General features: G+C 36.5%; 1 protein-coding gene across 1 annotated transcript; it reads right to left on the reverse strand.

The window, feature by feature from the left end:
- Positions 1-226: 226 nt before the first annotated feature.
- Positions 227-151,547, reverse strand: P3h2 (prolyl 3-hydroxylase 2). Its single transcript, XM_076867525.2, has 15 exons — positions 150,848-151,547; positions 35,639-35,791; positions 34,185-34,374; positions 29,273-29,404; positions 26,983-27,125; positions 26,561-26,650; positions 24,740-24,780; positions 23,543-23,634; positions 15,150-15,277; positions 14,514-14,609; positions 13,023-13,173; positions 12,165-12,282; positions 11,213-11,288; positions 6,236-6,376; positions 227-1,437 (listed from the first exon to the last, which is right to left on the reverse strand). Exons 1-15 carry the CDS (start codon positions 151,313-151,315, stop codon positions 1,345-1,347), a joined length of 2,112 nt encoding a protein of 703 aa, XP_076723640.2. The 5' UTR covers positions 151,316-151,547; the 3' UTR covers positions 227-1,344.
- Between the last annotated feature and the right edge of the window lie 129,976 nt (positions 151,548-281,523).

Here is a 281,523-nt window from a genome sequence, read left to right on the forward strand (position 1 = left end):
GACTGCAAAACATCTTTGCAGCATCCCCCTTGGTACTGGGATCAGAACCAGTCATTCTCTGGATTAATATCCCCCTGGGCCAACCATCGGTTTCTTCCAAAGCAGTGTCCCCCAGGAGCTGTGTGCCTGCTAGCAAAAGAGTTGTGGCCCAACAGTGCTTCTAGGTTGTCCAGGAGCTGCTGCGGGACCACTGTCTGAAGACAAAACAGGCACCCTGGAGAAGATATTAAAACAAAGCTCCCTTTATTAAACAGCTCCGACACAAGCAGGAATCTGTGAGCTGGGCAGCAGCAATATGGAGGGGCCGTAGAATATAAGCAGATGAAGACTGGAATCAATCAGACTCACTTTTCTTAGTATAAAACACCCCTTTTCTCTAGTGGCTGCCGCTCTCCAGCAGCCTGGCTATAGTGTCCTGAGCCAGGTGGGATTAGAGATTTTCTTCCAAAGTCACTGGAGTGAAGACCCATTCCATTCCAACCTCTCTGTGACTTTTTGAAGACAACTCAGAGGGCAGTCTCTCCTGGAGCACCTTGGAGGGTGAGCTGAAGTTTCCAGTGTACAGAGAGAGGTTGTTCCCTGGTGAGAACACCAGAACCAAAAGCTCCAGCAAGTCCCCGGGAAGACGGCCCCTCTGTCGCAGGCAGTCTTCAGCCAAGAGCTTCCCTCCTGGAGCTTGGATGGCCCTCATGCCCGGGACACCTGAGGCCGTGCAGACTTCACCAGGGGCTCTGCAGACCCAAAGCTTAGCTGACTCTGGAGAGTTGAGCTCACGGCTGTCAGCACCTTGAGAGGACATGGCGGAAAGGCACCGAGCCAGGAAAGCATGCTGAGACCAAGTCACACTCTAACTTTAGAACTGGGACAGGCATAAGAGTGTGGATTCACCAAGAACCAGCTTATTCTCTCTGAGTTTTTGAATGTGCAGCAAACTGTGTGTGTGTGTGTGTGTGTGTGTATGTGTGTTTTGTGTGTGGTGTGTTTGTGTGGTATGTATTTTTGGTGTTTAGATGTGTTTGTGCATGTGTATGTGTATGTGTGGTGTGTTTGGCGTGTATTTATACGTGTGGCACGTGTGTGGTTTGGTATGTGGTACGTGTGTGATGTGTTTGTGTGTGGTGAGTATATGCAGGGCAAGGGAAGGTGACTGAGCTTTGAAATATCATCTGAAGAAAATCCAAGAAAGACAGAAGTGAAGCAAAGCTAGCATCCTAAGGAACAGAAGGGAGATCTAACAACTCATATTAACCTATTAATTTATACCATGGCTCTGTACAAAAATAAAAAGGTTCTTTTAAGATTAACAATTTAAATAAATATTTGATAGAACTTTCTTTCTTGTTTTTATAGCTCATCTTTGGGGTTAATGTTCAGTTCATGCTTTCCTTGCTGCTCCTGATCCAGGATTGCAATCACTTCATCGGCCTTTATTCGTTCCTGCAAAGAAGACAATCGACAAGTTTCTGTTACAAGCATAGTAATCAATCCCAGTGGCAGATGCTTCCTGAACACTTCCACGCATCCATATGGGCATGGATTGGTGCTAAATCCATTTAAGGATGAAATCTCATCTTCATCTCCTTTGTCCTAAGTAATTATTTTCCATGATTTCTCTCCTGCAAAATAAGTCTTGCATATTCAACCACTTCCTACTCTTGCTACTTCATGGTCTCATCAACATCTCCAGCTCAGCTCAGTATTCTAACTGAATGCACCTTTTCTCTCCCACAGACCTATTCTGTTCCTCAGATACTAAACCTCAAAGTAAAGCCGCTGCCCTCCCATTTGCCATAATAGCCTGACCATGGATTCCTGCATCTGATAAGCCATTTGGTCCTTTCCATTTTGTCTCTTATTTCTGTCCCTTTCTTTTCCAGGCATAATACTGTGTATTTATTTTGGGCCAGGGTTTTTCAACCTTGGCACTGTTGACATTTAGACCAGATCATTCCTTGTTGTTGTGTGTGTTTGTGTGTGGAGCGAGGGTCAGGTGCATTGTAGAATGTTCAGCAATGTCCCTGGTCTCTACTTACTACAGGTAGCCAACAGGATGTCTCCCTAAGTTGTGATGACCAAAGTGTCCCCAGACATTGCCCAATGTGCCCTAGGCAAAGCTCCTTCTTAACAGCCACTGGTTTAGGTCCACTTTATTTCCTAACTCGGTTGCATCAGAAACTTCCAAATTGGACTCCCTGTTTCACTACTCACAAGCTTCTAATACTCGTGTGCTTTTCTTGGGTCCTGCTCATAAGCCTGGCCATATCACTCTGCTGCTCAGTACTCACACCCTTGGCTTCCAATGGCTTGAAGGTCTGGGTTCATATTTCTCTGTGTGCTTATAAGTAGCTCACTGATTTAGATCTTTCTGTGTCATCAGCCTTACGTTGTTTTCTTCCCTCTCCTCTCCTTACACTCCAACTTCCTGACTTACCTCCTGATCTCTAAATACTACGGTCTCAAAAGAACTGCCAAGTCCGAGTCTGGATTAAATATCCTTCTGGATGTTGCCATTGTATCCTGTGTTTTCTCTTATCTCACACAAACCAGCCATAGGTCTAGCCGGTCGACCACCACACTGCATCTCAAACCTCCCACGTCTTTCACCTTCTCTGTCATTACTCTAAGTCCAGATATCTGCTAAAGTAATCTTCTGGATCTGGTCATTCCCAGAACTGAGGGAGCAAATTGGGAGGAGGAGGATACAGTAGCTTCCTAGCAGTTAGAATGGATTTCAAAGTACTGATCCAACCTGCAAAGTGTGGACCTGCTTTCTCTGTTCTCCTTTTGTACTATGCTCCATCTTGCATGCCATAACCCAGTCACTCTTCTTTGTTTTTTGTTTTGTTTTGTTTTTTAATATTTCCTTCGTGGTGGGGAGGTTGTTTGCTTGTTTTTGATTCTGGAAACCCAACTCAGGGTCTTACCAATGTCAAAGCATACACTCTACTGCTGAGCTACACCTCCAACACCTTTTTTTTTCTACCTCTTTGAGCTCCCTCTTGTCTCTGGGCCTTTGCATTGTCATCTGAGCCTGAAATGCTCTTCTCCAGATGTCTGTTGGCTCTTCTTGTAACTGGGGTTGCAGCTGACATGTCACTTGCTTGGCGAGAACTCACAGTTTGACAGCCCATTATTCTCAAATCAATTACCTTGTTCCATTTTGCACACACAATTTATGACTATGAGAAATTCTCTCAATTGGTAATATTTTTGCCTATTTGTTGCCTGTCTCTTCCGGGGAGGAAGGAATCTTATCTTCTTGGTCACTCCATTTTCTAGTGTCTAGAAAAAGTTACTGACATTTGGCATTTATATTCAATGAATCAATACATACATATGAAGGTCTCCTCTAAAATGCCTCTCCTTACAGAAATCTCACTCACCCTCTAAAGCTCACCTCAAACATCATCTCCTCAATGACCCTTTCCTAGCTACTTCTTTATAACCCCTGCACATTCATTGGCTACTGACAATTCCTACCACCTTCTGTATTATATTTTACTTACTTGGGCACCTGTATCATCTCTCCAAAGACTCTGAGCTCCTGGAAACCAGGGGTTAAGCCTCATCTGGCCTGTGTTCCCCAGAGGTAGTCTCTGGCACAGTGTAAAGCATAGCAACTTATAAAAACAACTGTTTTATGGCCTAAAATCAAATCTTCTTTCATGCAAGACCTCATAATTGAAAACAATGTTGACGTAAAGACAACCAAAATAACCAACTGACTAAAAGTAAACTAAATTGCTGCTATAGCTTTTTTAAAAAGGCCTGTTTACTAATTTATGAATATGGTAAGAAAATCTCGATGTTTTTAAAAAAAAAAAAGAAAAAGAAAAACTGACACACATGCAAAGTTCTCACATCTGATGGCCACAAAATACTATCACAATTAAGTCTCTTACGAAGGGAAAGAAATTCAAGACCTAAATATGAAATACATGAAACTCTAAAGTTCTTGCATAATTTATGTTGCTAAATACCTCTTGAGATTCCAGTGTATTTAAAGTAATCTATAATATATGGGAATCTGCCAGAACTAATGATTTTTTTTTTTTTTGCCTGCAGGCTTTCCTCACTCAGAGATTCCATCTGAGAAAAGGTTTTTAGCCAGGGATCCCAAACTTTGCTACACATTAGACTCACTTGGGGAGACTTTGAAACTCCTGATGCCCATATAACACTCTATAGAAATTAAATCAGAATTTATGAGGGTGGGAGTCAGTTGTTAATAGTTTTATAAAGATTACCCGGTAATTCCAATGAGAAGAAAGTTTGGGAATCAAGACATAGACAAAATTTTTTATTATTGAAGAGGCTCTTGCCATTTCCAACTGTGGCCACTAGATGCCGCTACTGCCTGAAGACTGGAGAAGATTCATAGTACTTTTCCATCCAAGGAGGAAACAATGGCATTGATGTTTTCTGATTAGGAAGGAGCAGAGAATTACTTTGTGTTTGTTTTATTAATTTATAGTTCATTGATAGAACAATATGTTTGAAGAGAAAGTTGGAATACAGAATTATTAAATTCCCTCTGAGTAAGGTTAAAATTCTGTGGTAGTAAGGCAATTTTTAAACAATTTTACTCTTCATTGTCTCCGCCTTTACCTAGGGACCTTACTGTAGAAGGAGTGCTTCGGAGGGACACTGGTATTTTGGAGTTTACAAAACACAGGGAGGGGGAAATGCTGGGGAATGATATTGGCCAAATTATACTTGTATATCATGTGCATGTGTGAATATGTAACAACAAATCCCATCCGTTTGTACAACTATAATGCACCAATAAAAAAAAGTGGGTGAAAAAAAAAGGGAACAAAAGGAATTCTTGGTGAAGGAGATTGTTCATTGCTGTTGAACTTCTCAGCTCTGTGCTCTCTGTGCTCTCTCTTCCCTGTAAGGACAGTTCTTTCTCTTTCCATGCTAGGTATCATCTTCTTTATTTCTGAGTTTAAGTGAGTCTTCCTGTATTCCCATTTCCTGTCTTCTTGATCTCTCCCTGCTCCCTGATGTCAAGAACTATGTTTTGTTCATCCTGTGGTCCAAGAGGCTGCCTTGCAGGGCTTTCCAGGCAATTAACAAGTCTTCTGTGAACCTGTGTTAAATGTCTGAAAGAATGCTCAGAGAATGTGGGCAAAGAACTTTTGTGAGTTCCTTTTTGTTTTGTTGCAGTGCTGGAGATGGAACCCTGAGCCTAAAATGCACACACTAGGCAAGCACTCTTTCTATCTCTGAGGTACAGCCTTGGTCCCTGTTTTTGTTTTTCTTTTTTCTGAGACAGGCTCTTGATAAGTTGCCCAGGCAGGCCCAGAACTTGTGATTCTGCTGCCTCAGACTCCCTATTAGCTGGTGTGAGACAGTTTTGATGGTGAAAAATACATAAGAAAAAGGGATTGTTTTAAAGCAGTTGTTGATGAAACTGGATTCAATTTAGGGACCCTAAAGAGGAAAACCAGACAGACCATCATTTTAATGAATAGATTAGAACGTGGGCTGAAGAAGACTTTGCAGTCATTCAAGGTGACCCCTTGTCATGAGGCTCAACTTCCATATTTCAGGCCACGTCGCTGACTGGGCTTCAATTGGAGCCGCCAATCAAGACTTCCAAAGCAGACAACTCTACTTCATGCCTCTTCAATGGTGCAGACTACAATCCCTGCCCAAGCACATCTACAAGGATGAGATCACAGTCTCTTTTTCAGGCTAAGTGTCCTCAGCTACTTCAAATACGATATTAAGATTTAATTTAGTAGTAGTGATAAGTCATAAAAAGCTTTCAGCTTCCCTCATCCTCTTTCACATGTTTGATAAATTATTCAGTGATCATTTAATACTTTGCCAAGAAAATAATACAGTCTTTTCTCTTGGAGACCCACAAACTGTCATTCCTCTCTCCCAAGGCTCCAATTTGTTAACAAGCTCAATCTTGATTAGTAACTCTCCAATAACACTGATGATTCTATTTCTGAAAACAGTTTCACTTATTAGAAATGATCAGATTAAAAGCTGCTTTCATAGTTCCTATAAGATATGTAATTGCCATGTCAGGACCAGATCAGGGATGTTTGCTCTTGCTTAGAAAATAGTCCTAGCATTGGAAACCAGAAAGAATTCTGTGAAAGTTTTGTCATGATGTCTTAGGATCCTGAAGGGATAGGGAACAACTTAAAGGACTTTGTAGATTGACCAGTTCAGAAAGCAGGTCTAACTGGATTTCCGAGTGTTAGGAACTCACCAATTCTCTATAAAGTGGGTTCAAGGTGAACCACAGAGCCACAGCACACCTCTGTCCTCTGGTGACTGCCTTCACCCCATGTGGGTTCTCTCCTCCAGATGAGAAGCTGATCATACGCCCACACTTTGGTTTTATAGAGGCCTGCAAAAGAAAATGACAGCTAGACTTTTTAATTTTAGATCATAAACATTACCCTCCGTGGAATTATTTGGGTTAAGGTTTTAGTCAAAGAATAATGGAATGCTGGGGCTGTAAAAAGAAGTCCTGTCAGTCTTTTGATCTGTAGATAAAACCTCATAAAATAAAATGCAAAAAAAATAAGCAAAATATGTGGAATAGCTCATGCACATAGTAATTGCTTAATACATGCTGTGCTAATAGCCTAGAGATTCCAAGAAGGCAAAGGTTTCTTTTAATTCACTTATATAGTTTTAACATAGCAAAGCATCTATGTGCAAGGCAGGTGTACATTTAATATTTGTGGAGTTAAAAAGAAATCAAGAAGACATCTGAGCACTAGAAAAGCCTAACTATTCATCTCAATAGTGGTTACATGAGAGCACCCTTTCTAATTCCTTCATTGTGCATTTATGGTTTATACATTTGTCACAATCCAAAGATTTCTAAAAGTCAAATCTAATCCAAATGATGCATTAATCCCTTCAAACTATTGCTAGCCAGTGGTTAATCAGGCTTTGTTTGACTAGCTTCAGTGAAGCGAACAGACTACCCTTGGGGTGACCTATTCCATGGCCTCTAGGTGTTTTGAGATGACTGACACAACACTTCAAAGCTTGCGCATTGCTCAGGTGGAGCTGTCCAGTGATATCTAGGTAGAAAAGGGCAGTGAGGGAAAAACAGATATTGCTGGGGGCACTGGATCGGGGTGGAAGATGGAAAAGCAGGCTCTTCAAGTTGAGTGAGCTCAAGCAACTGGATATTAGAAGCCTTGGTTGTGGTTTTAAGAAGTGTCTGATGTGAGTAGAGACTATCTTTCTTTTTTAGGAAATATTGAAACCTTACAAATTCTATAGTAGACCTTAGGAAGTAAAGCAAAAACCAAACAGTGAGACTGGCCATTCTACTGCATGCTAAGAGGAACCTTCAAACGAGCTGTTTTCTGAGTTGATACAGGCCCATTAGGGGAGTTTTCATTTTCTTTGTGCATAACATGAGATGGCTGTGGTTTCTTCACTAGTGCCTTCCAGAAGAATGTCTGAAGCATTTCCTGAAGTTCTGGGATAACATTTATACTCCCAGACTGTATGAATCACACGGAAGGTCAGAGGAAGGTGGAGGAGTCAAGAGGTCAGAGGCCCAGGTGTGTGTGTATGCCCACGTATGCATGTAATTTTATGCCTCTGTGTGTGTACACGTGCGTGTGTGAGTATTAAGCGGAAGAGCAGAAGGGAGAAGTCAGTTTCTGGTTGTTTTCCTATTCACAATAATCAAAGAGTGATTTGACTTTTCTAGACAGTGGCTTCTCTTAAGCAGCTGTATGGAGGTGACTGTTCTGATATAAATCTGGACAGTTCACTAGTTACTGGTGTCCACAGTATCAATATGATTCCAATTTGGCAGAGACAGAACTTGCTGTGCCTTTCTGCAGAGAAATAGAACAATAAATAATGTGTGAAGCCTGTGAAGTGGGCTAGAAAAAGCTTTCTAGTAAGTGGCCTTCGGAGCCGGAGCTTCAAGTTCTCTGAACAGCATCCTCTGAGGAGCTCCTCAGGACTCACACGACCACACATGGTGGCCATCACTCTGTGATTACCAGTTCTTGGCGGCAACATTTTAGGATATTAAAGAAAGACTGTCAGGACAATTCAGAGTTTTCTCTCTGATGAAATTAGAAGAATCGAAAGGATACTTAAATATGAAAGATTTCAAGAAAGTTTAGGAGAACAAGTTATGGAATGGCTGAAGCAGTCAGAACTGATGACAGGGGAGTGGGCTCTCAGGGCCCACCAGGACTGACCAAACAGGGAGCTTCACCTGTCACACGTCAGCACATGGAGGAGTAAAGAAGCTTTCGTGAGCCATTCTCAATTCTGACATGGTTTCTACAGGACGTTGTGTTCTGGAGTTTAATTAAATGGTTACGGACGTATTTTGGAACACCGCACCATTAACATTGAATTTCATTTGTCACAAAGCAAACACAACTTATTAAATTTTATCTTCTTCAAACTTACACGGAGAGCTCCAAACCCTTTAATTCCTGTTCCACAAATAAATGCTATTATTTAAAATAAGCCAAGTGTCTTCCAAGTGTACAATTTTCCAAGTACGATTTTTACAAACAATTTTTCCTTCCATCTAACTGATAATAAAGAGCTGGAAAGAATTTGACAGGTACTTCTTATCCTTAATCAATGTAAACATTCAGTCACTATTCAGTTCATTATACAATATCAAGATTTTTCCAAAGTAAAGGATGGAAAAACTCTAATTCTTTTTGTGGCCCTAAGTAAGGTCATTACTTTTCTTTGTTTGTCCTTTGGAAGTCAAATAAGAGAAACAGAAAAGGAAAACTGTCCATTTCTCTTTGTTGAGATTGGAATAAATTTACTATGGCGAAAGAGGTAAGAACTGAAAACTTTACCCATGAATTCCTAAAATAATTCCTAAAATTTTACCCATGGATCTTAATTATCCCTGAGATGTTCTAAAAACTCTGTCATATGCATTAATATAAAATATTGATAGGCTTTTGGGTTAAAAATTTAAGCCAGTTTTCATTTACTTTTTTGAGGAGAGGTTAGATTCATTCCTTTTAAAACCATAAATTATCTGATAATTATAGATAAATAAAAGGAGAATAGTATCTACTTTGACATGGTTAAAAAGCAGAATTTCAGTTAACTTACATTCAACAGTGAATGAAACTGATTCATACATAGTATTCCAAGCATCAATTCTTTCAAACATTCAACGTCTCCAAACATGGCCACTAGGGGGAGTAGAAGCAAAGAAATCTTCTCAACCACCTGTCTGATTTTATTTGAAACTGATTTTCTCCAAAGTATATAAGAGGGAATGGTTTTGTACCTCAGTTTCAGTGTTAGCAAAGCTCAGAAACGAAATGACTTCTACATGCAGCTTTTTAAAAAGTGACATTCTAGTTAGGGCTTTTAAACTCCAACCAAGAACATCAATTCACTTAGTTTTCTACATTATAAAGCATCAAAACACTCCCCAGATAAATATTGAAGTTTACAAAAAAAAAAAAAAAAAAACAGTGAAGCATCACAAACTTTTAAACATACATCATTGTATTAAACTGCATAAAATATTTTTCTTAATTATAACAATATTTCCGAACAAGTTAAACCAGAATATGCATAGAAATTCCTTTTAAACCAAAGAAATATTTATATCACCTGCAAAAGCACAGTAGTGTGTCATGAAAGATACATAGATGTTGTACTGTTCAGAAAAGCATGAAGCTGTGAGAGTAAAATTGCAAAACTCAGGAAAAGTTTGAGAAATGGTTTATGCAATGCAAAACCTTGAAGTTTATCATATACAGGTCCCGATTATTTAGATTTGTATGGAAGAAAGACATAACCTATTTATAATTTATTCCCTCAATTGGAAAAACCTGTTTTTTTTAAACCATTATAAATGTTCTTTGGTTTAAAGATCAAATGATGCTAACTAAACCCAGGTATGGTGGTGCATGCCTGTAATCCAAGCAACTGGGGAGGCTGAGGCAGAAAGATAGCAAATTCAATGCCAGCCTCAGTAACTTAGCAACGACCTTTCCCAAAATAAATGAATGAATGAATGAATGAATGAATAAATAAATAAATAAATAAGTGAAAGGGCTGGGGATGTAGCTCAGTGGCCAAAAGAATGCCTGGGTTCAATCTCAGTACTGAAAGGGGTGGAGGGAGATGCTAACTGTATAGTCTGTAAGTGCTATGGAGGCTGGTTTTCCAAAGGCACTGGTTTGCTTAGGCGAATGTTGGTAAATTTAGGTTTGATCTACATATTTGTGTGTACGTGTGTCAATCTCTGTAGGTTTATTACTTATAATAAAATTATATGTTTGTATTTGTTATGGTTTAGATATGAAGTGTCCCCCAAAAGCTCATGTGTGAGAAAATGTAGGAAAGTTTAGAAATGTAATGATTGTATTATTAAAGGTTTAGCCTAATCAGTACATTAATCCTCTAACAGGGATTAACTGGGTGCTAACTGTAGACAGGTAGGGTGTGGCTAGAAGAGGTAAGTCACTGGGGGGGGGGTTCGTTTGGGGTATATATTTTGTTCTTAGTGAGCAGAGTTCGCTTTCTCTCTGCTTCCTAGTGCCATGTCCTGAGCCTCCTTCCTCCACCACACTCTTCTACCATGATTTCCTACCTCACCTCTGGCCTGGAGCAATGGAATTGACAATCTATTGAGTTGACTGAGACCTTTGAAACCATAAACCCCCAAATAAATTTTTCCTCCTCAAAATAATTAACACACTAACAGTATCAAAAAAGCTGACTAAAACAGTATTTGTACATACACACATATGCTAGAACCCTTTTTGATAATTTGGGTAATTATGGATTTGGAGGCCAATGCTCAATCCAAGCATGTGGAATACCAGGTTACTTGAATTTATTCAGTATAATTATTTGACTTGTCCTAGACTTGGGTGACTAAGAACTAATGTTTTTATGTTTCCATCAAAGAATCAGAAAGTCTAGGTTTTGGTTCCAAGCTGAACACTAACTACCTATGTGGTCCTCATCAAATCCTTTTTTATCTCTACTCTTTATTTATCTTCAAGTTGAACTAGAAGATGTTTATGTATGCTTTTATTTCTAAAAGTTAATGATTTATCAATTTATTTAGACTCTTCCCACCACTTGAATTCTTGAGCTCAGAAGTATTTGGAATCCAGCACTCTGGAAATCCTTGGAAGAATGTAAGACAAAATAAAAAAACACTAAATAAATTTTCAGGAATAAGCTTACTTACAGTCACAGTCTTAGCATCCATTTCAGTGAATATGAATTCTCCTCCTTCGAAGTCATCATTCATATACAGGAGAGCACTAAAGGAGAAAGGGAGAGCCATTCATAGGACAATATGCTCAAAATACCATCACCGTGGAACATGAAGACAGGTGATGACTGGGCTTCCTGATTAGTAACTTGCCTTTGAACTAGACATCTCAATATTTGACTCACCAGACCCTTGAAGGTAAGATCAGATATACTTTGGGTTATACCTCTAAAGGATTTATTAATTCTACTTACATAAAAGTTCTAATTATATTTCAAAGCTCAGATCACATTTCACTTCCTCCAAAGAATATCTAACTAGATTTATTTTAATGGAGCCCTCTGAACCCACCCACATTGCTTCTAACTCTCTTCTTCTCTCACATACTAGTAACTACTTTTTCCGTAATTACTTGGACCCTGGTCTTACAGAGAGGGGGTACTAAAAAATCATTTCAGAATAGGAAAGTGCCTTTATAGACAAAGATATCTTTCAACATCATAAAAGAGTACTTTTTTCTGAGTTTCTGTTTTGTTGTTTGCAAAATGCAACACAGTTCTTCAGATGTGTGAGTCATTGATAACTGATATGAGAAGATCCCCAGGTATGCTAGGACACCATGACTTTGTGTTCTCAGACTGAGATGTACATACCCCAAAAGGGTATGCCTCAGTGAAAACACAATGATTTAAAAACAACAACAACACAAAACAACACAACATACACTCTGCTTGGTAGGAGGAAAATGTGCATGATTTTGAAGATAAAAATGAAGTTGTTGATTCTCAGCTATGGAAGCTGCTTCAGATTACTTGAGAATCTCTGCTTCACAGAGATAAAGATGACAAGCGAAACAGAGTATCTTTCCAGTTCCCATGGATTACCGTTGGGTGGGAGCTTGGTTCTGAAGGAGACGCGGGCTTACCTATAGTCCCGGAAAGTGTAAGCAGGAGGCTCCTTCCAGCATTCATTGGCTTCTGGATCCAACAGGCAGTTATCAGCATGGATGGGATGACTGAGGTCATTTCTTCTATCCTGTTGACCTGCCAGAAAAAGGAATAATATTGATTAACTGTCTTCTCCCGTTCCTGGTGTCCTTTGTAAATGAGAGGATATAGTTGACAGTGGGCAAGCAGTCAGGAGACTCTGGTCTGCTTTTGACTTGAACTTGATGTGAAACCATGGGCAAATCACACCTGTCTCTTCAACTATAAGCACACTCTGATAGAAATATACGTGTATAAGCTCCATGCATTTCATGGGTTGTACTTCAAAAGGATAAGGATGAAATGAAAATGAAAACAAATGATTTTGATTCAGAGGAAACTCCCCCAAGTGTCGCCTACTCCTATGGCATCTTTCCTGTGGCATTCAGGTGGGTGGAAGAGAAGATGCTCAGGAGAAATGATAATGGACATCTCTTTAATATTCTCTTTAACAGCAACCATAATTTCCAGGTCCCTGGTCCCTTGTAAAGAGAAGCCTAGAGAAGAAAAGCATTTTTCTGTATGATGTCAGCAATAAGGAGAAATAGATTTGAAAATATGCAGAGAGAGGGTCTTCAGGAATTTTAGGGGACCAAAAAGGAGCAAAAGAGGGATGTAAAAAGTAAGAGGTCCTGAGTTTCCTAAGTTGCTAATGTTCCTCCTCCTTCTCTTCCTCCTTTAGAAATACAGAACTCTTCTAAAATATTAGGCTACATGTAATAGACTCTGATTTACATAGTTTAAATTCCCATGGTATTGTGGGTAGAAAGGAACAAGTTCAGGCTCTGAATTCTCACCAGACAGGGCTGTTCGGCAGACCATGTGTGTATAGGAAAAATAAAGGGTTGAATTCAGCATGAAATAGGACTCTACGATCTTTCGAGCCTTCTCACTGATGTCATAAAACAGACGTGCACTCTTCAGTGGGACTCGGCCCTCATAACCAAACTGAAAAGAAAAGCAAAATAAAAACATTAGAAAGCAGTGGATTGACCAGTAGAATTAAAAAAACAGGAACTTTATTTTTCCTCAGACCTGATCTTAGAGACTCCCTGTCTTAGTCTCCCTATCCTTGGTGGAATGTTGGGGTAGGGGTTTCACAAGCTGTTAGATCCTTTAGTCACTTTAGTTCCCTGCATTCATTTCAGTAATTAAAATATCTATGTCCTTAACTATGCATTTTAAATAGATACTTTAAATCTGAGCTCAGGCTTGCCTAAGGCTGGAAGCCTGCAATCGAAAAAGAGTTTGGCAGCAGAAACTACTAAATGTCTGCAAAAAAACTTTTGCTTCTTTTTGAGATATGTTCCTTACACATGGCTACCCAGCAAGGGAGCACATTTACCCACTCAGGGCCATACATGTGTATGAGACCATGTGACTAAGTCTTGGACAGGGAAACGTGAGTGTAGGAATGTAGACCCCATTAAAATTTCAACCATGATCCTTGCATTTTCTTCTGCCATCTGCTATGTAGACGGACACACCCAAAAAAAAACTATGAAAACCACTTGAAGATGGCAAAGATCTTCAGTTTGGCCCTTGAATGATTGTGAGGACTAGTGTTTCCTTTCCTTAACTCCACATCTCTCCCAGATGATTTCATTTTATGCAAGCAAGAAATAAACTTGTTTTGAGTAAGAAGAAAGAAAGAGAGAGAGAGAGAGAGAGAGAGAGAGAGAGAGAGCGAGCGAGCAGTAGGTCAATGGGAGGGCTTTGAAGACAATACAGGGTGGCTATATCTACACTAATTAATGGGAATACTGATGGGATTAGGGTTAGGATAAAGAGCTGCTGAAATAAGCTCTTACTAATTACAAAGGGAAACTTAAAAGCTAATTGTTTCCTTCCCTCTTCTCTCATAATACATTCTTAATTCCTCTCTAATAACACTTCTTGCTGTAAAGAATAATTACTTGTTTGGGTATGTTTTTATAACCAGATCATGAGCTCTTTGAGGACAGGGGTTTTGTGGGGGTTTTTTGTCAGGTACAAATTTAATGTAAGTGTGAATTTTCATAAATTAATGATGAAATTTTCATAAATTTATTGATTAAAAACAATAAAGGTGTCTGGGCACGTGTAACTCAGAGGCAGAGCATGTGTTTAGTATGCACCAGACCCTGGTTCAATCCTCATCACCCAAAAACAAATATAACAAAGTTTCTGCTTCATATTTGCTCCTGATTGATGTATATTCTAAACTCTTCTCTTTCCTGTGTCTGTCATTCACTAAAGCCTCTGGGTTGACACTTAGGACCCCAAACCCAAATACAGTGAGACTTTACTTTGAGCGCTTTCAGGACTGTTGCACCTTCAAACTTTTCATTGGGCGTATGGGGTGAAGTTTTTCCTCTGTAGCCGTCACCAACAAGCATGATTCCCTGGAAGCAAAAGGCAAGAAGATGTTTCATCAGTGACAATGATGAATTCATCCGGTCTTTCTTTATGCTTTGGCTGCCAGAAAGATGATAATCAAGGTGAATACTCAGAACCATCCCCATTTTATTCCAGGATACAGGCATAATTAATTTTTTCTAATCAAAAGAAATACCTGTATTTTGTCTTCTCACTACATTTTCATTATACAATATTTTCCCTTTTTAGTAGAAATATATAGAAATAATAATATAAATAGAATGCAATAATCCATATGTCAGTTGATTATTGATTAAAATAAAGGGATTTCCCCCAGTGACTTCATATGCTAGGCAGGGAACATGCTGGATGGGCATTGTCCTGGGAATTAAGCCACTGGGATATTCCCATCTACAAAAGTAAAAATCATCAAAAGCCAAAGCTAAGAAAATCTCTCCGCAATCAGTGTCCTTCTCCTAAACAAAGTCAAAAGTCAGGCCTAAAAGTGGGACCGGACCACGGCTCCTCCAGGCTCATGACAGGCCCCTGCCCCACTCCATGCTCACACTGGCCACGCTGTGGAGCTCCCGGCACTGCTCCTCTGACAGGACATTATCCAGGAGAACCCGCTGGGTCCCGTTCAGCTGCTCTGAGTTGTAGACGAAAGTGATATTCTCATAGAGCAGAGGGCCACCTGAAGGGACAGAGCACATTATCTTATTATTTCTCCTCAAGGAGGGAACACAGAGCACACAACAGCTTTGACTGGACCCTTTGAGACAGACAGATTACTCAGGAAGATGGAGGCACAACGACTAATGACATAGTAGAAAACTCAAGAAACACAATATGAATTCAGGGAAAAGTCAGATATTTGACTGCTATATTTTCCTATAGTGTCATAATAATATATTGCATGCATGTCGTATTTTGGGATAGACAAACTACACTTGATTCCCCATGGTCCTGAAAAGCAAATCAGGCAACTCCTAGAATTCTCCTCTGGGAAGACTCATCCTTCTCCACAGCCCCTCATTTATACCTCTGTCATATTACAGGAGATGAATTGGTCACATGTCAGTGTTACCCAGGCATGACAAGCAACACTCAGTTCACTGGAATCCACAGCAATGCCTCTGCCAGATGACCCTGGTGTTACACCAATCTTCCACTCCTTCCCCAGCCTCTCCCATCCCTCTGCTTAACTGGTTCCAGGAAGCCTTGTACTTGTAGTAGTTGTTTTTTCTGCTTTCTGGGTAAAGTCTTGACATTGCTTTTTCTGCACAGGAGGGTTTCCTGTAGGCTGCTCTCTCCCTAGAGAAAGCCTACAACTTTGAGAAATTAGCTCTCTAGAGCCTCTTCGGAGTGAGAGTCTTTGGGGTCACATTTTAGATTGCAAAATTATAAAATCTAGACCTAACAAGGTCCTTTCCTTATAGAGTAGGAGTGATTAATGGTGAAGAAATCTTCAGATGCAGCAGAGTGCAGACATTTTGAGCCAGAAACTGAAGAGAAAACATTGAGATATATATATATATATAACTCCTTAAAACACTCCTGATAAGTATAAGGACCTGACAAGCTGATAAATACCTGAGTAAGGGCAGCTCATTCTGGAGGATGTGGGGGTGTGGAGGTACATCTCCCGTCCTCCCCGAGTCTAGCAAAATAATTCCTCCCTCCTTTGTCTCTCCCTCCTCCCTTCCTCTCTTCACTCCCTCTCTCCCTTCTTTCTCTCCCATGGCAGAGAGATTCTCAGATAGCCCTTAATGATCACTGCCTCCTGCCTTTCAGACCCTGGTATAATTTGTTTCCCACAAGTGTGGGTGGGCCTGGCACCTGCTTCTCCAACCAGCCCCACGACCACATGGGGCTAAATCACATGTGTGGAGACATCAAACTTGATGTGTGTTTCATTTCTATAAAACAGATTACTCAACCTGGGGAGCAGCACTACTTTTTTATTAGTCTAGTTAGAAAAAAAATGGGGGGGGGCTTTATCACAGAACATGATTAATAGAGCATTAAAAGAATGAGATAGTGTTTCTCAATCTTGAGAACCTATGGTTATCTGTTATAGCCAGTGGTCCCTAAGGAGCTCCAGTGTGAACAAATTATTTTACTGCGATTTTTTTCCTACCATCTTTGTAATTATAAAAACTATGTATACTGTATTTATTTTTATTATTTCATACAAGTATAATACCAAAAATTACTTACAAGATTAAATAAAAGCAAGACCATAAAGCCATCTAAATTCAAATTAACAACCCTAATAAAATGGTCAATGTTATTTCACTGAAGATAAAACAACAGATTCCACATGCATATTCTTCTAAATAATCTGGACCAGGCTCTTCTGAACCAGCATTTCTTACAACACTGTGGTGTATAATGGCATGTTCTTTCCACCACAACTTTTCTCTATAGAATCCATTTTAAAATCTTACAGTATGTGATGAATTTTGGCCTTCATCTGGCCCTAGTATATTATTTAGAAGCTTATCGCCTTCATTTTATTCTTAGTCCTCAACCACTGATGTATGAACAACCTTAAATGAGAAGGGAAACCTCAGGCAACACCTAGCTACAAGGTGTTCATGAGATGACCTACTCATTTTATCCCTTAGTTTTTAAAATTGTCATCAAAATTTATAAATATAGAAATTCTTGGATTCTAAGCCCCCAGTTTCAGTATCACACATTTTGGACGAACAGAAAAATATGTTTTTCTACAACATTTTTGTGCTGACAAGTTTTTGGCCAAGTATTGTGTTAAATAAAATTGAAAAGGATTTCCTGGAACTTTTACTATGTGAATAAGCCCTACGAATCTTCTAAGTAGTGATGTGATATGCAGAAGATTTTAGGCTTAAATGAACATAATTCCTCCCTCCTTTGCCTGTCCCTCCTCCCTTCCTCTCTTCACTCCCTCTCTCCCTTCTTTCCCTCCCACGGCAGAGAGATTCTCAGATAGCCCTTAATGATCACCGCCTCCTGCCTTTCAGACCCTGGTGTAATTTATTTCCCACAAGTGTGGGTGGGCCTGGCTCCTGCTTCTCCAACCAGGAGAATATGACCAAGGTGATGGAATGTTACATCTTCCTTACATTATATAAGATTGCAGCTTGGATCTTCAACAGACTCAGTCCATTGCCTTCCCATGCTTTGATGTGATGCAGCAGGTGGCTGCTTTGGAGCTCACGTGGTAAGAAACTGAAGACCTCCTCCAGCTGGCATCCAATAGGAACTGAAGCACTATAGGCAACAACCCGCTAGGAACCGAATTCTGCCATCTGATTTGGAAGAAGATACTTCCCAGTCAAGTCTGGGAAGAGATCCTAGCCCTGACCACCAATACGTGACAGACTGAAGTTGATTCAGCCGCACTGACCCCAGACCCCTGACCCATAGCAACTGTGAGATAACAGAGCTGCTCTTAACTGCTCTATTTCCCCCTCCCCCTTTTTTTTCACAGAAACAAAACAAAACAAAGCATTAGCCTCCCAAAGACCCTCTTAACACAGAATACAATTTTGGTATGTTGCTCTAATCCATGTAGCTGGATCATTTGGAAAAGTGAACTGTTTGTTCACTCTAATGCAGAAATATGAAATGAAGGACCTGGGGTTGTAGCTCAGTGGAAGAGCATTTGCCTAGCATGTGTGAGCCACTGGGTTTGATCCTCAGAATCACTTAAAAATAAATAAAATAAAATTATTGTGTCCATCTTCAACCAAAAAAAGAATTTAAAAAGAAATATGAAATGAAATGTTCCTTCAACAAGAAAGAGAAGGTATCTGTAGGTTAACTGCAAAGACCTTGCTACTATAAAATTCAAATAGAAATGGAAAAAATGGAAGACACTTGGGAAATTTAATGAAGTAGGTTAGATTGTATTTTGTCAAGTTTTGAGCTTATATTTCTTTGAACACTATTACCATATTTTTGAAGTATGATTTTTTTTAAAGTTACTGAACTAAAACATTTGGAAAAAATGCCTATCATTCAAGCTCTGTATTTGTTGTTATCATCGTCATCATCATCATCATCATCACCACCATGATTGATCTAGTTAACTGTGCCTGGGATATTTTGTAAAGTTCATACTGGGGCATCTTAATAAAGATTATGACATGTTGGGGACTATTTCAAAGGAATGCTAGAGAGATATTAAGTAACACACAGATTGTGTAAACAATAAGTGCAACATTGAGTCTTAAATATCTAGATCCTAAAAGATTCAGGGAGAATTTGTAATACAAACCTGCCTTTAATGTAGCTAACAAAGCTATCATGAAGCATAGCATTTTATACAGAAATTTCCCACATATACACTTCATAAAACACCTAGTTTCCCACTCACTAGCTAAAAGAAAAAAAAAAAATCTTGCCATTCATAAGGCAGGTTAACCAGCCTGCAGATGACTAGTAGCACACCAGACAGAGGATAACATTAAAATTAAAATTAAAACATAGTCCAATAGGTTGTGGTTCCTGTGGCCTGACTTGATGGTTTCAGCCAGCTCCTAACCACAGCTCCAGGATATTTAGTTAAATAACTTAATTCTTCTCTCATTCATAAAGTATGTGCCTGGCTCTGATTCTCTGCTTGCAACAAAGAGATTATCTAGGAAAGTACTCCTTTGTGTTCACTCTGTGGCTCACAGTAAGAAAAATCAATTTCCATAAATATCACAATGTTACACAAGGTATCGATGGGGTACATAAGTTAATGAGCCCTTATATGAGTACAGCCCTTTACAGTTTACAAAAGACTTTCACACCTCAAAAATGATGCCATACTTCCTTCACGGATCAGGATAAAGGGGCTCAAGAGTTTGACTCTAGTTTTCCATTAGCACACAGCACATTAGAATAAGATATCGGCAAAAACTAAGCCTTCTGATTCCAAGTTCAATGTCATTTCATTTCTACCATATTCCCAATGACTACTGCAAAGCTGGTGGTTAGAAGCAGAATGAACAAGGGAAAAAAAAGTCCTTAGTAAGTTACCTTGTATGTTCTATGGACAGAATGTGGCCCCCAGTGATTCCCATTTAATTCTTAGGAGACGTCCTCTAGGAATACAACTAGATACAAGTGAGAAGCCCGAGGAAATAATGATATCTTTGTGGAAGATGAGAAAAGTTGAAATATAATTTGTGGCACTTGCATATTTTCTTGCCCCCTTAATATCTTCTTCCAGCCTAAGTGTTTTCTGTTTTTTAGCTAGAACAACTCACAGATCTCAGGGAATCTCTCACATTTACCAGCTTAATATGAAGAACTTTATACAGGAGACAAATGAACAGTGAGGTACAGAGGTGAAGAGAATCAGGGAGTGGGAGGGAAATGCCTCCCAGCATTTCCACACTTTCATTACCAGGAAGCTCATTTGCCTCTGTCTTCTACTGCTCTTATTCTATATCATATTTAGATGCTTGATCACTGAACAGAAGTTGCAGTATAATAAGAAATGAATGTGCTCTTATTGTCCTTTGTTCCTAGTTCACAGCTTCTAACACCCATTTGATTTACTAATGATAGAAGAGTCTTTGTTACTTGTAAGCTTTTCTGCAGGGGAGAGGGATGAGCATTGAACCCAAGGGTGCTTAACTATTGAGCACCATCCCCAGTCCTTTTTGGTTTTAATTTTGAGAGAGGGTTTAAGTCTCTTAGGGCTTCACTAAGTTGCTGAGGCTGGCCTCTAATGTGTGATCTCCTGCTTAACCTCCCAAGTCACTGGGATTACAGTTGTGCACTATCAAGCCTGGCTGTAATAAAGCCTTTTTTGACTACACCTGAGTCTATGCTCATGAAGTCACTTCAGGTGTAGCCCCTGGATGGACTGAAGATGGGACTAGTCATCAGAAAGACCAAGTGATGAGGAGGGTAGAACTTGCAGTCTCAACGTGGACCTCTGGGAAGGGAGCCGAAGGGCTGGAAATTCAGCTCCCTAAAAGTTCTCTTACAACAAGGGGTAATGAGCTTCTTGGTAGTGAACGTGTGGAGATGCTGGGAGGCAATTCCCCCAAGAGGGCAAGGAAGCTCTGTATTTTTCCACTCCCTGGTTTTAATCACCTTTGCATCTCACTGTTCATTCGTTTCCTTTATAAAGTTCTTCATATTAAACTGGTAAACGTGAGGGATTCCCTGAGATCCACGAATTGTTCTAGCTAATTAATCAAGCTCAAGGAGGGGGTCATAAGCCACATATGTAGCTGGTCAGTAGGAAACACAGAAGTATAAGTGACAACCTGCTATTGTCATTGGTGTCTGAAGTGGGGCAATCTTGTGGGGCTAAGCCCTCAACCTGTGGAGCCTGACACTCTCCAGGTGGAGAACATCAGAAATGAATTTAATTTGAGAACACCAAGTTAGTATGTATCCCTTAGAGAACTGCTTGGGGTGCAGGGAGAAAATCCCACATGTCTGGTCACAAACATGTTTGTATTGGGTATGAGAACAGAGTAGGAATTTTATTTTTTTTTCTTTCAGACCTGTAGGTTCCCAAAGAATATCCTAAGATCCATTCTCCAATTCAACCAAAAACAAATAAAAAACAAACGAAACAAAACAAACAAACAAAAAGAGATGGTAGACTTTAGTAACCCAATCAATCAATCATCACATGTAGTCAGTCCTATGTTCCACTTTTCCCATTAAGCTTCCTAGTCAGTAATTACGTTACTGAACATCAGATTCCCTCCTGGTAGCAAAGGTTGTTTTTGTTTTTGTTTTTTTTTTTAAAAAAAAGCTTTGAAATTTGGCAAATGCTCTGGAGTTTCCTAAACATTTACAGCAAAGTGCGGGCCTATTGGCATGTACTTCCTAGGTGATTTCTCAGCTTAAAAGGCAACATGAACTCTGACCATGAAGCTTTCTGGCAGTTATAAAACAGCTTGGGGTTTGTGGCTACAAACTGAGGTCTAGGTCACAGATGAGCATATTATCCTGTTTACTGCTTCAAAATGACTTGGAAGCTAAGGAAGAAAAGGACTAGGAATTGTAAGAGTATAGAGAGCTAGACATTTTTAAATCAGCTGGAGGAATGTGCTGAAAAGCTCTCGTGGGGAAAGAAATACAGTACTCCTCAATGCAGGTTTTTGAAGGCCTCTTCTTATCTACAACTGTAGTTGGCCCTCCATATGTATGGTCCTGCAGCTATGGATTCACCACCTTAGATTGAAAATAGTTGGGAAAAAACTGTACTGGATATGTACAGCTTTTATTCTGTCATAACACAGTATGACACCGATTTACATAGCATTTACTTGTATTAGGTATGGCAAGCAATTTACACATATAACTTAAAGTATAAAGGAAGCTGAACATAGGTTATATTCAAATAGTAAGACATTATATAAAAGGGTTTGAGAATAATTGGATTCTGGTATCCTTGGTGGTGGGGGAGGGGTCCTAAAACCAATTCCAGGTGGTCACCCAGGGATAACTGTATTTAATCAAAAGTTATGCTTTTCCATAGTGGGGGGTGGGGTAGGGAAGAATGAAATCACTTTGGATTGTGCAGAGGGGAGTGAGGGGAGAGATGGGGTGGTGGGGATGGGTAGGATGGTAGAATGAGACAGACATTATTACCCTATATACACGTATGATTACACTACTGGTGTGACTCAGCATCGTGTACAGCCAGAGGAAGAAGTTATGCTCCATTTGTGTACAATGTATCAAAATGCATTCTACTGTCATGTATAACTAATTAGAACAAATTTTAAAAAATTAAAGGGAGATCATGGTAAGAATGAGAACGGGGGAAGGGAGAAGGAGAAGAAAAGGGGAAGAGCTTGGGAATAATACTGGCCAAATCATATTGTTATAATGTGTGCATGTATAAATAGATAACAATAAATCCCACCATTATGTACAACTATAACACACCAATAAAAATATGGAAAAACAAAAACAAAAAGATTATGCTTTGGGAATACACATTGCTATGTTGCATGCAGAAAGTTAAGAAGAAAAACTGGGAATTGGATTCCAAAGTCTGGGTTCAGATGCCTGCCCAACATGTTATGAGCTGTGAGACTTTGGAGAAGTTACCAAACCTCTTCACATGAGAGACTGGTAGTATTAAAATAAATTGTGTGTAAATTTGCTTGAAATATTATAAAACATAGAAAAGAAAATTGTTAAGAATGAGTACTTCTATTAGTACTACATTACTCATAGTTTATTATTATAACAATATTTGGCTCTATTTAAAAACTACTTTTGGCAACTCTCTAGTTGTGATTCCACTAATTTTAATCTTACATGACTAAACATATAATATTTTACTCGCCCTATCACTGTACCTTTGCTCTATTTGTTTTGTAGACTAGAATGGCGCCCTCCACACCCTGTCAATTCAATCTGAAGTCTATTTTTGAGCTGGGGAGGTACAGCTTGAGATAAAGTGCTTGCCTAGCATGCCAAAGGCTCTGGGTTGGATTCCCAGCCTAGCAAGAAATTTAAAAAATAGATAAACTGTACTTTCTCTCAAAGCACTTCTTAGTTCTATCTTCAAGTATTTTAGATGAACTAGCCTATATCCCATATGACCTATCTCTTTTCCAAATTCCCTAGATAATCCCACATTATCCAGCATTCATTAGCTGACTATATATGACAGAGCTAAGTTCTGGGGCCTCACTAAGCCTCAGGTATTCAACTCAGGAAGGAGATGAACACACTGTCCCTGCCTAACTCACAGGATTACTATAAGGGAAAAAAACAATGAGTGGGTGAATTTGGAAGCACATTTTTAATAATATACAAATCTGAGACATTCTTGTTTTTAAGCATTGCTTTCAGGCTTTTAAAAACTGTAATAATTTAGTCCTAAACTTAATTTTCCAGAGAAAGTGGGTTCTGCATTGATCTAGATAAGAATGGTTCACACACTACCCTCTTCCTCCCCTCCTTGTAAAAGTGAAAGCCAATGGGAACTTACCTTCTCTTAGATCTCGATCTATCTTGGGTGAGGACTTTTTCCCCATTGATAATCCATGAACTTCTCCCTCTACATTCACTCCTGAAGGGACCCTGTCCATTCAAAAAAAGTTGCAATGAAATTTTCCATTGAGTAAAGATGTTCCAAAGAAAAGATACTATACTGAAGAATTCTACAGTTCTTATTATATATTTCTGTTGTACATAAGTCCACTTGTCTTTTAAAATCAAACTTTACATGTCCCTGCCTCTGTGAGGTTCTTCTCTATTTCTTCAATGAATATGTTCCACTTCACTCCTGTGAATCTTCTTTGCAAGCTTCATTACAATTAAAGGTATCTATAACTTAACCTCCTTCAGATCAGAGCATAGTTCCAATGGAACAGGAAAAAGTTATCATATGAATCTTTTTAATGCTCAGAATATTGTGCTTTGAACATGGACTGCATCACTGAATGATTGAATTGGAATAAATTATATTCTAATGTTCTAGTTCTGTACTATTCTGAGAAAGAAGACTTATGTTTGTGTCATACTTTGCAAACACACAAATGAGAGTTAGCTGCCTTTATAACACACAGGAACTGGAGAAATCCAAATTGCACATAATATTCTTAGATTTCTTGAATAAGAGCCAATTAAGAGCCAAGTCCTTAAAATCAAGTGAAAGACCTCAAGATTCTGAGTAAGACCTGGGTCTGCCAATCCCTTGATGTGAAACTCTAAGTTTAAAGTGCCTTCCCTTGACATAGCCTGTTCCCCAGTTTGAAAGTGAACAGATTGGACCATGTAATCTCAAATGGGTAACTTAAAATACATCAAGAGTTTAAGTTATTCAAACATGCAATAGAAAAATTTCATTTTCTTTTCTATTAATAAATAAAAAACATCATTAACTTTTACCTGATTTGGAATCACAGAATGTCAGCACTCAAATTGCTGGATTCAATTTTTTTTTTTTTTTTTGAGGAAAAGTCATGAGACCCAGTGAGAAAGATATTTACTTACAGTCATACATACAAAGGTATGACCTTCCGTACTGGAAAAGCTGGAACCAGGATACAGAGTTCTTAATTTGTAGCTTTTAAAACTCTTAATTATCTTTTTAATAAGAGCTAAGTTCCTTATATTATATTTTGACTATAAGTGTTCCTCCTCATTAAAAAGAAATAGTTCATTCTTTGAATGAAAGACTTACCTATTCTCATCCTGTCGTCCTCCATATCTGATCCAATAATTCTGTTTTAAATTAAGCAAAAAATTGTATTTGTTATTAAAATATCATTTGAAAAATAAAATTTAAAACATATTTAAAATATTCAAAAGACCTAAATTATCAGGAAACTTATACTTTACATAAAATACAATTTATTTTTATTTAAAAAATTAATAAAAAGGCAGGCTAATGTTGATGAAATTTTGGCAAAATGAAACCCAAATGGATTTAAAAATAGTATGGAATTAGCTCATTTTCTGTACCAGAAAATGACTTGGAATTTGGTGTCAGAAAGAAGTTTGCAATATTGTTCAGTCTAACTATTCTATATTGTAAGAATAAAACAAATAGATGAAAGAAGTCAAACTTGACAAAATATCTGTGCAAGATTATAAAGGGAGTAAATGCAGTTTTCTGGTGTCTCTTGAGCTAACACAAATTTGAAAAATAATAAATGGGAATGAATGTATTTGAAGCATTACAATAAAAATATTACCTTAAATTAACCTAACTTTAAAAGCATACCAATAAAAACATTTCATACCAATAAAAACTAAAAAAATGCTGCAAATAAGATACACTACAAATAATAATTGATAGTCATATAATTTCATAAACATATATAAAGAATATATTAGTAACCAATAGTGAACAAAGTCCATGTCCAGGTAATTCAAAGGCAAGTAATAATACTGAAAAGGGTTATTCTTGCTGTTCATTGAAAATATACAAGTTAAAATGACAATGATGTATTATTTTCTACATAATACATGAATAATACAGGTGATTTCAAAATATTATATCTTGGTACTGAGAAGTTTGTAGTAAACCAATACTTTAACTGGGAGCAGTAAAGGTATCAGAAAATTCTTTTAGAAAAGTAATTTCATTTTGAGTACTTTACAACCTCATGGTTTGATGGCAAAGTAATAGTGCTCCTAAAAATTTATTCTATGGTTATAGTTTAATAGAGACACAAATGCTTAACATTAAGTATGTGAGAAACAATTCAAATATCCAGGAGCATGACAAGGGTTTATTACTTATTGTCCACCAGTTATATATATATATATATATATATATATATATATATATATATATATATATATATAATTTTAAAAGCTATAGAAATTGCTTATGATATTTTCTCAAATAGAAATCAGAACACAGACTATCTACACCATAGCATTAGCTCTGCAAATGGTGTGTATTTGCATGAACAATTTAGAAGATAGCTTGGGAAATGAAGAAAGACAGCATAAAGAGTTGGCCCAATGCTGTTCTTTCTGAAGCCTCTTTAATGTTTACATTAAACTCAGGGATACTCAACCACTAAACCACATCCCCAGACCTGTTTCGTATTTTAGTTAGAGACAGGGTCTCTCTGAGTTGCTTAGCACCTTGCTAAATTGCTAAGACTGGATTTAAACTAGAGATCCTCCTGCCTCCGCCTCCTTAGCAGCTAGAATTACAGGCATGTGCCACTGTGCCTGGCCGCATCGAAATTTTTCAAAAAAATAAATCAATCCTGAGGCAAATGAATCATGTACAAAATACTTCTTTCTAATATTTGCTTTTGACTTTGGTCCTGGGTACTATGGAAATAGGTCAGTCTTTTAAAGTTCATCACATATACTGAGTATAGATTCCACTTCTACCCCAATATTAACTCAAGGAGGGCACTATTAGATCCTCATCAAGTGAGGATGGGGAACAAAAAATACTAAATTCTTATTATTTGTGAATAAGAATTCCACCGACAAGTTCTTTAATAGACATTTCCTTTTTTCACTTTGCCCTTACTGGTTCAGTGTATGAAAATCCCAGTCCCTCTGCAGCTGATTTTATCAGTTCAGATTCAAGTTTATGTCGTTTCACAAACATAATTAAATCCTAGAGGGAAAAAAAAAGAAAGAAAATTTATATTTAAATAACAGCTAAGAGTTATGATAAATGTTTGAGTGAATACTTTTCGTTACACAATGACAAATGAACTAACAGAAATATTCAGAGTATGGGGGGAAGGGGGAAGTCCCCATGCCAACAGTTTTTCAAGTTAGCATGTATGAGAAAAATGTGCTTCTGGCATAAATGAAGCCTGAAAGAATTAAGTTCTAGGACCTTTCCTAAATCGTTCAGTATCTTTAAGAGCAGTGGTACATTTATCAACTCTCCCCAGAGCACATGGCAGAATAAAGAGCTTTTTCTCAGATCATTGGTCTCACCTCTCTGGCCTCAATGGATTCTGGGTCAATGCTGTCATCTAATAGACTCTCATAGTAATCCACATTGTCTTGGACATCCTCATCATCTGGGTGGATTAGGAGGTAGGCCTTGGCACACTCCAAGGCCTTCACATACTCACCAACTGAAAGGTCAAGGACATGTAGCATTAGAGTTAGCCTAAGTCTTCCCAGAGGATTTTAAAAAGAAACTTCAACTTTCCAACCAAAGTCAACATCAATCATCAATAAGAGAGAAGACAAATTGAGCAGAGTAGGCAGAAATACAGATAAAGGAAAGATATGGATTCACATACTCAAAAGGGATTATGTTTAGTCTGATTGGGTGCTAGACATTTTGCATAGGTTATCAAAAGTTTCTACACAAAGTTGCTTATTAATAAGTCATTTAATACAAACAGCAGAATTGGAGAAATTCATTCTTATTTCTGTACTGAGTTTGGGTTAAGTATGATCTTCTACCACAGTGATGTACTATTTTATTCATAATGTATGAGAAATACAAGTAATTTCAAAATGCTGTAACATTTGGGGTGAAGTGCTGCTTCCACAGAAAGACTCACAGAACCCCAGATGCTCTGGAGGACTTCTCTCCAACCCCTCACCACATAACATCAGCTTCAACAGTGGCCAAGTATGAAAAGCAACAATTAAGAATGTTTCAACTACAAACTCTTCATTATAGAAACATTTACCTATTACAGAAGAAATATTTAGAAATATTTAACCATCACAAACAAAATTTTGAAATGCTCTACATCATGTTTTTAGGTCACAACACTTCAATATCTTTTTAAAGAAATCATATACACACATATTTTCAGAGATTGCTTTGATTTTTTAGTAAGAATGATAATATTTAGCAATTCTCTCAACTCCTTTGCAGTCACTGCTAATGACTTGAGCACATGATTTATTATCTGCCATCAGTGCCAGGACAATGAGTAATGTTTTGCTTTTGGAAAGGGAGAGGCTTTGCCAAAGTAGCTTAAAAATGTTGATTTTCCAAAGTAGCGTTAAAATATTGGCTTGAGTCTTTTTCTTCTTATTTTAGAAGGGAAATACTTTCTTTACTAGTAACTTCTCTAAAAGGCACTGATACTGGAGACAGTGAGAAGAGCAACTAGGAATTATGACATGTCACTAAGAGAAGTGACTTCAAGACAATCACTTCCCTACAAAATGAAGATGTTAGACAATGTGGCACCAAAGACCAATTTCAGCAATCTCAATTCTATTAACTGCTCTAAAGCACAATAAAGGATGCTCAATATCTCTTTCTCAATAAAATAAAGGGAAAGTAAAACTATATTGAGATTTCATTTTTCACTTAATGGCCTGGGGAACATCTAAAAATTGATAATATATTCTAATGATGAGCAATGGAAAATGCACTCCATCTGGAGGAAAATTTGGCAACATCTGTCATAACTACAACCAATAAATCATTTAACCCATCAACTGAATTTCCAGACATGATCTTATAGATGAATATCTGTGGTCAGATGTGCAATGACATACATAAAATGCTCTTCACTTGAAAGTACATGCATTAGCAACAGATCACTACCAACACAACTGCCCATTAATAAGCTGACACTAAAATAAATTATAGTTCAATAACATGCAGATATGAAGAAAAATGGATGAGAAAGATCTCCACATACTGATACATTTATGCTAAACCCTAAAAACTTGCAAATATTTAGCCGTTTGGCTAACAAAATGGTGATTTCATAGTCTAACCTGCTAAAAAAATCTGACATGCATTAAGTGAAGAAACAGTGGGGGAATAGTATAAATAATATGTTGCCTTCTGTGTAAAACTAAGAAGAAGGAAAAACATTTTCTGTGAGTGTATATTAATTTTTACATACAAAATTTGGAAGTATAGATAAGAAACAGGTTGATGGTCATGAAACTGGGTGGTGGAGACATGGAGGAGAAGGAGGATTTATAATATTTGGGTCTGCAAGTTATAGGAATGTATTACTATTAAAATTAAGCTCCAAGAATTAAGTTTAAAAATCATATAGTGTCAGCCTAGGTATAATTTTCAGGAAATTATCACAGTATTAGATTCTGTACTTTGCCTATTTTGTGGTGTCACCTTCTGCTCTTCTTATCCCAGGCAGTGATTTGAGATGAGGGAAAATTGTGTAAATTCCATACTTTGGTGATAAAGAAAGCAGAGGACTAAACCATGAAAATGTAGTGTCTGCAATGATGAAAAGCGACCCCCCAGAGTCCTCAAAGATAATCCATGCTTTACCTCGGTAGTAGGCAAACTGTAGGTAGTCATAATGCAGAGGAAGGAAGTTCTCAATGGGCGAGAGGCGGCCAGGGCGGGTGGCAAGCTCCCTCACACACTCATGCTGGCAAACCAGCACCTGCATGTAGTGATCTGGAAGACAAGAGTCAAAGGTATGTCCTGCTGTCTGCTGATAGCCAGGTGTTGTTACAGCCGCAGTTCCACGGGCATTCATTACCTCCCACACTGCCAGAGAGAAGTGCCTACCATCAGCACTTTGTAATGGTTGAAGCTTCTCACCAAGACAGTGACTTGCCCTGGTCTCTTCACCAGTGATTACTCAACAGTGGTAGGTTCCAAACCCTCTGGCTCATGGCCTTTTTCTATGTTGTACTCTTCCTTTCCCATGTATCCCTTTCTTTATCCCCTTTGAATGTGACAGCCATTTCACCCCATCCACATCCAGCTGCATGTAGACTTTATTATTTAACAACTCTGACCCTTCTCTTTAGATGTCCTAAGCAGCCTGGAATGAGGGTCGTAAGTTCAAATTCTAGTGATATGAAGGAACTGTTCAGAGAATGGGGCCACTGTGTTTATTTAGAGTTTAAGCAGAGAAATGAAACAAAAAAGCTCCCCTTCCCTGAGCAGAGTAGGCAGAAATACAGATAAAAGAAATATTTTCAAGACAAATTTGCCTAAGGAGGAAATAAAAAAATAAAATAAATAATAAAAATATTATTTATTATTCTTGACATCTATTGATGAAGACTCTATCCAGTTATAAATTAGCCCATCACCTGGACATTGCATATTCTTTACCAGGAACTGGTAAAGTATGGGAAAGGATGAAAGCTAAAGAATTCAGGTAAACATTTTTCCTCTTTCTCCTTCCTCCCTCTTCTATGGCTCGCATTCTTCCCTCTTGCCCAGACTTTGATTTTGACAATGAAGACAGAGGCAGTCTTTTCCAGAAAGAATAGTCCATGCATGTTGGGTTGAGCAGGTTGCCTTGAGGAGGATGAGAGAATCTATTTGACTATGGTTGTCCAACTTAATTTACCCAAACTGCCTTCTTTCAACAGGTTTTCTGTTTAGTCAGAGCTCAGCTTAGCTGGATGATCTTGCAGAGGGATCTCAGAACACAATAGGAAGGAAACATGCGTTTTCTGGTATGGGGGAAACGGTGCCAGGTTCACACGAGCTGGCTAACTCACTCCTAGGGGCACAGTTAGAATCCCTGAAGTCCACTGGCCCCAGCTGGGCCATGTGAGAGGAAGAGTGAGTTCCATTTATTTGATTAGCTAGTTAGAAATAAACAGCTAGCCATTTTATTTCTCAAAGGAACAACAACAAATAACCTTCAGCTGTCTTCTACTTAACCACTTACATTCCTCTTTACCTTCTAATATACATTTCCCCTATTCCAAATGACAAGCAAAATAAAAAGATGGAAAACACATGCACCATGAAATGATTTTCTGAATGAAAATATTTTTCAAAGCTGAATATAAACAGCAACAAAAGTGACAAAATGATATCCTTCAGGGTATTCATCAATAAATAACTGCATTCAGCAGCCATTTGTATTTTTCTCCAACTTTTAATGTCTCTTCTAACTCTAAAACACAAACATTATGGCTTTCTAATACAGTCTGTATTTTAAATGCCAGTTTTACTCCTAATTTAGGACACTTTTGAACCAGACAAGAATTTACATAGTGAGAGTTGTCATATTTCTTTTTATGAGTTGTATTCCTTGCCTGTGTTCTGCTTGAATGTCATTGTGCAATTAATATGTTTTTAATAAGCATGCGATCCAAGACACTTGTGTGGGAATACTTTAAAAATGTTCCTTCTCATAATAAACTGGATACGCTTCAAATTCCCAAGAAGATTTACCATATTTCTGAAATTGACAATATTTGGTTTGACTCTTTTTTATTGCTTTTCTTTATTGGAAATTGTGATGGTGGCAGTGGTAGTTGTATTAAGAACCTGAGTTAGAAGACCTGTATTCTTTTCCAGTAAACCATGTGCTGTGGTAATGACCTTGAGCAAATCATCAAATGCTGATCTATGGGAAATAGTCAGTTTCCTAAACCAGATCTCGGATGTTTGCCAACACTTTTCCTTGGGCATTCACAGAGGCAGGTTTAAAGCTGAATGCGGGGGTGGAGCACATATTTCTACAATATAACAACATAGCAAACAATAATAAAAGAAAAGCCTGCCTATTTCCCCCCTCCAAAAAAAAAAAATAAGTGTAGAGAAATACTTGCAATTAAAATGTAAAATACGCAAAAAACTGACATTGAATTGAGCAATGCTCACAATACTGCAGGCAAATGGATCTGGCAGAAGCCCAGGGAAACAAAACTTTGGGGAACAAATCCTCAATAATTCATGGGTTTACTGATTTTAGGTGAACTGAGCTGATTTTGAGTAATAAGAAAAAATTAAATGTAATTTTGAATCTACTAAATATATGGATTCTAGTCTATATTTTGATAGCTATACCCTAATTGTCCCTTTAAAATCCTTAACAATTTATGACCTAAATTCTCACAAACATGGAGGATTGTTAACCAGTTAGTCTGCAATATTGTTAGTTATCTGTCATTCTAATTCATTCATTCATCCACCTATTCATTTAATCAATATTTACTAAGTACCTACTATCTGCCAATAATTATGCTTAGGTACTGAGGACTGAGCACTGAAATAGAACTTGGGACAAATGACACAGGAAAACAACATTCTAAAGGTCTTTAAGTAAAAATAAGCATGGTATACCCAAGGAATTAAAGATGCAGTAAGCATCAATCAAAGAGAAGTTGGGGAACCGGTGGATGATAACATATATATGAAAGTCCTCCAAGGTTTGGATTTTATTCCAAGTGTAATATAAACCATTGGTAGTAGTGATGGTGAGGTTTAAGTAGGTCTGTGAGTACAGAATTTTGTGTCTCTAAAACACAAAATTACCTGTCTCTGTTTAGTGTCAAACCTGAACTATACACTAGAAGCAGTAAAGAGGCAGTCACGATGGTTTAGTTAAAATATATAGGGTGTTAGCAAAAGGGATGCAGAGAGCCAGAAAATCCTAAGTGCTACTGGGAGGTAGTGTCTATTGAAGTTTTGTAACAAATCAGATAGATGAAAGGAGGAATTGAGGACGATGTGGGCCTGAAAGATAACTTCTGGGACTTGGCTTCAGTTACTGGTTAGGTGCTTTCTTCAAGAACACTAAAAGTTGGAGAAAATAAACTGATTTTAATAATTTGCATTTCTATGAAACTGAACACTGTTTTTCATATATGTGTAACTTGGAACACAATACAGGCTCAACAAATGTTGTTAAACAGCTGTTGAATAAATTACGCTTTTTCCATTTTTCAGTTATCTAGACCTTGACAATATGCTCTCTAGATTCAGAAAAGCCTGGATTTGATATCCAGCATCATTTTATTTGTGTTGCTTAATCTTACTGAGGGATAAATTCCTCATTTAAAAAAGGGAGAGGAGTCTCTTCAATGAGGTGATACAGTGACTGCCACCAAGATGCAGATAATTGTGAAAACACTGATGGGCAGCACTTTTGTGGTCCAGCCTAGTGACACCAGTGAAAAAGTCAAAGCCAAAAGCCAAGCCCTAAGAGTATCCCATTTGACCAGCAGCATCTGATGCCTGCAGACTGCGGGAGGATGGCTGTACTCTCTGGGACTTCACACCCAGCATCTACCCTGAACCTGCTGCTTTGCCTACACAGTAGCAGCACCCAGCATTCCCTACATCAGCTTGCCCAGAAACCAACGCAACAAGATAGCTGCTATAGGTGTCGTGCTCCCTTGAACCCCCCACTGTCAATTCCTACCAAAAAAAAAAAAAAAAAAACAACACAATAAAACACAACATGGACATGGTGAGGGGGGTAAATATCTACAGAGTATCTGCCTACAGAATTGTAAAGAACTTTGTATGTTATAATTACTATGTAATTTTTAGTTTTTCTCTCTCCTGCTAATAAATTACCACTAGTAATAATACTAGTGATAATAACTTATATGCTCTCTTTAAATACGCCCTTTAAATATGAAGGATATTAATTCCATCTATAAAACATTTTGCAATATTTTCCAGTTACCTTTTGTAGATCAACTTATTTTATTATATAAGTTCATATTGATGGGTCTTAGGTAAAAAGTCTTTTTCTTAATTATCTTGTCTTTTGTTATGCTTAGAAGAGTTTTTCCTCTCCTAACATATCACAAATCTCCTACATCTATTCTAAGAATTTTGCTTTTTATATTGTTAATACAAATAAAATTTATTTTCATTCATGGTATACAGGAGAGAACTCACTCTGCTGCCCGCCAATGCTTAATTAGCTAATATCATCAGCTACTGTATATTGACCATTACCTACTATTTTAAATACCATTCTCATATATAGTAAACTATTTTTTAAGTAATTGAAAAATATTATACAAAAGTGTTTACTACATTGTTTATAAAAATGAAACCCGGTAGTCATTCATCAGTAAGACTGGTCAAATAAGTTATGACATCACAACATAATGGAATATTACCTAGTCATTAAATACAATCAAGTGAATCTGTATGTACTTACATTAGAAGAAGTCCACATTTAATTGTTAAGCATAAATAAAACAAAAATATGTTGAAAAGCAGTACTTATACTATTTCCCTGTTTTTATAAAAATACAATAATAATTATAACACATAAATATCTTCAAATGAATTGGAAAATGTCAACTGCACAAATAATCAAGGAGAGATAGGATGGGATTGACATATGAGAGTCTTTCATTTTTTAGAATATATACTTATACATTGATGCAATTATTTTACAAAATGCATGTAGTATTTTTGTAATGTCAAAATAAATAAAAATAAAAATAAGATTTACCTGCAATAGTTTCATAAAGACCCCCTTTATGCCCTAAGTACTCATATTCTTCAAATCTCTGAGGCCCCTCGCATAAAGTTCTGCACTCAACATCTTCACTAAAATATTCTCGTAAAGCTTGTTCAAAGTACTTGATAGCCACTTCAAAGTCATCAGCCTCATAGTGTTTAACGCCTGCACTGTAGCTCTCCTGCAAATAAACAGAAAAAAACATATTTTCAAAGAGCAGCATACAAGCAACCCCAGGATCATGTAGGAAGGTGGGGTATGGAGCTCACATGTGCTGCAAAGAGATAAAGCAGGATTACACTGGGAGCCCAGACTGTAACCTCCCTGGATTCAAATAATTTTACATGAGAGAGGACTGACTGAGCAAGTAGGCTGCTCTGGCACTGGTAATTTCAATCTTTTCCTGAGCACACATCAAGATTATAATTTGTGGGCTGGGGATGTGGCTCAAGTGGTAGCGTGCTTGCCTGGCATGCGTGCGGCCCAGGTTCGATCCTCAGCACCACGTACAAACAAAGATGCTGTGTCCGCCAAGTACTAAAAAATAAATATTAAAAAATTCTCTCTCTCTCTCCCTCTCTCTCTCACTCTTTCTAAAAAAAAAAAGATTATAATTTGTATTCCCTTTGCCCGTGGGTAAGGCTATAGAACAAGTGCAGGACAGCAGATGTGGATGGAAATAACATCCACCTGCAGGCCTTGCCAATTGAAGAACAACAACAACAAAAAGTAGTCTTCCATCTAAAGTCCTTCTCTCTCATCCTTCACTGCAATGATTTTGGAGGCCCTTGAGAATGGTCATGACAAAAATTGGGGAGAAAAAGCCCTTCTTACATGGGATTTCAAATAACATTTCATAAATAAAGAATTGTGTGACTCTTTAAAACCTCAATTTGAAAAGTACAGGTACCATGGGTAAACCTGTGACCCAAGAACCCGGGAGTCACGATGTGACCTGCTCCTGTAACAACGCTCCTAAGTATGAAGTGTGTTAGAAGCAGGGCATAATGGTGTGTGCCTGTAGTCTCAGCTACTCAGGACACTGAGGCAGAAGGATTGTTTGGGCCTAGAAGTTCAAGAGCAGCCCGAGAAATGAAAGTAGACCATGTCTCAAAAAAAAAAAAAAAAAAAGAAAATGTTGGAAAGGAGCTGAGGGCTACAGATACTTGTATGACGTTCTGGGTTTTCCAATACACTGATTTGCTAAGTTAATTTCTATTTCCCTCAATTTTTAATATTTTTAATTAAAAACGTAAACATTTTCTTGATTTTTTTGGGATTATGATACTTATAATATTTCATCTGAGAACTCTGAAAATATAAAAACACGACTGGAAATTGAGACTCAAATTGAGATATCCATTCACATGAATCTGGTTTGGGTCAAATGAAACTCAGGAGCGCATAGCTCCATGGGACATGAGGCAGGGGTCCTCCGAACTCACGAGATGAGGTTTGGCTTCTCGGTCTATCAGCTGGAACTCTTCCTCACCAGCCATCATTCTGTAATTCTCAATATTCTGTTGCATTTCCATGTGCTCGGGATTGGCCATGAAGAAAGTGTGAGCAGCTTCCACTGCTTTTTGCAGTTGGTTAAGCTGTAGAGGGAAAGGAAGAAATAAATGAAGGCAAACGTGTCTAAGCTGGGCTCAGAGAAATAAAAAGATTAATTCAAGGTCTTGTAGGGTGAAAGTAGTAAGACCAGGATTCCAGTTCATAGTCATTACTTACACATATTTTTTCCACTATACTACATCTAACATCCACACTTAAATGTCAGGAAGTTGATAGTGTTCCCAAAATAATATGTGGATATTTTGACATTGGTGAAAATGAATACATGTGCTTTGTTCCACATTAATCTCCTTCCTCGCTTTTCTTAGCCACCTATGTTTTCAGGAAACAAAACCTATGTGATTATGTTAGCTTTATAATTAATTAAATAGAAAAAAATCTCCCCAAGGCAATATATTCATTTTCAATATTTTTGTCTTACACTTTCTCCTCTTTCATTTTGCCCATTTTCCCATGAATCCTGAAACTCAGAGGACGAATACTCTTTTCATTTTCCAAAGGATGGAAGTAGGAAGCCTATCCTTCCATCAAATGCGTCCTCAGGCTTCAGACAGTGATGAATTAAGAGTGAAGGAGTAAACTACTCCAGTATGTAAGAGACCCTGAACTTACCACTCTGATTCTCACTAATATAAAAGAAAGGACGTTTAATAATCACCACACAGACATTGTCTTCCTCCTAAACCACTTAGACCCACTCTCCATGGACAAAGCAAGGACTCATTTTTAACACAAAAGAATTAAATTTATCAATTTAAGACATTTTGACCTGTGCTTTGGTCATAGAGACTGTCTACAGAAGGATCCATTTATTTCATATCAGAAAAATAAATATTCTCATTAGTAGTCTTTTTCATAGTGAAATCCAAAAGATATGTTGGGTTTGCTTTAAAATATGAAGAAATGAAAACTCATTATTATTGAACAACAAAATATAAAATTGTAGGACATCATATAATATTCATTAGGTCTTCTTTTGGAAAAGTAGCTACTCAAAGACTTAAAAATAGAAACGACAGTGGGTTCACAAGCCCCTAGTCACTGCAGGCTGGTGATATATAAAGAATGGACTCTCCCAGGGGGAAAAAAAAAAAACTGCTTAATTTTACAGTGTCGTATCCTTATTATCATATTCTTAGTTAATGACCTTCCTCCTATTAAATCTTTTCTCAAAGTACTCTTTTTCCATTATTTTTCCCTATGACCTAAATTTTGTGCAGCCAGAATTGTTTTGGTTTTCAAAACCTCTAATTTTGGATGTTTCTTTTTATCTGTTTTTATTTTTCTCAATTTCTCACACACTAATCAGATAAATAGGAATTCTATGGGCATCTACATAGTGACAGTTATACAAGTACAGAGGGAAAACAATGGGTTTTAAATTGTAGGTAGGTTCACTTTTATTGGCCAAGTAAACCTGGAAAAGGTATTTTAAACATCTGCACTTCAGTTCTCCCTTAAGAAAAATACACTCACAAAAAACTGCATATCACTATCTACCACATAGCATTTTGGAAGGATTTAACTGTGTAATATATATCAATGTGATTAAAAAAAAAGCATAAAAATAAATGAACCAAAGTTAGCATATAGTTTATAAAATGACCTATCAGTTTTCAAGATGTGAATCTGTTCCCTTGAATGAGTATAACTCATCACTCTCATGAAGGAGTATAATCTATAATTCCTGTGAACATACCACTTATGAGAATATAATAGGCACCTTTTAGTGAAAATTATCTCAAATTAATAGCTAAACCATAAGTATCGAGTAAAACCCATTAGTACTGACATGTTCTGATTGCATAGCAGTAGGCCTTAAAGTTGATAGAACACAAACAAATAGTTGTGATGCTCATTTTCCTTTTTATGCCTTGGCTCAGGCAGTTGCATGGATTTAGAGAAGCTTTGCTTTTGTGTGACTTCTTATTAAAATGTAACACAACCCATAAGGCCAAGCTTGAATACTGCTTTCCTTAAGAGCTGCTTTCCCAAACCTATTGCTCTGGTGAAACACCAGATATCATCTTATCCCTATTCCTCTATGAGTACTTAACATATTCTGCCTTATATTTTATCTCAGTATATTTGCATCTCCCAGTAGAACTTCCTGTGAATAGGTATGATATAAATTATTTACTTTTATTTCCCACCTAATTTACATATAAATAATATCTATGATATGTCTAAGAGAAAAATGTAAAGCAAATCTTTAACATATAGATTGAGAGGTATGTTACATGTCAGTGTGTCTCATAAACTATACAGTACTAAGAGGACATAAAGCTGAAAGTTTCCAATAATAGTTATTACAGGTGAATACGTTTCAGTTACTCTTGAGAATGGTCAGCTAATGTTTGAAAAACCACATTGCCTATTTGTTTATTTGGTGCAGTAATATATATGAATGTATTTTCACTCTGTGTTAAACATAATGCCATCTTCCTCATACAAATATAAAGAAGATTCCATAACTTCACACTGAACCATAAAATTTCTTCATGAACTGGCCTTGGCTTTTAAATTATTTTAAAGCAGTTCATGAAACTAAAACTGTCTGCCAGAGTCCATAAAAAAAAATCATTGTTTCAACTGGAAAGTTGATAAATTTGTACTCTGTCGTAGAAATAAAATTCACATACTGGGTTTCATTGGAAAAGTCCACAGAACCATGTGCACGCTGCATATAATGTTGTATTAATGGATGGAGATTACTACCGACCTCGTAAGTACTAGATTTTGACTAAAGAGGAAACTACCAACTACTCCGCCAATGCAAATCAAAAGCAAATGGCATCTGAAGGCTTCAAACCGGATTTCTTTAAGGTATCCTTAAAACCAACCACAGAAGAGGGTAGCTCGAATATGAAGGTAACTCTATGCATTAGAAAAAAGAAATTTTGAAATAAAGAAGAATTGAGGAAAGGGGAATGATTCAACAAGAAGATGGTATTGAACTTAAAAGGTGAGCCACTGGCCTCTGAGATGTGAGAAAGAAGCCCTGGATCATTTTAAGCCAAGCTATGAGGAATGCAGGCAAACATTTTCTCCTGCCAGCCCAGAAGCACAACCCTACGTGGCAATCATGCTGCCTGGAAAAAGAAATGAACACTGACTAAATCAACACCCTGCTGATGTTCGGAAGTTGCAGTGTCATGAGCTGGTGAGTGAATGAGGCTCTTCTGACACGCAAGTCATTTTCCATAGCCAGCAATAATGGAGACATTTCAAAAGCACACACCAATGATTGAAAAATCTCCAGTAGCTATCCATGGACCACAGAGAGATTCCAGACACTGCATCAGAACATTCAAGAACTCTAGCATTTGGCTCCAGTCTTTTTAGCATAACTTTGTCCTATCCATCATTAAGAAAACTTTTCCCAGATGAGTTGAACATACCAAAAGTTTTGCAACTTCCCATCACACTACTCAAGAAAACCCATGTGAGTCCAGTACTCCAGTTGTACCCAAATTCTTCACTTCATTCATTCACTTATTGAGCAAGCATTTATTTTGCATTAACTCTGTGCTAGACACTATGTTAGCCAAGGAGAACACATATGTGGCCAAGGCAAGGGACCTGCTTTCTGGGTGCTAATATTTTCACTGAAGGAGACAAATCTCTAGTGAGTAATTTTTAGTGAAAGCAGTTTGAGTAAGTGCTAAGTAGGTATAAATGAACATAGTTGTGAGCCTGGCAGGATTGGGATGGAAGGAGGAACCCTCAGATCCATTATCAAGGAAGATCTCTCTGCAATGACCTAAAAGTGGAGAATCCAGTCATGAGCTTAGCAGAAGAAAGATCATTTCAGGCAAAAGAAAGTCAAGGGAAAGGGCCCTCAAGTGGAAAAAGCCCTGGCATATTTTAAAAGCTGAGCAGTGACTAAGAAGGGAGATTTGAGAAACTGGAGGACAGGTCACTTTTAGTCTATGCTCAAGAGTTCCATGTCAGTCTAAGTGCAAGGGGAAGCTATTAAAGAAATTTAAGGAGGGATGTAACAAGAATCTTAAGCACATTTTAAAATGACAATCAAAACTGTTATGTGGAAAACAGATTTTGTAGCCAGCAGGAGGGCTCTGCAATAATTCAGATCAGAGTTCATTCTTGTACTTTGCAAAATAAAAATAGGGCCGCATAGGTCAGTTGCTTCCTCTTTTTCTTCCTCTCTTCTCCATGCTTTCCATTCCTTTCTTCTCCTATTTTGCCCATTCTTGCTGTGGCAATGTTTCTCAACGCAGAAGGCACACACAGCACAAAAATAAATAAATAAATAAAAATAAAATAAAATAAAATAAATGTCCAAACATAGTAGGAAAAATATAAAAGTTCCTTTGATTCTGAATTAGGGCAAATATGAAGTTCAAAAGTTTTGAAAATGAAATTCAGAACAGTTTGTGAGATATGTACAAAAAAGGAAAAAGCCAAGTTCTAAAGCACATTAAAACACATAAGAAACACTGTGCACTTCAGGAATAATACTTTTTCTCTTCTGAGGACTTTTTGAACAGTGGGAGTAAAACACAGAGTCCAAAATAAGTTATTTCCATTCTACTACTCAGATATCAATGTTTTCAATAAAGAAACAGATTTTTTCCCCTCTATATTCACCTCTCTAACTTTGGAGATTTATCCAATATCATGCATCACCTTTTGATAAGGTGCTATATTTTTGCTTTGGACTTTGTTTCACAATATAGCAACTTAGGAGACTCTTAGCCCCATGTGATGTTGCTCATCAGGTGACAAGATGTAAGTAGACACCGAAGACATTAGGTTTCTAAATCACAGAATATTCAAGTTCTAGCTAGTATCATTAGCACACCAGTTAGAGGGGGGAAAAAAATTGGCAAGAGGTGAAACCTAAAAATTCCTGGCCTGAAAATGTAAGTCTTTGTTTTATGAAGCTATTAGATATATACTGTGACACAGGACACTTTTGTAGATATTTCATCACTTGCTAAAATCTCCGAATTTACTTCAAAATTTTGTGACCCCTAGTTAATTTTTCCTCCCAAAGTCAAATACATAAATATAAATATATTTTAAATTGAACAAAAAATTTTAAAAATATTCTTTTAAAAAACATCGTATTTTAAAACAAAATTTGGAAGCAGTTTGACCTCCTGGATTAAACTAAATCTTTTAAATTATATCTTTCAAACTTAAAGACCTGGCTGTGTAGTAAGAATTCAATCTTATTTAAAGAAATTCCTAAACTCTACATAAGGAAATCATATTTTTAGGCAATCAAAAAATTGCCACATTAAACATGACTTTTCATTTTATTTCCTAATTAGCAATGCCATTCTTTATGATAATATACCTTGTAAAAAGACCCATGTATGAATTACTTTTATCATTCAGAAGAAAAAAAAATAATAGCGTGTTTCTCCTGAGAGATTTATAATATTAAGTTTAGTATATGTTGAAAAGTCCATAAGACATTGTATTGCCCTCTTTGCTCTGACTTCTTGCAAGCTCAGAATTAAATTTTATTTCATTTATAGTAACTATATTACATGGAGTTTTTAGTATATCTGGCATACTTCTCTTTTTCTTTCAGGTTTTCTTTGTATTTCCATTTCAAAAATCTTAATATAAAAATAATTGCTGTAGCAAGGGAACTCAAAGACCTTTTGAACACAGAAAAGGTAAAATTTATTAAAAAGATATATCCCCAAAGAAAGGGAAATTTCTAGTAACTGTATTTCTTTCTTATATCTCAGTCAGTATAGAACATTGGAAATTTCTAGCTTTGAACAATCCAGTCATTCTTAAGTTAAGTGTCCACGCCAGTGTAGAAAATGAACTTATCTTTGAATTCATGGAATGTTAGTCTAAAATGTAGTCATGGTTATAAGTAAATATTTATAGATTTCAAAATGATACTTTGTCAGGATTAAAGGGGAAATGAGATTTCTAAGGAGTAACAGTTCCTCTGTGGAATAGGTTGGAAAGGAAGAACATGTCTTTTGAAAGCACTTTCTTTTGCCAACTGCTTATATGCTTTTCTTCAATTACTTACGGCCCTGAGTCTGATTAATAGACTCCTGCTCTTTTTTAAACACTCTAGTGAAGTTTAAATCCCATGTTTACATTTTAATGATAAACACTGACGCCGAAAAGCCACTGCAGAAAGAGGTTACCCTGTTAGCTCACTGGAACAACATACTCCATATGCTCAATTTTCTAGGTTTCTTATCTAAATAAAGCTCATCTTTCTGGTGGGAGAAAAAACACTAAATGAAGAAGCAGAACTTTTCAACATCCTATTTCAGATTAGATACTATTTAAAACAAAAGGGCTTGATGTTAAAAAAAAAAAAAAAAAACCTCAAAATATTAGCCAAAAATAAATGTGAGCTTAATTGGATAAAATCCCTCCAGCCATCTGTGAATTGTCTGACTTCCTGACAAGAGAGCAGTCAGAATGCAGTGGTTGCTGGGCCAGAAGGAGTGAGCACTATCTTAGTGTTGGAATGTGGACCAGTTGTGTCTGCCTTGGATCAAATTAAACCGGTCTGCGTGGAATACTGGTGAGTGGCTGTTGTTTTTGGTTCTCAGCACTAGGACAGGGTGCCTGGAGAACCCAGCCGCATCCGAACCTCCACACTGTTTGTAGTCTCCCTTGAGATGTCAGAGGGTGACTAATGGAGTATGGGCCAAGACCTCTTTGACATTTGCTTCCTGCTACTGTTTCTGGAAATATTAACTTTAATCCTCTCTGAATATTTCTTGTGAAGGTCTATGCTACTCATTTTATAATCCAGTTTTGCCAATGTCTCATGATTTTTGTAGTACTCATCTCTTGAATGTGTAAAGAATGTTACTCAGGTCAGATTTTGAAAAACACATAAAACTCCAGTATTTTGCTATAAAAGCTCAGCACTACACTCCTCTCATGGACAATCATCATATTGGTGAGCATAACCTAGTTTGTGAAGTTGCTAATAATAAGATTTATCTGTACATAGTTTACAAAGTGCTTTGCAATACTAATAATAAAAATAAAAGCAATAAAAATGGTCATTTATTGACTGTCTACCTAATAGAATGTGAAATTCTTCAAAATGATAGTAGATGAGCCTTTAACTATGCCTCCAGTAGTAGTTGGTCATTATGTATGGGAGCACATGCTGATACAAACAGTGTTTTAAAACACCATGTAGAAAACTGCAGGACATAGTTGCCCTTTATAAACTTCATAGTTTAAATACAAACGTTTTTGTGTATACTTTTCACTCATGTTTTGCTTTTGCCTGGTTTTTCATTATTATAAATGGAGATGAATGCTATCTTCCCTAGTGACCTGTTAACAATTCCAGCTGGCCCCCACTTCACTGGTGCCAGAAGCCAGTTTCCTAAGTGCTCACTCTAAGTGTTGTAGGGACAGATGAGGCAAGGCACCGAAGACAGCAGGAAACAGTTTTATTTGGCTGCATCTAGATGGGCACAGCTATTGCTTTAACTAACTAATCCGTTGGACCCCAAGTTCAGGTAGTTTCAGAATTTTATACCCAGCATGTAAGGGGTATAAAACTTCTGGGGCTCAGAAGTTCACAGTCTGCAGAAGTTCACATAAAAGCAGTTTTTTCTTTCACTGTTCTGGGCAAGTTAACCCTTCAAGGACAACACCTGAAAAGGGGAGAGCATCTTCTCCTCTTTCTTTCCTCCCCCTGCCAGCTGTTACTGTGGAGCCTAACTGGTAACTTTTCTTATCTTAGAAATGTAGACATTTCTGTGAAGCTCCAACTCAAGGCCAGAGGCGTTGTTTACACATTTCTACAAACTGCTAGGCTAGATAAATATTTGTGAAAAAATAGTAAGGGGGTGTCTAGCACCTGGAGTGCTGATTTCTTCCTGGCCAGTGGCCAAGTAAAATAGGACAACACAAAAATAGGAAGTTTATCTACATTGAACTCTTTTGGAGAGACTCTTTTGCTGACAGTCCTAAAATCATCCATGGTGAAGATTTCTGGAGAAACCCCGTTAAGATTTTTTGTGGACGAGGAGGTGCCACTACATCAGAGTTGTGTCTCTGTAGTTATTTGCAGACAGATCACCTTTTCCTCCGAAACTGGACAACATCACAGTCATTTCATTTTTTCCACTGTGATGAGCAAAATAGTAATTATCTAGGATATCTACTTTCTAAAATACCTTTTGAAAATCAACAGCAAAATAGCTGAATATAAACTTGGAACTAATTTACTGATCTTAAAATATGTTGAAAACTATTTTCAAATTTTTTGTGTCTGCAACATTGTTTTGACAAATGACAAAGTGGCTGACACAAAATATCTGTCATGGCAAGAAGGAGTGGGAGGCCAAGGACTGAGAATCAAATTGTGGGTTTATTTCCTGTTTCTCCCTTAAGTAACCATGTTTCCTGAGTGGATTACAAAGGGAGGCATGTTGGGCAGAGAAAAGAATTAATCATTTGGAACTTTGCTGAAAATTATAACAGTGCTAAGATAACACTGAAAATAGCCAGGTGAAATTAATGACTTGAAAAGGGCTTTAGAGCTTAGTGAACATATAAAAGTTCTATCATGACATTTTTTAACATGCTTGATCTCTGTTCTATTTTGTGTTTACTAAATAAATTTAATAGTCCACTGAAACTGCTCCACCAAGAGAAATGTAAAAAAAGCAAACAAGCAAAATCAAAAGCTTTTCCACTTGCACCTTTTTGGAAATATATAAGTATGCTACATTCTTCTGTGAAACGTGATCTTTTGCTCTTAGAGGAGTGGGGAGTTTACTTCAAAAAATATTCCCAAATGCTCACTTCACTTATGTAAAGCAATGTACCATGGCTAGAAGCCAAAGGAAAGTTCATTCCAGAGGCTCTTCCTGGAGGGAACTTCCAAAAGAGTCTGAGGTCTCTTTAGGTATTTGACCCATCAAGCTGACTAATGAGTGTTCCTCGCTTGACGAGCCACATGGTGTTACTAAAAAGGTGGTTTTGATGACAGGGTTCTTTCAAAGTTTCATAAGCACCTCTGGCATCACACCTGCACCTTTTTAAGTATTTGGCCACAGCTATAACCTCGAGGCTGTACAAGAAATGAAATGTCCATGCCATATATACAGGTTGTACACAAACCCAAACATTCTCTGTGCTTTAGCCAAGATACATTATTGTGGGGGTGGGGGGCAGGAAGGGGTAGGCCCAATCTGTCTGAATTTCTGAGAAAGTTAAAGTTTGGAGAAAAATATACTTGCTGACTAAACATCTCAGGTAGTATCAGCTTTGAACTGGGCTTGTAAATACTAACTTCCAATAACCAAAGAAAAGCTGGCCTGTCCCAGTGCTTCATTTTATAGGTAAATAAAAGACATGTCCCCAAAATGAGTATCAGGACTATTATTAGAATCTACATATTTGATTAAAACATTCACAAAAACACAGTAGAAATTTTAGTCACCATTATGTTAAAGCAGAGGTGAGTTGACTCATATTCCATCCATGTGACAAGTGTTTGCTGATCAGTTCTGTCAGGAAAAGAACTATGATAGATCCATGTTTCTGAGGACACCAAATAAATGTGACTTGGTACTGAACCTATTGTCCAGTTAGGACTAGAGGACATACATGGAATATTAATAACAAGAACTAAGGTTCCACAGGATTCAAGGGCAGAGTGAGTGGGTGCTGGCAACACTGAATGTAGAGAGAAGTGAGTGGTCACAGGAGGCTGGAAGGTTCAGGAAAGTCTTCATTGGAAAAGTGGGGGAGGATTGAGGTTCCTGGAGAAGAGAAAACATGCGGATGTCTCAGATGCAGAGGAACAAGAGCAAGAAGCAAGCAGAGTGTCACAGATGTGTTTATGAAATACTGTTTTGGTCAACCTGGCTCATGTGGGAGGTCTGGATTACCAAGCAAGCAGAAACAAGGTTGCATGGGATTGGATCACAGAGATCTTTAGTCATATAGATAAAGTATTTTGGCTTTTATTTGTAACAAAAGGAAGGCAGACATATCTATGTATGCATACATTTGTATAAATGCAGTAATAAAATATATACGACTTCATTTTAAAAGGACTTTGAAAAAGAAAAGCTAATATATGTGAGGTGGTTTTGGAAGCCTTTATCTCCTAGTAGGGGGAAGGGAGTGAGACTGGGGACATGTGATCAATTTGATGATGTCTTCTGAGCTGTAAAAACACTAGCCTGGTGATGGTGGAATTAACTGGAGGACAGGCTAAGTTCTTGGGAAACCTCCGCAATTTCCTTTCACACATAAACAAGAAGCAAGTTCATCAAAATTTATGTAAAGTTAAGGGCATCCTTAAAATTTCATAACCAGTCAACTAAGAATATGGTGGCAACAGCAAGTGGTAGTCTTCATTTGAGACATACTCTAGGTCTTTGGCCTCAGAGAAAGCTAGAGAGAACTTTCTAAAATGAGAAAGCCATCAATGATTATAAATCAGTCAGAAAACCCTGGGAGGACAGGAAATCGATGTTTTAGGGTTAATAATTAGCCCTTATCTTTCCAAAAAGTGTGTTCCCCTGGAAGTTCAAAGACTTATAAAGTAGAAAACAAACAATATTAAGAGTTAAAAGTATTTCTGTAGGGTAGGGCTTCAGAGTCTTCATTATACTATTATCACAGTTAATCACCATGAAGGGGATATTGTATTCCATCATCTTCAAACTCCTTTGATCAAAAACCTTTCTGGGGGGGGGAGGGGGACGGGTGAGGCTGTAGCTCAGTGGCAAAGTGCTTGCCTCGCATGTGTGAGGTACTGGGTTCAATCCTCAGCACTACATAAAAATAAATACTGTGTGTTCATCTACAACTAAAAAAAATATATACTTTAAAAAACTCCTTTTTAGCTATTTCTTCAAAATGACTAAAAAGACTAATTGAGTTTTTGAGACTTAACTTGGGTGATATGTAAACTTTGGGGAAAAAAAAAAAAACCTTCCAACTTTGATGAAAGAATGACTTCAACTGTAAAATCATCCCTGAAGTGATACCAGAATTCTAAAATGCAGATGTTGAGTAGCCCTTCGAGATCACCGGGTATCACATCACCTTAGTCTATTCTATGCTTATATGAATGGATAGCTGAAACATGGAGTGAGAATGTGTTCTCAGATCAAATGGTTCCTGATAGAGGAGCTAGATTCCACAACCTGGCCTTCTGACTCCAAACTTAATGACTTCTCTAGTATTCCCATGGCACCTAAGCCTAAGTGGCCAATCTACCTTGTTCAGCAGGAAAATAAAGAGTCTACCATTTTTAACAACTGCATATAAAAAAAATGAGTTACACACAGAATAGTTCCCTGTAAAAGTCGGTGGCAGCCAGAATAAGCCACACTGATATTCTCTCTCCATGTCACCCAGAAGAAGCCCAATTAAAGTTGCAAAGTGACTGCTAATGAGAATAGAACTATAAGATTATGTTCAAATGAAGAGGCTGGTTTGAATTGAAAAACAGCCTAGAAAAATCATATCAAATAGACTGTAAAATTATATTCAGTGGTTAAAAAAAACTCAGGGTTTCTGACTTCAATTTTGCACATACTGTGGGTTGACATTGGCTCCCATCCTCTTGAAATGTTACACTGTGTCAGAGTTTAGCAGCTGCATGTTTGGTCTGTGCTAAGAAAAGATTGCCACTGGGAACTTCCAGAGTTCAATATGCCAACTCTTTCTGCATGTGGTATTAAAAACTGTATTTCTAGAGGCCTGGAGGCTTAGGCTACTTATCTTTCAGTTCAACCTGACCAACATTCAATGAATATCCTGTACTGGGTATTGGGTATTGGGTGGTTGGGATGGTGGTGAGAAAACTGAAGTAAAAATCTTGCTTTTCAACAGCTGATTTAGATGATACAGTGAAAATGAGATATATCTATAACTCAGGGTCAAGTAAGGGATCTTAGCAGTAAAAACACTTAGTATAAGGATTCAAGAGAACACTTCTGAGTCAGTGAATTTGGATCTGGGAAGTCTTCATGGAGATCTTAATGCGAGTATGGAATTTATAATGGTTCCTGAAGGACAGATGGGATTTCAACAGGCAGAGGTTCAGGAAGAGAATATCACCATGGCAGTAGGAATGCTGCATCTGTTTCTGAAGATTCCTGAATTGGGAAACTAAGGGATGGAAGTGGGATTTGGAGAAACTAAGAAACTGATAAAGTAGACTGGGTCCAAAGTAGGATGGAGTTTGAAAGCTGAGTGCATGTTGTGTTATATTTTAGGAAGCACATGAAAATTTTAGAACAGTGGAGTAACTGAATCTTTTAAAAATCTTTTCCAGAAACATCTCCATCTCCGTATAGAGGAGAAAGTCTAGGTAACTAGTTACCAAGCACCAGAGGATCTGTAGTGAGATAGCAAGGTTAGATTGATTCCGCTGGGCGGCAGCTGCCAATATATCCCCCTCCCTCCAACCAGGCCTCCACCTGGCCTTGAATCTCAAGTGTTTTGAAACCCAGACACATACTCACACTGGAAAGTTTCACTTGGTAGGGCATGCAAATAAGATATGTCACATTTCCCATTTCTAAGTGACCAACTTTTGGATTATCTAAAGGCTTTTATATTTTTAAGAGTGCATCAAATGTCCAATTTTAAGACAGAGAAAAATCCTATCCATATTATTAAAATGAATAAAGCCTTCCATCTGAGAGTTGCCACCTCAACTTTTCCTACCCAGGAGAACGTGTGGTCCTATTGCAAAATAATGTGTGCAGCTTTTTTCTTTCTTTCTTTCTTTCTTTTTTTTTCCATTTGCAAACACTGTTTTGTGGTACCATAGGAATCCTTACATGCCTCTACTTGGAGAGGGCAAAGCAGAGAGATTCTGTTACACTTGCATTAATCTTTACCCTTTACCCCAGGTGAGCAAAGTAACTATGGGAAAGACTATATAAAAGGGATTTATTAGCCTTCTGCATTCCTATTCCAGGGGCTGAGGATGCTAAAGACCCTATAATAGGGAAATAGCAGGAACCCACTCTCTACCCTTCCATTTCCAGCTTTAACTTAAAAGAAGATCTGGATGCAATTTTCACATTCTCAAAGAGAAGGCAAGTACCTGTGTGTACACTTAAGATAAACTTCAGTTTCCTACCAATTATTTGTAAAGAACTTTAACATAAATTTTCTCAAGTCAGCATCAGATACAGGCAGGACAAATGTCGCTTTTCCAACTTCTCAAATGAGAATGAATATCAGAGAGGCCAGGTAGGAATGGCTGCTACTGTTATTGGATGTTGAACATGCAAGAAACCTGAAGCAAATGTCTTACATATTACCATGTGTTATGAGCTAAACTGTGTCCTCCTGAAATTTATATACTAGAGCCCTAACCCCAGCACTGAAGAATGTGGTTATATTTGGTGACAAAGCTTTTAAGGAGGAAATTAAGTTAAAATGAAATCATTATGATGTGCCCTAATAAAATCTGATTGGCATTCACATAAAGAGAGGAGGTCATGACACAGAACAAAAGCCTGAAGATGCATGGGAACCGAGGATAGACCATTTGATGACCAGGGAGAATGCAGACATTAGGAGTCAGGGAGAAAGCCTCAGAAGAAACCATTGACACTTTGATCTCAAACTTTCATCCTCCAGAACTGTGAGAAAATAAATGTCTGTAGTTACCCAGTCTGTGGTATTTTGTTATGGCAACCCTAGCAAATTACAATACCAAAATTTAAAACAAATAACAGTGAGGTTTTCACCAACAGCTTCATTATATTTGAGAAAACTTAAAATAATAAATAATTAAATCTGACTAACTCAATTACATCTTACACCAGAATTCAGGCCTTTAATCTGTACGCTATATTCTCCCAATGATAAAATCAATGACCATGCTGGCAACTAAATTAAGGCATTTTGAGTATTAATTCAGTGTTCTTTCTACAAAAATCATGAAGTGACCCTGGTGAAACTATTGAAAGACTAAAATAGAATAGGAAACAAGACTAAGAAAAAAAGTTTCAAATGAACACCAACAGACCTGGTTTTTCTTATAATTTCTCGGGATAGGACTAAATAAATCAAAGCAAATAAATAAATATTATTTTGCAGGCATTCTGGAGTGCTACATCTGGTTTTATTTATAGTACTTAAACCTCCCATTTTGTTTTGTTCTAAAAATGAGTTTGATGAAGACCCTCTTCCTCTAGGCATTTCCTTTCATTTTTTTGTAAGTGAAAGGTTTACCTGATGCAGAAAAACTCCCAAAGGGAAGATACTTTTGATTAGCTGGTAAAGTGTCTGCAAAATGCTGAAAACCTAGAATACCCACAGAGAAGTCTGCTAGGAAATGTAACCTTAATTTTGTGATGCTGAATTACTACAATGCCATACAAACTCTGGTCAGGTTAAATTAAAAGCAAAATTTCAAACAGGGATGGACTAAATTGAGGCACAACCGTATGACAGAACCTTGTATGCCCACTGAGTATAATGAGACATGAAAGATGGACATGATATGCTTTTGAAAGGAAAAAGGAGGCTGAACACTATAGAGCACGATTATGTTTATGTAATAATAACCCAAGAGAAAAATGTTCTATTCCAAATATTAATAGGAGTTGTTTATGAGTGGAGCAGGAGAATTCATCATTAACAATATTTTTTATTTTAAAAACAAGTGATGGCATATATAAAATGAAGAAACAAATGGAAATAGAATGAAAAAGTAAGCAAAGATAGAGGTGACTACATGATTTTCTGAATAAAGAAATATTTCAGGAATAGGTCAGGAAGGGTGAGTGAATTTGATGCATTTATATAATTTGTCTGACAAGTGAATTCTAAAATGTGTGTTTCTGTGTGCACATGTGTGATCTGGAAGGACAGGATATTTAAATGTACAAGGGAAAACAGCTGCAGGGAACTTTTTTGTGAACTCTTGCTTCCCTTAATCTATTTAGCAAATGACAGCCAGAATAATCTTTCTTAAATGTAAATCTGATCTTATCTCTTCCTGATTTAAAACTCTCAAAAAACCCCTCCCCCATCCACCCACTGGTTTGAGGATTAAGTTCAAATTCCATAACATGATTCACAAACTCCTGTCTGACTGGTCCTGGTTTACCTGCCCAGACTCACTTATTATTATTTTCTCTTAGTTTCTGAACTGTGGTTCCATTCAATTTTGTCTCAGTTCCATTCATTGTCTCCACTCTGAGTTTGTAGTGTTTCTCTTCTTGGAAAATTTTCCTTCCAACTCTTTGGCTGATGTTTCTATCTTCTTCACTGGTCATCTTAGACATCATTTCCTCTGCTGTGTCTTCCATGCACAACCAAGTCCCACATACTCCCATACACCTCTGGATTTCACCTCACAGTGTCTCCCTAACAATATTACAGTCATCCACTAATGTATCCTTACTCCACTGATAGGTCTAAGTTCTCTGCTGCTTCTCTGGGGACAGAGTTCTTAAGACACTGTTTACCAGAGCAAAGAAGAGGGTTGAGAAATTTTACAAGTTTTAATAAAAATGAACTCATTTGATGGACATCATTACCCTAGGGACATGTATGATGACCCGAGTGGTGTGACTCTACTTGGTGTACAACCAGAGAAATGAAAAATTGTGCTCCGTTTGTATACTATGAATCAAAATACATTTTACTGTCATGTACAACTAATTAGAACAAATAAATAACTACTTTTTTTAAAAAATGAACTCATTTGAAGTTCAATAAAACAGAACAGATTCTTTTAATTCGAAGGTCTGTTCAGCTTGAGAAAAGCTACATCTCTATATCTCTCTGAATGCTTATTTATGAACATTGACAAACTTCCTTTAGCACACCTGAAGCTCTAAATAAGAAATTGGTGAAAGGTTGTCCATATATTTGTCCTTTCATCAAATACTGACAGAGTACCCTCAATCTGCCACTGTAGTCCAGTCATCAATTTGATATAACAGTATACAGGGCATGGGGCATAAGAATGTCTCTCAATATATATCAATACCAAGATAAGAGGTTATAGCATTGTGAGGGCTGTCGCAAGAAACTGAGACAATGATCAGTTAGTCAAACCCAAAGGAGATTTACATAGGAACACATAGAAGGGCCACGTAAGTCAAAATGAGTGGCATTTACTATAGAACAAAGTATTTACGGTATGGCAACTAGTTAAAAATAATAGCCATCTCCAGATAGCTATTTTTTAAGCACAGTCATTCTCACATTAAAAAACCCAAATAAACCAATAATAATGTTGAGGATTTCTTATCATATTTGATTCACTGAAAGCCCATCAGTTACTGATGAGGGACACATTTCCAGAAGGACAAGTGGATCTGTCTTCTTGCCACGTGGAATAAGGCGTGGATAGACATGTAAGATGAGAAAAATAGACAAATAAAATCTGTAAATTCCAAAGAGAAAACAGATTTTTCCTTGTAAATATTTCCCCTCAGGACTTCTGACCTCCTTTAAGGAAATGATGGTTTTAACAACCCTAGCTTTGCCTGCTACTAGGTTTTCAAATATCTTTTCCAGGAGCAGAGAATAAGTGGAATTGACCTGGTTACTACATGCTAATGGCTTGAAAATGTCCATGAACGTCAAGAACCCAATTAAGATTCAATTCAATAATCACTGTAGAATTTCTGCAAGTAAAATATTGCACTGATACCAGGTGCAATATGGGCAGGTTATCAGTGAATCTCTGTTTTGATCTTACTTTTAAAAAATAGGAAAGAAATGTGTTCTGTTTTCTTGGTATTTTTCTTGAAGAATATTATTCTCTGGGAATTTATGATCTGTTAGGGGTGAAAAACGTCTTTGGTGCCCAAATGTAGACAACAAATAGTTGATTTATGAGAATTATTTAGTACTTACAGGTGAGGAACTAAGGGAAGAATCCATTAAGAACATAATATTTGTGTTGACCTTTGAGGAAAAGGTGCGATCGGATATGAGAAATGATGTTCCGCAAACCTTTGTTAAACTTTTAAAAGACTGAATGCCCATTTCAAGTCTTCATAAAATGAGAGAATTTCTTGCATTTTCTTGTCATTGACCTACTTTTTCCTATTTTTATTCAAATAAGTTTTATTCCTTCTGAGAGAAACATGAACAGGGGTCAACAGGTATCACTGTATGATAAAGTGAATGCCTAGGGAGAGAGAAGTCAGGTTCCATAAAGGAGGGGACCCTTGAGATCAACTTGGATACTCTAGGTGAAGTAGCTGTAACTGACCAAAGTGGGATTCCCAGAAAGTGCAGGATAGGGTCTGGGAGAGGAGCTGCTACAGACTGTAGTTGAGGTTACTGACTGGGAAGAAGTGAATATTAGGAAAGAGGAGAGATTGACATTGTGGGCGGATTTGAATGAATATAGACACCAACACTGAGCCCACAACATCTTCTGTGATTGAGTCAAAATGAGAAGCTCGTGTCCTCTTTGCCCCTCCTGGTGGCCTTGTGGCTTCTCCAGGGCCTTGACCTTAGCAAGGGGACCTTCTTGATGTATCTATCATTCTGCTCTGTTTCCCTCTTGCCACATTGTCAAGCCGATGTGTTCAGAGCTGCAGCAGCCTCTTTACTAGACTTGTGAGGAAGGAGGCAGAATTGGGAAAAGGGGCAGTGTGGGGCTAGGAGTCAGAGACAGATGTTAGTTCTGGCTTTGCTGGTGAACTGCGGAGTGACCTTCAGCAACATACTTGCTGTCTCTAAATCTGCTACCATTTCTTATAAAAGGAAGGGCCTGGGCCAGATGGTCTTTATGATGGCATTTATCTTGCTACATTTACAAACTAGGTTATGTAACTCCTGAACGAATGACATCAATAGTATAATTGGATCGATCCATTTTAGAAACTAAACATGAACTTTTTTTTTTTCTTTTTTTGGTGCCAGGGGTTGAACCTAGGGACACTGAATCACTCAGCCATTCAGCCATATCCCCAGCCCTTTAAAAAATAAATAAATATTATATATATATATATATATATATATATATATATATATATATATATATATATATAAAATAAAAAAAATAAAAAAATATTTTTTATTAAAAATAAAAAAATTATATATATATAATTTTTTTTTTTTTTTTTTTAAGAAACAGGGTCTTGCTGAGTTGCTAAGTGCCTAAATAATCTCTGAGGCTGGCTTTGAACTTGAGCTCCTCCTGCCTCAGTTCCTGAGTTGCTGGGATTACAGGCGTGCACCACCATGCCTGGCTTAAGCATGAAATTTTTAAAAGGTGGCTTCAATATATACCAAGCCTTACTTATAGACCCTCTGGTTTCCTTCACTCACTGCAGAATAATTCATTCTTATGCCAGCACCTTTCTCCTATGTCAGTAAGAGAGTGTTCTACAGTGGAACCAGCACTGACCTAGGAGTCTTACCTGAACTCCCTTGTTACTCTTACAGTATTCTTCTGACCAATCTTGAACCATTCCTCACATGAGAGTGGGTCCAGATTTTCTGATTATTTCCAAGCTGGCACTGGTAGGCTCTGGCCTAGTCATTATAGTTACACTCCCCCTAAGCTTGTCCTACAAAGGCAAAAATTTGGGGAACCTCATTACTTTGATCTTTTAGGTATTCACTGAATGCGCTAAGGGTGAATCAGTACCTTTGGAGAACTCCTTTGGGCAAGATCACTCTTGAATGGCCTGAAACCCTGCCTTAAGGATAGAGTTAGAGATAAATTGCCCATTAGAAGTAAAATGTTAGAAAAAAGTTTGGATGGAGAAATCGATGTGTATGTATGTATGTGGTGGAGAGAGGGGGTGTTTGTATTTTGCTGGGTAGATATTTTCCCTTAGAGTTCAGGCATAATAGCAGATCTGTATTAATTGCCCTTGCTCCAAGTTTGCTATCCTGCCTCTCAGTCCTCTGCTTCCTTTACCAGTTAGTACATCCGGGGATCTTTTATCCTGGGGGAAGAACAAATCCACTGCACATCACAGGTAGGATTTCCTGTTCTGCTGGATATCTATGTGATAAATCTTTACCTGTTTTAATTTAATTGTCTCATGTGTAACAGGAACAATAACCTCAATTCTCAATTTTTATTTTATTTTTAATATAGAATGTGATTTGTAAAAATAATGCCAAATTTGTAAATTAAAATCCAATATAAGTTTAATGTTTTTTCACTGCTCTCTCATTGACTCTCAGAGGTTGAAAAGTCCTTAGGGGCCACTTGGTGAAACACCACCCTCTATTCTGGTGCTTGGATCCTTTGCAAAATTCTGGCAATTGCCATATGGCTTCTGTGTAAATACGCCCACTGACATGAAATTCACTACCTTCTAAAAGAGCTTATTCCAACTTTGGCCATCTTTGGTCATTCCAAAGTTCTTTCTTATGCCGATTAAAATCTGTCTTAGAATTTCTACCAACCAATCTTCCATCTACCAGTTGCAGCCATTGCAGATAGGTCTAAGGCAGCTACTAAGACTGTTCCTTTAAAAATATTTTTATCATGTGTTGCAAATATCAGCTTTAAAGCCAGACAGGTGGCAGGGCTCTCTGTATCATGGAGGCTGCCATATCTTTTCTATATTCCTTTGCATTTGTTCTTCAGTTCCTTTCCAGATGCTCTGTCAGTCAGCAGTGGTCTCCCATAGCCTACAGAATTTTGTTCAAGGCAGCAGTGATACTTGATACATAGGGTAATGTCATTTCTTTTTCCTTCATAAATCAGCTATGACTAAAGCAATGAAATTCTATTAAGTAGTATAAATTTAAGCCACCTCAGCTGTTCTCTCAAGAAAAAAATAAAGAACTGTTTTTACTGTTGATTCTCCAGTTACAAAAGTTTGAGTATCATCTCAAAAATATTTCAAAAAGAGGTATTATTTCCAGAGACTAAATAGCACACACATGGGATGAGAAAGATCCGTTGACTATAAGGAGCCAGCAACAGCATTGTAAATATATCTGACTCCAGACAATAACCAAAACAAGTCCCCCAAACAGCTGAGTTAATGGGAAATAGATTTTAAAAGAAATTCTCCTCTGGATTTCTCCTTAGCACATCCACCGCCAGCATACACAGTTATGTGTTTACTACTGAGCCACACCCCTAAGCCACAGTGCATTATGCATGTGGTTTAAGTTGTTGAATACTGCTGAGGCTATAGCCCTTGTTAGTCTTGGAACAGGAAATAAGCTTTGTTTGTGGATTCACAAGCAAACAGAAGAACATTACATCTCAATGCAATCTACTCCCTGAAAAGTTTCTCTCTTTGGCTTGAATAATTAAAGCCAAATTACTTTGGGGCTTAGGAATTGTGAAAATTGGCCCCAAGAGGGCAGAAAAGTGCTTTCATGGAAGAGAAATTTTGCTAATGCCCTAGACAGATATATCTCTACATATACACATCCATAACTCAAGAATAACAGATCTGAACAAAGGGAAATAAGTGTTTAGATTATCCTTCCCATGATTTATCAAGGATGAAGTCGGTGTTCGATTCTTTATTTTCATAATTTTTAAAGGTATTATAATATTTAACCTTAACATCATTATAAGGTGGGGATTAATAGTCAGTTTAATAAATGAGAAAAATAAGACTTAGATTAAGTACTTCAGATCTTTCTAACTCTACTACTTCATGCTACCAGTTTATTTTTATATGGACATAAGGAGGGAATGTGGTACAAGTGGTTATTTATTTGTTTCTGCACGCATCGCTTGGGATCGTTGTTTTCCTATTAACTATTTTAGGACAAAGAAAATACTTCTTTTTTTTTTTTTTTCTTATACAGCCATCTGGCATTCCTTAGATGGAAATGACCCAAGCAATTATGAAAATACATGCAGAGCTCTTAGTGCCACGATGACGTTTGTAGGAAGAAACTACTGGATTCTATACCACTCATCCCTGTCCAAAACACATAGGAACTTGGAACACAGTTTGACCAAAGTCTCCCCTGAGGAATCCAAGAAATCTGCCATTCATTTTAATAACTGGGAAGATTCAATGCAGTCACTTTTTTGACCTACATCGAAGGAAGAGCAAACAGCAGAAAGGAAAGCCCAAAGGGAACTGACCCTCCCAGTGTCCTCAAAGGCAGTGGAGATTGAGGATGCTGATGTTATTTTTAACCACATTTTCCCCTGGATTGAATGCCGATTCTTAACGTCAAAAATACAAGGTATTTCTTTCCATTCCAGAAGTACAATGTGAGAGTTTCATGATCACCATACCTGAGAAAGGTTAAGGTTAGTTCCCAGAATTGAAAAGGGGTCAAAAATCTCAATGGTATTTGTTCAGTGACTTATTTATTTATTCTTACACAAAAATGTTCCTCTATCTCTATATATCCAAATATAGGTCAGGTGTTCACAATCAGCTCAAATACCATTAATGTGGCACTTTGTAATGGTAAAAGGACAGTTGGTCTGAGTCTGTCTTCCATTCATGGAAACTCAGCTAAGTTGTTCCACTGCCCTCCTAGCTTTAACAAGGTCCTCAATAACTGTTCAGGTTTCCCCAAGGAGTGGCTATAAGGAACAAATGGGAAAATCCATGTGACATTATTTAGGGGGAAAATATAAATATAAATATATATCCACAAACTCAAAATTGATGTTGCTATAACTATTTATATGGAAGTATGTCTGCTCTCCATCTCTACAATAAGGACTTGTGCTTCATGTCATCTCAGTGCTCAGGATAGGTACATGTAAATGACAATGAGAAAAAAATTTCACATAACTAGCCATCGGACACTATTCTGCCAGTAGTCATGATCGTCACAGCAAAAGAGGGCACAAACTTGAGCCATTTGACTGGAAAAGTATAAGGTTACTTCTGCAGAAAAATGTGAAGGTATCAAGTAAGCCCAAATTTCTGCCTTCAGAGACAATGGCCTAGTGCTTTAAGAAACCTACATCAGATAACAGAACAGGATATAAAATCAGAGATTCTCACATGATTATGTGATGCTAATGATGTAAAAGTCAAAGACATTCAGAAAAAAAAAAAAGAATTAGAATATTCCTTTTGGAGAAGAGAGGAAAACCTTTCTTAATAGCCAAATTTGCTTTTCCTTTTCCATCTAATTCCAACTTTTTTATTTTTCTTCCTTTCAAAAAATGTAAGCAGTTTAGTGGATCCCCAAATATAGTATCAGTGGCAACTTCAAACAAACCACGATAAGTCCCTCAAGGACTTTCACTCACAACATCATTTTTTTATATGCCTGGACAGGCCTGACCTCCAGGTCTCATCTTAGCACTCTTCCCCTTTCATGAAAGCCTCCAATGTCTGATCAGCCCCAGACGCACAGCAAAGTTAAACAGGGTCACAGTGTGGGTCTTCAGTGGGAAGACCGCCAGGGGTGGGGTGACTTTTCCTGTGCGTGATCTGGCTGGGTGGCTGCCACACACATGTTGATTACTTTAAGTCTGCTGAAGAGCCCAAAGCCTAAATGGCCTTTTAGAAAGCCTTCCTAAGATGTCATTTTCCAGGGAAGAGTGGACACTCTCAAAAATGGAAAACAAATAGAAGCAATGTCTACAGAATCCCAGTAAAGATGCTAGAGGGAAAACCGGGTGCTATGGAGAGGCAAGGAATCCTACTTTCACCCAAATCCTTCTCCTTAATCGAATGAGAAACTGAGAGCCAGAAAGGGGAAACAGTTTTTCAAAAGTCATTTTTTGGGGAATCATTAATGCCCAGGACCCTAACTAACCTTCTTTGCCTTATACCAGGCCAGCGTTTTCCAGATGTTCCGTCTAAATAATGTTGAACTACAGACATCTGGAAACCTGTACTTACACAACACCCAACACAAACTGCTTCCAAATAATCAGAAATTTGCTTTGAAAAATTAATAGAACAACGAATAAATATTTGAATGATTTCAGACTTTTCACACCATTCATGCAGATGTTTTAATGTGGTGGAGAAATAAACACAATTAGGAAGAGCAAATGTGGTTCCCTTTCTTATGCTTCCATGTAGCTCATTAAAATAATAATTTGCACTTGTCTCTATTGTTTGGCATTTTCTTATGCCTAAACACTTGAAATTCAGCTGGCCTCTTCCACTTTGTTTATAAAGTTTTCCTTTTGATTTTTTTAGCTGTATAACAATGGATTTTCAACATTGTTTTAATACAGAAATCCAAACCAAATACATCTTTTCTTTCATAATTTCATTTTTTAAGAAAAGTAGCTTTCTCTTTGCTGCAAATATTTTACTCTTAAATTATGTAATCTCTTTCTTGTCCAGCTTTTAAAAATTAAATATGCTTTTGGCTTACATTGCACAAATTTGTAATATTCGTGATAATAGATGCCTATCTAGCTGACCAGATTGACCTGCCTGCCCATCCACCGTCCATCCACTCATTAGTTTTTTCAATAAATGTTTAATGAGTGCCTTTCATATGTCAGCTATAGAACTAGTTATGGGTGATCAAAGTACATAAAAGGCAGGCAACATCGCTGAACTAACTAGTGGTACTATATTTGCATATTCTAGATTTTATAAGAAAAATAACAATGTATAATATTTTATGAAGGTATATTCCTATAATGTAACTGACCTAATAGGAAAGTTCCTATAGCCTGTTAATCATACTCCATTGGCTATCCATTAAACAAATATATAATGAGTACATATCATGTGTCAATCACTTTTTTAGTGAAAAATATGCTCTCTTGGGATTTTACAATGGCAATAGGCTCTAAAGAGTTTTCAGAGAACCTGCATACAAGGGACTTTTCCCAGTACAGAAAACATTTTACTATATATAAGAATAGTTAATTTTTTTCTTATAAGAAACATCAAACAGCATCCTCCAAATTATATTGCATATAATAAACAAAAGATCCTTAAAATTTTCTGATGTGACAATTGTGATTTCAGCTCTCTGGGAATGACCTCAAAGACTTCTAGAAAGTGGTATATTTATGATTTACCTAAAGTACAGATGAGCTCTGAAAGAGTGGGGTGTGCATTCAAGGGAGTGGATCCAGTCATGGGGTCAACACCCTCAACTCAAAATGGTTTAAGATAATTAATGTAATAACTCTTAGGATTTGGTAAGATCTTTGTTTCTTTACCAAAAAAAAAAAAAAAAAAAAGCTTAATGAGGTTAAAGTTCCCTGGATGTATTATTATACACAGAATAAAATTGCACATAGTTATTTAACATATTACCCTAAAGAAATATAATTTTTTAAACATTCTTTTAGTTGTTAGGACCTTTATTTTATTTATAGGTGGTGCTGAGAATTGAACCAGTTCCTCATAGATGCTAGACAAGCACTCTACCAATAAGCCACAACCCCAGCCCAAGAAATATAATTTTTTAAATAGTATAATGCATGGATATTAACTTTTCCCTTTGTGAAGTTGGAGATTGAGAGAATCTCCAAATAGGTCAAACCCCAAAATACCTTGAGGGGCCAAGTTGGTATCAATACTCAAATGGTCACATCAAATACCATTGAACAGTGGTTCTCAAGCCTTAGCATGCCTTAGAATCATAGGGATGTCATGATAAAATACAAATTGCTTCCCAACTCTTCAGCAGTCTTAGGCAGGAGAATTGCAAGTTTGAAGCCAGCCTGGGCAATTAAAAGTAACAAAACAAAACACACACACGCACACACACACACACACACACACACACAGAAAAGTAAATAAAAAAGGAAAGAAAGAAATAAAAAAAAAAGTGAAAGAAACTAGGGATATAGCTCAATGGTAGAGCACTTGCCTAATATGTGCTAGACCCTGGGTTCAATTCCCAGTATTTCAAAAAACAAAAATTAAAACAAAACGAAACATCATCAATAACCAAAATGCACAAACAAAACACACAAAGTTTTGATTAAACTCCCAAAGTTTCTGATTAAGTTGACCTGAGTCAAGGCAAGAAAAACTGAATTGCTAAAAATTTCCCAGATGAAGCTGGTGCTGCCAGTCCAACCTTGAGAAGTCTCCTCTAGGAAATGATAGGGTCTTGAAAAAGAACCCTTGAAAACTGCTGCCTCAAAGGGCGTGGTTGCACATGCCTGTAATCCCAGTAGCTCGGAGGCTGAGGCAGGAGGATTGCAAGTTCAAATGCCTGCCTCAGCAAAAGTGAGGCACTATGCAACTCAGTGACACCCTAGCTCTAAATGAAATACAAAATAGGGCTAGGGATATGACTTAGTGGCCTAGTGCTCCTGAGTTCAATTCACGGTATCCCCAAAAAACAAATTCAGAACAGAAATAAGAAAATTGCTGCCTTGGAAATGGAAGTCAAGTATTGGCAGGAGTTTCCATTTTTATAGAGATGATAACCTAGTAATCTATATAAAATTTATTGGCAAATAGTTAAAAGAGTATATGTATGGTTTAAATATGAGGTGACCCCAAAAGCTCATGTGTGAAAAAATGCAAGAATTTTCAGAAGTAAAATCATTGGATCATAAGAGGTATAACCTAACTGGTGGATGAATCCACTGATATGGATTAACTGGGTGGTAACTATAGGCAGGTAGAATGTGGCTGGAGGAGACAGGTCACTGTGGATGTGCATTAGGGTTTATACTTTGTCAATGGTGAGTAAATCACTTTCTCTGCTGCCTGATTACCATGCTCTGAGCTATTTCCTTTCGTGCCCTTTTGCCATGATGTTCTGAGTTTTGGAGTTGGACATTTATGGACTAAGACCTCTGAAACTGTGAGTCTCAAATATACTTTCCCTCTTCTATATTGTTTTTATCAGTCTCTTGGTCATAGGGACAAAAAACAAAAAAACAAAAAACGCTGATTAAAACAGTAGGGATCAATGAAATCAAGTCTGAATTAGATTTGTCCTGCAAGCTAAAGGTTTGTACCCTTTAACCAAAGGCATTTAGTCATTTGGAGAATGATGTGTCAATGTTCTCCATAATATTAGAAAGACAACATGATGCCCAGAAATCTGTCAACAAAGCCACTTGGTTTAATGCATTCACCACATGTTGGTGGAAAGGTATCAAGTGAGTTGCTCGACTGTGACAGTCCTCACTTTCATCATCTGCAAAACAGAGCTTAAAAGTATACTTGCTTCAAAGGACAGCCTGTCATCTTAGATGACATAAAGACATGATGAATAAAACTCCTGTAGTTGTCTAGCACTGGGGCCCTTCTTGTTAAAAATAGTGTAGAAATAGTTGTTCTTAAAATTTCAAGTATCTCCCTTACTACTACTTGTTGCACACAGTAAACTCCAATATAGCATTGTTGTACAATAATTCTACCACTTGAGAGTTCTTTATTTTTACTAAACAAAAAGAAACAATGTTTTCGAAGATTTTTTTAAAAAAGGATTTTGAACAAATAGCCTGAGAGATAACACATAGAATTATATTTTTTATCATAGAATTATATTTGGGTCATTTCAGTATAGCTAAATGTGCCTACTCACTGAAACCCCTCTCTACCTTAGCAGTTGCCACCCTAAATATGGCAAGTAATTTTGTCCTTGCTAACAAGAGGGAGACACTGTTAATAAGCAGACTGGCTTATCAAAATTAAAAAAAAATAAAATAAAAAAGACTCTTAAATAAGCTTATAATCAGCACTGTATCAAGTCCTTGATATAGGCTATCTAATTTAGCACTTAAAATAGACCTAAAAAATATAAGGCACACAAAACATAGGCTTCATGCTTACTGAATCATTTCTTCCTCTGAAGTTTTCACCTAGAGTCACTAACAGATTTTTTTTCTTTTTGCCTGTTACTGAGTACCTCTCCAGATAATGTACCCCTAGGTACGTGCTTTTTACCCTCTGCAGACCAGATATCCAAAAGTTACTCTTATATTTTGAGATTTTTTTCAGGCTAAAAATACTGAAACTGTCTTTGCCTAAAAAATCTACCCTTCATGTTTAGTCACTAATAGGCGGAGTAGTCAGTTAAGATGGCTAACTCTTTTTAAGTTTTAAAAATTTTGTATCCTGCTTTATTCAATTATGTTGACATATAAACACACGGCTGGATTTAAATTGTAACTCTATCACTAGGTCTGTTTCTTTGGGCACATTAATCAATCTCTCTGTGCCTCAGTTTCTTCACTTCTAAGGTAGAAATAATAAGATCCTTACCTCTGAAACACATAAACACTGTTCTTTGCACATAAAAAATATTCAGTAAATCAGTTAATTGTTGTATCTTATCTCAATACCTTATTCTATACTTTGAATCCTCAAAATAGGAAAAATAAAGCACAAATATGGATGAAAAGATAATAGTGAATACAAGCTATTATCAAGTTATATACTTAAAAATTGATTCATTTTAAAATGGAATAACCTAATATTCCTCAATCATTATACCCAGAAGTAGCTATTGACACTTCCAAAAAGAATCAGGATTATCTGTAAATTAGAAACAGAATTCTGACCATGTTCATAGAAAAAAAGATCTCTAAGACTCTTTTGAAAAACTAATTTGAGAAATTCACAACTAAATTTACAAGACATCTTTAATGATAGAAAAATCTTAGAAAATGTTTCTAGTATGTGAAGGTGTGTTTTATTGTCACTTATTTAATTTAGACTTTGTTTTTTGTCTTCATAAACCATTATTTCTCAGGTTCTGGAAGGTCCTTTTCATTTGGGGAGGATGTGTCAGCCAGGTAACACAACTAGCAGCATTTCATTTTATCAAATGAAATTTAACATAGTTTTCTAAATATAGAATCATGTCATTGGCAAACAGAGATAGTTTGAGCTCTTCTTTTCCTATTCATATCACTTTAATTTCTTTATTTTTCCCTAATTGCTCTGGCTTCAGTTTCAAGGACTATATGAATAGAAGTGGTGAAAGAGGGCATCCCTGTCTTATTTCTGTTTTTAAATGGAATGCTTTGAGTTTTTCATCATTTAGAATAATGCTGGCCTTGGGTTTAACATTTATAGCTTTTACAATGTTGAGGTATGTTCCTACTATGCCTAGTTTTTTAGTGTTTTGAACATGAATAGATGCTGTATTTTGTCAAGTCCTTTTTCTGCATCTGTTGAGATAATCATGTGATTCCTGTCTCTAAGTCTATTGTTATGATGAATTACATGTATTGATTTCTATATGTTGAAAAAACCTTGCATTCTTGCAATGAAACCCATTATATCATGATGCACTATCTTTTCAATGTGTTTTTGTATGTGATTTTCCAGTATTTTATTAAAAATTTTTGCATCTATGTTCATCAAGGATATTAGTCTGAACTTCTAAAACTCATAAATGAATTTAGCAAAGTAGCAAGATATAAAATTAACACCCAAATCAATTGTGTTCCTATATACCTATGATAAATCAGCTGAAAGAGAGAAATTAGGAAAGCTATCCCATTTAAAATAGCCTCAAAAATGAAATAAAGAAAGAAAAAAATACCTGGGAATTAATCTAACAAATGAGGCAAAAGACCTCTACAATGAAAACTACAGAATACTAAAGAAAGAGATTAAAGAAGATCTTAGAAGATGGAAAGACCTCCCGTCTTCTTAAATAAACAGAATTAATATTGTCCAAATGGCCATACTACATAAAAGCTCTATACAGAATTAATGCAATTCCTATTAAAATTTCAATAAACTTTTTCATAGAAATAGAAAAATTCATTTGGAAAGAAGCCTAGAATAACCAAAGCAATTCTTAGCAAGAAAAGCAAAACAGGAGGCATCATAATACCATACTTTGAATTATACTACAGAGGTATAGTAACAAAAACAATATGGTATTGGCTCCAAAGCAAACATGAAAATCAATAGAACAGAATCGAAGATACAGAGACAAACCCACATAAATACAATTATACTCAATAAAGGTGATGAAAACATACATTGGAGAAAAGATAGCTTCTTCAATGAATGGTGCTGGGAAAACTGGAAATCCATATGTAGTAGAGTGAAATTTAACCCTTTTCTTTCACCCTACAGAAAATGTAACTCAAAGTGGATCAAAACTAGGTATTAGACCAGAAACCCTGCACTTACTAGAAGAAAATGTAGACACAACACTCCAATGTGTCAGCATAAAAACCGATATCCTCAACAAGACTTCCTAAAGTTCAAGAAGTAAAATCAGAACCAATAAATGGGATGGTATCAAGTTGAAAATCTTATTCAAAGCAAGGGAAACAATCAAAAGCACAAAGACAGAGTATATGGAAAGGAAAAAAAATCTTTGCCACCTGTATCTCAGATAAGGTGTTAATTTCTAGGATATAAAAAGAACTCAAAAAGCTTGACACCAGTGAAAAGAAATAACCCAATCAATAGATGGGCAAAGGAACTAAACAGACACTGAAGAAATATGGTCAACAAATATATGAAAAAATGTTCAACATCTCTAGCAATTAGAGAAATACAAATAAAAGCTACACTGAGATTTCACCTCACTCCAATCAGAATAGCAAATATCAAGAATACAAATAACAATAAATGTTGCAAAGAATGTGGGGAAAAGGATACACTTCATACATTGCTGGTATGGAGTGTAAATTGATACAAGCACTCTGGAAAGCAGTATGGATATTCCTCAAAAATCTAGGGATGAAACCACCATTTGACTCAGTTATACCACTCCTCAGTATATATCCAAAGAATTTAAAATCAACATATTACAGTGATGCAGCCACATCAATGTTTACAGCAACTCAATTCACAATAGTTAAGCTATGGAGCCAACCTAGATGCCCATCAACAGATGATTGGATGAAGCAAATGGTATATATACACAATAGGGTATTACTCAGCCATAAAAAAGAATGAATTCATGAAATTAGCCACTAAATGGATGTATTTAAAGACTATTATGCTAAGTGAAATAAGCCAATACCAAAAATCAAAGGTTGGATATTCTCTCTGATATGTGGGTGCTAACATACAATGGGGACGTGGGGATGGGAAGAATAAATTTCAGTGAATTAGAAAAGGGGAATGAAGGGAGACAGGAATAGGAAAGATAGCTGAATGAATCTGACATTACTTCCCTATATACATATATGAAAACACCACATTGAATCTCAACATTGTGTACGTCCTCAAGAGTGGAATTCTGATTAGAATAAGATATACCCCATGCTCGTATAAATACATTAAAATAGATTCTACTGTCATGCACAACTAAAAAGAATAAATATATAAAAAAAGAAATTTAACAGAGTTTTATTCCAGTGTTTACATGAAGTATTTGAACTGGAGAAACTCTTTTCTTTTTCTTTCTCCTCACCTTTTTACTTAAAAATGAGATATCCAGGGATTTGTGCAATGTCTTCCTCAAGGCTGCAGGGTGAGCAGAAGTGAGGAGTGCTCATATGTTCTGCTATTTAGGTATGGCTTTTCAATGTTGAAGTACAGTGGATATTTGCAGAATATATAAAGCTATAAACTGAAAAGGGTTGATCTAGGAAAGAATCTCTGAATTTTATGTTAAACATGAGTGCTTTTTTACAAGGCAAACACTGTGTTAGGTGATTTATAAGCCATAACTCATTGAATCCACATGACGATTTCATAAAGCAGGCATTGTTGTTGTTCTCATTTACAATGGACACAACTGAGGCCCTGAGAAGTAAAAGTAACTAGCTCATGTTAACAGGGATAGAAATGACAGACTTCATCAATCAGACCCAGGCAATTTGGCTCTGAGGCCTATGATTTGCAGCTACGATGCCTGACTAAATCCCTGCCACTTAGCTCTGAGAAGAAACTGCCAAACAGAAAATACCTTGCTATAAAGCATGGATGGTACCAATTTGCCTGTGGCATTTTACTAATGTTATATTCACAAAGGCATCCAAAAAGCGCATTGAGCCAGCTAATTCCACCTCTATATAAAATACGATAATCCAACCTTAATCAGTATGAGAGGGTTTGGGTGGGTGCTGGGTAACTGAAAAGTCTTGGAATAAAAAATTAACTACTCTGAAGAATTATGTCCTCATAATGAAATATCAGGTTATAGAGAAGGAGGTCATCAGTTACCAGAAAAAGTACTTGCAAACATTTGCTTTATTTTCACTAAAATAAAACAGATCTCTACATAGATATTGTTAATATTTAGCGAATCGAATTGTGGTTACTGAACTCATATACCATAGATTGCCAAGCATCACTCCTTGCTCAGGGTTTCCTTCCGTTGCTCTTCCCACCCAGTGCTGGTGTGTGTACTTTACACACAAGATGTTCTCTATGCTGTCTAGACTTCACCTCCTCCTCTCTGCCACCAAGGAACACAGGCTTCCACTGCCTTCTCTGCCCACATTGTTCCCAGAGCCCTCTGCTCTCTGTTCTTTGGCTTTTGGGTTGAGGCGGCTTTCCTACGTATTTCTGCCTCAAGTTCCTTCTATTTCCACACTTTACCTGAATAATGAATGATTATTTTCATAATTTCTAGGATACGTGAAGCCATATTTTGCAGCATCATGCCCAATAGAAGACAATTAATAAATGATACCCCTATTCTTAGCTGGATAGTTAACATATTTATTAAGAGATATAACAAAGGCTTTCTCACTGGGCAATGGCTTTTAGCTGCCTTCTCACCCAAGACACATCAAAGGATGTCCTACTCTGGCAGAGTGCTGTCTGGTTTAGCCACCTAGGATCGGGATTCGGAGGGGGACAAAAAGTGCAGAAATGGAGGGGACATACCAGCCAAGGTCTAGAGGCCAGAAATTCTCCATTTTCTCGGCTGACTCACACCTAGAGCAGGTGTTCTTTGCCATCCATGTCTGAGATGTTCTGCTAGTTATGCTCCCAGATCAGAAGGCACAACTCAAAGCAAGGTCTTTTTGATCTGTGGTGCCAAAGCTTCATCTTTTTTTGTTTGTTTGTTTTTGGAGAGTAGGGGCTACTGGGGATGGAACTCAGGGGCACTAGACACTGAGCCACATTCCCAGCTCTATTTCATATTTTATTTAGAGACAGGGTCTCACTGAGTTTCTTAACACCTCCGTGTTGCTGAGGCTGGGCTCTGAACTCAGGATCCTCCTGCCTCAGCCTCCTGAGCCACTGGGATTACCAGCATGTGCCACTGCTTAATCTTTGTTGTAGTGCCCTGCACAGGATTCAGCATTCAGTGAATACTGCCAGAATTAATGAAAACTCTGTGGTTCTCAGAATCCAGGGGAAAAACATCATGATGATGAATATTTTATTATTATTATTTTAACTTTTGTTTGGGTTTTCTCTTAGTTTCCTCAAAAAGTCTATTCCTTAAGAGCCCAATCTGACATAAGAGAAAAAAGGGACAATGTTTCTGGGTCTGGACTAAGCAAGCCTAAGGAGGAGCATGAAGGAGGACACGGGAAAATTCCAAGGAACCGGTGGAGGTAGAAAGCCTGAAATCACCACTGACTCACAGCCACCACCTACAGGCCTTCTGAGATTTCCCTTTGGCTCCTGCCAACTCCTGGAATGCTGGCCTGAACAAATATTTGGTTATCTCTTAAAAGTTTGAGTAGGGTGATGAATATTTACTGAGCATCTGTAGTTAATTTGGCATCTTTCTGGCACCTAATGTAAGTGATTTGATTTAATGGAACTCTCAATATGTGAATAGAAGTTGATTATTCCCAGCAGCTGAGACCATTGAATCAATTCAGCATGAGGTCATCAAATCCAAGTGTACTTCCTATTTAATCTATCTCCTAATGATAATTACAAAGAATGTATTAGGAAATCAGAGAAATCCAAGGACCTTTAAAAACCACATACATTAATCCATATCTCCTTGTAAGTATCCTAACTTGACAACTTCATTTGGTGAGACCTGGATATGCACCTATCAAGTGGTGGCCAATATCTCAAACTGACAATCTTTTAGAAATGTCATTAGACATTAGAAAACAAATGACATTTCTATACTTCCCTTTTATTAAAATGAAAGTATCTGATGTACTTGATATAATTTCTGATTCAAAAATCATACTATTGACAAAATATTAGAGAAGTTCTTATTTATATTATAATTTAACCCTATTCTGGAACTTCTGAACCCTAAAACAAGGTATGTAAGGAAAATATTAAAAAGCAGGGACCAATATTATTATAATTTGAGGAAACGAAGAAAATTTGCTGAACTTTTAAACTTAGTAAGACTTCAACTAAATAGACAAAAAAATATATAACCATATAAAACAACTTTCCAATATTCCTTTAATAATCAATTTACATGTATAATGGAGAAAGAGAATGTTTATAGATTGAACAGACAAACCTTTAAAATATGATCTTTATAAGTAAGGTGAAAAAAAATATAAATTTCTCTAGAATATAAAAATATCAAAATAATTAGAAAAAACAGTGAGATTTTATTGTAACTTATTCAGATGATTCTATGTTCAGATGGTAAAAAGAAAAAGGCAAAAAAGAGAGATATTTTCAATTGAAAGTAATAAAAGTGAACTTGCTATAATAAAGTCACAACAATTTTGATAATCTATTAGAGAAAGTTGGATAGAATTTCAATGTAACAAGAAAGCCCATAAACAATTCTTAGAATATAAATGAGCTTTATGTAGGAAAAATAAGTCAATGCCAATCAATGAGAATAGAATATAAAATCAATAAATGGTGTTAGAAAAATTGGTTGATTACTTGGAAAACATCATTTTGACTTTCAATCTTAGCTTACTATCACACTAAAAACAAACTACAGATGTATTGAGGGTATGAACTAAAATTCTTAATTTTTTGCCCAAAATTTATGTAAAAAAAAAATAATAACAGAAGAAAACTCATGTAAATATTTCTGGTACCTGGATGAAGAAGAATTTCCTGTGCTTAGAAATGGTGAAAGGGACTACAAGTAAAATAAACTACAAGTAGATTCATATACTAAATGATTTAAGATAACCAAACTATAAATCAACTAAACTAGAACATATGTGGATATATCTTATTTCTAGATGAGAGAATTTCTCATCTTTAAAATTGATAAGTGAATATACATAAACTGAAGAAAAACAACACCAAAATAAATTCTTATGTATATCAAATGATAATCATGTTGGAAAAAAATCTCTAAAAAGTATAAATTAAGTTAATATTATAATCACAATCATTTCAAATCTTTAAGGGATATCATTTAATCTCTAATGAATGCAATCATAATTCACAAAAGAATAAGCAAATTGAGAACATTTAAAATTGAAGCTAAGATTTATGATAAATATTTTAAATGCTTCAAATGGAATAACTGATCAACACTTATCAAAAGTGCCAAAAGAGGGGCTGGGGCTGCAGCTCGTTTCGATCCTCAGCACCACGTAAAAAATAAACAAACAAGTAAATAAAGATATTGTGTCCATCTAAAACTGAACAATATTTTTTTAAAAAAGTGTCAAAAGACAAGTAGAGACTGAGAAACTGTCATATCCTGGAAGAGACTGAGGGAGCTTAACACATTAATGCAGTGTGCAATCACAGACTCAATGCTGATCAGAAAAATGACAAGAGCGGAAAAACTCGTGAAATCTGAATAAGGTCTGCAGTTCAGTTAATAGTATGGCATGGATGCCAATTTCATTTTGATCATTGTACTATGGTTATGTAAGTAGATAACATTAAAAGAAACTGGATTAAGGGTGTATGTCATTTCCTACCTCATATTTTGAAAGATTTCAGTCTAATGCATTTTCAAAATAAAAAAAAAATTACAATAAGACTATAGGGAAAAACGAAAGTATAATAAAATCTTTGTATGTGATCAATAAATATAAACTGAAGCTTTTCTTGGAGGAAAAAATAAGCTCAGTTAGATTACAAATCAAAGAATTCCAAACTGAAAACCATATACAAACAGAAACAGAAAATAAATAAGTCTATCACAAAAGTAATGAATAAAAACTATTTGTACATATAGCTGCTTTTTTCTTTTTAAAAAAGCCAATAATATTTCTATAATCAGAAAAAATGTGCATATATACAGATACACATATGTGCACATATATTTATATCTATATATACACACACACACACACATACATACATAGATATAAATGCAAGTGCACTTTTTTTAAGGAGAAGAAAAAAGAAGTTACAAATATTAAGAAAGGCATTTAACCATTGCTTGGGGACAAGGACAAACACGACTCTTTGAAATGAAAGAGGTACTAATATAAATTTACCATTTTTATAGAGCATAAAGGTTCCTATAAATAGCACCATCAGCTGTGTGAGTCAAGAAGAGAACATTATATGGAAATGCATTTAATTGAACAGATCAAATATTAAAGTAAAATATTGCCAATTATTAAACATTTTAACAAAATATATAAGAAATGTCGAATTTTTTTTTAATACCACTTTTTCAGTTCAGAAAGCTTATAAACCCAGGAGCTATCTATTACATCTGAGGCAGTTTATGTGATCAGACAGGAACTTAAATATCTGTGTTGACAAGCTGTTTTATCATATGCCACACTTCCCTCTTCCTTTCCTTTATCCATCCTTGTAATTGTTCCTTACTTTGTCATTTTTAGTTTGTTCACAAACATTGAATGTGTGCCTGTTCAGGGCTATACCTACTGCTATACTCAGGAAGGCCAGAAGGGGACAAGTCCCCTGTCCTTTAGACCATGGCAAGGTACTGACAGACATTAACTGATGTCCTGGGAATGTTTGTCCAAGATGGTTGAGATGTGCTTCTGTCCATGTTTCATTCTAAAGTGGAATTTCAAATAAAATATTTGTTATTTTTCTCCAATTCCAGAAAGGTTAGTGGTAGAACTCCTTGTTTCACATTGTTCATTTTCAAGGATATAACCTTTCAAGTTCGCATATTCCTGCAGGTGTGTTGTTGAAACATGTCTTCATCTGCTCAAATATGCAATTTACTATATGGATTGCCTTAAGATCCTGAGGATTTACTAAATTCTATGCTCTAAATCAACATGTGAAGATTACAGTTTGACAAATTTCCGAGATTTGATGTCAAACGAAATTCAGACTAAAAATTAAATGTTTAAGTTTTTGTGACACCACAAAAGAAGGAGAAAGAAAAAAAAAGAGAAGGAAGAAAAGCAGGTTGGCTCACACCCAAGGCAGTAAACCTTGGACACTGACAACTCAGAAACAGGAGAACGTTTACAGGTACATTGGGAGCTTTGAATTTGTAAGATCAGAGTTTGAAGTTTTATTATTTCCTCTTAGAAACACTGTCTACAATTAAACTGTCAGCAGATGTTAGAATTACTAAGTGTTAAGTTTTGGTTTTCTTTGTAGATGTGATTTAACAATCAAAACATCAGAATGTCTTCATTAACATTAACATTAATATTAAAAATTAGAAATACATGCAAGACAAAGGAAAATAAGAGAAAATAAGCATCTAGTCTAATTTGATAATTTTCTCATACTCATTGACAATAAATCCAGTAAATCTTTTTTCCCCCCATTTTTGGCATTTGTGACTGCAAAGAGAAAACCTTTGACCCTCCCTTTTATTAATTAACCTGGTACTTTTAGTACAGGTCTGTTGTTTTACCTGCTAAGCATTCATTCTCTCTTATTCTGAGAGCAACGTTTTAATTTTTATCTGCAAACAGTTCCTTCCTCAGTCCATGCTATTTGGATGTGGTTGATTCTATACACTTGTCTCTAAAAGTTCACAAGGGAGAAAGACTATTCCTACCCAAATACCTACATCTGATTTTCCTGTCTCTTAATCCCCCATGTTAAACTATTTATGAGACTATAGAAGCCCATTTAGCTGAAATTCTATTATGTTGTTTATTTTTCCACCCAGAAGTCAATACTAGCCATATTCTAACACCCAAGATGAAGAAATTTTCTCCCTTCCAACAATTCTGTTCTTATATTAACATATTTAAAAAACAGAAATTTATAAGCAGTGGTTCCCTTGACAACCACAGAAGCTCATATTTTCTGTTTTTGAAACTACATTTAATTTCCTAACAGAGGGTTTGCTATAATTTCAAACATGTCACAAACTACTTTCTGAAACAATATTTATACTGATCTAAAAAGCTGTAACGTGGTTCCATATCATGACAACGTAACTCTCAGCAGGATGTAAAGGCATCTACAAGACCTATGTAGATTCCTTTTATAAAGAATGTTAGGTGGGCTAGGTAAAGACATAGTTGAAATGTCTAATCACAGATCAGTAATTATTCCTTATAAACTCAACCAAAAGTCAGATTAGAAATGATGGAAACTCAGGAAAGAGCTGGACTTGTGTAGGTGGTGGTAGTACATGTTAGGGACCAGTCTTTGATAGAATTTTAACAGTTATTTGCCTCAGAATTTGAACATCATGTTTCACAATAAACATGAGAATCGAGAACTTTCTATAGGACTGAAGAGTCCTGGATATAAGGAAGAAGAAAGAAGAAAGACAGAAGAAAGGAGGAGGAGGAGGAGGAGGAGGAGGAGGAAGGGAGGGGGAGGGGGAGGGGGAGGAGGGAGGAGGAGGAGGAGGGGAGGGGGAGGGGGAGGGGAGGAGGAAGAAGAGGAGGAGGAAAACAATGATATATTCTCTTTATAAACTATTTGAAGGCAGGACGTGGTAGCACATGTCTGTAATCCCAGCAGCTTGGGAAGCTGAGATAGGAGAATCACCAGTTCAAAGCCAGCCTCAGCAACTGTGAGGCACTAAGCAACTCAGTGGGACCCTGTGTCTAAATAAAACACAAAATAGTGCTGAGGATGTGGATCAGCAGTTGGGTACCTCTGAGTTCAATTCCTGGAATTAATTAATTAGTTAACTAATTAAAGCTATTTAAAATATATATTTGAAAACAGAAAGAAGACAAACTCAAGAGGCCTCCTCCTGTTTGATTCAATTTACAGACTTTCCACAACATGCAAAATTTTAGAAACAAAGAATGGGTCAGTAATTGTTAGGAACTGAGGGAATGTTTTTGGAGGGATGGAATTGCTCTGTGTCTTATTGTCTGTATGGTTATTAAACGACTATGCATTTGTCAAAAGTAATAGATCTGTACATCTAAAAGGGTGAATTTTCATAATTGTAAATTTAAAATGAATAAGTTTTAAATATTTGAAAAGATCTAGACAAATGACTTTTTTTTGTTGTTTTGTTTCAGTTTGCTTCATGGAAATTAGAAACAGTTGACAAAGCAAACAATTTGGTATCAGAACACCAGTACTTGAACTTTGTCCCCCCACATTATTTGTTGCGTAACTTTAGGGGAAAAAATTTAACCTCTCTGGTTCTTTATATATCTAATGGATATGAGTATACTTGCCACCCACTGGCACCTACCTCATGGTATTTGGCAATTGAGCCCAAGTATATAAAATCCTATTAAAATTTTATATGAATATAAAGCCTGTTCAAAAGATACTTTAAAGGATTTAAATCCTTAAAGATTAAAAAAAAATGCTAAATTCTGAAAGAACATTTTCTGTTTTGAATTCTTCACTCAATTTCTCAGGTCATCTTCTTTGTCACTCCCTTTCCATTCACCAGCTCTGATCCCTAGAGCAGTTCCCCTTCACCCTTTAATTATTCTAAGGGTCTCCTTTTACTGCCACTTTTCTATCATGCCCTTTGCCTTAATTCACACTAAAGGACAGCAGGATGGGAGTGATGTACTACTGATAACTGGAAGCTCTTCCCATTTAAACAAAGGCAAAAGGTTAAGAATCATCTGGGCAGCTTGAGAAGATCTGAGAGAGCCAAAGCAAACCCAGATTTCATATTGAAATGTCTTACTGGAATTTTTCCCTGACATGTGCTGTTAATTAGCAGTGAGGTTTGGAATGGGGAACAAGAGGTGCAAATAGGAAATGTGCCCAATAGTTAAGTAGCTGAATTTAAATCAAACGCAGGAAACTTCAGTGAAGAAAAAGTATTTACCTATGGGATGGGTATTTCCTAACAATTATTTTGTCCTGTTGCAAATCAGTGTCTCTACTTCCGCATCATTTCTCTTCTCATTTTTCAACACTTATCAACATTGTGAATGAAATTTTCTTCTGAAAGTCCTACTCACCACCACCATTTTGTTCCCACCTCTTTGATTCCTTAATAAGTAGCAGAGTTTGCTTTTTTAAAAAAACCACTTGACTCTCTCTTTTCTCCCAAACCCTTTCTCACTTTTTATTTAGTCTCTGATTTCTTATTTGAGAAATTTGCTCTTAACCAATGATGCATCCCCCATATATTGTGTCTCCAAATAGTAACTAATATATAAGTATATAATACTTGTTTGAATAAACAAAACAGTGAAATCTCAATATAAGAAAGTTTGAGGGAGTCAACCAATTAGTTTGTACCTTTGAATTCTGTTGAAATGATTATTCCCTAATAATGAATAAAATTTAAATTGGCTTACTTATTGTTGACAAAAATACATCCCACAGATACAACCATTTCATACTTAACATATTAAACAGACCCTTCTGTTTAATATCCATTTTTAAAAGAGGTAACTTTAAGTCTTAAAGAGATTATGACTTGCTTAAGATTGCATGGCAGACAAGGCAGGAAATTCAATTGATAATCTAATGTGATAGATCATCTCATTTTTTCTACTTAATCTTCAATCTCATTTGTTCAATCTATCTTTGGCTTTAATCCTAAGGAAACGCAATAGTTCCTCCAAGTTTCTTCTGTTGACTCAGACGTAGGCCAGGAACACTCTATGTGCTGATCCTGAGTGGTGGTCCCACCCCCTCCTCAAGGATGCAGTGAGCAGCAGTCATGGTGCTTCAGGTACTAGCATTGATTCATTTAAAACAGAGACCTCCATGATTATTAAGGATACAAGGAACAATAAATGTTGGAAAGGATGTGGGGGAAAGGTTCATTCACCCATTGCTGGTAGGAATGCAAACTGATGCAACCACAATTTGAAGCAATGGAGAGTCCTTAGAAAATATGGAATGGAATGACCATTTTACCCAGTTATCCCACTCTTCAGTATCTACCCAAAGAACTTAAAATCAGCATAGTTCAGTGATACAGCCACACCAATGTTTATAGCAGCACAATTCACAATAGCTAAGCTATAGAACCAACCTAGGTGCCCTTCAACAGATGAATAGATACAGAAAATGTGATATATATACACAATGGAATATTACTCAAACATAAATAAGAATAAAATTATGGCATTTTCTGGTAAATGGATGGAACTGGAGACTATCATGCAAAGTGAAGTAAGCCAATCCCCCCAAAAAACAAAGGCCAAATATTCTCTCTCATATTTGGATGCTAACACACAAAAAGGATGGGGGAGGGAAGAACAGAAGTTCTTTGGATTAAACAAAGAATAATGAAGGGAAGGGAGAAGGGGTGGGAATAGGAAAGACAGTAGATTGAACTGAACATAACTTTCTTATGTTCATATATGAATACATGACCCGTGAAACTCCGCATCATGTACAACTGCAAGAATTGGATCCTAATTAGAATAAGTCATATCCAATGAATGTACAATATGTCAAAGTATACTCTACTGTCACATTGTCATGTATATCTAATAAGAACAAATAAAAATAAATAAATTTAAAAAAAACAAAATAAAATAGTCATAGCAAAACTGAATTCCCTTTCTTTAAGAAACTAAGTTGACATGTTGGAAAAATACAAAAGTTGTATTTAATTGGCAATGAAATAAAAATCTCAACTAACAAACAAAATCATGCTAGATTGGCAGATTCAGACCCTCAAACAATAGTAATAATCTTTATGTTGGCAAATCTTTCATGGTTTATTACAAATAATCACATAGCCTGTTTCATTTTACTCTCTGGAGTAAAAGAATAAAATTATCACTTCATTTTATATATAAAGTCATTGTAGGTAAATAATTTCTCAGATATTACACTGCTGATAAGAAAAGACTTAAGGCCTGTAACTTATGCCTTTTAACCCAATCCCAGGATCCTGCCACTAAACACATTGTGATCCCTGTAAGGAGCAACAAGTTATAAATCAAAATCTAATTCAGTGATTTTAACATTCCTGAGTCATTACTTTGAATCTAGTATAAGCTTTAGATTCCTCCCCCAAAAGATGCTTATATATAGACAATTTTGCATATAATTCTATGGGCTTCATTGAGCCCCAAGTCTCAACAAGAATATGAACCCCAGGGAAGAATTGCTATTCTAGGTAAAGTTCTGTACAAAAACTAAGATATCATAATCTCAGATTTTGGCAAATGAATGAACTGAGAGACTCTTAACCAATCTTTTTCCCTAGTCTCCACCTCAGTGTCTCACATGTACTCTATTTGCATGATTCTAGTCTCTTTGATTATTAATCAGCATGCTGTGTGCATGTGTGTGTGGGGGGGAATATTGGGGGACCACATGCTAGGCAAGTCTTCTACCAGAGTTCCACTCCCAGCCCCAAGCATGCTTTTTAAGGATATTTTAAATTACTGATACATATTCATAATTTGAAACAGGAATTTTGATGTTATGGTAAGGCATTTTGGCAAAATTAATCTGTAAGCATTTTAGCCATGAATACTATATCTTATTATCTTATTTGCCTTTCTTTCAGGTCATATATTGCAGAAACTCAAAACTTCTTGAACAAATCCATAACTAAAAAATAAATAAAACAATGGTTTATTCCTATAACAGGCTAAGTATCAACATGTGGGTTCAAATAATATTAACAAAAAGTCATTACTAACATTCATTTTCATAGCAAAGTCATTTAAAATCTGTTAAACTTATACTTCTTCATTGATTGCAAAAACCTCCAAAATATAATAACAAGCTAGTTCACACTGAATGAACACTAAAATGTAAGAAAAACAAAACTGAGTTTGAGCTTGGCACTCATTGTAATATAGCTAAATCCAAGAGTAAGTAAGTCCTACTTACAGTAAGCCTTGTTTGATTCCCTCTCAAACTGTACCTAAGAATGCTAATGGCAAGATGTGTCACAACAAAGAGTCCTTACTGGGCCTGCATTTCCGGAGACAGGGAGTAAACCTGGTGAGTTACTCAGAATCCAGGCAACTAGGAGTGCTGAGGTCTCCCTGGGCCTATGAGCATCCACTCTCCCTCCAAACAGCAGGAATGTTTCTGAATTGTCTTAATCACCCTCCAGGTCCTCCCAGACAAAAACCTAGAGATGAGGGGCTGGGACTGTGGCTCAGTGGCAGAGCACTTGCCTTGCACATAGGAGGCACTGGGTTTGATCCTCAGTACCATATAAAAAATAAATAAATAAAATAAAGGTATTGTGTCCATCTACAATTAAAAAAAATATTTTAAAAACCTAGAAATGAACAAGAACTAACTGCAGAATGAAAAAAAAAAATGTAAAAAACACAAGCAGGAGCAGAAAAAAAAGCCATCTATAATAAAACCTGATGATTTTTCAGGTCACATTCTGCCTAACCCTCCGGGGAAGAGACAGAGATAAAACCTGCCTTTTAACTTGAAGAAAGTTGTTTCTCTAGGATGCATTAATCACTGAAGCCAAAGATGGAAATGACTGTATAGGCCATTTATTTCTGCCTCAAGACAAGCCAGAAACATACCTTACAGTTTCCTTCCTAAAGTGCATATAGTATTTATCATACCCTGATTGGAACCATATGCCATAATAATTCACATTTTATGGATAAGAGTAAGGTTAAAAGTTTTAAAGAATAAACTAGACTTGGTAAGCTTCATTGGACACTGCTTTTAAAAATTTCTGTTTAACAATCGTGAACTATAAATAAGGAAATTTTTAGAGGGCATGTGGCAGTTGAGTTCTCCACTAATAGCCCTCACATCATTACCGACCAAAGTTACATGGCAACTAACAATTAAATAAAAGTGTATATTCAGTTTTAATAAGCAATTTGTATATTGATAGTGATTCATAGTTTGCCAAAATTAAACTCTGATGTCATAACTTGGTGATATGTGGCATATACTATCTTCTTTTATAATGAAGAAATAGGATTCAGATACTAAACCACTATCTAAAAATCTTATACATTTTTAGGGCTCAGTCACCAGATCACTCATTTGTCTTTGTCTTAAAAAATAATTGTTTAGCATATAATATGTACTAAGAACTATACTGATTGGAAAACGGAAATACAAAGGCAAGAAGTATACAGTCTTTGATTTCTAGGAGTTCAAAGTCTACCAAGGAGCATGAGGAGAAAAACACAAATTCTGAAGTAATAGTCTGATAAATTCTCCAAAGGCTTCTGAAATGACATGAGGACTGAGGAGGGAGGAATCAATAAAAGAGATCTTTTTAAGTTCATTTTCTGTAGACCATAAAATTGGTACAGGCATAAAATTGGATTTATTTATCCCTACTTTCCCAGAGACTTTAGTGCCTTCTGTAGGTGCCCAGCAAGTGCTGGTGGGAAGAATAAATGAATGCATTATCTATCTGTTCCCCATGTTTTATATGGTAGTAATTCCTATAATTATTACTGTACACTTAGAGGAACAGATTGAAAAATTCCTACATATGGAAAAAAAAAGAATGGTGACTAGTGTTGCCTTAGATATTTCTTAAATGGGTATTCAGCCTTTAATCTCTTTCCATGTAATGACTCTGTATGTGTGTCATGATGTCTGTTACCACAGAAATTCGTTTATACTTTTATCAAATGGCATGCAGGAGACCACCAGTTATAGGATAATTGACAACTTGGCTGCAGAGATTCCAGAAGAGATTTAGAAGATCTGGGATAGAGACATATTCAAAGTATAGCCAGACATTTAAGTAATTTTTATTGGGTCTGTAAACCTTAGTGTTACTCGTTTAGTGCAAAATCCATGTGTGCACATAGGGGTTACTTGAGGCTTGCAAGGCAGAATGCCTCTGGAACTAATGTTTCCAGAATCTGCCACCTGCAAAATAGCTTCAGAAAATCAGATTGTTCTAGCAATTTCAAGTTACAAGTGCACATCCTTTTATAGGACACTGAATCAGATTGGTCATCTAAGGACAAGAAATATACAGACTAAAAATATGTATATTCATCACCTATAAAGGCACTACTTACATCTTCAGGATCATTAATATACAAAGTGGTGTTTGTCCACTTTGTCACTGATGATCTTTGAGTCATGCACACCTCTTGCTTTCTTGTCCTCACACAAGGTGGCTCTGACTTAAGACAAGCTGCATTATTGTCTGTGGAAAGCTACTGGGCTTCAGACAGATTGGATACATTTTCATTATTCTCTATACAGAAGCTGAGCTGATTTACATGCAACCCATTCAACAAATACTTAATGAACACCTACTATCAAGCTGGCATATAATAGTTGTAAATTAATTTCAATATGGTCGAGTTCATGACCCGTAAGTAAACACTAAAATCTGTGTTTACCACAAGTTCTTCACTTATTATTTTCATATCCTCTCTCCATTAAGCTTACTAAGACTTGGTCTTCACCAAGCTTATGGGAGTTAAGAGAACTTTACTGCCTACTCAGCAAAAGGCTTAAAATCTGTCCAGTAAGAAGACCCTGGGAGGCTCACAGCTGGCTTCTGCTTAGTGCAATTACAGAATGCAAACTAGCACTTTTGTCAGCGACTTCCTAAAAGTTTCCATTAGTGATTTCCAAAAGCTTAAAGACATTGTTAGTGGTTCTGCAACCTGAAAGGCCCCAAAAGACCTAGGTCAAGAGCTCAACATCTGGTGTGGTCATTGATGATCTTCTGGTAACAAGTTAAAAACTAAATTAAACAATGTCTCCCATTTGATTTCATGTGGTTTTTTTACATCCTCAAGGACAGGGAGAGAGACATTCTGCATTTTGTCTGTAAGGACAATTTTAAATTTTTAAGTAGAAAGGAAATCTATAAAGAAAACTTAAAAAAAATGGGAAGTTAAACTTTTAAAATTTCTCAACATGTAAAGAGAATATTTGAAGAAAGTAAAAGAAAATCATTGTTTGTCCACTGTGTTTTATTTTTCTTATCTAATTTATCTAATTTTTTAGTTTAGAATTGCATATACATATGAAATAGATTCTCCCAAAGGAAATAATATATCTTAATGAATCATGTCTACAGATGCCTAAACCAAAGTCATCTAGTAATCACCAGTTCGCCTCAAAACTTGCCACTGTTGTGAATGCAATGTCAGAATGAAGGAGGCAGGTAGGAGAAAGATATTTATTTTGTTGAAGACCTATCTGGAGGGAGATCCCTAACCCTGTAACTAACCTAATAGACATGAATAGAAATCTGATATTCTGAATCGTGTTGGTGACTGACTGCCATGGCCATGTTGGATGTGCTTTTAATATATATATATATGTATGTATATATATATGTATATTTGTAGATGGACATAATACCTTTATTTTATTTATTTTTATGTGGTGCTGAGGATCAAACCCAGTGCCTCACATGTGCTAAGGCAACCTATACCCCTGAACTACACACCCAGTCCCAGATGCTGTTTGTTTAATTGATCCAGTCCACAAAGGTTGTGTCAAGTGACTATGAAATTGCACTGTGGACATCAAAAAGAGTACAGTATTGGGAATTAGATAACCTGGTTCCATTAAAAAAAAATCTATCAAGAAAAAGAAAGAGAGACATAAGCATTTTAATATTTTTCTGGCCATCTATCTCACAGGAGTAATGTGTGATATATCAAAAAATACAAAAGCATACTACAAACTCTCAAGTTACAAAGCAATGTAAGAGATTATTACCTTTGTAGGGAAAGATTAAAAAAAAAAATGTAGTATCCTACTCCAGAACAGCCCTATGAATAAAAAATACCATATTTTCTATTTTGTATCACTTGTGGTCCCTCCACTAAGCCTTCTGGCCTGAATTCAAAGGAACAGCTCAAACTTGACACTGGCCTCATTACTATTCCCTTTTAAGGGTAAGTGGTATTCCAGCATGCTGACTGTTCTTAGAAACAAGAGGCAGGGAAGAATCCGTCCCCAGAGCTCCATATTTTGGAGAAAACTGATGAGTGCTTATGTTTGTTTGCTGATGTTCTGTGTTGCGTTCATTTCATTTGGTAGGAAACCAAACTGGGAAAGAAGGTGAATCAATGGACTTTAATGTAAAAAATTAAGGCAGGTAGATCTTTTCACTTCAAATGTCATCATTAGAGACAGGCATTGTTTTTCCTAAAATAATTTCTGATAATAGAACTAAGTAAGATTCATGTCTTATGAATGAAGGACTGTGAGAGAGAAAGTATGAGAGTAAGGAGGATGAAGCCTGCGCCCACACACTCTGCACATCCTTAGTGTGCTCCTGGAGTCAGATAGAGGAGCCTGGAGTGGGAAGGTGACACAGGTCTGAGTTGAAAGGCAGCATACAGGTTACCCTGTCTGATCTTATCATGGGGACAAGGAAGCTCAGGGATGAATGGGGTGAAGGTAGGAGTTCCTTGATGGTTCCTGATGGTCAATATGTGATTCACAGTTAAAAACTCAGTAAAGCTAAAAAATGACTTTCAGTAGAAAGTTGTTCTTCCCACTCTATTCAATCTCCTTTTAGCTCCCCAGCAACTTCAGGAAAAGGAAGAAGGAGATCCAATTCATTTGAGTGCCAAGTCAGCAAATTCATTTGGAAGGAACAGGAAAAAACAAAAACAAATTAAGCTCTGAAGCCAACAAAGACTAGCTTTGAATCTGGTTTTATCAATGACTGGGCAAAATTCTAAGGCTCTGTGTTCCTCCTATGCTCATCTAAAGTTTAACCAGGCTCTTGATGCCCTAGCATACATTTTGTTCCTTCTTTGTAGGACGATATTTTTAAATTCAGCAAATGGCCATGCCTAAGGGAGGCATAAAGTCGTAAAACAAATCTGTGCCTTTATAAATACTCCAGTCTCTTCACATGTGTTCATGTGCACTGCACCTGGGCTGTACAGACTACATGAAATCTTTCAGAAACTCACTACCCATTGGGTTTGATTTTACTCTTTGACACTGTAATCCCAGAGAGTGCCCCCACCCTTGCCATCTGTACATCTCCTGCCATTTCTAAGAAGTCCCTTCATATTTCTACCTTACGGTCTTTCCAGAATACAATGACTGCTCTCACACCTCCATGATACTTCTCCTTCAGGTTAAACTTCGCCATTGTTAGAGTTCAATGAATTCCTTGACTTTTTCTGATTGGCAGCAATTAGGATTTGTGTTTATTATATAGTGTAGGGCCAGGGCACATCACTCATGAACACAAGTCAGGATTCCATCCAACCACTGAGTTGGGTGGGACTCTTGGAAAAGAGAGTGATTTGATAGTTTTGCATCCTGTCTACAGGGGCCAAAATTTGATACAGGTACCGTGCTACAGTTTTACTTGCAACATTTCTCTCATTTACTCTTCTAGGTTTATAATTATTAAACCAACTTCAGCTAGAGAAGATATTCTTTTTTTGAAAGTCAGCAAAGCTAGTGACTATGGGTCGAGGTTAACCACTTAAATACTAACAAAAGTCATGTGTACAAATACAAGATGCCAGCCTTAATCTATGTCCTGTAAAAATTTACAAGAAACAAATAAAATCCAGTCACTGCATTCCTTCCTAATTCAAATAAGAATAACAATGTAGATGGTCTTATTGAATCAGGATCCAGACAGAAAATCACTTGCAGGAGTGACTTCATAGAAGTAAATGACATTTGTGAAAATGTTCTCCCTCTGAAACTAAAACGTTCATATCCACAAAAGAGCAGTAATAAATTATATTATCTATTTTTTGATAATTGCTTCTTGGAAAACAGCATTATCTCTTCTGAGTTTAATTATGCTTGGTATCTATTGCCTGCCTTATCATATATTCTTTTTTGATTATCAGAATAGATTTCCTTTCTATTTCAGAAATTACTAGAGAGGGTGTAATCATTAATCCATTATTAAACATTGCCTTAATGATATCTTGATAATCTATGTAAATTAATGTCCTTCCCACCAGAAAGCAATATAAGAAGTTGAGAAAAATTAATGTCCTTCCCACCAGAAAGCAATATAAGCAATAGAGTAAAACTTTTTTCATAAAATATTTGCTAGATATTATATCCAAAATGTTAAATTATAAACTTCCCACAAGAAAGTGCTATTTTTGCCTGGCATGGTAGAACATGCCTATAATCTCAGTGACTCAGGAGGCTGAGGCACGAACATTTCAAGTTTGAGGCCAGCCTCAGCAGCTTAATGAGATACTGACTGAAAATGAAAGCTAAAAAGGACTGGGTAGAGCACCCCACCCCTGATCTACCCAGTATCACACACATACATGCACACACAAAGTGCAATTTTTAAATATACACACATCTAACAGAATATAATGAAGTAAAAGACATTTCTTTATAAAAAAATTTGTTTAAAATAAATTCTGGCAAATCAAATCTGTTTTAAAACGAGTCTTTTTTTTTTAACTGAAATAAGAGTTTTGGAATGTTATTTGGCTGAATTCCAGATAGGAATCAAAACAAAATAAATAATAGAAATATATTGCTCTCCTAGACTTCCTAGATAAATAGACACTATAAATAAATATGATATAAAAACAAAATTATTGCCTTTCATTTTTTTTTGTTTACGTACTGTACATCTATTAAAATATATGCAAGGTCAAATACTTTTTTTTTTCTTTTAATAAAAACAAAACAAATTCACAAACAAGGGAGCCAATAGGTGCCGACTCCATTCCCAAGATATTTTGAAAATAATCATCCAACACTTTTTCAGCACTTGTTAAAAGTAGAAGTTACTCCCAGATGCTTGCTGCCTTCTTGCCACACTTCATAATCCCACCATATGACATTAGTTTTGGCTGAACCAGATGCCAAATGGGAGAAATTTTACAGTACAGAGAAATCAGCGTGGTGGAATAATACAGAAACTTCCAGCCAAGACACATTCCCTCTGCTTTTAATTCCCTGACAGCTGCCACACCCCTTCCTAGAGCATACTGCACATAGAATCCAGTTCTGGCATTTGCCTCTCTTGTGGTCTCAATACGAATTACAAGACATTTAAAGAAAAGAATCCTAAAATGTATATTATATTCCACTCAGGCATGGAACATGGAACAACTTACCAGGCACAATCGATTAACTCTGCAAATGCACATATTTGTGTAAACAAAAACATTTTATGGAAAGAAGTGATTGATCGTACCTGGAAAGTGATTTGGGATGCATCCACTGGTGTCCTAAGTATGGTGTAGATTCTTACTCCGCATCAGGGAAAGCTCTAGTCACATGATTTATTGGAGAACAGAGTCTCTGCTCTCAAAGGTGTTGGTGAAGTGATATATACAATGATAGACAGAACTGCCAAATCACTAAGATTTTTAGAGATTGAACTTTTCACCATACATATGAAAACAGGACAGTGGGATAGAATAACTGGGGGAGGAGACTCCTTTGAATTTGCACAGCAGGATCTCTCCAGGAGGTTACACTTGGGTTGTATTCAAAAGCTAGGACAGGAGAGAGAAGACCTGGAGGAAGGTATACAAGGAAATGAGAAAGTAAGTGCAAAGGTTTCTGGTACCTTTGAGGTTGGGGGGGCGGGCGAAGCTAGATTTTTGGGGACCTAGTAAAATGAAGGAAGGCCCCGTAGCAAGTCCAGATCTTCTAAGGCACTGCAAGACAATGAAAGGGAGGATCCTAGATTTATTTCTCAGAGATGAGAATACTGATGCCATTGGGCTCCACACTTATATGTGGGCCTCCTGACAGCTATGATCTCTAAACATGCTCTTCCCTCAGCAAGGAAAAGCAGAGCTGAAGTTGTAAGAAAAGATAGCTAAAAACAATTCAGCTTTTCTTCTTCCCACAATCCTGCTTATTGGATTGTATTCCTGTCCTTACCCTTTAAAAACCCCTTCATAGTTTTAATTATGGGAGAAAGAAGAAGAAAAGAAAGAGAACAATTAAGTACAGAGGTGGGGAGGTGTCGTAGGCAGTTTTGTATGTCAAGTTAGCTAGAATACAGTCCCCAAACACTAACTGAGGTATATATAGCTGTGAAGGTATTTTGTAGCTGTGACTAAAATCCCTATCAGTTGACTTTCAGTAAGAGAGATCAGTAAGGTTCCATCATTTGGATGGTCTTAAAAGCAAAAAGGAAAGGCCTTAAGAGGATTTTTACTTCCCTCAGGAAAACGCAAATCCTTCTATAGCAAGCTGCTTCAGTTTAGGGACATGAGTTCAATTGCCCTTTTGGTGGCGTTCTCAGACTTGCCAAGGCAGCCACAAAATCATGTAGTCTATTTCCTTGTAATAAATCTCTTATTATATACCTGGTTCTGTTTATCTGGTTGAAAAACTGACTGATACAAGATGTGACACATATTTGTAAATAATGTCTTATGATAACATGTACCAAACACCAAAATGGTAAAGACCAACACAGGCCCTTCATTTCTGTGGTAATATGGATTCAGTTATGTGGAAGATGTAAAAAGAAAGCACAGTCTACTCTGGCATAATACTGCCAAATTCCTTTGTTCTGGCCAAATGAACTCATGGTAGATAATGATGAAGTCAGAATCAGAACTTGGGAGTTCTCCCATCTTGTAAGTGTGAGTCACTGTCATTCTGGAGTCTACTGACAGGATAGCTTGTCAGAATGAGCAGCAATATTAAACATCAATGCTTGAGCACCATAACATCACAAATAAGAATGTATCCTCAAGGAATAATTAATTTTGAATACAAAAAAAAAATGCCATAAAGGGATTTTCCTTAGTAAACAGTGTTTCCAGACAAAAAAGAGGATTAAATTAACCAAATGCTCAGCATTAATGTGAATTAAAGAAATTCATGGCAATTTAAATCATGAAACCCTATTAAGTTATTCTAATTGGTGTGACAGAAAAAGATTAAACAATATTAAAAAAAAACTTTATGATATATTAGAAGATGAAAATATAGGTTCAAAAGATATTAGTCAAATTTTAAAACAAATATTTATAAACAGGGAGAAAAGACTCTAACCTCATAGTGTTCTCAATGATTATCGTGAGCACTGAGAGTATGCAATGATTGTCATTTTCTGTCTTTTGCTTATCTCTATGCTGTTTCCTTTTGCAATGAATGCATGTGCTCTTAGAACTAAAAGTAAAAACTGTTCACTTGTTTTTTGGAAAAGAGAATAATCAAGAAGAATATATTTCATTTAAAAAAAAATATGTGTTACTGTTTGATGTTAAAAGTCTTTGTAGCTGATTGTTTATGTGCCAATCACATTATCCAGCCATGTTCTGATTCACTGAACTGTCAGGATAAGCCTATCTCCCTGTTTCCCACAGAGTCTTCAATCTTCTGAAGCTGCAGTTTCACCAGCTCAAAGTCCATCAATCATCCTCATTCCAATTGCATCTATGCTTCATGTTCCCAGACTCCTTTAGCATGGATACAAATTTTGTTTCCATCACCTTAATGGCATAGCCACATCCCATTCATGTTTCTTGCTTATCAATATTCTCTGGTTCCATATACCCACCACCTCCGTGGAAGTGTTTCTGCCTGAAACCTTCAAGAGCTTATATCTGACTATACTTCAAGTAACTGCTCTGCTTCTCTGAGGTCAAAGAGTGACATTAGCTTACTTATTGTCCTCTATCAAGCCCTAGACATCCTCATTTCCTTCTGGTGTGTTTTCTTCAGCATTACACTCTGTTCTCTACTCATTCCCTTTGACACAGTAGAGAGAGATCCATATTTCATGGAATAACTCAATTATCACTGCATATTGTTTTGGATGTGATTTGTTCCCCAAAAAGTCCATGCTAGAAAGTTTGAAGAACAAATGATTGGTTTATAAGAGCCTTAACTCTATCAGTGAATTAATTCCCTGGTGGGATTAACTGAGTGGTAGCTGAAGGCAGGTGGGGTGTGGCCAGAGGTAGTGGGGCATGCCTCTGGGGTATATATTTGTATCTGGCAAGTGGAGATCTCTCTCTCTGCTTACTGCTCATCATGTGAGCTGCTTCCCTCCGCCACACTCCTCTGCCATGATGTTCAGCCTCACCTCCAGCCCCCAGGATTGGAGCCTGTTGTTTATGGACTGAGACATGTGAAACCATGAGCCCTCAAATATATTTTTCCTCCTCTACAATAGTTATGGTTGGGTCTTTTAGTCACAGCAGCAAAAAAAATCTAACTAAAACACACCAATTCCATCAATTTTTGCCAGATGCCTCTAATCAGTCAATCCTGTCACGCAATGCTACTCTTTAGTCTGTTTTTGTAAGTTAGATGATTGATCTATATTCTTCTTTGGAGCAGGATTCTGCTTTATTCATCTTTAAGTCTCATAAATATTTTTCTCATAGTATATGCCCAATAATTAGTGAGCAGAAATGAAATGATCTAAAATTTGATAGGAAAAGAATTATACCCATTAATTTTCTAGTTTTTAGTTCTGCAAATATTCCAAATAATTGGCACAGATGTTTTAAAATAGGTTGGAAAACATAACCCAGAGCTTCTATGTTATCATCTTAACCAACATTATTATATTTAAATTATTTTATTGCTATATAATTATATTCTTTTTTATATATTTATGTAAGTTTTTATGTATTTTTCACATCTGGGACAATTGGAAACAGGTGGCTAAAAAATAAAATGGCAGAATATGCCTTCTATTCCTACTCATGTGTCAGTATCATGCTAGCAAATGAAAGTATCTACTGCATTGGACTGGAGACGGAGAGGGTGTAAGATTCTGTGGTTTTGTGAGGAGGAAGATTTTATCCTTCCTAATACACAAAGGTCTTCTGGTTTCCCATGTTCTAAAGCAGTGGTTGTCGCATTGAGTTCCTGGAGGGGTACCCCAAAGACAGCAGGATCCAGAATACATGAACTTGGAGCAGTGCCAGAGTATGCATTTATTCTTATTTTCATTTTTTTCTAAATCTTAATAATTCAAGAAATTTCATTTCTGGAACTGGGCGTGGTGGTGCACTCCTGTAATCTCAGTGACAGGAAGCTGAGGCAGGAGGACAGCAGGATCAAGGCCAGCCTACACAACTTAGAGAGACTCAGTATAAAAATAAAAAATAAAAAAGGACTGGGGATGTAGTTCAGTGGTAGAATACCCTGGGATCAATTAAAGAGAGAGATAAAGAGACAGAGTGAGAGAGAATTTGATTTCATTTTTAACATGGCTTCTGCTGACTTAATAAAAATGGTTTGAAAACAACTACACTAGAGATTACTCATTTCTTATTAGAAGTCCTTTTTGCCTGGAGATAACTGATAGACTATGACAATAATAGCCAAGTACTTTAAAAACAAATCCAAAGGAACAAAAATCAGAGAAAGTTTAAATTTTAGTTTGAAACTGTTGCCCATAAAAATTACACTTATCAACTCCTCTCTGTTTCAATACCATTAATTCCCATCTCTTTGGCTAACTGGAGGAGGTTATCAGAACTGAAGACTTCTAATGTCTGCTGAGAGTAGAGGGACACAGCTGAAACAGATCCTGAAAGCAGTGTTTCTTCTGGGTCAGTATCACATTCAGAAATTTTAAAAGTTGTGTAGGAGACTGGAAAGGCATTCTGCTTGCTGTCTATCTACAAGTCCTCCAGTCTTAGAATCTTCCAGAGGAACAGGAAAATACGGCTCTGCAGATGGGTGCAAATGTGTGTAGGTAGCATTTCAAGAACAAAAATGGCTGCCTGTCACAGCTGTGTGGGAATTTGCCTCAGATTCTGGCTTCACATTACAGAAGACATGAGTAAGGGCAAGTCCATGACTCAGTCCTCAACCCTTGCCAAAGTAGTAGTTTTCTAGATAGAAATACTAGTTTACTAGATTTCTTACACAGAATCTAGTAAATTACTAGATAGAAAACTACAGGAAAAGAAAAATAGAAAGTCGGAAAAGAGGAAGAGAAACTGTGCTTTCAGGACTCCTGAAATCTTGAAGGTAAGCTAAGGAGAGCAGGCCTAGGGAGTGCTTAGGGAAGAGAAATAAACACTGGAGGCACTACCTAATGTCTCAATGGACACATGGTTATTTTCAGTCACATTAATTAAGTTCTCTGCATGGTGCTTATACATAAATAAAACCAGATGTTTAAGATGTGGTTCAACCATTACCCTATGTTCACTCACATCCCCTTCTGCCCTCCTATACCACTTTCAAGAAATTGGCCATTTGCCTAAATGTTAGGGGAGGGACCAGAGAAAGGAGAAAACAGTCATAGGCTACAGCCTCACTCTCCTGTTGATGAGTGGTTGTTGATGTGTGGTGAACACAGATGGCTTTCATGACCTCTCTGAGGGAAAGTAAAAATTGTAGTGTTTTTGCGGCAGTCATAGTTCTTAACGGATTATTTATTCATCATGCTATCAATTTATAATTCCTTTAGGAAACTCTTTCAAAGTGGTCAGCTATTCATAAACAAGCCTTGATACTCTGTGCTACACAAACACACAGACACCCATGTGTACATGTGTGTAGGTATTTACAGGAATGCATTTGGACACATGGAGAGAACGGTTTCATGGAATCAGAGTCATCTGGTGCAATTCCTATTAGTGTACTTCCCAAACCGTGTTCTGAAGCATACTTATTCCACGATATGTGGAAAACTTGAGAGGTTTAAACATTGGGTTACACAAAGTTAAGTAGATCTCTTTACTGTGGAACTTTCAGTTTCTAATGTACTAAATATTCAAGAGGCGATACACTATATAATGTCTCTGCAAGCCATCTCTGACTGAGAGTCTTGCAAAATACGTTGTGAGGGTAGTGATAGGTAGGGTATGCAATTAAAATATGTTAATCTAAATTAATCCAAGATATTTGTTCAGTCACTGGTTAAATTTTCCTTATGTGAAGAAAATCATTACTTTCCAAGAGAACATTCTTTCCTACAAAAGATCTAAGTCAAAATGTAAATTTTTCTTACATAGAATTATAATCAACTTCCTATTAACTTCCACCATTCCTCCTGAATTTTTCTCAGAAGAACAAAATCAAGAGCAAGTGTCCCTTTTTCCTGTGATATCTTTTCAGATATTGGAAAATAACAACCACATTCTAAAAAATTTTTATATAGTTCTTGTGAATGTGTCAAATTATGAGCTACAGTTCTATTTTTTCAGTGTGCTCTTTAAGATATGGCAAGCACAAGATTTCATTTGTTTGGTTTCTTTTTTTATGGAAAGCATTTCTCATCATTGATTCCAATTAATGTATGGAAACTTTTGAGTCTTCACAAGTATCAGGTAAGTCAATTTTGTACAATTTTAGGTTTTTATGATTATTTATTTGAATATATATGTTGTTTGAGGAACAGTAGGGAAATACTGGTCTACTACATTTCACTAACCCTCCATCAGAATAACACCCCTTTAAGAAAATTATTATCTTTTCTCAGCTGTCTTCTCTTACAAAGCTGTCTCAGCTTGACACAAATTTCATCACTTTAAGAGAATTGGGAGTAACACCCAGCAGCTCACTACTAAAGACCTCGTCCAAATTTAATTCCAATTCCTTGTTTGTTACCAGGGAAAACCTTTCAAGCAGTTGCAAACCTATGTTATACCAATCAGAAAACATTTGTTTAGCAGGTCATGAGTATTGAAACATAATAAAAGACACTGTTAAATTCCTTCTGAAATTAAGATATTAATGTGTAGCAATTTCCTTATCTGCAAACTCAAATAGTCTCATGTCATAGCTATGCAAAATGCAAAGTTTTTGTTTTTGTTTTTTTGGTACTGGAGATTGAACCCAAGGGTGCTTAATCATTATAAGCCACAATCCCAACCCTTTTTATTTTTTTTATATTAAGACAGGGTCTCACTAGCTTCTTTACAGCCTTGATTAATTGCTGAGGCTGGCTTCAAACCTGCAATCCTCCTGCCTCGGCTTCTTGAGCTGTTGGGTTTACAGGCATATGCCACCATGCCCAGAAAAATTCAGTTCTTATTAATTCCCACTCCATGGCATTAGTAGAACCAGTATGTAAATTGACATGTCATAAATGTTGTGTGAACAGGAGACTAATAATGGCAATGAGCTGTAGGTGCTGGTTAGGATCTGCAGGAAATAGGCTGTTACTAGCTGGGAGGTCATTTTGGATGACAGGAAAGATAGGAGGTAATTAAAGAAAAAAATCATCAGTCACAAGGATGGACAACCAGCACACAGCAAGACATTTTTTACTTTGTTTTTCTCTATAAAAATGGGATTGGAAGGGGCTAGGGCTTTAGTTCAATGGTAGAATGCTTGTCTGGCATGTGTGGGGCACTGGGTTCAATCCTCAGCACCACATAAAAAAATAAGAAAATAAAATAAAAGCATTCTTATCCATCTACAACGACAAAAAAAAATTTTAATGGGATTGGAAAAAATGACACTGAATTTGACATCACTAGGATAATGTCATTTCAATCTGCACAAAAACACAATTAAATATGGAAAAGGTGGAATGATTTGTTGAACCTACTGTATCACTAGACTCTTCCGTTAAACAAACAGATACAAATCTTGGGCACTTAGTAGTAAAATTTTGCTTTAAAAAGAACTTACTTTTTTTTAAGTTGTAGTTTATTGGTTGTTTAATTTAAAGAAGCATAGGAAATCTATCATTTAGGAAATGTGTCCTTTGGCTGATTTGCAAAATCCCCAACAATTTAATTGGAATACAAAAAACAACAGAAACCTGCAATACTTGTTTGTCATTTTTAAGAACAATTACTACTTTCAAATCACTTTTTCTCCCCAAGATCTAATCTGCCAGGTTTCAGCCCACAGTGAATTCTTGCAGCTGGGTTAGGATCCCCAAGAAAGGGCGTTCAAACAGAAATGCTGAGGGAGGCATTTCAGCCAAGGGAGGCCTTTCAGCTGCAGAGGAGGGTGGAAAAGTTCCAAGCACAGGACTTCCCCTTGCAGGCCTGGGATGCCATTTGTTCTAGCCACACTTGCAGAGGCATGGGACCTTCGAAACCAAGAGCAAAAGAACACAAATGGTAGAAAATAGCTCTTGAGGAAACAGTTTCTTTTCTGGTAAGACACCCTAAAAATAAAAGAAATATGGGGGCAGAATAAACAACTAAGGTTTAAATGAAGTGAAATTACCGTGGGGTAATAATATTAATGAACATTAATTGAGGTCTTGCTCTATGCTCAGCACCGTTGTTCTCCATGAAGGTAGTATTATATTCCCAATCTGTACAAACTAGACTGGGGAGAGAAAAGTAATCAACTAGCCTAAGACCACACAGCTGTGTCTGTTTATGTAAACACCTACATGTACATGTATATACATGTGTGTATCTGTATGGATATATGTGGCTAATAAACTGTACACATTAAAAACATAATTCAGGGAGTTTTGACACATGTACTAATCCATGAATGCACACCACAATGAAGTAATGAATATGTCTATGACTTCTAAAAGTTTCCATCTGTCCTTCTGTAATTCATCTTTTTTACCTTTGTTCATCTGATACAACAAAAGAACTGTTATCTTTCTCACAGATTAGATTAAAATGTTTTATAATTCTTTACATAAGGAATCATATGGCAAATATTTTTTACTGGTTTCTTTCACCCAGCAAAAATAATTTCAGATTCAACCGGGCTATGGTGCTTATGGATAATTTATTCATTTTTATTTCTGAGTAGTACCTATTGTATGGCAATACCTCAATTTGTTTTGCTATATGCTTATTGATAAATATTTGTTTCTAAACTTTAAGCTATTGTTAATAAAGCTGCTTAAACATTTACATACAAGTCTTTAATTTCTCTAGTGATGTTAAACAAGTTTTTTGTTTTTTGGGGGGAGAAGGTACCAGGGATTGAACTCAAGGGAACTTGACCACTGAGTCACATCCCCAGCCCTATTTTGTAATTTATTAAGACAGGGTCTCACTGAGTTGCTTAGCGCTTGGCTTTTACTGAGGCTGGCTTTGAACTCTCTGTTCTCCTGCCTCAGTCTTGGAAGCAGCTGAGACTATAGGCGTGTGCCACTTAGCCTGGCATGTTGAACAATTTTTGGTGTTTTTATTTGCTATCTGTAGTTCTTCTTTGGTGAAATGTCTATTCAAATATTTTACTCTTTGTTTCTTTTTAAACGTTTTTTTTTTTTTTTTTTAGTATTATTGAGTTATCAAAGTTCTTTATATATTCTGGATACAAGTCCTTTGTCAGATATATATTTTGCAAATACTTTCTCCAGTCTAGACCTGCTTTTCATTTCTATAAGAGTGTCTTTTGAAAGGGCAGCCATCTTTATTGTAATAGAGTAAAATTTGTTAATTTCTTTTCTTTTATGCTTTGTACATTTCATATTGCATTCAGAAATAATTTCCATATCAAATTACTAGGATTTTCCCATTTTGTTGTAGAAGTTCCACAATTGCAGCTTCTGTATATAAGTCTAAATCTATTTTACTTAATTTTTTATATGATGTGCGATGAAGATTGAGAGCTTTTCCCCTTCTGCATATGACTATTCAATATTTCCATCACCATCTGCTGAAAAAAACAAAACAATCTTTTTCCTTGACCCTCTTATGAGGGGACTGCATTTGGTGTCTTACCTCATGTCATTCACCAATATACTACATCGCATTCTTAGGGCACTACTACAACAATGAGGTCACAGAAATAATGTTATCATCAAAGCTCTTCCCTCCAACCCACAGTTTAGTGACTACATGCCTAATTTATCACCAGTAAAACAATGTAGGCAATGAAAGAATTTGACTTTTAAAATTATAGTGTTCAAAAGAATATCACAATCTTAGGGACCTAAATCCTGAATAACATGCATGTGGAATGGCTTGGTCTCTGAGATGCTAGTACAGCTGTCACCCACTGCTCAGGCTGACCTGAGAGTTTACATCAGAAGGGACATCCAGTTTTGTCATATCTTTGGAATATGATGAGGTGAAAGAATATCACAAAATCTCAGAAGATATACTATAGGGTTTGTAGCTTAGCTGTGTAGCACTAGAATCCTCTTTAGCATGCAGAACGTCTTGTCGCAGCCATGGAGCTTTGGGTCTCTAGAGAGAGGCCAACCTCACTCCCTCCCCTACTCAAGGGAGCCACTCATTGTGGACAGTCCTAACTGTCATACAGATCTTTCTTATGTTGGAGTGACTTCTGTGATTCTGAATATTTTACCCATTAATCTGATTTTTATAGGTCCTCATGAATTCTACTAGCCTGGCATCAGGCATATGTGAACATTCTGGGGTACTGCCCCCATCTTCCCACTCACCCAGTATTATGGGTAGAATCTAAAGAGCTAAGCTCAATGGTCCTCCCTTCTTCTCTTCATAGGGTTGTATGCCTCCTTGCCACCCAGTTCTCCATTTTAAATAGCTTTCCTTTTTCAATATTCCTCTTAAAAGGTTAGCCACCCCAGTGAACACCATTCTCCAAGAATCATGCCATAATATCCACCATGGGAAAGTCAGCTTCCAGGCCCATTAGGCCTAAGCCTTCTTACCTCTCTCAGTAGCTGAAGTAAGGCATGCCTTTCTTGTCCTCTGAGGGAGGGGCCTCTATCAGTCAGGGAACTCCCAATCTTTCCAACAGAAACAAGGAGGTGTGACATGGGCACACCATTTAGGAAGAACGCTGACTTTTGTGCTCATACAGAGTTTCAATTGTGCATTTCAGAGCTAGGAATAATAATAATATGCACATAGTATATACTCTGATGTCCAGCTATCTCCACCTTACTTATCCAAGTTTATTTTGTTTTGGATAAAGACTTCTAAAAACTTTCCCAAGTTGATTTTTCTTATGCCAAAGAGTCTTAAACTGTGATCACATTATGTTTAATTTATAAAACTCAGTTTGAAAAACTATAATTCAAGTTAGTGTCTTCTTCATCTCACCCCTTTTATTTAAACAACCACAAAAAAAAGTTTCCAGTTCATTGTCACGGGAACCTTTAACTGATAAACAAAAATGTAAGTGGAATTGTGGAATTGTGGGAAAGGCCCTCTTGCCAAATGCATAGTGATATTTTTTCCCTTTCCCTTTTCTCTAGTTTCACTGAATACTGAAAGGTCCCGTACTTAGATATGAAAGGCATCTAGTAATTACATATCAAGAGTCAGGCAATGGTCTTGGTTAAATTTCACAAAATGATCATTTTCTTTTTAAGGAAGTCAAAGATTATTGTGTGGGTGTTGAGGCAAGTATGAATAAAATAGAGTTCAAAAAAAGCAGAATACATTATAATTCTCAGTTGCTTTTGCCTGGAACTTCTGATTTCCATTTTTAGCAGATAATAAAAATAATCTTATAAAGAACCTTCATAGAATACACCTATAAAACAATAGCATCTTTTTCCTTTTTGGCACATATCATACTTTATAATTGTTCTTTTCTTTTCTTTTTTTTTTTAACTCAGAGACACCAGACCACTGAACTACATCCCCAGCCTTATTTTGTATTTTATTTAGAAACAGGGTCTCACTAAGTTGTTAAGTGCCTTGCTTTTGCTGAGGCTGGCTTTGAACTCACAATCCTCCTGCTTCAGCCTCCCAGGCCACTGGGATTACAGGTGTGAGCCACTATGCCTGGCTTGTAATTGGATTTTATTTGTGTGTTTACCTGGGTTATGGACAGAATGTTTGTGTCCCCTGAAATCCCACATTGAAACCCTAAACCTAGTATGGCCATATTTGGAGACAGGGCTTCTAAGGAAGTCATTGTGCTTAAATGAGGTTATTGAGGTAGAGTTGTGACATCCTGGATTAGTATTTTATAAGAGATATGAGTGCTCTCACCTTCTGTTCTCATTTTTCTCTCATTCTATTCCTCTCTCTCTCTCTCTCTCTCTCTCCCTCTCTCTCTCTCTTTCCTTCCCTTCTTCCCTGCCGCCCACTTCTCTCTTTCCCGTACCCACACACTAAGGAAAGGCCATGTGAGCACATATCAAGAAAGTGGCCATTTTCAAGACAAGGAAAGAGCACCCATCAGAAATCAAATCAACTGGAATCTTGACTTTGGATGTTGAGCTTCCAGAACTTTAAGAAAACAAATGTCTGTCACACAGTCTGAGATATTTTGTTATGGCAGCCTGAATATACTAACACAGCTAGGGAGGTGGCTGTCCCCCTAATCTGCACTGTAGGCAGTGTGATGAGGGCAGCTACCCCCTCCTTTTGTCTCTCCACTGTATTCCCAAGTACTCAACAGGGTCCACATGGCAGGTGCTCAATAAATAGTCTACAGAAAAAGATGAAGTCTTACCCTAGATCCTTTTTAAATGAGCTTTGGGAAACCCTTAGTGTTTTCATTTCTTTTATTATATTTGATACTGGGGATCTCACTGAAAAGCCATATCTACAGGGAACATATGTCAAGAAGTCATGGGTGGTAGTCTGGATTGACTCATCCCTTTTTCAAGGTCTCTGTGACTAAGCTAAATGGTGACTCCACTTCTAGGTACCCACAGAGTTTCTTTCCCAGGAGCAGTTCTCAGGGATGCCTCAGACACATGAGCACAAAGTATATTTCCATAAATCCATCAGGCTGGATTAGAAAGCATATGCAGCTGCTCCAGGCCTCCCCACGTCCTCTGACTAGGAAAAGTCCTCAAATCCTGGCTCTGCCCAGACTTCAGGCTATCTTACAAATGACAGACTTCCCAGGCCTTAACTGTTCAAACAGACCCTCCCCCTTTACCACAGGCTAGAAACACATTTTTGGAAAATGTGACCTCATCCTAGGGTAACTTAGGTTCATTTACAACAGAGAGGACTGTTGGAGCTGCTGCCAACTGCACAGGCATGGGAGGAGGGGAAGGGGAAAAACTGGAGCAGAAGGAGATGAAATTTAAAAGGCGATGTCTGCACTACCTGTAAATCAATTTCAAACAATTTGGAAGGATTAACTTTAAATATCTTGTTTCCTTTTTACAAAATGATGGGTGGCTTCCAGTCTCACTACTTAAAGGGTGATCTGCAGAACAGAAGCAAGGCATCACCTGAGTCTTGTTAGAAATGCTAATCCCAAACTCCAGCCAGGTGTACTGCATGAAACTACATTTTATTAAAATCTTGCAGAAGATTTATGTGCACATGAAAGTTCGGGTTGTCAGGTTGAAGTGAGGGGTGTTATGGTTTGGGTGTGAGGTGTCCCCCAAAAGCTTACCTGTGAGCCAATGCTGGAGAGTTGAGAGGAGACCAATCAGTAAATTAATCCCCTGAAGGGATTAACTCAATGGTAACTGAAAGTGGCTGAAGTAGGTGGGTCACTGGGGGCATGTCTTTGGGGTATATATTTTGTATCTGGAGAGTGGAGTCAGTCAGTCTCTCTCTCTCTCTCTCTCTCTCTCTCTCTCTCTCTCTGCTTTCTGATCATCATGTGAGCTGCTTCCCTCTACCACACTCTTCTGATATGATGTTCTATCTCATTTCAAGCCCCAAGGATTGGAGCTAGTCTTTTATGGACTGGGACCTCTGAGACTGTGAGCCCTCAAATAAACTTTTTCTCCTCTACAGTTGTTCTGGTCAGATCTTTTCGTCACCGCAGTGAAAGAACTGACTGAAACAAAGGGGTAAGAATTCTACATGAGTAAGCTTCAGGAACATATCTAAACTCTCTGGTTCTGAGTGTAATCTGGCCTGAAATGATCAGCTTTGCTCCCTCTCACAGCTATCTCCCAAGGCCTCCCTTCTCCCAATGCTATTCCTCTTTCTGGTTCCCTGGAAACAGAATCCTGCATCAGTCCTCCATCTGAAGGAAGCATTCATTAGTCCTCCTGGGTTTTCCTATGAGTGTCTATCAAAGATAGTGGGGACTCTTCAAGGAAATAAGGAAGCTTCATGGGCTTGAAGCAACTTCAAGGCCTTGAAGCTTCTTTATTTCCTGGTGACTTCCTTATTTCCTTGAAGGATCTTGCAGGATCCTCCTGCAGAGGAAAGGGCAGGCAAACAGAGACAGTGTAGATGTGACACCTTCCTTTCAGAGAGTTTTAAATTCATGTATGTTTCATTAAAAAGCCAAACTTTATCTTCTGAGAGGATTCTTCCATAGGAACAAGGGAGTGAAGAGAAACATGAAGGAACAGGAAAAGTATTATTCAGTAGAAGCCTATTTTGCAAGAGTGAGGGGGATGGCAAGGGTCACCATGGGGGGCTCCACTCCCCTCTTTTCCATCTTCCTCAGGCTCCCAACACTAATGCATAACACATATTCAGACTGAAACAGTCATAAATGAGGAAATGAATTTGGATCTGGCCATGAAGATGGGGGCATTAGAGACAGAGAAGAAGCTAAGACAGATCAAAACCAGAATAAAGGTCCTCCTTTTTCCTACCAAAAAAGGACAGGGAACAGTATGGAAATTCCCAGTACCACCTTAGTCACTTCTGACTTAATCTAATTTAGGAGAGTACAGATTTCTTCCCTTAAGGGGCCAGCAAAGTGCCCTGTCCATAGAAGATCTCAGTTTACGTCTGCTGACTGGCACACTGAAGAAATAGTACTTTTCCAAAAAGATAGTGAAAAGCTACACCCTCCTGTGTACAGGGCAGTAGCACAATATCAGATTTCTCATGGATCAATCTCTGACCTCACAGTGAGGACAATGGGTACTATTGCCGCCCCCAACCCAACACTCGCAAAGTAAAAGATCCACAGGAGAGACAGGAGCCAAGCTCTTGCAGTTTCAAACACAGGTCAAAGTTCTGAGCTGGAATGGGGAGTAAATGGTCCCAGGAATGCTAAAAACAACTTCTTGCTAACAGAGTGGGAGTGAAGGGAAAGGAGGGGAAGACAGGCAATGGAAAGGGTAAAATGTCCTATCAACTTAAAAGAGCAGATGAAAGTTAATTGTCCTGACAGGTTCAACAACATACTGGAAGCCGAGGGCAACAGGGCCCCCTGATCTGCTGACGCTGGCATCACATTATAGGGAGGATGGAAACAGCCAGAAAAACGCGGCCTTCACTTGAGCTATGGCTGTTGTTTTAACCCTGTGCGAAGGGTCACGGTGTTCTGTCCCTGATAATAAAAGGGTGCTTGGGTAAAGACCAGAGAAGCCACACAAGCAAAAGAAATTCTCCAGACAAAGGCTAGATTTTGTTAGGGAGAAAACAACTGACTTGCTGGGAGTCCTTTATGGAATGGGGAAGGAGACATTCTATAGGCTACCAACAAGCCACGTATAGGAGTGGAAGATCTACTTAGGTAACCACCTTTCTGCATCCCTCCAGTTATTTAGGACTTCCCTCAGGAAAATGATGGGCCACAAAGAAGAAACAGGGTCAGGCAGGCAGTACCTACTTTGTGGTAGTTTGCAAGGCTGACTCTGTGTTTCTACGGCCCTGAATTAAGCCTCAATGGCCCTCCAACCTGTGCCATAAAATCATAAAGTCATACCTGTCTTCATGTATGTCTTCCCCTCTCCACTAACTGTGAGACCCCTGTGCCATAGTTCTCTGAGCAACGTACACTTTTACACTGCTGGTTCATATACTCAGTATTCAGGCAAGTATGTGTCTGTCAGCTTTGACATCACCGTGACCAAAATACCCAACAAAAACAATTTCAAGGAGGGAAAGTTTATTTTGGCTCATGGTTTCAAAGGTACAGTCCATGCTCAGCTGACTCCATAGCTCTAGGAGCAAGGTAAGGCAAAACACTGTGGCAGTAGGGCATGGCAGAGGAAGACAGCTCAGGACATTGCAAGTAGGAAGTAGAGAGAGATCTCTCTCTCTCTCCTCACAAAGGACAAAATATAAACCCCAAAGGCACACCTCCAGTGATCTACATTCCCCAACTACACACTACCTGCCTACAGCTACCACCCAGTTAATCCATACCAATGGATTAATCCACCAATTAGGTTACAACTCTCATAATCTGATCATTACACCTCTGAACATTCTCTTGTCTCACACATGAGCTTTTGGGCTACACCTTGTATCTAAGCCATAACAGCGTGTTTGGCAAATATACTCCAGGGAGAGGCCTCCATGAGTAAGAAGCTCCCAGCCCAGCCCCATTAGACAGCATGAAAGGCTCATAACTGTCATCCCACAAGGGAGGATGGAAAAATCAGAAAGGTCACTGGTTTTAGCCACAGAGGTCCTTTTCTTCCCTGTGTCTCCAGTCATAGTGTCATGAAGAAAGAAGCAAAGACCAAAGGAATGAGAAAGCTATGAACTGTCAGAATTGGAAGAAGTGAAATTTTTCAATTCATCATTATGTCCTTACTTCACCTCTCTCTACCACCTCCAGTCCCATTCACCTCCACTGGATCTGCCACCCAGCCTTCCTACAATGCCTGTCATCAATTTCCACTAATGCAGGGCTCCTCATTCTCACAGCATCCTCGGGGTGGGAAAGAAAACCTGAATACCAGCCAAGGGTCCAGAATGAAGACATTCTTGACCTTTGTTCAGTACCCTGAAGGAGCCCAAAGCATGTGCTCTTCATTGCATGCTCTTGTTTAAAAGTCTTCCACCTGACTTGTTGTTTTCAACAAAGTGGAAAATGAGGATTCCTGGTCATAATTGGATATTTTGCAAGGAAAATGGCACCATGGTGATTACATGTAAGCTACCATGGGAAACACCAATAGGTATAATTTAATTTTTAGGAAAAAAAATAAGAACTTTCTCCAAGTAAGAGAGGTTGATTAGGTTATTTCTCTTGATTCAGAGAAATATTAGATTGCTGAGGTATTACACCTTTGACCAAAATCAAGATTTTTTTCCCCAAAAGAAATGGCTTTATCTAAATATTTTTAATTTTTTTTTAACATTTTCTTAAAGCTAACCAATGCCTGAGAAATACCTGGATTTTGCAACAAATAGCTAGAAATATTTGTCCTAAAGCAGCTTTTGGAAGTATCAAATTTATTGAAATTCAACACTTTAATTTTCCTAAAATGAATGGAGGCTAAGGGAAAGAAGTAGCCATAGAAAAATATAATATCTGCCACTACTAATGAAGTATTTGGCTACATCCAGGGAACCTATTTTTAAATTAGGCTTGAGATTTGTAGGAAAACTCATATCTAACTTGTAACTTGCTTAGCACCCAAAGCTGCCAAGTTTCTCAAGGATATAAGTGCACAAAAAAATATGTTCAAGTTCACATATTAATTTTGTGGGAATTAGAGGAACCATGAATGCCAAATCAGATTTAAGGGGAAAATTCCCTGGATATTGTGACTCATGAAAGTACTTCCCTCTCAATGGCTCAAACTCCAGCATTTTTAATGTTGCAGGTGCTTTCAGTTAAGTGTCCACTGTTTTGTATGTAGGTAACTGGGTGGTGCACTGTATCTTAGAAAGAGCAAAGGTTTCACAACAGGGACAGAACAAAGATTTCATAACAAACCATAGTTTGGTGCTACTTTGTTCCATTTGTCATTGAAATATCAGAAGAAAAAAATATTGAATTGTAAACCCAAATCTATCTACTAACATTAGAAACTAACATGTTAGAAATACAGGGTTGGAGGGTAGGTGGGAATGGTGGGAGTGATTATGTGATTGGTTTGATTGTGATCACACACCTGGAACACCAACACCTTACTTCATCCTTGAGCGAAGGGCTCTGAGGACAGTGAAATTCGTTGCTCTGATCACAGGATACAGGCAGTGAGACGGAGCTGGACTTTGAAACAAAACCAAAACACCTTCCTTCCCTACTCCTTTTTATTTTCCCCACAATTGCCTGAGAGTGTCCTCCAGTTTCTTTTCTCTGGGCCTCGGGATAGCATTTACATAATGCGCTGTGTTTGGGAATTTCCTGTGTACTAATCCCAGCCCAGGGAGAATTTACATCCATAAGAACCCGCATTCCATCGAAAGGTTGATGCCAGGAATTTACTGGTAAATTTGATTTAGTGCAATATGGATCTATGTCTTTAATGCAAAACCTCATAAAAAGGTAGAAGTAAGGACAGTGGTTCAAAAGGTCAGGAATACAAAGGCCAGCAGAAAAAACGATGGGAATGTGGGTTCAACCACAACTTCAGAGATGGAAATAGGTCACCCTGTTCATGTTTACCAAAGCCTCCTACTATTCTTTAAAAAAATCTAAACAATACTAAACCTTGAGGTCAACTCAGGGTCTTGCGGACCATTTTTAGTTCTCCATTTCCCAGGTCCTCTCAACCCTGCCCCCACCTATCTATTAGATAAACTGGTGTCAGTTTCCTAAGAAATTGTTAATGGCTCCTCACTGCCTCCAGAAGAATATTATGACAGAATGGAGATGATGTATGCTAGGAATCCAGGCAAGCCTGGACTCAAATACTAGCATAATACAACTGACCTTAAGAAAGTTCCTCCATCTGTCCACGCTTCTGTTATATCCCGGGTAAAATACAAAACACAACTATTTGTGGTTATGAAAATTACATGAGAAAAGTACATGATAAGCCTGGCATACAGTGGGAACTCAATAAATGATAGATTTCCTTTCTCTCAAAAGACCCCCCTAACTGCCAATTTACTTTTCCAATCTCAGTTTACCTCAATTCCTCAACACACAACAAAGAGAATTATAGTCTTCCCTCTACACCCATCCCCCATAGCTCTGCAGTGGGCTTCTTCATCTCTCTTCACAGCTATTGTATGTCAATTATATTCATATGCCACTCTCCCTTCAAAATCAGACTAGAATACGACCACTCTGTTCTTGAATCTTTCTCTCTTGGCCTCAGCCCTAATATCTCCCACTGGATTTCACAGCCCATGTTCACCTGTCTTTTGACACTTCCTAATTCTGTGCCCTTTATCATAAACATACATATATGACATATGCACTCTTGACAAAATCCTTGGTGCGGATATTCTTTAACGCTCTAGTCTCAAAACGCAATTGCATAAAACAACCCCAATTTAGCAAATTAAATTTGAATAAATAAATAATTTCTAATTTTCAAGAACTAGTTCTAACAAGTGAATATTTGTGGCACTACATTACCACACTACACATGGAGTAGAATATTTATACTTGAATGTCATGGATTCAATAGAAGTCTAGTGAAAACTTATTAACAATAATCCCAGGACTATTATCATGTGCAAGCATTGCAACTTTTTAAAATCTTTTTTTTTTTCTTTTATAGGAAACAAGTTCTCACCTTGTTGCTCAGGCTGACCTCAAACTCATTGTTTTAGCCTCTTGAGGAGGTGAGATTACAGGTGCATGCCACTGCATCTGGATTGTACTGCATTTTAAAAGCAAAGCCAGACTTCCTATGATGAAATTCCAGCTTTTCTTACTTGCGATGTAACCTTGGGAAAGTTACTTTATCTCTTTGTGCTTTGGTTTTTATCATTGTAAAGTAGGGCCAATAATAGTATCATGCTTCACTGTGAATGCTTCCCCCAGCCCATCTACACAATCTCTCATATTTGCAAACCTTACACTCCAACCACTTCCAAGGACTTCATGGGAAGGAAAACCCTGGTTAATGAGCTCTAGGGAAGAGAATACTAGAATGGGGTAGCATCAGAATTGAAAGCAAGAGTACAGAGGAAAGTGGTAGATGGGAAACATGTGCAAATCTTATTGAATAATTTAGTTTATGTTTAGTTCTGAGCTTCCATTATAAAGATATTTACTGACCAAAAAAATTATATTAAAATACTCTTCTTTTTAGCCAATATGTTTGGGCCCAAACCATATTCCCTCCAAAATGGCTCCTGAGATTAACTACTTCAAAATTGGGAGTTCTACCTTTACAAATGGCTTCATGATAAATGAAAAATGTGCCATTTCTGGAATGCTACTGGCAAAGGACAGGATGCTTCTTATTTGTCAGTGATAGATGTTTGCAGATAGCATGAGCTGTAGTTTATTAAAATGTAAACAGTCTGACACAAAGAGACAGAATTAATCATTTCCATGCCTGAGTAGAGCATTCTACTTCCCAGAAGGCCAAAGGCAAAAGCAAATATTCTTGAGACAAAGACATTTTGCTAAATTCTCACTCTGGTCAACGCATTAGGCTATTTCATTAGGGACGGGATTAATTGTGCATAACCGGATACTTCTTGGTACAAAAGTTATTTTTTAAAGTCATTTTTGCAGTTGCTTCCAGACTTCCATTTTGCTCTTTAAGACTGAAAGTCTCTCTTTGCATCTTAAATGTGCTATTAAACATCAGGTATGTGCTTTTGCAAGATTCAATAATAGTGCCCCCAAAAGTTCCTGCCCTTGATTTTCTGTGACATATAAAAGTGTCCAAGTGTTCTCCCACCCATTCTGGCCATGGCTGTTATTGTAGTAGTTAACTTTATTCTTGGAGTAAAGCCTGTGTGGTGATCAGTAAAGACTTTCTGGGCTGCGTCTAGAACTCTAGAATTAGGCTGTTGCCCCAGAACCTGCAGGATAAGAACTGGGAGCAGAGAGGCAGAGGCCTTGAAGAGAGTTCATTTCTTATTTTCTACAAAAAAGGAATTTGAGGAACCTCTATTTTTTTATGAGTTAGACTTGAAAGTGTTTATATTTAACTACACTACCCATTTATACATTTAAACTTACATCAATCTTAAACAAAAATTAAAATAATTTTAGAATAAATAAATATTCAATTTTTTTTTTTTTTTTTTTTTTTTTTTTTTTTTGGTGGTGCTGGGAATTGAACTCAGGGCCTTGTGCATGAGAGGCAGGCACTCCACCAACTGAGCTATATCCCCATCCCTAGAATAAATATTCTTAATACAAAATTCTAGGGCACAATTAAGTCATTTATTTTCTCATCTGTTATGACAAACTAAACCCTTACTATATATACCCTCCCATGCCCAGCAGCATCCCAAGAAACCATGAAAAAAATACCTCTTATGAATGAAGTCAGTATTTTCTTAGGTGGCACCTTAAAGCATTCCAAGGAAAATTCTATTTTCTGGTTTATTTATCTAAGACAGCCTCACCTATCAGCACCATCCACATACTAGAAGTTCAATAAATATTTACATAATTAAGGAAAAAATGTCAGCTTCCATGTGGTTTAACCCCATGTCGTGGAATACCCATAGGAGAAAGTACACTAAAAAGAACAAGGAAGTCTATGGTGACATGTTCTTGGTTTTTTCTCTGGGACATCACTAAGAAATTTGGTTTTTCATTAAAAAAAGTTAACTGGTACTTTCAATATGAGGATTAATTAGCTTACAAGCATCACTAAATTAGCTTTCTTTGACTTATCCCCAGTGTAAGAGCTACAAAAAAAAAAAAAAAAAAAAAATTGTGGTTCACAGTCCTTGGAAATCTGTTCCTAGGTTCAAAGCAGAGATTATATGTTTGATAGGATGTTTAAGCTTCTTCCATAAATGAATTTCCTCTTCACCTTCCTTAAGCTCCCTGCAAATATAATTTCTCTAAAATTTATAATATTTCATCTTTTTCTTCTTTTCCAAGTCCTCCTCATTTTCATTCCTGTGTATTAAAATTCTACCCATCTCTTCAACAAATGAGTGGCTGAAGTGTAACACACAAAGGTCCAGGAGAAGAGCCAACAAGGGAGATAAATAGCAGCCATCTAAATAGAGAGAAATCCAGGCAGGCTGGAGGAAAGGATTCCTAGAGAAGGAAAGGTTCCAAGATGCAAAGTCATAAGAGTGAAATGCTGTGGAGAAGTCAAAAATGCTGGCAGCAGATAACTCACCATTGGCGAGAGCAAGGTGTAGACAAGTTGGAAATTTTAGAGTGACATTTCCATGCAGATGGAAATCCAATTAGCATAAGTTGTAGAGAAAATGGGAGGAGAAGAGATGGAGATAATAAGTACAGGCCAGTTTTTAAAGTTATAATAACAAAATGATTGAAATCATTTTGATATCATAAAGAATTTATGATTCTTATGATAGGGAGAAAACAATGGGTTGGAGGAGTTGGTAGCAGAGAAAGGGATTGTTCTCATCTCACATAACTTTGTTGTCTTAGAAATCGTACAATAGAAGAGGCAGAAGTGGTTTTAGAAAGTACCTCTTTCAAGTTTCTTGTCTTGCATTTGGGGTAACAGAGTCCTAGGAACTATCAAGTCAGTTCCTGAAGTCACAAAAATTAAATGTGTTCCCTATACAAGCGTCCAGGGACTTCTCTTATCACAATGCCTTCCCTTTTCTTCTCCACACTGCCGTAATAGTGCTACAACCAAGACCTTCCCATTCAAGGGGGAAGTGGCCACAGTCACATCAAAGAAGCAGGAGCTTCTAGAACAAGAATTATTGATTATCTATATGTAGCCATATCCCCTTCTCACATTAAAAACTCAAGACCGAAAATCCATATTAATAGCCAGTTTTCTCTAAAATGCTCTCTTTAGTAAAAACACACTGTGTGCCTGAATTGAGAATTTCCATTACCTCAAACTCGAATTCCAGTCTCTTGCTAGGGCTCCAATTTTCATGCTTATATACTGCCCTTACTTCATTATCTCCTGCTGATTGAGTAAAAAATATTCATCTTTAGCTGACCAGAACAGATCACCATAATCATATTACATGTAGAATGCACAAAATCTTTTTAAATGATTAAAAAGTAGAATACATTACATCAAGGAAAATAACTTATTAGAGAAATTTTAGTAACTCTTGGCTTTAATTCTGGATTCTAAAACATTTTTCCACTAGCTTCCAAGAGATCCATCAACTCCGAAGTTCCTAATTTCCTCCATAAATTTCAGCATGTTCCAGAATGACATATTTTGCACTGAAACTGATGAACTAAGAAAATACTCATGACATTGACATCAGCTATCATGGTTTGTCTTAAGCACTCAGTATCCAAATGTTTACAAGATATATGCTGAAATAAATACCTGTCAAATGGCTTCCATTAATGTTGGAATATCTTATTACAAACTATTTAAAAAAATGGGTTTTTCAGTGCCTGCCCTTAAAAAGAATCTGTCACCTGGAATAAATACGGAATTAAGCTTCAAATGTTCAGGAAGTTTTTTTCTGGCAAGTCAATTAAGCCTACTTGCAGTTCTAGTGACACATAAATACAATCAACTCCTCTACTAATCCTGAATGAAATTAATCAATGGGCAAATATTGGCTAATAGCCACTATGAAATTTTATTAAAAAATTAAAAATAGGATGATCGTATTTATTCCAAATTACTTCAGTTCAATTTTTAAAAATGCTACTGGGCTATTTCACTACCATCTGTTTGTACTATTCTTATACTTTATAGATACACTCATGTTCAAATCAAAAAGAAAATGTTGCAAATAAGACTGATCTGAGAGTCATAAAGAAAGGATTTTATTTTTCTAGTATCTAGAATTTATTTCATATTAGTTCCAGTTAAATTTGCTAATTTCAGGTCTGAGTATGAGTGATAAACAACATAAGGAAATAATGAATTATAAAAAGTATGTGTATTCTCAGTTATAAAATAAATCTCATGTGACAGAAAAATAATCAAGACCTCAATGAGATGAACAAAAGGCAAGAACATTGAGCAATAAACACACTTAAAATATTTTCTTGTGGAATGTACAACCAAAGCTATGAAAAATGGTGCTCTGTATGTGTAATATGAATTGTAATTCATTCTGCTGTCACATATAACAAATTAAAATTTAAAGAATATTTTTTTTCTCGTGGCTAAAACATAATACATGGGAATTAAGACTCGATGAATTTTTTAATCCATCAAATTTTAATGTTTCCCTTTTTTTAAAGTATAATCTAGAGAATTGGCAGTGACTATTGGAATCAGAGGTACCAATTTTCTAAAGGACTATTTGTCAAGATTACCAAATGTCTTAATGCTTTAATGCATCCTACTTGATCCAGCAAATCTACCTCTAGAGATGAACCCTAAGGAAATAAGAAATTAATATTTAAATACAATAATGAGCATCAAGCAATATTTTTTAAAGAGAGAGAAAGAATTTTTTAATATTTATTTTTTAGCTTTCAGTGGACACAACATCTTTATTTTATTTTTATGTCGTACTGAGGATCGAACCCAGCACCCCACGCATGCCAGGTGAGCGCACTACCTTCAAGCAATATTTTTAAGAGTGCAAAACTGCTTACAAATAACTACAGCAGGTATTTGTTAAATAGACTCCAATATCTTCAAATAATAGTTACACTGTTGTCATTTAACAATTTAAGAGTATAATTTATATTTTTAATTAATAAGTTACAGAAAAAATATTTCATATGATTCAAATTTTGCTTAAATATGTATGTACATGTGGCATGTGTGCATTTGAAATGCCAAAAAGCAAAATGGCTAGATGTGGGTGGTGATGCTGAATATTGGTTCCTTAGATTATGATGTCTACTTTGCTTCTCTGTATTTTGCCCATTATCTACAGTGAACATATATTATTCCAGAAAAAGTAAATATTGTCCTTAAATCAGTGTTGTAACAATGTCATATCAGAATCACTACCTCCTGCACTATTTTTCAACTACATTTATATCACTTTGAACATACCAAAAGCAAAATTATAGGATGTATGCAGAGATAATATAAACAGTAACTTACTATCCTACTGATACAAACATTTATTATCAGTTTGGCTCTAAGGAACAGATATATTTAATTTGAAATTTCCATTAAATGGATTGTTCACTTTGGGATTTATGATCTGTGTACTTTTTTGCATACATGGCATGCTGGAATTAAAAAGATTAAAAATAACCCTAGCCTGTAACCTCTGGTTTGCTTATAATAGTTTCATAATGGAGCTTGAAGGAAAACTGGAGGTCATTTACTTTCACCTCTCACCCCACTTCCTCAGTGCTTCAGGTAAGAAATGCTGTCATGCTAAGGATGTCATTCCATTAATGCACACTCTGATAAAACCCTCTTCCTCACAGCAAACCTCAAACGGTGTACCTCTTCACAGTTTACAGGCAAGTCTTGGCCAATCTGCTTCTACATGCATGCTTGAGCACATGTGGTACCAACCATAAGACCTAGACCACATCCTGTCATTTGGCCTGGAAACTGGCTGCCACAACAGCTCTGGTGGGCTGATTAAAGGACAATGACAGTGGCATGCCCAAAAATTGCTAGGCGGTCAAGGAAAGTAGGTGCAAGTGTAGGGCCAGATTCGCTTGGCTTATGATAAACTGAATCTCATCCTCAAAGTCAGTGGTGTATGGATGCCCAGTAAAAGTGTGCTGAAGGAAGAGATGTCATATGCAACTAACGATGATCACTCTTCTTGTTCTAACACCATACCTCAGATGAGCTACAAATGGGACTGTTTGGTGAATCATGGCTGCAGCTGTATGTACTTTTCCTGAAGTTTTTAAATGATAAACAAGACTTACCAAGAATGCACTTGAGGGTAGATGACCTTGTTTTGAAGAAGGATCAGCAATTGAAGCAGATCATGCAGCAAATGATTTGTCACTAGATTAATCATTACTCCCATGTAAGCAAAAGACAGCATACAAAACTACAAGTCAAGACCTACAGATTTTACCCTTGAGTCTTTAAAAGATATGTGAATATAAATCATTCAACTATGTGCTGCTTCAGTTTATGAATTAATAAAATGTAATTGGATCCCCAAATCTTATTTATTCTAATGATTCTTAATTTAAATCTAAAACACTGATTCTGCATTCTTAAAACTTACATTAAAACCATCACTGTAAAAAGAAAGAGATGTCCTATTTTTTTCAGAATACAATGTTGTTCCCATAAAAAGCTGTACCTACTTATATGATAGAAACAATCTCATCTCATTACAACCACAGGGGAAACATCAAAACAGTTTGCATGTGCATGTGAGAGCAGGCCTGGTGACCCATGAAACAGTCTCTCCTTTGATTTTCAACTGTTTCTTTCACAACTTTTGTTTCACTTCCTCATATATCTACTTGGTTCCCTTTAACAGTTTATAAAAACAAAATTAAGAATGGAAAATTCTTAATTCAAGTACAATATGCAAATTCAAGTACAATATTCAAATTCAAGTACAATTGAGAGAGGGAAATGTATTCGGAAAATCAAATCTATGGACAATCAGAACTGTCGTGTTTACAATCACTTCTTCTGAAAATCTCTCTTCTGTTTAGAGGAGATCTGCCCTTTAATTTTGTGGAGTCCTGCTCTGGACTCAAGCTGAATAAGGACACCTGTCAAACAGCACCTCCCTCCAAGACCACTGCTGTGCTCTTCTCAGGTATTAGCACCTAAGGACAGTGATGTGAAGGCAATGCAGAGGTAAAACAGCCAGACGCTCTAATCTCAAAGACCTCATAGCCCAGCAATAAGGAGAAGACTAGAACAAATAATTCATGCAAACAGAAAGAGTATCTGCATAAGTTGGGCACACATAAAAATCTTATGGGATTTCTGAGAACTCTGAAGACTACAGAGGTCAAAGAAAGCTTCCTGAAAGATTTGGCATTGCAAAAGGGCCTTGGAAGAAAAGGGTAGAATTTAGACATGGGGGGATGAAGGAAGAGAAATATCAAGGAAGAGAGAAGCAGAAAATGTTTGGTTGGTACTTAGGATAAGAGGTGATCAGGCTGGAAACAGACTGGTCAGATAATGAAGTAAAGTCCAGTCTAAGGTGTCAGACTCTGTATCCTACACATGAACTATTGCAGATTTATTTTGGAGAAACAATATGACTGAATCTGCACTGATATATGATGCAGAAACGTACCTAAACTAAAGCACTTCTCTTGCAGATGTATTCAGGGAAAATCCTCTAGGGAAATAGGAACACACCTCTGTCTTGTGCTGCTCATGGTAACACAAATTGTCTTGCTGCAAAGCATCAGATGTGAGTTGAGCATATTTTATTTCATCCACTCAGTACATATTTCTTGAACAACTCTGACTTTGTTTATTCCTTCAATCTTGGCATTAGTGGCTTGCAGCCATTTTAATATATGAACTACATGCATACCTACACACACACACACTTACATACTGAAGCAATTAAGGATAACTATCCTTAGCTTTCATATATTCATGTGCTTTGGCAGGAGCACATTCTAGATTTTGAGAGCCAAGTGCTCCCCATTTTCTGGAATTTTGACAAGAAAGACAATATGCTTGATCGTAACCCAACAAAAGCGAGAACATTCCCTAAAGTTCTTTCCTGGCGGCTGGGAGATTCTTCAAGACAGTAAAGTGTTATCTTAATCATGCAAAGATGTGGCAGTCATCATTCCAGCTCCGGCAAAGTGAGAATACCTACTCACTCATCCACATACCCTCCCTCTACAATTCTACTTGTGACCCCAGCACCTACATACTTCAGGATTAACATAAACTGATCTGTGTTGGTAACACTGTTTGTAGTCGCAGAACCAAGTTAAGCTAAATATTTCGCAGGTACTATAATCCAAAATTCTGAACTCATTCACCTGAGAAGGCAGAAACCCACAGAGAAAGACAACATGTCCAAGGCCACATGGCTGCTTGGTAGAAGCACAAAAGTTAGTGCTTAGTTCTTCTGAATCCATGTAAGGACACACCATGTCATCTTCTCCCCAAAACAGTACAAAGTCTAGACTTTAACTCATTTAGTGATGATTAATTTGATCAATAATTTCAGCTACCTCAAAGAAACTCAATTTAAAACTTCCCTATGCTTACTGTTTTTCATTGTGAATGGTGGTTTAAAACACAGTACCATTTATCTCAGGGTGTCACAACATTTACAAGCATTCCATATTCACTGCTCAATATTTAGATAGGAGTTTGTATCTGAAAAAAAAAAAATACAGGAAAAACTTAAAAAGACGTAGGAAAACTCTGCTACTTTCCACTCTGGCTGATTCTGACTCAGCCTCAGTGGCATGCGTGATTCAATGGTTTGTCAAACACGAATTCCAGCCCAGTGCCCTCCATCTGACGTGCTCTCATTCCTGAGCTGACAGCAGACCTGGTCTCCTAGCAACACTCCACATTTTCTCTGCCTAGTCATCTGTAGCAATTGGCTCTTTTTCATGGTTGTCCTCCCATCCTCAGTCCAGACACACCAAAAACTTTCCATGCCATCAAAGGTATCTGATGTCTTGGATTTAAATGCAAAATCTATTAAGATGAAGTTTCTTTCCTCCTCATCCTCAGTCTCCCTCTCCCCTTTCTCTCTTCTTATCTCTCTATCTCTATCCCTCTCCTCTCCTCCTCTTCTTCTCTCTCTCTCTCTCTCTCTCTCTCTCTCTCTCTCTCTCTGTGTCACACACACACACACACACACACACACACACACACACACACACATATTCATACACATGAGCAAACACACACAGACCAGCAAATGGAATGGCCCTGAGTGATGGCAATATTATCTAGCCACTTCCCTGTTGGGAATTTAGGAAGGCTGGTCTGGTGAGGGATAATACATATCCACCTGGCACTATTACTATGAAACTCAAAGGATATGATGAATGATAAAGGGTTTTATAAGGATTCCAGCTGAATAGTTATTACATTAACTGTGTCAATTAACAATAAGTAGAGGAAATAGCCTTCAGACATGTATTTTTATACCTTTATTTTATTTATTTGTTTTTATATGGTGCTGAGCATCAAACCCAGTGCCTCACACATACTAGGCAAGAATTCTACCACTGAGCTACAACCCCAGTCCCAGACATGTATTTAAGAAGAGATACAACTCAGACAAGCCTGTGAAAACTAGTTATGATTCTCTTAAGATCAAAGCTCCTATTATGACAGGTCTGAAATGTATGCCCTCCTCATTGTTCAAATTTCAAGTTTTACCAGAGCTTCCCTGGGACCTGTAGAGAGTACTAATTGCAACTGATGGAGCGTTTGAAACTAGGCAAATAAAAATGTCTTTAAATCTAACAATTTTATATGACTGATAATTGTGCCTGATGGACCAAGGCAAATAAATGAAGGGTCATTTCAACTGTTTCTGACATGGCTCAAGATACCACTGGCAACAACTCTAAATCCTCTCTATCCCTTTCTTAAAAGGATAATAAAGCAGGACTGGACTTAGAAGATAGATGAGATATAAGAATACCTACGGTGGGCTGGAATCTGTTTAGCCCTCAAACTCCCTGGCCGTGAACTCCATGAATGAGTTAGTCGTGTTTCTTGTTTAATTATCACTGTATCTTCAGTACTCATGCAGGGCCTAGCATTTATTTGTTAACCTTTTGATAAACATTTATTGAAAGATGGAAGAAATTCAGTAGGGCTGTGAAACAAGTCTTGTTAGTGGTTTTGATTGTCTTAGATAAATTTGATTTTAAAACTCATGTTTGTTACCATTAAACAAGAAAATATGTGTTAATCACTTGGTACTTCACAGGATCTCAATAAATGAGAGCTGTTGTTTTCTATTCTACAACCATCCAATCCAACTATCATTCATTACTATCTACCAATGGCAAGTAATTAGAAGTATTGTACTAAAGAAGTTGTCTACTCCAGCCAAGGAGAGCAACTTGCTCCGACAGCCCCTGTGAGAGAGGAAAGCATGTACTTAACACCAAATGGCCTATGTGTTCATGAACTGGAAAGAGCTACTGCAATTTTAAGTCTTACTACCCTCTCCTAATTTCTTAAATAAGAAGAAAATATTCTGTTTGCTCAGCTCTAACTGTACACCTTAAAGGTTTTTTGTTTGTTTGCTTGGGCACTATGGACTGAACCCAGGGGTGTTTTACCACTGAACTATACAGCCCTTTTTACTTTTTGTTTTGAAACAGGGTCTTGCTAAGTTGCCCAGCTTGGCCTGGAACTTATGATCCTCCTGAGTTATCCTCTCCATTCACTGGAATTACATGTATATGCTCTACTTTGCACAGCCTTTGAAGGTGGTTGTTGTTGTTGTTGTTTTTCTCATAGGATCATCCTTTAGAAGGCAACACTACTCTGCCAGGTAACAGCAAATAACCCAATGTGTATGCACTAATGTTCTTAGTTAAAAGGTAAACGATTGCTCAGACTGCCTCCTTGAGCCCTTTGCTGGTGGTACAGTAGAATGAGAGGACTGTGTGTATGGAAGCAGTATTGCTCAGTGGTTGGCGTCATGGGCTCTGTAATCCAAATGACAACTATACTTCAATCTTAGTTCAGTTGCTCACTGGCTACATGACTTTAATGTCAGCTTAACCTCTCTCTGCCTCAATAATATGCATTTGTAAATCTGGAGACATAATAGTACCTGTCTCAAAGGATTATTATGAGAATTGAGTTAATACTTGAAAGAATAAATGGAAAATAAATAAATGCGCCTCAAAGATACGTAGTGGCACTCCCCAGTGTGTTCTCACTTTGTACCTTCTGAACCAAGCACTCACCATATACACACATGGGGCGAGGAACTACTGGTGTACAGAAAGGAATGACACTGAACTTCCTCTTAATTCATTGATTTGGGGTAGTCAGTGATCCAGAGTTTTAGCTTCAAAAAAATAGGCCTGGATTTAAGCACTAGCTGTCATTTAAATAACTGTGTGACTTAGGCAGTCAACCTACTAGTACCCAGTTTTCTCAACCATAAAAAGTGGGAGGGAGAATATAAATAGCCATTCCAGGAATTTGTGATACATCATTTATATAAGTATGAAAAGTGATTAGTAAGGTGCTTACACTATAAAACTACACAATAAATGGCTTCACTGTTATTAGAGTAGAAAAAGGCAGGCTACCTATTATACTTACAATAGAGGCAGAAGAAGTCAAAGGCATAGATGGGTTGGGAAAGTGACTGGACAGTCTCAAAAAGCAGTTCAGAAAGTGTAGATTTAGGGCTGATAAGCAAACACACACACACACACACACACACACACATTCCCAGATACGTGACTGTGCACAGTGTATTCAGGCAATCGCAATGCTTTGATGGAGCTGAAGAATAAGACATGAGCATTAAGGAGTGGGCAGTGAGTCCACCAAGTAAAGGACCAGTGTGTCATGAAAAGCCATTTGGTCTGAATCTCACAGTTCCCCAGGACTACCCAACATTGTTGGTGAGACTGGGAGAGAATGAAATGTGAGTAATTTTTCTGACCCCCACTGAAGGTGGTCTCTGTAGGTTTCAGGGGAACATTGATAGCATCATCAACAACCAATACTTACCAAGGCAACATCGTGGTAGAGAAATAAGGGAGACTGAAAAAAATAAAATGATGGCCTTTGCATCTGCTGGATTCACAGAAACTCTCTAGAACCTCTTAATTAAATTAAAATAAAAAGTATATGCTGGATGTTTCTTATCTACACAGATGATAATTTACTTCAAAAGAAATTCAGGGCTCAGATTACCATGCTTATATGAACAGCTGTGACTGACGGACAGTCATAACACTCGGAATATCTGAAGCTTAGGTGACTGAATAAACAACCAGTATTTCTGTTCTTCAGTTTGTGTATCTACATAATAGGTAAAGCAATATATTCCCATCTTTTTCATAGAACTATAGAAATTAAAAAATCATATGATACAAATAGTTCAATATATAAAGACTATGTTTTCTGATACCATATTTTATTATTGTAAGTTAAGAATGTAAAGTACTTTGACACACGGAAGACTAAAATAAACAGACATGTTACTATATATTTAAATAGAAGTATTTAATATTTTCTTATATATTTTTCCTACTTGGATATATAATGAAGATACAAAAATTATAGCTTCATGCTACCACTGACTTCAAGCAAGTAACATAAGAGAAGGACTTGCTACACTGAATTGTGTATCTTTACAAAACATGTAATTGAATATAAAGGAAATGAGTAAATATGTTTTAGAGAGAGAGAGAGAGAGAGAGAGAGAGAGAGAGAGAGTAGAAGAAAGGATCTTCAAACTTTTTAAAGAACATGAGTCATTTTTAAAAGTGAACAACCAGCCTATTTGGCTGTTTTCCCCTTTTCAAGCCTAAGAGAACAAGAAACTTTCTCTTAAGTGATGGGTCCAGTGGAGAGACACTATAGTACACCTGTTCCCATTGTTTCCATGCCAGGCCCGGGTATTACTTCTTTGCTTTCCATTATTTTGCTCAAAATCTTTGAATGACAATTTTATTTTAAACCAGTTGCATTTTAGAACATGAAATAACTTATAATATGAAATGAAGAAAAGGTGAAGTACCAAGGAGAGTCAATGATAGGGCTGGGGCAGGAGAATACCCAGCCACTCAGACAAAATTACAATTCATGGAACATAGAAATGCTCTGAATTGCTAAGACTTTCTGACACAAGACTTAAGGTTAAACATAGTTAAAATGTTTACCTTGTTTTGAGATGAACCTAGATAGAAGTCCTAAATTTTCTTTGTCCTAATTGGATGAATGTGCACAAAATAATTTCAGTCTCTACATGCGTGAAAAAAAGATTTATAATAATGCCCACATTGGATTCTTATCAAGAACAAATGAATTTATAAAGGAGAATTTTAACAGAGTGCTTTGCAAAGAATAATGGTCAGGGAGAATTAATTCCATTCCTACTACTAATAAGGGAAAATAAAATCAATTGTAAAAATTTATTATACATAACATACATACATAAATACTGAATTTTATTACAAAGACATTTTGGTTAACAAACATCATACTCCAAGTTTCGGTTAATATATATATACATAATCAGGATTCCATAATGTAGAGGATTATGGAACTTGTCTGCATCCACATAAAGTCAAAATCAAGCAGCAAGTAATGATATTCACATTTTTCCCTTAGGATAGCACTAATTTTCAAAAATCTTAAAAACCTGATTATAAAAATAATTTACACTTCTGTTTCTTCAGCAAAATTTATTCAAGAACACATCTGGCCTGAGAAATGCAAACCATCTTACATATTTTATGGGAAAGAGAAGAAGGTTGGACAAGTCTGGTGAAGTCCTAAGAAGAAGAACTATGAAGTATTTAAGTGTCCAGGGAGAAGTTGTGGATGTTCCTCATTCTCACCCACATCAAAGTAGGAAATTCTCCACCCTTTCTATTTTGGATAAAGAGAAGGACTCCATTCCCTGTTGTATTCTTTGACCAAAAAAACTACAGCCTACATAAATCTCCCCAAAACTAAGAAAAATTCTTCATGTGCAAAAAGGATCAAACAATTTTCAAAAGATTTTTAAATGTTAATCTTTTAACTGAGGAAAAACAAGAGGTAGAAATTACATCTGTCATCAAAGGATCCTCCCTTCTAAAAATGTGTAATTGTGGTGTGTCCTGCTCCATCACAGACACACAGATGGCTGGAAATAAAAGTTCTTTCTAAAATTAGCCAAATGTAAGCATTCCCTAGACACCCATAGACATCTAATCCATTCTCAAATCATGCGTAGCCTCTCAGAGGCATTTGGGATTAACACCAAAACCTTTTTCTCTCCCCTTTGCTAAGAGCAAACAACCCTCTGCTCCATAAAACAGAATCTTGGCTCCCATAGGGCCTATAGTTGTGTTCAGAAAAAGTAACACTTGTTTAAAATGAACCAACAAGCAGTAACCACAGACTCAGTTGGATTTTAAAATGGGAATGTGAATGTTTCCATTAAAATAACAATTATTGGGTCAAAAGCCCATTTAAAATGCTCTGTGTTCAATATTTTGAAAAACAAAGGTATTTCTCACAGCAACTTAGGTTCTCAGAGGATGATTGGAAGAGTGGCATATTCCATGGATGACAGTCAAGGTCAAATAATTATTAAAGGGCAGAGTAAGGATTTGAACCTGCTCATGAAAATTAGGACTTAAATGATTTGCCTGTATCATGCAGAATGTGTATAGAGCTAGAATTTCCTAAATAATTCCTCACCAGTCATTTTCTGTACTGTGTCCAAAATCTCTTCAATGGATTTGCAACTACAAACTTCAGAATATAAAGATGACTTGTATGAGACCTCTGCTAACACAGGGAATATGAATGGTAATTAAATCTAATGAGTTCATGCACACACACACACACACACACAAAGAATTACATATATAGTACACACACACACAACACACACACACACACACACACACACACACATACGTAGATACCAACTCTATAAAACGCCTTTATTTTAGTTCTTCATTCTTATATCAAGGCAATGCAAAACACACAAACATTGAGGCAAAGCCAGACCATGGCTCCAACCTTTTCTGAAATGTTCTTTTTAATTCACTCTCTTCAACCTACAGAAAAGATCTCTCTTAGTGGGAACTACAGGTATAAGATATTATATGTAAAATTCATAGCACTGTACCTAAGTATAATTCCTTTTTCTCAGCCTTTCTTGAGAGTTAAAAACAACAACAACAATAACTTGGCAACAACAACAAACTACAAAGCTTTCAGAGAAAAAGTTAAGATTGCATCCATGCCAAAAGTAGAAATAGAAGGCGTATGCCACATGGGTCTAAGGTCCTTTGGGGAATACACAATGGATTATTCTGGAGCTGCTCCTAGTGAAACTGTCACTTCACAGACAAAACACCTGAGGACCAGAGAACTATGATTTTTGCTAAGGGTCACAGTAGATCAAAATAGAATAAAATGAACCCAGGGCTCTTTCTGCTTTACAGCATTATCTCTAATGACACAGTCATTTGTGTTGTCTGCTGGGTTTTTGTTTTGCTTTGTTTTTGTACTAAGGATTGAACCCAAGGGTGCTTTACCACTGAGCTTCATCTCCAGCCCTTTTTATTTTATTTTAAGTCAGGGTCCTGCTAAATTGTCAGGCTGGCAATCCTTCTGCCTCAGCTTCGCGAGTGGCTGGTATTACTGGCAAGTGCCACCATGCCTGTTATGTCTGCTGTTTTTTTTAGTATTAGGGTGGTGCTAACCAAGGTCAAAATCATAACATCTTTGTTTGACAATACACACAGGCTTAAAGATCCCTAACTTCTTGAAAGGCTGGCTACAAGTCTCTGGATATATGTGGTTAAATACATAAGCCACTAAATGGAAAACAGAAATGTTGACAGAAGGAAAATGATTGATTTCCCAGTTGCTTCACAAGTGCCTACAAGAATCGTCTAACCATGTGCAGTTCCCCACAATCTGATAGATTAAATATGCTCCTTGTAAACAAGGGACTCCAACATTATTGCTCTTATTGGTGCTGACTACACATTTTTCCCTTTTGTAGTTTATTTTTCATTATTCAAAGCAATTACTTTTAATCCTTCATTTGAAAAACATTACAAAGCCTGGGGGGTGGTAATAACAATATTTCTGAATGAACTGACTTTTAAATTACTGACATATTTAATGTTTGTGAATTCCTTCTCCGTTCATTAACACAGATCATAAAGTATGGTATACTTTTACTTTCTTGATAACATCCTCCTTACCTTACTTGGGTTTCAAATTCAAAAATCCACACTTTAAAATATTCTCAATAACTTGACAAAATTAATAATATGAAGTGGTTGAATACTTGAATTCTTATATTTCCAGGACTTCCAGGGTAACACTTTTCACTGGGCAAGTAAATAGAGATAAGAATATCTATTGGATACAGCAAAATTTATTTTAACATGATTCTATTAAAGATTGAAGTTCATTCTTCATTACCAAAACTGGCCTCACTAAATACTCCAAAAAAACTCATTTATTTGATTCATGGCATTAGTAACTATCCCATAACCCAGGCAATAAATCTTAAGTTCATCTTGAGCTATCCATCTCCCAAATTTAAATTAAATCTGTTTGATCCTGATCTTCCTGTGCATCACTTTTTATTCTTCAAACCCTCTGTTCTATTTTAGAACTTCATTATTCTCCCAGGAAGAATCTCCTAAGTTGTGGCACTGAATACTCTCTCCCTGCATAAAAAGACTAGGGACAAAAGAATAAACTGGTATCTGTGAGAGAACCTAAAGACCACAGCATGATGTTTCTACTTCCCTGGGTGTCTGTTGCGGGTAGCTGCTGGGCTCCAGAAACCCAGCTTTCTTCTACCATCCAAGTTAAAATTGTCCTCCTGGATTTCCCAGACTTCACTCAGCTGGAACTCCTGCTTGTACAGAAGAAATCTCATAATTGATAAGATCATACTTGTAAGTCTGAGTCATCCAGTGAGCTTACAGGTGTATGGAGATAATCTCACCAATGGCTAGGACTCCGGAGATCATGGAGCCAAACTCTTCTCCCACAGAGGTCAAATGGGATCAATGGTACTTCAGGGAATACCAGTCCAAGGACCACACAAGACCAATATCCAGAGGACTCCATGAATTTTCCCATCTGCTACCAAAAAGAATCACATAAACCTTCTCAAATGTTGAGACATTATCTTGGCAAACAGCATGGGAAGAAAGAGGAAATAGGAAAGACTAAACACTTTTCCCAAAAGATCCAGCCATTCAAGATAGACAAAAGAAAAAGAGAGTGAGAGGTCATTAATTAGCAAGCTAAAGTCCTTCTCCACAGCTCAGCTCTTAGCTCACCTTTCCCAGTGAAACCAAAGGTTGGGGGTCCCCTCTAAAATTGAGTGCAGAGTAACTTCCTCATGCTATGAGACTTAAGGCTGAGGAGCTGACTCCCCACACCTAGAAGCCACCAAGGAAAGTGATAGTAGGGACTGCCCCTCCCAGCCCTGTCAGGCATGCTAACTAAATCTGCATATGTATATTTCCTGGGTTTTTTTGTCCCATTGTGTCATCTCTTTCTTTTAATAGCTTTCCTGGACCTCAGAGCCTCCCAGGATGGAATTTAGGAAGCAAAGTTTCTTCTATCTCTCTTCAAAACTGACTCTGGAAAAAAAAAAAACTATTTTTTTTTCCTAATAATCTGATCCCAAATATTCAAGGAGCACTAAACTAATATGGCCTAGTCTCTTTCCCCAGGCTGTATTAGTGCTGCCACATTAAGGCAGCCCTATAACACAAGCAGGAAGGGAACTTGATAAGAAGATTTGATTTCTTATGAAGAATAAGCTTCAAGTTGTTTGCACATATAGTAGTAATAAATTTGCAATCCCTAAATGATAATCCATTCTGTTTAATCTACAGAGAAAACCACACAAACTTCTACTCATCTGCCCAGATCCAGTTAAGTTCACGCTACAAATGCCACCTTGTGGAACAAATTCTTCCTATGCATATTCTACAGTTCTCTGAATTTACCTCCATAAAAACACGTTCCAAGTTCCATCACTACTCCTTATAGGTCAGTAGCACCTGCTTTAATATAAAATCTTCAAGTAAAGGTCAATGCTATTCGTTTACTTTGTTCTTCAATATAAATTAAAGATCTTGGTGCATTAAAGGAACTCAATATTTGATGAAGAATAAAGCAAATTCTGATCTAAACAATTCCAGTATGATTCTAATTTTTGTTGGATTTTGTTTTGGAGATTGAATCTTGGATAGAGAATGAGTGGAAAGTATGTTAAAAAAAAAAAAAAAAGTAGAAGACCTAAGGACAAAAATGACCCAACTTACAGGAAATTAAAAGCAGAGTTCACCACCCATACTTCCACAGGTAACTAACTAATCTGAAATAGACCTCGTTATAATTCACACATTGACTAATATTAGAAATAAAGGTATTGGTTTAGATTTTCAACAAGTTCTTAAAACTGATTGTCTTTTGACTTCTCAACACATGATTTAACACTGGGAAAAAATTTCTTACCAAAATGCATGTGCTAGATTTTCAATCTGACTTTATTCAAGGTCAACTTAAGAGAGAAAAAATATACAATCCCATGTGGAACATATAGAAATAATCTTTATTTCAACAGATAAGTCTCAACTGACAATAACCACAACATTTAAAAGCCATCTTTAAAGGAGATCTTTTCTTTGGTTTTCAAGTGAACACACCCTTTAAAATTTTGAATCAATAAATGTTACTTCCTCAGAATAATTTTGTGCCTAAGGAGATGTCTAGATTAGCCTGAGTCGGGGTATGTCCCTGGCCAATACTGAGTGAAGCAACTGGACCGAACCCATTCTGAGATCTACTGAAAGAGAAAGATTATTCATTAAGTTTAAAAAATCTATACTCTTTCTTTATTGATTTAAAAGTGGTAAGTGTACACAAGTTGAGTCTGTACTCCTTTCTACAACACAGGTGGTCCCCCTTGTGATTAGATTGTCACTGAAATGAGTCACAGTTGGGAATGAAAAGATAAAAACTGACTCCGTAATGACACCCTGCCCTTAGCTCATACTTGAGAAATGCAGAGTTAGGATAAAGAGTAACAGAACTTGTGAGCCCAGATCAGAAGGAGGGTGAATAGATATTGTTTTTTCTTCCCACAATAACACTTGTGGACTTATGAGAATGTCAAAGATCAAAAAGAAGGATTTCTGTTCTTGACAACAAGAAAACTAATGAGATTAATTTGTATTAAAATGAAATAATTGAGATAGCGTTTTATGTCTACTGATGTCACAAAACAATTCCTATAATGACCGAGAATAGTCATCAAAGAACGAACCTCTCTCCACGTGTAGCTGAAGCTGCACTTGACCCTCACCTACACCACCCCTCACTTCTCTCATGCTTACTAAACCCTGAGGACTTGAAGTGCCAGAGGGGATAAGAAGAGACTCCATTTTGGTAGAAGTCTTCACCACATCCCCTATGGTGCCCCCAGGCAGATGACAGGTGCTCCACAGTGGCATCCCATGTCTAGCTTTTCATTTTATCTCCTCAGGACTCTACCAGCACATTCATCCAAAATGACTAAGGAAGCTTTCAAATGAGTGAATCATACCCTGAAGTTAATTAAAAATGTCCAAGTAGTCTTCTGAAACACAGGCATCACAAGATGGGCATCCATGCCCTGAGGCTAAATTATTAAAAATGACCTCATCTCTCCTTCTTTATGAACTTCTTCTCCTGCCCTCCACATCAGAGGCAGAACTGGGTGGCCTGTCTGACCCCAGAGGGTGACCACAAATGCTTAGCTTAGACCCCATCCTTCACCTCTTCTAGATTTTTTTTTTTTCAGTGCAGAAATGTAGCATTTGGGGGAATAAGTCATAGAAGTCTTTGAGATACGTGAGGGCAAGCACGTCAGAAACTGGGAGACACTAGTAAGGCTTGTCATGCTGAGGTTTCCCAAACCCATGGAGTCATAATAGTATGGGCAGGACAAGATGGGTGTCCTATTTGTGGGGTCTGTTAAAAAAGACTTGGATACCACAAAGCTACCACCCTAGAGCAATTTGGGGTTTTGTCCTTATATTTAGCCAGTAATGGCTGATACCACATCACATTTCAATCACAGAGTGAAGAAATGATGAATGGAGCTTTTGTTAGGGAGGCTTTCTGGGCCTGGCAAAGTCTCAGTGGTTAGTGAGGTAAACTTGTGGTCTGGTGTCTGTGTCATAAAGTGGAAAGAATCTGAAGTCAAGGAATCCTCTCTGTAGGTGGATTCATCCTGGGCTGTGAGTAAGGCTTTAGAGCTGCTTCCTCCCCTGCACCCAACAGTATCTTTTCATTTCTCACTGAGTATCAGGTCAAACACTTTTCTTGGAAAAAGTAACAGAACTTGTGAACCCAGATTAGAAGGAGGGTGAAGGGGTATCCTTTGTTTCCTTTCTCTTTCTCTTTCTCCTTATGGGATATACCAGAGCATAGGCAGTAAATACCTTGAGTAAAATGCTTACTATAAATAAAACAGTAATCTGTACAGAAAGGTGAATAGATATTTTGCAGAGATAATTCTTGCAGTTCATACTGAGCATATTTTAGACTCCCCCACCACCAAAAGATTTGCCATCTATTACCTTAGAAAATGGACTCTACACCTAGTAGAATTCTTTATGGAACATCGGAACACCTCTGGGTCTTTATAGATGACATTGCTCTTTCCTGGAGGACCCTGTCCAGTCCTCTCTGTCTGGGACCTCTACTTGTTTGCAAGGTATATCAATGATGTAGGCTTCACAGAGTTGATTAAGCAGTTTGCAGAATTGCTTAATCCCTCATCAGTACTGACACAGCCCTTCTCATGCAGGATTTCCAATCCTGGGATCATGCATCTGCCTGCCCTTTCTCTCAACTATGGCCAAACAAGGTAAATCTGTCCTATTTCTACACTGCTATGACAGGGATTCTGTCTTATTTAGTACCCAATGCTTGTGTTTAAATAGTGAAGCTAGTTTTTTACTGTGTCAATGAAGAGGACTAGGATGTACAAGTAATCAAAAGGTAGGTAATCAAAAAATGTGTGTTGGCTCTGTGTGTGTGTGTGTTGAGTGTATGTGTGTGTGGTGCTAGGAATTGAACCAGTGCCTCACACATGCCAGGCAAACTCTCTGTCACTGATCTATATCCCCAACTCGATTTTGGTATTAATTCTGATTTAGATTAATCTAATTAATTAATCCAATTAATTAATTAATCTAATTAATAATTAACATAATTCCATTTAGATTATGTTTGGCAGGGGTAGCAGTAAGCTCAAATTGGCTGAATGCCATTTGATTGATATAAAGAATTCAGACTGCCAGGTGTGGAGGTGTTCACCTGTGATCCCAGATACTCAGGAGGCTGAGGCAGGAGGATCATAGGTTTGAGGCTAGCCTGGGCAACTTAGTGGGACTCTGTCTCAAAATAAACACCGAAGGCCTGGGGATGTGGCTCCATGGTAGACTGCTTACCTAGCATGCACAAGGTCCTAGGGTTTAATCCCCAGTACCAAAAAAAAAAAAAAAAAAAGAATTCATATTGACAGAGGTAGTTCTAAGAGTTACGTTTGTCATGTGGAAACACAAAGTGAACATATTTGTGACAGTAACTTTTATATATATATATATATATATATATATATATATATATATATTCTCAACTTCAAGATTCTCTCAAATTCATCATTAAAAAGTAATACAACGAGCTATTTCTCAATCTAAGAAAAGAAAGGAAATGTTATTTCAACATAGGTATAGCACAGGCAGTAACTTAGTTTAGCAAAAGGTACAACTTAACGTGTGCAAGAGTATTTTGATATTATTTAGTTTTATTTAATTCTGTTTTGGTACTGGGGATTGAATTAAGGAACACTTTGCCACTGTGCTATGTTCCTAGTCCTTTTTATTTTTTTATTTTGAGCCAGATCTTGATTAAGTTGCTGAGGCTGGCCTCCAACTTGTGATCCTCCTGCCTTACAGTCCAAGTATCTAGAATTATAGGCATGTGCCATCACATCCAGCAGATATTTCTAATACAAATGTAAGTGTGTGTGTGGGGGGGGTATATATAAAAATATAAGTGTGTGGGGGGGGTATATATACCCCCCCACACACACTTGTATTTGTAATATATGTATATATATACACACACACACACACTTATATTTGTATTAGAAAATTTTCTTCAAAAATGACAATCGAGTTTCAAATCAACTCCACACAAAACAGATCCCTAACAAATAGACTACTTGTATAATTCTGTAAAGAATGGTGGGAAATGAAGTTTTTGAAGAATACACAGACTGGCAGAGGAAAGGAGTATTCTAAGAGTTTGAAAGCAAAGACACATTGGAAACTCAAGATCAGTTTCTTATATTTTGGCATCTCTGTGATGTGGGAAATACAAAGTTACAAAGACACTAGAACATTGAAGAAAACACTTTATAACATGCGAGGACAGGAACAATCAGGATCCCAGGTTCTATTCATCTGTCATTCAAGACATGGGGCCACGTTTGAGGCAAACATTGCTTCCAGTAAGTCTTAGCCACACAATATCTCCATGGAAGGGGAAAGTTCTGTTGAAATGATACACAAGGGCCACAAAGATATTCAACGAGTATTGATACTCAAGAAGATACTCAAATTACCCCAATGCATGTGTCTCTTCATCACCAGCTCTGTCGATCTGGCTTGCTAAAAAGCATGACTCTGAGGAGACAGTCACTTGGCAATATAGCTGGCGTTTAAAGCAAGACACAAAATCTAGAAAATATTCTCATTAAGAGCTGCATCTCACTTACATGGCTATTTTTAAAAACAAGAAGGGCAAGGGACTTAGGGCCTTTTCCCAAAGGCAGAATGCTATTCCAGTTATCTAGCACCAGAGAGCTTAAAACATCATTATTAAGGGGATTATTGTTTTCTGGAAGCCATGACCTGAACTTTTTTTAGTCTTTCTGGTATGTGCCCTATTATTTTGAAAGTTCATTTCAAGCAATATTTTTTTTTTTGGTTTATTTAAGTCAATTAAGCACAAATAATGAGACTTTCATTAAGGACAAACAGAACAGAAGAAGCAAAGGAAAAACAACATCCTTCCTCCCTATTCCACATCCTGTCCTTTATTTCTTATTTCTGTTTATGAAATAACAACCCATCAACCACCCAAGGTCTAGACTCTGAGTCAATACTAAGGCCATTTCTTTAGGTTTTCCTTCTTATGCATACTTAGTGTCTCAGATAGGTTCCTCTCCTCTTCTTTCCCAACATTCCACCCTAAATACTACTCCTCATTACAGTTTGCCTTAGTAGTGTCAAAGATGAAGCCATGTAGAGGATGAGGGGTTACAGAGTTGAGGACAATAATAATTCTGAACATCCACTCTGAGTTAGCATATTAAGCAGTAGCAGAAACATCAGAAAACTTCTAAGAAAAATTCTACAACCATAGCTGTGATCTCACAGTGGTGAGATGTGGCAGAGGCAGAGATTTGGCTGTGTATCATCCCTCTGCAGTGTTCAGTGAACAGACTGAGCACTGTAAAGGTGGATCCTATAGTTTAGATAGAGGTGTCCCCCAAAAGCTTATGCATGAGACAATGCAAGAGAGTTTACAGGTGAAATGATTGTATCATGAGAGTCTTAACCCAATCAGTGCATTAATCCATTTGAATGGATTAACTGGGCAGTAACTGTAGGTAGGTAGGGTGTGACTGAGGAGGTGGGTCACCTGGTGGGGGGTGTACTTTGGGGTTTACATTTTGTCCCTGTCTCTCTCTGCTTCTTGGTTGCCAAGTTCTGAGCTACTTTCCTCTTCAACATACTCCTGCCATGATATTCTGCCTCACCTCAGGCCCAAGGCAATGGACAAGGTCATCTATGGACTGAGATCTCCGAAACCGTGAGCACCAAGTAAACATTTCCTCCTCTAAAATTGTTCTTGTCAGGTTTTCTCATCACATAGGTGAAAATACTGACTAAAACACTTGATAAGACACAAAGCTATAAAAAAGGGTGATAGCCAATCTTTACTGCAGTGCAAGTGGACACATGCTCAAGAGAGTAGCTCAAGAGACTGGCCATGGGGATTGGTGTGGACAGAAAGGTAAAGAAAAGAGGGAAGAGCATGGAAGGAAGTTCAGAGAAGCTGGATAGCTAGTAAGAGCAAAATTAAATAAAGAAATCCAGGTAAAATCAAAGGAAAACTATCAAAGCAATATCCTCGCAGCTGTTGAATACACAGATGTTAGTAGCTACAGTGGAAAAGAAAACCAGGACAACGACAAAGTACAAACCAGAAGCTGAAGGTGTAGGTGGCAGATCTGTAGGTGGTGAGAATGTGATGGAGTGTGGGAATGCAAAATGCAAGTGTTACAATTTAGAATGTGTGTCTGTGTGTGTCTGTTTTGTTGGGTGTCGTTCAATACCATTGTCACAAAGATGAACAGCAGATACACTAAAAATAATTTAAAAGCTTGTTTGTTTTGCAAGTTTCCCAAAATTCATCACATAACTCTTTAATAAAAAGTCCCATGAAAAGGAAAAATTAGATGTTATAAGTTCCTATGGTTCACTGAAAGATCTCCGTGGTGTGATTTAGGTTTCCTTTTTACATGATGAAAAACTCAAATCCTTTCACTATTATCACCTCTGTTTTCAAGAAGAAAAATGGAGCTGCCTAGCCCAAACTGAAGTAATATTGATTAATTCTAAATATTTTTACAAACATTGATGCAAAGCAATGGCTAACAATCTGATATACTGTATAACCTGAATTAAGGATGAACTACTTTGGAAAACTAAATATCTGCTCTATTGACTGGAACAGTGGAAATATACACATTGAAAGGATCCTAACCAGCAATTCAATACTGATACCAGTTTCCTTCCACCCAGGAAGGCAAAAGCTTGGACCACATCCTCACATCTATATCCACATCCGTTCTGATTTACAATCAGGAAATCCCAACTTCCAAGCTACAGTTCTATTTAGCTTTCTTGAGCACTGCAACTAGCTTTGGGATTCTTACAGGAGGAATTACTCTGGGGAGTTATTTCCATTTGTCTTGCATATCTGATGTCCTTCAATTTGATGACCCTGGTTGCAGGCAGCAACCAGAATTATTCCGGACAAATTTGTCCTGATTTATGAAACAGTGAACTAAATTTAGCAACCAAGTAAAACAGCCCACTGATTCACATTTTCCCTGCAATTTCCACAGAAGTCAGGCACAGTTCCACAATTATTGGGACAATGGTGGCCTTAGAAAGGCTGCCCCAAGGTCACAGCTCGGATGCAACAATTTGGTTGTGCCTGAGAACAATATACCAACAACAGTGGGGTACTGAGTTGCTCTGACATTCTGACCTACCTCAAATAGGAACTGATAACGCTGGGATAATATGAAGACACACATATATACTGCATACATAGTAGAAATGACTTTGTAATTGGCACTTACCATAGCCCCTGTAATAATGTTCCCAATAATACTGGCAAGAAAGAACACCAAGTAGAAATATTGTATTATTCTTCCTGGTAGGTGTTGGCGGGGAGGTACAGGGACAATACTCATAGAACTAAAATGACTGATCCAATGTCATGCAGCTAGAAACAGCATGACCAGGAAAGAATCCTGATTTCTCAACTAATAATCCATGATTACACTGTTATATAAAAGAAATCCTACTACAGTCAGCCCAAGTGTACTCAATATCACAAATTTGAAAATTTACTAAAAAAATAAGTCCAGTGTTTTCCAGAGCAATATCCATTAGTTTTGTCAGCACTGCTACCAGGTGCATCTTGCTGAAGATTTGCCAGGCATTGCTAAGCATTTCTGTGTATTAACTTGGTTAATTTCCATATCGGAGCTTCACATTTTGCAGACAGGAAGACTGAGATTTGTTATTATGCCAACTTTACAGATGATAATACAGAGTCTTAGATACATTAAATACCTTTCCCAACATCAATGGAGCTACACACACACACGAGCTTGAAGCTGAACAGTGTCTCAAAGCCAAATTGTTTTAGCCTAAGAAGCAAAAACAGTTTTAAAATGTTAAAGAATGAATCTATATCTACACCACAAAGGATGATTCAACATTTTGCTTATAAATTCCCCAAGGTGAAAGAATAACAAATCTCATCCAAAAATTTAGGAGCAGAGATTCAAATTTTTCCTGGGTTCCTTGTAAGCAACAGTTAAAGAGGGCGAAATCCATGAAGATAAGCCAATTAAGGCAAAAACTGTCAAAACAAAAACAAGTAGTAATTCTAACTCATTACAACTTTAGAGAAAGGCAATTACATTCAGCATAAAAAGCAACAACAACAAAGTCACATGAAATTGTAACCCATTTCATTCAATGACCTATTTTAGATTCTGAAAACCAGGAAGTCCTTTGCTAGATCAGAGATGAAATCCAGCACTGTATGTAGTTGTTTACACCCAGCACATACTGAATGTCTACAAATGCACACACACACCAACAATCAGACTATAGACTTCGGGTCACACAACTGTCATTTGCTCTAAATGTAATGAACAATCAGGAATATATCTAAAGGGACCAAGACAGGCAAAGGGAGGTGCAGATTCCACCTCAGATGGAAAAGGCTTTGGGATGATTCCATACTTGGTTGTGTCACTGTGGCAGGTTGGCTGGAAAGAGTATTCTCATACCCAGATTCTCCTAAGACAATCCCAGGTCAGCAAGTATAGACACCCAACAAGGTCAATGGGTCTCCACATATCAAAGAATACAGCAATGGGCTGGGGCTGTAGCTCAGGGGTAGAGCACTTGCAAGGGGGTTCAATTCTCAGCACCATATATAAATATGTAAAATTAAGGTACATCAACAACTAGAAAAAAATTTTTACCAAAAAATAAAAATAAAAAAGAATATGGCAAATGACTTGCAATTTCTTCTGGTTCGGAAATACAACATACAAAAAAGAGACACGTTAAAAACAGCCTCATGAGTGCTTTGAAATAGAAATTTGTTTGGTTTCGTAGCTTCATGTCTACAAAGAACTTCAAATCTGAACAGATAGCAGCTGTGACATTTTGGCAAGAACACTGGTCTTGGAGTATGAAATCCTCTACTAAATCTCAGTTCTGCCCCAATCTCAGGGTTTAACTTTAGAAGTCACTGAATCACATCTTTCTCCCAGGGCTTGCAAGATGAAGTAAAGATGTCTGTGTTAACATCATTGGCAAATGTCCTAGCATGATACAAACTGAGAGGTGATTATCTTAATTCCCCTTGTAATTCCCATTATTCAAAGACAAAGAAAATCAATACAAGAAACTGAGTGTAGAAACACATGCATGTATTACTGATCCTCACTAATGTCCTGTGTGACTTCAAAGAAAGAAGCTAACCTCATTTTCCCAACCCTGATTCTTTACTGACACTTGAAAATCACAAGTAACAGTGCTGGCTTCTCACGTACAGTACAATAAAGAGACTGACTCATACCCATGAAAAAAACAGCTGTTTGTGTGTGCGTGTGCGCACATCTGTGCCTGCTACTATTTGGAAAGTAATGAGACTCTTATTCACTAGAGGCCAACTCAGAACCCACAGCAGGTTTCCACTTCCCTTCTTTCTGCCTCATGCATCCTATCTGGAAAGTCTTACTTGAAGGCCCAATTCTTATTATTAGGTTTTCCCACACAGATTACTAGATAATCTTGAGGAGTTGATGTTATCATAGGAATTCAAAACAAGAAGCTGCAAATATTCTAACCATTGGCCTTATCAAACAATTCCTGCTCCAAGTGTTGATTTAAGCAAGTTTCCATCCTCCACCCCCCACCTCCCAAGGATAAAGGAATTCCTGGGTCTGGAATGTATCAAAGGAGGTCAAAGGCCTTACACATTTTGAGGACAAAAAGAACTCTAGACATATGTTCTTTTATGTCTACACTACCCATATCTGATTTATGTAAGCTAGAAAGCATTTGGAAAAATACTTTGGGGTATATCATTAAGCTTTATGGCCAGTATGGGTCTGTCATTGTTAAAGGAAAAATAAGCAATTTAATAAGCAGTGGAAAATAAAAAGAAATATTTTACTGATATAGTAAAAGTAATTTTATAAATGTCTATCATTTATAAACATTTAATAAATGATACAAATTCTTATATGAATGAGACATAACCTCACTTTTACATTAAAGTGTAAGGAACTTGGTCATACTGAAAATACTTTCCCCAGTCCTTATTGCAAATTTGTTCCATAGTATAATAAATATCAAGAGTTCCCATTTTACAGAAAGGGAAACTGAATTTCAATAATAATAATAATAATAATAATAATAATAATAATGTCTTTTGTAGGGACCTATGGGATCAATCTTATTGTTTTACAATAATATTGTATACAATTCAGGTTCTAATGAAAATAGAGTTAATTTTATTCTACAACAAAAAAATTGTGCAATTGTAACAATCATCATAATTCTCTTTAGTTCATATGAGATAGAATTACAGATCATCCATTAGAAAAAATGAAAATAACAATAACATCAGCAACAATTATCATCTACTAAGTATTTACTACAAGCCAGCGCTATTCTAAATAACTCATTTCTGTTCATTAATGAAATTGTCACAATACCATTATAACTTAACCCTCCCTCCCAAATGAGAAAACAGAAGCACAGAGACATTAAGTAAATTGCCTAACTTCATTAAACATTATCTCATTTATTTCCCTAGATTAGTGTTTCTCAAAATACATCAATCACCCATGGTTTATTGCAACAGTTTCAGACTCCAAAATGATTTGGTTCATATATATTTCACAAATTTGAAAGCAAGCTTTATGATGTTTTTCAAAACAATCCCATTATATTCTTTAAAAATTATGGTATTCTTAAGGTTACTGAATTCACTGGTGTTCCTTGATAGGTGACACTTAGTTACAAAGGAGCATTTAATCTTGCTTACTATATACCGTGTATGCAATGCTATTTGTCTTTATGAAATTTGCAGTTTTATTATCATTGTTTTGCTTTGCAATAACTCCATAACTCCATTTTTCAGAGAAAGAGAGAGACAGAGATGGAGAGAAGGGGGACGGGGACAGAGATCCTTCCTTAGTGGTTCACTGAAGCTTAATAGTAGGGATACAGTTACAAAAACTAGACCTAGAAAATTACATAACTAGTAAAACAATGAAAGGCATTTTGCAAACTTACACTTCTTTGTAATGAAAATAGCTTCAACAAATATTACTGTCTAGAAGTTTATAAAAAGTACCTCAACATTAAGCACATATTTTGATTTAAAAGAAAACGAATGGGATTCTTGAAAAATTCAATTTTCAAATAATTTTGTGGGGCTGGGGTTGTGGCTCAGCAGTAGAGCACTTGCCTAGTATGTGCAAGGCCCCAGGTTCCATCCTCAGCCCCACATATAAATAAACAAAATAAAGGTATTGTGTCCAATTACAACTAAGAAAATAAACAAATATTTACAAAATAATTCTGCGAGATATCACACAATATAATACAACCATATAATGGGGGAAGGACCATTGCTACCACATGTTCAGATACAAAATATACCACTTTTTATTTGAACAGGCCACAAGAATCATAGGGAGAAATGTGAAATAACTCCTTGTTTCTTTTTCACTAAAAGAACACGCATCATGGAAATCTTTGTTGTTCCAGTTTAATTCACAGTACTGTGTGAACCAGAACAAAAGTGTGTTGGACCAATCTATGCTTAAATTAAAATGGCTTAAATTAAAATTAAAAGTTTGATTTTGTGTGTAAGTAAAAACAAAGCACATTTCAAATAAGAAGTCTTACCTGAATGCCAATCCATAAACTGCTTTATTCATAGAGAACAGCTGGTATCAGCAATTTATTTCCTGATCTTGATTTAGCATAACAGGACTTACTGACAATTTTGAATAAACATGAATCTTAACCATTGGCTTGCATCATCTTAGAGCGGAGTCTGCAGAACTATGTAGCGAATTCAATACTTTTGCTAATGCTGAAGTTAAGGAGAAAAGGTACTGTGGCTGGTTTTTTAATTGAGTTGATGGGAACAAAATATTTCTTCAGAACACCAATTCTGCTACAAAAGACTATTTCCATGATTGCAAAGTGCTTGCCCAAATGGCTTCCTTCTCTGGTATTTTCAATGTTTTGTATTGACTAAGCCTAAATATTAGTATCTTAATATTACAATTTTAGTGTGGAGGGTAGAATGCTAGAATTTATAAAGACCAAACTGAGGAGCAAATTTCTAAGACTCACAGTTCACTAACATTTAATGAATTTGTTTATCATAGAAAATGTTTTACCAAATATTAAAATATATTAAAGCTGGTAGAGATTTCCAAGATTATATATTTCAATCACTTCGTTTTATACATGGACATGGGCTGGGGATGTAAGTCAGCAATAGGTTGCTTGCTTAGCTTAGCATGTACAAGGTCCTATGTTTGATCCCCAGAACTACAAAAAATAAAAAGAAATATAAATGAAGACAATGACGCCAAAAGAAGTGAACTGTCATAAAGCACTATAGTTAGTGGCACAGTAAAAATTAGAGCCAACATTTCCTAACTCCTGCTGCTGCACCCAACCTGATGTGACTAATAAGTTGACCTACAAAGTTGCTATCCCATGAAAGAGTTATCTTTAAACAATTAAGATAAGGTGCATAATTTTTCAATTATTTAGCTATTTTTGAATACCTAATTCTACAGAAGATCACAGGGAAAAATCAATGTTCTAGAAGAAAAGATCATTCTAATAGACCAAATGTATAGTATTGAGTTTCTACCAAGCGCAAGATTCAAATATTGAAGGCAGCCATACTTGAATATTTAGGTCATACACTAACAGTAATCTGGAATTTAGGGTATATTGAGTATGAGAATGCTGAGACAGTCAACAAAAAGAAAACACTATTTAGGAGCACTTTTTTTTTTTCTTATTCCAAATTCTAAGTAAGTTGTTTTCTCATTGTAGCGTATTAGGTAAATCTTTGTTGTTGTTATTGTTTTGTTTCCTTTTTGAAATGGCTCTCATCACATTGCCCAGGTTGGTCTCAACCTCCTGGACTCAAAAAATCCCCCTACCTCAGCCTCCCAAGTAGCTGTGACCATAGGGGTATGTCATTGTGGCCTACTTGTAATTCTTTGCTAAATATCCTATTGGAAAAATGGACTAGAATGATTAAAAATTTATTTATATATGAAAAATTACATTACTGTCCTCCAGAGAAGCCTCCTCTATAGATCTATATTTAAGTGAAAAGGCAAGCTAACTGCAATTCAGCAAGGGTACTGAGACTTTTTTTTTTTTTTTTTTTGGTATCAGGATTGAACTCAGGGGCACTCAACCACCAAGCCACATCCATAGTCCTATTTTATATTTTACTATTTTATATTTTATTTAGAGACAGGGTCTCACTGAGTTGCTTAAGGCCTCCCCATTGCTGAAGCTGGCTTTGAACTCATGATTTTCATGCCTCATCCTCCTGAGTCCTTGTGAGTACAGGCATGCATTTGGCAAGACTTTTTCAGACCTACTTCACAAGTGGAAGTGGAAAACAATACTCTGAACAACTTGACATGAACTGCAGCACAATTCAGTTGATCTAGTTAGGACTGATTTAATGGTGGGAACAGAAAGTTCACTACAGAATTGTATTAAAAATCAGAAAGGCTTTTTAGTACCCTTTCTTGGTAAAATATTGGTAACAAAGCTCTGCAAGAGTTCTTAAATCAAGTCTATTCCAGAGTATGGAACATCTCTGTCATCACCACCACCATTATCTAACAATTATTTAGGGTCTGCATGAAGATTCTGGTTCTGAAAAAGATGGAGTAAACTCATTTTTCCCTAGACATTCTCTAAAGCATGACTAAAAACTCTCAACATAATACAACATCCACAGGAAAACCCTAAAATGGAAAAGAAAAAGATGGACTTGGCACTTGAAGAACATACTGGTGAGATTCCCGGGTTTCCTTTTGGTCTTATGTATATTCCAGACTGAGTTCCAGAGAAGCCTGCAACTTGGCGGTCTCAACCAATAGCAGCAGGAAAAAAAAAAAAAAGAATCATTCCCAAAAGTATGGTCTTTCTAGTCAAAGGATCAGGAAAAGCTGGGCATGGCAGAACAAAAACATTTCTACAGTATATGCTATACTAAAGCCATACAGCATGGGGAAATCTCTATGCCCCCAAACAACTTAGTGCTAGCTTGATGTCCAGAGAGCCTGGATTTCTAGTCACTCCCCTTGCCTTGAACTCCCAATCACTCACCTCCTTTTTTTTTGGGGGGGGGGGTGGGAACTGGGAGTTGAACCCAGGGATTTGCAAATACAAGGCACATGTTTTGCCACTGAGCTAAATCCCAGTCCTCACCTCTTTTTAAGTGCTAATAGCAGATATTCTACCTTATCCCAATTAGAGAGTGTGGGAAGAATTTTGGATAAAGAGATTCTTTAAGTATTCCTTAATAATATTTTATATATTAATATCTTTGGCACTTTTCTTTAGCAATATTTAATTTAAAAATATTCAGTATATTTTAAATATTCTTAAATATGATGTCTTGGGATGACACCCAGCAATCCATTATAAGACTGACCAAAATTAACTCTAGTTGAAAGGTTTGAGAACCACACTACTCTGTAGAATAACTCCAGGTTTTAGATTTTCCCCTGAACAACACACAAATGAAGCAATGCAGAAGAGAACTGCAAAGCCTCTGTAAATGGGACTTTTTCTTAGCATATTATGCTGTGCTTGCTAAGAGATATACCCTCAATACCCTCAATTCCAAGCACGAATGTACTGTTCAGTTGTAATAGATTTAACTTAAATCTTCCAGTGTTTCTCTGTAACCATACTAAATTCATTTCAGATGCTAGATCAGAAAGACTTCAGGCAGAAGTCAGAGGATAGATGCTGAAGATCCACACGAATCCTGTTACCACTGAATATTCTGTGAATACATATTCCTGAATGTGCATTTTAAGAACCTTTGTACCTTGTGCACTATTTTTTTGTATTATGTAAATTATTAATAGATAGTGTGACGATGGCTCCGGTCTAAGATTATATCAACCAGAATCAGAAAAGAAGATGAACTGTAGGACATTTTCAATTAAAAAAAGTCTTAATGATCCCATGTGTGGGTAAAAGACAAATTTTCACTTCATAAAATCAGGGAGTTGAGTCTTCATTAGAAAACTTCATCTATTTCAACATCATGTTAGTGCCTGAACCTTAAATATAATCTCATTGTTAGGCATTTGACTCAAGTTTGAACACATTCCTTTGGGGCTTCCTAGTACATCTTAGAACAGCTGTTCATGTTAGGAAAAGTCATCTTTCTTACTAGACCATGATCTTGTTTCTTGTAACTTCTGTTACTTGGACCTATAGCTTCAACTCCTCAATGTCATTAAGATCAAGAATTGTCCCAAGTGATGATTTAGATGTTACTTATTGTCCCTTGTCGTCTAGGTTAGTCTACTTATCCCTATTTCAACTGTTTCTCATATAATCTGGTTTGAATCTTTATCTTGTCACTTTTAAACACAGTATAGTTCATCTTATCCTCAAAATACCATCAAATTAAATAGCAGTGTAACTTCTTTTCAAATTTTACTTTAAAGAAATTTACTGTCCAAAAGCAAAGACCAACATCAGTCATAGGAGAAATTACTGGAGTCACTTTTTTTCCCCTGAAACTTCTCAAAATTCTTTTATCCCCATTGCACCTCACATTCCTTATATTACTATCTCATCAATTTTCTTTTTCCATGGGTTGATTGCTGGCTCCTTGTACCAGTGCACTGAAGAATATCAGAATCTCAGGCTGGCAAATGCAGAAGAGTTCTTATAAACCATCTGATTCCAAGCTGCCCTTTTCCAAATGGAGATCCTCCAGGGTTATAGAAAACAGTGACAGAACTGGAGATGGAGCCTAGATTCCTTGATTCCTAGATTTTTTTTTTAAATTTACTTTTCCATTTACCTTCCAGTTGTCCAAAAAGCAATTTCATTCTTGGTGTCTGTAAGAAGATGTTGATTCCCAAACCTACACCATCTCCCATGGGTACATGAGATCGGGGTGGAAAAGAGACTTTAAGGGATTTAAAATTCCCAAGATGTGTTGGTCCATGGGAAAAGATTTTATCTTGTAATATGAAACAGAATAGGTCTGGAATGTGTTTGAACAGAGTCCACTAAAAAAAAAAAAAATCAAAGGCCACAATCTCAAGGAAAACGTAAAATCAGAGGATGGAAAAATTAAGTGGAGAAGAGAGCAAAAGCATTTTTCTTAACGTGGCAAATGATCCCAAGTGCCCACTAAGAGGATCATTTCTGGTTTAGCCTCATGGTGAAGCAGATGGTAAATCTGTACTCCCAAGTGAGGAGTGTTAAACTTGAAGCCAGTATCTCAAATTAAAAAGGCTCAACTCTAGGAGTGTCCTCTGGGTTTCCGTGCCTACTGAATGTGTAATTATAGTCTCCATTTATCACAATGTACTTTTCTAAATAACTGTTTGGCCTTTCATCTTTGCTCACAAGTTCATGCTCTGCTAGAGGCTATGAGGCAAGAAACAATTTTTTTTTTTTTTTAATTAACTTCTCACAAGAACCATATGATGTGAAGTTGGTAGAATTAGCCCATTCATTTTATGGATAGAAAAGTCAGGTTCACACAAGAAAGATTTTCTAGTGTCATAAAGCTAATAAAAAGTAGACATTTTGACAAATATCATATTTGATGTCAAAATACAAGCTTTGAAAAGTGCATGAGAACTCATGTTTTGTGATCAGAAAAACCCACATTCAGAATTCAACTCTGTTACTCACTAGCAGTGTAAAATCCAGCATTTTATTTAACCTTTCAAACTTTAATATCCTATTGCAAAATGAAGATTACAGAAGAATCTGTGTTAGGCTTTTCATAAAATTATGATAAGAAAATTTATGTAAAGCTTATAACACAATACCTGGAACAATAATAATTAATAAATAATATCTATTATTACTAATAAATTATAGTTACAAAATATACTGTCTCAAACCGAACTATGTCCAAGTGCTTGTTTTCAGCGACTTTACAAGTCTGTTAAAGTGAATGTCATTTCAGGTTTCTTTATAAACTATTTTTCAAATAAAATGTATCAAAAACATAATATAATATGATTTTCAAAGCTTAATAATTGCTATATGTGTGTTTTTGGATTGATTCTTCATGCATCACAGAAAAGATTCTTTTAATGTATTTAATGTCTTTCCTAATACATTTTTACCTTTTGAAATTAAAAAAAAATCAACAAGCTATTCTGGATGAAGCAGGAAAATTCCTTAACACATTTCAGCTGTGTGAAGTAAGCAAGATTTTCTTCTTGTCGCTCCTTCATGACATATGTGATTTAGTCTGTTAAGGGGATTTCAATTCCTCCCTTTTCTCTTCCCTCAACTCTGTCAATGCTTATCTTTCATAAATGAATGTCACCAATATTTCCTCATTTTATTCTTTCATCAACCCTGTAAGTTGTGTGATTGTTGTTTTCAAAAAGACAGAAACTGAGACACAAAGAAGAAAAGTTGGAAAACGATAAAAGGAAAAATTAAGCTAAATCTACAATTTCAAAGAACCTCAAATGGCAAAATGACATTTCCCTAAACAAATATAAAAAGTCACTAAAACCACAATTCATTTGAACTTAGCTTTCAGGTAATATGCTTTATAAGTATAATTAGTAACAAAACTCCCCAAAAGCCATTGTTTTATTCATTACTGCAATACACTGACTTTTCAACATTCAGGATATTATACATTTTTTAAAATATGAAATAAATGTGTTCTTAAAAATGCTTATACTTGTGATTAAATTAATTCAATGTCTTATCATCTATTTTTCCAACAGTCTTGATTATTTTTTTCCCTATAAAAATATTAAAAATTACTAGGATTTCAACTGACATTTCTCTTAAACCATAAAATTTTTCATCTTTTCCATTGCTTTGATGGAAATGATCCCTGAACTGCCACTGCATAACTACCAAGGAGTGTCCCTGTCTCATCTGAAGGGTGAATAGTTTAGCTATATACACATTTGTTTCACTCAATGGACTGCGAAGTACTTAAAGTAGTTGGAAAGAGTTTCATTCATCTTTGTATCTCTACGGCCTAACCCCTAACCGAGATTATATCTAAAAGGGTTCGATATATTCTGTAACTGCTGAAAGCAGTATAATTTAGTGTAAATTAGCAGTTGACATTTTCTATTGGCATTCTTTCTGCTTCTGTTTTGTTTTTTGGATGGGGATCACCTCATTTGGTAGATTCTCAATGCTGTGTATGTGGAGTCTCCCCAGGAGGGTTCTTTTCTTTTCCTTCACTGAGGATAGGGACTGGCTCTGTGGCCCCTAAACTTTACCAGGGCAGAAGTGCCCCAATGGAGTATGGATGTGCTGGTGATAAAAGACTGAAGAAAGAACAACATCTGCTCTTGACTCACTGGTTTTATTACAGAGACATTGAAATCAGACTGTGCAAACTCCAAGTTTTGTTTTGGGCAGCTTCCTTTCATGCCTGAGACTCAGAGTGGGCTTAAATTTAATTGCTCTTGCTTTCCTTTACTTCATTTTTGTTTATCATCTCTCCATCCTTTCTCCTCTATCTCTCTCTTTGACACCCACACTCACCCTCCCTCCCTCCCCCCCCACCTCTCTGTCTTCTGTCTCATTTCTTCTTTCCTCTGATCTCTTCTGATTTCCCCTAATTCCCAGACTTTCTATAAGTTGACATTTTCTTATTTAAGACAAGCCAATCCCTAAGACTGTATGTGATACAGAGCTAACTTCAAGACACCTAAGAAGGCTTGCAGTGGACTACTTTTAAATAACTCGGTTTACAAAAAGAAATTTAGAATCACATCTCTCAGAGGTAAATGTTAGGAGAGGAGTTCAGGGACATCAAGATGGCAGAGGCAGGGTACAATAAAAATGCCTGGAGGCCAATACAGGGAGATGAGTCATCATGATAACTCATTATCATGATAATTCAACTCCCTGTCTACAGTTAGTCCCATTACCATGACAACTCAGGCCCCTGAGACTTATCACCCATAATTCCCACCATAGCTTCAGTATTCTAAAATGACCAGTAGGGATAAAGTGGACAGTATGCTAATTAGGTTTTTTAAAGTAACCAATGGGAGCTAAGGTCTTCAATCAAGTCTGTATAGGAAAGAGAATGAATGCCTCAGAGCTCAGTGTATAAGACACTAATTTCCAAACATCAGGGCTTTGAGCCTCTCTCTCTTGCTCCGCCCACTCAACTCTACCTTATGGAATACTACTTCCACCTTCAACTTCAATAAATCTGTATTTGGCTTGCTAATAAATAAATAAATAAATAAACAAATGACTGGGTTTGGGTACTATCCAAGTTGAATGAGAAATATATTAATTCTGGAGTTGAGAGCTTACAACTAAGAGGTGTTATTTTGCATTGCTAAAGCAACCTGTTCTGTCATGTTGGGACAATAAACAGAGCAGAGCCTGATCCTCTGATCTTTTCTACAAACTAAGCTAGTATAGCCATGGAGGTCCAGATACAAGATATAAGCACAGTACATTGCATCTGGGAAGAGGCTCTATTTCCCATAGACTTCCTCTTGTCAAAGACATCAAGTTAAAGCTGAAATTTTTCATATCATGATTCATCAATGAGCAGATTGTCATCCAGTATAGACTGTCTGAAACTTGAATTGTACTCGTCTAATTTGATGTCCACTCATCTTAAATATGGCTAAATGTTTACATCGCTGGTTTACATTGGGTGATTTCTGATTTCCAGGAGCACCTTGCAATACACATTTTTCATCATCACTATTTGGATGCAGGAAGGTGTTGCTACTGGTATCTAGGCACTAAAGGCTGGTGATTTTGCTAACCATCCTAAAATTCATAATAAAGCATGCCACAACAAACAATATTCACCCTGAAATATTCACCAAGGTTGAGAAACTCTAGCTGGCTTATGTACTTACTGACCTGAAAACTTGCAGACTTCACTGTTTAATTGAGCCCTTGGAAAACCTACAGAAACAATGATGACTGTGAAAGTCTTTGCCCCTGGTGACATTTTATAAAAACCTTGTTTTAGAATCAAATTCTAATCATATATTTTATCTTAAAAATATTATGAAGAACCAAGTCTTGCTTCAGTGGGAAATAATTTGTATGGTCTACCAGATGAGTCTTTGATATTATCATTTGAGAGCATTTTGATAGACAATCAAATCTGGTATTAAGGTAATTCTCTGTGACTGGATTCTTCACTGAATGTTGACTTCTCCATGCAAGCCCATTGATCTTGGCAGAATTAAAGCTAAACATTTAGCATTGGAGCACGAAGTATAAATCCAATTTGGCTCAAACAACTTTCCTGTGTTTCAGAGTTTGTTCGCAGTTTCTTTGCTTTGTGTTCATTTATTTTATTATACCTTTTGCTCTTACTCATTCCTTCTCAGGGTCCCAGTGAAAATACCCTACAAACAACAGTAGTGTTCTGTTCCTTGCACAAAAACTGAAACCATTACTTGCACATAATGAATTCCAGCAGGATCATTATGACAGCCCTAAACTTCTGGAAATTCTGACTTCTTGGATCTTCCTTTTTCTGGCTCTTATTCTTTCAGTTCTCTTCCAAAGACTATTCTCTGTCTCATTCATTTTCATTAGACTTATTGGGAAACAGCACTAGCATCGACTTAGATTGTAGCTGTGAGGTTTTCTTAGAAATAGGTAGAAGAGCAGTGTAAGGAATATCATTGCATAATGAGATGATGTTTTGTTTTGTTTTGTTTTTTCAAGGTTTCTTTCCCTTAGCAAATAATGTAAGTGGCATGCTATATGTTTCATTTTAAAATTATTGAGTCTGTATTTTCAGTGTGTGTCTTAGAAATAATAGCAATGGCATAGAGGTGTTAGTTGAGATGACTTTATTTTATTCTTTGGTGTTTGTGTGTGTGTGTTTTGAGGGCCTCACACATGCAAGGCAAGTGCTCTTCCACTGCACCACACACCCAGCCCACAGTCCTTGAATTCTAATCCTGGATTCTCCATTAAACTCCAGGATAAACTCACTTATTTGGGGAGGGAGTGTATTTTCTTTTTGTAAAAATTGGATGGTTTTATTCTTTAATATTTTTTATTTTATTTTTTATATTTTTTTACTGGGAATTGCTCTACTACTAAGTTACATCCCCCATCCTTTTTTATTTGCAGAGGCTGATAAGTTGCAGAGGCTGATCCCTCTGTGTCAGCCTTCCAAGTACCTGAGATTACAAGTGAGTACCACCTCACCTGGCTACATGGCTGAAATTCTCATGTCCCATAAATGTGGGTGCTTCAGAAAGAAGAGGAGACGAGGGGGATGAATACCTCCTCTATTCCACCAGAGGGGCTCTATCTCAATCTATTTTACATAGAGGTTCCATTACAGCTTTCATCTTTATATCCAAAACACTTATTTGGAAACTAAGCATCTACCTCTATTTTAATATCACCCACAAAACCTGTTTGTGGTTTTTCTTCCTATTCACCATTTGGATGTAACTCTTCCCTTCTTATGAAATTTCATGGATGGACAGAATTTTATAAACTGACACAGGACATCTAATTCAACTCCTTTCCTGATGCATCAATCTCAGCATTAACGATAACCTTGACAGTCTCCATCTCAGAGTCACACAGCTTGAGGAACCTAAATCATTATGCTGGTCCAGCCACCTTGATTCACAGGAAGTCACAAAAGAAGGCCAGCCAGAGAACAAGGAACTGACTGAAATGGTTACTATTTCTAAGGTTAAGTTACTTCGCTTATCATTAATGAATAGGTAGAAGTGGAAAGAAAAAAAAAAAAGTCCTATAATTTGCATCATAGTTGGCACTTCCCCCTGTGGTCTTGTATTATAAATCATGTGTTATTTAAAATCCTGTATTTATTAAAGGAAAGTTCACTGAGGATGGGGAGCCTATTTTAGCATGGCTCTTGAAAATAGTGATCAATGGCAATGTCACAGAGGTGAAAGGGATTCTGGGTTCTTGAATTCTAATCCTCGCTCTTCTGTTAAACACATTAAATGTGAGAAACTTAATTCTTCATCAGGTTTTGTCTTCCCATATGTAAAATGGGATGATGGAGCAATAATGTTTCATGATCAGGCAGGGAGCAGCTGCAGAATCCATTTGATTCTCCAATCCATCTTCCTCCAATCCATTGTCAACACATGCAAGGAAATGGGACCTAAAAGCATTTTAAAGACATAGATGCTTGTGACTGCTTATTAAATTAAATAAGCTCGATGGTTTTCATTTTATCATAACCAGAACTCTGACCTTGCTTCTATCAGTATCCTTTTTACTCTTTTCCCAATGATCAGCTTAACTCCCTCCTTTTCAGAGGTACTCGTGCTATGTAGACTACTAACAGGACAATGTAGGGATGGAGTTGAGGAAAAGCAGGGAAGTAAGTATAGGAATCTACACAGCACAGTAAAGCAGAAAAGAGCGTGATCAGGGGAAACCAGTCTCTTCTGGTAGTCCCCTTCGATACTAAAAATAGAAAATCCTACACACCACAAAGGCATACCACCCAGGAGGCTGACTCCAAATCATCTTTTTTAAAGATTGGTCTGGGTCATTTGGCAAATGATGGCCAGATATGTCTGGTAAAAATTACATCGCCAGAAAGTCAGACAGCAGGAAAGGAAGGATGAATTAAAAGACAGAAAAAGAATTATAGAAGAAAGTTGAGTGGAAAAAAAGAGAGAGAGAGAGAGAGAGAGAGAGGAATTATTGTTCCTAATGAGAAACGCAAAATTTTCCACCAGACGACTGTGACTCTTGGCTGAATGGCCTACGTACCATGTGAATGAAAATGCAGGATGGACAGGGTATTTCGGGAAGATGGAACTTGTGTTCTCTCTGCCTGCAAAGGCCACCAGTTCACTCAAGGCCTTCCTGCACCACTGACTCAACAGATCACACCTGAGAGGCAGTCATGCCCTCTCCACGCGGTTCAGGACTATAACTTAAAATACCTGCATTCTGGACACAGCCCCACTGCTGTCCCCCCTTGATTTGTCAATCTGAGGCCAAGGTTATCATGTGTAAAGTAGTAGTGACAGATTTCTTCAATATCTTTGGGACTCCTTCAAGATACAGAATTGTCTATAGTTCCAATAACTGCCAATTCTACACTTGCTAAATTACATTTCTTGAACAAAACAGTTACCCTCACTTTCTCATTCTTACTTCATTGTCCCAAATTCACTATTGCACTTGAAGATACTCTTGCAGAGTCCCTTTCATCCGAAAGATGTATGCTTCTAAGTAACCTATAGTTTAATCAATTCCTTGGAACCAAAAGAACCACTATTATGCCAAATTCAAGACTTATCTTTATAGATGACCCTGCTTACCTTTCATATTTATCAAATCTCACCCATAGAGCAAGGTGACATTGTATGGAACATTTCTAAAAGAATTTCATGTAGTGACCTATTTGGAGTTAATGGAATGAGAAAATGTTGTGATAGAATCCATTTGATTCTCAGAGATGGGATTGGTGAGAGAGAGAGAGAGAGAGAGAAATCCATTTGATTCTCAGAGATGGGATTGGTGAGAGAGAGAGAGAGAGAGAGAGAGAGAGAGAGAGAGAAAGTGGTTTATTATTTTCCTTTATTAAAACCTGTAAAGGAATCCCTGATTCCTCTGGCAGAAAAGGGAAAAAGGGTGTAGACAGTTGCTTGCCGCTCTCATCTAATTGAATCAAGCCTCCGTGACACTTAGTATTTATAAGAAACTGGATGGGGGCTGGGGATATGGCTCAAGCGGTAGCGCTCTAGCCTGGCATGCGTGCGGCCCAGGTTCGATCCTCAGCACCACATACAAACAAAGATGTTGTGTCCGCCGAGAATTGAAAAATAAATATTAAAGGATTCTCTCTCTCTCTCTCTCCCTCCCCCACTCTCTCTCTCTCTAAAAAAAAAAAAAAAAGAAAAAAAAAAAGAAAAAGAAAAAAAAAAGAAAAAGAAACTGGATGACTGATAAAGAGATGACCAGCCCGCAAATGGACAATCCCAATGAGGAAACAACTGTGATTCCGGCATACTGGACCCGGAACTGGCAAGACAAAGCATCTCCCAGGTTTCCTTCCCAAGGAGTGGGACATAATAAGGTGACTAGTACATTTTGATAATTTAAGCACAAAGATGATTCAATTATGTGTGAGAGAAAAAATCTCATCTCCTGAGGAAATAACCATTAGAATAATTTCAGAACAGCTATTTCAGGAAGACAAAATCAACTTATTTGAAATAATTCAACAAACAGGTAAAAATAGTTCAATTAGGGGTTCCAGAGAAACACAGGATCTGTATGAGACAGTTGTCTGAGTTTTCAATTTCTCTTTTAAGGCATTCCTTCTAGAAAGGCAAAAGCAGTCAGTAAGCAGAATTAGAGTGAGGAAATAGAATCTGAGTTTACCTTTTTCTTTTCTACCAACCACTAATAAAATTGATAATGGCCAAGATAAAGGGATTTGGAGAAGATGATTCTGGGAGGGAGAGAGAATTGACTAAATTCCATTTCCTTTTTTTCCCTCCTTTTAGTCCCAAGGAGAATAACAAAAGCCAAATGGCACAAACACTAACACAAGCAACAAAACATGCAGGAGAAAGCTAACTTTAGGTTAAAAAAAAAAAAGGAAAAACATCACCAGTTTGTTTGTTTTTCTTAAAAGGCTAGCAACAGGGGGAGAAAAGAGCAGACACTTTCAAACAATTTATGATTATCAAGGACACAGATAAGAAAGGAAAATCTCTCTCTTACATCTGTTTAAATTCCACAAATATACACAAAACAAGTAAAATGTGCCAAGGATTTTCTGAAGCACAGTTTTAAATAATATGAACTAAAATACAAAAAAACTTGAGAGGATAGGCAGGAGACTGCCACATTAGCCAGAACTTGCAAGAAGGAAACAGTGAGATGTCCACAGTCCACACTCCTGTAACTTTCTCTCCCAATTAACCAGCCAGGAATCCACACAATTGATGTAATAAAAACTTTCTGCCACCACACAGAAATTTTAACACTATTTCATGAAAATAGAGCCAATGTATTGCTCATTCAACACACAATATTCAGTATTTACACCTACGATCCCAGCTGATATATTTGGAAGGAATATGGTTGTTGATGACCCAACTGAGACCTACTGACCCTAATAAAGCACTAATTTTAAATCATATTTAATGCCCCAGATATCACAAATAATAGTTCATCTAATAATCACCCAAATCTGGGAGTCCCTACTTTAGAGATGCAAAAATAACTAAGGTCATTCTTGATTTCAAGGAGCTCACATAACTGAGAACAGATATACCAATTTTCCCAAAATAAGGTTAAAAATGAAAGAAAAAAATGAGAGAAGAGGAACAAATTTCCTGCTGTACATATTCAGAAAAGGGAAATATGATGAACTTCTGGGAATTGCAAAGGGAGTCAGGAATGCCTCATAGAGATAGGTATGTTTATGTTAGGATAGTTATTATTTGAACATGTAAAGAAGGAAGAGGAAAAGCTACCACTGTAACTAGTAATAAGAATAAACACATATCTAATGTTTTCTGGGAACAGGCCCTGTTTCTGGCACTTGACATCAGTCATCTGTTAAACTTAACCTAAACCACGCAAGGAGTCCTATTATTTCCCCATTTGGCAGATAAGAAGACTAAAGCTCAAAAAGCTTATGTACTTTACTCACAGTCATGCAGCTAGATTGGAGAAGGTAGACTTTAGGTTAGTCTCTTATCTATCCTAATCCAGAGCCTGCAGGCTTCCTAAGAACAATAACAACGGCAAAAGATGCAAGAAAGTCAGATGCTGTTCCCTTTGGCTGGAAGGTAGCAGAGTTGGGGGAGATAGAACTGGGGAATTTGAGTGGAACTGAAGCTGAATTAAACTATGTGGGCGTTGTTTAGTAGTAAGGGAAAATTACTGAAAGTTTCTCAGCAGAAACTACAATAAAAGCTACTCCTTAGGTTTTAGGTTCTTATAATCTGAAATGATAAAATCAAAAGTTTGAAGAGTTTCACCCTGCCTTAACACACACACACACACACACACACCAAAAGGGTGCGGCTAGGAGCCAGGCGAACTGCCGCCTCATAACTGTTCAGGCAAATTCCCAACATGCCAGGCCTCAAGGAAGAGTCTATGGAGCAGGCCTTCAGAGAAAAGTGTTGTCTATAATCCCACAGGACAAGGATTTACTCTACTCATCCCTGGAGCTGTCCAAATCTGGCATAAGGAGAGCCCTGGGGAATGCAGCATCCTTTGGAACCTGAGGCAATCGCACAGGCTAAGGGCATAGCAGGGCAAGCACTGGATCCAGTATCTATTGGCAGAGCCTGCACTCCTAACTCCCAGGTCCACGCTCATTGCATCAACTCAGACTTCTCTGCTACCACAGACATGACACTGAGTAAGCTCCTTTCCTTTTCTGGGAATTAATTTCTGTACAAAAAGGAATTTCACTCATGGGTCTCAATATCACAATTTTCAATCCTCCATTTCCAACACACCAGCATAAAGAATCTGTTTCCATTGGTGGCTCAGTAACCATGATTTAGGGGAGAAGCAGTACCTCCTAAGACCTTCTGCAGTTTGTAAACTTCCTAGCTAAAAATAGCTATTTTTTAGCTCTATGAAGACTTCTGACCCTCACTGAATTCAATTTGGCCTCGGATTATACTTTTAACTACAAACCAGATCACTGATGGCAAAAGTAATTCAACAATACAAGGCATCATGATCAGACCCAAGTATGTGTAAGGAACTCATCCTATCAGTGAGTGAATACCCCAGAATCCAGATATGTCAAAGCCTGAGAATGTTCTTTTACATTTATGAGGTTTGTTTTAGTCTCAAATGCTGGTATTTATTGTTTTTATGAGTAAAGTCCTCTGGACAGCAAGCAAAAACTAAAATTGTAGAATTTTTAGAGGATGCGGATAAGGAAAGAACTATGATGAAGCATTTTTTAGATGTTAACGAACTCCAGCCATACAAAGCAAATTTCCAAATGGATAAAAATATTTCCTTCTTAAGAGATTATCAATTATGTGCAACCAAGAGACTTTGCCCATTAGAGTGGAGGTGAAATGGAAGCCTGCTTCTGCCCCTAGAAATATTGCTAGTGGAGCACAAATGAACAGATGATGCCAAATATTTATGAAAGGATTTCTTCAACATCATTGGTTCATCAGACAATGCCCATTACTACAACCACAACAGGGTCCATGTGTGCCTTGATCTTATAAACAATTAATTGCAAATGTTTGAGTCCTGTTAAATCTATGTCTTCACCTTCTTTGACCTCCAACCAGGGTACAGGAGCTTGGGACTGGCTGATAAATGTTAACATTCATAGTGTAGCAAACATAATTATAGAACCAAAGAAACCCACATATTGACATTTACCTCATGGTTATTTTTATATGCCCAAACATGAATATGCATTCCTTCCCCAGACCTGAGAAAGGAAAATTTGTCCAATACATGTGAACAAATCATCAGCAAGATGGCCAACCTCTCACTTCTGAGACTTCCCGGAAGACCATTCTACAGAACCCACATTCTGCTGGGGGGATCTCTTTGCTGTCAGGTACTCAAGATGCCCTCTCTGTCCAGAATTGACTGGTTTTTGGAAGACCATTCCAAAATTCCACTCATTTAAAAGAAAGGAGGGTTATACTTTATTTATGTCTTAGCAAATCCAATAGGAGGCACAAGCATGTAAGAGACAAATCTTGGAAAGCATTTGGGCTTTCTTCTCCTTTCCTGCCCAAGGCACTAATCTAGTGAGCTCCGGGACCTAAGCTACAAACAACACACTGAGAGTTTAAAGTCTCAGTTGAGACCTCATAACTCCTCTGACAGTTGTAAACCTGAGAACCTATGGCCAGTGACAACATAGACCTGTGGGATAAGCTTCAAAGGCATGTCAATGCTAAAGGCATGTCAATGTTGGAACATGATGTATATTTTCTTCTCCTTAGAAATGCAGCCTGATCCATCTGTGGCACTACCAATCAACCCCCTGAGCTGCCCCTCCTCCAACAGCTGGGAAGAGACATTGCTATACTGAAACAGAAAGTCAGGAGTGGGGAGAAATTGTGTAAATTTGGAGTAACATGGGTGAGTGGGCAGGTGTGAGGAATTCATTCTAAATTCTCTCTGCTGAAGCATCCAGATCTTCAAAATTGTGGATGTGGGAAATAAGACCAATTTACAGTGTATTCCTTCCGACACTAACTTCATGGATGTTAAGTGCACAAAGAGCAGAGCCCTGGGCATCTGATATCAAGTAATCCAGTCCAATGTAAAACTTCAGGAACTGGAAGACTTCCATCAAAGGAGAAAAAAAAAATCAGCACTTCTGGATAATTTTAATGAGATAGTCCCTCAGAGCTTCACCTCCCCCTAGCATTTCTTCTCTGTAACCTGGAACTTTACTTTTTTATAGGAGAGAGAGAGAGAGAGAGAGAGAGAGAGAGAGAGAAAACATTTGTTTAGGAACACATTTACTTTTAACTCTGCTATCTTGAAAACACATTCTGTTAAACTTACCAGAAAAGATGCAGACTGGAGTATAGTACTGGTGAGGGAGACGAGACAGATGGGAAGGGGTATATACCAAGAATGATTCTTGAAAAGAAAGCTTATTATAGACCCAGTTGTATTAAATGAGTGCTTTAAATATTATCCAATCAGTACAGCCCTCTTTTTGAGAGTAAAGTTAATGTTTAGAGAGAGGAAGAGTCAGAGAAAGACTTGCCCAAGTTCATCTAGTATTGGTTACAAAGTTTGGGCTAATAGATGTCAAGATTCATAAACATGAGACACATGCTTAAGAAATCTACTCTGAAAGATTGCAAAGCAGTGCAATACCAAGATAACCCGAGGACTCAAGAGCACATCCAAGAGCCACAGGGGGCGTTAGGTGTGGAAACGCCAGCGCCAGGGTACCTTGATGTAGGCCCGCTGCAGGTAGTTGTAGGGCACTCTGCGCTGAAAGTCGCTGCGCACATCCTCGCTGACGCGGTGTCGGGACGCGGGTCCCCCGAGGCGCTGGCTCTCACAGCTGCGGTAGCAGCGCGCCCGCTCCAGCAAGGCGCGAAAGAAGGGCAGCTCGGCCCCTGGGCCGGCACCGGGGGGCACGAGAGGGCGGCGCACGGTGCAGTGGCGGGCACAGCGCGTGCGGACTTCCCGCAGGCGCCGGTGGCTGAGCAGCGCTGATTCCAAGTCGCGCACCGCTTGCTCGTAGTCCCCGTTGTAATAGGCAGCCACGCCGCTGGCGTAGAGCAGGTCGAAGGGCTGTAGAGGCCCGCGCTCAAGCTCTAGTTCCTGGCGCCGGCTGTCCGGGGGGCCGCCACACAGCGGCAGCGGTAGCAGCAGCAGCAGCAGCAGCAGCGACGCCCAGATGCGCTCCTGCATCTTCCGCAGCAGAGAGCCGCTGGGAGACCGTTCCGCAGCACCTCGCGACGGGGTCCGTCTCCCAACTCCACAGGCAAGCGCGCCAGTACCGCAGCCAGGTCTGGCTGCCCGACAGCCCCAGGTGACCGCCCGGCGCTCCTCGGACAGAGAGGCGGAGGCTCTGGCCGTCCCGCCGCTCTTAAAGGGACGCCCACAGCTCACACGCTCCTCCTGCTGCCCGAGCCTCCGCAAGCCGCGCTCCCAGGCTTTCTAGCCGCAGCCGCGGGGTTGCCGACTGGGGCCGCACACAAGTGCCAGCCAGAGGGCTAGCGCCGCTTGAGGCCAAACGCGGGGGAGGAGCTTACACGTGGGTTCTCCTCTAGGTTGCAGAAGCCGGTATTATTATTCTTTTTTCTAGAGTTAAAAAAAAAAAAAAAAAAAGTGTTTTAGTGAGGTTCGGGTCTTAGTCATTTTCTGGAATGTGTACATGATCTTACAGTCTGCAGGGTCCTTCTGTTTGAAAAGAAAAGTGACTTGCCCAAGTTTATGCAGCTGATGTGTGGCAAAGGAACCTTTGGACCTTTGGGATCAAAGCTTGGGATCAACCTTGGCGGATGGGGAGATCTGTTCTTTGCCTTCTCATCCCACTTTGTATGGATGTGTGAATTTGTGGACTGGGGCAATAAAGAACAATAAACACAATACTTCAGAATGAGAATGGCTAGAAAGGAGAAACTGTACTTAATCCTCAGCCTCTGTCAGTTTCCCAGCTGTGTAACCTTGAGTAACTGAGCCTCAGTTTCCTCATCTCTTAAAATTGACAAACGTCCACATGTCAAATGGTATTCAGATATAAATTCTTGTACGAATTGAAGAAAGAGTCATTTTAATAAATCTAGTACCTCCAGAACTTAAGCAATGAGCATCAAACTAGGAATGGGAAAGCTGACAGAAATAGCTGCCAGACTCCAAGAAATTAACTGGAGGTGTTTCTGTTCCTTGGCTTCTCCTCTATCATAAATACTAGTTTAGAGGAGGTGTGACCCCTCTTTCCTGTCCCTTGGCTGCACACTGTCTGCAAGCTTATGTGCTGAGCCCTGGATTCCAGCCTGCTTCCTGGGGGCATTCCTTTTGTCTCTTAATGCCTGTGGAATTTCACCAAAGTCTCTTGCCATTTGGATGATGAGTGGAAGAAGGGCAATGGGAAAAGACCACATATAACATTCAGTTGATCTCAATTTCCCTGAAAATGTCTGTGTGACCACTGTGTTGAGAAGGTTGCCAGAGTTTCTTGTCATCCCTTCATTCATTTTGTTGGGTTTGACAACTCTGGCAATGAATAGCCCTACCTATGCAACTTTAAAGAATTATGTTCATATTATATTTTTTTCTACCAAACCTCACTAATTTGTTTCAGTTTGGAGCTGAAGGTATACTAAATTCTTTGGATATTCAGGGTTCCAGAATTGCATCATCTGTCCAGACTTTTTCTCTAGGGATTGTTTCTGTTTTCAGATAACTCTGCAGTCTAGAGTTATCAATCTACTTGTGAAAAGTTTTGAAAACACATTAGGATAGAAAGTACTACTGTGGGACTGTGGGCAAAGTACCCAAGTGCTTTGCTATATTTTATCTCTACATTAAGAAACATTTCTATATCATCTATCCACATACAGTCAAAAGCCTATAATGCCTCAGCCCACAAATATCCTGCTGGTTTCCAAAGTGGGGCTGAATGGTCAAGCCTTTTTGCATATCCTACCATCATTTTATTTCCTTCTGCAAAACTCCTGTTTGATTTTAGGGAAAGCCTTTAATTAGTATGCCAATTTTTCCTGAACATTACAAAGATCCAAGGTACTTAAAGTATTAATTCCTGGTTCCTGCTCTGAGATATTCTGTTTTAATTGGTTTGGGATATGACTCAAAACTAGGGATTTTTTAGAAGTTCCCAAATGACGCTGGTGTGAAGCCAAGGTTGAAAACCATTGGTTTAGAGAAAATGCCTCATTCCAAGGAGTAAGTCTAAGAACTGGAGTTCCAGGATCTACGGAGTATTCATGAGTCAGAGATATGAGAGCAGACAGGGCTTTGTGTCATCTCTCAGATCTCTCTTCCACAGGAAGGTCAATCTTACTTTCCTTTTAAGGCTGGACCAGATCAAAAAGTTTATGACTATCAAAAAGTTTATTGTCATATGGTGATAAGAACCATTCAGTGCAGAGATGTTAAGTTCTAGTCACACTCTGCCCAATCGACCTACTGTGTGGAAAGATAGTTTCCAATAGTTTCTTGCACTCTTGAACTCGATGTGCCAGGAATGCACTTCATGGATAGCTGTTTCATTTCTTAGACAGCTAACTGGACCCCATTTAGAGTGCCCAATTTTGTTGTGTTATTAAAAAAAAAATCTAATTATTTAAAAAACACAGAGAAACACACAGAGGCCCTGGCATTTTGAAGTAGAAGCAAGTCTAGGTCTTTATGTTTTTTCCAAGTTCTCGGGAGATTCTGATATTTGCCAGAATTTATGAACCACTGCTTTAGTGACTTGAAGCAGTAGTTCTCAACTGTGAGTTATTTTGCCCACCTAGAGATGTAAAAATGTCTGGAGATATCTGTGATTGTCAATTAGGGTGTGGGGGAAGTAACATTCATACTATGGTGTCTGGTGGGTACAAGGAAGGGATGGTGTTGACTGTCCCATAATGCAGAACAGCCTCCCCGCAAAAAAGAATTACAGGCTTCAGTGTCCATAGTTCCAAATTTGGACACTTGAAGAACCCAGTACAGAACAGAATGTGGCACAGCAAGCCTTGTCCAATCCCCTCATTTTATAAATGAGGAAACTTACAGATAGGCAATGGCAGGAGAAGAGTGCTTTATTATTAAAAATATATATGTTAAATGTCATGGAGAACTGGGTGATAATATTTTTGAGAATTCCTTCTTTTTCTTAAGAGAAAGAAAAGTATATGAAAGAAAGAAGTTTATGATTTGAGAAAAGTGCTGTTGGAAACATGAAATGTTCAAGTTTCTGCTAAGATAGATAGGAACTGGGAACCTAAAATTTCACTTTTGTTCCCCATTCTTTACGAATTCAAAGAACAGCCAAAGCACAAGAGAGCCCATCCAAAAACTTTAAAAGGGATCCAATCATTTCCCTGTTTATTGTATTTGGAATGAGTCTTGACAGAAGCTTGAATTTCCTTTCGACTTCTGTTTACAAGTCAACAGCTTCATTTTGCCCCCTTGTTTTAGGGAACTATCAGCAGAAAGGAATTCAGACAAAGAGAAGATCTTCAAATGCTTTTAATTTCTCCAAATCAGCTCAGCTTTTTAGACTTTTAGATTTTTCTCTTTTCTACATAATCCTCATAGAAAGAATGAAAAGTATACTCGGACTTCAGTATTAGCTTGAATCAACACTTAGAGTAAGCAAACCTGATATTAGTTTATTTTGATCATGCGTAAACCAGGGCTTTTGCTTGCCCCAAATGTCTTTGATTCCTTTGAAATGAAAGGGATAATTCTCACTGTGCAACAACCCAACCCGTGTTCAGCTGCTGTTGATGCTGGCGACAAGGGAGTTGTTTTGAAGATTTTTTTTTTCTTACGCAAATAAGATCATCTGAAGACTTTTTTTTCCTCCAAATAAGTCAGTGTGAAAGGCAATCCACCAACAATCTGTCAACATAAGAGGGTGAGAGAAAAAGGCCTCCCTGGAGGAAGAAGATTTTTTTTAAGAAAAATTAATATTTAACTTACATTTAAAATCAAACAGGGGCTGCCACATTCCAGAACTGTCTGTTCCTTTCCAGTTTCCTTAATAGCTCCTTCCTTGTGCTTACCTTAATTCCTGATTGAGCTTTAAAATTCCAAATCAAACAGAGCATGCAAATACTCTGTCCTCACACTCATCTCATGAAAGACATTCTAACTTCATTCCTTGGAAGACTCACATTTAGTTGGAAGGAAAAAAAAATGGGGGTAGGATAAAGCTAATTATTCCCAAAATAATATGAGCTAAAAGCAAAATTCATATTGAAATCCAGAAACTAAGTATAAAACCAGTTGTTGTTTGCTTTTTTTTTTTTTTAACAAACATTAATTCCTTTAATTTTCAAGAGCATCTTTGAGTTAGGTAATACTACCTACTATTGTCATTTTGCTAATGAGAAAAAATAGGTTTATAAAGGAGAAATGACTTGCCTATAGCCACAGTTTGCAAGTGATAGGGCCAGGATTGGAGCCTAGTTAGTTATTTTTTCAATGCGCTACATTGCCTCCTAACTCTCCAATATCTTTATATCTCCCGTCAAAATTCTCTTTTGATTCAACTTGCACAGACCACATTTTTCTTAAATCACTAAATTTGTCATACATGCATCATCAGCTATAGTCACAGACCCCTAAAAGTATTCTGCAAAGTAAATATAGAGAAAGGTTATGTGCATAAAAAATCACACATATTGGACAGAGCCTAAATATAACTGTAAGCTCAACTTATAGGTGACCTAATATGCATAAAACAGCCATGACAACAGAAGCAAATTGGTTGTTATTTATTACTCTATAAAAAAAGACACCAGATCACTGCATGGTTGCAAGAAAACAACAAAAACAAAATTTCATCAAAAATTCTGGGAAAAAATATTCTGTCTGCATAGAGTAATCTGTTATCTGTGATAAACTTTTATGTGCTTCCTCCCTTTGAAACCTTTTCCCATCTCTCTACTCTTTCAAGCAGGGGTTCCCTGATCCACATTTCATGTTCAGCTCTATAGAAGATTATAAGGATGAAGCCTGGCCCTAGCAATCATGGAGTTGAAGGAGGCTTTGTCTCACCTCAGACCAAGCCGCACTGTTCTACTGCTCTGCTTTGCATTTGAATGCTACTTTAGAAACTATACCATTTGTGTTATCATGTTTGGAAATATTAGAGTTGATAAACAATTGTCATTTATAAACCTCAATTTTGTACCACTCGTGTGCCCCATAAATGGAAGAGATAAATATTCAAATAATACCTTTATTGCTGAAAAAGCAAGTCTGAAGAATATGGGCTTTAATCTGCAGAGAATATTCTTTCTATTATTACCTGTGCCAAGCACACTCTCAAATTAAACCATCTGCATTGTCTTAGGCCAAACTGGAGAACAAAACACTGCTCTGAAAGTTCCCTTACTGACACATTTAAAGAAAATGAGAGTTTCCTTTCAACATAAATAGAATAATTAGCTATCATCCTATTTCCTCTGAAAAAGGACACTTGCCTTATTCATAAAAACCATTCCTTGTTCCCAGGTGACAGACATTAACAGCCCCTAGTTCTTGTTAACAGATTCCTGGAGAATGAGCTTCATCTCTCTGTTAGGCATCCACCTGTTTCCTTGTTTGGATATTAGGTGTCTCCCCAAATTTCCTGTGTTAGTGCACAAATACTTGGAGGTAAAGGGATTGGATTGTGAGAGTATAAATCTAATCAGCCCACTGAAGTTCAAATGGACTGACTGGGTGGTAAGTGTAAGTGGATGGAGCATGGCTGGAGGAGTTATATCAGCCAGGACCTGCCCTGCAAATGTTCATCTTCCCTCTAACTCCTTCCCTTATTCCCTCTCTCTCTACTTCCTGTCTGCCATGAATGGACCAGTTGCTATTCTACCATGCCCTCCTGCTAAGATGTTCTATCAAGATGTTCTGCCTTACTTGGACAGAGCAACGGATTCAGCCAACCATGGACTAAATCTCCCTCCTTAAAATCATTCTTGGCAGATATTTTGATGACAGCAACACAAAACTGACTAACATATTCCCTCTTAATGCCACCTAGGTACTGACTGCTCTGCGTTGGATACCTGTCTATCATCTTGCATTTCATCCTGTTGCCTGCCCATTAAAATGTTCTGGCCAATTGTCAACACCTCCCCTCTGGTCTACCTCCCTGCTTCTGATAAGGCTCCCATGCTGACAGACTGCACTGGGTTCTGACCAGGCTAAAGCAGAGCTCTGGACAAGATTAAAAAAAAAAAAAAAAAAAAAAGCCCACTTCAAAACAATTACACCTTTAATCAGAGAAAAAAAAAAAAAAAAAAAAAAAAAAAATATATATATATATATATATATATATATATATAGTCTTCTGTAGTTTCTGCAGTGCTGTTGGAGATCTAGACAGAAAGCCAAGAAAGCATAGAAAAGAAATATAGTTGTACTCCATTGATAGAGAATTAAAGTTGAATTTCCTCACAGCATTGAACTTCCATCTTTGTTCAGGTTCAACTAATACTGATTGAGGATTCTAAGCTGGAAACATTTGCGATTTTTATTTGATTTGTACAGGGAAAAAATGGGGAGGAGTTAAGACTTTACAAATGAAGAAATGTGGATATAAAAAGTTATTTTAAAAGTTCACAAAACAAATAAGTCAGGGAGTCTTATGTGACTTAATCCAAACCCAGAGACAACCTTACTGAGGGTCTCATCCTTTTCATTAGGGTCTCCAGAAAGGAATTCTTTTCAGCATCTGCCAACAAGTGACTTTGTTCTAGTCACCTTCTCTAACCTTCTGAAAACATCCCAACTCATCCTCTGATGAGATCACAGAGAGGTCAAATACTAGAGAAGTAAGGCCTTAGTTGCTAAAAGCCCTGAATTCATCTGAGTGGATATCTGTCTCATTATTCTAAGCCATACTTATCACCTTCTCCTCTGTTTTGATCTTCCCCCACAATCCACATCACGAAGCTCGTTGGTGAGTCTGTGCCTGGCGTGCACCTCTGCTTCTCTGGATGCCTCTTGATGTCCCCTCCCAGCACAATTGAGTTTCTTCTTCTGTTCTTTCTAGTGCTTAATAGATACTTAGCAACCCACCTATCTGGAGGATGAGGTTCTTCCAGGTCTCAGGAGATGAATACTCCTTCCCTACTGAAAGGCCAAGGTCCGTCGTCAGAGATTAAAATGCACACACACACAGATAGCAGTGACAAAGATGAAGCACTTTACTGCAAGCCGGTGCTAGTTTATATAGAAATGGGAGCGGATAACCCATTTGAATCAAATGTATGGAAGATGATATGCCATGAGCTTTGTAATGTTTTGAACAGCCAATAAAAAAATATTTAAAAAATAAATAAATAAATAAATTTAAAAAAAATAAAAAATAAATTAAAAAAAAAAAAAGAAAGTGAGAGTCAGTTATCTTAAACCAGAAGCTCCCAGGGCCAATCATAGTAAAGGTCAGGTCATCACCTACGGTGCACGCACATCCACCCTGCATAAGATTCATGGGGGGCACCAACTGTCCACGAGTACAGAAGACGGGAGGGCCAATTAGAAGGTTTTCAAAACAACTTGTTATCCGCCCACTGGCAACTAGCCCGCTGCCATGTTGCATTAGGGGCTCCTTATCTGAAAGGCCCGGGGAGTTCTCAGGGAGACTCCCAACACCTACCATTGACCTTCTAAATCTCAGCAGCTCGTTGGTGAACAGTCTTTCTAGTGGCAAATTAGGATAAATTATTTTTGCTGTAATAAAATAACATAAAACATAATTGATTTTGAGACTAACTAGTTCTTGCTCTCTTGCCCAGGCTAAAACTCCAATTCCTAGGCACAAATGTTCTTCCTGCCTCAGTCTCCCAGATAGTTGGAATTACAGGTATGCACTACAGTGCCTGGCTAATTTTTAAAAATTTAAATATATATCTAAAACATTAGCATCTTGTTTGTTTTTTTTTTTTTACCAAAATATGATTTGTAGTCACAAATTTTAAGAATCTATATGATTTATATCAAATATAGAATAAAGAGTAATTAAAAGGAGACACTTTTGTTTTGCTTTTCAATAAAGGCACGTATCTTGCATTCACTCTGGAGAAATTTCAAACTGCTTAGTAAACTTAGTGATCAAAATTAAATTATTAAAGCTAATGAACCCAGTATACATGCTATTCCAGCTGATTTCTTTCTTTCTTTCTTTCTTTCTTTCTTTCTTTCTTTCTTTCTTTTCTCATTGTAGTAATTTCGAACAATACTTTCAAACAAAAAACACTGACAAAATCTGTGGATCTCCTCAGTGTGGCTCTGCTGGAGAAATTGTTACTCATTGCACACTGAGTATTAGATTCTGAATTCAATATTCATTTGATTCCCTTGAAAATAGAGTCCAAGTTTCTGATTACCTGACCACCTGTTTGTCACCAGTCAGGCAGCACACTGGCCTGTAGACCCAATTGTCATGGTCCCTTCTGCTGTTTTTACAGCCACATACTTCTCAGCAATTCCTAAGTAGGTATATTTTGCCCAAATGGAATTTTTTTTTTTTTTTTTTTTTTAGAGAAAAGAGATTTATTGTCTCTCAGCACTGTGTCTGTGTTCTAGCAAACAATATTTGAAAGAGTAAAAAGAAGTTATTTCAAAAGAGATGTGTACATGGGCTCTGGCTGTGGCTCAGTAGCAGAGTGCTTGCCTAGCGTGTGTGGGCACTGGGTTCCATTCTCAGCACCGCAGATCAATAAATTAAAAATAAATAAATAAACATCCATTGACAACTAAAAAAAATTTAAAATATAGAGAGATATGCATGTAAAGTGACTGAGCAGGAAATCAGAATACTTTAGATCTGGTCTGGTTCTGACTTGAGTTAGTTGTGATACATCTGACAAGTCACTTTTCTTTGGGCCCGATGCCCCATCAGTAAAGAAAGGTATGGAACTATCTCTGAGACTTCCAGCTCTTGGTATTCTCTGATTTGTTCATTTAAATTATTACACTCCTAGAGGTCCTCAAAACATTACTCCCCTTTTTCCTCTATATCTGGGATAAAGCTAAACATTGGTTCCCAGACAAATTTCTAAGCTCCCTCTGGGGTCATTAGAAGTCTCCGTTTACTCAGAGCATGTTGGTTTTCCCTAGAAATATCAGCTGGCCTCATCCAGTAGAGGAGGAGCCTACTGTTGTTGTTTTGAGCCAAATCGTAGCATAGTAACCATTCTGGGCACTACAGAGTGGATCCATATGCCCCATCTCTCTGGGAACCTCCCTGCCTGAGGCTGTTCAGCCTGCATTCTCCCTCTGTGTCTCTGCACAGGAATGAAGAATATAAAGAGGATGGAGAAAGGAGAGAAAATAATGAGTACAAGAACAGCTAAACTGTTATCCCACCCTATGTAATAAATGGAGAGTCAAAGACTCTGATACTTTTTTGAAAAGTATTATTATATATGAAATGATTATTCATGGATCCAAAGGATATCCTCAGTTCTTTAGAAAATTGGCTTCACTGATTACACAAATTTTCAATAAGGGTGATTCTTTACCTTTTGAAATACACTCTAATTTTAAAAAGTGATGAAGTGGCTCACCAGGAAAAAAAAAGAAAGGAAAAACAGAATAAATAATTCACCAAATCAATTTGGCCAAGCCAATATCTTCACTTCTTCATTGTATGGAATCTGACCACCCCCCCAACCCCTACCAACACTCTGTCTCTTAGAGAAAGGCAGAATGTAAATAGTTAACCAGCCTGGGACAATTTATGTTGGACAACAGGGGCTACTTAATATTTAAAATAAACCAAATTAACTACAAACTACTTTCAAACTCTTAATCACTAATTTTGAAGTGTTGTAAAAATTATATATGTATGCTTAAAAACTTTAGATGACTCCTTTCTTTTCTTTTGAATGATATAAATTGCATTTATAAAAATCTACATTTCTTCCCTCATTTCACTCCTAACATACAAGAAAAGATGGGTCAGCAACTTGATATTCTGTCTTTGAAAAACTGTCAGACCTAGGGTTCTACCACAAATAAATATATATAATCATAAATTGATTTGTCAAAATGAAGATGAACGAAATTGTAATTTCCTTCAAAGTAGACACATCAAGATGCTATGTGCTGATCCCAGGGATACTATCAATGCTTTGGGAATTTGATATAGAGAAGTTGATTATATCGTTTTACAATCAAAACTGAATTTTGGCCCCTAAAAGCTCTTCCTTAAACTTATTTTACAGAATCAACTTCAGTGGACATTTTTTTTTTTTTAAACGCAAATGTATTTTGAAAGAGAAAGTATCACCCTCATCGAAATTTTGTGCAGTCAGTGAAACCAATTTTCTAAGGACCTGAGAATGTCCTTTGGGTTCATGAATAATTATTTCCTATATAATAATGCTTTTTTATATAAAAAATAACATCACTTTACTTTTTGTGTCAGCAGATCATTTTCAAAGTCTTCCCACTCATGAAAAATGATAGTGATACAGCTGTTGTCTCCGCACCTGGCCTGATCTTCAGGACATTTCCTGTACTAAAGCTTTTGGTTATGTTGCAAAGCAGAGGAAATTCAGAATCTTGCTTGTCCTTCTTTTTCCTCAACCCCAACAGATCTCCCTCATTATTGTAAAGGTCAGCTTGGAGGAAAAAACTTTAATAAAGCAATACATTTAACTTTATGGAGGCATTCTCTGCAATCCAAACTTTTGCTACACTTTGAGATATAAACTTAGTGAAATGAACATTAAATTGGGGGATCTATGAAAGAGTTGTTGTTGAAAGTCTCCTTTCTCTGCCCCACCCCCACCCCAACACTTCATTCCTGTTCTATCCAAAAGAAAACAGAAGGCTCTACATCTGAAAGACTGCCAGACCTCAGATTCTGTCACAGAAAATTTGAAATTCTCCAGAGATCAGCTTCTGTATTATTGCAGGATAGCAGATGAGAACAAACGAAAATGGGAACTTATCCCTGTATTACACTGCCTGCCTCATTTTAACTGGCAAAATTTATGACCCTTCTCTTTGAAGATTATGTCATAATTGATCAAGGTTTTCTGATAAGGACAATGAAAGTCAGGTATAAATTTAAATTTTTTTTTTCAGTGACTTTGCTTTTAAGAGGGCCTTTCATCTGACATTTTAAGAATGGAACAATGAAACCAGATTATGTATTTATTCATGGTTTCTGTTCCTTTTCCCAGGGGTATAGCTCAAAACTTTCCAAACTTTCTTGATAATGAAACAGGTCATGACCTGAGGGTTTGCTTAGTTTTATGTCCCACAGTGAATCTGGAGCTGAGTGAGTGAATGAGGTTCAGTGACTAGTTTTCTAATAGCAGGTAGCCAAAACACACAGCTTCCTGCTACCACACTTGCCCACACTCCCCACTAGTTTCCCTTTCCCCTACAATCTAACACTGACTTACCAAAGGAAATGTCAAAGAGGTCATGAAAATAGCAACAAGCCTGAAAAACCAAGCTCCCAGGATGCTCTGAGCTATGGGAATATTTCAAGATCATTTCAGCTGCAGACCCTGAGGCTTAGATTGGAAAGTGACTTGTTAACATACACAGAGTGATTTTTGTAATGAATTAGCATAAAAATCACACTTTTGCTAATAAGACTTTTTTTTTTTGAGGGGAATGACTTTATCGAGATTGAAGTTGGTACTCTTTCTCGATGATTTACCTAAAATCTTACACTGCAATCTATGAGATCCTTAGAGGTTCCTTAGAATCCTTGAGGACTTTTGGACCCTTGGTTCCCACTGCAGATAGAATACTTGAATTTTATTTGCATATAATATAGTTGTTATGCTTTAGATACGAGGTGTCCCCTAAAAAACGTATGTATAAGGCAATGCAAGAATGCTCAGAGATAAAATAATTAGATAAAGAAAGCTGAAATTAGGCATTGTGGTGCATGCTTGTAAGCCCAGCAGCTCTGGAGGCTGAGGCAAGAGGATCACAAGTTCAAAGCCAGGCTCGGCTACTTAGGAAAGGACATCGGCAACTTCACCAGCCCCTGTCTCAAAATAAAATATAAAAAGCGTTAGGGATGTGGTTCAGTGATTAAGTGCCCCTGATTCAAAAAAAAAAAAAAAAAAAAGAGCTGAAGCTCATCAGTGTATTAATTCATCTGATATATTAATCATTCAAATGGACTACTGGGTGGTACCTGTAGGCAAATGGGGCATGGCTGGAGGAAGCAAGTCACTGAAAGATGTGGGCGTAGACAATATCTTGTCCCTGGCTCCTCTCCTCCTACCTGCTCTCTGTTTCTGGGATACCAGGAGCTGAGTAGCTTCTCTCTGCCATGCCCCTGTACCATGATCTTCTGCTTCAACTCAGGCCTAAGGCAATGGAGTTGGCTGACCATCGACTGAGACCTCTGAATTCATAATCCCCAAATAAACTTTTCTTCCTTTAAGTTGTTCATATCAGGTATTTGGGTCACAACATTGAAAAGCTGATTAACACAATACTGGGCGGGGGAAGGAGTTTGATGTTGCTACTTCAAAAAATCCTTAATTGAAATATGCTGAACATCCAACATACTCTCATATAAACACAGGCACAATCTGTGAAGAAGAACAAAGAAAACACACAAAATTTCTCAAGGGTCCAAAGTTTAAAGCATCAATATATTTTTTTTAACTACATGACTTTAGAAGTTGCCTTTTGCTTCTACTTTGCGTAGCATTTGTGGTATGCTCAAATTACCCAGGAAGAAGTTATTCTTGTTTACTTCTAGGCTACAGGTCAAGATGACCAAAAAGAACAAAAAAAATTACGCAAATATGATCCAGCAGTATATTATGAAGATGGATCTAACCAGAGCAAAGACTCAGTGAGAGTTCAGGGATATATTCTGAAAAGACAACTTGAAAAATCTTGGAAAAACTGAAACCGAATCATAAGGCATAAGCAATCAAATTGCCCTTGGAATGTCAGAAAAGTGAAAGAATAAATTTTTATTTTGAATCCTTTCCCTCAATCTCATCTATCCTTTTAAGTCTTCTTCAAATCATCAAATCTATCAGCATACTCCTAATTGCACAAACCCTAAATCTTAAAATTATTCTTGAAATCTACTTTCTTTCATACTCAATAGCTAATCACTCAGCATTGTTCTTTAAAATTAAACATATATCACTAATCCATCTCCTTTCTTTCTAAACTAGACCTGTACCCTGAAGCAAATTACCATAATCTGTCACTTAGTAAATTGCACTAGTATTCTTACTGGTAGCCTAGCTCCTGTTCTCATCTGTCCTTTTTCTCTTTCTTTCTTTCTTTTTTTTTTTTAACTACACAACAGCCTAAACGTCTATTAACAAAAGCATCCTGTAACTAATAAATGATTCTACTAATTTCCAGGATACAAGAACAATATAAAAAATAATTTGCTTTCCTATATACTCGCAATGAAAAAATGGAAGTTGAAATTAAAAATAAAGGCCATTTATGTTAGCAGTTAAATAAATAAAATAGGATAAATCAAGCAAGGTATGTACTAGGTCTTACGAGGAAAACTACAAAATGATGGAGGAAATTAAAGAAGATCTAAATAAGTGGAAAGATATTCCATGTTCATTGATTAGAAGACTCAATATTATCAAGTTCTTTCCAACTTGATCTATTGGGGTTGCAGACTCAATGCAATCCCAATCAAATTCCAGCAAACTTTTTCTAGATGTTGGCAAATTATTTCTGAAGTTCATATGAAGAGGTTAAAGGACCTTCAAAATCCAACACAATATTAAAAAAAAAAAAAAGAACAAAGTTGGAAGACTGACATTATCCAACATAAATACTATAAACTTATAGTGATAAAGAATGTGTAGAACTAGTGGAAAAATAAACAAATCAATGGAAAATTTAGAGAGCCCAAAAATAGATGCATGTAATAGAGTGAACTGATATTTGACAGTGGACCATGGGGCAGCACAATGTAGAAACATTCATGTTCAACAAATGGTGCTACAGCAATTAGACATCCATGTGCAAAAAAAAAAAAAAAAAAAAAAATCCAAACACACATCTTATACCCTTCACAAAAATCAACTCAAAGTGGACTGCAGGTCTAAAAGTAAAGTTTACAACTATGAAACTTGTACAGGATAACATAGAAAAACACATAGAATGACCTTGAGTTTTGTGATGAGTTTTTGATTCAAGACCAAGAGTATAATTATGAAAAAGAATTAATATAACTAGCTTCATTATAACTAAAATTTTCTCCTTTGTAAAAGGCATTTTCAATGAGTAAAATAAGAGTCACATCAGAAGAAAAAAAATTCAAAAGATATGTTTTATTAAGGACAATTATCCAAAAAATATTAAAAGAAGACTTAAAACTTAACAATGAGAAAACAAAACCCCCTAATTTTCTTACTGTTAAATAATCTTGTTTCCATTGTACTACTTTGATCCTTTTAATTTAAAAATACCTTACAAAATAAGATCTATGTATATTAAACAAGTATATGAAAAGATATTCCAAATCATATGCCATCAAGGATGTGCAATTTCAAACAACAACAAGATGTCACTAGACTTTTATTAGGATGGCTAAAATCCTGAACACTGGTGATAACCAGTAATGGCAAGAAAGTGGACTAACAGAAATGCTAGTTCACTCCTGGTAGGATGTAAAATTAAACATCCACCTTGGAAGACAGTTCTGACAAAATCAAAACACTCTTATCATATGATCCAGAAATTGCACTCCTTAATATTTACATAAAGGAGCAGAGATCTGTGTCTACACAAAGCCTGAAGACAGATGTTTAATGTAGCTTGATTGCAAAAACAACCAAGATATTCTTCAATAGAATAAAATAAGAAAAAAAGTGTGCAACATTAATCAGCAGTAAAATGAAATACATTATCAAACCATATAAAAATGTAGAGAAACGTTTGATGTAGTTTACTAATTTCAAGAAACTTGTTGCACCATTCCAACAAGCTCAATCTGTACAAAGTCAAAACTGCAGAGCTAGTGAAAGGTCAGTTTTGCCAAAGGTCTTGGGGAGGGAGAGGCAAAAAGGCAGAGCACAAAGGATTTTTAAGAAAGTAAATGTAATCGACAATAGTATAATGGAGGATTTGTGCCATTATGCATTTGCCCAGATCCATAAAATATACAATAATAGTGAGAATAAACCCTAAAATATAGACTTTGGGTGTGGTTTTAGTCAGTTTTATGTTACTGTGACCAAAGATCTGGCAAGACCAATGTAGAGGAGGAAAAGGTTTTTTAGGGCACATGATTTCAGAGGTCTCAGTCCATAGATGGCCCATTCCATTGCTTTGGGCCCCAAGTGAGGAAGCATATCATGGGACAAGGGCATGGCAGAGGGGAAGCTGCTCCTCTCATGACAGCAAAGAAACAGGAAGGGGAAAAGGGCCACAGGGAAAGTGTACCTTTCCTAAGTATGCCCCTGGTGAGCCACCTCCTCCAGCCATGCCCCACCTGCCTACAGTTGCACTCTAGTCCGTCCATTTAAACTAGGATGGACTGATGAAGTTATAGTTATCATATTACAATCATTTTACCTCTGAATATTCCAACATCAACACAAGAGACTTGGGGGACATCTGACCCTCAAACTACAACAAATGATAATGAGGAGTCAATGTAAATTGTCCAATTATAACACCTACACCACACTGATGAGAGATGTTGACAGGAAAGTTCATGCACCTGCTGGTACAGAGGTCTATGGGAAAATCTCTGGACCTTGCTTTCAATTTTGTTGTGAATATAATACAGTTCTAAAAATAAAATAAAGTATAAAATGTGTACAGTATAAAAGAAAGAAAAAATTAGAACATCTATAGTTTTAAAGAATTTAAGTACTAGCATTCAAAATCATCATGAACAATTAATTTAAAAATACTGTTTTAACAACAATAAGTGTTAGTGAGGATGTGGGGGGAAAAGGCACACTCATAGACTGCTGGTGGGGATGCAAATTGGTGTAGCCAATATGAAAAGCAGTATGAAGATTTCTTGGAAAGCTGGGAATGGAACCACCATTTGACCCAGCTATCCCTCTCCTCAGTCTATACCTAAAGGACTTAAAAACAGCAAAATACATATAGGAAGATGTGAACTTGGTGTCAACATATGTTATATACAAACAGAGATATGATAAATTGTGGTATAAAGATGTATTAAGAATTGTAATGCAAAAAGAGAGCTCATGTATAATGGCATAATCTGGCATGAACATACTTTATATACAGAGTTACAAAAACTTGTGCTGTGAATGGATAATTATGATTGTAATGCATTCCACTATTGTCATGTATGTAAGAAATAAAAATAAATTTTTTAAGAAACAGCATACTACAGGGACTCAGCCATATCAATGTTTATTGCAGCATAATTCACAATAGCTAAACTGTGGGACCAACCTAGAAGCCCTTCAGAGATTAATGGATTTAAAAAATGTGGCATATATAAACAATGGACTATTACTCAGCAATAAAAGAGAATAAAATCATGGCATTTGCAGGTAAATGGATGGAGTTAGAGAAGGCAATACTAAGTGAAGTTAGCCAATCCCAAAAAACCAAATGCCATATGTTTTTCTTATATAAGAAGGCTGATTCATAGTGGGGTAGGGAGAGGGAGTATGGAAGAAATAGACAAAACTCTAGATAGGGTGGGGTAGAAAGGGAAGGGAGGGGATTTAGGGTTAGAAATGATGGTGGAATGTGATGGACATTATTATCCAAAGTACAAGTATAAAGACATGAATTGGTGTGAATATACTTTGTATACTACCAGAAATATGAAAAATTGTACTCTATATGTGGAATAAGAATTGTAATGCATTCTGCTGTCATATATAAATAAAAATTTTTAAAAAAACACTGCCTTGAAAACAGTTGCTAGATGTTGGTGAAATGTAATGCTAATGAAACAAAAAGAGTATCTGGGAAAATAATTAGATGGTAGCAGGTGCATATTTTTATATTTATAAAATAAAAATGGAGAATATCTTCCCTCAGTTCTCATAGTAGAATTAGCTATGAGCTTGTCAAGTATTTCTGCATCTCTTGACCAATCATTTCTCACCTAAAAATATAATTCACAGAAAAGATTCAATTGAAATCACCAAAAATATCAAATTAATCATAAAAAGAAATTTAGAAGAAAGTTGCTGGTAATTTTATGAAGGTAAAAATAGAAAGCCTTTGTAATGCTGTATTCAGAACCTTTTAAATTTATTTAACAACATTCAGTTGTATGCTTAAAATGCATAAACTTTTGTCATATTAATTTTATTTCAATAAAGATGTGAAGAAATTAGGTGGTGTGGCCCAGTGGTAAATCTCATCCTTGGCATGTATAAGGCTGTGTTCAATATCAGCACCAAATCTTTCTTATTAAATTTTAAAAGTTATTAAAATTGAAAATAAAACACACTGAAAAATAAAATACACTCAAGGAAAGCAAAATCTGTAACATAATGATGGATACAATGAAAACTCATTAAAGTTCAGAAAACTATACCACAAAGTTCATAAAACTATATAATTCTTCTGATAATCCTGTATAAAGTTCACAAATAGTAAAAATATCACTTTGTTTTAGTGGACATAAATGTTATTTTTATCTTTAAGACTGTTAGGGTCTGGCAAACGTGGGAGGAAGAGACCACCAACAGACTGTCTCATGCAAAAGCAAAGGGTCTATTGGGGGACCAGCATGCTGGGGCTCAGAGCTCTCCTGAGAGAAGCTGGAGCCCGGAGCACAGCTTAAGCAGAGTTTTTATGCAGTAAACAGGGAAGTTCATATGGCAGTTAGGGTGCGAGGGTGGGATTGTTACAAAATAACCATTACAGAATAATCATGTGTTTTGTCAGGGGGTGTTGGGTCAGGGTACATTTTGATATAAGTAACTGTTTTTAACATAAGTTTCGGGTTCCAGGAAAACAGAACTTAAACTTACAGAAAAGCAAAACTTAAACTTAACAGGAGAGCAAAACTTAAATTTAACCTTTACAAGATGAATGGTTAATTTTAAATATTTTTGAAGAGATTAATTTTAAAAAATAATTTTTGAACAAGCTATTGGTGGTTTATAAGAAAACCATTTATATAATTAATAAACATTTCAATTATAATAAATATGACCATATAATTTTTCAGCTTAATATTCTTCAATGACTTCCTACAGCTGGTGAGGTATTATATATAATCCTTAGTTTTTCTACAAGGTCATACATGATTTAGTCAGCACTAAACTCAGCCTTGCCTCTTGCAAATATCTACCTACTTATTACTTTCTATTTTTACTAAAAGACTCTCATTTCCTTAATCTTGGCATATTCCCCCCACCCCAGATCCATTCCACATGATACTTTCTCTTTTAGGAAATCTTCCCTATCTTTCAAGTATCAATCTAAACATAACCTTCTCAGGAGACTTTTTTCTTTCCTGCTTAATTCTCCGTTCCTCTAATTGTGAACTGCACAGTACACTGTCATGGTTCTTTATGGCACTGACCATTATGTACACAATTATTTGTGTGTGATTGTTTCTTTCTCCTTTAATGTTTTTAAACTCCATTAAGCAAATATCAGATATTTTGTTCACAGCTGCAGACTCAAGAACCCAAATAGTGTTGAATGTATTTCAAAACTGTGCCTTCCCTAATAAGTTGAAAGAATAAATGAATAAAGAAAGTCAATAGGTAACAAATAATCAGCTGATATACATCCTGAAAACCTCAGGGAAAACCTGTTTTTTTTAATTATTATTGAGCTAATTATTATTGAGCTTTATAGTTATTCATAGTAGTTGGGTTTATCCCAACAAATTCATTGTGCGTGGAATTCTATTTCTGTTCATGATTCACCCTTTTCCCTCCCACCCTCCCTTCCTCTACTCTAATAGACTTCCTTTCTCTTGTCTTTTTTTATATTCAATTGGTTCTTTTCACTTACATATAAAAGTGAAGTTCTGTAGTATAGTTGTATATGCATATAACATGACTTTTTTAGAATTCATTCTGCATTGCTTTTTCCTTACCTATCCCTACACTCTGCCTCTCCATCTCCTTCTTCTTCACTATTGATATTTCCTTTTTCTTTATGTTATCCTATCTTTCCCTGCCCTTTTTCTTTATTTTACTTTAACTTTCACATATGAGAGAAAACATTTGACCTTTGAGTTTCTGTGTCTGGCTTATTTCACTTAGCATGATATTCTCCATTTTCATCCATTTACCAGCAAATGTCATAATCTAATTCTCTTTTATGACTGAGTAGAACTCCATTGTGTATATATACCACAATTTCTTAATCCATTCATCTATTGATGGGCACCTGGGGTGATTCCATAATCCAGCTATTGCTAATTGTGCTGTTATAAACATTGAAGTGGCTATATTGCTATAGTATGCTGATTTTAGCTCTTTGGGGAAAATACAAAGAATTAGAATAGCTGGGTCATATGGTGGTTCCAATCCTAGTTTTTTTGAGGAATCTCTGTACTGCAAAAAAAACCTCTTTTTTAACTTTAATGCATACCTATAACTCCTGTCAATTTGTTTTCATCATCCTCTGTGAGAAGAGAAAAAAGTTAAATCCATTTATTTGACATTTCCTAATATAATGGAAATCAACTCCTAACATTTATTTCTGAATTTTTTTAACCTTCAGTAAGATTCTACCCATTTCCCCCTGCCAGTACTGGAGATGGAACCCATGTTCTCAAGCATGCTAGGCAAGTGAGGATTCTTAATAATTAAATTGGTTTTTATGTATTTCTTATGTGTCTTTTATTTGCAATGACTTTCTTGATTCAAAGGAGAATACAATGTAAAACATATGCTGTCCTCAAAAAGGACAGTCTTGGGGACATATGAACAAACACTATTCAAAGTAAAAGGTGAATTTTGCTATAAAATACTTTACAAGGAAAGCCACAAACTATTATTTCTAGTTTAGGAGTGGCCAGAGAATATTGAGGTAGTATTGAGGTAGTATTTAAGTGGAATTCTGTAGGTCAAGTAGGATATCAATGGAACGATGGGTTTGGGAGGAATATAAAATGGTATTGCAGGGGCACTGGGGTTGTGGCTCAGTGGTAGAGTGCTCACCTTACATGTGCAAGGCCCTGGGTTCAATCCTCAGCATCACATAAAAATAAATAAATAAAATAATTGTATTGTGTCCAACTACAACGAAAAAAATAAATATTTTAAAAAATGGTATTGCAGGGAAAGAATAGTGTGGCAAATACACCCATTTGGGGAACATGGAGAACATCAGAACCTCCATTTTCCAGGATATATGTTATGATAGGCAGGAGGTTACAGCTTGAATAAGGGATGGGAGTTGGTTTTGGAGGTCAGTGATTTCCAGGGTTTAGACTTTTTCACAGAGAAAAACAATCTATTGCAGTTTTGGCACATGGCAATTGTGCATTAAAAAGATAAAACGGTGGCACTTAAATCAATTTTATTAAATAGATAGACCTTTAACCCTCTACACAAATGAATGTCAGTAAGATGTCTACTATAATTGAGAAAAATTGTACTATAAGACAGAACTAAAGTGTGTGGAAGGAAAGAAGAGAAAAGCAAAGTGAAACCTTGGTTCTGATAAAACCCAGAGGCATGTTCAACATTCCGAGAGATTCCTTCAGTAGAAATGAGCTTCCTTTACCCACAGTACTAACACATCTCATAATACATTCGTCATTGGTTTTCTGCCCTGTCTTTCACTTCCCCACTTCCCTTCCAGTTCTTTCTGGAATCACCTCCCAAATATGTTTTTTTGTACTCACATCTTAGTTCAGGGTCTGCATCTGGGAAAACTCAATCTAGATCAAATGACATTAATAATAACAGAAAGTAAAAAAAAAAAAAAAAATTGAATAACAAAGTAAAAAAAATTGGGACAGGTTGAGGGTGGAAATTGAAAAGGAAAATCAACACTGCTTTTCAACATTTTGAGTGGAGTTGGAATTTTTATTATTACTCATACTTAGCTGAATCAAATCCATATAAAAATAAAGTATAATTTAAATTGATAAAATAAACAAATATGTAAATAATACAGAGTTTTTGAGGATCTCACATCTGTAAATATTTTACACTCTATATTCAAGGTGTTTTTTTTAATCAAACATTCTATTTCCATAAAACTTATGAAAAATCTAAGCAGCTGAAGGGCTATGGTTTACACACCTACCAATGTATCCCAAGATTAAATTCCAAATATCCTCTGAAATGGCTCTGTTTTTAATAGAAAAAATATATATATATATATAAAATTCCTCTCTTTTATTAAATACCAAAGAAAATTTCAGCAGATTCAAAGTTAAATATAACATTGATAGCTGTAGGGTAACAGAGAAATGTAAACATCAATATTATCTATAAATGGGGAAGACATTTCTGAATATAAAATCTAATAAAATGTCACTACGCAGATATTTTAAAATACTCAAATTAAATAATATACTGTGAAAAGATTTCAACATCTAATACAAAGTGTCATTATCATTAATACAAAGAGTTCTTAAAAGCAAGGGATGTATGCTGTAACTGTAAAAGAGCAAAGGGCATACAGAAATAGCAAAGTAAAATATAAGTGAATCACATGAACAGATGTTAAAAATTTTAAATATTCCACTTTTGCTTATTAAATTGGTAAAATCTAAAAACTTCAGTGGCTAAAAATTCTTTTTAAAAAAATATTTATTTTTTAGTTTTTGGCAGACACAACATCTTTGTTTGTATGTGGTGCTGAGGGTTCGAACCCCCGGCTGCACGCATGCCAGGCGAGTGCGCTACCGCTTGAGCCACATCCCCAGCCCCAGTGATTAAAAATTCTTTGGTCATCATTTTCACACACTCTGGGAAGACTAGAAGTTACTATGGATCCACAAAACATATCCACACTTCCAAAGTTCAAAGTCTTTTGATAGTTCAGTTGGTGGTAACAAACAACTTAAATTCATATGAGATTCTTCACAATTTTTATTTATTCTCTTTAGTGAGATTATTAATATATTTTGCTAAAAATTAGTAATGTCTTTGATTGGGAGCATTTTTCCAGACTCCAAAAAATATGTTACTTCATAGAAAGTAAATGTAACATGTTGTCCTAAAATTCAAGCATTATAGGTCCTTTGGGAAATTATTCTCAAAAGTAACAGTTATCATCAGTGTCATGCAATAATATTTATAAATAAAAATACTCGTTAAAGAATTATGTGCAATAGTCCTATATTGTATTTTATTTAGAGATAGGGTCTCACTGAGTTGTTAGTGCCTTGCTGATGCTAAGGCTGATTTTGAACTCTAGATCCTCCTGCCTCAGCTTCCTGAGCCACTGGGATTACAGGTGTGGGCCACCATGCCTTTCATGTTTGTCTATTTTTGAAGGAAAAAGAAAATTGGAAACAATGACTTTAGCTTTTACTGGTGTAAGGTTAAACTTGTGATATAAGTGAAGCATAACTGCGTGTGTCTAGTATTGTTCTTTAAATATTAACTGGTGGCCGGTCTTCCCTGGCCCTGATGACACTGTCAGGTCCCATGGCTTCAATTGTTGGGTGATAGCCTTTCGGTTAAATATGAACACAGCATAACTGTAATGTCTTGTCTTAGATACCGGTGACAATCCTAAGCCTGGAGGGTCAGCTAATTATTTCCCTGGTCAAGTCTGGAGGTCTTTACAGAGACAAGGGTGTAGATGCAAGTGGCAACTTCTTCTCAAAAACAGTTTCTTTTGGGGCCATTCACCAGCTGTTTTCAGGTTCATTGTTTATGGGAGTCTCAGCAGAAAAAGATGGAAAGATAAAGGGGTGGGGCATTTCTTATTTGGGCCTCATGGATGAGTAAATCTGCTGCCCCTATGTGGGCTAACAAAGGAGAAAAGCCAGTCTCTAAGTGGAGGCTTTGTGATTTCTGTGGAATTTCCTTGCTAGATCTCTCTCTTCTATCACTTTTATTGCTCTTTCTAATGATTATCTGGAGTTATACATCCAGTCTCTTTTGCTAAGCTCTCCTTGCCCCTCTAAAAATTAGACCTGTTTCAGAAGATTTTCCTTTGGCTTTCTCTCACATGACCTTGACCTGACCCTTGGAAAGCTTCAGCATCCCTTATCTAATTTGAAAGAATGGATTCAAATGCAGAAGCTCTCTCCAGGCCTCATCACTAAGCCAAGCCGACTTTTACCATTCAGATTTTCCAGGTAAGAGCTAGATAAAGTTTTCTCTGGAGTGAGGCCGGCACAATACTTTTGATTTCTCAATTACTGGACACATACTTCAGAGCCTTTCAGTTGTTTCTCCAAAACACAAAACACTGCTCACAGTATTTGAGGTAAGTGGTTAACACTCTCCCTCCCCAAATGAGTGGGGCGGAGATTTATAGCATGAAAACCTAGTTCCAAAGAAAATTCGCAACAAATCTTGATTCTACATCATATAGAGTATAGGTATCATTATACGTACAAAACTGCATTTTTTGCAAAGGGGCTTGTTTTAGTCTTTAGTAACTGATGGTTATCTTGTTGGTGTTTCAGTTAGAAAAAAAAAAAAACAGGGCACGGAAAATCCCATTCTAATTTCCTGTATTACTTGATCAAGTGGCACAGAGCAAACTTTTTAGGAACTTTGCAATTTCCTCATGTTTAAAATGAGGATTAAATGAAGTAATGGGATAATAATATTGCTTAGCTCAGAAAGTTGTCATGAGAATATATATATGTAAAAGTTTAGAATATGATGGGCTTGTTTTTAGAACTTGAGGTTAGTTGCCACTATTTACCTTCAAAATTCAACTCAACTGGCATTTCCCATGTGTTTTAACTTACCCTCTCAGTGTTCATTAAGCACACCTTCCTCTGTGCTCTCAGAGAAACCTAGAAGAGTTCTTCCTCTTATTGTTTCACATTTGTGTATCCCAGTACTACAATGGGTGTTTATATGTCTGTCTTTCCCTTCAATGCTTCATAACAGAGACTTTGACTACTTATTTTTGTTTTCCAAGTATTTCACATGGTTGGTGAGTAAACAAATGGACCAGACATATAGGATAGCTAGAAACTCCAGACTACTCAAATCAATTTACTCAAGAGTGCCCCTAGATGACCACCTTTGCCGAAATGGATTAAGGACCACATGAAACCTGGGTGGCAGATAGGTGTCTGAAAGCTCTCAAAGAGCACAGAAATATGCAAAGTTTACACATGACTGCACCAATATTTTCCTATTAAAGCCATAAGAATTTGTAACCAAAACAGACTAAGAATAAGCATTGGATTCTGTTAGATGGTTAATGATCTTAGACTGTATTCAGAAAGGAAAACAAATATCTTTATGATGATTTCATATTATTCTATAAAAGTAGTAGCCAATGGTTTCCTGTTTCTATTGGGTAATTATAGCTGTTTATTTTTCTCTAGGCCTAAAAGAGAGGGAAAAATATTAATTGATCAAATTAGAGGTAAGATTGTTGAGTATTAGCATTAAAAGTTATAATAAAATTAAAATAATCTTTAATTTTATAGTTGCTTTGTACTTATAATGAATATGGATTAAAAACTCAAATAAATGTAGAGTTAAATATAAAATTATCTTCTTTTTCCCTCTTGATTCATAAAGAAGTTTTAGTATAGCCAGGCATGGTGGCATACTCCTGTAATTCCAGCTACTCTTGAGGCTAAGACAGGAGAATTGAAAGTTTAAGGCCAACCTGGGCAACTGAAGGAGACCCTTTCTCAAAAAATAAAAAGGTCTGGTAATGTAATTTAGGGGCAAAGCACCTCTGGGTTCAATCTTCAGTACCACAAAATAAAAAAAAAATCTTTTTGTACCAAATTAATTTTTAGTTATTTATTTAGTTTAATTAGGTATATATGACATCAGAATGCATTTTAATTATTTGAACACAATTGCAGCACAACTTTATGTTTCTATGGTTGTACATGATGTAGCAAAGCACCATATGTACAGTCATACAGGTACCTAGAGTAACGATGTCCATTTCATTTCACCATCTTTTCTACCCCTATGTCCCCTCTTCTCCACTCCCCAAAGTTTCTCCACTTTCCCCATGTCCCCCATTATGGATTAGCATCCACTTATTAGAGAGAACATTCAGTCTTGGTTTTTTGGTATTTGTTTACTTCACTTAACATGATGTTCTCCAATTCCATCCATTTACTTAAAAATGCCATAATTTTATTCTCTTTTAATGCTGAGTAATACTCCATTGTGTATATATACCATAGTTTCTTTTCTCATTCATCTATTGAAGGGCATCTAAGTTGATTCCACAGTTTAGCTATTGTGAATTGAGCTGCTACAAATGTTGATGTGGCTGCATTACTATAGTATGCTGATTTTAAGTCTTTGGGTGTAAGTTGAGGGGTGGAATAGCTTAGTCAAATGGTGGTTCTATTCCAAGTTTTCTAAGGAATTTTCATACTGCTTTCCAGATTGACAGTACCAATTTGCAGTTCCACCAGCAATGAATGAGGGTGCCTTTTCCCCCGACATCTCACCAACATTATTGTTGCCTGTATTCTTGATAGCTGCCTTCTGACTGGCGTGAGATGAAATCTTAGAGTAGTTTTGATTTGCATTTCTCTAATTACTAGAGAAGGTCAACATTTTTTCATGTATTTGTTGATTTGGAATGTATATCCTCTTCTGGGAAGTGTCTGTTCATCTCCTTAGCCCATTTATTGGTTGGGTTGTTTGTTTTGTTTTTTGGTGTTATGTTTTTTGAGTTCTTTATATATCCTGAAGATTAGTGCTCTATCTGACCTGCTCCAAAACTGTAGGCTCTCTGTTCACTTCATTGATTGTTTCTTTTGCTTAGAAGAAGCTTTTTAGTTTGAGTCCATCCCATTTATTAATTCTTGGTTTTATTTCTTATGCTTTAGGATTCTTGTTAAGGAAATCAGGGCCTAATCCAACATGATGAAGATTTGGGCCTACTTTTTCCTCTATTAGGCACAGGGTTTCTGGACTAATTCCTAGGTCCTTGATCCACTTTGAATCGAGTCTTGTGCATGGTGAGAGATAGAGGTTTATTTTCATTTTGCTGCATATGGATTTCTAGTTCTCCCAGCTCCATTTGTTGAAGAGGCTATCTTTTGTCCAATGCATGTTTTTGGTGCCTTTGTCTAGTATGAGATAATTGTATATATGTGGGTTTGGCTCTGTGTCTTCTATTCTGTATCATTGGTCTACATATCTATTTTGGTGCCAGTACCATGCCATTTTTGTAACTATAGCTTTGTAGCATAGTTTAAGGTCTGGTATTGTGATGCCTCCTACTTCAAGCTTCTTGCTAAGGATTGCTTTGTCTATTCTGGATCTCTTATTTTTCCAAATGAATTTCATGATTGCTTTTTCTACAAGAAATTATGATTGGATTTTAATTGAAATCACATTCAATCTGTAGCACTTTGGATAGAAAGGCCATTTTGACAATACTAATTTTGCCAATCCAATAGCATGGGAGATCTTTCCATCTTCTAAAGTCTTCCTCAATTTCTTACTTTAGTATTCTATAGTTTTCATGGTAGAGGTCTTTCACCTCTTTTGTTAAGTTAATTCTCAAGGTTTTTTTGTTTGTTTGTTTGTTTGTTTTTGAGGAGATTGTGAATGAGGTAGTTTTCCTAATTTCTATTTCAGAGGACTCATCACTGATGTATAGAAATGCATTAGATTTATGGGTATTGATTTTATATCCTGGGACTTTGCTGAATTCATTAATTAATTCTAGAAGTTTACTGGTGATTTTTTTTATTTGGATTTTCTAAGTATAGAATCATGTCATCAGCAAATAATGATAGTTTTTGGGTTCTTCTTTTCCTATTTGTATCCTTTTAATTTATTTTGTCTGTCTACTTGCTCTGGCTAGAATTTCAAGGACTGTGTTGAATAGAAGTGGTGAAAGAGGGCATCCCTGTCTTGTTCCAGTTTTTACAGGGAATGCTTCCAATTATTTTCCATTTAGAATAATGTTGGCCTTGGGTTTAGCATAGATAAATCGTACCCAAACTAATTTTAAAAAATAACATAATATTGATTGGGATGGGAAGGCACCTAAGCAGAAAGAAAATTGATTTCCTTGGCATTTAAAAATGATTCAGTTATTTTCTGAATGGATATTTTTTAGTGTTGCAGAGGGCAGCTGCCAAAAAAAATCCTTAGTAATCATTAAGAGAAAATAATAGCGAACTTTTTGCGTCTGTGTTTCTTCTTTTTAGGCCAAAATATTCCATTTATTTAGCTCCAAAAGATCTGAAGCATTCACGATTTTTTTGAGCCATGAAAAATAAAAATTACCTTAGTCCTCATGATTCTTTATGGATTCCTCCCTGAAACAGGCTTTAAGAACTGCTGTGGAAGCTATGCTGAAACTCTGGATATTCCCCCTGTGGAACCAATTTCCTGCCAACTTCAGCTGTGGTAAAATAAACTGCCCTAGAAAGGCGTGGATGGTAATTTGGGGAATGAAGACTTGGGTTAGGCTCATTCTTCCTTCACCACACCATCTGACTTTGGACAAATTATTCATCCTTAGCTTTAGTTATAAAATTGGACATCTGTTTAGTTATCAATAAATTGGAGATGATTATATTTACTTTCCAGAGTTATATTCAGAGTTACTTTCCATAGCCAATCCTTCTTAAGCACCTTAGAAATTCCTACGTGCTCTATGCAAATGATATTATTTTTCCACTAAGAGATTTTGTTTGCAAAGAACAGAAATGAGTTTGAATGAAAGTCAACAAACTTCATGGTAGGAGGGGGATATTCCTCTTCGTTGGTTTCATTTTCAACTTGGAAAATATTAACCTACTCTAGTTCCATTCAGACAGACTCACCCCTTGATACACAGGTAAAGGCAGTTATTTTGGTGTATGACAATTTGAACCACAGGGAAGGTATTTAATTCACTCACAATTTGGATGCTTGATTCTGAAATATAGGTATGACAATGTTCTTTTTATACAAGGGCAATTTTTCCCCATTCAATCAGCAGCTGGCCAAGGTGCTGAGTCATTTCTGTTGAAGGCAGCTCTTGGTACTTAAATGACCCTTTTCAGGTCTTTAGACCCTGTTAGTTTATAAACCACAGACTACTGAGGCCCTATTTTAAGGAATGAGCTCCACAAGCCATCCTATCCCTGTCTGCCTTCGTGACCCATATTGTTTAGGCTTTCTCCATCAGAAACTCATTCTATTTTTTATCTCTTGCAGGCTTAATAATTAATTAGAAAGTGTTTAAAGTGTTAATGACTTAACAATACAAAATATATTTTACATTCTTATTGAGTATATGGGGTCAAATCCTTAAAAACACAATGGCTGTTCTTTGCTATCTGGAGGCAAGGGAGTGATTTATTTCTTTCCTGATACATCAACAGTTGAGAGCTAGGGCTTCTTGATGAAGCAATAAAAATAAGTACACAAATGTCCAAATAATGAGCAGAATTTCCCTGCCTTGTCACAACTCTGCAGGCACTCATCCAGATTTCCAAGAGAGGAAATAAGGTTTTCTACTCAAGCCTCACAGAGAATACAGCTGGAATGCCAGGTACAGAGGAGTGAATACTTCAGAAGCCATTCTATTTTCCATGTTGCTCTTCTCTGCATATTTTTGTCCCTCCTTTCAATCCACCTTCCTCTGCATACTCATCTTGCACATAATCCATTATGACCAGGATCTCTAGCTATACATCTTACTTTCTAATGCCTGGCGTTTATTTTCAGCTAGCAATAGTGTCTGGACCTCTTAGATCAGAGACAGACTGGTAAGATCAGTGGTGCTATGTATTGCCAGCTCCCTGAAAATAACATCCAACTAACTCATTCGCTCCTAAAGTGACCTCTTGATGAAGCACACCAGAGTATACTGCTTGCCACATTAAGGGAAACCAATATTTTAACAGCTTTAGTAGCACCTTAAAAAGGAGAGAAGAGTCTTCCAGTACTGGGGTCAACTTTGGATTGGGCAAGTTTGCAACATAATAGTTTAGGATTGGTAGACACAGGGAAGTGAGGGTTTTAAGAGTCTTAATGAGCTTACTGAAAGGATCTGTTAATCTAAGAAGTGTTAAAAAAGATCTAGCTGAATAATAGTCTGTTGTTCAGATAAATGGATTTGGGGGATAGTTCTTGAAAAAAAAAAGTGAAGTCACTTGGAATTTCCTTTTTATGGCCTAGAGTTTCCTAGTATGTTAATTTACATAGACAGCTGCATATTTAAGACAGTTTTCTGTATTCAATTGTGTCCTTAGAATCAATGGAGAAAGGAGGGCTTTGCAAAGAATATAGATCATCCCACAACAAGGCATCAACTTTTATCTTTAGGAAAGGTATTAGGGCATTGGTAAAATTTTAAAAAGTTTCTCAGGTGACTCTAATGTTCATGTAGGGTAGGAAACCAATAGCCTAGAATATCATTTGCATCCAGGCCAAACAACCTGCCATGTTTAGTCAGATAGCCATTTGTGGTGTTTGTGATCTTACAGGGGGAAAGTGAGACATATAAAATATAAGATTGCTCCTTCTAGGGACAGTGGCTATGGCAGGTAACTGGAACTTGTCTATTAGTAGTATTTATTATCCCTAGGGAGTGTCTGTTCTGGGATGAATCACAGTATGTGCACTCCACCCACATTTTTTACACAGGTATTAAAGGCCAACACCCCTGGAAGTCATCAGGGTTTTAACTGCCAATACATGAGTCTGTCTAGAGCTTTGGTAGGGTGGATACACCAGGTGCCATGGCTGCTGTTGATGACTGTAAGTGGGTGGAGGCACTAAAGTGAATCTTGTTGTTCCTAAGCCATGACCCAGAGGCTCCAAAGAACAGACATTGAGAAGATGGTGACTCAGCTGATCAGTGTAGGAGTGCCAGATTATGGTTAGGAAAAAACCATGAAAAACATCAGGGAAATAGAGAATGGCTAGGGGCTTGTTAGGGCAGGAAAGAGATTGACAGGAATCTAGACTAGTATCTGTGGTGTTCTGGGTGGGAGAGGGAAAGCCAGGTAAGAACTGGAAATGAGGAAGGCCCTGGGGAAAACATTGGAAAGAATCTGTCCACATATTAAAGGGAGAGAGAAAAAAAAGATCCAGCATAGGCGTAACTGTTGATGGTGCTTTGATCTCTGGTTACAAGAAAAAGGCAGAACTGTAAGGATTATCTACAATTTCACCAGCCACAATCAGCTGAGATTAGATACAGCAGATGTGAAAGTGCACCCCACCCCAATTTTTCCCCAGTGCCAATGAGTCAAAAATGTAAAACTAAGACCACTGAGGTCAAATATGAAAGATAGTTGTTAGGGAGGAAGTTCATGGCATCAAATTCATGACGGTACTATTTAGGAGCCAGAAAAATTAGAATGGAGGACAAGCAGCCATAAGATTGACTAAAATAAATTCATAGGGCCAAGATAGTGTGGCCCAACTATCTATTAGTTATAGAATACAGAGATACAACTAGTTTATAAAGTCCCTGCTCTTGTGGAAACTGAGTTCTCTTGAGAGCAGATAGTTACAGAATCCTGAACCTGACCCCTGATTTGTTCCTCAACTTCCTGTCTGGGACTTGTTCTCACCATGATGCCATCTGCCATGATGTGATCTGCCATGATGTGATCTACCCTGATGCAACACCAACAAGAGGGCCTTCACCAGAGCTGAACTGATGTCAGTGTCATGCCTCTGTACCTCTAGAACTGTCTGGAAACTTCTTTTCTTTATATACTTGCCTCAGGTCTTTACTTATAGTAATTAAAAGTGAACAAATTTCATGGCCTTGAAGAAGAATTTGATTTTATTAACTAAAATTGGAAAATGATATAACAATTTCACTTCCAGGTATAACTCCTAGAAAAATTCTTACACATGTACAGAAAAGGTATTACAATCATATTCACTGAAATGTTTATTGTAAAGCAAAAAATTGAGAATATTTATTCCTATCTATTGAAGAATTATTTATGGTTTATTTATATGAAGGAATACCATATGTCAATTAAAATAAATAATTTAGTCTGTAATAATTGACATAGATAATAAGTGAAAAGGCAAGTTGCAAAAGAGTACATGCAGTATCATAACATTAATATATATTTAAAATGCACAGAATAGTAACATTATTTGTTAATATATACATATATTTAGAAGAGGTAAGAACAAATTGTATATGTACCAAATCAATGAGAAAATTATCTCTAGAGAGAGAATTGGGGTTTGATATGAACCCCAACTTTCTAAACATAATATTTTATTTATAAAAATGTATAAATTATAACTTCACTTTGGTATTTTCATCAGTTTCCTTTGATTTTACTGACTTAAAACCAACCAAGCAAAAGTAAATATACAGACAAGAAAAAAGAAAAGCTCAGTCACATGATGCTCTCCACAATACTTGCTGAATTATATGAATTCACTTTATCAAACATTTTATGGAATATTTAGAAGAAAAAAATTAGTCCATGCTCCCAAGAAGTTCACATTATCTAAAGAAATTATAAATACACACAACCACAAAAGTAAATATAAACTCTTTTGGAAACATGTATTAAGGAAACATTGATTTTTGTTAAGGAAGGAAAGTCTTAAAATACTAGGAAGATAAAACATTTTAGATGAGTCTCACTTGGCATGAACTATTTTTATAGCAGGAAAATGGTGTTCAGAAAGAGGTAGTTCCATGAATAAAGGCCTAAAGATAAAAAATGAGAAATTATACCCCAATGATACAAATGTATGAATTGCCAAGATCATTGTAATGTCATGTGTAGCTAATAAAAAATAAATAAAATTAAATTTAAAAAAAAACACAGATAAACACTTTTAATATCAATATTTAGTATTGCATGATTGGATCATAGGGATAAAAGAGGAAACAGCAGAGAATGGACCCAGAAATTGGGGATAGTTAGTACAGGGATCCGAATGTGTTATTAAGGAGTTTGAGGAACATGGGTAAATTTCAGTATAATAATGTTGATAATATTGGAGGATAGATTGAATTGGTATGAGTCTAGAGAAAGGAATGCAAGAATCCAGCTGAGAAATGCCTGCCATGAATTACTAATTACTATATGATGGGCAATATTTAGTGGAGTCACTTCCACACCACCTACTGAGAGTACAGTCTCCAAGTTTCAGAAGCAAACTGAAGATCAGGACTGGAAGCATTAGCCTCCTGGTGGTTGGTGACAACCCCAGAGAGAAGCCAGCAGTGAGGTTCAAAGCAAACCAGAAAAGTAGAGCACAAAATTACCTAACAGAGAAAGCTTTCTGTTAAACATCTATTACTCATTCTAAAGAATAAATAAATATATAATTAGCACTCTCTAGGCAAAGAGGGTTTTATTTGTTTGTAAAGAAAAGTCAGCTTTCTTAAATGGTTGTGCTGTAAACAGGAGCCCTTTATAACTACACCGTAAGAGTATGATGAATGTGCCAATGGGTGGGTCACCCTGGCTGGAGTAGTAACACAGACTGGCTCCTCCACAAGGAAATTAAATGTTTGCAAAAAACCCCCAAGGACCCTGAAAGCACTTATCTGAAAGACATTGGTACTGGTTGGAGTGATATTACCAACCAAGAATGTCTTTGTTCTTTGCCCTTACCCCTACTAACTCTCCCTACACTGTAGAGAGGACATCACTCTGTATGACACATGCCATTGAACTTGCCTTAGTTACATCTGTTCATCTATGAGTTTATTAAAATGTTGCTTCACCTCTTTGGGTCTGGGGCCTTCATATGAGAGTAAATTTCATTTCTCTTAACTAACTCAATCTTGGCCTCAGAGCATAGAATACAATAACCATATTTCTCAATAGTTTGACTCAATTTGTGAACTCAAGTGGTCTTTCAGATCTTAGTCCTTTACTAATTCAAATTAGTCCTTTACTAATTCAAGCAAAGGAAATGCAGTTCTAGAGATATCTGAAGGACATTCCTGTGTACCTTCTAGCCCTGGAAGGAGTGATCCAAATGTGGTCACCAATCTTTAGAGATTAGACATGGACTAACAGTTTCAAGGCACAACCAGATGAAGATGGGTGTAGCCTAATTGATCCCAAAGGATTTGAGAGCTTGGTTCTGGGTGGCTCTGCCAGCAATGTGGGGTGGACTCCAACATTTCTTGCACTGCCCAAGGCAGCAGCTTCTTGGACAACTCCTTCAGGGACAAGTGATGGGTTTGGCTGCCTCCTTGGACTATTTTTATTGTTCTTATTACTGTTTCTAACATCTGGTCTGGACAGAGAGTCTTCTCTCTCTTATGATGAGATTGGAGGCCTTACTCATCTTATACCTTAGAGTTTTGTTAGTAAATTCAAAGTGAAGTCTGTGCCTTCCTTTTTCAAGAAGGAATTTGAATTGGGAAAGGTACAAGTCCTTTTCAAACCACAGTTCTCAGTCCTGCCAAGAACTTTTAGTTGTGTGCTTTGGAGATAAAATGCAACGTAGAAAAGTTTTGATAAGGACTTTTTTTATTAATTGTGAACCCTTAGGCAAATTATTTACCTGTATCTTCAATTTATTTGTAATTAAGATCATACATAAAATTCTCACTTTTATAAATTGTTGTGATAGTCACTTGATAGAGGTGGTTCATGTAAAAGACCTTAGACTAAAAGAAGTGTTCAGTACACCATGGTACAGGTTTCTGTACTGTTCTCTATAATCAACCAAAGAAAACAATGTTGTGACATCCTAGTAGCAACTTCAAATTTCAAAATTGAAGTTCTTAAATTTATTTATTTTTTTCAGTTTTTTAAAGACAAGAGTGCTACTGTGAATGGTTATAGTGGGTGAGAATGGAGTGTTTAAGTGGGAGATGCATGTTGGCCTTCCTCATTCACTGAACTTCTCAACTGGTCGCATCACTACAGATAGCTGTCATATCACAAACCAATGCTTTATGCTGTTGTCTTTCCATTAAACTTGCTGAGAAAATCTAACTATGATTTCTAGTGGTCACACCTGAGTAGCTAAACAAGCTGGAGAACAACAATTTACAAAACAAAGCTTTTTACAAAACAAATCTCAGATGTGACCTCAGGTCTACTAAGCAGTCATCTAGGTCTCATGAGTCAATATACCTGCCACCTCTCTTCAGTTATTTTCCATATTTATATATTTTCCATATTTTCTACTTATATTTTTCCATATTTACAAACCTCACCACGGATAGCATGTAAATTTGCTTTCCATTCTTACCTGGAAAAAACTGAAGTAATTATTATTTATATATTTTTGGTACTGGGGATTGAACCCAGGGTTACTCTACCCATCAGTGGTAGAGTAATTCTTTTTATTATAATTTTTTAAAATTTTGAGACAGGGTCTTGCCCAGGATGGACTTGAACTTGGCAGTCCTTCTGGCTTAACCACCAAAGTAGCTGGGATTATAGGCATGTGCCACTCTGCCCAACCCAGAAGCAATTATTATAGAGCTTCATCTTTCCTCCAACAAACTATAGCTGAAATATACCAAAATTCATATTCTGTGCTATCTTTCCTATTAAATTGATGTACTATCCATGTTCCTAAGCCATGTCAGTATTTTCATTCATGCACTGAATCCCATTTCTTCTTATCTCCTCAAGGATTTCACTACTACAGAATCGTTACTATTCACATGAGCTTGCTGTAATGTATTTTATCTTAAAAAAAATACACCTATAGATCTTGTGTTTTCTGCTCTTCATGAAATAGTCTGTACATACTACGTTTACTCTCTTTCTTCCTGTTCACTCCTAAGCATGCTATAATCAGGAACTCATTCCACCCCTTCACTGAAAGCATTCACCAAGGTTACCAACACATTTCCTCAATGAAATCCAATGATCAGTTTTCAGTCTTTCTATTATTTAACTTAGAAGCAGCCTTACCTAAGCAAAGTAGTCGTGTTTTGAAATCCTTCGTTTGTTTTTCAATACTTTCTCAGGTGATTGGCAGAAACATGAGAAATCATAGCTCATCACTGAATGAAGCCACCGTGTGAGTAATCTGCTTTGCAGCAAAGGACAACCGATGCAAAGTTCTCTAGAGAGCAAAATTACAGTTATATCTTTTTAACTAAGACCAAGTGTCCAATTGGCCCATGTAGTCAGATATTTTAAAAAAAGACTTATTATGTGTTAATTGTTTTCTCCTGAATATTAGGTGATGGAGAATGAAATATAGTCCTGGCAACAGTGATACATCTAACTCATAGGGTGTTGTGAAGATTCACGAAGCCAAGACCAGCAACAACTTTAAAAAGTACATTAGTTCCTTACGTTTAGTGGATTCTGTATGTTCTTGGGATTTGAATTTCCAAGCAACCTCCATTTTCTCTTCTATAATATGTTCATAATATTTTTTTCTGATGTTAGAATGAGATAATGTGCAAAAAATATTATGTAAAAACATTTTCACATCATTTTAAAGAATTATTTATTGCACAAGGCAGGAAGAATGTATAAGAATTGTGGAGTTTTTTTATATGAATATATTATGAACCATTTAAAGGATAATTTGGGGATTGTGATATAGGTCACCTTCAGAATATTTCAAATGGAGGGATAGATGTACTATACCCAGAAGGTAGTGATAGCAGTTATGGTAGTAGAAAAAGAAACATATTCCAGCATCTTCTATACAAAGATCTAAGGTGTTAATTCTGGATCAGCCCAAAACCTTTCTTTCCTTCTAGAAAACGAACTTGCAACTATGAGCAATGGCTGGGAATACCATTGCTCACAAAAATAGATCACTATGAGGTATTTTAATTTTAGGCTTCAAAGTTTGGAAATATTTAAAAATGGAAGTATAAAACTATCTTTGTTGTTTTTTTAAACAATTGCTGTTTTTTTGGTGGCTCATAGGTCAATCATTTTCATATGCTTAATAAAAATGAGGATCAAACATCATTCCTTTCAGAACTAGAAAAGAAAATCATTCTGGAACACAATCTGAAACAGAGGCATTTTTTAATGTATTTTTTAAATTCCTTCATTTGATGTATGTCTACTTTTTATCCTGGAGACATAAGTGATGAAACATTATTAACAGAAACAGAGCTAGAATTTCTCTTGGAAGTTTTGGCTGAGCATTAATTTTGTTAAATAGGCCAACTAGAAGACTATACAATATTTCTTTTAAAAATTTTTTATAGTTGTAGATGGACACAATACCTTTTATTTATTTTTTATCTGGTGCTGAGAATTGAATTCAGTGCCCCATATGTGCTAGGTAAGCCTCTACCACTGAGCTGCAACCCCAGCCCCTATACAATGTTTCTGATTCAGAAGGTTATTTTATCTAAGTTTCAGAGCAGGTATTATGCATGTGTAAATATGTAACACTCAGTTTTCATTTTTTGAATGCCAAAGTATATGAGCATTTTGGAATATCCTATTTAGTCAAAAGTATTTTCCACTATTTCTGCATGAAAGACTAATGAATAGATGCCTTTGGAAATTTGGTATTTCTTCTTGAATTAAAATTATGTATTGAAATAAAAAAATTAAATAGAATTTTCTCCTGAAACAGCTGGACACAGCACATGTTCTATTTATTGCTTCACACCAGATTTTGTCTCATAATTGCATTTTGGATTTTGTCTGGAGAAGTCCAAATTAGCTAGTGCATGTTTTGCCCAGTCCTACTTTTATAATCAAAATTGGTTAACAAATGAAAATAACTGTGGCTAAACCTTTGGCCAAAGATGTATTTTCCTATGCTGTTATAAATTGTCTACTTAAGAGGGAAATAAGAGACAGACAATTGTTCTTTTCTTTTTTTTCTTTTTTTAATTACCAGACATTAAACCGTAGGTGCTTAACCACTGACCCACATCCCTGCTTCTCTTTTTGAGTCAGGGTCTTACTATGCTACTTAAGAACTTGATAAATTACTGAAACTGCTGGCCTTGAATTTGCATTCTGAGCCTCTGGGATTACAGGTGTGAGCCAGAGAGCCTGACCAATTGCTCATTTTTTAAGTGAACCTTCTTACGATCATAAAGTGGTAGAGCGCGTGTTAGAGCAAAATTGGCTCTTTGTGAATTATTTAGGTGTGTATTTTGGTGGAAGGACCAGATTTTTGGTTGGTAGTATTTTTTCCCCTAATTTGTGAGATATTGATACTTTTCAAAAAATAAAATTAAAAATGAGTTATTAGAAAAACACATTCAAAATCAAGCATGGTGTTTTATTAGATCCAGCAGAAATAAAATCCTGTGAAAAGTTTATGAAATGTTTAAAAATATTTGCTCTCAATTCTGTACTAATATAATTTCAGATCAGTAATGAAAACTTTAAGAACTGATTGATTCTTACACTCTTCATACAGTCTAGGGATTGTATGTTGAATAGCACAAATTTGATTTAACTACCTTGTCTCATCTGTGTTGCCCCTTAGACCACTATTAAAATAAATGACTTACTAGAGATCACACAGATGATTGGTACCAGAGATAGGATCTGATTCATGACCTTTGGTGTATTAGCCAATAGTGCTCTTTCTTCTTTCAGTAGAGCAGATGGTATCAACTACTGTCAATGCAGATGTAAGGAGGTCTCAGAAGACTCAAATTCAGGCACCTGTGCAATTCACCATTAGAATTCAATCAAATTTTTTAAATTTCACTTTTATATTAATTCTAAAATACATAGTTGTTGGCTTACCGTTGGCCCTTCTCTCAAAAACAATTGGACAGATAAAAAGACTTTGAGACATTGTTAAAATCTGATCTTGGACTGGGGATGTGGCTCCACTCGCCTGGCATGCGCAGGGCACTGGGTTCGATCTTCAGCACCACATAAAGTAAAGATGTGTCCACCTAAAACTGAGAAATAAATATTAAAATCTCTCTCTCTCTCTCTCTCTCTCTCTCTCTCTCTTCTCTCTTCTCTCTTTAAAAAAAATCTGATATTACCTAGGAGGTCAAATATACAAAGCCTATGTGTCTATATTTCTTTCTTTTTTGTTTTCTTTCTTTTTTTTTTTTTTGATCAATACAGACTGATATTCAGACTAGTGATACTTATTTTTCTTTTCTAATTAATTCTTCTAGATAATAGAGTGACAGTGATAATTATTAAAAATGTCACTACGTACTCACAGAAGACAATTCCACATTTTTCTGCACGTTGAAAATCTGTTAACTCTCATATTACTCAATTAAACATACCAGTTCTCATCTTGGTCTACATGATACTAACCATTTTGCTTTAAAAATTAAAATTAATTCAACTAGTACTATATATTTGAAAAATTGTATATACTAAAATTATCTAGTCAGTTTCTACCTTATTAATGGGTTTTTATAGTGATCAATTAAATGTAAATTCATGGATAGCATATTTCTACATTATTTTGTGATTTACCCATGGGGAAAAAAAGTATAATTGATTTCAAAGTGCCCCAGCAATTAAAGAGATTTATTACATACACAAGATATGTAAATTATAATACATGGAGATTGATAGAATCTTACAGTTGTGTTTGGCAATGTGTTAAGTTTTAAAATATTCGAAGAGTTCCAGTGAAACCAGGATAATCCTGACTCATCCTTATTTAAACCTGGGACACATTACTCCAACAGTCAATATATTCCTATTAAAGTAGAAAGAATTATCTCCTAGTTCCATTACCATGGCAACACATTTCCATTTGAAGCCTCTATAGGGCAAAAGAGACAGATAGCTTAGCCAGGCAACATGGGCCTTAAGCACTTATCTCCAAATAGCTTGGGTTTTCAGTAATAAGTACAAATGCCTGCTTGATCCCAAAGTCTGTGCTCTTGTCAACAGAAATAATTTTTTTAACAGAAATTAATTTTTAAAAAATTTTTTAAAATATTTATTTTTTAGTTGTAGTTGGACACAATACCTTTTTTTATTTATTTTTATGTGGTGCTGAGGATCGAACTCAGGGCCTCCTCGCACATGCTAGGTGAGCATTCTACCGCTGAGCCACAATTCCAACCCTAAAAGCTGATACAAAATAAATTTCAATCATCTGTCTACTTGATAAAAAGCTTAAAGAAATCCACAAATATATAATGAGGAAACATTTATACAATCCTATTTAATCAATCTATTTTATTGATTATGCAAGAACTGCTATTAGTGACACCTCACTTTACTCAATATAATGAAAGGTCTGGATAAAACTGAATGAAATCAACTTTTCAGGAGACTATAGCTAAAAAAACTTTACCATGAGGCTAAGAAAGATACTTTCTATAGACCCTTCCTAGGGCTTGGGAGTAGCCAAAGCATTGTAACCACAGTCTGTTATGTTATCATAAAGTTTACAATTTTTTTTTCTTTTCTCTTATACTATACTTCCAGTAATGAAGTGTGTCCTCAGAGTAGCCACAGAGAAGTTAAGATGGGGATCCATTTGGTCTGGGCTCAGAGGATTTATATGACATGAATTTACTTAAGCTAAATGTATTGAAGTGCTGTCCATCAGCAGCAATGAGCATGCCAACCTGGAACACAGATCTTGATTTCTAATGCCATTTCCACTAAAACCAGTCAGGGCTTCTTGGAGTTATGGATGGTATCAGGGCTAAGCGCTGAATAACTTGTTCAGCGAAGAAAGTGCTCAAGTAAGTATAGGAGCATTTACAAGGATACAGGAGTCACCTTGAAGGGCTTTCAATGGCCATACATAGGAGAATTTGATGACCAAAACACTTACACACCATGATGAAATACAAGCAATTGAATAAATAAGAATGCATGAGTCCACATGGTAATAAATAAATAAGTAAATAACAGGAGGAAGAGAGAAAAGTCAGAATAATAAAGCAAATGAAGTAAAATATTAGTATTTGAATCTGGTAAGGATAGAAGAGTTTGCCCACCATTTTTATTTTGAAATATTTCTATAAGTTTGAAGTGATTTCCGGAGTGAGTGTTTTTTAAAATAGGATATTGCTATCTTGTCCTAATTTTCAGGACAACTCCTTCTGCTACTATGTCTGCTCATTCAGCAATCTGTCATGAAGATACAGAGCCAGAGACTCTAGTGTCATTAACTGGGTCCTCTAGGACCATTACATGAAATAAAGGGAAGTTGGGAAAAAAAAAACAAGGCTTGAAATGCATTGAAAATTCTTTTGAATATCACCTGTAAAAAATGTAAATAGACAATTGTAAAAATATTCATTATCTCCTAATCAAGATAAATTGTTTCTGATAGAAATATACTTGATATTATGAGAGATGCTATTATACTCTTATGGGCCAGACTATATGGGAAATGACCAAACAGACTCATTTTGCCCTGAGACTCCACGTCATGTAAGAAATATTTCTCCCATGGAAAGCCCCACCCCTGTACCCATCAACAGTTGCTTAGCATAGCATGTTTGGCAACACAAAATGGCAATTCTTATACAATGTAAAAGTGTTCTTTCTGTGGTTCCCAATTTTCTTGGACAATGTACCCTAGCAGAGATTGATTGTATAGATTGTAGTAACCATTCTTTAACTTGTACTCAACTAGAGACGTTTTGGCCTACTCCCTTTTCTGTTTATGATTTTAGATCTCATGATGTTGTTTATGTTTTGAATCATAGCAACAGCCACTTATGCTTTAGTATGTTTTTGTACTATAACAGGTGTACTCAAATCCCAGGAGGGGGTCGAAGGGTGTAAGCTTGCAGCCTATCCCTTGCCCTGCCAGCTGGTGGATCCGGACCTCCAAAAGTTTCCCTCCCCTGCTTTAAGATCAACTCAGTGATTTATTGCAATTTCACCTTAACAATACATATCATCTTTCTTTTTAAATTTGTTTAGGAGCTATGCAAGAGAGAATGTGTTATGATATGTGTGTTTTGTGGGACAAACCTGCAGTAGTCCTGCAACAGTGAGTATAACTGTCAGTGATTATTCATATCTTATACTTCCCAGCACAGGACCATATATGAACATACCTGTTTCACCCTGTCCTGACAAGTCTGGAGATTCCAGATGAAACAAAGTACAAACTTGCCCTTGACACAATAAGATGGCCTGAAGATAAAAGTGTTCCTTCCAGTGACAAATTTCACACATATTCATCAGTAAGTCAGTTTATGTAGAACAGTAATTATATGATCAATTATGTAATCCAGTATACCACACTTGGCAATTAAAAAAGAAAAAAATGAAGACAAACTTTGATTGATCATGCTAGAGCAAATAATGAAGTGCCTTTTAAACATGATGAAAACAATATTATAAAATAATTGCCTCATTAAAAGAGATCAAATTGTATGCTGCCAAATGTATAGGAAAAAATTAGATTTTGAAGTTATGTCAGAGAGTTAGATAATAAAGAATATTGCATTCTTTTCCTAACTTTTCATATTTATATTCTTAGATTTAAAAAATATACCTAACAATAATTCATTTTCTCCTTATAAACATTCTCTTTCACACTTCACTTTGCTTTCACTAGTGCGTACTCACTTCTAAACTACTTTTATTATAAAACATACATGAAAGAAGGGTGGGATAATGTGGATAAGTGAAGTGTACTTTTGTAAATGACACATTAACACATAACAGGTTAGAAACAAAGTTTTGCTAGCCACCTCTGAAGGTCTCCACAGCCCTCTCACAAGCTTATCTCCTCTTTTCTGTTCACTGTAAATATAATCACTAGAAAAGTAACTACTCTCCTATTTATGATATCAATTCTCTATTCTTCTTTATGGTTTTACAACGAAATGTGCTGAACACCATAGTAGTTTCTGTAATTTTTTGAAACAAGTTCTTTCTATGTTGCCCAGATTGGTCTTGAAGCCATGGGCTCAAGTCTTCCACCTCAACCCCCAAGTGCGCAGATTGCAGGTGTGACCACCATACCCAGATTGTGCTTTTTATTCACTGAATAAATCATAGCACTGAGTCTTTCAGTGCTTTCCCACAGTAAAAATTTTGCTGATTGTGGCACTTGGTGCCGCAGTCTGGCTGGGCACCAAATAACGGAGCCACCACACAGCCTTGTAGATTCAAACAGCAACTCTTTATTCCTGAACTCTCACCGACACTCTACATGCACTACCTGGGAAAAATACTCCCTTCACCAGGCTCTGTGCACCAGTTCTCTCAGAACCCCGTGAGAACGCCACCGGGAACTCCAAAGAAGCGGGTGCCTGAGGCAGCAGGATACGCCCTAATCCCAGAGCCGCCCTATTCCCAGCAGGATTCACCCTAAACCTGGAGCTGCCCTATTCCCAGCAGGATCCACTCGGAGCCACCCTAATCCCTGAGCAGGGTCACCTTTCAAACCAAAATGCCATGCGTCATTCCTACTTGGCTATGGCTCTCAGCAACTTGGTATGTTTTCAGACATCATTATTTATTTTCTGTAAATGGTGAATTCACAGACTTGATTGGGTTTGGATTTGATTTATTTGGAGACATTCTCTCACACTGTTGATTTCCTCCATTAACAGGCATGTATTGTCTCATTGTATATTTTTGTGATGTTAGCAAGCATTAATGATCCAGACCTAGATCCATAAATTTATGAGAGGGTTCAAAATTGAGACATTATTTTTTTATCACACCTTCATATATTAGTAAAATACTTCTCTGAAGATTAATTTCCTTCTGATATGGTTATACCAGGAAGGATAAGGCAAAAAGTTTATTCTTTCTTTCTTTTTTTCAACTTTCTAAAAACAAGTGAGTACCTTAGCATTTTACAAAAATGATCAACGTAATTTTATAATGATAATGGCTATGAACTCATACATATAAAAGTTCTTGTGATGCTGAAGGTGATAGCCCATTGATTATCAGCTTTCCTTTTCTTGGTTAGCTGGGTTCTCTCAAGTATTCCTGAGTCTTCTCAAGTATTCCTCAGTCCTTTGGGAATAAACTTTGTATTCTTTCATAGCTTCCTTGTTACCTTTTAAAGCAGGATTTCAGGTTCGAGATGGTATACTTTTGCCCTTGTTCTGGAATTAGATATATTTCAGGTCCCAATTTCATTGAATAGGAAATATATGAAAATGACTGAATCCATGCCCTGGATGTGCTTATTGTTACTGGTTTTCATGTAATTGTTTCTAAACTTTTTCAACAGGAATGAATATATGGACACCCACCCACCCACATCCACACAAATAGGACTTCTGTTTCCTAAGGATAGAGATACGAGTTCTGGATTTACCTTTATCCCCTGTACCACACACATTTGAAACAACTAAAAATCTGGACAAAATAACAAGTGTGAAAGCATGTTTTCAGCACAGAACATCAGGCAACAAAGAGTGGTGCTCTCTGAGAGGGTTAACATAGGATCACTGCAGTCTGCCTAGCTTCTTGCCTTGAGAGAGCATTTCCAAGGTGTGGCTTAGGGAGGGGAACTCAGGAGGAACTCATAGACTCAGACCAAAGAGAATCTGAGAAGAAAAAGGCAACAGAATTTGTGTGGCAGGATGCTAGAGAACTGACAGCTGTACATAGTGGTAACTGCAGAGATCTGTAGTCACCCTCAAGCATTCAGCAGAGTATGATAAATGTACATTTCGGAGGAAACTACCTAAGTCCAGAGAAAGAACTGAACTGTCTGAAAGAATTAGCAATAACAGTACGTGAGCTCATAGAAAGCTAGAAAGATTACCTCTTCCCATATAGCTAAACTGGAAAAAATTCCTAATTTATTAAGTGCTAAATTGAGTGCTTAAAAAAAAAAAATCCTTTTTTTTTTTTTTTTTTTTTTTTGTACCAGGGATTAACCCAGGGTATCCAACCACTGAGCCACATCCCCAGATGACTTTTTCTTTATTTTATTTTTTTAAATATATTTCTTTATTTTGACATGAAGTCTCACTAAGTTGTCGAGGCTCGATTTGACCTTGTAATCCTCCTGTGTCCGCCTCCAGAGCCACTGGGACTACAGGCATGAGCCACTGTACCTGGTGCTACTTTTTTAAAAAGTCAAATTAAAACTTTAGAGGTGAAAATTACAATATCAAAGGTGAAAAGTGTGTTTCCTTGTTTAAAGACAGACTTTATATGGTACAGGGAAAGATTAATGAATTAACGCATAAGAATAGAGACTATCAAAATGAAATACAAACAGAAAAAGAATAAAGAAATAAAAATGAAGAAAAATGGTCACAGCCTCAGTGAACTGAAGGAGAATGTCATAAAACCATATTTACATGTAACTTGAGTTTCTGAAGGAGAATAAAAACAGGACAAAATAATTTTGCAGAAATAATGAGCTAACTTTTCCAAATTTAATGAAAACTATAAACCTACTTTTTTGAACTTCTATACCAGAGTTATTAAGACAACTACATGAGACTATTATCAAATTGCTCAAAACCAGTAATAGAGAGAAGATACTTAAAAAGCAAATAAAAATGAAAGGCTATATACAAAGAAACAAAGAAGGATGGAAGAAAAATTTTTGTAGTGAACAATATGAGAAGACAAAAAAAGCAACATCTTTGAAGTGTTTAGAGAAAAAAAAGTTATTGTAGAACACTATTATTAATAAAGTTTCTTTCAAAACTGAAGACAAAAATACTTTTTGAAATACAAATTACTGTATTATAAATGCAATTAAATTTTATTTATTTTAAGGCAAAACACCTTATGAGTTCATAATGATACTTCTAATTTAAGATCAGGACTATAATTCTGATGTGACTTAACCACTTCTATCATTGTTTTTAACACACACACACAAAAATCTTGGCTCTCAAGGATATTAAAGATAATGAAGCAGCAATTCCTTCCTAAGATGTTTCTTTTTACTTTTTATCTCAGTTAATAAATACAACCTGCTAGTTTTTGCTTCTGTAACCATACTTGCTTAGCAGCTGTGGCAGGAGCCAAAGCTGCCTGAAGAAAGGGGGAGAAATCAAGGTTACTTGAATAAGAAAGTCTTGAAACACAGAAGTTTGTACTATGTAAAAGAAACTAAGAACAAAGGGGAAATGCTCAAGCTTTCTAAGAGAGCTCTGCTGAGCTTGCAGCAGTGCTAAATGAATCTTGCTCTTCTACATCTCCAAGTGCCATTTATCTCTTTCCAGTGCCATAATTTTACTTATTTTTCTGTAACAATAATATGATCCATATGTCATATTCTGTTGTCCCAGAAAGCCACACAAACATTTTCCTGGATATTATGTTCAATGAAAATATATAAATGTTCAATATGTTATTTCCTTACTTCATATAGATAACTTTGTGTTAAGGTTTGGATATGAGGTTTCTCCCATAATCTCCTGTTAATACAGGAATATTCAAAAGCTAAATGATTGGATTATGGGAGCTATAACCTAATCGATTCATCCTTGTTTAAATGGACTGACTGGATGGTACCTGCAGGCATAACTGAAGAAGGAAGTTTACGGGGGATGTTTATTGAAATGGTGCACCTTCCCTGTGGCCCCTTCTTGTTTCTCTCTTTGCATTCTGACCCCACCGTGGGCTGAGTGGTTTTCCTCTGCTGGCTCCTTCTGTTCCCCTGAATGTACTGCCACAACTTAGGTTCAGAGCAAGTCAGCCATCTATGCACTGAGATCCCTGAAACCATGAGCTCCAAATAAACTTTTTCTCCCCTAAGTTGTTCTTGCTAGGTGTTTTTGTCACAGCAATAAAAAAGCTAACTAAAACAGAAAGTGGTACAAGGAGTGGGGTCATTGCTGTGTCTAACCTACCTAGAAGCCTTTGGAGCTAGTTTGAAAGAGAAATTTTGAAGAGTTTAGAGATGCAAACTAGAAAAACTTTAGGATATTGTAAGCAGAACATAATGGATGATTCTGGTGAAAGCTCAGAAAATCAAAATGCCAATAGGAATGTGGACTATGCTCATGAGGTTTTCAGAGGAAAATGAAAACTAGTTGTGAATTAGAGTAGAGATCATTCATGTTTTATTCTGGAAAAGAAATTGTCTATATTTTACCCATATCCTGAGATTGGATCTAAAGGTGATGGACAAATTAATCTGTGGAGGAAATTTCAAGACAATGCAGTATTCAGTCAGTGGCACAGATGTTGCTGGCAGCTTTTAACCAGATTTGTCATGAGAATCAGGAGGAAAAAAAGCAGAGCTAAAGGATTTTAAAAACTTGAAGACTGGCCAGAAAAGTACATGTAAAGCTAGGGCAAAGGAAGTTGTGCTTGTCATAGAGATTACAGCCCCTACAGATATGATGAAACCTTTACACAAATCTGGAAGACAAGATGGCTTTTTGGGCATCTCAAGAATTGCAAGAACATACCTCCTAAAGTATGCAGGGTAAAGAGGAGGAAGTTCTTTTGAGAAGAGATATGGGGATACCCTGCTAGCATTGGGGAACCTAGGAAGATTTTTTATTATGCTAAGCCACTTAGGCACTCAGAAGATACTCACAGCTATGTTATCAGGGATCCAACTACTATGAAATCTGACAGAAGATCTTAGCATCATTCTTGATTTTTCAGGAATACATGATGCTCAAGTTAGGAGGTTAACTTGAGAGTTCCAGTGGAGAGTTCAAAGGGAAGGCTGGGAGTCCAGATAAAGTGCAGCAGGGTCAGAGACTCTGCAGGCTACCCTGTAGGCGGTGATGCATGAAGCAGTGAAAGTGAAGACAAGGCTAGAACAGAGACCCGAGGAATTCAGACACACCAATAACATAGACCAAATGCCAAGAAAAACTGCTGAATGTGGTGAGACTTAGCCTATAAGGCCATGTGGGCTGGACCCAGAAAGGTCAAAGGGGCAGGGCTGCTGTAGCCCTTCGGAAATAACATCTTGTCATCATGTATTCTGACTGCTGTATGCAGAGTTACAGTCCAAGTTCAGGAACCAGTTTGCTTAGCTGGGTTTTGGTCTTGCTTTGTTCCTTATATTTTTTTTCTATGCCCCTATTCCTCCCTTTGTGCCATTGTATATTGGGCATATGTAACTTGCTTTTGATTTTCATAGGGACTCACAGTCAAGAGTTTACCTTGGGTCTCAGTAGAGATTTGGGACTTGGGCAATGATAAAACTGTTAAGACTATGGGACTCTTGGTGACTCAATAAATTGGTTATCTACTTTGAAAAATTTAAACACCTCTATTTATCTGACTTTAAATAAAACGTAGGGTTTAGGTTTACGTTTATGCAGTATAAGAAAGATAGACTATATTAGAATTTCTGCAAAACTACTTTTTAGTTTTTGACTTTTAGAAATTTGTTTTATTCATATGTTTTATTCATGCATAATGTTGCACTGACATCCATATATTTAAAGTCTCTTGCATATGATAAGCACCTCAATAGATGTTATAATATTCAAAGGAAATATAAGCACATGAGCTGGTATGCTTAAGTAGCCTTGGACATGTTACTAACAAAATTCTTCTTCCTTCTTCCTCTTCAATATAGTTATAAAACTACACAGAAATGACCCTGGTGTCAATGATGTCTTTAGTAAATGGTTAGACATATGGTTATGTCAGAATTTTCAAGTGCTATCATATATATTTTCCCCATAATTCTCAAAGTTTCAGTAAGGTATGGAAGTTTCCTTTTACAGATGGAGACATTAACTCAGAGTTGAAGTGGCTTTTAGGGCACATATCCTGTGCATAGTGACTAACATGTAGAACTTTGGAATTAAAACCCAGTGTTCTTCCTTTACATTACAAAGATGTAATATATTGCACAGGTGGAAAGGTGAAAATAGTAGAAACATGGCCATTTTTTTTTGAAGTTAGAGTACTATGATCCTTTCCTCTTTATTTTCTCCAGAATATATATTCCAAGGCTAAGACAATATGTTTACTGAAGGACATTATTGTGGGGTACAGCCAAGAAAATTCACAACAGAGACATATTTTACTAAGTTTGGCAAAGAGACCTTGCTGCATTTTTCATGTGATACATTTTTCAATGGAAGATTCAGTTAGATGATCTAATGCCTCTCAGCAGTTACTGCTTTTCTCCATTTTAAAGGTTTGTGGAATAAGGTTATGATCCACTTGTAGTGGAATATGAAATAGAGAAAAACAAACTACTTGAAATGGGATGCACACTAGACAAGAAAACTTTATTATCGTAGTTAAGGATGCCATTGGCTGGAAGAAGATGACTTAAATGCTTTGAGTTGCTGTCTGCCAGACCACAGCATGTGGCAGACAAACAGAAAACAATGAGATCATGCAGAAGTAGCTCATTACCCAGAACACAAAAATAGAAGCCTGACAAGAGGGCTTGGTGAGATGTGAAAAAACCCTGGATTGGAAGTCAAGACATGTGGGTTCTAGTTCTAGTTTTACTGGTAACCAGATGTAGGATTTAAGTTAATTTTTCTTTTGGCCTCAGTTTCTGTGTTTATGAACAAATAATGAACGGCTAAGTTTATATGATATCTATAGCCTTTTCCAGCTTGGCAATCAATCAGTATATATTTATTTGGCATCTACTAAGTGCCAAGAACTTTATTATGTGCTGGGAAGACGTTAGCAAATAAACAGACCTGATTTGTCCCTTTATTTCAACATGATGTAAGCGCCAACACATTGGTTTATGAGACCTTCACAGGGCCTCACACCTTACCCTGCGGAGTAAGAATGCCTCTAGAGTTCTGCTGTGCCTGAAGGGGGCTATATGTTTATATTAAAATCATATCTTTACTGCTCCTTCCTACCTTATGCTCTCATTATTTTATTTTTTCCCTCATGCGTGCTAGGTAAGCACTCTACCACTGATCCACATCCTAGCCCCTCTCATTACTTTTTGTTGGGATGGTAGTAGACACCTTCTCACCAGGCTCCTTGTCTCTGTTCTTAGTCCAGTCATATTACCATGCAAACTGCTATCATAAATTGTTATCAGTGTTCTGAGAAACCACCAATACTACTCCCCTTTTCAAAATATTGTTCTCCCTATGAAATACAGAAGTAAATACAAATTCCTTAAGATGAGCTTCTAAGTCTTTCGTTTCATTGTCTGGTCTAGAATTCTCTTTTCTATTTTTTATCTAGTACATGCATTAGTCTATGCTTTAATGGCGATAAGCTACTGAACTTAACAACTATGATCTGTACCAGAACCTGAATGATCAAATACTGATAATTACGTATAAATTTGTATAACTAAACGGGGACCCTGGTGAGCAAAGAAGGCTTCTTATTTATCTTTGAATACTACTTTGTGAGCCAGCATTTGATGGCATGTTAGGGACTCACTAAGTAGAACTGATGCGATATCTTTTTTGGCAGGATCTTTCCTATGTGTGGGTCTTTCCCACAGCAAACTCTCAATAAATAACAGCTGATTGTTGGCAAAAGAAGAGCTATAGAAAGTCTGGCTCCTGGACTGCCAGCATCAGCTTTACCTAGGTAAATGGTTAGATGTGCAAATTCTTGAGACTTGTCTGAATACTTTTGAGTGTGAGGACCAGGGAATCTCCAGGCTTCTCCAGAATTCTTATGCATATTGAAGTTTGAAAAGCAGGCCTAAACCATGACCAGGCGCTAATTTATAGGCTCTGGGGAGATTCTGACTCACTTCTCATTTCATAAAAATGTGGTTATTTAACCAGTGCCAAAGCATTTAGGCCAGGGGTTCTACTGTTGGTAAAATCTTAAAACAAAGCCAGGACAAAGTCTGAGCCTTGGCAAATACCAAGAATTTTTAAAACCTGCTTTGCCTCTCACAGTTCCAACTGTGGTCATTTACTCTACTCCAACTGAAAAACAACAAAAATAAACACTGGCTAAAGTTGCACAATATGATCAAATTCCCCTATATTGTAACACTGATGTGCATTAGGCAAAGGAGGGAGGTGTCAGTGTGTGAATCTTCCTGGATTATACAGCTTTCACTTACAGGGATCTTCAGTCTATCAATCCTTTATTCACTTATTAAATCATTTCTTTTCTCAACTAATATTTACTATGGTCCTCCTTTGTGCAAGCTTATGTTAACTACTGTGGGATTACACAAATAATTAAAAGGTACAGAAGACATGGCATGGGAAACAGGGTAAACAAATGTAAAAAGGATAAGGAATTATGTTTCTATGGACTAGAGAATGGGACAGCAGCAAAGTGTCTTCATGGTACTGCGTATTTTTAGACTGGATGGAACATAGACCATGAAATGGGTTGAGGAGAGATGAGGGTGGAGAGACACAGTACCGGATTCTGAAAGTCTCCTCAGCCACCCAGAGGTGTTTGGACTCTGTCCTAGAGAAGGAATGAAAGAGATTAAAGTGTTGGGGTGGAAGGAGTCAGTCAAAAGAGAACTGAAGGGTTTTAAAGCAGCCAAGGAAGCCACAGTTTAATTTGTTTTAAAAGATTAGCCTGGTTCCACTATGCATAATGATTAGAATAGGGCAAAACTGAAGATAAGAAGGCCAAATAGAAGCATAAAGGCCTTAGCTAAGCTGGAGTGGGGAAGAAATAAAGGGTGGATTTAAGAGGGTAAGTACTAAGAGGCCATAAGCTTGATGTCATGGCACCTGTGGAATGGGGAAAACTGGTCAAAGGTCATATCTAGGTGGGACTGTGGGATAAAAGGTGGATGTGGGGTTACAGAGACAGAGATAGGGAATTCAAGACTTGTAATGGAATGGGGAGCCAGGGGCAACAGCAGTTGTTCAAAGAGCAACAATGAAGTGACCTTTTATAACCCCAAGGTGAGCATATTTTCTAAAAGTTTGTTTGTCTTCAAACATACACTGTGAAACCACTGACTCTGTTCTGAATGTTCCCCAGTATTTCTGAATGTTCCACAGTATTACTGAATGAGCATGCTCCATCGCACAGAACAAGGGTCTGTCAAACTCTCCAGATTCAAAGGGAGACTTTGTGATAAGATTGCGTTTTGTCCCACTATCTGATTTGGTAAGTCAGGGAAAGGACCCAAGGTCAAGGACTCCACCTTTGCGTTGCTCTTTAACTTTTGCGTTTTTCTTTTTCAGTTTGTGAAGTTGGGAAAATGTTAGCTAATTTTACACAGCTTCCCTAAGAACTTTATACCTAAAATTAATATAACTCATTGTAAAAATTGAAAAACAACCATCAATACATAACAACAGATTTGGAAAAAAAAAAATCCTAATCTGTGAAACTTTTCATCAGTGTAGAACTTCACTGAAGCCACCGAACTTAACTCTTCTAAACCAAGTGAGTGTTTACCACACCAATCCAAGCTCAGATAGACAATAGTATGTGCTACAATGTAATTAAACATGAGTAAGATATTAACCTCAGACAACTTTGCTTTGGGGCTGGACACCCAGATCACTGCTCATGTATCCCTAAGCTTTTGGTCATGAGTTATCTATTGCTATTGTGTTTGGATGTTCTATTTTCCTGTTTTGATTTAAAGATGATGTTTTGAATGGAAAGAATTCCACAATTAAGTTTCAGAGAATTTGGACTTGAGTTCCAACTTTGTTAGCACCTAGCCACATGACCTTTGAGCAGCCTCTTTGTCTCTTAGACCTCCATGATGTCAATTGGACAATAGAACAGGAATGGTAGTTATTGTTCTGCTTTCCTCACTGGTTTCACTAAACATTCACATGGGAAGGAGTTTTTCAGTGCTTCCTGTAGGCAGACCGTTTGCTAGGTTTGGGGAAGCAGAGTGAGTTTGTAGCATAGATGTAGAGATGCATATTTAATTGGAAACATTACAAAACATTATGGTAGTTACTTTTCATTTCTTTAAACAACTATAGAAAGGCAAAGAATAGAACAACAAACCGCTTGCCCAGTGAAGAAATGCTTCATAAAGGAGATGACATTTTTTTTTTATCTTTCATACATTTGATTCATGTGAGTTATGCTTTTCCATTTTTACCCCAAATACAAATTGCAGAATCACATCACTTATACATTCACAATGTTTACATAATGCCATATTAGTGACTGTTGTATTCTGCTATCTTTCCTATCCCCTACTATCCCCCCTCCTCTCCCCTCCCATCTTCCCTCTCTACCTCGTCTGTTGTTGTTCCATTCTCTCCCTCCCCCCCTTTCCCCTCACAACCTCATATATGTGATTTCGTATAACGATGTGGTTTTCCTTCCGTTTCCATGCAATTTCCCTTCCCTCTCCCTTTCCCTCCCTTCATTCGTCTCTAATATTAATCTTTTTCTCATGCTCTTTCCCCCTGTTCAGATCTTAGTTGCTCTCCTTAAATCAAAGAAGACATTTGGCTTTTGTTTTTTAAGGATTGGCTAGCTTCACTTAGCATAATCTGCTCTAATGCCATCCATTTCCCTGCAAATTCCATGATTTTGTCATTTTTTAGTGCTGCATAATACTCCATTGTGTATAGATGCCACATTTTTTTTATCCATTCATCTATTGAAGGGCATCTAGGTTGGTTCCACAATCTAGCTATTATTAATTGTGCTGCTATGATCATTGATGTGGCAGTATCCCTATAGTATGCTCTTTTAAGGTCGTCAGGGAATAGTCCGAGGAGGGCGGTAGCTGGGTCGAATGGTGGTTCCATTCCCAGCTTTCCCAGGAGTAGGAGATGACATTTGAGCTAGGATTTTGTTGAAAAAATGGGTAACAGAAAGTCTTTGTGTAAATTTAGAATAGCATGTAATAACTACATGGAAGTATACTTGGGGATTATGAGAGGCAATTATTAATATTTAAAAAGCGCTATTTTTTGAGTACTACTAAAAAGAAAAATTTAAGGTTCAGATAATCTTTTCCATCAGCAAGGCATATACTACTATTTATCACCATCCCTTTTTCCCAAACTATCCAAATACTTTGTATAGTACCCTAGTGTGAGTACATTTACCACTTAGTTCTGTGAAATAAGGGCGAAGCTATGATCCAAAGATATTTGTTGCCCAAGGGATCTAAAAGCAATGCATTGGAATGATGCATGTGAGCAAAAATCTTCAGTGGTCAACAGAGTTCAAAGTCAAGGAGTCCAAGTACATATGCCCAATACAGCGGTAAGAAGGAAGGCCACAAAATTGTTTGTGAAAACAAGATCTAGGGTTAAGTGCTGGATGGAAAGTGGCTTTGCACCTGATTGTTAAGGTCTGAAACAAGTCAGATTGGCACCTGTTATTTTGCCAGAGAAATGTTAGAGTCTGTAAACAAGTCTGGAGGGGACCTGGCAAAATGCCAGAGGGAGTGGTTTGTGAAGTAACAAAAGCGAGCCATTAAGTGTGGAGATTCCTTATTGGTTGACCGCCGTATCTATTTTATGCTAATTAAATAAGCTGTGTAAAATGTTTAAATACCACTCCTATCACTCCTATCGTACAATAAATGGCTCCTATTCCTGCTGCATCAATGTACACAAGTTATTCGTCACCCCCCCCCCCCCCCCCCCCGTTTATTCTGCTGCAGCCGGACTGCGGCACCTGATCATGAAACACAAATGGTTTTGAATATAGTACTGGAACACTCTTTCTGCATTCCTTGTCAACATTCTGTACTGTTTTTCTTTACATTTTTAATTAACATATAGTAATTGTATGTATTTATGGGTACAGTGTGACCTCACAGTGGACATATACAATATGTAATGATCAGGTCAGCATGGTTGGCATGTCCATCACTTCAGACATGCATTATTTCTTTGTGTTGGGAATATTCAAAGTCTTCTACTTGCTGTTTGAAATAGTCAGTTAATTGTTCTCAACACAGTTGTGTTACCCTGCTATGGTACAATAGAAATGATTTCTCCTATTCAACTGTACCCTGGTTCCCAATGTCACCTGCTCTTCATTCCTCGCTCACCCACACCCTTCCCAATCTCTGGTAGCCCTTTTCTATTCTCTACTTTGAGATTAACCTTTTAGCTTCCATATATAAATGAGAACATGAGATATTTGTTTTTCTGTGCTTGGTAATTCATTAAAGATAAAGTTTTTCAATTCTGCACATTTTACAGTAAATGACAGAATCTCATTCTTTTTTGTGGCTGAATAATATTCTATTGTGTGTATGTACTGCATTTTCTTTATCTGTTCATTCATTGATAGATACCCAAGTTTATTCAATGTTTTAGCTGTTGTGAATAGCATCGCAAGAAGCAAGTTAATGCAAATGTCTTTTCAACATGATTTCAATTTCTTTGAATTTCTGAATAATAAGGTGATAGGATAGAAGCCCCAGTGGCACAATTGGTTAGCACAGGGCACTTATATGGTAAATGGATCATAAAGTATTTATATTTCTTGATAGCTGCTATTCTGACTGGTGTGAGATGAAATCTTAGAGTAGTTTTGATTTGAAATTCTCTAATCACTAGAGACATTGAACATTTTTTTCATATGTTTAACATCTTTTTTCTGGTTTTATACACATTTTAGGAGTGTGGCTTTTTTCTATTTCTGTGAAAAATGTGATTATCATTAGTATTTTGGTAGGGATTGCATTGAGTATATGCTTTAGGTAGTGTTGATATTTTAACAATATTAACTCTTTTAATCCATAAACATAGAATGTCTTTTCATTTTTTGTGTGTGTTCTCTTTGATTTACTTCATCAGTATTCTGTAATTTTCATTATATAAATTAGTTGTTCCTTGGTTAAATTTATTCCTAGGTATTTTTTGTAGCTATTGTGAATATAATAGTTTTCTTAATTTTATTCTCAGCAATTTTTTAACTTATTTACATATAAAATAGTTACTATTTATGTATGTTTTTTATTCCTCAAACTTACTGAATTCATTTATTATTTATAATTTTTTTCTATTGGTAGTGGTTTTAGGTTTATCTGTATAAAAAATTGGGTTTTCTGCAAACCAGAATAATTTGTTCTTCTCCTATGCTATTCCTATGTCATTTCTTTCTTTGCTCAAGCTGTACCGTGGTGTGGTTGAACCTTTTTTAATTGGTCATTTGGCCCAATAAATTAGTTGTGCATATCAGTTTTATTTTTTCTACTTATTCTGTCTTTTGTATTTTCTGAAGTTTTCATTATTACCACCTCACCAGTATCTTGGCTTAAAAAGACTTCTGACCATTAAATCCAAATTGAGTTTTTCTATCTTAACACTACTCAGACTACCCACAAATTCATTGTGCAAGTAGGCTAATTCTGTCCCTTTTAATTTCTTCCAAATTAATTTTTAGGTTTTTATATATTTTACTTAAATACCTGATGAGAAAAATCAAATCATTTTGTTAGATTTTCTTGGTAAGGTTTGAGGTACAGGTTAAAAATATAATGATCAGGAAATTTTACACCATTTGTGAGGGAGTGGAGGAAGAATGTAAATATCTTATAAATGAAAGATGTGAATAATTATTCATCATATATTTTTTTCATTACATTGAGAAAATTTTTAGGGCCAAAAATCCATTTTTAAAATTTTCAAAACAATACAAAGTTTAATAGTCAGATATTATTTATATCCTAGTAGATTTATTTTTTAATTCAAAGAAAGTTTTAATGCCCCATATCAGCAAGGCAATGAGGAAATGAACAATCTTAGGGTGGCTAACAAGAATTTAAAATAGTCATACATTCTAGTGAGCAGTTTGAACATGCCTATAAAACTTTAAACAATATCTCATCCATTCTCAGAATATCTATTCTAAGATATTTAACCTCTTTATGGGAAACATTATTACCATATATTCTGACTGTTCCAGAAACTCATTTTACAGGGAAGGATGTGCTATGATGAGCATATATCTCTGAAAAGAAAAAGTCTTTTGCAAGTTAATTTTAAATGTTTCTGAACTCTAGTCTCCTTCCTTCTCTCATAGAAAGAGAATTCTGAACTTTCAACCATGCTGTTTGCAAGAAATACCTATCTGATGATTACAATCTTATGTTTGAGTCAGTCTGAAAATTTATGTAATGCCATCAATTCATCAATTCACAATTCAACAGTTCGTAATGCCTTTTCTTTAAAATTTACTTTAGATTTAATCTTACTTTTCACATGAAAAATGTGCTTTAACTTTATTAGAAAGAAAGCATTGTTGTATAAAGACAAAAATCTCAGTAACAAGGAGCCTAAAAAAAAAATATGCTACAAGTACTGCAGATACCTATCTATTATAAGAAAGGTAAAACAAAAACATGAATAATTTCCTACTTTTAATAACATTTTAATTAAATTCTCTGGTCTACAATTTATATTTTATATATGATACTTTTGTTAATATCTTAACATTTATCAAAGTCTTTTATGTAGTAATATTATTTCTTTCTTACAACAATCTTATGAATAAAACTAGAACTTTACCCCCATTTTGCAGAAGAAACTGATTATTTTTGGTGGGTGGCAGTTACCGAGGATTGAACTCAGGGGCACTCGACCACGGATCCACATCTTATCCCCAGCCCTATTTTGAATTTTATTTAGAGACAGGTTCTCATTGAGTTGCTTAGTGCCTTACCATTGCTGAGGCTGGCTTTGAAGTTGCCATTCTCCTACCTCAGCCCCTCTGAGCTGCTGGGATTACAGGCATGTGCCACCATGCCAGGCAAGAAACTGATTTTCGGAGTGCTGAAATACTTTTAGAAGATTTCAGCTGTAGTTTGCTGTGTCTCAGAACCATGTCTTTTGATCCAGGTCTTTATGTAACATAAGATTCCTGTTGATCTCCTTGAGAAGCCCTCTTGGAACTAATTCACAATCTTCGGATGTTTCCCTCCTGGATTGTGTTTTCTGGAGAGGTCTTTTTGATGTGATCCTCTAGCTGTATTGGATACCAGAATACTCAGGGGATATAGGCGTTCTCTCTCTGGAGACTCTTCTTTCACAATTACCTTCTGAAGATCATCTCTGACATTTACTTCAGTCCTGGGCTACCTGAGTGCTACTTTACCAATGCGTCATTCTTTGGTTCTAAATGCATCTCTCTAGTTTTGTGACCACTCTTCCTGTTCCCCATGAACACACAAGCTGTTAGAGAATCATGTTTCATACTCTGGAAAATCCTAAGGTAGTTCTAAATTGAGCCTAATTTTTATTTTTCTCTTTTCAAACCTTATAAATATCATTGCATCTGCTCAACATTTTCCTGAGCCCAGGTTCAAATCAGACATTCTTGGAAATGCCATAAATATTTAAACTGCCTATGAATCAGTTGTGAAAATGACAGCATATATTTTATTTATAAAGGCTTCCTTGATGCTACCAGATGCTATGGAGTTCCCCAGAAAATATTGGCTCTTGATCTGGTATTAAAAAAAGAAAAAAGATAATCTACAATAAGATGTATTGCCTATTAAGTTTATAAGTTCGGTACAAATTTCTCTTTTTGGTATTTAAGATCCACTGCCATGAGGCTCAAATCCTCTAGTCAGTTCCATCTTCTATGCAATCCCCAAACCCCAGCTTATATGGATCATATGTTTTTTATTTTTTCACATGTCTTTTATGTTCACATTTTATGCTTTCACTCTTAGTGATCCATTGACCTGGCAGAATAGTAGTATGGTTATTAATAAGAGGCTATAATTGTAAAGCACTCCCATGGGTTTTACAACAGTCCATTTCCATTTTACAAATGAAAACTCAAGGAAGGAATGTTGTGTTGCTAGAAAGTTATGGATCTGGTACTTAAATCCAAGCTTCAAACTTGTCCATGTCATGTTGCCTCTCCTGGGACAACTTAATTGAAATTAAGAGAAAGTTGCTTTTCATAAATACAACCACATGATAGGTGACTTAAAGACATTATATATGGACATATGGATATAGATATAATTGAAAGAGAAGATTAAAGAACATAAAGTAATTTAGATTCATTTAAGAACAATAGGAAGTGGAGGCATTTTCCACACCCAGGAGTCCCTTGGACAAGAACATTCCTTTCCCTCCTCTTTTTCTAACTCTTACTCATCATTAGGATGTTAACGTACATGTCACTTCTTGTAGGGAGCCACTTCTGATCTCGGAAATGAGACTGGAATAAATAGTCTTGCTATGGGATCCTGAGGCAATGTGATCTCTCTGCCATAGCAAGTGACACACTATTATTTCTTGTTGAATTTCTTTGTCTTTGCTGTTACACTGACAACTCCATGGGGGCGTACCCATCTCTCCTCTTCCCAAATGTACACCAGCGCCATACACATCTATCTCCTGGCACATGGTAGCCGGTTGTATGTGATGAATGAATGAAAGGAGAGAAATAGAGGGGGAGGAGGAAAGGGAGGGATGAATGGAGGGAGGAGAGACAAAGAGTGCAGGGGTGGGGCGCAGATTAAGAAAGTTCTTAGACTTGAGAGTCATGCTAACTTGGTACTTAGAGTTTCTAAAAATAATATGAAGATATCATTCAGATAATTACTCAACTTCTCTCTGGATATAATTTCTCATTAGTAAATGTGTCACGCTAGGTAGAGTAAAAGCTACTTATAAGTAAGTTCTATGAAGTGCCTAAAACAGAAAACAAATGAAAAGACTTTCTTTTTGACATCCAGTTTTATGTCGTTCTTTCAGAGTTGCAGTGTGGCACTAGAGAATCTCTACTTCTAACCCTTTTGTAAGCAATTTCTCTGATGACTCAATTCATGTTCCAACAATTCAGAGATAGTCTTTGCAAATTTCAAAGTCAATATTACACAAACTTGAATTGAATTTCTTTCTTTTCATGACTTTCTTTCCTATGCTAATTGAAGTCATCACCATTCATATAAAAGACCAAGTCATCCAGAAATCCATGTGGGCTATCTTTTTCACTTGTGTTTCCCTCTTAGCCTAGAGCTGTGCTTCTCAGCTAGAGGTAATTTTGCCCTGCAGGGGACATTCAGTGATGGCTAGAGCCAGTTTGGTTGTCCCCCAAAAGAGTGGGGTTTGACATATGGTGGAGAGAGGTCAAGGATGTTGTTTAACACTCTACAATGCATATGTCATCCCCTTACATCAAAATAAAAAAAATACATAACTCACAATGTCAGTAGTGATAAGAATGAGAAATCTTTTTGTATAGTGAGGGATTAGCAAACTTTAAAACTTGCATTCTAAGCACTAGTCTTTAAGACTTCTGTCAGTATTATGGGAGAAAGCAGAGCTTACCCCTTCTGGGAAGTGCTTTAATTGCCTCAAATTTAATAGAGTCATGGCAAGTTTGCTGGTGCTATGTGAGATTGACTTTTTCTCTCAGGACTTAGATAGATTCCCTGCTTTGGTCTAATATAATGGTCCCAAGTGTGGTTCAAGGAACTCTTGAGATATTTTCAGAAGTTAAAACATTTTTACAATTGTATTAAGATATATTTTTTAAAACTTTCACTATGGTATAAGAAGCAATTGGAGTTTTCCAAAATCTTTATGATGAGCAATATTGCAGCAGATTAAATTTAGAAGCCAGCAGGAATATCCAGCTGCTTTCTATTAAACCAGACATAACAGAGAATTGCAAAAATGTGCACTAAGCCCACTCTTCTTACTACGTTTTGTTTTATACACATATAGCTTTTTCATTAACATGTCACATTAATATATTATTATTTTATCATTGTTATATTAAATAAATACATGCATAAATAAATGTATAAGTCACCAAGTTTTCATTTCTAATACAGGAAATAGCAATAGCTATAACCTACATAAACAAAAGCACTTGGGGATCCTTAGTAATTTAAAAGTGGGTAAACAAATGTTTCAGAATTATCAGTATAGTGCAGTGTTTCTAAAATTTTAACATATGTATTAAACTATGTATTTATATAATATAATACAATATGTATTTAGATTCTGTAGATGTAACAGTTCAATTTATGTCAACTTGACTGGACCATGGAGTGTCCAAGTATTCAGTAGAACATTATTCTGGATATGTCTGTGAGGGTTTTTCTGGATGAGATTAATGTTTAAATTTGTAGACTCTTTGATAAATTAGATTGCTGTCCCTAATGTGGGTAAGTCCCAGCCAATTAGTTGAAAATCTCAGTAGAACAAAAAGAAAAAATACTGACCTTCTCTTAAATAATAGAGAATCTCCTTCTGCAGATCTCCATCTGTTATAATATTTTATCCTCTATAATAATATGATAAAATTATTTTTAACAAGTTTCTTTATCTATCTATACCCTATCTCTGTATCTCTCTCCCATATTATATTTTTCTCTGAAGGTTCCTGACTAATCTTTCAGTTCTGAGGTGGTACCTGAGATTATGCATTCTAACAAGTATTCCATGGACCACACACTTTCAGTTGCAAAAGTCAGAGCATCAACATCTGTCAGGAGTTTAGAAATATAAAATATAAGATTCTGCCTAAGACTTAGTAAATCAGAATTTCTATTTTATTTATTTATTTATTTTTTGAGAGAGAGAGAATTTTTTAATATTTATTTTTTAGTTTTCAGCGGACACAACATCTTTGTTTGTATGTGGTGCTGAGGATCGAACCTGGGCTGCACGCATGCCAGGTGAGCGCGCTACTGCTTGAGCCACATCCCCAGCCCCCAGAATTTTTATTTTAATAACATCTCTAAGTGTCCTATTTTCAGATTAAAATTAAAGCAACACCATACCCCAAAAAAGTACTTCTCAATTTTGAGTATTACCTACATACCTGTAAAAATAAAATGTCTAAGCTCTACTCCAAAAAAGACAGAACCTTAGAGAATGGAGTCTGGACATTCTCTAACAGATGACATTAGTGTGCAGTTATGAAGGACAACTATTGGTCTAAAAGAAAAGATGTAAAATCAACAATGACAGACTTGGCAAAGAAAATTAATTACCCAGAGATGAGATGAAAAGAAAAGTTTTCAAATAAACATTTATTGTTCCTGAATATGAAAATAGTAGTTAACGAAGTAGACATTCTGGTATTCAATACTGCAGGAAATATGAGTCTACTATCAATAAGAAGAAACTATACAACTTCTATTTTGCTTGATGACTTTACTAAAAGTTCTATATCTAATTAAAACAAATTTAAAATTTTTTTTTAAAAAAAGTTCTACATCTAGCTTCTGAAATTGTTAATATACTGCATTACAGTAGTATAGCTACAGAGGTAGATACGTTTTTAGGGCTTATCTGGTCCAACTCCTTCATTTATAGATGGGGAAACTGGAACTCAGAAAGGGCAATTCAGTCACTCTAGGAGGCAACATCTTTTACTGGCAGCAATAGGCCTGAGTTCAATTTATAGCTCTTACACTTCCCTGGAGTCATAGTTTTGTTCCAGATACATGTTGTACATCTCTGCCAGCACCACCAGCAGTCTAGAAACGTGAGGATCATAAAGCTTCCATTGAAACTTTGCAAACTGTTCACTGAGCGTTTTTATATCCCCTCCCTGTGTGTGTGTGTGTGTGTGTGTGTGTGTGTTTTTCCATTCATTCAACAACTTTTTACTGTGTCCCTATCAAGTACTTCCAGGAACTTAGTAGACCTTCTTTTTCAAAGCAATTATTTTGTCATGTTACAATTATTTGTAGAATTATTTCATAGACCCCAGGTCTTCTGATTTCTGTTTCAGTTTTCTCTAACTGCATGACACACTGCCCTTTTTGGCAGATGAAGAGGGCTGAAAATTGACTATTGACAGAACTTATAAAGTGGGACTGGGACCTAGCTTCTGTCACTGATCACACTGTTCTCTCTGTAGAGACTGTGGCCTGAGAGAAGAAATGGACATTGGAAATCATTAGTAACTGAAAGTTCCTCCCAGCTTTTCCTTCTTTCTCTGAAAATAGAACTATTTTTAAAAAAGAGAGGGAGCAAGAGAGGGAGAGAGAGAAAGAGAAAGGAAAGAAAAGACACACTGTTTGATGTACTGTATGTTGAAGGGTTTTGGAAAAATTTATAATGTGTTCTGTGCTTGGAGACCAAATTTTCCAAGAAGACATTTATGCTATTTTCTTCCAAGAGTCTGCATCCTGTTATACTCTGGAAGAAGTGACCTCATGGTGTTTGTATTTGTCTCTCTCACAAAACCTCTTTTATAGTATTAATGCGTGTGCAGATCTCAGGGTGTGTAATCATGAGGCTCTGACTTAGGCAGGTCATTCGAAGAACACATTGCTACTTTCTTAATGGCGTCATCTGGTTTTATAGTGGCAGAGGGGATGGGAGGGGGACAGGGTTAGCTAGGAGAGACTGCTATGCCAACTCTCTTGGAAACTATATGCCACAGCAATTGAAAGAACATAATAAAAGTTAAAGAATATTAAATAGTGATACATGTTACTAGTCTCAGAGGGACTGACAGGAATCACTATAATCCCTTAAAGTACTTTAGAATTATAAGGCAACTGCCTACCCGTTACCTCATTTGTATGCACTTTACAGTTTATGAAGTGTTTCCCCATAGATCATGTTGATTATCTTTTCTGACATCCCTGTGATCTCTGCAAGACCCGTACTATCGCAAATTGTATAGGTGAGAAAAACTGAGGCTTTGAAAGAAATAAAAACAACATTACAAATTATAGACAAATTCATTTGATTTCTACAACAGATCTCTGTAGTAAATACATTTATTATTTGCTCCATTTTAGACATATGGAAGCCAACAGAAGATTAAATGACAACACAGATCTCATAGTAAATAAATGGCAGAGTGAGAAGCTGGATCCAGACTCCATATAAAGTGCTCTTTCCACCATATAAAACTCAGGCAGCCAGACCTGGGTGTTAAACTTGGCTTCTATACAGTTTGACTCTAGGTGGAGCCTGAGAAACCACTTAGCTTTGCCACCATGTCTTTCTAAGTTATAAAATAGGAAAAGTAATTCCCACCTCAAGAGATTACTTTGAGGAAAATATGAGCAAATGTTTATAAAATGTTTAGCATAGTGCTTGACATAGAGAAAAGGTCCAATGACTGTTACTGTAATAAATCTTATCTCTGCTCTCTATGAGCACATAAGTCCATTGGAAAATGTCATTTTTTTTTTTCCGACTGAACCTGTGGATTCCTCTTGGAGCACTACAGAAGATCCACACTAATTTCTGAAACAGAAGTAGTAAATGAAGAGCCAAGACTTTCATCTCCCTCCTTTTATGTTGCCTAGAACCCATATGAGCCCTCTTGTCTTTAGGGTCTGTACCCAGCTGCAGGTCTGAGTGACCAACAGGGTAGGTCTTCCTTACAGGATACAGAGAGAACCATACTCATAAGGAAAATGAATGGGCTCTGTCAGAACATATGGTGGAAATTCCAGAGCCTGGGACCCCACACTAAGAGGCTCCTGCTGCCTCCAGATCTGGGGCATCTCAGTCGATCTCAGCTGTCCCTGCTGTACCCTCTAATAAATCAACCACTCAATACCTAAAGCAATTTTGAGACCAACATCAGCCCTTGTAGTTAGGGAATCATGAATGTATTAGAGTATATATAATGTATATAGACTATATATAATATAGAAGATATATATATCTCAACATGCTGCTGATCCTCACAGGAGGGAGAGACTTCAAGCCTTTTCCCCTCATCCATAAACTGCATTATCTAGAGGCAGAAATTTTCATAAGGGACCCCTGCCTAGCTTTGAGTCCTATCCTCTAATGTTCACACACACACTCAAGGCCCACTTGTCCTGAGCTACTGTTTTGAGTTTTCCAAATGTGTTTCTCCTCCTCTGGGGGTTTTAGTGCAAGGTTTTTTTGTTTTGTTTTGTTTTGTGTATTTTTTTTTTTTTTTTTTTTGGTGGTGGTGATGCTGGGGATTGAACCCAAGGCCTTTTGCATGGGAGGCAAGCAAGCACTCTATCAACTGAGCTATATCCCCAGCCCTGGGCAAGTTCTTTTTATCAAGATTCCTGCCAAATAGTTCAAGGTGAGTCCCTCTTCTTCTTGAAGATGGAGTTCAAGAGGCTTTTCTCTTCAGAAAGGTCTCTTGATTCCTGGGGAATTCCCTGGGGGTAATGTTGGTTTCACAGGAAAGCAGGGAGCTGAGATCCAAACCTTGGTCCTTGTGTTCCGATGAAAGAAAATTTAAAGTCAGACAACGAAAGTCATGCAAAAGAACTGTATTATAAGTGAAAGTGAGGTGAAACTAAAGTAAAAGTAAAGTGAGGCTCAAGCATAGAGCCTCTCAAGAGAGAGAGAGAGAGAGGGGGCCATCTCCAGGCAGAGAATGACAAAGGAGACCATGTTGTCCCTAAATTTATTACTGTTGGATATTTACTAGGAGAACTGGGGACCACCTTCTGTACTCTTTGCCAACCAGGTGTTCAACTCCTCCTTCACATCGAATGTTGGAGTTTTTGACCTTATTTGGTCCTTCATGATGACCATCTATTTAGGGTGGCTTCTTCTACAAGTCAATCCCATGTAAATGTGGCACTGGGGTCAGTAACTGCTCAGAAGTTACTTTAGTTGCCTACGCTGTTAAAGGAATCTTCCTTCCCAGACAACTGGAGACACAGCCATAATTCCTAAATTCACAAAGACCTCAGTGGACCCTGTGGAGAGTTAGTCCCATTAATCGTTTTTTTCCTGACACTCAAATAGCTCACTTGCTTTTGTTGTTTGTTTTTCTACAGATTAACTGCCACCATTTGATTTCTTAAGCTAGTTTAAAGAAGAAACCTAAAATAATTTAAAGAACACCTGTGACCTTGCCTGCATTTCACTGCTAATTGCTAGCTACTACCAAACACTGGTCCTTTCTTTTATCTCATCACCAGTTATGGCCTTTAAATGCTACATTTACATTTGTTCATAGTTAGCTTCCTTCATGAGTCTCTGAGATCAAGAAGAGTAAATTTTCTTCTGTCAATTTCAAAACTCCATTCCAGGTACCTGTTAGCGATTTAGTAGATTTTTAAGGCAGTTATGGAGAGGTTCTGGAGGTTTTGAATATTAATCTTTTTTACAATACTGATATGGGCATTGAGAATCAGGTCCCTTTCCTAGGTGTTGAGATTGAATACCCAAGAAATGCTAAGGGCAAGACCAAATATTTTATTTAAAGAATGGAACAGAGGTGGGGCGGAGATGGGGGGACAGAGGCTACTCTGCAGAGGAGGGAGCTCAAGTTGGTGCCTGAGGAAGTGGGGGAGTCCTGCCCTGTTTATAGATTTTAGATTTCCTTTGTTCTCATATCTTCCTCCTCCCCTTATCTTACCTGTGTGGCCAAAAGGTGGGAAAGGAGACTTCCAACAATTCCCGGGAAGCAGATAACCTTAGCAATAGATTGGAGGAGGGGGAAGTGCTCTGAAGGCATTAGCATTTTACTTCCTCTTGAATCAGCCCCAATCTTCCTGACCTAAACATTCATTACTACACTTACTGTCCTTTTGTCCCCTACTCCTCACCTCCCTCCCACCTGCAGCCTCAAAAGTAGACACATTTGTCTACCATAGACTTCCAGTACAACTGAGTTTTGTGTACTCATTCATAATTAAAGAAAAATGTCAAATTTTAGTTAAAGATTAGTATAAAAATGACATTTTAAAAATCTAGATTACTGAATCCTGTGAATTCTATTGTCACAGTCTTGATTAAAAATCTTGGAAAGTATGGAATTTAGAATCGAACAGAGATTCAAATATCAACATCCTGTTATGCCCAAGTTCAGGACCCCCAAAAGACCACCAGAGACCAAGATTGATGTAAGCAGCAAAGAGGTGTTTATTGCAAGCTAGCTGGGTCCTCTGCGCACACAGCAACTGGTGATGCTGAGAGGCCCCGAGCCCAGGGTTTGCAGCAGTTTTATACACTCTTTGGGGAAGGCAGGGACTTCACATACATCATAGCATCTCTTAGCAAATCATCACACACAGTGGGAAAATCATAAAACAACTCTAAAACATGATTAGCACATTCACTGGCAGGAACAAGTTGGGTAGGGGTGATTGGTTAATACAAGAGGGAGATTCGTTTGAACTGATTGGTTTAAGCCACGAGGGGAGGTACATGCTGAACTACATGGTTTCCCAACATGTTATCAACCACCATAAACTACTGGGAGGGTCATCTGTCATCCCAGGTATTTTCTCTGTCTCATGCTGATTGATGGTTGCTAGGGGATCCTCACCTAGCCTGACTGAGTCAGGGACACCTGGCGCCACAGATCTCTCCTGTTATTTGCAGAAAAACAACTCAGCAGGTTGGGTATGTGCCTAGGAGTGCTCTGTGGGTTTTTCCAAGGACAAGGGCCATGCCCCCTTCCTTGGATAGGCTTTGCTCTGAGGTAGAGGCTGGTTTCTAAAAAATGGAGTCACATCAGTTTCTCAATACCACCATGCTAAAGTTAATTATGAGTTTCTTGAAATCCTGCTTCTGATTGGTATACCTTTGTGTGGGATGATAAAAACAGACAATATCTGTAATGACTTCTGGCCTGTGGTCACTGCAAAATAAATGTGAAATATTGTAAGTTTATTCAGACTTCATGGACAATGAACAATGCCCTGAATTCCCTGGATTTGATAGACAGTCTTGCTTCTTATTAGTTATGTGACCTGAGCCTCTTTAAATCTCGATTTATTAATCTCAAAATTAAGGGTAACAGTGCCCACTAAGAAACATTGTTGTAACTAGTAAACAGAATGAAATGTGCTACCACAGGACTGGAAAATAAGAAATGTTGAATAAATAACCAGGTGACTGAAATTTCTAAGTATAATTAATTCTACTTCCTCAGATCAGGCAAATTTCAGTTCCTGATGAAATAAAAACTTCTCAGAGGGATAGTAATGAGTTTATCCACTTATTTAAAAGAAGTTACAGATAAATTATTTATTGTGTTTTTTTTTTTATTTTAAAAGTTAATATTTAAAGAGGATGTCAATTCTTGAGAGTAAATCCTTCTATTTCTTCATTTTAATAAACATCTTTTACAGGGTGCCAAAATTTTCCTGAAATAATTGGGAAAAAAAGCATTTGGTTAAATAAACAAAACATTTCAATTAAAAGATTAAAGCAATTAAGAAAATAAACTTTTGAATGATTAGAAACACTCATTTCTTAGCAAACTCTCTTTTTATATACAAAACCACAGTTTTAAACATATTACATAAGGATACATAGTTCAAAAATGAACATAAACACAAGTGAATAAGAAATACTTTAGAAAAAATAACCAACCAATGAAATATCTAAACATTCAATACATGTGAAGTCTAAATATTTATTATACATAGGCACCTGTGATATCAGGACAGGTGGGGCCAGGTAAACTCCACAATGTGAATGTTCAGAAGAGAGGTCCAATATCTAACCATACTGCAAACCTGCCCCTTGATTAATTGCTAACTACTGCATTTCCATGTGTGATTCATCAGTGCCCACAGTCTGCAAAGCCAGGGTGAATAGCATGTATTGCATGTGTGCGGCACAACTGTGGCCACCCTAGAGAGCTCTTCCTAATTCTCTAGCTGATGTTTAACATGAGAATAAAACACTAACAGATGTGGTGTCTTAACTTCGCCTGCTGTCTTACTGTCTTCTTTGGTGTGTCCCTCTTGGCCAGTGATCATCTGACTATAACTTTGGAAACTGCTTAGTGGAATAAAAAGAGAGAGTGGAGGGGAGAAAGGATGAAGAAAGAGAGGAAGTGGGGTTGGGGGGAGTGAGGGAGAAGAAAGAGAAGGGGAAAAGAGGGAGAGAGGGAAAGAGAAAAATACTTTATGTTATGCTCTGAATTAAAGTATTTGGAATGAAGTTCCACTGCATTTACTAACTTGCTGTGGGAACTTGGGCAAGTTACTTCTCTTCCCTAACCCTCAATTTGCTCATCTATAAAATGAAGCAGTAGGAGAATCATAGCTTAAAATCCCTTCTAAGGCTTAGTTGCATGTGATACTTAAAAATTGCAGTATTCAATGTAAATCTTCCCTGCATAGTTATTACCTTAACAAAACAATAACATCGCTATTAGTAAGTCTTAGGCAGGCACTTGTACAGCTATTTTATTATATCATCAATAATTTGGAGTAAACTAATTACATGCTCACCTCTTGTTTGTACATTTTTTTGTAGTCCATATTTTACAACATGATGGACCCCTAATGTGGTCTACCCCATTTCAGAGAAAAGTGAAATTAAGTTCCAGAAGTAAATAACTTGACTAAGGCCAGGATATCAATTACCAAAGTCAGGATTTGATCCCTTGGATTTCTTTATTCCTTCCTATAAAAATATTGTTGAGCCCATGCTAGGTACCAAGTAGGTGAAGGGATGGAAGGGGTAAAATGTCTCCAAGGATCACATCTCTTCTTCTACAATGAAGGTCTCTTCTTGCAAGAATATCTTGAGAATATCAAGAACACAAATTCCCCAAATTAACCAGGTATTTGAGAAGAGACCTCAACTTACTTTTAGAGTGCTTTCCCAACATTTATATTTTGATTCACATCATTTTACATGTGAAACATGAACTTCATAAGGGGGAAAAATGGACTTTACTAATTTCTATAAAAATTTTGTTAAAGGAATAATGCTGATCCCTCATAACTTTACCATTGAATGGTATATTATAAACAAAATTTTAAGAAAAAATAAATCATTTCATGCAAAAGGCAAAGTCCTCAAGGATAACTTTGTAAGATTCGTAACAACTAAAATGAATACCTAAACAACATTAAGATCAGAAATTTATCACTGCTACACCAAAAGCAAATTAATGCTAAATAATAATGAATGTTTATTGTGTTCTATTTGCCTGATAACAGTGTTAAATGCTTGAAAGTATTATAGTATTAATCTAATGACTCTGTAAATATTGTCATAAGTTTTCATAAATGAGGAAATTTGAGAATTAGAGATGTTAATTAAGTAACTTATACAAAGATCCACAGAGAAAAAGTAGTAAAGCTGATATTCAAAGCCAGATTGTTCTAAATCCAAAGTTAATGCTCTCAACATCTAATCTAATACTCATTTTGTGATTTCAATCCTAACTAATTAATAGAAAGATGATAATGTTACCATAATAAAAATCAAGATGTTAAATAATTTGGGATGAAGAAGATGAGTTAAGGTACAAAATATTCACACTTAAGTAACACTAGGCATTTAAGCAGACATCAATGGGATTCCATTGAATAGAAACCTTCTTCTGCAAAAAGAGATGTATGTAGCTACAGCAGAGCTTGGAGGACAATATGCAGGAACTCGGAAGCTTGTCATAGTAAGAGCTATGGAGGAACCTAAGACACTAAGCACCTCTGGAGAGGCCAGGACTTGTAATACTACAGGAACTTGGAGGTAGAGTTCATCAGTTCCATGCATCTAGAAGCATAGAGAAGGAGTTCAACATTTCTTCAAAAATGTTTAGGGCATATGGGGTTACGTAGAGTATTTCAGAAAGCAACAGGGTGGGAATCTCCTTTATAAAAGGCAAGATGGAGTCAGAGATTCTAGCAAGTTTGTTTTTTTCTTCTTCAAACTTTCTTTTTAACATGACCCACAGTAAGAAACACATTTTTAAAAAATTACAACCACAACCCAGTATATATATTAATATAGAAACATGTATTTAGCTGACACAAGTATCTTACAGAAGGAATTTTTGCCTATACTATAGCATGACACTCTGACATTTTTCTACCACATTCTATTTCTTTAAAAAATATTGCAACTAACAGAATTGATTTCACACCCAGTAAAGGAACAAAACTTATTGTTTGGAAAGCATTGCCTAAGAAGATATTGAAGGAAGTGAATGCTGACAACCTATGTGCTATAAAAAAGGGAAGGACTCAGGTAACCTGTTGGCAATCTTGGTCCATTATTAAAAACTTAAGGATAAAAGTGAGTTTTGGGCTGGGGATGTGGCTCAAGTGGTAGCACGCTTGCCTGCCATGCGTGCAGCCCGGGTTCGATCCTCAGCACCACATACAAACAAAGATGTTGTGTCTGCTGTAAACTGAAAAATAAATATTAAAATTTTTTCTCTATCTCTCTTTAAAAAAAAAAAGTGAGTTTAAGGTTATGAATGCAGTTTTGACATTCTGGAGTAGGTAAGCTGTTTGGAAGGAAAAAAGCAAAATTATCATAAAGCATAAGATAAAAAATTATGCTCTACAGAATATCAATAGTTCTGTAGTGAAGTAAGGAAGAGAATGAACAAGTAATATATTTATATGAGAAATCTAATAAAGTATAATCATTTGAAACTATTGTTTTGAAGTCAAGGATCATTGATATATTTTGTACTGATTTTTAAGATTAATATTATTAATATTATTGTCACTGTCTGCTAGTAGGTTGTGAACTATAAAATAATTTCCTCTTGGTGAAGTTGCAAATCAATTGTCTAAAAATGTTGATAGTTTATTCTGCCATCTAGTGGTCTGTTTTATTATGTTATCAGCAACACATTAACAAGTACTGACTGGATTGAGAAAAAAAATTTACTCAAACATGCATTTTAATTAGAGTACATGCCATGGGTATATTGAGAGCCAGCCAACTGAATTAACAAGGTTGACTTCCCTCATAAAGTTGAAATCTGACACCTTTTCAAAATATTCCTACTCATAAAATTCTAAGTAAAAACCATAAAGTAAGTAGGAATAAACCTAAAATGAAATAAACAATGTTTATGAAGAAAACTATAGAGCTTTACTAGGGAACACAGAAGAATAAAAATATGTACTGTGCTTCTTAAAGATTCATTATTAGAAATACACATACTTTCCCCAAAGTAAGTCATAAAAAAATAAATCCAGGAAAAACTCCAGAAGATTTTGGTTTATATATTTTAACAATAAAAATTGGCTCAAGAGTTCAAATAAAAGAGAAAATGTGAGACAGTAACAACACACATACACAACACACACAAAAGAAAAAGATAAAAATATCATTAAGTCATAGTCATTAAAAGTAAAATGTGCAGAAATATTCAAGTAAGTCAGTTACATAGCACAGAGTCCAGAAACAGATTCATGAAAAATATTGAAACTCAGCAAATTATTAAAGCCACATTTCAAGTTGGTCTAAAAGGAGAGTGAGCATTCGATGAATGGTACTGTGAAGATTCCTTATATAATTGAAAAAATTAATTATATCACTTCAAGTTATAAACCAGTAGGATTCCTTATATTCATAGAGATAAATGTTAAAACAGCAAACTGTGAGAGTCTTAAGGAGAAAATGAAGGATAATTCTTATTATCATGTGACTGGAAAAGACTAAGCAAAACAACCCTGGAGTCATGAGGAAAAGGCTTAGCATGTGTGATTATGTAAAAATTTTCAGTTTCCCTGTGATGAAGGACATCATAAACAAATTTCAATGACCAGTGATTCACTGGAAATTGTCATCAGAATATAAAAATGCCTCTACACATCAAAACAAGTCAACAGAGAATGGACAAACGATTTGGACTGAGATTCCCTGAGATGTACAAAGTGTTGATAAATTGATAAAAAGATGTCCAATCTTAACACTGACCAAAAAGTGAAAATTAAAAGAAACACAAGATGCTCTTATTATTTCTAAAGTTTGGTGATAGCAGGAAGGTATGATAATGTGGAAAACGGGAACTCACAAACACTCTTGCAAAGTAACAAACCCAGGAGGCATTACTGGGAGGCAGCGTGGCAGAAGCTATGACATTTGTAAACACACTTAGTTTTCTTTTCCTTTTTCTTTTTTTTTAAAAAATTTATTTATTTATTTTTTGTGGTGCTAGGGATTGAACCCAGGGCCTTGTGCATGCAAGGCAAGCACTCTACCAACTGAGCTCTATCCCCAGCCCAACACACTTAATTTTCGACATAGAAATTTCTACTTCTGGAATCAATTTTCCATTCACATAGGTGCACTAAGATATACATCCATTGTTTTCCACTTTTTGGGGGGATTTGGGGGTGCCAGGGATTGAACTCAGGAACACTTGATCACTGAGCCACACGCCCAGCCCTATTTTATGTTTTATTTAGAGACAGGGTCTCACTGAGTTGCTTGGCCCCTCGCTTTTGCTGAGGCCGACTTTGAACTTGCAATCTTGTGATCTTCCTGTGTCAGTCTCCTGAGCCTCTGGGATCACAGGCCTGGGCCACTGAGCCTGGGTCATTGTTTCTATTTTTAAAAACAATAATACAAAAGGGGCAAATGAAGTTTCATAACTTTCTTCTGCTTTCCAAAGGATACTCTGCTTCTTCATTTGCCACTTAGATTCAGTCTCCTTTCTGGGAGACTTCTCTTCCCCACCTCCCTAGGGCTCCCTCCTGAGAGATCCCTCTGTACTTAATTCCATGGTAACCTCCCATCTCTTGGTTCCCTCATTCCACTCGACTCACTCCCTGATGAGTTTATATTTCTTGCCCAGATTTTCCCTCTACCTCCCATCCAGACTCATTCATCTACCTGCCTGCTTGACATCTGCTTTTCTATATCTGATGTACGTCTCAAACTTAACTTGCAAAACTACCTCTTGCCCTTCTCTTCCAAACCTATTGTCCCTTAAATCTTCTAGATCTCAGTAAACAGAAATGGCAACACCCCTGTTGCTTAGGCCAAAACTCTATAATTCATATATGAAAGCATTTTCTCTCATGTTTTCCAACTAATTTATGCAGCCTTGTTATTGGCTATACTTCCAAGAGGTAGAGGAGGCTAACAATCTCTCTCCTTCATCTTTCTGCTCTGCTCTGACCTAGCGTCATTTCTTCCTTGAATGACTGAAACAACCTCCTAGCTGGTCCCCCCAGCTTCTATCTTTATCCCTATGGGATCTGTTTTAGTAGAGTGTGTAGAATCTCTTGTGCTCTTTTGAATCCTCAAAATCCACAGACAGGGCATAGCCCTGGGGCCCAAGCATGTACTATTTCCTCTGCTTCTGTTTTATCACTTATTTTTTCACCTATTTCAAGTTTTTACTCAAATATTGCATTCATATTGAGACTTTCCTGTCTACTCTATTTTAAACTGTCAGATTCATCACTATCAGATATAGTATGTATTTGTGCTTTATGAATTTATGTATATTTTGTCTCTTCTAATTAGACTGTTTCTGGGCTAAGGATTTTGTTTGCTCATTTACCTGATTTTTGTTTAGTATCATTTACATATGTAGCTCTGTTCGTAACACACAGAGTTTGACACACAGTGGGTATTCAGTATCTGCTGAATGAAGGAAAGATGGAAATTTATCAGGAGAGTATCATAAAACAGTGGTCTTCAACCATTTGTTCATGTATTCCTCAAAAGTATTTTAAGAAACAATGATATTAATTATAATGTTATGTGGCAAAATGTGTGATTTCTTGTCTTTTAATATTTGTACCTATGCTTTAAAATATACTTTCATCAAAACCTAGATATTAAAATTTACTTATTTAATTTATAGAAAACATCTGTCATGTAATCCAAATAACAAAGAAAATTCTTTGTGTCAGAAAAATCTGACTATATCTTTCAACTAAAATAAATATATAATTACCAGTTTCAGGGGCAACTGTCACATTTTAAATTCCAAATCTGTTTTTCCAGTTTCTCAATATGTTAAAACTCTCTATGCCTTGTTCTCCCTGGCACCAGCCCCTTGACTTATGCATTCTTCAACTGTCTCTTGATTCATACCTTAAAAGACATTTATGCTTATGCAATGGCAGCGTAGGAAATACCAGAGATTGGTAAGAGGTGAGCTTTCCTGCTCTCATGGTGATTGAATGATTATGAAAGTGGATGAGGAAAGAAGAACAGGCAGAGCCCAGGGCATTCTCAATACAGCTGCTGTGGAAAGTGAATTCGAGTGGTGGAGATCTGGAAATCAACCCCTTGAAACGTTCCTGTCTGTAAGCCCAGCAACTCAGAGCCTGAGGTAGGAGGATCACAAATTTGAGACATCCTGGGCTACCTAGAGAAAGACCCTGCCTCAAGATAAAAACATAAAAAGGGACTGGGATGTAGCTCGGTGATAGAGCACTAATGAGTTCAATCCCCAGTGGCAGGAAAGAAGGAAGAAAGGAAGGAAGGAAAGAAAACTTTTCATTCCCTTATATTGCTGCAATCTTTGACCAACCCTGGAGAGTCAGGCATTCATATTTTACTTCATTTTTAAGATAAATTACACTGGGGGATTATGCAAAAGCAGAAAGGAAATAGGTATATCTCTATTTCATCATGCGAACATTTCAAGAAATAATCTTCATTGACAAAGGCAAGTTGTGTGACAGTGCTTCCCATTTAGTCTTGAAATATGATTAAACCCTACCTGGCTACAAAAACATGTAAATTCAAAGGACAGGGCAAGGAATCGGACAATGCCATCAGCTGGGCACCTCTGAGGAGTGGTTGGGTCATGTGGATGAAGAAATTCCTACATTGCTCAGTTAAATTTTTATAGTTTGAATTATTTTTAAGTCAATTAAGAATAAATGATTTAAGGTTAAGAAAATTATTAAGAAAAATTTTAAAGGTAAAATGGACTCTGCTACTGTTGAAGTAACTTGTAATTGGCTGAGACTTTTTGAAGTAGTGAGTGAATCAATTATTGGTAGTAAGTATTTTGTTGCCCTGTTCTCTTCTGTCTCATTAATTTTTTTAAACAAAGTCTGTTTTACCATTCATGCTTAATAGTTTCTTCTATACTTATTAAATAGGAAGTTCTAGATACTTAACATATTTATGGACATTATCTCATTTTTCTTCCCTATTTTGTGGTGAAGAGTCAGGGGAGAGAATTGGCTCAGCTTGAACACAGAGAAGTAGAAGTCCACAAACAGAAAAGATCTTTTTTTTTTTCTTAATACTTTAAAAAGTGAACATAACATTTGAACAGATTTGTGAGATACAGTATAATAATTTGTTACAAAGTATAATGATCAAACAAGGGAAATTCACATTTCCATCTCCTCCAACATTATCATTTCTACATGTTGGGAAAATTTAGGTTTCTTTTTTCCAGTTATTTAAAAATACAAAATATATTATTGTAGACTGTAATTACCCTACTGTGCTATGGAGCACTAGAACTAATTCCTTCTGTCTAACTGTAATTCTCGGTATCTGTTATCCAAACTCCTTTTACTCCCATCTTCTCTTCTCCTTCCTAGACTCCAGTTATCATTATTCTACTCTCTTTTTCTATGATGTTATTTAGTCATTTTTTTTTGTCACTGTGACCAAATATCTGACAAGAACAACAAAGAGGAGGGAAAGTTTATTCGGGGCTCATGGTTTCAGAGGTCTCAGTCCACAGATGCCTGACTCCACAGTGCTGGGCCCCAGGTGATACAGCACGTCATGGCAGAGTGATGTGGAGGAGGAAGGCACTTCAGGACATGACAATCAAGAAGCAGAGAGAGAGAGAACTCTGTTCATCAAAGACAAAATATAAACCCCAAAGGCACACCCCCAATGACCTTCCTCAAGGTATACCTTACCTGTCTCAGTTACTGCCCACTTAATCCATATGAGCAGATTAACCCATCGATTGGCTATATCTCTCATAATCTCATCAATTCTGAAAATTCTTCTACTGTCTCACACATGAGCTCCTGGGGGATACCTCATATCTAAACCATAACAGAGATCACCTTTTGCATCTTCCACATATGAATGAGTACATGCACTATTTATTTCACTTAACCTAATATCCTCCAGTTGTATACATGTTGTTACAAATGACTGAATTTTATTCTTTTTTATGGCTGAATAGTATTCTATTGTGTATATGTACCACATTTTCCTTACCCATTGATCTGTTGATAGACACATTGGTTGATTCCATATCTTGGATATTGTCAGAAAACATCTGTCTAAAATGCACAGACACACTGTGACTATTAGATTATAATTGTTGACATAGAAGCATGAAGATCCATGGACAATAATAACCAAGAGCTCTTATAATATCTCTTCTATTGTACTATTTGATATTTTAAAGGTAATGAAAGAAGCTGAGAATTTAATAACAAATATAATTTACTAAAATATTTTACACAATTTCTTAAATATCATTGAAATAAACTTTTTTTTTTTTTTTTTTTGGTGCTTGGGATCGAACCAGGGCCTTGTGCATGCAAGCCAAGGACTCTACCAACTGTTATCTAGTATTTAAAGTCTTCTTAAAACATATGAGAGAAAGATAACAGAAATATTTGTCAAAGGGAAAAATGTGAATGGTTATTTTTATGATTTAAGCATGCATGTATTTGTATGTATTCATCAAAATGAAAATATATGGAAATTTACAAAAACAGGAAAATTTATATTTGAGTTTGAGGTCTGTGACACTTTTAGTATTTGATATAATTATATCTGATATTATAATATCAATGAAGGAAAATATCAGGAAGGTGGTTGAAGATTTCAACACCATTCCTCTACCTCTTTCAGAGATATGGAACATATACTGAAGAGGAGTAATAAAGCCATTTCTAGATTATGAGTGAATTATTACAAAACTTCATGTGGTAGCCAGGGTAAGAGTAATCTCCCAGGACTCTAATTAATGCTGCATTTTCCATATTTATTTTGATCCTATGCAATATTTTCAGGAATATAAGTGAATAGGAGATGGACTATTATACCCTCACTAGAGTATAGAGACCCACGCCCTAGACCAACAGGTCTGGTCCACTCCAAGAATAGTTTCACAGCTTTTTTTCTGTTCTTTTTATTAAGATTGCATTACTTAATTGAAATAATGTTTAACTGTAATGTTTTTAAATCTTAAACTTGCCAATTAATTTATAAATTCAACATCAAATCTTAAAAATTACATTTTTGTCATTCATGTGACAGTGAGAAATATTTCAAGTCACTTTAGTGATTAGCTTTGTAAAACCGGTGTTAATGCATACTCAAATATATATTCAGCATTTTGCAGTAATAAGTTATTCTTTTTCAGGTCACAGTTATTGATTGTAGAAATATGAGACAGCTCAGAGTCTAAAAATATCATCCTCATAACCCATAGATGTACGTACTTTTAAGGAATGCATTCTCTTATACAGAGACTCAGCAAGAGAAGTCTGAAATCCTAGGATAAAAGTTTGTATTTAATTTTTACACAATCACACAATGCCCCATACGTATATATGATTAGTTTGTATCAATTAAAAATAAAATAAAACTTTAAGCTTCATAAACGACAGTTTAACTGTCAGTTTAACCAAGTGCTGTACACATTGATCGATCTTCAGTTTAACTTACGAGAAAAAAATTCTTCTAATAATCAATTGGAGAGAAAAATAAACTGATAGAAATTTACCCATACAAATTGTAATACCAAATCTAAGGGAACTCACTTCAAAGAGTGAGGAATCAAAAAACAAAATAAAGAAACATTATATATGTGTGCATGTATATAAACAATAGACATGCCCCACAGGAATGAGGAAAAGATTCTTCAACATGAAGTAGGTACATAGTTACTGAGGTGTGGATCCCATCAATGCAAACCTCTCAGCAATCACATCCATAATCACCACAATTGTTGTTGAAAAGAGATGCATAAAGTTTAACTCTTGTATCTGATAAAATCTTTCATATGCATTGCAATTATCAGTTTATAGGGCCTGCCTGTTCTTTTTAGTATTGTCTATGAACTCTTGATATCAGCTTTTAATAGTTCATCTAAATTCAGTGATACTTTTACTTGCTAATTTAATTCCTCTCAAGTTTCATATATTCTTCTCCATCCTATAATAATATTATTGAACAGTGAGAAAAGAAAATTTTAAATATATGCCTTTTATTTATTTATTTATTTATTTTGCATGTGTATGTGAAGAGAAGCAGGACGGCCCGATGGCACAAATTTCAGTGCTTTAATCTTGGATTTTCCAGCCTGCAGAACTGTGAGAAAATAAATTTTTTTTCTTCATAAATAACTTTGTCTCATGTATTCTGTTACAGTAACACAAATAGATGAAGACAAAGTGGTACTTATACTTGCAGATTTAGTGTGACTCTTAACTTGTGGAACATTCTTCTCATACATAACCAAGACTTATAATCTAGCAGATTAAAAAAGTACAGTTATGGGATTTGGTCTATAATTGGGTTCCCTATGACTCATGATGTGTGGTGCCTAGTTTTACTCTTTTGTTTATTTTCTGGACCTATGTAATTTAACTATTGGAGATATGACACCATATATTGATTTTGTTTTTTTTGTTCAGAGTGTATATACAACATCCTGGGGGGAAATACTTCAATCAACCAAGATGTTATTACAGAGCCAGTACCCTAGCTGAACATTTAATAGGCCATTCCATCATTCTGCCAGGCCAGCTACTTCCCAGTGGTGCAGTTTATAAAAAGATCAATGGATACCTTGGCTCTGTGTCCACTGTTGCAACTCCTTTACTATGAAATGAGCACCTTGTTCAGACATAATGTTTTGTTTGTATGTAAGTATTCTGTGAACTTTTGTTGTTTCTGGAAGCTCACTATATTAGTCATCTTGTGCTGCAGTAACAAAATATCATAGACCAAGCAGCATAGACATTAGAGATTCATCTTCTCATAGTTCTGGAGGCAAAAATAACAATAACCCAGATGAGGGTGTGATAGAATCAGTTTCTAGTGAGGACTCTGTTTCTTGCTTACAGATGGCCAGTTTCTTGTTGTAAATGCATGTGGAGGAGAGATTGAAAGGGAGAGAGAGATCTCTTTCTCTTCCTAGACCACCAATCCTATCAGATTAGGCTCCTCCCTTATGACCTGTTATGGTTTAAATAATGAAGTGTCTCCCAGAAGCTTATGTGTGAGACAAGGCAAATGACTCTGGAGGTGAAGTGATTGGGTTATGAGAGTTTTTAATTTAATCAGTGCATTAATGCCCTGACAGGGATATACTGACTGGTGACTGCAGGCAGGCAGGATGTGGCTGGAGGTGGTGGGTCATTAGTGTTGTGACTTTGGGGTTTATATTTTATTTGTGGTGGGGAGAGTCTCTTTCTCTACTTCCATATTGTCATCTCCTAAGCTGTCTTTCTTCACCACACCCTTCCATTATGATGTTCTGCCACACTTCAGGCCCTGGTGATGGAGTTGGCCGTCTATGGACAGAGACCTCTGAAACCGTGAACCCCCCAAATAAGCTTTTCCTCCTCTAAAATTGTTCTTGTCAGATTTTTTCGTCACAGTGGTGAAAAAGCTGAGTAAAACATGATCTGACTTAACCTTATTTACTTAAGAGCCCTATCTCCAAATAAAAGTCACTTTGGAGACAAGCATTTAGATACATGAATTGGGGTGCAAGATGATCCATGGCACTCACTATGGGTGAGAAAGGCAAATCCATAATCCATGACAGAAGGATTAATTAGGAAGGAAAAATGGCTGCTTCTTTCAAGGTCAAACACATCTGATGTATAATAAAATGCCTACCAACTACCTGTCCAAGTTCTTTAGGAGATGATATCATATTAAAATCAGCATTTGTCTCAGCTGTTGGCAGATTGGGCTATAGCAGTGGCAGGAGCTGGGTCAATTTTTGTGAGATGATGGCCTAATTGAATTGTCCCCTCCAGTTCCGCTACCATGCTCACGCCATTCATTCAAGTATGTGAGTGACCAAGTACAGAGGCTTAATGACACCCACTGGAAGTATCCTGGTTTTCCTCAAAATCAGTGCCACTTTTGTTGTGGTTTCTGGTAGATATTAATATGAAACATAAATAACCTTACGCTTTATGGGTTTTCTCATTGATTCACCCATGTGCCTCTTCATTTTGTTTTTCTTTATCATAGATAGTTCAAACTTGTTCCTTGAAAGTGAACCAGATTAATTCCCACTGACTAGGAATCTGTGTAGAAATTAATTTTAAGCCATTTTTTCCATCCTCTCAAAGAGAAAGGCCAACTGTGTGGCTCACAGTTTCACTTATTGAGTAAATTCCACTCTATCACTGAGGGAGTCAGTTATGAATAGCAGTCTAATGTGTCTTGGATCAACACGTCAAGTCAAAATGTTTCCTTTGGGATATCTAATAAGTGCAAGTACTTCTCAACTTACAAGGGAGTTGTGTCCCTATGAAATTGCTGTAAGTTGAAAATATCATGAGTTACAAATGCATTTAATTCACCTAACCTACTGGGTATCATAGCCTAGGAGCAAAGTACTCCTTGCAGTATTGGTTGTTCACCTTCATGATCGTATGGCAGGTGGAGAGCTGTGGCTTTTTGGGTCTGTCCAGTATCTGGAGAGTATCCTACAGCACGCTATTAACCTAGGTAAAAAACTCACCATTCGAAGTCTGAAGTACAATTTCTACTAATATGCATCACTTTCATACCTTCATAAAGTAAAAAAGAATCATAAATGAAACTGTCAAAAAGTATAAAACATCCGCATCTCCAAATAAAGAGGTAAAAAAACAGACAATTTTCAAGCCCAAGACCTGTTTTTTTCTTACCATGGTAAAGGGTATCATCATCAATCCAGATGCTTAAGCCTAAAATCTATAAATCTTCCCTTAATCTTTCTTTCTTTTTTATTCTGCTATCATTAAGCCCTGCTCATTCTATCTCCAAATCTAGTTGTCTGTATTTCTATTACCATCATCTTAGCCTAAACCACCATAATATTTTGCCTGTGTAAAAATCCCCTAATTGGTATCCCAAATTTTGGTTTGCCCATTCTAATTTATTTATTTTTAAATGTCAGTTTATTCTTCAAAATTAAATTGGATCAGCCATTCTCCTTCTAAATACTTTTTTCAATGTTTCCCACTGATGCAAAAATATAATCTGAACTAGCTGAACTAGGGCCTGCATCTCCTGAAGTGTTTGGCTCTGAACAAACTTTCCAAAATCACCTCAGACTTTTCTACCATAGTTCCTATATGCTTCACAGTAGCTACAAATCTGTCCCTTGAGTCTGGTAGACATTTGTCATGTTAAAGCCTCAATATATCTACTGTATCTCCCCCAAAGCAGTGTGCTGCTATCTCTCCTAATTTTCATCTTTCAAGTCTCTAATTACTTGTTGGTTCCTTAGCATAACTTTTCCTGACTTTTTGTGCTCAGTAGTCTCCTTTGGTTAATTTCTACCTTACCCTTGTATTTATTTCATTCAATCCTCTTACATATCATTATTTTATGTGTTTGCTTACTTCTCTTCCAAGCACATTTTAAGTTCTATGAGCTTGCTCCACTTGCTAACTTCTGTATGTTAAACAACTATTATATTGACTGGCACATAAATAATATTCAATAAATGTGTCTTAAAGAAATAACTAATGAATATTTACTATATACCAGACATATGCTTAATTATTAACATGGATTAATTCAGATTAAGAAGTAGGATTAAAATGTTTAAGTTACTTGTTTGAAATTGTACAGTGTGTATATAGGGGATTGGTTTAACATTTGAACAGCCATCTTAAATGTTAATCACCATCTTATAAGTTTTTTTTTTTTTTTGTATTTCCTCTTATGAACTCTCCTTACCTCCATTAGTGACCTACCCCGTGGTTCCCTAACCCTAAACCAATCCCAGAAGGACTTGACCCCTTGACTCTGGAAAGCCCTATGATGCCATGGACCTAAGCCAATCCCATGCTATTCCCCACCAGCCTAGCTCTGATGTAAGCACCCCAAAGCCTATTCTAGGCTACAACTCCAAATCCCTACCCCACAAAAGCTCAACACCCGAACATCTTAGGGCCTCTCTCCGTCTGTGGAGACGTGTGCCTTTATTTGTCATTTCATCTGTATCTCTGCCTGGTCTCCACCTTCCATCTCTTGCTCGCCAATCTCCCAGTTCCTCACTTTCCTTTCAGAGTAAATGAACAAAGAAAAACAAAAACAGTGTTCTTCCCTGATATTTCTTACTAACAGTGTATACTCTTAATGGTCTGTATACATGGCTATCAAAATACCAACTATAATTTTTTCCAATTGCTTATTTTTTTTTAAAGATTTTAGTTGTAGATGGTCACAATACCTTTATTTTATTTATTCATTTTTATGTGGTACTGAGGATCAAACCCAGTGCCTCACACATGCGAGGCAAGTGCTCTGCCACTGAGCCACAACCCCAGCCCCCAATTGCTTATTTTATGGATAGTTTTTCTGTCTTCTTTTTTCAACATTTCTATCTTTTCAAATTTTTAGTTAAGACACATGTGTTAGTTTCTAAATAGCATCTATACACAATGGAGTATTACGCAGCACTAAAAATGACAAAATCATGGATTTTGCAGGGAAATGGATGGCATTAGAGCAGATAATGCTAAGTGAAGCTAGCCAGTCCTTAAAAAACAAATGCCAAATGTCTTCTTTGATATAAAGAGAGCAACCAAGATCAGAACAGGGAAGAAGAGCATGAGGAAAAGATTAACAGTTAACAGAGACAAGTGGGGTGGGAGAGAGGGAGAGAGAAGGGAAGCTGTATGGAAATGGAAGGAGACCCTCATTGTTACATAAAATTACATATGAGAGTTTGTGAGGGGAAAGGGAAAAAAAACAAGGGAGAGAATTAAACAACAGCAGATGGGGTAGAGAGGGAAGAGGAGAGGGAAGGGGAGGGAGGATAGTAGGGGATAGGAAAGGTAGCAGAATACAACAGTCATTAATAAGGTATTATGTAAAAATGTGGATGTGTAACCGATGTGATTCTGCAACTTGTATTTGGGGTAAAAATGGGAGTTCAAAACCCACTTGAATCAAATGTATGGAAGATGATATGCCATGAGCTTTGTAATGTTTTGAACAACCAATAAAAAAAAAAAAAGACAAAATGACTCAAGACAAAAAAATAAATAAATAAATAAAAATAAAACATAAAAAAGGGGTTGGGGATGTTGCTCAGTGCTTAAATGCCCCTGGGTGCAATTCCTGGTAGCCCAAAACAAAACAAAAAAAAATTCTTTCAATAAAATTTATTTCCTAAAAAAAATAAATAAATAAATAAATAATAAATAAATAAATAAATTAAAAGTGTTATGTCTAATGACCTGTGAAAATGTTATATCTAACTTACTAAGATCACTAAATATTATATATAGACATGAATGTAAAATGCAAGGCCAGGTTATGTAGTACTTGAGAAAAAGAGCAGACTATATAGTAAAAGAGCATGCCTGTTGTCCTACATCCTCCACATCCTGGCTCAGAAGTTTCCTGATCTTTGAATGTGCCCAAATCTATTTTGTCCCCACTTCACACTGTTTCTTCAGCATTATGTTCTACTTCTGTTATATAACATGGCTTTCTGTTGCTTTGATTGATGTTATCTTTCAGAATCTAAATTGCTTTGTGCTTTGAACTTTTCCAAATCCCTTTCTTCTTAAGTTTATTTACTCACTCATTAGCAGGTATGCAATTCAATTCACTTATCCAAATCTAGTTATTTGTGTTGGTGCTTGTTTGTTCTAGGCAATGTGTATTTTTGTGCATATAGTTAGTTAGTTAATTATACCCCTCCTCATCCCAGTGAAAATTTAGGAAATCAATCAATCAATCAATCAGTAAAATGTGTGGCTCTTGTCTTCAAGTAAATCACAATATGGCTCTAAACTCAATAATTATCACATGTAAATAAATATTGAAAGGATTATAAAAAAGATCAAGTAAAATGTGTCAGGATTATAGAATAGAAAAAGCTTACTTGCTGAGTCTGAAAATTAGAGAAATACCAATGGAGATGTAATTCCTCTGAGCCTTGATGTATCATCCTAATTTTCAGAGACAGGAATTGCAGTAAGATGTTTCAGGCATTTTTCTGAAATACAAAGAGCACTGATTCTTAAAACTGAAAATTATTCAGCTCAGCGTCAATGTGATCCTTGATCTTTGGTCAATAATTGCTGTCAAATTAGTACAATGGTCTCCTTTTTTGTCTTGGTTTTAACATCTATCCAATTGAGAGAATGACAATGCTTTAATTCTGTCTTATTAGAAAGATTAATAAAGTGGCATCATAAGACCTGCATTCTATAAAAGATTTTGTCATTGCAAATATTTATAGTTATTGGTTATTTTCACAGAACAGAAAATGGACTATAAAGAAATAATATAACAAAAATTCTATTTTAGTATCATCTCTAGTGTGTGTAGTCTTGTTAAAATTCATTATCACAACTCAACCATACAAGGGGTGTTAATGTAGCTCTTTAAAATCAGCAATTTTACATATCTCCTTATTCATCAGCTAGGAAATACGTTTCATATTCAGGATGGAAGAGAGACAACATTTTCCTGGAAAGATATAAGTTCAGCCCTGATCCTTTGATAAGTTCTTTATAAGTTTTTTTTTTTTTATATATATAACTTTATAAGTTCAGCCTGAATTTAGAAATCAAATGCATCTTAAGGGATTTGGGAAGACCAAGAATCTGAAAGACAATTTTCCACCTATAGGTGGAGCCAGAGGAATATAATTCAAAACTGTTTTTTTTTTTTTTTTTAGTTATTTAACCTTAAATCATCAATCAAGCAGATACATCTCCTTTGCTTTTCTTTCTCTCCTTCCTTCTCTTCTCTCTCCCTTTCTTTATTTGCACAGAAGCCAATTTTTTACTACCATTCTTTGGTTGTTTCTCTTTTTATCCTTTCCTGTTTTTTTCTCCATTTATTCCATCCTTCTTTCCTTATTAAGTAACACATTTCAAATATATGTTCTTTAAAAATATTGAAATGTCAGAATTACATTTTTATACTTGAAGGTATCCTTGGTGATTTTATATTCTAGTCCCTTCTGCATGGGTTTCTGAGACCAAAGAGATTTGGGAATTTTAGGGCTCAACAGAAATCTTGCTTTTCCAAATGATCGGGCATATGGCCGAAGTCTTGACAAAGAACATTTTTCTCTTTTCTTTTTACAAAACAAATCTATCTTTTTCTGTTTTTTTATGCCTATTATCAAGTGTTTTTTCTTACCTCTTCCCCTCAAAATGAATTATCTCACAAGATTCTCTCCGTCCCTACAAGTGGGCATTAAAAAATTATTTGGGGCTGGAGTGGTGATGATGGTAATTTTATTATTTGCTCAGGACCTTAGAGGTCCTGGAAGTGTAGGCTGGATATTTCTCTTTTGTAACTTTCTTTTCTAACAGCTCTTAAAGTGTCTGAAACATCTGTGATGAGCTGAGAGCAACAGAAAGGGTGGTATGAAAAACCAAAAAGAGAAATAGGGTAACTATAGGAATGAGAGAGCATCAAACCCAAATCCTTACACTTAGACCTAAAGGAATAGGGGGCATTGGAAAATGGCCTGTCTCATGCCTGCTGCCTAGATATCAGTCCCCAACAACACTGAATCCTTGCAGCTTCCTTTCAGAATCTTCTGGAACTCAAAAAAAAAAAAAAAAAAAAAAAAAAGAAAAAGGAAAAGTATCAGAAATCACATCCTGGGGGTTCATATGGCAAAAGACATTGCATTTGATTTTGTAGCAAATTATTATTTAAATGATAAATGTCATCTTTGGGGGGAAATTTAAAGGTGGAGCTAACCCTATCTGAAAGATACAAGAACTCAAAGGTTGTCATGGAAATGTAATACACACCCTTGCACAAGCTTGGTTGCCATGAGATAGACCCAAGAAGTCAGATCAACGTCTTTGTGGAGGGAAAGATGGTTAGCAGTACTCAGGAGAAAAGAGGCCCCTCAACCCACTGGACAGGGAAGATCAATGAATCTTTTTTTTTTTTCTTTTTAAGAGAGAGAGAGAGAGAGAGAGAGAGAGAGAGAGAGAGAGAGAGAGAGAGGAGAGAGATTTTTAAAAAAATATTTGTCAGTTTTTGGTGGACACAACATCTTTATTTTATTTTTTTATGTGGTGCTGAGGATCCAATCCAACGCCCCATGCATGCCAGGCGAGCGCCTTACCGCTTGAGCCACATCCCCAGCCCAAGATCAATGAATCTTCAGGGACAGTCCAAGGACTTTGCACGCCAGCAGGCTGTGTAAAGGGAGGGACCATATGTAAGTTTTAAGGACAAATCTATTGATTCATTTACATTGGAAAGTGAAAAAAATTATTTTTTGGTCAGAGTTAAAAATATGAATGGGGATACAGTGAGAGAAAATATCTTGAACATATTAAATGAAGGTAGAACAAACTATTATAGCTTTACAGTGATTTCAATAGCAATTTAAAAACAACAAAGTACATGTATAAAGGCATTTAAAAAAGAAAATCTGGTAGAAATATTTTCATAAACTTTGATTACTGAGAATGTCTTTGTTCTTAAGTTCTAAAAGTTATTTTCCTTGGATCTAGAATCCAGGGTAGGATTTTTGTCTTCTTTTCGTACTTTAAATTATTATCCCACAGTTTTCTTGCCTGTGTGATGTCTGTTGACAATCTACTATAATTTTTATTTGTTTTCTACTCTAAATTGTGTAAATCTCTCCACTCGGCTGGCTTTAAGATTTCATCTTTCTTTTTTAATTTTTCCAGTTAAATATTACAATCTTAAATTGTAAAATAATTAGCAATTTGGAAAGCTATAAAATAAAACTTGTGTTTTACATTTTACTAGAAAAAAATCAAACTTAGAACAAATTAAAAGAGTGTCGTGCATCTCCATGTTTCCATTACTTACATTCCAATAAGCATCTCAACATATACCAAATATTTCAATGTATTTTACTGACCCTTAATAAGTGAATTGTTTAAGTTTCTGCTGGTAGTGATTTGTACATGAGTAGCTTATCAGACAGGAATCACTGGAATAGTGGATTTTTAAGCCAGAATTGTTTAAAATATTAGGGCAAATCAGACTAGTTCTGCTTTCAAATTGATTCTCCACAGACCAGAAACAGGAACATAATGGGAGTTTGGTTTTTCAAAGGAATATCTTGCCAAAGGAGGTGATGTGAAGTAGGAAAGTATTCATTGGGCAGTTCCCCTCACTGGGCGTAGATAGAAATATAGTTTAATTATAATTAAAGAAACCAAGTAATAACATCTGGCTAGTAATCATGTTTTAAAAAATAGAAATTTAAACAACATTTGGTAAGAACTCTACTGGGTGACATACTAGATATTTTACCAAAATTATAGTATTTGAATCCCACAAATCCCACTGAAGGAGGCTATTGTTTCACATGTAAGTCAACTGAGGCATACAGCTGTTAATTCACTTATTCATGACAAATAACTAGTAAGGTAGATCACAACTAGGACCATAATCCAGTTCAATCTGGTTCTCAAGTGTATTTGTTTCCCCAACAACCCAGAAACTACAGAGAAATTTAGGCCTTACTGGCATCCTGCTTGCTCCCCAAGGACCCACAACCAGAATGATGTCCAAGAGTGATGTAATTGACCATGCAGAGCAGTTTAGGGTGTTCTGATATTCAGAAGATGAATTGCAATCTAGGCAAGAAAGTACTTTCTTCAGTAGAGTGTGGTGGGGCACACCTGTAATCCCAGCTACTCAAGAGAATCTCAGATACTGAGGCAGAAGGATCACAAGTTCAAGGTCAGCCTGGGAAACTTAGTGAGACTTTGAAGCAATATAAAACATTAAAAGGGATGGGGATGTAGCTCAGTGGTAAATCACCACTGAGTTCATTCCACAGTCCTGCAAAATAATAATAATAATAATAATAATAATAATAACCTTCATTAATGATGAAGAGGACTGGGACACAATTAAGAATCTCACTTTGGCAGTCTAGAAACCATTTAGACACTTTAAATCACTACTTAATGTGCATTTTTAAAGACTCTTTGGATATTTAGCTTACCTCCTCAATTTTATAATAGACTGCTAATTTGGTGGTAAAAGAAATTTGTCCACAGATATGACTCTATACAACAGGACTCAGAAAGGAGGGTCTGCATGGTGATGGAGGCAGTTCCTAGAGAGATGGGTGGACCCAGTGAGCTGGACTTGGGTGAGAAGAAGCCTAACAAGTGGAGGGTGGGAACTGCTGGGGTTGTGGCTCCATGCTCCATGTCTTTGTTTCCCTACTATGAGGACAGCTTCTGTGTGAAGTCCAAGTAATTTGGGACGCATGGATTTCCCAAAGTATAATTTTTCTTTTTTTTTAGCAATTGATAACATGAATAAACATTTAAAGAAGTTACCTGTTAACTTTAATTAAAAAAAAAAAAAACCTTCTCTACAAGTATATTCCTGGATATTATTAGCAAGAACAGTGTTGTACACATTGATCAATGTAGAGAAAAATACTAGGTGAGAAATAATGTAAGCATCATATTGGATACTACACGAAATATTCCTAGGCAAGATGCTACTTCGCCAAATAAAAATAGATTAAATGGTGAGAAAAGAAATGATGGGCTATGAGTTTGGAAAGATGGGGAATAAGACTAGAAGAGCTAAGGTTACCACCCTGTAGGCCAGGTGTAAGTGGCATGTCATAGAACTTTCTCCTCTCACATCAGAAAATCTGAGGTGTCAAGAGAGGAATTACAGGGGGTTTATAGAGCATTTATAGAGCAACAACTGGAAATTGGGGTTTTTCCTTTATAACCTAGATATTTTAAAAAACAAAATTAAATTCCTCCCTTCTTTTTAGAATGAAATATCTTGCTTAGTGAAGAATGTCACAACTTAATTCATCTTGTGAACTCTTATTTGTACTATATATATATATATATATTATATATATATATATATATATATATATAATATATATATATATATATATAATCTATTGTTTTCAATTTAAAAACATTTATTTGGAAAATGCCTGATATTTTCATTTGAAAATGGTCTATTGGTAGATCCAAATGACTAAAAACATTTTTAAATAGTTCATGTGATTAAAGTAAAATATTTTTGAAAGGGAACATTCATGGTTTACAGAAAGGCAGTGGTGTCTAAAAGCAAGAGCAAGAAAGAGCAGCCCAGAGGCCAGTTTGAATCCTGGCCCTACAGAAGAACCTTACCTAATGCGCTTAGCTACTGGGGGTCTTAGCTTCTATGACATAGAACAAAATCACCATCTTGCAAGACATATTTGGAGATTACAGAGAAGGAGATTACCAGCATAGCTCCCGACACCCAGTAGTTGTTAAATATGTGGCAGCTGTTGTTATGAGTGTGATGGGGGTTTGTTGACAGTAAAAAAGAGGAAAGGGAGTGCTGTGGAATGTTCTCAAGGCAAGAAACAGGAAGCATTTGAGGTGTACCAACAGAAAACGGGTGAGTAGGAAGGAAAGGGTGGGTGAGGGTTTTCAGATCACTTCCAGAGGAGCTGGTACCTCTGTGTGTTCTGCTTCAGGATCCTCATTCATGGCAATGAATCATCTTCTTCCCCTTAGAGGTTTTGGTAGTTGTGCTGTTTCACTTAACAGTAAAGCAAAAATACTCAGAACTCAAAAGGGAATTTCCCATGTTAAAGCTTAAACCTCAGAGTCTGGATTTCACGAAACTACAGTGTTGACAGCTTTTAATGGATATTTTCAGCATCTGGATTATATCAGCTGTCATTGAATCAGATTTAAAAAAAGATTTTCCCCTTTTGCAAAAGGAGCTTTTAATAATAACATTTCCAGGTGTCTATATTTCATACATACCTAGCAGGACAGAGTGTAAAGTGCTTTGGGGGGAAGTAAATGTATTTGCATGACTGATGTTAACTACAGATTCCTATTTAATGTACATTAAAGTAAATAGAAACACATTCTTTGCATTTGTATAATTCTTTTGAGATTTAAAATACTTTTGCATATGCCATTTTATTTATTTTTCATGACAATTCTGTGAAGTAGCTTCTCATGTGCTTAATTTCTAGATGAGGCAATAAAACTCAGTTAAATTGGTTTAGGGTCACATGGCTAATGAGGTTGATCCAGATGATCTGATATGAAATTGAACATAGTTTTTATTCTGCACTCTACCATTCAATGTAAAATGAAATATAAAACATGAAAAATAGTTTTTCCTTTTCACAAAGAATTCTTAATTTCATTTGGTACCAATTACACACACAAATGCACATGCACATGTGTATGAGCACACACACACACACATTTGAGTAAAACATGAACAGGGAGAAAGAGATTGGTATCATGGTGTGTGAGAAAGAACAGGAACATAAAGAGTAGGTCACAACATTTTTAGAGAGTGGAAAACCACAACCCACTTTGGATGATTGTCATAATCAAGTTGTCCTCCACCCCCAGGTGCTCTCATCTGTAAACATTCCAATAGGAATAGGACATTGCATTCTTGGCTGGAAGTGAAACTAGCAAATGCATCATCTGAATATTCAGAGTTAGAGTAGATTTCCACCTGATTAGAATGGCATTTATGTTTGCTGGCTTCTTGCTGCTGGTGTATCCCAGAGAAACCATATCTGTGATATCTGCCACCTTTTACACCCTGTTACTGACAGCCTTATCTGCAAATAGTGCTCAACAAACCAAATCATAACTTCTTTGCATCAGTGTGGTAAGCATAGTGGGTGGGGAGACAGATGAAAGAGCACTGATTCAGGATTCACAACGGATTTTGTCTTAGTGCTATAGCAACTGTGTGAGTGTGACCACCACTACCTCACTTTATCAACCTAGTTTCCTGTTCTTTATCTGCAAGATGGGTCTAACCATATCTATCCAGACTACCCCTGGTTTGAGAACAGATGAGGTACAGTATGTGAATGTGCTCAGAAAATAATAAAACTTAAAAATATAATATAAATGTACAAATTGTATAAATATGCATGATAAACAATATATCAAGATTGCAAAGGGATCCTTTTTATAAAATCCCCTCCCCTTTCTTTTGTACCAGGAATTGAACCCAGCATTGCTTAACCACTGAGCCATATCCCCAGCTGCTTAAGTCCTCACTAAATTGTTGATTCTGGCTTTGAACTCATGATCCTCCTGCCTCAGGTTCCCAAGCCACTGGAATTACAGGCATAAGCTACAATGTCCAGCCTAAAATCCCTTACGATTCTCTCTTACAGTTTAGCAAGTTACTCCTTAAAATACATTTTTTTTGGCCTCATCAGAATCCCATAATATCTGATATACAGAGACATAATTGTGAAAATATTGCATGCAAAACACAAAGTGGAAAAGAGTCATTTTTCTTCTCAGTCTACAATTCAGTGAAACTATTGGTTGTAATTTTAGGTAGGGTTCACTTTATTGGGGGGCATTTGTGTTTCTACTAAATACTGGAACTAATGTGGAGAATTAGAGTAGGAGTCAGTAAAGGAGGAGAAAACTTCAGTGTAAAGGCTAAAGAATATCCTTCCCTGGGCTGGGGATGTAGCTTAGTTGAGAGTTTTTGCCTCTCCTGCACAAGGCTCTGGGTTCAATCCCAAGACAGAAAAAAAAAATTCTTCCCTGAAACCTTGGCAAAATAAGCTAATGACCCTTTAGTAGGTGACACTTGCTATTCAAAATGTGCTTTGTTGAATCAGTAGCACTGAACATCAGCTGGGAGCTGGATAGAAATCCCCAGGCCTCCTTCCCAATCTGAACCTGTATTTTAACAAGATCCCTGGGGAAGTTGTATGCATATTAAAGATTGATACTTACTGGCCTACACTGGCATTTTCAGATACATTGTGATATTTCTACTAAGGACAATATTAATACCTCGCATTCTCAAACCCCATTTTCCAGGGAAAATTTGAGAAGTTCAATCCGAGTGAAACAGCTAGGTGTAGAAGCTGAGGGATTCAAATGTGGACTTCCCGATTCCAAACCCTATACTTCTTCCACTATAGACCTCCTCTGCCCCATGCATGTCTCTCAACTATCACCTATGAGGACCTATCTGGAAGCCTGATCTAGTCGTCAGTACACCTTTCTTGCTTCAGAAACCACTCATTGTTCTAAGAAACCTACTGACACAGCCCTGCCTGCCTCATGGTGCAAGAAACATCACAGAAGCTAAGGAGGAACTGTTTCCTTTTGTGGTCCACACAGACCCTTTGGGTCTGTGCCAAGGCGATGACAAGGGAAGTTCCCATTTCATACTTTTATTTTTAACTTGGATAATTGAGGTCTTCAATGACATCAGCCTTTGAGAAGTCTTCCTGTGAATTCATGCCTGGCTGATCCCATCATCAGAATGCCACTATTACAGGGTGCCACCCCTGGAATTGCTCAACCTCAGTGACTGACTAGACTTCTCTGGGGTGCCTCGAGGAGGAGGCCACGTGGAAGGTCATTTGGAGCAGAGTGGTTCCATTATAAGGTGAAGGCCTGATTCACTGGCTTACTAGAATTGCTTAAAATATGCAGCTGGAAGTTCTCCAGCTTTCTCTTTCTTCACAGATGCCCAGTCTCATCAAAGAAACGATGCTTGAGATAGCAGTAAACAGGTTGTAGTGTGAAACATCCTCTCATCAGTGACTTATTACAGCTGAGATTTGTAGGATGAACCACACCCCACTTAATGCAGTGTACATACATAAGGGGGGGGGAGAAAAAGAAGTGTAATGAAAAACTAAAGAATAAATTAAAAAAAATAATTAGATTGTACCGTGAAGCTCCCTGGCAAACCAAATGTCCCAACAGCCTTAGTGTTATTCAGAGATGAGACTTGTATTGAATGCTTTGAAATCTCATGAGTGAGCTCAACTGGCTGTCCAGGTAGAGAGACCTGTCCTTGCATACCTCACCTTCTTCCTATCTATCCACATGCAGCACAGATGTTACCAAGTCCTAAAGAGCTGCAAGGTAAGATACCAATGGAGATCCTCAGCAGTAGTTAAACTCAGAGTCACCTTCCCACCAAAGGAGTATCAATCTCCTGATGGTTGTTTCTGTTTAGCTCATGTCAACAACAACAACAACAACAACAAAAAGCTACCTTATTCCCTTTCTGTCCGTCTTTCTGTCCATCACTGGCACTGGCCAGTTGCAGGATGCACTCAACTCTTTGCACTCTGTTTTGCCTATCTGCAGTTGTCCATAGATCTGTGCTTGTGGCATTCTTTCCTCCTGACATGTTTTTTTTTTTTTTTTTTTTTAACCACCTCTGTCTTTCCAAATCCCAGGCATCCTTCAGTGTAATTCCTTTCTAGAGCCTCCATTAATGAATAAAATACAATCACAGTTCACAGCTTCTGTCTCTACTAGAGCACTTAGGTGTTCTTCCTGTTTTTGAATTTTGTATAATAGTTAGCCTCTCCTACTGTGCATATATTAATCTGTTTTATTAGATAGTGTTTTACTTGTTTGTGTGATTTTACAAGCTCTTATAGCATAGATTTCTTACTCATTCTGAAACACATGGATGCAATAATAGCTCAACATTTGAATGTGAATATCTCCCTCAAATTAAGAAATGTTAGGTCTTGCTCTTGAAGTATTGAGTTGGCAAGTCATGATTATAACCCTCAAACCCTGTGGTCCTTTGAGGTTGCCTCCACAGCCCAGGGCTATAGACAAACCTGTAGAACTTGTTCTCCAACCTCCAGAAACAGAGCTCTTCAAGTCAGGAAAAGTTCCCACCCTTTCTCATTTCATAAAACCCAATGCCTTTCTTGGCTACAACATAGATATATGTACAAGACTTTACATATGTTTTTAAGATGATTTATCTTTAAAAAAATTATTATTTCTGGCACAAGTGGTAGAAGAAAAAAATCACAGAAATTAAAAGAATACTTATAAATCCTATTATAAAAGAACACTTATAAATCCTATTATTTTCTCTACATAATTGTGTTTAAATTCTTTCCTACTTTCATGAATAAATAAAAATATTTCAAACAATTCTGACAAAAACTAGTAATTATCCCATGACTGAGACTGGATCAAGGAAGATGACTTAAAAGAGTAGGCACATAGAAAACACGTAAAGATTTTGGAAAGAATTCCAATGGAGCAGACATGGAGGTTTTATAAGGGACATGTGGTGGAGATGTATCTCAATAGTAGAACAATTGCCTGGCATGAAGGAGGCCCTGGGTTCAATCCTTAGCACTGTCTCTAAACAAATAAGTAGACATAAAAAATGGAAAGCAGAGCTTGAAATAACACACTATTGCAAGTGGAGCTTGCGAGATGACTATTTTGAGGGCTACAAAATCAAATATTTTACAAATAAAAGTTCTTCACAATAGGCACCTTCAGAGGAAGGTATACTTAAGATTTAAGGATGACAGTGGATGAGGTGATGTTCTAAGATATAATGACCTCAAAATCAATGGTTTAGGTTCTCGAGTTTCCTTTTACTTTGTCAAGAAATATTTGAAGGTCAGTTGACCTCATGCAAAACTAGATTTAGTTTAGTTGTATCCAGAGGGCCCCAAAAGACTAATTCTTTTAGCTATCAAACAAATCAATAGAAACTAGAAGGACACAAACTTTGAATCAATGTAAAGAATATTTCAACAGGATAATATGGTACAGATTTAGGCCACTTTGGTATAGGGGGTTCCCACTTCTGAGGTTGGAAACCACTATTTGACCACAGGGAGTGAGTCAAATATAGGGAGTAAGAGTTGGACTCTCAATTCAGAGTGGAGTTGACTCTCTCCTTGCTAGCTGACTTTGGGCAGTTGCCTGGCTTACTCAGCTGCCCTGTGCCTTGGCTTCTCTCCTCTCTGAAGTATGGATAATAGTATTGCCTCAGTGGAGATGTGTGAGGGTTAATGGGTTAGCATATATGAAAGGTTTAGAACAGAGCTTAGCACAAGACACAGGCCCTGTGTGTGTAGTTTCCCCTGTATCTCTAAAAATTCCTCCAGTTCAACAATTCCATTCTTACATATACTCAGAAATTCAAGATGCTTAATTAGACTGGCAACAAAGCTACAAGCCACATTTTATGGAAAGCCAAGTGTGTTCTAAGCAATTTACATGTTATTTTACATAGTGCTAATTTTTCATGACTGTAATACTGTATTTAATACATTATTTCATATATCTATCATGAAATAAATATCACTTTTTTATGGTGCTATAAAAGGAACCCAGAGCCTAGCACATACTAGGCAAACACAGAGCTACATCCCTAGCCCCAGTATCATTTCCACACCCCGCCCCATGTTCTTAATAATATAAAATGTCATCAACTGTAAGATGCATCCTTATTTCTGAGATGTTAAAGTGGGGATGCATGTATATCTTAGGATCAATGACATGGGAAACTTACACTTTTTAAAATTCCCTTTATTTTTTGACAAATAGAAAGTAAAGGCTTAAATAGCTTAAGAAACTTTTTCTAAATAACATAGCATGTGTTTATAGAATTGGGATTTGACTTTGAAGCTCTGAATATTTCTTAATAATCTTTGGAGCCAAAACAACTTTATAAATAACAAAAGAAGAAAAACTAATGAAATATGATTGATTCAGTAGTGGGAACATTACATAACTTCATGTAAACTGCAAACCAAGAAAATAATTGATATACTAAATACTATGTGTATATAATTTAAAATATGAATTGTGCCTAGATGTCAACATTGCTTCTTTTAAACTTTCTATTCAAAAATAATTTCAAATTTACAAAAGATTGCCATAATAATAGTTCAATGAACTTCCATATGCCCTTCATCCAGATTTATCTACTAGTATTTTTACCTCATTGCCTTTGTTTTCTTGGGTTTTACTCTTTCCTATAGTGACTGTGTGTATGTGCATGTATGTGTACATGTGCACACATGCAAAGGCATTTCTTTATTTGAAGGAGCATGGTCCTTTGTATCTAAATACTTCAGTATTTATTTCCCAGGAATAGGGATATTCTATACTACATAGAATTCAGTCACCATGAATTGATCTATTTTTCCAATTTTTTAGTCAATCTTGTGATTTCCTTTTCTCGCCTTTCCCCTGTAGTACAATATTTGTCTAGTGCCAATCACTATATTTACTTGTCACTTACCAGGACTGAACATTCATTATTTGCCTGAAACATTACCACTTTTAATATTGAAACTCATCAGTTTTAGGAACACTCTTAATCTAGGTAAACCACAATTAGTAGACCATGTCATGTCTTTTTAGCTTTTTAAAATCTAGAACTTTTCCAGAGCCATTCTTTGTCTTTTATGCAGTTCACATTTTTGAAGTTACTGTCTGTCCCTTCTTATTTGTTTCTTCTGTTAGATTTTTCCTCACTTTGTGTTTTCTAAAAATTAGATTTCAGGCTATACATTCTCAACTAGACTAACACATATGTGACACTAAATCATTCTTGTGCACTACCTATGAAGTCACTTCATATCCAACTTTCTGTCTTAGGTAATGCTAATTTTTGCTCTTCTTGTGAAATGATGTCAATTTCTCCACTGTATAATTACTGTTCATATTTTCTCCCTTGTAACTAAATCCATTGAGGATTCTTGCCTGATCCAATCTTTGCTATGACGGTTACAAAATTTCGCTTCTTATTATGTTCATTAAAGAGAATTCAGAAAATATGGAAATAAAAATAAGTAAAGCAAAAATGTAAAAAAGCCATTAGCTCATTGCATACATATGTATGTACTAATCTTGATGTATTCATTTTTTTTCTTCTCATGAATGTGCACATAATTGGAATCATACATTATGTGATGTAATTAGGCAACACAAGAACTCCCTACACATTTGCCATTTAACCTTTGTCATTCTGCTATAAGCAAGAAATTTCTTCCCCTGTTAATTAAGTAATGCATATATTTTTAGTATTGATTCATATATATCATTTTTTCCAATGGTTTATAGTTTATTATTGTACTTATTTATTTTGGTGCTCAAAATTGTTTTGTGTTTGGCTTTTGGGATCCTCTTCAAGCTGTCTCCTGTGTTATTGTTCGTGCCCCATCCTTCTTCCTCCCTTTCTCCATCTGTCCCTTCTTTTTCTCTCTCCTTCCTCCTTCCCTCCCTTTCCCATCTGTCCCTCCCTCCTTTCCTTCTTTCCGTCATAACACAATGGTCCAGATCCATCTCTGACATTGATCCTGCCCTAGCTGTGGAATCTACACCACAGTTGATTAGGCACCACACTTCAGTTTTGTGGGGAATTGTGTTAGTGATCAGGATCAGGAACTCCAGGTGAGTTCATTGCTACTGGAGTAGGACACACTCTGGCCAATGCTTTTATACAGGAGTTGAATAGGGAGTGGACATAAAGGGAAATTACTCCAAATTGATAGACAGGATAACATCAAATGATACAAACTTATGTGGAGAGACAAAGAATTTTCAAAATTAAGCTACCATGTGAGCTGTAACAGAAAAATTGATGTGATAAACTATGTGTGTAATTTGGGGTCTTCAGGTTTTGGCAATGCTCCAAATTTCAGTCTTAGTAACAGATATTATTTATTTTGGTGCTCAAAATTGTTTTGTGTTTGGCTTTGCAGTCTGGGAATGCAATTTTAATTTCAGTAAAAAGACACCTGAATGATTATTTACTGTCACATTTGGAGAAACTGTGAATAGAAGAGGCATGATTATGCAGGTTAGAATCTCCAATTTTATTTATTTACTGAAGTTTTCAGTACTGGAGATCTGAACCCAGGGCTTGGTACATACAAGGCAAGTGCTCTACCACTGAGCTGCAACCCCAGTCCTCCAACTTTTTTTTTTTTTTTTTTTTTTTTTTTTACTGTACTTCCAAGTGATAAAAATGTATAAAATGTGCTTCTGTAGAATTATGCTAAGAATTGAAAAAGGTCAGTGTCACTATCATTGGATAGAGTGAAATTTTGTAAATTTCCAGATGTAGAGTCAAATGCCTTTAACATGCATATCTAACATACAATCATTGAAAGGAAAAGTGTACGGGATATGTTTGTTTTCTATATGCTCAGTACTTAAGTTTCTTCTTAAATATGATGCCTTCATCCTTAATCAGCTAATATCTGAAGATATTTCATACTCTGGGCAATGTCTCCTATTTTAAAAAGCGTGAGTCAATTCATGTATCAAGTACGGTCAATGGAAATGACTAATTTTTAGCTGCTTGCAAGTTAGTTCTAATTATATTGTGTAAGGGAAGACAAATAATATTTTCTCTTCCTGTTCTTAGTTGGAATGTACCCCTGTAACAAAAGGAAGGTCCACAAGAAAAATATACACAGAAGTTTAATAGTCAGTATATCTCATGTATACATGGAGGATATCCAGGCAAATGAGCAAATCTCACAGAAGTGGCTTTGAATTGAGGCTTAAATATCATCTTCAGCTGGAACAAAGAGAGAAGGATGCAGGAGAAGGCCAGTTAAATGGGAAACATGCAGGAAAAGTAGTGTAAAAGATAAAAGGGTTTTAATTAATATTTAATTTGGTGCTTTCTCCATTGATGAGCCCCTGTTGATTTAGAGTTGTCCTTCTCTTCCTTGCATGGAGGAAAACACCTTTACAAATGGAGATATAAAGTCATAGATGTAAATCTCTCTTAAATCTACTCTTGTTTTCAGAACTTATGCAGTGACTACAGTCTCTTAAAATAATCAGCTCAAAATAAATCTTATGTCCAGAAGGCAGGTTTTGAAGTGGGATATTCTTGTCTCTTATCACCCTATTTTGGGCATGCTATATTTTTGATCTCCTGTAGTCACCAAGGTTTTTACATCATAAGATGATTGAGGAAGAGCTCATACTATGGATAGAGATGTTGGCACTCCCTGTGTGTGTTTTTTTTAATCAAATTGAGATTCCATCCATTGTAAAACACATCATTCTTTTCTGTACCATAAAAAGAAAAATGTTGTTAATAGAAAATGTCACTGACTGAAGGAGCAATCCAAATTTCAGAGATGTTAAAATGTGAAAAAGTATCTTAGAGTTGATAACTTATGATATTATTATTCATTTCTTGGTAGGAATTTTCTAAAGCCTCTTTGTAATTTCGTGAGAATCAGTTCAGCCAGCAGTGAAAAATATAATCCATGTATCTGCTTAACTGGACTTTTCTGGCAACATATTAAAAAATGAATGAGTGAGTTGGGGCACAGTGTTCTTCCCCAGACTGCAAAACTCCTACCCTTCCCTCCAGCCATCTTTGAGAATGTGGGATATGTGGGGTGTGGGCCAAACCAGTGGGTGACATACAAGCCTGGTAAGGCCACCAGTGTTATGTGTACATTAAATATACTTTCAGATACATTTTCTCCTTCTTTAAAAATCCTAATTTGCTTTAACTCTTGGCAAACTTACACATGAAGTCAAGGAGTCCAGTAGTGAGAGAAGGTCTGCTATGAAACACTGTCCCCTCCTTATCCCACTCCTGGGAGGGGAAAGTAATCGGAAACACACGTTAGCTGAATTCTATTATATTTCTTCCTTGTCTTTTAGTAAGATGTTTTTGTTGCTCCTTAAGGAATTTTCCATTGGGAGAATTATTTATTGGCTCCTGACTAGTGAAGATGAGGATTTGGTTAACCTTCACTTCTGCCCCACACCATTTCTCCACTGCTTCTCTCTCCATTTGCCCAACATTGGCATATTTCTCACACTGTCACACTGCACACCTTTGATACACATTATGACTACGTTTTCCTTTCCTACCACAATATGTTAGGTTTTCCTAGAATTAATAATTCTCTTTTTTTTTTCCTTGGGGGAGGAGATCTTGAGTTTCTATGTACTTATTACTAATTTACCATCATGCTTTCACTATTAAAATTTTATCAAAATTTTTCTCTCAATGCATTAAAACACATTAGTTACTCTATCACTCTCATCTCCTTGAAGATGTATCCAGGAGCTTTCTAGTAAACTACTGTGCACCTCCAAAGAGTAGCATTAGCATTTGGGTATCTTCTTTTACCATGATCTGGAATTCTATTAGGTTCTCTTCTGTATGGATCCTCTTCTACCTCTCCCCAGTTTTCTGCTTTTTGGTTTACACAGTGATATTTGTTGAAGCATGGGAAAAATAATTTTACATCCCTGCATACCTGGAAATGTCTTTGTACTACCTACCCACTTAACCAGCTGTACTTGATTCAGGATTCTAGATTGGGAAACTCTACTCAGAATTTTGAGAGTACTGTTTTATTTTTCTATTAAGAAAGCCAATGCCATCTTTGGATTCTTGAGTACCATTATTTTTATTATTATTATTATTTTTGGTGGTGTTGGAGATTGAACCCAGGGCCTTGTGTATGCTAGATAAGCACTCTACTGACTGAGCTATACCCCCATCCCTTGAACATTATTATTATTATCAAGATCATTGAATTCTTGAGCTCATTATTATTAAGTTATTTATTATTATTAAATTCTATGGAGTATTAGATAAAGACACCAAAAATACACATTGGAGAAAAGATAGCCTCATCAACAAATGGTGCTGGGAAAACTGGAAATCCATATGTATCAGAATGAAATTTAATTCCTGTCTCTCACCCTGCACAAAACTCAACCCAGAGTAGATCAAAGACTTAGGAATTAGACCAGAAACCTGCACCTACAAGAAGAAAATGTAGACTCAACACTCTAACGTGTCAGCTCAGGACCTGACTCCCTTAACAAGATTCCTACAGCACAAGAAATAAAATCAAGAATCAATAAATAGGATGACATCAAACTAAAAATTTCTTCAGAGCAAAGAAAGTCATCAAGAGCATGAAGAAAGAGCCTACAGAATGGGAAAAAAAATCTTTTTCACCTGGACCTCAGACAGGGTGTTAATTTTCAGGATATACAAAGAACTCAAAAAACTTAACACCAAAAAACCACAAAGAACCCAATCAATAAATGGGCAAAGTAACAAAACATACACATCTCAAAAGAAGAAATACAGATGGTCAACAAATATATGAAAAAATGTTCAACATCTCTAGCAATTAGAGAAATGCAAATTAAAACTATACTGAGATTTCATCTCACTGCAGTCAGAATGGCAATTATCAAGAATACAAGTAACAATAACTGTTGGCAAGGACATGGGGGAAAAGGAACACTCATATGTTGTTGTTGGGACTGCAAACCACTCTGGAAAGCAGTATGGAGGTTCCTCAAAAAACTAAGAATGGAATCACCATTTCACCCATATATCCCACTCCTTGGTTTATATCCAAAGGATTCAAAATCAGCATATTACAGTGATGCAGCCACATCAATGTTTATAGAAGAATAATTCATAATAAATAAACCAGGGAGCCAACCTAGGTGCCCTTCAACAGATAAATGGATAAAGAAACTGTGGTATATATACATGATGGAGTATTACTTAACCCTAAAGAAGAATGATTTTATGTTTGCTGAGATTATCATACTAAGTGAAATAAGCCAATCCCCAAAAAACCAAGCAAAGATTTTCTTTGATGCAAAATCTAGTCAATAATAAGATGAGGCAGGGAAGACTAGAAGTTCAGTGTATTAGATAAAGGAGAATGAAGGAAAGGGAGGGAGAGCAGGAAAAGAAAAGACAGTGGAATGATCTGACGTAACTTCCCTAAATACATGTATGAATACAGCATAGTGAATCTCACCATCCTGTACCAGACTGGGTTCCTATTTAAAATGACATATATTCCAAGCTTGTATAATTATATCAAAATGACTCTATTGTCATGTATAAATGAAAACATCTAATAAAAACAAATTGCATAGAAGCTCATAGGAACTTATGGTTTTTCATGTTCTGACATTTCATTAGCCTGTGCACTACTCTGGGTCTACTTTGTTTCCATTATGTGGTCACTCAGAATACCCTTTAAATCTGAAATCTCATGTCCTTTATTTATGGACCCTTGTCTTGAATTCTTTCTCTTTTTTGGTACCAGGATTGATCCCAGGGGTGCTTAACTGCTGAGTCACATCCCCTGCCCTTTTTATTTTTGAAGCCATATCCCAGTTCTTTTTATCATTTATTTTGAAACCTGTTCTCACTAAGTTGCTTAGGGCCTTGCTAAGTTGCTGAGACTGGCTTTGAACTTGCAGTCCTCCTGCCTCAGTCTCCTGGGTCACTGGGATTACAGGCTTGCATCACCACACACAGCTTGAATTATTTCTTCATGTTGTCCTTCTTTCTTTTTTCTCTTTCTTTTTTTCCTTTCTTTAACTCTTGCAATTTAGATTTTGACTCTTATAAACTGGCCTGTAATTATTCTTATGTCTTATTGCTTACCTTCCATATCTTTAGCCATTTGATTTATTTTAGAAAATTTGCCCAATTTCAACTTTTAATCCTTTGTTTTTATATTGATTCTTGACTACCAAGAGTCTTGTTTTTCTTGGCGTATTTTTATAGCATTTTGTCTTATTCATGGATGCAATGTTTATCCATATAAAAGGATAATAATAGATCTTAACATTGTTTAGGTTTTGTTTTTTTTCTCCTTAGTCTGAATCTTTATTAAGATGTAAAAATCTGCATAAAGGTAATTAAAAGTTGAATATATTTAACTAAATTGCCCAGTGAGCATCTTGTGTGATTCCTGAGGTAGGGACATCCTTCTTTCAATACCCTCCATCATAGAAAGGAGATGCCCCCAAACAGCTTTCTACGTTGATCTAAGCACCACATGGAAAAAATGAGCTCTAGCTCGGTGGTTCTGAGAATTTTGCAGCCATGGCTTTCCTTTAGATTCATCTGGATGTCTTTTTAAATCTCACTTTCCTAGCCACAACTCAGATCAGGTATCAGCTGATTTCACCTGCAGCCTAGGTTGAACAACAGTGATCCAACCCTAGTGTTATCCAGTGGTTCTCAAAATGTGATCCAGTGAGAAAGAGCAGAATCACTTTAGAATAGGATTTCTCAACCACATCGCTATTGCATTTTGGACCACATAATTATTTATTGTATGAGGCTGTACTAGAAGGATGGTCAGATGGAATATGGGATGCCAACTTAAATCTGAATTTCAGACAGACAACTGATAAATTTTTAGTTTAAGTATGTTACATGCAGTCTTTAAGATGTAGTTATTCATTTTATCTGAAATTAAAATTTAGCCAGTGCCGGGTATTTTTATTTGCTAAATCTGTTAACATTGTTTCTAACCATTGTAGACTATTTAGCAGTATCCCTGAATATGTACTAGATGCAGGAACAATTCCACACCTCAGTTGTGGCAATTAAAAATTACTCCAGTTGGGCACAGTGGAGTTTGTCTTTAGTCTCAGTGGCTTGGAAAGCCAAGACAGGAGGATCATGAGTTCAAAGCCAGCCTCAGCAACTATGTGAGGCACTAAGCAACTCAGTGAGACCTTGTCTCTAAAAAAAATACAAAAAGGGGTGAGGATATGGTTCAGTGGTTAAGCACACCTGGGTTCAATCCTTGGTACCAAAAATAAATAAATAAATAAATAAATAACTCACTCACTCCAGATAATTTCAAATATCCTTTGGGAAGCAGAATTTCTCATGATAAGAATCATGACTTTAGCACTTGTTAGAAATGCAAACTATAGGGCTCCACCCCAAAACTACTTAATCAGATACTCAATAGAAGGAGATTAGCATTTTGTGTTTTAACAAGCTTGCAGCTTCTTGTGATGCAACTGAAGTTTGAGAACAACATTGCTCTTTACTATTCTTTAAGCAAATGTCTCCCAGAGAATATAAACAAACATTCCTTAGTGTGGGGACTGATAAATTATTAATATCAGAATCACCTTTGTTGTGTATTCAAGCAACATGAGCACCACCGACTGGTACAGACTTTTCAGACTGAACTAATATCCCAAATTCCAGTCTCATGTTTACAAAATAAACTTCATATGACAAACTGACTCCTGGTTCAGACCTACCTACAGCAATGTTTCTCAGCCCTGGTGGTATTGTTAAACAACCAGGAGAGCTTTTGGTATTTTTATATCAATGCCAAATCCCCACCCAAGAACAATTAAATCAGAATCTCTGGGGGTGGTATTTTCAAATGGTATTTTTCAAGGAGGCTTGGAAACCACAAGACTACAGGGGTAATGCATTAATCTTTTCAATGGTAAAATTACAGTTGGTTTAAGGCTTATGTTTCTAATTACCAATTATAAAATTAATACTATGACTTGTATTTCAGGCTCTTTCTGTGTCTCTTAAATCATTTCAAGTTCTGGGGTCCTGTTCAAACTGTAGTTCACTAAATGAAATAAGGTTATGACATTAAAAAGGAGAAAGTTTTTAGTTAAAACAGATTTAAAAGACATAATTATGAGATTAGAACCTGGTTGGACAAACCTGCTATGAATAAAATAGCAATAGGAAGAATTTGAATCGATCTGGTATTAGATGATGTTAAAGAGTGGATGCTCGGTTAGGGGTGATGCTAGTCTGGTGATTGCAAGGAAAATACCCTTACTTTTTAGAAATACATAAAAGGGAGAAAATGCCATGTTGTCTTTAATTTAACTTAAATTACTTGGGTAAAAATAGGCAAATAAAACAAAATACAATTGTTCAATATAGATTATGAAAGTGTATAGTCATGACACTGTTTTGTCTTTTCATTTGCTTGTAAATTGTCATAGTAAAAATGGGACTATAAAAAAAGAGACAACAAAATATATAAAGGCGAGTAGGTTTATTCCTCTGTAACAGGAATAAAACCACCTGAATCTTGTCTTACTTCTGACTAATCTCCCTCTGTGCCCCATTTGCCTCCTATGCCAAATAAGGGGTTAGACCAAGGTCATACTTTCTGTAATTGTGTGGTGATTATCCTCATCATAATTTTATTAGAATTTGGTACAGTAGCTGCCAATTCTAAAAGCAAAATATTGTCCCTAAATAAAATTTAGGTCACCTCTGGGTGGTAGTAATTGTGCTTGGAAAGTTTTTTTTCCCCTCAAGTGTTTACTAATGCTAATATTTCCACAATGAATATTTAAACATTTCTCTTTGAAGCTTTGGAGAACAGGAGTCTTGTCACCCAAAGTAGGAAAACCAAAATACAGAATTTTTAGGTGAAAAGGAACAGAAAACACTCAGGGCGCAATCACGTCTAAAGTGTTAAAAAAAAAAAAATGCAGTGCTTTGTTTTATTCCAGACTAGACTATGGAAAAGAAGGATAAAATTCGAATAGGACCATTGTGCTTTATCAGGGGATCAAGTACAGGCTGTTCTAATGTTCTCAACGCCTAAGCTGCTTCTGCAAGTGGGTAAGCAAGCTATCAAATATTTTAATGCCATTCATTTGAGCAAATTCTCAGTAAGTACCTCCTGTATGTTGGCCCTGTGTGGGGAACATGCAAAACAAATATTTCCTGGGCATTGACCATGTGTCGGGCACTCTTGTCAGAACCGGGCACTATACATTCAGTGTTCCAAGTGGTGATCACAATAAAATCCCTGTCCTCTAGGAGCTTGCTTTCTGCTGGGAGAGACGGTCTGAAATATGCAAATAAATAAGTAAAAAGGAAACATGTCAGTTACTGAGAATTGTCATTTAAAAAATCTGAGACCAAGAAATGCTGATTCAGGAATAGTCAGTGAAGGCCTCTTTAAGAAAGTTATATTTTAAGTGAGACTGGAATAAGAAGGAGTTTGAAGACTGATAATAGCTGATATTATCTAATGTGAGCTTTCTAGTTTTGGGGAATGGGGGATACTGGGGATTTAACCCATGGATTTGCACATGCTATACAAGCACTCTACCACTGAACTACCTTTAGTCCATTTACTTACTACTTTTATTAACTAATTTAAGCTTCACACAGCCTTATGTAGGAGGTGCTATTATTTCTCATCTCCATCTTACAGATGAGGAAACTGAAGCACAGAGACAGAAAATCAGTGACCTGGAAGGACAGACCTGGGGTTTGAACAAGTAACTTAGCTTCAGAGCCTGCACTTTCACACTGCATCATCACCTGACAATCTGGGGCCTTAGTGGATTCTAGGATGAAGAAACAGAAATGGCTGAAGCCTTAGCAGAAAGATAAGCTGGATGAAATGGAGGGCCCACAAGAAGGCCTGCATGGTCTTCCAAAGGAAAGATGAGGAGCAGCCTTAGGCTGGAGCCTGAACACATAGAACTGTGAGTGATTTTGTTCTTTGAGAGGATTTGAGCACAGGAGTGGTATTATCTGGTGTTCTTTGGGGGATAGAAGTAAAGCACAGAAACCAGGATGTTGCTGTCATAGAACAAGGAAGAACTCAGTGGCTTGAATTAGGGCTGCAGTGATGTCATGGTGAAACACTGTTGGTTTAGGGTTTAATCTTAAAAAAGAGAGACAAGAGGATTTTTTTTTTTTTAATGTGTCAGACATGGCATGTGAGGGTAGGAGAGGAACCAAAGATACCTCCTAGGATTTTGTCTCAGCAACAGGGTGGATAGTGATGGCATTTACTGAAATAAAGAAGCCTTGGGAAGAGGCGGCTTTGGAGAGCAGGACGGGGGAGGAATTAACAGTTCTCCGTCAGCTATGATAAGTTTGAGTTAGTTGTTAGACAGAGTGTCTAGATTTTGAGTTTAGAAAGAGTTCACTTGGTGTATTATAGCAAAGAGAAAAAGAAACTTTTCAAATTTTTGACTGATACATAAAATTTGTACATATTAATGTATTCAAATCCAGTTAAAACTATCTCCTCAAACATTTATCATTTCTTTATGGTGAAACATTCAGAATTCTTTCTTCCAGCTTTTAAAGACATATAGAATATGTTATCTTTATTTATCATCATCCTACTGTGTGTTGCACATAACTTCTTACTCCTATTTAACCATAACTTAGTATCCACCAATCAACTTTTTCCCATCCCTTCTTCACCGCCCCCCTTGCCCCTGCCCCACCCCGAGCCTGGAAACTACCATTCTACCCTTGATTTCTAGGAGATAGATTTTGATGAGCAAATTTTTGCTGAAATAAATTTAGTCTGGGCGGTTAAAAAAATGCATATATGGCCAAGAATTTGTGACTCTCGATCCAAAGTTGCAAACAGGTGGCCCTAGGGTTATGTTTTGTTTGGATTTCGAAAAGAAATTTTTTAAAATTAAGATATTTCACATAAAATAAAATATTTCTGGCTTCTTTTAAAAAATAACAAGGCTAGGTAATTTGGGGTGAACATGTCCATTTTTTGTAGCTCTCTGTTTTTATAGCAATTCCCCTATTCCATTTTTTAGTCCCTTTCCATTCCTATAGGAGGAAAGGTCCTCCTCTATGGCCTCTGTGAGCATTTGAGTTCATGGTGCTTGAGGGAGATCCTGATGTTCATTTTTCCACGTAAGACTGCTTACTAATTTTCTGTCATTTAACTTCTCTGGGCCTCAGGTCTTCAACCATAAACTGTGGATTGTGACTAATTCAGGAGATTATTTTTGAAAACCAATTTAAATAATGAATGTAAGAGCATCTTGTATTGGTGATGTGCTCTCAAAGTGAAAAATATTTCCTTTGAAAAGTAAAAGTTCAGATTATTAATTTATACCTGCACAATGAAAACTGGCAATACCTAAAATTTAATTATTTAAGTATTTGAAAAGGTATCCATTTACACTTAAAATATAACTTAATTTAAAACAAAGCATAAATGGAAAGGAATTGGTTCCCCAAATTGAGAAGAAATTCTTTGAGGGAAAACATAATAAAAAATTATTGAGAATTGAATGGGCAAAAGGTGAAAGTGTGGAATATAGAAAAAGGACAGAGAAATTATATTCAGAAATCATAGATTTTTTTGTCCTATTTTCTCAACTTTGTGACTGTGTGCATATGGTATTAGAAATGAATATTTAGGAGCTTTGCATGTACTTATTCATTTAACACAATAATCCTATGAAGTAGTTAGTACTACTATGCCCTTTTTATAGATGAGGAAATTGGGGTACAGACAAGTCAAGAAATCTGCTCACAGTTATGCAGCTAGCAACTATGATGAGTCATTTATTTCATTTCTTAGTTTCTCAGAATAAAATGTGAAAAAATGAAGCTTTTTTTAAAGATTTTTCTAGAGTGCCATGCTGAAGTACAGAACCTTTCGTTGACTCCAATAAAGACAATGCCTGTAATCATTTAGAAGCTATACCCAGGGAATTTTTCAAACTAAGTCATTAGGTTTGGTAACTTATGACAATATATTCACAATATAAATCAGGCTATTTAGTAGTTTACTTTAACATCGTTAGCATATGCATTTATGTGATATGCACATTCCAACATTATTTCTCAAATACCTTTTGCTTCAGTCCCATCATACAGCAACAAAGTTAAGCACTTTATGTGTCTTGGTTATTGCTGTTGAGACCCCAGAATGTGTTAGCAAGTTAAATGCCTTCTCTTCAATCTTCACAGCATTCTTTTAATACTAATATGCCCATTCTCTTGATGATTAATAAATAGAACACAAATAGATCAATAAATAGAATAGAAAATTAGGAGGCAATTTTTATGTGTTCTAACACTTGCTCTGCCACTAATGTTCTTAGGGAAATTTGAAAAGTCCATATCCCTCTCTGGCAGGTGACCTCCATGTCCTCCTTCTGCTCTGACATTCTGGAATTTTATAAAATCTCCACATAAAGTGAAATAGAGCCCTGTCATTGTTATTAACAACGTATTAGTAGAACTCCCCATGTTAAAAATAAATAAGCCCCCAAGAGTTTCCAACACTAGTAGAACAAAAATGCAGCATGGGTTACTCATTTTTATTCCTCAGGTTGACATGGTTTATGCCTGAATGCAGGCCTTATATACTTTACCAGCTCCCAAGGGCTCCACTCCAATGGCTGAATTGAATGCTAATCAAGGACTCCGGCTGTGCAGGGTGAGCCTTGTCTGATTACATCAGCAGGGTGGGCTGGGATGCTCCATTCAGTTCACGGTAGTTATTCAGCAGTTCAGTGACACATGGAAGGTCATGGACTTCAAAGAGAATGCTGAATGCAGAGATGAAGGCCTGTGCAGAATGGCCCAGTTAATGACCACACTTCACAATTTCATAGTGTGCTCATTCTCCCAGACCCGAGGCTCAGCCCGACTCTTATTGGTCTGGCTGGGGAATGAGGAGCCTTCACTCCAAGTGTCCCTTCCTGATTCCGTAGCCTGCTTCACTCAGTATTTTTCTTTGCTTTTTTTTTTTTTTTTAAATGTAAGAGAACTTAACAAATGAATAACCCTCATCACGTTGTGGTGTTTTGTCCCATGATTGGCACAACACTTTTCACATCCTTATTCCATCTGTCTTCTCACTGAGCCTGTGAGCTATGCAGGGCTTACACGATGACTGAGATATTAGAGAGGAGGAACTAGAGCCAGAGAAGGAAGGGCTTGGCCTAAATCACACTGCTGGTAAGCATCACGTGCCCTCTCAGCCAGTATTCTTTCCTCATAATCTGTCAACCAGACAATAGAGAGGACATTTTTAAGGCCTTGCATCCTTTATGTACTCTGGAAGAAGGGGTAAGTTTCTGCTTTTATACCATGGATGGAATATCATTAATAATGTTTATTCTTATTCCCTGTGTGATGCCTAACATAGGTACTATACAGGTGTTCATCTAGTTTCCCTTTGTATACAGTGTTTTACAGTGTTCTATAGAAAAGTGGAAATTTCCCAGAGGCTCTGGCGAACCATCATAGTATGAACCCAGGGAGAGAGAGAATTCATGGCTGCACCTGTTAGAACAGGTCTGCCTTCCTCTATCTTATCACTGAACTTCTTCATTATGTTATGAACAAGAGAATCTCTAGACAGAGTGTTTGGAAACCACCAAGATATCATGTTCTGCTAAAAGGGGGCATGCTATAGTCAGCAACAACTTTTTTTAAAAAATTTTTTATTAGTTGCTCAAAACATTACAATGATCTTGACATATCATACATTTAATTCAAATGGGGTACGTAATCTTAATCTTATTTTTCCACGTGTACAGATTGCAGGATCACATTGGTTATACAGCCATGTTTATTCATAGGGCCATACTAGTGTCTATTGTATTTTGCTGCCCTTCTATTCCCCCTCCCCTCCCCTCCCCTCCCCTCTTTCTTCCCAATCTACTGTGACACGTTTCTCTCTCTTTTTTCTTCCCCCTCACACCATCTTATATGTAATTTTGCATAACAATGAACCACCATTTGACCCAGCTATTCCCTTTCTTGGACTATACCCAAAAGACCTAAAAAGAGCATACAACAGGGACACAGCTACATCAATGTTCATAGCAGCACAATTCACAATAGCTAGACTGTGGAACCAACCCAGATGCCCTTAAATAGATGAATGGATAAAAAAAATGTGGCATTTATACACAATGGAATATTACTCAGCACTAAAAAACAGCAAAATCAAGGCATTTGCAGGGAAATGGATGGTATTAGAGCAGATTATGGTAAGTGAAGCTAGCCATCTCCAGCAACAACTTTTAATGGAATAGCAGGAATGGAGCTGGACTTTGCATCAGGAAGTGCTTGTGTTAAAGCCCTAATTCATTGGCAATGATGAACCAAGGAACCTCTTTGAATCTTGGTTTCCTAGTGAATGAAGTGATCACAATGGTGCCTTCTATATTAGTTTGATAGGACTACCATAACAAAAAACTATAAACTGAGTAGTCTAAATAACAAAAAGGTATTGAGCCTGAAAGTCCAAAATCAAGGTGTCTGAGAGATTATAAGGGAAAGAATCTCAGGTCTCTCCTTGTCTTGTAGATGGCCACCATCTCTCTGTGTCACTTCACATTATTTTCCTTCTATGTGTGCATTTCTCATTGTCCAAATTTATAATGACATTGGTCATATTGATTGGATCTACCCTGCCCTAGTCTGATCTCATCTTAACTAATTACACTTACAGCAAGTATTTCCAAATAAGGTCACTGAAGATTTAGGACTTCCACATATGAATTTTGGAGGAGCACAACTCCACCCATAATACCTTCTCCACGGGATGAAAATTAGACAAGATTATACACTTAAAATGTTTGACAGAGTGCTAAGACACAGTAGCTGTTCAAGAGGCTTATGTTCCCATCTTTTTGCCCCATGCATTCCCTATTGCTTTCTTTTTCAAATACACACTGATGTTCTTCTCTTTATTCTCATTCCTATCTTTATGTTTTCCTTGAACTTCGTATTACAACTTTTGGGGACTTCTCACTTCTAATATTTCCAGGGGAATTTCTGAAATCCAGGATGGGGTTATATAGGCATACAACCTGCACTTTTCATGGGGGAGTATTGTTGGAATGAGCACCAGACTCATTTTTTTTTTTTTAGATGATTTTTAGTCTTTCCACCTTTCTTTTTAGAAAGCTGAAGTTGACTATCTTGGCCTCAAACACTGCAGAGTCTGAGGGAGGCCCAAAATCTCTGCCTAGAAGAGTAGTTGCAAATTTCTTAAGGTTTGGCTTCAAGAAAAAGCTCCTGATGAAATGTCCCAGAGAATTAACATCAGAACTTGCTGAGAAGAGTTCATAAACATGTCTGAGCATGAGGGGGTGGTTTGAGCAGCAGATGCCAGATTCCAAAGAAAAAACAGTTGTGATGGAACAAAAGTTCACTGGGGCAAACAAAGGAAGGGAAAATACAGCTGCATTTTTTTTTTTTTTAATTCAAGTGTGTCTAAAACCAGTATGTCGGAAGTCTCTCCAATCAGTCTTCAGTTAGTCATCTCTCACTTGAAATGTGGCTAACTCCCACAGTAACCTGGAGTATCCTCTGGTGACTATGAAATATTATTTACCAAGAGAATGATTTTAAAGTGGAATACTTCCATGGTTCTATGGGTAGTTATATGTAGTGTTGCTTTCCAAAGAGCTGCTCAGACTATAGGCTGAAATATAAATGCTGGAGTTCAAAGATCGGGCAGATCCCAGGCCTGCCTCTGATTTGCTGAATAATATACCTGAATATACCTGACACACATCAACCAGCCAGACAGACCATATCATTATGAGTGGTAGAACTGTGTTTTGCTCTTAGTGTATACAAGAAGTATCAGGGCAGAGAGGCAGAAGTTGATGCTGGGGAGGATGTATTTTCAAGATAAGAGATATGGGTTGAGAAATATAAATTCCCTGATCCTATGCTCAGGCTGCTGTTTAAGAAAATTAGGGGACTGGATTGAGAGTTTCTTTTGTAGACCTGTCCCTAGAGTCTTGTGTTCTGCATTCCTTGGTATCTGTATGTCAGTGGGTGGGAACGAGAGCTTTGGAAAGGCAAGAGAAACACTTTCAGATGTAGGGACTGAGTGGGTGAAGCTGAGGCTAGAGGGTAATCTCTCTTTGCAGGTGGTGCAAGTGTGGTGTGTGTGTGTGTGTGTGTGTGTGTGTGTGTGCATGCACACGAGTGTGTTTCCTGAGTGTGATGACCTGGGCTTGGCCTTCCAAAATAACAGCTCTTAATTCCCCAGTGCACCATCAGCAGGTGACCCAGTTCTGCAATGGTGGTGGTCTTGGGAATCAGAGCAAACCACCCACAAAGAGAAGAAATGACAACAACATCTAGCTCCTTAAGCAGGTTTGCATTTATAATTTGAAAACACTCAGAAGTCAGGGAATCTTTTAGTTTATCATCATGAAGTCCCTGGAGCAAGCATCAACAACAGGAAGAGCAAAACTAAGTAAACATGAAGCACAATAATACCCATAGTGTAAAGCAATTAAAATGGCAATTTAAACTTTCTATCTTTGAATATTTTTCCCCACGGAGGTTTCTTGAAGAGGAAAATGCCTTTAGTTTGAAATGATTTAAATTACTATTTTGACTCTGGCTTTAGGTCTAATATGTTGTGCAATTATCTTTACTTCTCCGAATGATGTTTTTCTCATCAGCAAAAAGTAGAAGAATACACCCTACTCAGTGCAGTTCTCATGACTGGTTAATCACATATACAAAATTTGATAAATGGAAATATTAGAAGAAAATTAAATTTTATTTTCACTGTTTTTTGCAAAGTCATGAAGACTTTTATATAAAAGATTAATAACCCCCTTTTAAATTCTATTTTTGAAAACTAAGATCTTCTACAGAATACCTTAACTAATTATAATTGAATTTTTATAATCAACATTAATAAAGCAACCGATTAAGTATGTTTCACTACACCAGAGCTTGGAAAAACTTCAAAGGGGTATAGCAAACTAGTTGGAGAGGCATTACTCCCACACATGAGTCATCATGGAAAGACCAATATAAATGTGAAAACTCACTCTGATATTTGAAGTATGAAGATTCTTCATACCTGATATTGTGCTCATTTTTGTGACTATGACCACAGAATTTTCCTTCTGCATGCTTCAGAGAAGTTTTGAAAATTCATGGTCTCTGCATTGCACTATTTTCCTTGAACATCTGAGTGACAATTTTCATCCTGGCATCTCTCACTTCAGAAAACACTCCTCAATGACTCCTTGAGATTTACTCTTTGTCCTGACCCCATTTTTGAAGAAAGTACTATGGCAAGTGTAGTCAAGGAGGGTGGTAATACTTTACCTGCAGAGACCTTGCAGCAGAAAGAGATACTATTTAGAAATCTGTGCAGCCTTTCTATAAAACATGAAGTTCTGAGGTTTCATTTTTTCCTTTAATTAATTAATTAATTAATTAATTAATTATAATGATGCTAGGGATCAAACCAGGGTCTTATGTATACTAGGCAAGGGCAAGTGCTCTACTATCAAGCTACATCTGCGGCCCAAAATTCTGAAAGTTTGTCTTCACCCATTGCAACTATTTCTAAACATTTAAAGTAGAAGGTATCAATAATCTCCATGTTCCAATTCTGCATGCAACTTGGTCCAAGCCATTTTGTGCAGTGTCAAAATAAGGAAGTACAGCCCTTTTGATAGCTGTGACATCTTACACACTGACTATAGTTATCACCCTGTAATTGCACCATTGGTGTGCGTGGAAGCTCAAATCTTTTTCATGCTCTTCACTTTTTCTTACAAAAATATTTAAGAGGGAGTGTAACAGATTCTGGTAGTTCTCAAGCCTTAGTGTTCCAAATGCAGAAGGCTATGTCCCACCTCCAAAAGTTCTGATTCTGAAGCCTTGGATTAATAGCTAGGAAATGGATTGATTGATACATTTCACAGGTAAATCTAATGCATGTGTTTCACACACCACTGTTTAATAAATACTAATATGGGATCTGAGAGCTCAGGTTCATGTCAAAAATCTTCTAGGTTTAAATCCCAGAGCTTGAAATTACCTGTTGTTTATCATTGGGATAAACCTTAGTTTTCTCAACTACAAAATGGGAATAGTGACAATCTTGAGTGATGTCATGAGTTTTAAAGGAGATGAAGTATGCAGAGAACTTGACCTGTTGCATAGTAGGCACTAAATCAACAATGACTCTTACTTGATATGATTCCATACCCAAACTTGGGTGACTCTTAAAAGGCTCGACATTTTGAAGATTCCAAATGGATTTCTGAATAGAAAAATGAATGACGTCATTTTCTTCACCATGATGGAGAAGCACAAGACTATAATGAGTTTATTATCACTACTTTTTAAAAGTCAACTCTAAACCACATTGAAGAACATCAGCCTATTTGGAACATCAGTATATAACATGTTTCTCCTCAGGAATCTGTAGCTTCATAAGTCAAGGGCTGACAGAGACTTTTGAAAGACTGCCTTGCAAGAATGTAGAGGAGATTTTGACCATTACCATGATATGAGCTGGTGAATATAACCCTAGTCATGTGGATGGATGTCCTTATGATATAGTCATAGTACCAGTCTGTCTTCTTCATGGGAATGTAAGAATATGGTAAAGAAACACAAGTGAAAGCAATTTGAAAATTGTGCAACAATCTACAGATAATAAGATTGCTATGATAAAGTCTTTGTTCTAAAAGCTAGAAAAGATAACATACAAAGGAATTAATAGTCTACTACATAAATCAAGCTCAGTGAATGGAGTGCTCATAAGCAAAGCAGCATGCCACCCACTGTTGGGCAACTGGAAGGCTGAATGTCCACATAGAGGGGCAACAGAGAGTCTGATTCAAGGACAAGACAGAAAACCCATTCAGATCATTTTTAAAGTTCCCTGGTATTCAGATAGAAGATCATAAGAAACACCACATCTAATGAGACATTTAAGAAAACAGAGAAGTAAAATTCTTCCAATTTTTCAGTTAAACTGGTACACTTTCTTGAAACAAATTTAAAGCAAAATATGTATTTTTTTAAAACCTGTATTTTTCAGGCAACAGCTCAATTAAGTAAGAAAATGAAACCCAAATTATGGACCAAGTTGTTTACTAAATGAAAATTTTAGCCTTCGTTGTGGTTGTGGGATTTTGATCTCCCAGAGCGATGACACCTGGCTTGTTGAGCAATAAATACCTATGACACCCTGAGTCAGATGGGGCATTAACTAGTAAGTCAAGAGAATCAGGAACACAGTTCTCAAATGACGTCTTTCCATCTGCTTAGGAACAACACTTGCTACCCACAAACTAAGTAAGCATGAAGGAAATAGGAAAGCAGAAGGAGGAAAGACCAATACTTTGTGTATATCGGTACAACGCACCAGACAGTGATTGTAAATCTTCTCTGCATGAGGCAGGAATATGTCTCATTTAACTGTGCCTTTAGTGGCACACAGTATTAGAAGGTGCCACTTGGAGCAACATAGTGCTATTAAATAAATTAATAGCATGGAGTAAGAAGTATCTCATGTCCAGAAAATATTGACAGTAGATTTTAGGAAATCTGTGTTGTGTTGGGAGCCTTCAGGAAAGAAATACCAAAATTTAAGCATAATAACGAAGGTGGTTTTAAAATAAAAGGGCCATGAAGCTGGTAGGCAGAGCTCAGTGTAGCATCAAGCTCTATAAAAGCAAAGCTGTCCTCTTGAGCCAAAGAGGAGTCATCACACGCTGGCAGAAAGATAAGGATACCACTCCAGTCTTTCTGGTCACCCTCCCCAGCCAGGGACGATAATACTTCCTAATATGAGAGGCAAGCCTTCATTCCCAGTTTAGTACACTGAATTCTTCTACTTTGCTGAAAATACTACAGATTTTATTAGGAACCTCATTTGGCCAATTCGTGGTCAGTGATTTCCCTGACCCATCTAGAAGGTTGAAATTTGCTGACGATTGCTTTCTGCTTGAAACTCTCATAATATTTGTTTTATGAGAATCTTCTTTCCCTGGTATTCTTCTACTTTATAGGTCTTTTCCTTTTTTATCCTGCTTATTTTTCAGGCTTCTCGTTCACCTCTCACTAAACTATGAATATCTATCACATGACTTTGGCCTGTGGCTTTCATCTCTTCTTTCTGAAACATCCCTTAAGAGATTCATTCAACTTTTAGGACTTTAACTGCATCAGGGCTGAAGAGATCCTTCATGATATCCATGTCTGGTCCTCATTATTCAAGGATTCTATGAAACTTTTAAATTAAAGATGGAAACTTTTTTCTCCAAATGAAATCCTTATTTTTTCTAACATTTTTTGGCAACTACACATTTTCGTTAGGATATTCCCTATGTTCAAAACCAAAAGAAAAAAACAAATTTAAAATTTAATTGTCAATATTTAAATTCTCAGGCAAGTTCTAATATCTTGATCTGTTCCAGGGTGACCTGAGTATGATACAATAAATTAAGTATTCCAGGTCCTGAAAATATTGCCAGTAGATTTCAGCAATGGTCACCTGTTCGAGAATAACCATTGCTGGAATAGGCCAAGAGAAGCGAGAACCCTGAAGTCTCAGAATGAAAAGTTTAGAATCTATTATTAATAGAGATTGTTATCTGCTCTGCTTTACATTTTATTTATTCTAATGAGCTTATTTTTCCAACTAGACTTGAAGTCCTAGAAGGAAAGATTGATATGTGATTTATTTTTTTGTCTTAACTCCAATCCAGTGTCAATAATAGTTGTTGAATTATTTCAAGTTCTAAATTTTTCACACAATGATCCCACATTAATGCAGAAGATATTGCTTAATCTAGACAAGTACCAGGAATATATGTTTTGTAGGATTGTGCTATGGGATAGAGGATCCAATTCAGTGTCTAAGAAATGTGTATAAGGTAAAGCAAAGGAATAGATCCTCTTCAGTTTTTAGGACAGCCACAGACTGGGGAACAGAGTCTGCTGCCTCTGGATATAGGTCAGGACCCTTCTGCATCTGTGTTGTGAGACTTACCAAGAATAAATCTCATGAGTATTTGGTAGATGCCAGAAAGAGGTAGAGGCAGAGAGCAAGTCTTTCTCTAGTCTTGGCACAGTCCATGAAAAGTTTTTCTGAGCTTCTTGCTATTGAAGTGGTTCAAGCCAAGGTTGGACAACTACAAGGTGAGGATGCTATAAGGGAAGGAGATGATTATTAGGTGGAAATGAATTACCTAAGTGTCATACTTTTCCCTAAATATTATATTTTAAAAATTAAAGTCTCATCATTTATTTGACATTGTGTTTGGTACCAAACAAGGTAATAAGTTATTATAGCCAATATTTACATAGCATCTTCTATGAACTGAGCAGAGTTCTTTGTGTATATGTATTCTCCAAAACTTCATGCAAGGTTATGAAGCAGGTATTTCTTTATGTTCCATCCTACAGATGGAGAAACTGAGCATCAGGTACAATATTTGAATATTTTCCCTAGAATATTCAGTTAGTAAGTGTCATAATTTGGGTTCAACCCAAATTTGACTTCCCACTATGCACTCAGAACCAACTATACTGTTGCTTTGACCTTTCTGAGAACTCTTTGACCATACTGTCACTACTCTTCCTTTATAGATGAGAAGCTGAGTTATTAGGTATTGTCATGGGCCCTGGATCCCATGTGGAATCCTCTCCAACTTCCCTGTTGCACCACCTTGTTCTAATCCTCCTCAATCCTTGACTGAGATCTTGCAAAAGCATTTTTTCTCTTTCAACCTCTCTCCTTCCCACTTATCCTTCACTTTGCTGCATGATGTCCTTCCATGCTCTTACTTGACTCCTTCTTGTCTTTGTTATAATATGTAAATATGTCAAAGTCCTGTGACTTCATTACCTGACTCCTTCACTTTCAAACCTCTCCTTTTTTAAAGTATAAGCTCTTTTTTTCATTAAGCACATCTCACCACTGTTCCACTCATTCACATTGAGTCTAATTTCTTATAAATAAGAATAGAAGCATATCCTCATGAAGGAATACATTTTGTTTATAGAATCCTCAAAATACGTTTCTATCTTTCCCCAATATTCACATTGGTCCCAGGTCTTCATTTTTTCTCTAACCTATGCGTCCTCTACTGAACACCATCACATAGTTCAGATACTCATGTAAATTAACTCTATGTTTCCTGATCACCTCATCACCAGTATTATCTGCCTAAAATTTACTCTAAATAATATTGCTGACAAATATTTTATTTATGTCCACTTCCTGGATTAAGTTCAAAATATGTACACTGGTAGACCTTTAACAGCCTGCTGGGGAAATGTATAGAAAAAAAATTTACAGAGGATATCATAATATTTGGAAATTTTACACTTAATCTATTCTGGACTATATTGACTCAGGATTGCATTGCAATCCAAGCACAGGATATCAAAGGTGCTGGAGAAAGGGCCATAAAAAAAAGTATTTGCTTGTAGAGTCTATTTTATGCTTTATCCCTGACATGATTGTATTTGGAGAATGTCAATAAGAAAAAAACAGTGGGGAATGAGAGCAGTGCTATATGCAGTAGGGCGGTGGCACAAATAGCTGCAAAGCTCTGGCCCAAACCTCACTGGCCTGACCTTTAAAAATCATGGTGAGAGCCTCTATCTCTTACTATAGATGGCCCCCATGACTACTTAGCAGAAGGAATAAGTTAATATTGAACAAATGTGGTCAAGTTCCTGATCCCATGTGTAACCTGTTAAATCTTGTTTCTGTTTTTAAGCCTCCAAATGGCTTCCTCCATGTTCACAGAGTGGTATTGGCATACTTTCACAGATAAAAATAACTCACACTATTCCATCCAGATCACAGTTTGGACCTCTCATTTCCAGTCTCTCTTGCTTCTCCTTTCAGTACTACAATTACATACACATTGCACCTTTTGATATTGGCCCACAGTTCCCAGATTTTATGGAGTTGTTCTTTCTTATGTTGTTTTATTTTTTCTTTTTCAGTTTTTAAAGTTTTTATTGGTTTATTTTTAAACTCACTGATTTCTTCCTCAGCCATGTCCAGTCTACTGATAAACCCATTGAAAGCATTCTTCATTTCTGTTTTGGTACTTTTTATTTCTAGTGCTTTTCTGTCTTAGACTTTCCAAATATCTGCTACATTACACATTTGTCCTTTTATGTTGTGTGCTTTTTTGCACAGAAGCCCCAACAACTCCTTAGAATTCCCATTTTAAGTATTTCTATCAGTTTATGGCTCTAATAGCTTTAACTCTGTGGTAGTAGATCTTTCCTGTGTCTTTCTGAATTCATCTATTTCTCCAAGGTGATGTTTTGCCCTACAGTATCATTTTTCTGTTGAATCAAAAAAAAAAAAATCATTTATTTTCAATTTTTTCAGCTTTAACTTGTTTTAAGGACAGGAATGATGACTCTCAAACTCTTTACATGGTCAAAGTGAAATCAGAAGTCCTCTGAATCCCTCTTGATTCATCAAAGAGGAAGTATATTGGATTTAGAATAGTATAAATAAAAGAAATGTATGTTCTATAACTTACTTAATTTTGCATTCATCTCTGTGCCAAGCAGCGTAGAGTCAAGGCTCAATAGGTTGAAAAGTATTAAGTGGGCTGGGGATGTGGCTCAAACGGTAGCGTGCTCGCCTGACATGCGTGCAGCCCTGGTTCGATCCTCAGCACCACATACAAACAAAGATGTTTTGTCTGCCAAAAACTAAAAAATAAACATTAAAAAATTCTCTCTCTCTCTCTCTCTCTCTCTCTCTCTCTCTCTCTTTGAAAAAAAAGAAAAGTGTTAAGTGTTGTGTCAACACAAAGGGTCAGACTATCTTATATACAGAACCAGTAAATATTAATAAGTATAATAATTGCATAAAGCATATGAGACTTACACAATGTAAAAGTGTAATAATACATTATAGTGTTAGATGTGTGTACTTGCATTCTTAAATAAAATTACAACATAAGACATAAAATTACAACTTTGTTATTCATATGCATATAAACCTGAAACTCACAAGGAAAACCTATAAATTTTCACTAAACAATAGCACCCACACACCTAATTCATATGTCTTCTCATTCCAAAGCACCAGATTTTACACAGCTGTTGGAATTTTGGCAAAGAGGATCTCAGATGCTGCCAAGATCATGAGACAGGAAGTACATCTTAACCCAGCCCATTGCAGCTTTTGATATTCAAGATAATGCCTTTCTGAGTGTTTGGAAAACAGAGCATTAGAAGGTAAGAACAGTGGGTGAAGAGGAAATAATTTCATCATTACTGAAACTAAGTGCTGTAATATAATTTCAGAGATTTTTTTTTCCCTGATTTCTGTGAGGTGGATTAAGAACAGTCTAGTTAGTGTGGAGGAGAAAAATATATCTTTTCTCATCCTTTACTAAGTTCATGTTGGAGGCACCGAAAACAATGGACATGTTAACAAGAGGAAATATATATATATATATATATATATAATTTTTTTTTTTGAAACAGGTTTCTTGCTGTCCAATCCCTGGCCTCAAGGGATCCTCCTGCCTCAGACTCCCAAGTAGCTGGGACTACAGGTGTGTACCACTGAACCCAGCTTTAACACTAGTTTGTGACATAGGAGCATTTAGAAATAATGATACAAAGAAACAGGAAAATCTGTGAATTTTGTTGTAGTTAAAGGCTTAGTTTTAAGGAAGAGAGGACAGTCATACAGAAGAATGATTAGACAAAGGGAATATAATCTACTGTAATTAGTTGAGGGAGGGCTTTGTAAGGCCTGTGTGTTCACGTTTTTCTCTGTGTCCCTTCTTGTATGTTCAGAAATGGGAACATTCCTTTACTCTGGTGTAAGAAGGTATGTCTTGTATAAGGGTCTTATGATCTACTTCAGAGAAAGATCAGAATTTTTTTATGACTTGCTTCAGGTGAGAAGGGCCTGAGAAGGTCACAGAGACATTCCTGCTTCTATTGGTTTCTCAAATTCCAAGGTGCCATACATTGGGATACTATGTCCTAAAATCCATCAATAACAACAAGAAACTTGGACAAAAATCTAAGAAATGATTCTTCACTCCATCATTGCTTCATGGGTTAGAATTCTGTTAGGAATCCAGCAAAATTCCCAAACAAGGATGCTAAGCAGTCTTTCGTTCCCTATAGCTCTAAAGTGAAAAGAATCTGGCTGTAATTGTGGGAGATGCACAGACCTCACTTGAGATAGGAATTTAGGAGCAAATTTTAAGGTTTTTTTTTTTTCCCTGCTCCTAAGGGAGGACTCTTTCTCAGGATAAAGCCAGAATCCATCCCATGAAAGCTGGAAATTTCCCACGTCTTTCAAATTCAAATTTTAAGTTCAAAAAAATAATGGTGACCTTTATCCTAGGAAAATAACATTCTCTAGCAAAAGAGTCTGGATTGAGGAGCAAGACAGACCAATGACCATCAGGTCAATAGATACCAGATGCTGGCAGATGCAAATTCCCTGGGTGCTCCTTTCTTTGCTTTTTTTCCTTCTTTGTGTTTTTGGGTGGTGAATTGAACTTAGGTGTGCTTTGCCACTGAGCAATATCCTCAGTCCTTTTTTTACAAAAGGTTTTATTTTGAGGTAGGGTCTCACTAAATTTTTGAGGAACTTGTGATCCCCCTGTCTCAGCCTCCCAAGTTGTTGGAATTACAGGGATGCACTACTTTGCCTGACCCGGGTACTCCTTTCTTATAATCAAAAATACTCTCTCCCTACAGCTAATTTCTCTCTTTCCATAGTTTAATCATGTAAATATGTGCCACAAGATATATAATTTTGTTATTACTCTTTATTATAATCTTTATTAATCAATGAAAACTATATGCATTCTTTTGTGTTGCTTTTTTTACTCACTATCATATTTATATTTATCCATATTGCTATTCATACTATAGTTTGTACATTTTTGTTGTGCAATTTTCCATTGTGTGACTGTACTGCAAGTTACCTCTCTTTCACTGATGGACACTTATTTATCATAAATAGACTACTGAATATGAAGCATATTGCAGATTCACAATAATTTCTTAAATCATATTCATTTTGTTTGTTTGTTGGTTGGTTCTGGGGATTGAACTCAGTAGCTTTAATCACTGAGCTACACAGCCCCACTCCTTTTTATTTTTTATTTGAGATAGGATCTTGTTAGTTGCTTAGGGCCTCACTAAGTTGCTGAGAGGCTGGCTTTGAACTTGAGATCCTCCTGCCTCAGTCTCCAGCTTAAATCCTATTACTTACTAATCTTTGTACAAATAAGTTAATCAAACCAAATGAGGAAAACAAAAGCTGTTTACTTAGAGCTTTCTAATGAAATGGATTCATCCACTGTCAGAGTGGCATAGACTCAAAGGCAGATATCAGGAATGGAAATTTTCCGTGAGAAAAACTAAAGCAGCAGACCCATAAAGGCTTTGTCAAAGGGAAACTGGGTTCATGACTTTGAAGAGGATTGTGGGACCCCCTTCCTCTGTCTTGGTCCCTGGATATGAGGAGAGCAAGTTTTGCTTCACAATGGGCTCTCACCAAAATTATAAAGAGAATTCAGGGTAAAAAGAATTACACAAGATCAAGATAGTCATTTTAAATAGGAAAATGTTTAGTCCACAATGAATATACAGAATCTTTATGAATGGGATATCTTTGGCATAATCCATAAGTCAAAACTTTTAGAATTGTGCAATTATATTATATTCATGTTAGAAGACTTATAAACTTTTATTATATCAATGGTGAATATAATAGGCAAAAATTAAAAAATAAAGATAGTATTAATAATATGAAAAACACAGTATATGTACAATCAGATAATGGTCATTATTTTCATAGAATCACTCAATATTTGTAAATCATATATATGATGATTAAAGTGGAGTATCACAGAGTAGAAATTGGACAGTTATCATATTTATTTACCATGCACTAACATTAGGTATCAATTTCAAAAATTTAAACAGAAAAAATTCAGCCATTTAAAATTTGAAAGTAGAACGTACTGGCAGATACCTCTATTAAGTTACTTAAGAAAAAATGAGCAATAGATAAAGATTAACCAAGAAGAATGTTTAGAATAAAGAGATATTGCCATTAGCAGAGTAAATCATAGATACATTATTTTGAATTTCATATTCAAGTTTATAATAATACATTGGAAGATACGAAATGAACAATTTCTTGGAAAAATCCATATCCAAAATAATTGTTTAAAACTGATGAAAATCAAACAACAAAATAATTTTAAAAGCAGCCAGAGAAAGCGGATTATTTGCAAAGGTATTAAGAACTGACTTTTAAATAACAATTATAAGAAAATATTTGCAATGTTTTATTAAAAAGTTTGACCTAGAATTTTCTTCCTATTCTTCAACAATAAAGATAAAAATAAAGACATTTTAAGAAAAACAAATTTAAAACTAGCAGAACTGCTTTAGGGAAAATATGAAAGAATTTCTTTAGACAATGAAAATTATTCCAAAACAAAGGTTATGAATTCATAAATAAAGTTGAAAAACGGGGACAAAAATTAATGCATATTAATGAGCTATATTAATAGTAGTCTCTTACTGAGTTCATAGAATAGACAAGTTTGAATTCTATTGTTTAAATGGTTTCTAAGTTGTGAAGGGGGCAAATGGAGTTAAAATGTTCTCTGCCCTTGTCCAAGTCAAAGATGAAAAACCAATTGATATTAGACTTAATAAACTAAGTAATCATATTCTAATATCTGATAGAATATTGAAATCTCTCAAAGAAGAATAAAAAGATATGTAACTTTCATACAAATTAGGCAGAAAATGAAGTAAAAATAATAAAGTCAAAGGAAATAAATAAAGAAAAGGATAATAAATTTGAAACTGGGGAAAACTGTAAGATGCAGTTTTAAATAAAATTTATTCATAATTACATTAAATATAAATTTACATTTTGGTCTAATTAGAATTTAAATATTCCAACTGAAGAAAAATACTGTCATTTAGGATAAACAAATTTATAGGAGACAGATTTAAAGCATAAGGATATAGAAAAAAAAAATGAAAGCTGATGGATTGAAAAAGATATCATGCAAATGTTACCATAAGACAGCCGGTGTAACAATGATGAGTTCATAAAATGTGTTTTAAAGGCAAAAGGCTTTCTAGAGATACAAGAGCCATTTTCAAGGTTCAATTGATCAAGAAAATTTAACAATTATAAATTTTTTATGCAAAGAACACAAAATCAACTAATTATAAAGACTTGACTATAACCAATAAAAAGTTAATTATAAGCCAGAAAAAAAATAAATTCTTTTATGCATATTTGAAAACAAATCTAAAAATTTGATCTGATTGACACAAATTAAATAGCATACCACAACTTCAGGAGATATATTCTTTTCAGTCACTGAAGGAACATTTATAATAACCAACCATGTTCTTCACCACACAGAAGATCTCAAAAAATTAAGAACTGACTGAGCAAATTAAGTACTACAAAGGAAATTAATATTGAAATTAATGCTTAAGAAGCTAGTACAAAAATAATTTCACAATTAATGAGTTAATTAATTAATTAATTAGAAATGAATAATGAATTTTGTATACAAACTTTTACTTTTTAAAAATATATTTTAGTTGTCAATGGATTTTTATTTACTTATTTATTTATAGCACTGAGGATCAAACCCAGGGCCTCACATTTGCCAGGCAAGCAGTCTACCACTGAGCCACAACTCCATGAATTTCTAAATAACCCATCAGTCAATGAGATAAAAATAGAAATTAGAACATGTATTTAACTATATAACAAAAAAATACATTTCAAAACCTTGTGGATACAGCTAAATCTTTACTTAGAGGAAAATTTTTATCTTTAAATTTATGTATTAGGAAAGAAGTGAGACAGAAAATCAATGAGCTAAGCATCCATCTCAAGAACACTTTTTTTTTTTTTTTTAATAGTGCTAGGAATGAACGTACATGACCTTGCATATGCCAAGCACTTGCTCTACCACTGAGCTGAACTCCCAGCCCAGATTTTTATTTTTTGAAGAACAGCAAGTTAGAGTTCAGTAACACAGAAGAAAGACATGGAGAGCATAGCTATAAATGAAATTAAAAAACAAAACCAAATATTCACTAGTGAGTATCAAGTATATCAAATGTTGATTGTTAGAAAGACTAAAGCTTAGTAATGTATCTCAGGAGTTGGGGGAAAGCCAGAAGAAAATAGATTTCTTTCAGTTTAATGATTGGAAATAGTGAGGTAACAATGAAGACAAGAAATTGTTACCATGGGTAGTGCCTTGGAAAATGTGGGTTAGCAATTGCTGTATTTGTTTTTGCAAAGCAGTTGCTTATAAATGACCCAGTTTCCCCCCTATATGTATTTACTATAGCAGCTGAATTTTCCCATGGAACTACTCATAAAATTCTCAATTGCTGATAAAAAATTATAATTTTTCTCCTCTTAATATTTTTACATATAATATACAACTTAATGTCTTCTTCCTTGAGGCTATATTAGAAAAATAAAAATTTAAGAGACTGGGGATATAGCTCAGTTGATAGAGTGCTTGCCTCCCATGTAGAAAGCCCTGGGTTCAATCCCCAGCATAAATAAATAAATAAATAAATTAATTAATTAATTAATTAAAAAAAATTTATCATCAAATGAATTAAACCAAACACTTGAATTTTTCTCTGTTTTACAGTAGGCAAGAGAATGTGATTTATTTGTTCTGATATGCCTTATGGCTTATAATGGGACTAAGCAATCATGCAGATATAAATTTGAATTTATGTATTTTCACACCAAAATAATTTAAAGCATAAGAACACTAATGGCTGAAAAACTTAATAAACCAAAAACTGTATTTTAATTAGAGCAATTGGCTAGATTTGATGCTTAAATATTTTGAGCGCTTTTATATTTCAAATCTAAGTGTTCTAAAATTAGAAGCAAGTTAACAAAATAAATGGCAAGCTACAAAAATACAGCAATAAACACTGCTACCCTGGATAGAAGTTTTCCTTATTGCCTTTTAAATCAAGTGCACATTATTGTAGGTATTGTACTAAATAGTTTCAGTCCCTTTCTCACTCTTAGCTACCTACTCTGCATATGAGAACTCTGAGGCAAATTATTCTGTGCTCACCAAAAATACTCTTAAGTTTCCTGGGATATCTTCAGTTATGCTGTTCTTGTCACTTCATGATCAAATCATATCATATTTTAAGGCTTCTCCTTGAAGTTTTAAAAAATCTTCTAAGAAGATATGGTCTTTTTTTAATTCTTTGTAACCTGATAAAACATTTCTTATCTTTCTTTTTACTTTTTTGATTGTTTGTTTGTTTTAACAGCTGGGCATAAACATTTGTAAAATTTTCTAATGTTTGAAATGTTTAGAGCTGGAGAGTATCCTCAAAATACTCGTATACTTGTGCATATCGTCACGAGTAAAATTACCATCACTATAATTGGATGAAGTTAAAATTGTTTGGAACTAAAGAGGAAATGAAAGATACTGGGAGCTGATGAAGAAAAAAAGAAGAAATTAAAAACTATGTGGCTGGTTGAGAGAAGGATCAAGGAGTTTGCTAAAATTAGAAGGAGAGAGAATAAGAGATAGGGGAGTTAAGTTGACTTTGGCTGCTCTCCTCTATATCAGATTGCATATAGAACTGGAAAAAAAAAAATCTGGATTTCGGTGGCTGAAGACCTTAATTTAAAGTGCATGGGCTAAGGTTGTAGCTCTGTGGTAGAGCACTCACCTAACATGTGTGAGGCACTGGGTTCAATCCTCAGCACCACATAAAAATAAATAAATAACATAAAGTCATTGTGTCCACCAACAACTGAAGAAAAATATTTAAATAAAAAAATAAAGTGCATGCTTTCTCTGAAAACTTAATTTCTATATTTGTAAAATAGAAGTTATAATTTTCTTCTTATTTGACTCTAATTCATGACTTTAATGAAATAATTACATAAAGATGTTCAATCAGTAATGATAAAAAGTATGGTTTTGATTCATTGTTGAAACTGAAAAAGGAATTTGTTTAATTGGGTGAAGCCTTTCAAATACAAAATAAGCAGCCTTTTAAGAATAAAAGCAATAATGAGAAGGAATAGCTAACATATATCAAATTTCCTAGGTATGAAGCAATTGTGGTAAGCATTTCACACAAACACGCCATTGACCTCCCAGTAATTATATTATTTTTCCTGCTTTAGAGATGAGAAAATGGACCCTGGGACTTCAAATAATTTTCTCAAGATTATGTTGCTCATAAGTACTAAAGCTGGGACTCAGATTGAGGTCTTGGAATCCATGCTCTTAACTGCTCTACTGCAGTACTAGGCCAAAGGCAAACACTGAGATTAATTTACTTTAACCTAGAAAAGTCAGGGTGAAATACTACTTTTTGGAAAAATGATTTCTTTCTTTGGGGGAAAAAAAAACTAGCTAAAATTAAAGACGTTGGTAGTACACAAAGAAACACTATTAAAGGAAATACTGTTTTCCCCTTGTAAGTATGAAATTATAAACATTATGTTGAATTTAGCTGAATATAGTTTGAAGCCCTTTTGCTTCTATCACATTTAATTGCAATAAGCTTACAGCAAATTAAGTCTATAAGGAAAGGAGACCTAGCTAGACCCAAAGTGTGATTCCCTCATGATATGAATACAAAAGCAAGTATATTTTAAAATTATACTGTGATCCAAAGGGTTTGGACTAAGTAGTACTTTTTGGCCACCAACATTGCTGAGAAACTGCTGAGACTACAGAAATGGAATTGCGTGCACTGCAGAGAAACCTGGCAATTACAAACCAGACCCACAGGGTACTCTTTGCTCAGTAACTGTTCAAACAATAGGACAAAAAAGACCCTCCTCAGTGCAGCTTTCATCTTAACACCATTTGCATATTGCTGCATCTCTCCATGTGCAGTCTGTCTAGCCCAATATAGATGCTCCCAACAATTATCATATTTCAAAAGAAAGAGTTAAACACAAGAAGAGAACTCACACGGTAAACAATCATTAGTGGTCTAAGTGGGGAGTAAATAGTTCATAGTCTTTTTTGTTGTTGTTGTTATGTTGTTTTCAATTTTTTCCTTCTAAACAATGTCCTTGCTCAGTTTCAGTGGTTGTCTTGTAGTCTTAGCTCTTCCAAAGAATACTCATCAACTAATCCATGATAATAGATATGTTAGCTTGTTTTCTGCTGCTAAAACAGAATACCACAGGCCAGGAAAATTAAGAAACAAGAGTCTCTTTGGTTCATGTTTTTAGAGGCTGATAAATCCAAGATCAAGGGCTACCTCTGGTGAGGGCTTTCTTGCTATACCGTAGCATGAAAAAAAGCATAACATTTGCAGGAGGAGGGAGAATGGGGCACACTTAACCATTTTTCAGGATGCTGATCTTATGCTTTCATAACAACTCAACTTCTTCTTTGATAAAGGCATTAATCTATTCATGAGGGTGCAGTCCTCATGATCTAATCACTCTTAAAATTCCCACCTTATATATTGTCACAGTAGCAATACAATTTCAATATGGGTCTTGGAGGTCAGTCAAACCACAGCCAGAGCTTTGTCATTTTGTACTAATGAAGTTTGTACTGGTCTTAAAAAATAGGAAGAATACACTGCTGGACCGTAAAATTCCTTGGTTGAAACGCTGAATTTTCTTGCTCTGAGAGTTCCAGTCTGGCAGGGGTCGACTTGATCTAGAGATGCACTAAAGGTTCTACTTCTAACTTATGGTCTATAAAAATAACAAGATGGTAATAGCAGGGGAGTTCTACAGGATCCTAGATCTGGGCTAGATGTCTAAGCTAACAATCAGGTTGCTAAGTATTTTAGCCTGCTTGGGCTATAACAAAATACTACACTGGGTGACTTTTCAACTACATAAATTTCTCACAGTTCTAGTGTTTGGAAAGTCCAACATAAAGCACTGGTAAGTTCAGTGTGTCTTGAGTGCCCAATTTCTGGTTCAGAGAAGACTGTCCTCTTGTATAAACTCACAAGAGGGGAAGGAGACCTCTGGGGGTCTCTTTTATAAGGCCTCTAATCTCATTTGTAACAGCTCTGCAGTCACGACCTAATTCATTTCTAAAGGCTCCACTTGTCAATATTCACAGTTTGGGGATTAAATCTCAACAGAATTTGGGGGACACAATTAGTGTACAATACTATACATTAGTACTCTAGGCATTAACTATACCTAGACATGAACTATGTCCTCCATCCCCAAAGGAAGAATCTACTGAACCTCTTGACCTACCATCTCTTTGACTTGCGACATCTGTCTGATCCTTAAGATCTGACCTAATCAATCCACTGTTGTCCATGTGAGTTTTTTCTCTTTATATGTTTGTCACAGTAATAATTCAATCTTTAAATTAAACCAAAATAATTTTGATTTAGCAAAAATGACACATTATAATTGGAAGAATGCTCAGCATTAGCCAGAACTGGTACTGAAATCACCTGTGATGTAGCTATATCAGAATATCACAAAACACCCCTCATTCTTATCACAACTATGTAGATATGAGGACACCTAGCCCAAGATCTGCAGAGTTCAGCCAAGAGAATTCTCAGAGCTGCTAGTCTGACAGTGAGGTACAACCAACATCTAGTTTTGAAAACGTAATAAATTTTAAAACAATAGTATCTGAGACTGGCTCTGTTCCTTTCCTTCTTTCCTTCATTTCCTTCCTCATTTCTTTCTTCCTTCTTAATTTTCTCTCCTTTTCTTTCATGCCTTTACTCAGTCATTCATTTGGCCATATAACTGGCAGCATGCCACTGTCTCAGAGCCTTTACTAAACACTATGGACTCAATGATAGAAACAAACAAACAAACAAGCCTACTTTCATAGAATGTAGGGAGAGCAATAGGGAGACAGAAATCCATTCAGAATTATGCAAGTAATATAAAGTTAGAACTTTGATAAGAACTCTGAAAAGAGGTATAAGATATTTTGAGAGTATATAATACTGTGAAAGCTTTCCTTAGGAAGCAATCATGAAGCTGAAATCTGAAGAAAAATAAGAGTACTTAAACAAAAAGGAGTATTTAAACAGAGACAACTGCATGTAGAAACACCTGTTGGCAAGGGTGTGCATGGTACGTTCAAGAAAGTAAAAATGATAGCTTAGCTAGAGCACCAAGAGTAAGCACAGAGTCACATGATGCTGGAAAGACAGGTGGGGATTAGAACTCACAGACAATGCCAAGTATATTTATCTTTATACTAAGAAATATAGAAGGGCACCAAATATTTCAAAGATGAGAGTACTTGATTGGATTTTTATTTTGAAAAGCCCCCTTTGATTGCAGGATAGGAAAATAATTAAGAATGGGAAATAAATTTTCAGGTTACAGCCAAGAGTAAAGAAAAGACTCAGAATATTTAATTCAGGAAATTTAATTTAATTCAATGAATTCATTATTTAGATGATGAACTAAAAGTGAATTGAAAGTGAACTAGTGATAGTGACGTAACTTAGAATTAGCAAGAGCTGGAACTTTCTAGCATGCTGAGGCTGGAGGCCCCAAGAAAAGAGGTGGTAAACTGGACTCCAGGGTCTAAAACTTGGGAGGTGGGAACTACATCACAAAACAGAGATGCAGTGTTAGAAATGCTGCCTGGGGTAGGGAGGGCAGATGGAAATAGCTGATGTTCTTTTCCTGCCATCCTCCAGTCTCC

This window comes from Callospermophilus lateralis, chromosome 10 (assembly GCF_048772815.1).
Source record: "Callospermophilus lateralis isolate mCalLat2 chromosome 10, mCalLat2.hap1, whole genome shotgun sequence".
Lineage (NCBI taxonomy): Eukaryota > Metazoa > Chordata > Mammalia > Rodentia > Sciuridae > Callospermophilus > Callospermophilus lateralis.

Bases quoted from the DNA above. Each gene is read 5' to 3' on its own strand.
- P3h2 (XM_076867525.2), bottom strand. From the start codon at position 151,315: ATGCAGGAGCGCATCTGGGCGTCGCTGCTGCTGCTGCTGCTGCTGCTA. The intron at 27,126-29,272 runs GTAAAGCATGGA...TTGACCTTTCAG, and splicing joins ACAGTTTGCCTACTACCGAG to TTGGTGAGTATGTGAAGGCC. The intron at 11,289-12,164 runs GTAAGCCCGCGT...TTTCTCCTTTAG, and splicing joins TACACTTTCCGGGACTATAG to TGCTCTCCTGTATATGAATG.